At 39.9% G+C, this 251,966-nt stretch overlaps 6 protein-coding genes, 1 long non-coding RNA gene and 1 pseudogene across 19 annotated transcripts; 3 read left to right on the plus strand and 5 right to left on the minus strand.

The window, feature by feature from the left end:
- Window positions 1–11,090: 11,090 nt before the first annotated feature.
- On the plus strand, window positions 11,091–19,762 carry GNG5 (G protein subunit gamma 5). Its single transcript, XM_008529691.2, has 3 exons — window positions 11,091–11,558; window positions 15,224–15,368; window positions 19,542–19,762. The coding sequence occupies exons 1-2, from the start codon at window positions 11,478–11,480 to the stop codon at window positions 15,347–15,349; spliced, it is 207 nt and encodes a 68-aa protein (XP_008527913.1). The 5' UTR covers window positions 11,091–11,477; the 3' UTR covers window positions 15,350–15,368; window positions 19,542–19,762.
- An 843-nt stretch (window positions 19,763–20,605) lies between these two features.
- Window positions 20,606–42,104, minus strand: RPF1 (ribosome production factor 1 homolog). Its single transcript, XM_008529692.2, has 9 exons — window positions 41,852–42,104; window positions 40,317–40,373; window positions 34,982–35,062; window positions 28,158–28,253; window positions 27,425–27,578; window positions 22,388–22,470; window positions 21,788–21,969; window positions 21,452–21,578; window positions 20,606–20,832 (listed from the first exon to the last, which is right to left on the minus strand). The coding sequence occupies exons 1-9, from the start codon at window positions 42,077–42,079 to the stop codon at window positions 20,791–20,793; spliced, it is 1,050 nt and encodes a 349-aa protein (XP_008527914.1). The 5' UTR covers window positions 42,080–42,104; the 3' UTR covers window positions 20,606–20,790.
- A 185-nt stretch (window positions 42,105–42,289) lies between these two features.
- Window positions 42,290–136,444, plus strand: LOC103557286 (uricase). 9 transcript variants are annotated; one of them, XM_070592110.1, is made up of 13 exons: window positions 42,290–42,429; window positions 43,004–43,133; window positions 45,184–45,278; window positions 57,662–57,801; window positions 58,750–58,889; window positions 111,971–112,131; window positions 116,281–116,499; window positions 118,707–118,823; window positions 118,922–119,000; window positions 129,111–129,297; window positions 131,131–131,254; window positions 133,302–133,385; window positions 135,465–136,444. In XM_070592110.1, exons 7-13 carry the CDS (start codon window positions 116,323–116,325, stop codon window positions 135,537–135,539), a joined length of 843 nt encoding a protein of 280 aa, XP_070448211.1. In that variant the 5' UTR covers window positions 42,290–42,429; window positions 43,004–43,133; window positions 45,184–45,278; window positions 57,662–57,801; window positions 58,750–58,889; window positions 111,971–112,131; window positions 116,281–116,322; the 3' UTR covers window positions 135,540–136,444. The 9 variants fall into 9 exon arrangements, with proteins under 9 accessions (XP_070448211.1, XP_070448208.1, XP_070448209.1 ...); XM_070592107.1 differs by lacking the exon at window positions 111,971–112,131; XM_070592112.1 differs by lacking the exon at window positions 43,004–43,133 and having other exon boundaries at window positions 42,365–42,429.
- On the minus strand, window positions 90,940–105,382 carry DNASE2B (deoxyribonuclease 2 beta). Of its 2 annotated transcripts, none has more exons than XM_008529696.2 (6): window positions 105,020–105,382; window positions 101,514–101,691; window positions 98,061–98,142; window positions 95,328–95,489; window positions 93,396–93,593; window positions 90,940–91,422 (listed from the first exon to the last, which is right to left on the minus strand). In XM_008529696.2, the coding sequence occupies exons 1-6, from the start codon at window positions 105,130–105,132 to the stop codon at window positions 91,082–91,084; spliced, it is 1,074 nt and encodes a 357-aa protein (XP_008527918.1). In that variant the 5' UTR covers window positions 105,133–105,382; the 3' UTR covers window positions 90,940–91,081. The 2 variants fall into 2 exon arrangements, with proteins under 2 accessions (XP_008527918.1, XP_070448206.1); XM_070592105.1 differs by having other exon boundaries at window positions 90,944–91,422; window positions 98,061–98,736; window positions 105,020–105,148.
- Window positions 136,445–151,006: 14,562 nt separating the features above from the next.
- Window positions 151,007–157,306, minus strand: LOC139079095 (dnaJ homolog subfamily B member 3-like). Its single transcript, XM_070592114.1, has 2 exons — window positions 156,441–157,306; window positions 151,007–152,150 (listed from the first exon to the last, which is right to left on the minus strand). Exons 1-2 carry the CDS (start codon window positions 157,079–157,081, stop codon window positions 152,123–152,125), a joined length of 669 nt encoding a protein of 222 aa, XP_070448215.1. The 5' UTR covers window positions 157,082–157,306; the 3' UTR covers window positions 151,007–152,122.
- A 6,687-nt stretch (window positions 157,307–163,993) lies between these two features.
- On the minus strand, window positions 163,994–189,423 carry SAMD13 (sterile alpha motif domain containing 13). 4 transcript variants are annotated; one of them, XM_070592117.1, is made up of 6 exons: window positions 189,283–189,381; window positions 189,074–189,163; window positions 187,848–187,932; window positions 171,443–171,536; window positions 167,887–167,998; window positions 163,994–167,687 (listed from the first exon to the last, which is right to left on the minus strand). In XM_070592117.1, the coding sequence occupies exons 4-6, from the start codon at window positions 171,490–171,492 to the stop codon at window positions 167,529–167,531; spliced, it is 321 nt and encodes a 106-aa protein (XP_070448218.1). In that variant the 5' UTR covers window positions 171,493–171,536; window positions 187,848–187,932; window positions 189,074–189,163; window positions 189,283–189,381; the 3' UTR covers window positions 163,994–167,528. The 4 variants fall into 4 exon arrangements, 3 of the variants coding, with proteins under 3 accessions (XP_070448218.1, XP_070448216.1, XP_070448217.1); XM_070592115.1 differs by lacking the exon at window positions 189,074–189,163 and having other exon boundaries at window positions 189,283–189,423; XM_070592116.1 differs by lacking the exons at window positions 189,074–189,163; window positions 189,283–189,381 and adding an exon at window positions 188,432–188,558.
- Window positions 189,424–192,392: 2,969 nt separating this feature from the next.
- Window positions 192,393–218,348, plus strand: LOC139079096 (uncharacterized). Its single transcript, XR_011532402.1, has 3 exons — window positions 192,393–193,661; window positions 215,100–215,194; window positions 217,492–218,348. It is a non-coding gene; the product is annotated as an uncharacterized lncRNA (long non-coding RNA).
- Window positions 218,349–225,327: 6,979 nt separating this feature from the next.
- Window positions 225,328–225,891, minus strand: LOC103557291 (large ribosomal subunit protein uL6 pseudogene; annotated as a pseudogene).
- Between the last annotated feature and the right edge of the window lie 26,075 nt (window positions 225,892–251,966).

Consider the following 251,966-nt stretch of genomic DNA (forward strand, 5'->3'; position numbering starts at 1 on the left):
TGGGATCTGAACCGGCGAACCCTGGGCTGCCGAGAATTGAAACGTGTGAACTTAACTGCTGAGCCACCAGGCCGGCCAGAGACCAGAAAGTTTTTTTAAGATTTCAAAGCATTGCTCCACCATGGTTTATATTAAAATAGTGATTTAACTCCAATAAAACTTAAAATTTCTGTGATCTGGTACTGATTACAGCTGTATGAAATCCTACCAGAGACCTCTAATTGTTTTAACGGTAGTAAAATTAGAAGATTATATCCTGATATACAATCTTCTAAATCAAATTAGTTTCACATATTACTTCCTATATAAATTTCTTATAATAATTAAAACTTAAATGTGATTTGTCATTTTAACCATCTTAAACATTATTTTAAATATATTAATACTTTAAGAAAACATTTAGATGTTCCATTTCTATACCTATGTAAAGGCCCTTTCTGCCATTGTACTAATATTTGTCTCTAAACAAAGCACAACTCAGATACATATATGATGCAAATATAGTAACTTTCCTATTAGAGAAGAGTTAATGGTAAAAAGCTATAATAATTACAGTACATGGGCATTCATTAACTGGTAAGCAAATTAGGGGGCTAGAATTTTCAAATTCTGTGGATGCATTAAAAATTTTATATTTTCATTCAGAACAAATTTTTATTTATTTTTTAATTTTTTTTAAAGATTGGCACCTGAGCTAACAACTGTTGCCAATCTTCTTTTTTCTTCTGCTTTTTCTCCCCAAATCCCCCCAGTACATAGTTGTATATTCCAGGTGTGGGTACAAATTTTTATTGTTATTTTCCTTTTTGATGTACTTATTTATTTATCTAGCACTACCTTGCTGTACACAGAACAAATTTTTAATTAGGCAAGTTCAAGACAGATCAAGGTTTGCTTTACTATTATCCTAAGGTAAACTGCCCCACTATACTATCGCTTTGAAAGAAACAGCAAAGAAGCCATGTTTTGAACTATAACTTCATTTGTCATTTCCGACTGAATCAATGATGAACACCAAATCCTGGGCTGGGCAGAGACAAATAAAATGGCCTGGCATGAAAAGATGAGCCCTTAGGAATTAGATTGCGAGAAGAGCTGAAGATTCAAGTATGCAGTTAATAGATATCGAAGCAAAAGAATGGAGAAAGGGAAGTTATGAAGTAGCATCACAGCCATGAGGTAAGCCCATGTTTCAGGAAAGCTATAATTCTTCGTAAACAGAGATAGAAAAAAGAGACAAAGTAGAGAGAGTGACTAAGTGGACTGGTAGGGAGAAGTAAACTGTGGAGATACATAGCTGATTCATGTTTATAGCTAAGCACTAGTGAGAAAAGTAAAAAATTTTTGCTGTTGAGATCCCTAGCATTGGATCTACTCCTGGTTTGGCCTATCAGTGCAACAGTTCCTGTGTTTTCTTTGGATTTCCATGGGGTAACTGTCTCCAGTACTGTACTTTGTTGATCTTGACAATAAGCTCCTGATTGCTTGTGGTAACCTGAGTTAAGTCTTTGCTATCAAAACCGAAAGATGCTTAATTAGCTTCTTTAGGCACGCTTAGAATTTGTAGGTGATCCTAACCAAATCACATTTCACATACCAAATCCTAAAGTATAATATTTGGGATTTTCAAATGCTTTCTCTCTTACTAATTAGCTAGTGAACAGAAAAATGGCAACAATTGAAACAAAAGAAGACTGAAGAGAGTGACATCAGCATCATGGCAGAGTAAGCTTTCCCAGTAATCTCTCCTCTCCAACATACAACAAAAAAGTCATTCATACTGGAACAGAGGACATCCAAACACAACACAATGCAGCCATACGATGGAGGGTGGAGAGGCTGGAGGCCCCTTCAGAAGCAGCAGAATTGGGTAAGAGAAAACTTCGCCCCCAGCCCCAAACACTGCAATCTGGGAATGCAGGAGGCCTCTGAGAGGGAAGAAATATTAGAGGATGTCCATTGGTGGGAACATCAAGGATCCCTGAGGGCCCTTGCAGCTTAGAGGGAAGCCCTCTACCAGAGCAAAAGCTTTCATGGGGGGGTGACCTTATCAAGCCAACATATCAGGAGAGCAGACAGGGAGAGCAGAGGGAGAAATCCCTGAGCTCACACAGGAGAAAACATCCCTCCCCCCACCTGCCCAGCAATGGCTCCAGTACTTGGTATTTTGGCTGAAGGCAGAGGGCTCAGAATATGTGGCTTTTGACCTCCACCCAGTGGCAATAGGTGGTAACTGCAATCAAATAACACTAGGATGCAAAAAACCAGAGTCACTCCCTTCAGCAATATCAAACATTATATTAGATCTCCAGACCAGAGAGAAAATGACAAGTACCCAGAAATCAGTCCTGAAGACACAGAAGTATGTAATCTAAATGACAAATAATTCAAGATAGCTATCATCAAAAAACTCAACAAGTTCAAAGAGAATGTCGAGAATCAATTCAAGGAGTTCAGGAGCTACCTCACAAGAGAGATTGAAACTATAAAGAAGAATCAATCAGAAATATTAGAGACGAAAGACACAATGGAAGAAATAAAACAAAATATGGATTCCCTGAATGCTTGAGCAGACATCATAGAGGAGCATATCAGCATAATCAAAGATAGACATGTTGTCCAGATAGACGTGGAGAGAGAGAATTAAGACTAAAAATAAATGAAGAAAGTCTCCAAGAACTATCTAACTTAATTAGGAAATGCAACATAAGAATTATGGGTATTCAAGAAGGAGAAGAGAAGGAGAATGGAGCAGAAATCTTGTTCAAAGAAATAATAGCAGAGAACTTCCCAAATCTAGGGAAGCAAATGGAAATCCATGTGGAAGAGGATATCAGATCTCCTAAATATGTCAATGTAAAAAGGTCTACTGCAAGGCACACAGTAGTGAAACTGGCAAAAGTGAATGACAAAGACAGAATACTAAGGAAAACAAAGCAGAAGAAAATAACCTACAAAGGAACCCCTATCAGGCTTTCAGTGGATTTCTCTGCAGAAACCTTATAGGCTGGGAGAGATTGGAATGACATATTCAAATCTATGAAGGACAAAAACTTTCAGCCAAGAATACTCTATCCAGCAAAAATATCCTTCAGATATGATGGAGAAATAAAAACTTTCCTAGACAAACAAAAGCTGAGGGAGTTCATAGCCATGAGATCCCCTCCACAAGAAATCCTCAAGAAGGCCCTCACACCTGAAAAAAAAAAAAGGGAGAAGGGGGTTACAAAGCACAGAGTAAGGAGATAAATACGCAGACAGAATCAGAGCAGGATAGCAAATACTCAAGTATAGCATTAAGACAAAGAGAAGGAAAACACCAAAAACAAAGATAATCTTGTCATTTTAACCAAAAACTCATAACACAAGATGGAATAAGATGTGAGAAAAACAACTTAGGAGGGGAAGAGGAAAGGGACTGAATCAATTTAGTCTAAGGAAATAAGAGGCCAGCAGAAAAGGAACTATCTTGGGGCTGGCCCTGTGGCCTAGTGGTTAAGTTAGTGTGCTCTGCTGTGGTGGCCCAGGGTTTTGCTGGTTTGGATCCTGGGCGCGGACATGGCACCCAGGCCATGTTGAGGTGGCGTCCCACATGCCACAAACAGAAGGACCCACAACTAAAATATACAACTATGTGCTGGGGAGATTTGGGGAGATAAAGCAGGAAAAAAAAAAAAAAGATTGGCAACAGTGTTAGCTCAGGTGCCAATCTTTAACAAAAAAGAAAAGGAACTATCTTACCCATGAGATTTTGAATAGAAGCCTCAGAGTAACCACTAAACAAAAAAGCAGAACAGAGACACGAATAATAAATAAGCAGAACCCAAAGAAACACAACATAAAAAACTACACAACTTAACTGGTAGACCAAAATACACAGGACGAGAAACAAGGGAAATGCAGGAGAACCAGAAAACAAGTGATAAAATGACAGCATTAAGCCCTCATATAGTGATACTCATCCTAAATATAAATGGATTGAATTCTCCAATAAAAAGTCACAGAGTGGCAAGAGGTATTAAAGAATAAGACCCAACAATATGCTGCCTCCAGGAAACACAGCTCAGCTCCAATGACAACAATAGGCTCAGACTGAAGAGGTGGAAGATGATACTCCAAGCTAATGGTAAACAAAAGAAAGCAGGTCTTGCAATACTTATATCAGACAAAGTAGACATCAAGATAAGACAGGTAAAGAGAGACAAAGAGGGGCAGTATATAACGATCAAAGCGACATTCCATCAAGAAGAAATAACACTCATAAATATCTATGCACCCAACACAGGAGCACCAAAGTACATAAAGCAACTATTAACAAAGCTAAAAGAAGCTATTAGTAATAACAATAATAGAAGGGGACTGCAACACTCCACTCACATCAATGGACAGATCATCCAGACAGAAAATCAACAAGGAAACAGTGGAATTAAATGAAAAGATAGATCAGTTGGACTTAATAGACATATATAGAACACTCCATCCAAAACAGCAGAATACACATTCTTCTCAAGTGCTCACAGAACATTCCCAAGGATAGATGATATGTTGGGAAACAAGGCAAGCCTCAATAAATTTAAGAAGACTGAAATAATAACAAGCATCTTTTCCGATCACAATGCTATAAAGCTAGAAATTAATTACAAGAAAAATGCTGAGAAAGCGACAAAGATGTGGAGACTAAACAACATGCTATTGAACAAACAATGGATCACTGAAGAAATTAAAAGAGAAATAAAAAAATATCTGGAGACAAATGACAATGAAAACATCCCATACCAATGCATATGGGATGCAGCAAAAGCCATATTAAGAGGGAAATTCATTGCAACCCAGGCTCACCTGAACAAACAAGAACAATCCCAAATAAGCAATCTCAAACAACACCTAACTGAATTAGAAAAAGAAGAACTAACCAAGCCCAAAGTCAGCAGAAGGAAAGAAATAATAAATATGTGAGCAGAAATAAATGCTATTGAAACAAAAAAGGCAGTAGAAAGATCAATGAAACAAAGAGCTGTTTCTTTGAGAAGATAAATAAAACTGACAAACCCCTAGCCAGACTTAAAGAAAAAAGGAGAAGAAGCTCAGATAAATAAAATTAGAAATGAAAGTGGAGAGATAACAACAGATACCACAGAAATACAACAGATTATAAGAGAATACTATGAAAAACTATATGCCAACAAAATGGACAATCTAGAGGAAATGGATAAATTCTTAGACTCTTACAACCTCCCAAAGCTGAATAAAGAAGAAATAGAGAATCTAAATAGACCAATCACAAGTAAAGAGATTGAAACAGTAATAGAAATCATCCCAAAGAATAAAAGCCCAGGACCAGATGGCTTCCCTGGGGAATTCTACCACACATTCAGAGAAGATTTAATACCTATCCTTCTCAAGCTATTCCAAAAAATTAGGGAATATGGAACATGTCCTAACACATTCTATGAGGCCAACATCACTCTGATACCAAAGCCTGACAAGGACAACACAAAAAAGGAAAACTACATGCCACTATCACTGATGAAAATAGATGCAAAAATCCTAAACTAAATATCGGCAACCCAAATACAGCAACACATCAAAAAGATCATACATCATGATCAAGTGGGATATATACCAGGGACACAGGGATGGTTCAACATCCGCAAATCAATCAATGTGATACACTACATTAACAAAATGAGGAATAAAAACCACCTGATCATCTCAATAGATGCAGAGAAAGCATTTGACAAGATCCAACAGCCATTTATGATAAAAACTCAACAAAATGGGGATAGAAGGAAAGTACCTCAACATAATAAAGTCCATATATGACAAACCCCCAGCAACCATCATACTCAATGGGCAAAAACTGAATGCCATCCCTCTGAGAACAGAAACACAACAAGGATGCTCACTATCACCACTCTTACTCAACATACTACTGGAGGTGTTGGTCAGAGCAATTAGGCAAGAGAAAGCAATAAAAGGAATCCAAATAGGGAGTGAAGAAGCGAAACTGTTTGCAGATGACATGATCTTATATATAGAAAATCTTAAAGAATCCATCGGAAAACTATTGGAAATAATTAATAACTACAGTAAAGTTGCGGGGTACAAAATTAACTTACAAAAATCAGTTGCACTTCTGTACTCTAATAAAGAACTTACAGAAAGAGAACTGAAGAATATAATTCCATTTACAATCACAACAAAGAAAAATAAAGTACCTAGGAATAAATTTAACTAAGGAGGTAAAGGACTTATACAATGAAAACTATAAGACATTACTGAAAGAAATAGATGATGACATAAAGAGATGGAAAGAGATTACAGGCACATGGATTGGAAGAATAAACATAGTTAAAATGTCCATACTACCCAAAGCAATCTACAGATTCAAGCAATCCCAATCAGAATCCCAATGACATTCTTCAAGGAAACAGAACAAAGAATCCTAAAATTCATATATGACAACCAAAGACCCCGAATTGCTAAACCAATACTGAGAAAAGAGAACAAACCTGAAGGCCTCACAATCCCTGACTTCAAAATGTACTACAAAGCCATAGTGATCAAAACAGCATGGTACTGGTACAAAAACAGGCACACAGATTAATGGAACAGAACTGAAAGCCCAGAAATAAAACCACACATCTATGGACAGTCCATCTTCGATAAAGATGCCAGGAACATACAATGGAGAAAAGACAGTCTCTTCAATAAACAGTGTTGGGAAAACTTGACAGCCACATACAAAAGAATGAAAGTAGACCATTATCTCACACCATACACAAAAATAAACTCAAAATGGATCAAAGACTTGAAGATAAGTCCCGAAACTATAAAACTCCTGGAAGATAACATAGGTAGTATACACTTTGACATCAAACTTAAAAGGATCTTTTCAAATACCATGTCTTTTCAGATAAGAGAAACAAAAGGAAAAATAAACAAGTGGGAATTCAGACTAAAGAGTTTCTGCAAGGCAAAAGAAACCAGGATCAAAACAAAAAGACAACCCAGCAATTGGGAGAAAATATTTGTAAATCATATATCCGATAAGGGGTTAATCTCCATAATATATAAGGAACTCACACAACTGAACAAGAACAAAATAAACAGCCCGATTAAAGAATGGGCAGAGGATGTGAACATTTTTCCAAAGAAGATATACAGATGGCCAATAAACACATGAAAAGATGTTCAACATCACTAATCATCAGGGAAAAGCAAATCAAAACTACACTAAGATACCACCTTATGCCTGTCAAAATGGCTATAATCACTAAGACTGAAAATAACATGTTGGAGAGGGAGTGGAGAAAGGGAACCCTCATACACTGCTGGTAGGAATGCAAATTGGTGCATCCACTATGGAAAACAGTATGCAGATTCCTCAGAAAACTAAAAATAGAACTACCATATGACCCAGCTATCCCACTACTGGGTATCTGCCCAAACAACTTGAAATCAACAAGCCAAAGTAACATATGCACCCCTATGTTCACCGCAGCACTATTCACAATAGCCAAGACATGGAAGCAATCCAAGCACCCATCAACTGATGATTGGATAAAGAAGATGTGGTATATATATACAACGAACACTACTTAGCCATAAAAAGATACAAAATCATCCCATTTGCAACAACCTGGATGGACCTGGAGGGACTTATGCTGAGCAAAATCAGCCAGACTGAGAAAGACAAACACTAGCTGACTTCACTCACATGGGGAATACAAACAAACACATGAACATAGAAGACAGTTAACTGGTTACCAGGGGATGGGGGATGGGAGTGGGCACAGGGGGTGAAGGGGAGCACTTAAGTGATGACAGACAAGAAATAATGTACAACTGAAATTTCACAATGATGTAAACTATTATGAACGCAAAAATAATAAAAAAATGAAAAAAAAAAAAGAAGACTGATAGCTCCATAGCCAAAGATAAAGTGACTATATAGTTCTAGTCTAATCTCTCATCTACAGTATTTTTGCTTTACAACCCCCTTGCCAGGAATGGAAAATTGGCTTTATCTTGCACACTTAAACCCCATCAGCTGGTATTGGCTGTATAAAAATGGATACTGAAAAGGTTCCCAAGGCCACATCTGGCCTCAGTAGCAGAGTCCAAAAATGGGTTATCATAGTCAACTATGGGTTTGGGGGGAGTAACTGTAAGCAGATATACCATCTATCTGCCATGTCTGGTCTACTGTCTATTTTAAAGACAATTAGCTATCATGCTTTCTCCGTTCTTTTCCAAAATGATTTTCGAGTCAGTAGCACAGCTGAAAATCAACCTTAAGAATTTCTAATACTGTTTAGTGACTAGAAATAAGGACTCCGGTAATTTTTATTTCCTGCCTCACTTGATAATAGAGCATACAAAGAGATGCTCTGTGGACTTAAGAAAATCCCTAGGATTTTCAAGTTTGGAAACCTGAAATGAGGCATGTTTAAACATATCAATATAGTAGAATCTCACACAAAGTAATTAAATGGATTGGGAAGCAGAAAAGCAGGTTTCTAATCCTTTATAACCTCTAAGGCTATTCAGCCACTCTATGCCTCTGTTTCTTACTCTGTAAAGTAAGTGGCTTGGATTCTTTAAGGTCTTTTGCAGCTGTAAAATTCTTTGCTTACTTGGTTGCTTGAGGAAAGAAAAGGTGATAGAGAAACTTTTATGCTGGAAAAATAAATCATTATATAGTAAACCTCATGCCAGATGATGAGAGTACTTGACATAATTCCTGATTCTTAAATCACCAAGGCACGAATTGAAATGAAGAGTAATACAATAGGTAATGGAAAAAAATGTAAACTTTAAAATTAAAGTGTAGTTAATGATATCTCCATACCCTCATAGATGTTGAATTAAAAATATAATAAAGTTTTATGACTTTTACTGCATACTTTAATTCTTTTTGTGGCTTCTTATAACCAAGTCACCTTATAGTTCCATACCCAATTTTGAAAACTAATTATTATTCCAATATATGACCAGCTTCATGGAAAGAAATACATTACCTACACATGATGAGATAAAAAGCAGGAGATCTCAGTTCCAGTCTTGTCTCTACCACAAACTAGCTGTATAACTGGGCAAGTCACCCATCCTCTCCAACCTCAATTTGCTTAGCCACTATAAAAAGACTCGAATAAACTCACTCCTGGAGAAAGAGGTCAGAATTAATTGTGAGTCTCCCTTTAAAAAGAGATTCAGTTTTAGTTAACCTACAAAGAAAGGCACTCGAAACTTAAAGTATTTTATTTATTCAACTACTGAGTTTAGACCTAGTGAACTAAAGAATTAAGAGTATTTATTGAAGAAGGTGAAGATTTAAGTTGACTACGCTCTGCTGACAAAACAGAAAATGACAGATTTCCAGGTTTTCTTGCTATTGATGGTTTTAAGGATGTTCTTGGTGTCAAAATTGTTTTTACAAACAGGCCTGTCTTTAACCGTCTGATATGTGAACTAGGTAAGGTTGGTAAGGTCTTTGAAATGTTTTAAATCATCATGGAAGGTCAAAGAACATGGTTTAAGAGATACTGACAGTTCATAAACTGTATTTATTGCTAATCACTACAGATGCAACTGAACTTAAAATGTTCTTTTATTCTTTCCTATCCTAAATTGAATCCTTTTTTAGATAGACACTTAAAAACTAAGATGATATCTGAGACAGCAATCCAAACTCTGTGGTCTCTCTCTGCAGTAATTTAACAAAAACACTTTTTCTGAGAACTTGTAAGCTTAAAACAATGCTGGCTTTACTTATTCAACACTCTTCCTCACAGAAGAGGGAGTTGGGCTACAGATTCCCGGAAATCCCTTCTAGCACTACATTTGACCATTCTTACCTTAGAGTTTAGAGGCATATTCTACAACTACTGTGAAATGGAACATTCTTTGAGGAAAGATATTTCTGTTTAATTTTATAAATCTGTAAAGTTGAATGAGATTAGTTAACAAGGCACCAAAAGCAAAATAATTTAAAATACTTCTGAGGAAGAGGGAGAAGCAACATTTATTGAGATATCTGTCATATTCTTTACATATACAATTTCATTTCAGTGTCAAAAACAACTCTGGCAATCTTCATCATTTCACCTTGAAATGAAGAGACAGAGGTGCGGTGAAGTTAAGTGGCTTGCCCAGGGACACGAAATGATAGAGCCAGAATTCCAACCCCGGCTTATAACCCTAGACATTACATCCACTGGATGAATTAAGTAAAATACTAAAGTACCCTGTACATTTTTGTGAAATGATTCAAACTATTTGGCAAATAATTTAGACTTTGTTGTCACAGAGCAAATTATACATAGATTTTCTCACTATGAAAAAAATTTGAAATGTATTAACAAAATTATTCATGTTTTTAGAAAACATCAGCGTATTCGTTGATGGACGACACCAACAGAACAGGAAACATTCGTCCTAAGTGCTATGACATAACACATACGTTTCCATGGGCGAATCATGCACTGGCTGAACCAATTTTGGTTAGATCCTGCTGTCTCTCCAGGAAACTCCTTCGAGGATCAATTTCAAGCAGCAGCTAATAAATTACAAATGAATTACAAAAGAACAAACTTTCCCGAAACACGAAAAGTTTTATTTTTTAAAGTACAATAAGCGTGAATCCCCCAAATGAAATGGATAACAAAAAGGGACAGGTGTCATCCTCAGCCCGCACCATGGCTTCTTCACAACCACTTCCAGAAAACCACGAGATGGGAGGAGACAGAGGAAACCTTGAGAAGCTCCTCTTTTGCCTGCTTCCCGCCGCCCGCCCCCCTCGGTCGGTTAGCCACCTCCGCGCCCTCTTGAGGCCTCGGGGGCCCGACGGTGGGGAAGCGGGCTGCGGATGGCCGCCCGCCGGACAAACTCGGGTCCCTGAGAGACACGTCTCTAGGGGCCAGGGTGCCAGTGACCCGCGCCGGACCCTTCTCGCTCCTACGCCCCGGCTGGGCGCTCTCCTTCCCTTCCCCTCAACCTCCGCCTCCAACTCCGTCGGGAGGAGTGGCACCTCCTCGTCACCCTGCCACCAGGCCTTTTACAAACGCCCTCAAGCACCTGACTGCCCTCACCAGCCCTCCTCAGAGTCGCTCGCGAGTCTGGGAGGCCGCCATGCTCTTTCCTTACCTCTCCCAAGCGGGCCTCCCGGAGAGGGAGGGAGGGAGGGAGGGAGGCTGGGCGTCCGGCCGCGCTCGAGTCCCGCCGCTGCCGCGCCCACCGTCGGCTCCGCCCCTTCTCGCTCCCTGCTCTCTCTCCGCGGCCAGAGGCTGGCACCGCGGGCCGAGGAGGACGCGCATGCGCGCCGAGGGTGGAGCCGCTGGGCGAAGAACCGGAAACTTAGACACAAAGTTCCGAGCCCCGCCCCCTGCCGCGCTGCCCTGCCGTCTGGCCCCGCGGACCCGCGCCCGCCCGCCCGCCCCACAGAGCGACGAGTCGGCTCGGCTCTCGTGTGCGCCATGTCTGGTTCCTCCAGCGTCGCCGCTATGAAGAAAGTGGTTCAGCAGCTCCGGCTGGAGGCCGGGCTCAACCGCGTGAAGGTGGGCGTGGGCGGGCGGCCGAGGGGGAGGAGAGGGCGGTGGCGGCAGCGGGTGGGACCCCGAGGCCGAGCTGGCCGGGGCGGGCGGGACCCGCGTCCGGCTCTCGCTTCCCCGGGTTTGGACGCGCGCTCGGCGTTGGCGGTCGGCGAGCAGCTCGCCTGAGAGAAGTAGCGGCGCGCCGGCGCTGGGGTTTGGGGGGCCGGCTGGAGCGCCCTTCCGCCTCAGGACTTTCCAAGGCGGGCTGGCCCTGGGCTGAGCGGCGGCTTTCCGCATTCCGGTCCTCCTCCCTCTCTGCCTCCCGCCCTCTCGCCGCAGAGACTCCGCGGCTCCCCTCGCAACAGCTGCTGCCCCGCGCCGTCCGCGCCCTGCCCGACCCTCTGCCAGCCTCCGCCTCTCGCCGCCGGACGGGGTGTCATCCAACTTTTGTTTCAGAACAGTATTTTTCTTTTGTTCAGAACTTTCCCAAACCCAGTCCCTTTATAGTAGATTGTTACCTCGGGCTCCTCTCATCCGCCGAAAACAGACTTGAAAACGAATTCTTGGGCATAACTTAAGCTATAGGTTAAAGAAGCGTGTTTTCGAAGTGTTCCCGAGTCTCACGTTACCGCAGATGCCCTGCACAGCCTCGTCCAAAGCGTGCATTTCATAGCTCTTTGGCACAGTTTGCTGTGATCTGACCTTGGGGATATCACTGGTCCGCATACCCGAGGACGCGGTTAGGGTGGACCAGTCCTATGTACTTTGGCGTCTAGTTAGCATTGACCTTGTCTTGGGTATTTACTTTGGGGGAAAGCCGTCTGTGTGTGTTGGTATGATAACCTGACCTTCAAGTGCTGTTCCAAGTTTCTCTTGATTTTTTAAATCCTCAGTGGATTGGCTTTTTTTGTGGTGCAAGTCACCTTACATGTGAAACACTTACTGTAATTAAAAAAAGAAACAGAAGAATATATAAATCATGCGCTCTGTTGAAAGAAGCAGCCAATTTCCAAAATGCTTTGATTCTGTACTCATCAGGCTAGTCTTTACTTCTCCCTCAAATGTTTTGTGGAGTAAAATGGTCTCCCATTTACCTACTTCCTTAAGTAGAAATGTCAGGGACCTAGCTTACTCAGTTGTGGTCACCTCAGGAGGGAAAGTTAGTTCCCATTAGTCTTGGTGTGGATTCCCCTCCCTTCCTGTCCTTTTAGTGCTGTAGACTCCATTGCTGTTTGCAATCCTTTTCTCTAATCTCCAGATTCTTACCTCATCCCAGTAGTTTATGGTTATCTTGGCTGGATTTAACACTGAAATTCGAAATCATATATTTCTTAACTAATCATTACAGTATCATTCAGTTGTGCCTTTATGGTACATTGGAATGGCCCAGGAAAGAAAAAAATAAGGGGAAGGGGCAAAAAAAAAAGGCTGGTTGAAAGCAGTACCTATAAATAGGGTGCTTAGTCCTAGTCTCTAAAGAAAATGAGATGAAGCCCTCAGACTAAAGTACTCCTCCCATGGCTTTACCATGAAAATACTAGTCCCCCATGAAAGCTCTGCAGAGAGATGCCTGCCTCATATACCTAATTCATTAGGAGGCTTCGGATTGGGATCATTAATGCCACCACCAGTGCTTTGGTTTTAGAGTTCTTGGTTTGTCTCACACTAGGGCTGTAGCAAGGAGGGGAGGGCATCCTACCTTGGAACTTTAAATGAGCTTTTCTTTAGACCCATTGCAAAACGTGGTTGGTTTGATTTCATTTTGTGAATCTATTTTATCTATGAGTCTGTGCTAGGTGCTTTTTTGTGATATTTTATTTGTAAACTAGCACAAGTTTACTGTTTAAATCTTTGTTTGAGTACAGCTGATAAAAATTATCACAAATGCTTGACAACTCTCCCATATGTAGGGTGACCATACACTTTATTGCCAACCCAGGACACTAATAATTGTCAGGATTATAGAGTTTCAACCTCCTGGATGGTGATGATTACAGTGCTTTGGCTCACAGCTTGTTCCAGTTTTAGAGCCTTTGTCTCGGTTCTCCCCACTGCTTGGAATTAGTTTCTCGATGATGGTTTTACTTGGCTGGATCTCTTGTCAGCGATCTCAGTTTAAATGTCACCTCCTCGGAGACACTGCCCCTCAGGTTACAATCTAACAAACCACTCTTTTTTTTCTGCAGAGCTCCTGCCTTTTCCCTTGAACTGTCAGCTCTGTAACAGCAGGGACCTGGCTCTTGCATATTCTGTGTCTAGAAGTATATTTGGCACATAGTGGTGCTTGAGATGTTTGTGAAAGGGAGTTAACTTGGAGCCTTCCTACACTTTAGGCAGAAAATTAACGGAAACTTTACTGTATCCTCACTGCTGGTTAAAGTAAATGAAACCAAGTTATAACGTTGTGAAAAATGATACACCCATTCCTGCCCCCCCCCCCCCTTTAGCTACACATTCTTTTGAGGGGAGCAGGATGGCCATTTGTCATAATACTTGTTACCAGGTATTTAAAAACTACTTCTTTACATAGTTGCTAAGTAGACCTATGGAACACATTACCGTGGGCTGTTGTATGAGCCAAAGAGACAAACAGATTCCACGAAGTTTGGATTCTTCTCAGGATGATGGATCCCTTTATCAGGTTAACGTCTGGGTACGACTGTAATCTGCAGGATTTCTTGGTATAGGGAGCACTTGTGACACTCTTTCCTCCATTTCAAATGCTGAATACCCAGGCAAACTGGACACCTGCTCTCACTGTCCTTGAGGAGAGTTAAAACTGAGAATAAAGTAAATGGTTTTCCCATCTTCCTAAAACTCAGTTCAAGACTTAGGATATTGTTTTCATTTGGGTCATCTTTTAGTCATTCATGTTCTACATCTGAACCATTCAGTTCATTGTTTTGGTATCTTGCATTACCTTAACCAGAATATATACAAATAGTAGATGTTTAAGTGATACAGGATATAAACAAAATAACGATAAAGCCATAAAAGTCCCTTAAGTTCTGTTTGAGTGACATTGCATACATATATGAAAATTAGTAAATCACATTTAAGACAAATATAGTTTCTTAAAGGAATGCTGCTCAGTGAAGTTAAACCAAGGTTTGCTATCAGTCTTTCAGTCACATGACACTGAGCAGAAAGCTGTCACTGTCCAGTTTTGTAACATTAAACAACTGATGGTACATAATACCAAAACAATGAACTGAATGGTTCAGATTTAGAACATGATGTTCATCCACAGTAGCACTTTTCCAGTAATACTGCTTTCAAGACGAAGTAATCGTTTTCTAGAACTAGAATTTTAACGCTTTTTGTTTAACCTCTAATGTTGTGTACTGCTTTTAATAAAAAACAAGATGCTGCATACCCTCAAGGTTGTACTTGCACAGCCTATTTAGTAATAAACTAGCAAGCTGTGCTATGCTTTGCAGATAAATGGAGTCGTACTGTTTATATATACTGAATCATTTGATGTTTCTAATAAGCAAAACAAAACATACTGTAAACTAGAATTATTTACATGCAGTGTTGTAAGCATAAGAGCCTGGTATGGCTGTTGATCTTCAGTTAGTATGTCATCTTCTTTTGAGTTAAGAAAAGTGTGTACTGGGGGTATTTTGAAAGATTTGAGAAGACCTTCATCAAAACATTCTCACTCACTCCTCCCTTGTTTTGTACAGGTTTCCCAGGCCGCTGCAGATTTGAAACAGTTCTGTCTGCAGAACGCTCAACATGACCCCCTGCTGACTGGAGTGTCTTCAAGTACGAATCCCTTCAGACCCCAGAAAGTCTGTTCCTTTTTGTAGTAAAACCAATCTTTGGAAGGTAAGTTTCCTTACGTTAAAACAACAGAACCCCACGTAGTAGGAATAACTCGTCAAGTCTGTCTCTGTAGGACTTACAGGTGACCAAGATCATCCCATGCGCTTTTGTTTAGCACTTCAAGTTTCCAGTCTTTTTGTGAGGAAAGTGAGGATTGATGAAACTTGCTGATTTAGTAGTCTTGAAGACAAATTGTTTCTGTTTTATCATAAAAAGAGGATTTAATAACCATAAAGAGGGTATGGGAGAGTCAGTAGAAAATGTCACTGCTGTGACAAGATGTTACCTTTTACAGCATTGACCTAATGCTATATTTGGGGTCCCTGAATACTGGTTTAATTTTTGAGTATGTAGCAAATATTTAGCCAGTTAAAAAAATCTGCAGTGTTTATGGGGATGACTTTTAAAGTACTTCCAATTAATTTGGATTAATTCTGATGTTATTGCTCTAATAGAACCCAGCTATAATAGGGCAGCATAGCAAAGAATTTGGATTTGTGAACACAAGAGAAAATCAGGAGATAGTTCAATAAGCTGACATGGTGTCAGCATTTGGAGTTGGGAATAACAGGTTTTACTTTTTATTCCTTTTTTTTTTTTTTTTGAGGAAGATTAGCCCTGAGCTAACATCTGCTGCCAGTCCTCCTCTTTTCGCTGAGGAAGACTGGCCCTGAGCTAATATCCATGCCCATCTTCCTCTACTTTATATGTGGGACGCCTACCACAGCATGGCTTGCCAAGCAGTGCCATGTCCACACCTGGGATCCGAACCAGCGAACCCCTGGGCTGCTGAAGCAGAATGTGCGCACTTAACCGCTGCACCACCGGGCTGGCCCCATATTCCTATTTGTTAAGTAAAGATAAAACGAGGGAAATGAAGCATGTGAGTTCATGTTGATAGGCAGTGGATTGGATTTCAGAGGATTAAGAAACTAAAGGATGGGCTGGTTTAAAGCATGCTTATATGTTAATCTGTACTTTCCAATTCAAATGCCAGCGTGTGTAAAAACATAATGTTCAAAAGAGGTATGACCCACAACACACTGCAGATAATTCAAAATGTAATCCAAGGGCACTACCTTTTATAAATTCAGAGTACTTTAGTCAGGGTGTGGACTCACCAGTATTGACCTATGAGAAGCAACCTTAAAATAGTCATGCGCCACATAACGAGGGTTTGGTCAACAGAGGACCATATATATGACAGTGGTCCCATAAGATTAGTACCATACAGCCTAGGTATGTAATAGGCTATACCATTTAGGTTTTCATAAGTATACTCTGATGTTTGCACCAAGATGAAATACCCTAAGGACACATCTCTCACACCATATCCCCGTCGTTACAGGAAGCATGACTGTAGTGCTTAAAACAAAAAAAAGAAGACTGTGTGGCACACGCCCTTTACAAACATTCTAACTCCTCAAAGTCCAGGAAGCTGCTTCCTAAAATACCATGTTACATAGTTGTGCCCTCCCTAATTAAGCTTTGTAGACTTGAGAGCGTCCAGGAAGCATGTATAAGTACAACATGTTGCCAGTAAGTACAACGATTGGTTAAGTTGGTTAAGATTTTTGAAACACCAGGAAAAAAAACCCTTTGAGTAACAGGTTTTCCGTGAGGAAGTAATTCTTTTTAATAGTCTAGCAACTTCATATTTAACAGTTTAATACTTCCCTGCTTCTGGCAACATTAATTCTTCATGGCAGTTTTTGGAAATTTATTTTTATGGCTTATTAAAGATTCTTTTTAAACCTCTATTTGTGTTGTATTCACTTTCCAAAGTGGTTTTTTTCCTCCTTCTTCTTCTCCCCAAAGCACCCCAGTATATAGTTGTATATTTAGTTGTAGATTCTTCTAGTTGAGCTGTGTGGGATGCCACCTCAGCATGGCCTGACAAGCAGTGCTAGGTCTGTGCCCAAGATCTGAACCGGTGAAACCCTGGACCACCAAAGCAGAGCGTGCAAACCTAACCACTTGGCCACAGGGCCGGCCCCTAAAGTGGTTTATTTTCGTTTGATATAAAATACTATTAAGACATCTGGCTTCTTAATTGGCTGTTAATAGTTTCATTTCACAGGAGTCTATGACTTGTTTAAGGTTACAGATATGGTGGGGATAAGAACCCAGATGTCAAAGTAAAATAATGGCTATTAATCCTGGCAGTATAATAAAACACCTTTGTGGATATGATTTGAAACACTTTGGGCTAGGAAAAGAATATTTGGATGTAAAAGCATTTTTTCTCAAACTTGAATGTATCTACAGTTCGCCTTGTTAAAATGCAAATTCTAATTCAGTAGGTCTGGGGTGAGGCCCTAGAATCTGCATTTCTTACAAGCTCCCAGGTTACACTGATGCTGGTGGTCCTAGGCCCATACCAAGTGGCATAGATGTGAAGAATCTATATTTGAGTGTTTATACTCATAGCTTTTATAATTAAAAAAATAGATAATTTTGCAACAGCTAGTACAAGGAAAATAGAAATTACCATGATTTGCATGCCTAGAAATAACTCTTGTTAACAGATTATATATATAATTATTTTTGGTGAGGAAGATTCGTCCTGAGCTAACATCCATTGCCAGTCTTCCTCCTTTTTTTGCTTGAGAAAGATTAGCCCTGAGCTAACATCTGTGCCAGTCTTCCTCTATTTTGTATGTGGGATACCTCCACAGCGTGGCTGATAGGTAAAGTAGGTCCACCCCTGGGATCCGAACCTGCGAACCCAGAGCTGCCGAAGCAGAACCTGTGGAACTCTAACTACTTGGCCATGGGGCTGGCCCCTATATTTTTTTTTCTTTCAAAAGAAAAAGATTTATGTATTTTTAAAAATAGTGAGGATCATAGTATGTACAGTTTTTTGTTCTGCTTTTAAAAAAACATGAATTATCTTATTTCATTAAATATTCTTTGTAAATGAGATGTTGAGTGGAGGTACTATAACTTATGTAACTTAATTATACTGCATTGAATATTGAAGTTTGCAAATTTGAGGCTTCACTGAGGCCAGTATCTTGGTACCTGTATGTATACTTTACCTAATTACTTCTTTAAGATAAATTTCTAGAAGTAAAATTATTTAATAAGGGATGACATTTAAAATGTAATGACACTAGTCTTATATTAAACTTTTATATTATTCCATCTGGAGCTTGAGAATGTTTTTGCTGGGCCCTTGCCAAACAGATCTGAGCCTATTTGCTGCTATTTTCTGCCTATCTTGTTTTTGTAATTTGCACTGATTATCGTACATGTTAAGTGAAGTTAAACATGTTTTTTCACCAGCCTCTTGAACATTTTTGTGATGGAATATCTAAAATTTTCAAATAACTATAAAGATGAACCATGTATCTACCATCCTGAATTAAATGGTTTACCTTATTTTTAAAAATGAAAGATACACTTTTTCTACCTTTCCATAGAGATAACTTATCCTGAAGTTGGTATGCCCATGTTTTTACTTTTTACTACATATATTTATTGTGTTTTATAGTTTTTAAACATAGCTATTGTTTCTTTAAGGCATAACTATTGCATTACTTTTGAGGTCTGTGTTGATCCATGTTAATTGCCATCATTTTAATGGCTGTATGGTATTCCACCATGTGTAAAACCTAAGCTTATTTATCCATACCCATGTTGAGTTGCATTTAGGCTATTTCCAGTTCTTTACTAATGAAACACTGCTGTAGTTAATGTCCACGTACATATTTCTCTTTGTGTATAGGTTTACCTAGGTAAATAGAAGTGTGATTGCATCTTCTTCCTAGTAGATATTGCCAAACTGCTCTCCTCACTACTATTGCTCATTTCCTAGGGATGTTCAGATTTTTCTCAACTTAGAGACTTTTATATCAACCTTTTTTATTGGGATAGAGTATATTTTGGAAATGATCTTGGCAAGTTACTCTTTAAATCTCTTTATTTATGAACCATAAATGATACATAGTTCCGTGTGGTTGTGAAAATTAAATTACATTTTACACTATAGGCATTCTCATTTCTTCCTACAAACTCTATGTCTTTTTTTAAAAGACTTAGTTTAACTGAAAGCACTTGTATAAACTGACATTAATATGAATGCCCTAAAAGTAATACAAGATGTACTGCTATTCAGAAAAGACTATTGTTCTTTGAGACTTTTGCCCTAATTCACTTTTTTTTCCATTTCAGGTTTTCTAAACCACTGTTCATGAACCAGTGAATTCAAAGGAGAGCTGAATTTGAAGCCTGTATAAAAGCTTATCCCTGTAACACGTGCCATACTATACAAACTTCTGCTTTTGTCAGTCCTTAACATCTACCTCTCTGAATTTTCATGAATTTCTATTTCACAAGGGTAATTATTTTATATACACTGGCAGCAGCATACAATAAAATACTTAGTATAAAAAGTTTTTTTTGCTTAATTATTGGTATTAAGTACACTATGTATTTATTTGTTTTGAATACCTAAGATAAATGGCAGTTTTCCATTGTCCTTAAGAAGGGGTTAAGTTTTTAGTGTTTGTTCCACCAAATCTTCTCACATAACTTTATGTCTTATATTTGCAAGATTGCTAGGGAATTAAAGGTAAATGGCAAACTTTTATTCTTTGAAGGGTCAGGAAGAGGCTGATAATAATACTACAGTTTCTATCCATGAGTTATTTACAGGGTTTTGTTTTAATAACAAATATTTTTAATAAACTCCTTTGTAGGGATATTACCATTAGACCTAAAAGTTAGTTACTTCAGAACAGACGGCTCTCCTAATAAGAATAGTAGAGCAAACACTGGACCTAAGAATTCCATTAGAGGATGTAAGAAAAACTAGAGCTTGAGACAATTCCTGATTGGAGTATTAAACTACAATGTAATGAGGTACAAAGTGGAAAGAAGAAAGGAACCAAAGATTAGCTTTAATAATTTGCAGCTTTGCTTTAAGTCTTTGGTAAACCATTTTGCTTTAAAATTTTTACCCTTCTGAAAGGCTTAAGGGAATGTTAAAAAATCTGGCTTCCAATATATTCATTCAGGAAACAGTTAAAACTATGTACCTGATCCAAGATTAGTCTGGTAGAAAACCAGGGGGTTGCAAGGTATTTACCAAGCACTGTATTTCTCTCTAGCCTACATGTTCCGTGAAAGAGCAAATGGGAAAGTTAGTTTGAATCTTGATTCCAAGTGAAATTACTCACAATGACCCAAAAATAAGAGACTTAAGTTTTAGGAAACCTAAATTACAACTTATAAACTCTCACCAAAATGACTTTTATTTGTATCTGATACATAAACGTGAGTAGCAATTCATGGCACCTGGTAATTTGTCCAGCTTGAAAGAAGGTTTATGAAATCAGTAAATGCCATTTTGAAAAAGGTCTTCTGTCACAAAATGAAAATACGCCTCTTCAGCAAAATCCAATACTATTCCCTCAGTACTTTACAAATGGAATTTTCTTCTACTTGTATCCATTTCCCGGGGCTGAAAGTTAGGGGAAAAAAGTACAAACAATACATAGTTAACAGTGCTAAAAAACTATGGGTTTGTCTCAGACTGAAGAGTCTTTAGGTCTAAATAAAGGTATTGGAAATTACTGTTCAAATATATGTGTATGTAAAATTTTATCATACTTAAGTGAAATATTGCTTACTAGACAAAACATGTTTTAAAATATTGAAGTTTTCATTGATGATTTAAAATGATGATCTCCAAACTTCTACAAAACCTCTATAGAAATAGTTCTCAAGAATGCAGCAGAATCATGTTGTAACACAGGCTTATAAACAGATTGCTGAGTCCCCACTCCTCAAGCTGCTGATTCAGTAGGTCTGTGGCCCCAAAATTTGCCTTCTTAACAGGTTCTAGGTGCTGTTGCTGGTCCCACTTTGAGAACTACTGATCTTTAGGATACTTCAGATGAATCAGGACTAATCACCAGACTCAAACACCATATCAGAGATTAGTTCTTTCTAGCTCATGGGGGAAGAAATTCTTAAGTGTAACTTAAGGTATAAATGCCTAAAGCTTAAAATACATGGTTTCCTTCTCATTCCATACTTTTACAATCATCTAAATGGCTTTTCAAAGAGTAAGCACATACCTTATGGACCCATTCATATTCTCCATATTTAGAATCAAAGGTCCCTTTCTGAAGAGATCGTAATTTTAAGGTAAAACGTGGTCCAAGTTCCTGAATTCCCACTTTCTTTTCACTCTTGAATATGTATCTTCAAAGGTAAAGAAAATAAAAGAGTTAAGGAAATTAGTCTGAATTAACCCAAGTGTTATTTCTTTAACATTATGACAGGGCTCAAAAGATACTTTAAATTATTTCTCATTTTCAATACTTATCACAATACATTTTCAACATAATCCTGTTTTCTAATCTATTTCATGAGTGAAGCCAAAGTCCAAGGAGTTAAAGTATCTTTCTCACCTGTGAAATCTGAAGAAGATATAATCTCGTTGATTGTGGAACGTGGCAACCTGCCTTCCAATAAATTGAGGATTATGGGGAAAGAGAGATGCAAACATACGTCCAATAGAATGACCCAGCCGTGTTGTAAAATTATTCAGAATTATTTCAGGTATGTGTTCTGTGGGGTCCTTGCCTCTTCTCTAGAAAAATGATGAAAAAATCACAATAACTAAGTTAATTGGCAAAACTATCTCATTGTAATTTCAAGTTTTAGAATTTAGATAAAATATTTCAAAAATTTTAAAGTTATTCTGATTAATGACAGACAACCACAGATGGCTTATCAAACCCATGAAATAAGATGTATCTAAAATTATTTTATATGCCGTGAATGCACCAAAAAGAAAGTCCTATTAGCAAAGTAACATTTCTAGCAATGAAGCTATGTGCCTGTCTGCCATAACTCAATTCCAATCTCACAAGAAAACTGTCAGTAGATAAAACTACTGGTTTAATCAGGAGAGCAAATGCCCTTATTAAAATCAATCAGATCTAAAAAAGTATCTGCCAGTCAAATACTATGAGGAGACCAATGCCAATCGAATGCATAAAACTTACCTTAATTTCCTTACGCAGACGAACGCTGCTCATTTTAAAATGAGCCGTTGGGCCATTTGGCAAGTGACTCAAAATTAATCCATCTGTTCATAAAGCTAAGAACACACTGAACTCTGTAATCGAAATCTTAAATTGTTTAAATCACTGGTCTTCTGTATGCCCAAAGGCTCCTAAAATTTGTAGCTAGGAATAGGTGGGTGCATGTATTCCTCTGGGTTAATGGAAATTTTCTTACCATACCCCAAACTCGAGACACGTAAGTCAACCTAAATCTCTCAGAAAAACATTAACCTATAGTTGTCTTACTTTTTCTCTTTTCAAAATATGATAAACAGCTGGTCATCACCCTCAATAGGGTTATGTTGAGCAGTCAACTAAAGTAGACAAAAAGAACTACTTAAGGTCCACTACTCTTAACAGGAAATGATAAGACAGGATGGGATTCTAGAATAAGTTTAGTGTTGTAAATAGAATGTTCAGAGGCCTTATAACCCTAAAAATGCACACTTCTATAAGTTTATATATACATTTGTAAGATCAGGATATACTGTCATCTTTGAATATCATCCCAAAAGACCAGATACTCCTAAATTCTCTTCTTGAAATCAAGGTTATTAGTGTTTCTCAAGAGACAAGCTTTTAGTCTTGAGATTACTGTACCACAAATTAAAATCAACCAACTAATAAGCATCTATTGATTGTCTACCATGAACAGAGAATTGTGCTAGACACTCAGTTTTAAACTACAAATTAAATATAAGACACCTATTTACTCAGCAGGGTTAGCAGCCCAAGGGTTTTAAAAATCCTAGATGCAGCAAACTAAGATTACTACCTATTTAAAACATTCCTCAAATCTTTGTAGCACAATTTGATTCTTTCAAATACTGAAACTTAAAAGGAGATTGTTTTGCACATCTCCTTAAAAGGAGATCATGTCCACACAATATGAGTTTTACAAAACACACTGCCATCTTTTTATAGTGGCATTACACTCTCCCATTCATCCAATGATGAAATTGGTTATCTTCAATTTCCTCCTCTCCTACCAAATCCTATTTATTGCTTTTTACCTTCCTAAGTTCCTCACTTGTACATCTCCTCTACCCTTACTGTTAATTGTCTTAGTTAAGGTCCTTGAGATTTTCCATCTAGATTATTAAACAGTATCCTGGATGGTCTTCCCTCTCTCTTACCATTTCAAGTACATCTTATAACAGATTGTAAATCAAGTATGGATTTAGGCCTTCATTCTATAAGTAAGCTATGGGACTTTGCTGTGTCATTGGATCTGGATCATAGTTTCTCATGTGCTACGTGAAAAACAAACTAGATACCTCGAGTTTTGACAGCTGCAGCTAATTTCAAGCTACTCTCACCAGACTCATCTACAGAATAAAGACATCAGTGTGACACTCAATGTGGCTCCAAACTATGTTCCTAACTTGTTTCCCCTTATGTCTCCCCATGCTATTTCCTAAGTGGTAGGCACTGACACAATCTCTTAGACACCATACACATTAATCCTATCATGTATTTTTTGCTCGTACTATTTCAAATTCCTGTAATATTTTACTCATCAAGGCCCACTTCAAATGCCACCTCTTTTCACACAGTCAAAATTAAGCTCTGTATCCTCTCAGCTCTCACTGTTACTAACTATAGCACTTGTCACTTGGGTTATAGTCATGTAAATGCCTTTCTTCCCAACTAATCCATTAGCTCTTGGAAGACAGATCTGTTTTTGACAGATACTAGTGCCTACCATATAGCAGATTATCAGTAATTGTTTGAATTCTTTCCTCCTTTTCAAAGATTCACCACGGGTTCAATTTCATCATTTGCAAATTGAAAAAAAATCATAAAATCTAAGGGGGTTAAGAGAGGTAAAGGTCATTTCTTGCAACCTAAATCAATGCTTGAATCCTTTCTAGAACATTCCCATTAAATTGTGGTTTCTGTCAAAAGCAAACTACAAAATTCAAACTTATGAATTCCTAAGTACCTGCACTGTACAAAAAGGTCTGTTTATATTACTTCTAGTCTCCAACACAAACCATGCAAAATAGGAGTTGTCATCCCTATTTCAATAATGAGGAAAAGAGACAGAGAAGGGTCAGGTAAGTTAGCTCAAGTTTCAGAGGTAAGTGGCAGTAGATCTCAACTGGGGTGGGATTACACCAGTGCCCAGGCCCTTGACTGGCAGCTGCCCACATTTGGAAATGTATAGAGGCATTTTGTTTGTCATGATGACTTGAAGTGAAATTGGCTTTTTAGTACCCAAAGGCCAGAAGTGCAAAACATTCAAAGCTGCCAAGAGTATAGCACAATGAATTATCCTATCTCAAATTTCCATTTACAAATTATGAATATAGGATGTAGGTCTGTCCAGGAAAAGCCTCCATGCTTCCCACCACACCACAACATTTACTGAAATGCCTACTATAGGTGAGGCACTATGCCTTAGAAACAATACATTTAATGTGATCCTGTAGGAATCCTAAAGATAGGTATTATTTCCTACATTTAAAATATAAGAAAACTTAGTGGCCAAGAAAGTGAGTATCAAGTCACAAGAGTTGCAAGTAATAAAGTCTGTATTTGGCATCACATCTGCCTGACCCAAAGCCACTAGGCTACAGTTTAGATAGTTGACAAAATTCTTTTCCAGAATAAGTCAAAAATTTACATTCCTCTAAATTTCTACCCTTCAACATTTCCCATATCTTTAGACAGTTATGTTCCCAGATTCTAATCACCCACAGGCTGAATATTCTCAATTCTTTCAACTTTTCTCCAAGTGTCATCATTAGCAGTCATGATTTGTTATTTTGAGCCCATGTTGAGTCTCTAAGAATCACCACTATTCCTATGAGGTGCTTACAAATTATTCTTTCTTTAATTATTCTACATTTCTTTTCTGGATCACAGCAAAGATTAACCAGTAGTCCACTTTCCCCCTCTGTGCTTTAAAAATCCTAACTCCATTTGCCTGTCTCATATCTTCCTCAAAGAGTAGCACAGTCTTCATTGACAAGTCTGCGCACAGGTTCTTTGAAGCCAGGATATCTGACCTCATTCAGAGTTTCTAGGCCTTATCTTACAATCTCTTTATCCAAGATGGACTTCCAATCCCCTCTTACCAATGTCCTTATTAGTCTGAAGATCATTCTCTGTTGACAGAGAAGACAAAAGCAAATTAAGAGGTCTGATTTCCTAGTGTCTTTCACCAATACTTTGCCATCAGCTGCATTACTGGATATCAGAAAAGTGAAATATCTTTGAAATTATAAAAACCAACACATCCAAGCAGCGTTATACTTTAAAAAATTCCATTCATTAGGACTTTTAGAAACTGCTGTATAATTCTGTATGCAAAAATCTTAGGATACATACGTATGCGTGTGTGTGTGTGTGTATATTTATATATGTTTATGTGCACGGGAGTAGACAATTTCATATTCAGATTAAATTATTTAACTTAGTTATTTCATTAATAAAAATCAGATCTGCATACTGATGGTACCTTAATTATCTGATGCTTAACTTACCCTACCAGGTGTCCAATAGAAAACTATTAATAAATTTTAGGTAAAAAGACAATACCATTTTACAAAGAAAAGAGAATGTTAAGTTTTCTAAAGGCAACAGATGGTGTAAGTGAAACTTATGTACCTATAGTAAAATGCCTCAGATAAAACAAGGATAGAATGTTTACTGAATTGATGAATATCTGCTTCTTAGCAAAAAGTTACTAGTAGCCTTGAAATGACGATGATTTTTTAACTGCCAAAAATAAAGAGAGGAAAACTGACCCTGCCACTTTACTTCGAGGGGTAGCTCTAAAAAGGGCAGCAACTACCTTAAAAATAGATCTTTTCTGGAATAGTTAAGTATTTAAGAAATTTAGTTACTTTGGTATATTAACCCACAATCCAAGCCAAATCAAAATATGGCCAACAAAACACCACATTTCAAAGCTAGTTTAAGTCTATTTTATTTCCTGGAAAGCAACTAGTACAAGTGGATAATGTCACTAACTTCCAGTAAAAACAAGAAAAGCCATAAAAGTTACTTAGATTTTTAAAAAGTAGCTTTTAAACCATTATATATATATATATATTTACTTACTTAGAAAATATATACATTATCCTGACAGTAGGAAAGTCCTATCTATGTTTTTTGCAAATTCTTAATTTTAATAATGTTGACCCATTTAACTGATCATGTTTAAAGTCACTTAATTCACAGCCACCATTCGATAAATAAGTAAAACAATAGCAATCACAAGAACAAATCTAGGCATCCTTTATGTGATCTCTTATCTCAAAACAAGTCATATAGTGGGTTTAGGTGACACATTCACCTTGAATCTGAGACTCATAGAAAAAGGAGAGATTACTCTTGGTATCTGAAACACTGGCAAATATACAATAAGGGCTCAAAACGTAATCCTGTGATACCGTCTCTTGCAACATAAAATCTAGCCATATCAAATTATTTGCAGATCCCCAACTGAGTGAGCTATTTCACACCTCTATCTTTCAATTATGGTCTTCTCTCTGCACTGGACACTCTTTCTCTGTCTTATCCACCTCATTCACCCTTATCCACGTAGCTGAGCTTAAGCATCTTTCTCTGTCAAGTCCTTCCTCTCTGATATCCTCAGGGCAGATTTTACAGTCAGAGTTTGCACTGTCTCCTATATTTCTCTCTTTAATTGTACTACTCATATTTTAGTTTTCTTAGTTTACATGTCTATTTTATCCTACTAGATTACGAATTCCCAGAAGCTGTCTCTTGTTTATCTCCGCATCTTTTACTAAGGATTAAAATAATGTCTTCCCTGTAGCCTGTGCTTGATGAATGTCTGCTGAAAGGAGAGGAAAAACTAGTTCACAGAATCTTGGATAGAGATACATAATTTTCTACTTTAAAACTATGTTTTGAAAGTTATAGGGGACATTTCTTTATTCTTTTAAACATATTTTAAATGAAGGTGAAGACAGGAAAACTTCTTTAAAAAACAAAGGATACTTGGTGTTTTACGATCTTCATTAATAACGATCAGATCTGTGAAATCTCTTGATATGCACTGTGGAATAATCTTTTTCAGAGCCAGTCCTCTTCTATAATAAACATGTGAGTTTGGTATAACTGTGGACAGCTGTTCACAGAGTCGTACAGTTCTCTGTAAAACAAAATAGCAAAAATGCTCAAAAGTGAAAAAGAAAAAATCTTACATGGTATACATTTGTAAGGAAAGGAGTAACGATTACTGTTAGGTAGTATTATTAACAGAGAGCAAGACTAGGGAAAGAATGAAATCTGAACAGTGTTTCATGCTTTATCAAAGGCTGATCATCCTAAAGCAGTGATTCTCAGCTTGGGGTGATTGTGCCCCACCAGGGGACATTTGGCAATGTCTGAAAACATTTTCGGTGGTTACGACTAGTGGTGGTGGGGGCGATGGCTGCTACTGGTATCTAGCTGATAGAGGCCAGGGATGCTGCTAAACATCCTATAATGAACAGGACAACTCCCATAACAAAAATTATACAGCCCAAAATGTTAACATTGCTGAGGCTGAGAAACCCTATCCTGAAGAATCAATGCTTAGTGAACCACACATCACCAGTACTACATTTTATTTAGCTTATCTGAAGAGTTAATCTAATAATTAACTCTTCTAAACAAGTTCTTTTAAATAGTCTAAGTAATAAAAGGAAATTAGGGATTCAAGGACTGTACTAATTGATATATTTATTACCCCATGAGGTCTATCTGATGTTGTGATGAGAATCTTGGGAGAAGTTTGTCTGTTGAAGTAAGAAGCAAATTCATCTGTAGCTTCATCATAAGCAACCTGAGAACAGAAAGAGATAATTTTACATCAAATACTCTATACTGGGTCAGAATTTTAAAAGTACGGATTCTATGACAATAACTACCTAGCTGATAGTGGATTTAAGTAAAGCCTGGGTGGGACTTAATGTTAATGGCAATATGAAGAGGTTGGGTGATTTCCTCTCTGTAGAATACAGTATAAAACTGGAAAAAAATGTCAAAAACAATTTCAGGACACAAACTGAGATCCATTTATTCCTGAAAAATGGCTATAGCTGTAGATGAGAATCTTGCCAAGAGCTATTCCATTTCCCACACCAACTTGGTGAAAACAGTAACTTCAGGTCTGATGGTAGACAAGAACCAGCAATCTTAAATCCAGAGGTGGTGGACGCAATTCAGGGTGGGAGGAGGTGTGGGTATGAAAACCCTAGCTTTGCCAGTCTAAGGTTAAAGGCCCAATTCAGGGTAGGTGTGGACCAGTGAGATATTTAAAGGAAAGCTCTGGAAGTGAAACAGCCATAGAGGGTCTGAGATAATCTCTCCACAAATGTCTAGTTGACAGTTAAACTCCAAATGGGAGAGACCTGAGAATCCAGCACACACGAAAAGCAAGGGAAACGTGAGAACTGGCTCCAGTTTTGAATGAATTCCTCAATACACACAGCTCAGTTGGCAGAAGGTATGTATGTCTTAGTGGCTCAAGGCGTGTCAACACAACCTCTGTCCAAATCACTGGATGACCATTAAGCCACCTACACACAGGGATAATCTTGTATAGAGTCAGGTTAAAAATAACAATAAAAAAAAATAAGTGGAGACAGTGCCACTGTCAGGGAAACAGATTCCACAGTTTAAGTCTAGGCAAACTAGTAAAACAGAACAGCCCAATAATGCTTTAAAAAGAAAACAATCCAAAGATACTGCAATATGCTATCTAAAATGTCCAGTTTTCAGCCAAACATCAGATATGCAAAGAAACAGGAAAGTATGATCTATAATCAGGAAAAAAGCAGTCAATAAAAACTGATTCTGAGTGGGTGCAGATGTTGAATTTAGTAAAAATTTCAAAGCAGCTATAATAAATATATTCAAGGAATTAAAGGAGAATATGGACTTAATAGCATATCCGAGAAAGCAGAAAGATCAACGAACTAGAAAAAAGATTAATAAATATTACCCAATCTGAACAACAGAGAAAACAATCATAGAAAAAGGGGCAAAGCTGGAGAAACTTGCAGGACAACGTTAACCATTTCAACAGTGTGTGAAAAGGGATTCCCAGAAAGAGAGGAGTGAAAGGGGCAGAAAAAAATATTTTGAAGAAATAATGGCTGAACACTCCCCAAATTTGATGAAAAATTCTATAACTTACAGATCCAAGCTCAACAAACCTCACATAGGATGAAAAGAAAAAAAAATACCTCAACACATCAGAGTCAAACTGCTAAAACCCAAAATCAGAGAAAATTTTGAAAGAAATAAGAGAAACATAAATCATATAGAGGGAAATGATGATTAATGGCTGATTTCTCATCAGAAATAATGAAGATCAAAATACAATGGAATATTTTCAAAGTACTAAAAGAAAAAAGCCAACCAAGAATTCTACATCCTGCAAAATTATCTTTCAAAAATAAAGGCAAAATAAGCACATTTTCAGATAAACAAAAACTGAAATAATTAGCTATTAGATCTGCAACATAAACAAAGACTTAAAGAAATCCTTCAAGCTGAAAGAAATTGACACCAGGTGGTAACTCAGATCCAGAGGAAGAAAAGAAGAGCACTGTAAATGGTAAATACGAAAGTAAACACGTAAGACTGTGTGTGTCTGTACACTCTTAATTTCTTTTAAAAAACATGAGATTGTTTAAAGCAGTAATTACAACACAGACTTATGTACAAATGACAATAACAGCACAATAGCAGAAGAAATGAAGCTATACTGATGCAAACTTGCTATATTTTACCAGAATTATGTCAATATATTTACCTAGATGGATTGTGATAAATTAAAGATGCATGTTGTAATTCCTAGAGCAACTGCTAAAAAAAACTCAATATAGCTTAAATGATCAAGAGGAATTAAAATACCATACTAAAAAATATTTAATAAAAAAGGGAAGCAGTCAAGGAGGAACAGGAGAAAAGTAAAGACATAAGATATGTTAAAAAACAGCAAAACGGCAGATGGAAATCTACATCAATAATCAACATTAAATATTAATTGTCAGACTGAATAAAAAAACAATATCAAACCACCTGCTATCGGTAAGTGACACTTCAAATTCAAAGACAAATTGACTGAAAGTAAAAGCACAGAAAAAAAAAGATATATTATGCAAACAGTAACTATAAGACAGTTTAAGTAGCTATATATACATCAGACAAATGGACATTAAGAAAAGAAATATTGCTAGGGACAATAAGGGGCATTTTATATTGGATTATGGGTCTACACATCAGGAAGATATAAGAATTATAAATATATATGCACCTAATAAAAGAAGCCCCCAAAAGACATGAAACAAAACAGGAATGGAAGAAATTAATAAACAATTACAGTTGGAAATGTCAATACTCCTCTCTCAGTAACTGATAAAACTAGGCAGAAATTCAGCAAGAACATATAAGACACAATTAATCAACTTGAAACAACTCTTACAGCAATCTACTTCAAAACAGGAGAATATACATTTTTCCAGTACACACAGAACATTCTCCAGAATTGATCATATGCTAGGACATGAAACAGTTTCTTTAATTGAAGAGGACTAAAATCAAACAAAGTATGTTCCACAACCACAATAAAATTAAATCAGAAATCAACAGCAGAAAGAAATCTGGGAAATCCTCAAATATTTGGAAATTAAACAACACACTTCTTAAAAATTGATGAGCCAAAGAAGAAATCACAAAGTATCTTGAACAGAATGAAAACACAACAAACACATCAAAATTTATGGGATGTGGCTGAAGTAGTGCTCACGGGGAAAACCCGAGGTTTCTTTGATTATATTAGAAAGAAAGAAAAGTATAATCTAAGTTTTTATCCTTAGAAGCTAGAAAAAGAAGAGCAAATGAAACCCTGAAGAAAAGAAATAATAAGGATCAGGAGAAAACTAATGAAATAAAAAAATACATCAAGCAAAAAACTAATGAAATTACAAGAAATCAACACATCTTCCATTAAAAGAGATACTGAAGATGTGAACAATAATGAAAGTAACACATCTTAAAACTTGTAGGATATACCAAAAGTGGTTCTTACAGGGAATTTTGTGGCCTTACTTAGAAAAGAAGATGAAAAATGAGCTATTTAATCAAATACATAAAGACAGAATAAACTCATAGCGTGGAAGAAAATAAACAATAAAGATAAGGGGAGATATAAACGAATTAGAAAACAAAGATTCAACAAGGAGGATCAAAGAAAAAACTAGTTTGAAAAGAATAACAAAATGGATACATCTCTGGTGAAAAGCCCAAGTGAATAATATTAGGAATGAAAAGGGGACATTACTGCAGTCTCACTCATGAACAGATGTACATATTCTAAGCAAAGTATTTACAAACCAAAACAATGCATTAAAAAAGATAAAACATTATAGGTAAACTGGATTTACCCCAAAAATGTAAAAGAGGTTTAACATTAGAGAATCTATTTCATTTACTTCATAGTGCAATAAAGGAGAAAAACTACACACTCTTCTCAATATTTGCAGAAAAAGTGCATAATTATCTCAATATTTGCAAAAAAGCATCTGATAACAATCTATATCCATTCATGATAAAACAAAAAAATCCAGCAAAAAGAGAATAAATGTAATTTCCTTAATTCATAAGAATAATCTACCATTAATGGCACAAATATTAATAATGACACATTAGAAGTATTCTCTTTAAAATCAGGAACATGGTGCAGATGCCACTATTGCTTTATCTATTTATTTGACATTATGCTGGAGGTTCTAGACAGCACAAAAGTGGGGCAGGGGGAGAAATGAAAACTGTTAATGGGTTGAAAGTAAGAAACAAAACTTATTTGCAGAAATGATTATCTAAACATGAAATGAAAACAATATTCAGACAAATTATTAGAAATGAATTTGGTAAACTACTGGTTGGAAGATCAGCATCCAAAAATCAACTCTATTTTTATAAACCAGCAAATAGAACAATTTTCAAAGAGATGCAATTTACACTAATAAAAAAATAAAATAATCAGGAATAGCTCTCACGAGATTTATGTGTAAAACCTGTATGAAGAAAATTATGAAATTCATTGAAATATTTTCAGTATTTAAAGAAGACCTAAATGAAGCAATACATAGAGGGATCCTCAAACTGACCTGATATAGAGTAATTTACAATTTTATGTGAAGGACAAAAGTGCAGAGAACACTCCTGAAGAGAGGGATCTGAGGATGGGGGTGGGGAGAGGCTTCTTGCCCTAAAAGATATCAAAACTTACCATGAAGCTAAATAATTAAGAAAGTGAAAAACTGATACAGTGACAAATTGACTTAAGCAAACAGAAAGCCCGGAAAAAGGCCAAGCAGATACAGACACCTGATATATGACAAAGCACTACAATTCACTGTGGGGAAAGGTTGCACTACTCCAAAAACGGTGCTGGAGAAACTGGTGATATATGGGGAGAGGAGAGGGAGGGCAGGGGAGGAAAGAAAGAAATTGGTTTCCTTTCTCACACCAGCAGAGAAATCAATTCTTGACGCTTAAGTACATAAATGTGCTGGCAACTCTTCAATTCTTTTAGAAAAAAATATGAGAACATATGATCACAGGATAGAGAAAGATTTTTTAAATATGGCAAAAAGCACTAAATATTTTAAAAGTTTAAAACCTAACTATATTAACGACTTTTGTTCATCAAAAGACATCATAGAGAAAGTAAAAAAGAGAATCTATAAATTGGAAGATACTTGTAACAATTATGAAAGTTTAGTTTATAAAGTTCTACAAATCAGTAAAATACACTATCGTATGGAAAAGTGGGCAAAAGACATAAGCTGGACATATCTCTATTGAAAACAGTAAATGCATGAAAAGATGCTCAATCACACTAGGAATCAGGGAAATGCAAACTCAACCACAGTGAGTTAGCTCTTTATCACAAGTCTGAATGTGGATGACCAGGAACTACTCTTATACCACGGGAGTACAGAAATGATACAACCACTACTTTGGAAAACATTTTGGCACTATCTTGTAAAGTTGAACATTTACACACCCCATGACCCAACAAATTCTCCACTAAGCAAATATTTAGAGAAACTTTTACATTTATGCCTACGATTCCCAATTTATCTCCAGCCAAGACCTCTTCCATATCTCATCAATGACAATTCCATGCTTCTAACTGCTCGGGGAAAAACCTGAATACCATCTTTGAATCCTTTTTCACTCACGCCCCTTATCCAATCTATCAAAAAATTCTAGTGACTCTAATTTCAAAACGCACCTATAAAACCCCTCAAAACCTCAGAATCAGATTAATTCTCAACACTCACTGTAACCACCCTGGTCCAAGTCATCATCATCATTATCTCTTTCCTGGATTACTTCAGTAGCTTCCTAACTAGTCTGTTTACCTCTCTAATTATATTCTCAGTATGGCAATCGACTACTTTTAAAAATTAAGTCCGACCATATCACTCCTCTGTTCAAAACCATACAATGGGGGCCACCCGGTGGTGTAGTGGTTAAGTTTGCGTGCTCCACTTTGGCAGCCCAGGGTTTGCTGGTTTGAATCCTGGGCGCAGACCTACACACTGCTCATCAAGCCATGCTGTGGCAGCATCCAACATACAAAACAGAGGAAGGTTGGTACAGCTATTAGCTCAGTGACAATCTTCCTCAGGCAAAAAGAGGTTAAATTCAGGCCCAATTTTCTTCACAAAAGGGACCCCAAAAACAAAACAGAAACAAACCATCTAATGGCTCCTCATTTCCCTAAGTGTAAAAGCCAAAGTCCTCATGATGGCCAATGAAGTCACTGATCCAGCCTCTTCCTTTTCCCATACTTTTCTGGCACCTCTTCTACAACCCTCCCCCTTGCTCACTTAATTTTAGCCTGCTGGCCTCCTTGCTGTGCCTCAAAAACATACTAAGCATACCCCTGCCTTAGAGCTTTTGCACTGGCTGCTCCCTGATCCTGGAGTACTTTTCACTCAAAGACGGCTAATTTCTTCACATCCTTCAAGTCTTTGTTAAAAGGTTATCTTCTCTTTAGTGGCCTGGGGTTCGCCAGTTTGGATCCCAGGTGCGGACATGGCACCACTTGGCATGCCATGGTGTGGTAGGCATCCCACATATAAAGCAGAGAAAGATGGGCACGGATGTTAGCTCAGGGCCAGTCTTCCTCAGCAAAAAGAAGAGAATTGGCAGCAGTTAGCTTAGGGCTAATCTTCCTCAAAAACAAAAAGTACTAAAAGAAACACTTGAAGTACTATACAGAGATTAAGTGACAAAAACTTTACCTAGGCATAAAATATAATACATTTCTAGAATATAAACAATTACTGCCTTTTTCTATACCATTACTGGGAAATTCACTTATAAAATAATCTACAGCAAATAATAAGATAATATGCCAACAATATAGCTGAATCACTCCATTATACAACTTGACCAGCCAGTACTTTAAATTAAATGTCAACATATGAATAGGTAATTTATCAAGTGGGGTCATCCAAATTTATTTAAGATGTCTAACATTACCTCTTCATCATTAGGGTCTACTATGGTTTCATCATACACTCGCTGGTTGTCAATGGTCTTGGGTACAGGCTTTGGTGGAGCCTAAATAAAAGAAAAAAGAGTAGGTTTTAGAAGCATTTTACATTAATAATTTTTCATTACGGCTGGGAAAGAATAACAGAAATCTGCAAACAAATCTAAAACTCAATCTGTTGCTCACTTCAACCCACTGCTACATCAATCCTAATGACATCAAGAGGGTTTTAACTCTGAGCAGAGATACATGCAAACTGGAGGAACTGCCAACACCAAATGAAATGGCTTCAAACCAGGCAGAGGCAGCAAAGAGAAGAAACGGGGATCAAAATAATCATCCACCAAGAAGAAAAATATCAAACAGAAAGGAAAAAATTACAAAAGTACACATATATGCAGCTTTGTTCCAATACTTCCGGAAAGCTATTCAGAAATATATAACAAAAGCTACAAATCTATTTCTATCTGCTGAACTAGTAATTCCAGTTTGGGGGATTTATGGTAAGGAATAAAAGAGGGGAGCAATTTATCCAAAGAAATGTGTAATATCACTGTAGTTAATGGAAGTGAACAGCAAATAGGGCAAATGTCCAATCACAGGGTCATGACTGTGGCACTTCAACACTACAGAATACGGTTAGAATCAGCAATCACACACACTCAGCTTAGACCAGAAAATTGTGCAAATGAACTGTTAAGGAGCAGGAATACAGAATTGTAAGCATAGGTTAACTAAAACTAATTCAAAATATATGTACACTAACAGTGGTATGAAGAAATCTGAACTGCTGATCTATTTGGGATTTTATTTCTTACTACTCTATGAAACAAATATTACGTTTTAAGTAAGTTTTTAAAGGAGGCAGTTCTAGGAAGTCATCTTTCAGTCCAAAAAACAAGAAGGATGATATTTTCGAAATCAATGAAACCAAGAGCTGGTTCTTCGAAAAGATAAACAAAATTGACAAACCTTTAGCTAGACTCACTAAGAAAAAAAGAGAGAAGGCTCAAATGAATAAGTTCAGAAATGAAAGAGGAGAAATTACAACAGACACCTCAGAAATACAAAAGATTATAAGAGAAAACTATGAAAAGCTGTATGCCAACAAATTGAATAATGTAGAAGAAATGGATAAATTCTTAGAATCATACAGCCATCCAAAACTGAATCAAGAAGAAGCAGAGAATTTGAGGAGACCAATCACCAGTAAGGAGATTGAAACAGTAATCAAAAACCTCTCCCAAAATAAAAGTCCAGGACCAGATGGCTTCCCTGGTGAATTCTACCAAACATTCAAAGACTTAATAGCTATCCTTCTCAAACTTTTCCAAAAAATTGAAGAGAAGGGGAAGCTTCCTAACTCATTTTACAAAGCCAACATTATCCTGATACCAAAACCAGACAAGGACAACACAAAAGAAGAAAATTACAGGCCAATATCACTGATGAACATCGATGCAAAAATCCTCAACAAAATACTAGCAAATCGTACACAACATTACACTAAAAAGATCATACACCATGATCAAGTGGGATTTATTCCAGGGATGGAGGGATGGTTCAACATCCACAAATCAATCAACATGATATACTACATTAACAAAATGGAGAATAAAAATCACATGATCATCTCAATAGATGCAGAGAAAGCATTTGACAAGATACAGCATCCATTTATGATAAAAACTAAATAAAATGGACATAGAAGGAAAATACCTCAACATAATCAAGGGCATATGTGACAAACCCACAGCTAATATCATTCTCAATGGGAAAAACTGAAAGCCATCTTTCTGAGAACAGGAACAAGATAAGGATGCTCGCTTTCACCACTCTTATTTAACACAGTATTGGAAGTCCTAGCTGGAGCAATCATGCAAGAAAAAGAAATAAAAGGGATCCAAATTGGAAAAGAAGTGAAACTGTCACTATTTGCAGATGACATGATTTTATATATAGAAAACCCTAAAGAATCCACTAAAACACTTTTAGAAATAATAAATGAATACAGTCAAGTTGCATGGTACCAAATCAACATACATAAATCAGTTGTTTCTATATACTAAAAGCAAAGTAGCAGAAAGAGAAATTAAGAATACACTTCCATTACATCGCAACAATAAGAATAAATACCTAGGAATAAACTTAACCAAAGAAGTGAAAAATCTGTATACAGAAAACTATAAAACATAGTTGAAAGAAACTGAAGAAGACAGAAAGAAATGGAAAGATATTCCGTGCTCTTGGACTGGAAGAATTAACATAGTTAAGATGTCCATAGTTCCTAAAGCAATCTAGATTCAACACAATCCCTATCAAAGTTCTAACAAGATTTTTCAGAGAAATAGAACAAGGAATCCTAAAATTTATATGGAACAACAAAAGACCCCGAATAGCCAAAGGATTCCTGAGAAAAAAGAACAAAGCTGGAGGTATCACACTCCCTGCTTTCAAACTATACTACAAAGTTATAGTAACCAAAACAGCATGGTACTGGCACAAAAAGAGACACACAGATCAATGGAACAGAATTGAGGGCCCAGAAATAAACCTACACATCTGTGGACAGCTAATTTTCGACAAGGGAGCCAAGAACATACCATGAAGAAAGGAGAGTCTCTTCAATAAATGTTGTTGGGAAAACTGGAGAGCTACAAGCAAAAGGATGAAAGTAGGGGCCAGCCCCACGGCCAAGTGGTTAAGTTAGCAGGCTCCGCTGTGGCGGCCCAGGGTTTCACGGGTTCAGATTCTGGGCGCCGACATGGCACCACTTGTCAGGCCACGTTGAGGCGGCGTCCCACATGTCACAACTAGAGGGACCTGCAACTGGATATACAACTATGTACGGGGGGGATTTGGGGAGATAAAGCGAAAAAAAAAAAAAAAGATTGGCAACAGTTGTTAGCTCAGGTGCCAATCTAGGGGAAAAAAAAAAGGAATGAAAGTAGACCATTATCTTACACCATGCCCAAAAGTCAACTCAAAATGGATTAAAGACTTGAATGTAAGATCTGAAACCATGAAACTTCTAGAAGAAAACATAAGCAGTATGATCTTTGACATCGGTCTTAGCAGCATTTTTTCAAATAACATGTCTGACTGGGCAAGGGAAACAGTAGAAAAAAATAAACAAATGGGACTACGTCAAACTAAAAAGCTTTTGCACAGTAGAGGAAACCATCGACAAAATGAAAAAACAACCTAACAATCAGGAGAAGAGGGGCCGGGCCAGTGGCACAGTGGTTAAGCGTGCACATTCCGCTTCTTGGCAGCCTGGGGTTCGCCGGTTCGGATCCCAGGTGCGGACATGGCACCACTTGGGACGCCGTGCTGTGGTAATCGTCCCACATATAAAGTAGAGGAAGATGGGCATGGATGTTAGCTCAGGGCCAGTCTTCCTCAGCAAAAAAAGAGGAGACTGGCAGTAATTAGCTCAGGGCTAATATTCCTCAAAAAAAAAAAACTATCAGAGAAATGTAAATCAAAACCACAAGGAGATATCACCTCAATCCCATCAGAATGGCTGTAATTAACAAGACAGGAAACAATAAGCATTGGAAAGGATGTAGAGAGAAAGGAACCCTTGTATACTGCTGGTGGGAGTGCAAACTGGTGCAGCCACTATGGAAAACAGTATGGAGTATCCTCAGAAAATTAAGAATAGATCTACCATATGATCCAGCTATTCCAGTGCTGGGTATTTATCCAAAGAACTTGAAAACACAAATTCATAAAGATACATGCACCCTTATGTTCATCACAGCCTTATTCACAATAGCCAAGACTTGGAAGCAACCTAGGTGCCCATCAAGGGACGAATGGATAAAGAAGATGTGGTATATATACATAATGGAATACTACTCAGCCATAAGAAATGATGAAATCTGGCCATTTGTGACAACATGGATGGTCCTTGAGGGTATTATGCCGAGGGAAATAAGTCAGGAGGAGAAAGTCAAATACCAGATGATCTCACTCATAAGTAGAAGACAAAAACAACAACAAACAAACACACAGCAACAGAGATTACCATAGGGGAAGGGGGAGAGAGGAGGGAGAAAAGGGTGATTAGGCGCACGTGTGTGGTGATGGATTATAATTAGTCTTTGGGTGGTGAACATGATGTAGTCTACACAGAATTAGAAATACATTACGATGTACACCCGAAAATTATATAATGTTATAATCCAATGTTACTGCAATAAAAAAAATTAATAATAAAAAGAATGGTGATATTTTCAAATGGTAATCAGCATATTAGTTTGCCATAATTGACTGATTATTGAGAGTTAAAAAGAGACTAATATTGCTTTACAGGATTTTGCAGGTCAAAACAGTCTAATATTGGCAATTTCATGTCATTTAACCTAATACTATTAAGAGAATGCATGGAAAAGCAGAGATTTTCCATTTGGATACAGTCTTTATATTTTTCCCTTCCCTTATCCTTACTTGGTACCTCATCTTAAGAGATGAGAGTGGAAGAATTGTATGTTTTTAAAATTTTGCAAGTGTAAATCATAACCTAGAATTATAAATAAAATGAAAATAACTTAGCTGTGCAATAATGTAGAAATATTTAGCAGTTCTTTTAAAAATTTTCAATAGAAAGGTTTCACTTCTTATCAATACAACAAAAATAGCCAAATCCTTTCTTGATGCATTCTCTCTGCTCTCTTCTTTGCCATAATCTATCCAGGTATCTCACCTTCCTCCCACTTCCCATTCTCGCTCTTCAGACTCATATCCTGTGTGTCAGCTCTCATTCTCACACACCCCAACCCTATAACAGAAGGGGCTCTGTCCTGCCTTTCCCCAGCCCTGCCTGACAAAGAGCCCTTGCTTCAAGTCACAAGAACTCCAGCTAATGACCTAAATTGGGGAGTTTCTTCATTCCCAAAGTCAGGGAGATGTGTCTTTCCTCTCAAACACATAAAGTTAAGTAAAATAAGGAAGTTGAAGTATACATACCATTTACGTGAAATGTTGAAAACATGCAAAACATCACCATTGTGTTTATTGTTTAGGGACCCAAACACACAAAGTAAAGGTAATAAAGAAGTGCATGGGAACAATAAACAGCAATTTCATGAGTGGTTATCTTTGGAGGGGAAAGCAATCAGGAAGAAGCACACAACGGGCTTTGAATATTATTTGCTAATGCATTATTTCTTAAGCTGAGTAAAGGAAAGAAAAGGGTTTATTATTTTTATACAAATGAAATATTTCATAATAAATTTTAAATGAGTGATTTAACATAAATATCAGGGAGCATTCCTTAATATAAGACAGAAAGCAGATGGCGCTTTTTTAATTTACCTTATCACCAAGAGCCTCTCTCTCTTTCTTAAGTTTTTTCTTAGCTGCCAACTTTTCCTAAAGGGTTAAAAAAAAAAGAACAATTTGAGAAACCACCAGTCACATCACAAACACATACTGAAGCTACAAATTACAAATGCTATGAATACTTAACCTGAGCAATCTTTGTAATGTAGCAAAAAAAAAATCCTGACCCAGATTTTCATACCTAAGTTATTATAAACTAAATAAGCTGGCCAATAATATGATTTCTTTAACAAAGATCTTGCTTCTTCGAAAAAAATCTAAATTGGCGAGTCTGAATATTTAAAATTTCACTAGTTTTATCTTTTACTGTGAAACCTCAAATTAAGTGAAAGTGCAAAACATATATCCAAACAAGTTAAGTTTTTGTTGCTTTGTTTTGCATTCCTAGCAAGTTGCATCCTAAAGAAACGCCGGGCTATGCTGGTTGCTTCTCTTGAAAAGCACTAGAAACAAATGCGAATGGGAGATGAGTTTTCAAGTTGTTTACAATAAAACCATTCCTGGTTACTGACATATTGTATAACCAAAGCATGCTTTTAAAATTATTAAGAACTTGCAAGGTGAGTTAGCATTGTTCGTACTGTAAATCTGTATCTTCTGGAGATTTCTGAACAGAATGCTTGACACACAATAGAGAATACTTTTTTTTTCCTAGTGTCTGTTTACTCTCAATCCATCAGGTCTCAGATCGGAAATTACACTCCCCAGAAGTCTTCTAAGACACTTTTTCCCCAACTCGCACACCAGAATGGGTTAGATGCTCCTTCTATATACTCCAATAGCACTTTGGCACTTATGATGATTAACACTTAGTTCAGGGCCTCAAAAAATCTAAGAGGAGGTAGGCAAATAAAAAGAACATCGTGTGTGTGAACTTGTATGATGTGCCAAGAATAAGCAAATGCTTGCTTCTAATCGCAGTTTAACCACAAATGAGCACTGTGACCTTGGGCTTTGTTTTTCTCTCTTCCTATCTGTTTACCTCCCAGAACAGTATGAGGATAACGGTGTGAAGAGTAAGTACAATTACTAGGAACTTTACAGGACTAATTTCGGCTAAGAGCTGCTGCAGGAATCAGAGAAACATCATTTTGGATTTCTGTACTCCCTGTATTACGAATTCCTGCAATTAACCAACGGTAGGCGGCCGCGGTGAGCGGGGACACGGAGACTTCTGCCTCCTGGTCAGGAGCGGGTAATTTCCACTAAGAGAGCAGCACCTCTCGCTTTCATTCTCAGCCCAGGACTCTCGGAATGAGCCGTAAGGAAGGGAATCCTTGACGCTTAGGCAAAAAGCTGAACCTAGAAAAAGTCCCCAAAGCAGGGCAAGGACGGCAGGACACAACAGCCTTACTCTCTTACTCTACCGGATTATTCACCGCTGCCCGGGACCCTAGGTAGGGGTGACCGCGCATGTGCAACACCACCACGCAACACCACCACCCACCCACTCCCGCGCGGAGGGAAAACCGCGCATGCGTTCTGCCGCTTCCGCCCCCGCCTCGTACCTTCCGCTGCTGCTGTTTCCACCGCGTGAACATCAAGTGTCGCCGCTGTTTGTTCTTAATCTCCGAGATGCTGAAGCCTGGGGGAAAGGCAGCCGCTTTCGGGGGTTGGACCCCGCTTTCCGTTGCCCCATCTTCAGCGACTGCAGCCTCTTGAGGTTCTTCGGTAGCGGCTTTTCGTTTTAAGGCTTTCTTTCCGCTGCCGCCGCTCTTATCCCCGGCCTTCGCCATGGTGTTTCCTCCTTGGTGTCTGTACGGAAACGGAAATAGCTTTGTCCTTTGACCTCCTCCTTTAAACTTTTATTTCCGGGTCGGAAAAGTTCTTAAAGGAAAATGTAGAATGCCTCGCGAGCTTAGCCGTTTAAGAAGGCCCTGAAATGTAAGCCTGAGGAAAGTTTAGGGAGCTTAGCCAGCTGTGTGGACAGTGAAATGCTGAGTTCATAACACCCTTTATTGAGCGTCTGCTATGTGCCGAGCCGTCAAAATATTGGAACAGAAGAGTCTTTGCTGTAGGGAGTTTACATTCTACTGGAGAGAGAACTAAAATGAGCTCGCACATAAATAGTGTGGTGAGCTATAAGGTAATATATGGTATGGAAAAAATAGAACAGGTTAAAAGAAGATGAGGAGAGGCTAGAGGGGGAGGTTGCAACTTTTAGATAGGATTTTCAGAGTAGCCTTCTTTTAAAAAGTTACATTGAGCAAAGATTTGAAGGGGGAAATAGGGTGAAATATGCAGTTTTCTGGGGTAAGCGCTGCTAACCTGGGAAAAGCTGAATATTTAGGAGAAAAGCTGTCCAGGAAAAGGAAACATAACAACAACAAGCCTCCTTAGTAGCAAGGCTGGCATGTTCGAGAAACACCATCAAGGCCAGGAGTCATATGATAAAGGAGGAGAGTTAAGGTGGGAGGGGACAGGAATGACAGATTGTGAGGATTTGGCTTTTATGTAAGATGAGATCCAGATCTCTTGGAGGATTTTGAGAAAAAGAATGACATTATTTGACTTATATTTTAAAAGCATCACTGAGACTCTTCTTTGAAGAATAGACTTTAGGGAAAGGAAAGTGGAAGGAGGGGAGAAAGGCCAGTGGCTTGAACCAGAATAGCTTTAATGGATGTGGTGAGAAGTGATCAGATTCTTTTGGAAGGTAGAATTCAATGAAGGGCATGAGAGAAAGAGAACAGTCAAGGATGACTCCAAGACTTTTGAACTGAGTGGCCGGAAGGTTGAAGCTACCATCAGTTGAGATGGGAGAGTCTTCAGGTGGAACAAATTTGAAGGGTAAGATCAAGATTTCAGTTCTGGAAATACTAAGTTTGAGACTCTTAGTCAACTGATTGTTATTGTCAAGTAGTCAGTTGGGATGTATGATTCCACACCAGGAGAGAAAGGTGTGGCCAGAGATCAAAACTGGGGAGTTGTCTATGTTTTAAACCGTTATAGTGAGTGTAGATAGAGAACTGAAAAAGAGAAGAGGACCAAGGACTGAGCCCTGGAGCAGTCTCACAGGAAGAGCTGGAGAGAAAAGGAGGACCCAGTAAAGGAGAATAAAAAGGGAAAATCAAGAGAGTGTCATGGAAGCCAAGTGAAGAAAATGTTTCCCCAATGGTTGAATTTTGCTATATTCCTTAATTTAACTTTAATTCCTTAATTTAATTTTGTCTCTGTCCTAACAGACAAAAGAATTCATTTTGCTTTACTGTTACGAGTCAATTTTCCAGAAACTACCATAATTTCAAATGAAGTTTCAATATTAACATAGAGTGTTTTGATAATCCAATACGGTGGTACCATACTGCATTTTTTTACCCATTGAAGTTCCTTTAAACAGGATATTAAAAACATCAAGGGGGCCGTCCCGGTGGCACGGCAGTTAAGTTCGCACTTTCTGCTTCAGTGGTCCAGGGTTCGCTGGTTCGGATCCCAGGTGGGGCCATGGCATCGCCTTGCACGCCATGCTGTGGTAGGCCTCCCACATATAAAAAGTAGAGGAAGATGGGCATGGATGTTAGCTCAGGGCCAGCCTTCCTCGGCAAAAAGAGGAGGATTCATAGCAGTTAGCTCAGAGCTAATCTTCCTCAAAAAAAAAAAAAAAAAAGTCAAAGCTGCATCTTCCAGAATACAAGCCTTGTGAAAACCTGCTGTCAAACTGCAAGTCCAAAATTGTGACTAGAAAACTAAAACTATCATGTCTGGGTTTGAATTGTATAATCCAGTAGAAAGGAAAAAATCATGTTGAGCTTAAAAATCACTGACATATGGGTTTGGCTGCAATAAATCATAAAATTTTGTGTAGTTTATTTAAAGAGGAATAATCAGATCAAAAATAAGGAGGAAGAGGAGGGGAAGCAGGAAGAGGCAAACCAACCTTTATCTAAAAAATGTTCACAATAGCCAAGACATGGAAGCAATCCAAGTGCCCATTGACTGATGATTGGATAAAGAAGATGTGGTGTATATACACAATGGAATACTACTCAGCCAGAAAAAAAGATAAATTCATTCCATTTGCCACAACATGTATGGACCTGGAGGGAATTATGCTAAGTGAAATAAGCCAGACTGAGAAAGACAAACACCAAATGATCTCACTCACATGTGGAAGATAAACAAACACACAGAACAGTTCAGTAGTTACCAGAGGACAGAGTGTGGGGGTGGCCACGGAGGGTGAAAGGAAGCACTTAAATAGGGATGGACAAGAAATAATGTACAACTGAAACTTCACAATGATGTAAACTATTATGAATTCAATAAAAAAAAAAAGAATGTAGACTAGGGCTGGCTCAGTGGTGCAGTGGTGTAGTGGTTAAGTTCGCATGCTCTGCTTTGGTGGCCCAGAGTTTGTGGGTGTGGATCCCGGACCTGCCCACTGCTTATCAAGCCATGCTTTGGCAGTGTCTTACAAATAAAAATAGAAAAATAAATAAAAATAACATCCATGCCCATATTCCTCTATTGTATTTGGGATGCCTGCCACAGCGTGGCTTGAGAAATGGTGCATAGGTCACAGCATGTCTTGACTAGCAGTGTGTGGGTCCGCACCTGGGATCTGAACTGGTGAACCCCAGGTCACAGAAGCAGAGCATGAGAACTTAATTGCTGCACCACCAGGCTGGCCCCCAGTGGGCTCTATGTTTAGATCTGTGTTCAGATCTTGACTCTGTCACTTAGATGCTGTAAAATCTGAATTAAATCACATAATGTCTGTGAGTATCAATTTCTTTATCGGTAAACTGGGGCTAATTATACTGCCACATAGGTTGCTGAGATAATGTATATTAAAGAAACACACCCAATAAATACTAACTAGCTATTTTTATATTTCTAGGTGTAAAAGACTATGGTTGACCTCATGGAGAAAAAAAAGTCATGTTTGCCCTCAAGTAGCTTACAGTTTAGAAGAAGATAAAGCACAATTCTGGTGTAAGTATTGAATAGTGGTTGGTGTAAAGAGCTCCTTAGCTTGAGGTCCATTTCTGTCGTTTACTTTCTAACTAATTGTTTCGTTGTCCATTATTTTCAGGCCCATTCCCAATAGAGTATAAGTTATTTTAAAAGAAAACTCTTATTTTTAATATTTAATAAATTTTTTTGCTTATTTGTTTTACTTCTGACATTTGGGATACCCTGGAACACAACTCTTGGACACCATGTAAGTTCAAGGATCCAGACAAGTACATGACCAAAATTCTGTTCAGAAAATTTGATCTATTATTTTATTATAATATGACTTAAGCTCTTTATATCACAGAAGCCATTCCAAAGGCACAAAGTAGTAATCCATTTCATGAAAATAAGGGATACCAGTTTGGGAGTTGAAAGATTTTTTTATTTATAATGTCATATAACCCTTTGACAAATGCAAAGTAAATTAATGCTTTCTGAAGTAGAATTATGCCATAGAGTTTTTTGGTAAGAACTGTTAAAGAAAAGCCAAAATGGAGGCCACAGTTTGAATATACCTCTAAACCAAACAATCACAGTCACTTAACCAAAACTTAAACTGTCGTGATTTCCCCAAAATACTGAATCTGACCTAAAAGAAAATTTAAACTTTCTTCAGGTCAGTTTGACTTTATAGCTTCCTAGCCAATCAGCTACACACAATTAAGCTTACACAGTGCTACCACCCCAAAAAGACTAAGTTTCTAGTAACCAATCACAATTTTAAAAAATGTGCTCCCTCGTCCATGCCATGTACATTGAGCTGTACCTGCTAAAAGCTGAACTTCTAACCGCTTTCAGCTTGAAGTCTCCCTGTTTGTGAAGTTTGTTCTTGCTCAATAAAATGTTCATATCAAGTAAAGCTCTCTGAATTTTCTTTTGACAGAACAACAGAACTATTACAGAGCTAGCCTCTCATCTGTGGATGTTTCATTGGTACCCAAGAGTTGTTTTTGGCACTTAAACTACTTATCCAAAGGGATTTTGAGAATTACATTTTTGTTTATTCTATACTTTAAGTTATCTTAGCGACTAGTGAGGTTTGTTTCCCAAGCTTTACTGACCCAGGAAGTCAGTTGAGAAGTTTTTACAGGGATTCATAGTGTCACTAGGACTCTCATGATGTCAGGTCTCCTTCAAAAGAAGTTAAAGTCAACAAGAGTAGAATTAATACAATTTTGTGAGGAGGTATTCGAGCCACACCCCACCTACCCAAAACTGAATTAGAGGGACTCAAATACAAAGACTTCTCAGATATTAAAAATCTGGAGAGTAATCCTATGGTGAATACTATCATCTCTATATACTCCACACTATGAAATAGATATAATGCATATGCTGGCCTTTCTAGAAACCAGAAATGTGTGTCTTCTCTGGTCATACACATTTCTGATTCTTACCTGACCAGGGAAAGCATCACCAAAATCAGATTGCAGTTTCACTAAAATATCGTCTCCTAAAATGATTTCTGGTTGTTTGAGTTCATCAAAGGAGCTTTTATTTATATCTTTGGAATGTATACGGTGCCTCTGGCTGGTGTTTCTGACTATGGGGCAACCATAAATATGATTTAAATATAGGTCTGGAATGGCTTTTGTGTGTCTAAGTATTTATTCTGTTGATTCATTCATTCAGCAAATATTTATTGTTAGACTTTGTACCAGATCTCTGGCTATGGCAGTCAAAAAGAAACCACGCCCTGCCCTGGAAGCACTTAGGGAGAGACCGACAAGCAAAAAAGCAAATCCAAAAGGTGTGAGAGGTTCTATGGCTGCTACCTTGTTGTATAATCAAGACCAAATTTAGAATGGCATCTTCTCATGTCTTCTTCAAAGAGCCAGGTTAGGTATACTTGTAAGTCCTTTCTTGGTAGCCCAGAATATATTTTCCATCGAAATTAACCCATGCGTAGTTTGTAGATCATCCAGACCAGAGACACGAATATTTACTTGTTTGTTTTCAGCCAATACTGTTTATCTTTTCCTCATATTTATGTCTTAATTTTTCATAATCAGAAAGAATTACTATGTGAAATAAAATATTCTCTACTATATCACTTCACAAACATAGAATATAGCAAATATTCTGTACAATTATCAGAGACGCAATATTTAAAATGAAAGGTAATGGAGCATAGTCTTTAGCTTAGACTAGCAGTTCTCAAACTTTTTGTCTCAGAACCCCTGTACACTCTTAAAAATTGTTGAGGACCCCAAAGAACTTTTGTTTATGTGGGTTATCTCTATCAATATTTACCATGTAGAGATTAAAACTGAGAAAAATTAAATATGTATTTAATTATTTAAAATAATGATAAACCCATTATATGATAACATACACACGTTAAAAAAATGACTGTATTTTGCAAAACAAAAAAATTAGGGAGAAGAGTGGCATATTTTACATGCTTTGCAAATCTCTTTTATGTCTAGCTTCATAGATTTATAGCTACTATATATAGATTTATAACTAGTTCTGCATTTAACCTGTGTGACAGACCATTTTGGTTGAAGTATATGAAGAAAATTTGGCTTCAAACAGGTATGTGGTTGGAAAAGGGAGGAGTATTTAAGACCTTTTTCAGCTAACTATGGCTATTCTTCTTTGATATTACACCAAAATTTGAGAAGTTGTAAGTTTCTTAAAGGTTAGTTGCAATTTATAATTTGAAATCATATCAATAAACTGTTCCTATTCTTATTACATTAAATCTGTTGGTCTCTGGGCCGGCCCAGTGGCGCAGCGGTTAAGTTCGCACGTTCTGCTTTGGTGGTGGGGGATTCGCCAGCCCGGATCCCAGTTGCGGACATGGCACTGTGTGGCAAGCCATGCTGTGGTAGGCGTCCCACATATAAAGCAGAGGAAGATGGGCATGGATGTTAGCTCAGGGCCAGTCTTCCTCAGCAAAAAGAGGAGGATTGGCAGCAGATGTTGGCTCAGGACTAATCTTCCTAAAAAAAAAAAAAAAACTCTGGTCTCTCTTGCATTTTGAATGGATCTTTTACTCTTGCGTGATTTTGTAACATCGTGCATTCATTGATTGTTTTGGAAAATATTGGTTCACTGAATTATGTGTATCTTCTAAAAGTTGACGCATTTCATTACACAGTATCAAAAATTAACATTTGTTAAAATCACTACTAATCTTAGCAGAAAAGTCTTCAAGTACTGGTAAGCTGACAAGCTTACAGTGGTGCATAGAAGTTTTCCAAAATTCTGATTTTCACTTAAATAGGGGCTTCCTGAGCTCTAGATCACTGATGGCAGTGCCCATAATGCAGTGCAGGATGTGGAAGCAGGGGTTTAGAGGAGTTGTGGATGGTGAGGGCCTCTTGTTTATGTACACTTCCGAGGGCCATTTCTCAGGCTATGCCATCTCCCTTACCTTCTTTCATCTGTGGACCCATGAAGATTGGCTTACTTTTCCATTGCCACCAGTAGTTGGCAAGAGCAACCTTATCATAAACCCTGAGTATATCCTGGGAGACTACTTAGAGAGGCAGTCTGAGGGGTGCTTTGTGGGGGTCCTTCTACCCTATTCATTTGTGCAGGATGCAAGCCACCATCTCACCATATGATGAATCCTAAGGCAGTGTCTTGGGAGAGCCAAAGTTTATACTGTTTGTTGCTTCTGACTAAGGTTTTTCTTCTTTTCGAACCTGCTTTGGAAAAGAATGTGTTCTGATAGCCTCTCCTCTTCTCTTTGAGGCAATCAACAAACCTTTTCAATTTTTCTGAACTTTCCTTTTTTTTTTCCTATAGCAACCTAATGAAATAGAAATAAAGGCTCCTTATCCTTTATCCCTTTACACCCTAATAAGGATGATGAGGTCCTGTATAATGTTGGTCTTTGGCTCCACAAAAATCGAAAGAAAGCTAAGCTTCATTTAGGGGGAATAATAAAAGTCAGTAGCTTTCCTGAAATTTCCATCCCAAGAGCCAGGAGGGCCTCTGGGAGAAAGAGAGATAAGGAGATGGAAGAACAGTCTGAGGAACTGAAGGTGTGTTTATGAGATCAGCATTAACAGTAATGATATGGGCAGAAACTGCAGAATTGGATTGCACTCTTATCCTCTTTTTTCCCTATGTCACTCCTACTTACCAGATTGATGCTTGGGTAAAAAGTGGAGATTAGGGATAAAGGATCCCTCAGTAAGTGATCAGTTTCCAAAAGTTTCCACCATGTTATAGTAGACTCCGGTGAGATTTTGTTGATTTAGTTTCCCTACAATTGTCCTTTCTTTTTTCTAAAGCCTAGAGTTCCGGATACAGATTAGTATATTCCAAAATTTGCCTTAGTCAAAGGCACTATTTCTATGACAGAGCCATGCTAGGAAGTTCCAGTGTTCTCCAGAGATCACTAGATGCTAGAACATCTTGTATTTGCTAAAACCTTGCAAAAGGTTACAGAGCTACTTGAAGTATGATCCATGGACCAGCAGCAATGACATCATGTGGAAGCTTGAGAGAAATGCAGAATCTTGGGGTCTACCTGCAGACCAACTGAAAGATCTCCAGGGTTCACAAACACGTTAAAGTTTGAGAAACACTGCTGAAGATGATGTGTGACATCCCTCACCCCTATTAATATCTATCGATCAATCAGAGGCCTTGTTTCAGGCAAAAAATTTATAGTTGCTTTATAACAATATTTTGTTATTGTTAAAAACAGTATTTTGTTATTTTAAAAATAATCATATTGCTTGAAGGGAAGACAGACTGGTGAGAACTATTGTGGAAAATTAATATATTTGTTTTATTTTCTTAGTCCCTGCACAGACTTGGGATGAGATTTAACAGATCCCTTATCTGACTGGTAGGCAACATATCAATCCAGAGACCTATGAGTATACCTTGTCAGGACAAAATTGTTTTACTTTTCTTACAGGCAACTATCAACGAAAGTGATTCTCAAAGTGTAATACCAGGACCAACAGTATCTACATCACCTGGGAACTTGTTAGAAGTGCAGATGCCTAGGCTAGCCCAGACCCTCTGAATCAGAGGCCCTGGGGGTGAGACTCAGAAATCTGTGCTTTATGAAGCTCTCCAGGGCCGGCCCAGTGGCGCAGTGGTTAAGTTCACAAGGTCCGCTTCTCTGCGACCTGGGGTTCGCCGGTTTGGATCCCAGCTGCGGACATGGCACTGCTTGGCACACCATGCTGTGGTAGGTGTCCCACATATAAAGTAGAGGAAGGTGGACATGGATGTTAGCTCAGGGCCAGGCTTCCTCAGCAAAAAAGAGGAGGACTGGCAGTAGTTAGCTCAGGGCTAATCTTCCTCAAAAAAAAAAAAACCAAACAAACAAAACATCTTAAAAAAAGAAGTCCTCCATGTGATCCTGATGCACGTGAATGAGTTGGAGACCCACTGGCCTTGATGCATTATTATCTTCTGATGCATACAAGCAGACCATTTAAGGTTTTGTTTTTCTAGTGTCTATGGTAAGCTTCCGTAACTGGGAACCAAATCAGCCTCTTCTAGTGTCTTCATATAGGAATATCTAGGTACCCACACTAGGTGATACTAAAAGAACTATTATATCAAAATGTTCTCATGGATATACAAAAAAAGTACTCTAGCAATTATGGTAGAACTTTATTGATACAGTCATCATCTTTAGGTAAATAAAAGAGAGATTAATGACTGGCTACAAAGTCACGTTTACTTTTTGCTAAAGTTAGTTAAGAATCTGACCCTGTGGTGTGCCCAGGTGACTCTTGGACACTCAATTCATTTTTATTACTGCTCACATTAATATTTTGACACCAGTTAGCTTCATTGCCCAGAAATGGCTGATTTTTGAACTTCAGCAGTAAGACATTAAATTCTCTTTCTGCTAAATGCAATGTGGTATATGGATTGAATCCTGGAACAGAAAAAAGACACCAGTGGAAAGCAAATGAAATCTGAATAAAGCCCAAGGTTTAATTGATATTAATGTAAAATGTTTTTTAGGTACTTATTGTAATATAAAATGTTAACATTAGGGGAAACTGGGTGAGAGTACATAGGAACTCTCTGTATTATTTTTGCAGCATTTACGTAAATCTAAAATTATTCCAAAATAAAAAATGTCTTAAAAAAAAATCTCTGCCTGACCCTTCACTTAACGAAGCCACTGAAGTATTTTCAGGTAAAAGGAATTAAAGAATTCTCTACACCAACTCAGGCTGCTCATTTGTAGGTAGACCAACATTGTTTAATTTGTTTTGTTGGGGTGACAGCAAAGCTACTAACAGTCGCAAAACGCATTTGCTAGATATATAGGACAGGCAGTTAAAGCAGGAAAGGTGCTTCCTTTATTCTCCATTCCTTGAACTTATATGTATGTAGTTTCCACTTGAGTACTTTGCACTTGGTGATATGTTGTTTTAATAATAATTCTCAAATCATTTCATGGATGACTGTTCCCATCCACCCCCGCCCTCCTCCAGAGCACTTAATGCAGGATGCTGCAGGAAGTAGGCATTCAGAGCTCACATTTCTCTGACTAACTGACTGACTCAATGTGCTACCTGTAATTATATTTTAAAATTTAATCAGGGCAGTTCTAGGAACTCAAGGGGATAAAGTCAAAATCAACTATTCAAGTTAGGTTTGCATAAATGGTCTAGAGTGAATAGACTTCATCAAACTTGTCAAAATGCAGAATTTGTCAGTGAAAACCAGAATATCAAAAATTTAAATCATCTATATGAAATACACTCAAGACTGAAGGTGAATAGTTCATGGTGAAGTTAACATTTCTAAAATAAATTTTGAGCTAAACAGAAAGTTACCATTCTTACTTCTTTCATGCTTTTTGTTTTATTGTTTTTTGTTTTTTAAGGTAACGAGGGATCACAATATTATCTTGCTCTGGCTGTTGCTACATGCTGAGAAATTCTGAAAAAGGCCTATAATAGAAGGAACCATTTATCTCTCCAATCTTCCTTGGTAGTATCTATGTAAACTAAAGCCGAAGCTATATAAAATTACCAAGAATTATGATACATCCAACAATAGAGCTTCCCAAAGTGTTTCCAATATATCATCTCAGTCCTTCTAAAATTTCTGTAAATACATGCAAGGCAGGCATTATCACCATTTTTCCAGTGAGAAAATGGAAATTCAAAGAGATTAAAAACAGCACCTAGATTAAACTACAAATTAGTCTGTTGCTCTTTCAAGTAATCATGTGTTGTGCCCTTAGATCCATATTACATAGAGTGAATTAAGTGAAAACGACCCATACATCTGCGTATAACTCATTTTCTGTTCTCACCTCTTCAGTGTGTATTCAGGAACAAAGCACTTGATGAAGTGCAAGGTAGATCCTTTAAAAGAGACAGATGCATGAAGTTTGGAGCAGTGAATGTAAGAGCAATATTTGGTTTTCATTTAACTATTTCAATCCATGTTTTCTGTTGTGGAGATGGTAGAGCTTGATACCATCTTGGCAAAATGAATTTAAGGCAAAAAATATATTTGATGTACCATTTGCCAGATCTATAATTAAACTAGGGAGCCTTATTTGGTTAATACAATTACAAAATAATTGGTCAGAGGCCAGGAGAATTGTTGATTTTTCTTCCAGGTTTCTTTCTTAGGAATAAAGTAGTTTCAAACACCTGAATAAGATTTTACATTCAAACCATTTATAGGGAGGTTTAATATTTGAGCTGCTAAAAAGAAGTTTACCATTTGAACTGTTAGGAGAGTGTTAAAGGACTCCAACAGTTAAAGGATGAATAGAGGAGGATGAATTGGCAAAAGAGACTGAGAAAAAATAGTAGAAAGAACACAAGGAGTATCTGGTGGAATATAATCCTATAGAAGAGAGTGTTTCATAAAAGAGAGAGTCATCAACATGTTCATGTTGAATGCTGCTGAGAGATCAGATAAGCTGAGGACTAAATTGTCCATTGGATTTAACAACCTAGAGGCCATTGGTGACCTTAGATGTGTAAGTTTCACTTTGGGGAAACAGAGGGAGTTTCTGTCTCTTTCGTGTAGTAGGGGTGACAGGGTGAAATTTTAGCTAAATTGAACACAAGAGTATTCATTATTACTGCTTCACCATCATCTGTAGAAGCCTTTAGATTCCAAATTCCATTTGATGTGACATTTTCCAAGATAACATATCTCTCTCACCCTCCAAGGCATCCTCACCTATTGTTTCAAACATGCTGAAATAGCGCACTTGTCTTCTGTGGTCAGTAATCTCATTTTGCTCATTAATGCACATCTCATCAAAAGCTAAACCCTAAGAGATTAGGGAGGAGGAAAAGGAATTTCAGTGATTTCAGTAGTCTTAAGGTTTGATCCCCTGGACTTTAGGGCCAGTGCTTATTTTCATGACTACCAAAAAATACAGTGTCCTTAGTCAACTTGTAATAAACAAAACTACAGAAATAAGTTTGCATTTCCAAGCATCTTCCCATATAAACAAAGTGACAATTTGGGAACTCCTGAAAAGCTTGTAACATATGTCATTATATAACTTATACTGAGTGACCAGCATACTTAAAAAACCAGGAAAACCGGTTTCACCTAGACTTACAGACTTAGGTGAGTAGATAAGTTATTTGGAATTCCTTTAACAAAAGTCAGTTTCAGAGTAAATGAGTTGGGACTCTGATCCATGACTGATTACTAAACCTTGTGACTCTGATCCCAGGAAATAAGACTGACTGAAAATATAAATACTGACTCATGAATTAACTAGATTCATTAATTAGATCTAGTTCTCCATGCTAAGTAGGGCAAAACTGTTTTCCACAAAATTCAAGATTTTTTAACTCTGGCCTTCCTCCCAAACTAAAAGGCAGTCCCCTTCCTCTCTCAGCTACCTCAAATTAAGTAAGTTCTTTGTACTCATATTTGATTATTTCCCAGTCACTAAGCTCTTGTGTGAGAAAGTATGTTCAAGTGTCCCTGGGTGTAAATGGGTTTGTGTTTATTGTATTTCTCCCCTTCATTTATCAGTTCCTTAAAGGTCATTCTCTGTGGCAGTGGTTTTGAGTTGTTTCTTATGTCCTCAGAATTACTTCACCAAAGATCCTGAATCGTACCATGATGGAAACAAATAAACTCGTGTTTACATGCATTCTGTTATTATACTTCTCACTTACTGTATTATTTTAATGACCAAAAAATTGTAGCAATGTGGTAGGGAGTACATTTCATTGCAATAATAATGGCAGGTAACATTTATTTAGCATTTTGTACGTGCCAAGCAATGTTTTAAGTGCTTAATATCTATGACTCGTTTAATCCTCTTAACAATCCAATGCATTAGGTACTATGATAGGCCTCATTTTTGTAGATTAGGTATCTGATGCACAGAGAGGTTAAATATCCTGCTCAGAGTCACCTGATCAGAGCCAGGATCCACATCCTGGCAATCTGGCTCCTGCACCCACATTAGGGGCTATGCTATAAAATGATCCACTAGATAAAACCAAGTATTTCACTAGTAACTAAAAATATGCTAATATTTTGGAGTATGAACTTTACCACTACAGAACTGAAATGAAGATAAAAAATTTCAGCAGTAATATCAGCAGATAAAGTGGGCAGAAAATGGTGCATTATGCTTGCAAGTGAATGTGGGGATTAAGGAAGAATGAATATTCAAAGATTCTAATGAAAACCTCGCGTCCTACGTAGGATGCTTTTCCTTTCCCACTAATGGTTTGCATATCCCTAGTAGAGAGTAGAGAATTACTGCATTAGTAAACGTTCTGCATGACTCCCTACTACAGCTGCTGTATATGATTCCAAGCAGAGTGGACCCTTGGTGAATATTGGCGTCTGATTCGAAAGTTCATTTGTTCATTCAAAAACCATTTATAGAATCTACCCTCCCAAAACTGATAGATCTGTAGGGGAGGCAAAGATATAAACAAATAATTACAGCACAGTAATATAAGTGAAAAATAGAGGCATGTGCAAGGTATATAGTGGGGATACCAAGATGAAGAAGAGACGTGGTGGGGGACAGGATGACAGGGAGAAGAGGGTATCCCTGAAGAGAAAGTATTTGAATTGGCTGAGTGAGTTCTCCAGGCAGACAAGGAGTAGGGAAGCCCATTCCAAGAAAAGGGAGTGGCATGTGTAAAGACTCATAGATATGAAATAGGATAATGTGTTCAAGGAACTGCAAGTCCCTTACTATGATGGAGACATATGGTGCAGGGAAGGAAGGGAATTGAAGATGAAGCTGGAGGACTAGAAGAATATGGCAAGGACTGGAAGAATATGAAGGAATTTAGAACTTTATTGGAGACAATAGAGAAATAGAGACCAATGAATAGTTGTAAGCAGGGGAGTGACACAATGAATTTAATACTCAAATTGAACTGCAGCTTCTTCCAATTGATTATCACATATGAATGATGTATTAAAAAGAAGTCAAGCAGGGGCCAGCCCCGTGGCTGAGTGGTTAAGTTCGTGTGCTCTGCTGCGGCGGCCCAGGGTTTCTTCGGTTCGGATCCTGGGCGTGGACATGGCACCACTCATCAGGCCATGTTGAGGCGGTGTCCCACATGCCACAACTAGAAGGACCTGCAACTAAGATGTACAACTACGTACCAGGGGGGATTTGGGGAGATAAAGTAGAAAGGAAAAAAAAAGATTGGCAACAGTTGTTAGCTCTGGTGCCAATCTTTAGGGGGAAAAAAAAGAAATCAAGCATATGAGAGTTTTATATCTAAAGTAGCCATCTGTAGTGCACGGTTATTGTTTATACCTGCCCAGCATCCACGCTTTCTTTCTTTCATTTTTTGTAGTAGCACCTTGATTTTCCTTTGGGGGGTTAACCCTCCCCCAATGCCTACAGTCTCCAACAACTACCAAACAAGTTATCCTGCCTTCCTTAGCTGCAAGTTGAGCAAGGGATCTGAGCAAGTTTCCTTCAACTCTTCCAGGAACTCAAATTTTCTGAAGAGTGACTCAAGAATGGGAAAAGGTTATAGCTGATACACTTGGTGTCAGCACCCTGAAGGAAGCCCACACTTCCTGTTACCCAGATCATCAAAGTTACCTTAGTTTCCCCCTTTCTGAAGCTGGGTCTTCCAGATTGCTTTCTATTCCTTGAACTTCCCCATGACCTTCCAAAGAATTCCATTTTGGCTTGAGGTAATGCATTCTTTTTTGCTCAAACTAGGTGCATTTGCTCCAAGCTAAGAACCTTAATTTGTACATCACCTGTGGGGAGGATCTGCTGAAATTAGCTGGAAATTTTGTACTTAGGTTGTTGTACTCCTACCAGCCTCGACATAGCAGGCAGCTCTTTTCTCTCTGGGTCTTGCTGCTGTGCTAGTATGCTGGTAAAGAAGTAGGTTCAAGTTTGCTTTGCTCTCAGAATCTGCAAACCTCTCTCTCTCTGCTTCTCTTCTCCCCTCAGCCACCAACCTAGAACAGTGGAGTCTCTATTTATGAAAGTCTTCTTCCATTTATATTTCTGGCCAAGACACTTTTACTATGTTTAGCGTAGAAATGTTCATCCCTTTCACAAAACTACTGTTCTCTTAAGGTCGTGGAAGAGTGCTAAAAAAGATTTGTAGGCCTCTTCTACTTTCCACCTTCCCAAAGCTACTCAGAGGCAATAAACACATAATTATCTATGTGCTTGAATTGGGAGCAGGTTGGAAGTAGAAGAAAAATGAAAAGGCACAAAGGAGGAAAAGAAAAGAAGTTAGCACTTTGAAATATTCCGGTAGTTTAATAATAAAAATAACAATACCTTTCAAAATATCTTTACTAACATTCTTTATTTTTTTTTTTTGTTTGTATATTTTGTATTTTACTCATGGATGGAGAATGTACTTTTATTACTGGTTGTATTGGGTTGTTTTCCTGGATACTTAGTGGCTCTTTTTTTGTCCTGTAATGCCAGCAATGGCTATGCTTGTGTCCAAAGATGAACAATCTTCATGCATTTTCCAAATCATCTGAAAGAGCTCTCAGAAGCCACACTTCCCATCAGAATGTTTGGGACACAGCCTGTCTGTCTTAAACTCTGGCTTTTGGGTCACTGGCAAGGTGTTGTCCTTAGTTATCTTTTTTCATGCACGCCTTCTGACCTCTGGCATTCAAAGCTTCCTGTATGCTTTTATGTAATATCAAATTCAGATGGTGGAATGTATGGAGATGCAATAAATGACTGTAAGTGTTTTAATGTGTTTCATGACTAGAACTCATAATGGTGGAATTTCTCTCCTGAGTCTCCATCTCTGTCACATTCTGTGATAATTTTCACCAGGTTACGCAGACATTCTCATAGAACTAGGGCTCAAGGGAGATAAATGGTTCCTCCTCTAATCCTCATCATACTCTCATTCTCCCTTCTTATATCAGTCTTGTCTTTACCACAGAAACTTGGAGCTTTGCAGAACAGAGAAGATGGAGGCAAAGAGGAAGAGAAAAGCACCAAAAGGAGAAAAAGCCAGTAAAGGAACCTGGAGAGAAGAATGAAAATTTGAAAGAGGAGGAACCAATACTCTTAAAATATTTTGTAAGTATTCAACAGCAAAAGATTAAAATTACTCAAAGTGTCACTTATCCCTCCTCTCCTCGTCTTACATCTGCAGCCCCCACCATCCATCTCCCTCTCCCCAAGCCTTTCTGATACAGGACATTTCATGAAAGTCATGATGGTTTTGAACATGTTCTTTCAATATATGTATTAGAACTGTTGTTCATTACTTGGGTTCCTCTAATCAGACAAGAACTGCTTCTAACTGCTTTATCATTACTAGCAGTGAAATTTCCCTTCTTGCGAGGGACTGTCTGAGAGAATGACCCAGGAAGAGAATCAAGATTTGAACCCACCTCTTACTATTATCCTCAGGATGGAGGTACCTTGTCCTTGGACTTCTTAAGATCATTTTCTTTCTTGCTCATATTTATATTTTGTTTGTTATTATTTCTTTTCACCTGCATATCCTTGGTATTATTTGAAAACTTTTGTTTGGCTTTAGCTGTTTTCTTGAATATAAATGTAGCTGATAGAATTGCAAATGGTACTTTGCTCAAGAGTGATGGCAAAGAAAGCCTAGTTCCTTCTTTTTACTACAAGTTTGCCTTCTAAGGAGAGGCTACACTGAGGTGAAGATAGCATTATTTATGCTGGTAAATGTTGCGTGCTTGTTCTGATATTTCATTTTTTTCTACTTCCTGATATAATAATAAATCTCTTTTTTCTTTCATCCAGTCAGCTTAGAAGGGGAAGGTAGGAGGCAACTACATCCAACAATGGCATTTCTTCTTTTGGAGATTTGTTTTAATAATTACCCAGGCTTTGATGTCTGTGTTTCCATATTTGTTGTCATTCCTTGATGCTAGAGATGATTTCTCTTTGAACCTTTCATCCTCGTTACTTTACTTCCCAGAGGCAAAGGACACGCTCTGTGCCTGAGTGCCTTATGAAACACCTGGGTTTGTCTGACCCATCCCTCCACAGGTTGCAGCACCCAGGACACTATGAAAATGAAGTTATCACTGACTGGAAGTCAGCAGTACTCTGCTGGACTCAGATGAAGTTAAACCAACATGGAAGCCCAAAGGCCAGGCTGGAGAATGTCATCTCTGAACCTCCTTGAAGTAAGTTTTCAGCCAGATTCTTACTTATTTTAGTGTTGTTTTTGAGATGCCACTTCATTGGATTTTTAAAAATTTGATGCTCAGCATAGAAGCATGAGGTCTCTAACGTGGGACTTTACTGAATAAAGGGGATCATTAGCAGGCTCTCCTTTCTTTCCTCATTGTAAGAATCTCTTTTCCCTTTGTTGATATTTTACACTCAGTGCCTTAGGAGAAACACTTCCTAGGAATTACTTCTATTTTGTAGGAGTCTAGCCAAAAAATCAAAAGAGAGTTGAAGGGGAATGGAGATGAAATTCAAGAATTGATTTATAAAACATGTACTTTTTGTGTGTGTGTGAGGAAGATTGGCCCTGAGCTAACATCTGTGCCAGTCGTCCTCTATTTTGTATATGGGATGCTGCCACAGCACGGGTTGATGAATAGTGTATAGGTCCACACCCAGGATCCAAACCTGCGAACCCCAGGCCGCTGAAGCAGAGCACACAAACTTAACCAGTACGCCACTGGGCCAGCCCCTAAAATATATACATTTATGTTAGGTTTTATATGGCTCGCAGCCCATCTTTATACTATAATTCATCTGATTCTCACAGATTACTCCGAATATTATTTGTCATTCGTTCATTTCAACAAGCATCTGTTAAATTGGGTGCTTTGCAAATAAAGAGGGAGAGATTTCAACCAGAACGTAAGCCCGTGAGCACAGGATTTAGTCTGTTTTGTTCACTGCTGCATCCCTAGCACTCAGTACCGTGCGTGGCACATAGGAGGCACTCAATAAATACTTGTTGAAGAATGAGTAAATGAATGAGTGGATGTTAGTGTGACTGTTTAAGAAAGAAATTTATTTTGGTGTAAGAGATACACTAAGTATATTGGATCTGGAATTGTGGATATCATAAAGCCCACCATTCAGAAAAGGACCGCAAAGAAAACTTGAGGCACCAACTATCAGAGGAGGTATGCTCCTTTATGTTCATAGTGGGCAGCTAGTTTATGTTCCAGATTGTTTTGACCTCTAAGGAAGTATGTGGTTAATTTCATCTTTTCATTTTCACTCTTGCTTAGAAGGTAAAAAGACTCTGATCTATAAAACCAATGAATTAGTTTTATTTACTAGTCTTCTCTGTGTTCATGTAGTGCCTCTCTCTAAGAAATTCCAAAGCATCCATCCAGTGGTTGTATTAAACCTTGTAGCTCAGTACAGAGGTTGTGAGCAGAGCCAGCCCTTGGAAAGGGCAGCATGTACTTCTGCACACAGCTCCTTAGGCAGTGCCAAGCCGACTCTCACTAGAGATTCTGTTTTTGAATTTTGTATTTGTTCTTCCTCTATGTGTGTATCCTTCCTGGGGCCAGCAGTAAAGAGAGGGGGAATAGAAGACGGGGACCTGCGATGTTGGTGGAGGACTTGGCTGACACCGTCTGTCACCCACTTCTTTTCTGTCCACCTAGCTCAGAACATCTTTTTTTCTTCTTTGCTCCTCCAACAGCAAAATCGTAGTGGGAACCAAATGCAGAATTGGCCGAGGGCACTCCCCAGCTAAGAGGGCACCATCACCTCCCTTTTGTAGTCTCGGGAGCCTAGTCTTCAGAGTGACCTCTCAGGTTATGCTGTGCCTGCAAAGGAGAGAGCAGAAGTTCTGTCTGAGACTTTAGCCATTATACTGCGCTATAAAAAGCACATAACACAGTCTAATACTTTTATGTCACAGTTGAAGTGTTGTGGTATTTCATTTTATAAGAACCTTAAGTCCAACACATAAATCTCTCTCAGGTCAGTGAAGCTTGCGGGTTTTTTTCGTTTCTTGTAATTCACTCTGAGTTCATCCAAGGCAAACGCTTCTAAACCAGCTGATTAGAAAAGACACTGTGGTGTAGTGGGAAAAGCACAAGATTGAGAATCAGGATCTCAGTTCTAGAATGGACTTTGTTGCTAACCAGCTCTTTACCCAGAATGAATCAAGACCCTGTGCCTCATTTTCTTGGCTTGTATACTAAGAGAATTGCATGAAATGAACTGCAGCAGCACTTTCAGCTCTAATGTTCTATTTGGGCTCAAGACCTTTTGTCCCTCCTTTACGCCTTTTTGAATAATGGAATATAAAGTGTTGGAAAGAACCCTAACGTCAGTTCAGTAAACGTTGGTTGTCTAACCCAGATTGAATCTAGACAATCTACTTAGTTCATAGAGGAGGGAACTAAGTGAGCACAGAAAAGTCAAGTAGCTTACCTACGTCACACAACTGATTAATAGCAGAAACCTGAGAATTTTATCCATCATGAATTTTTTTCTCAGAAAAATTCTCCTCATTACCTCTTTTTGGTGATTCAGGTGCTGGTGGTGGTGGTGGTGGTGGTGGGTGTAGAAGAAACATAAATTTTCATAAAAAGGTGGAACTGCTATCTCTGCTAAGATGGCATTGCTTATTTTGATATTCCCTGTGTATCTCATGCCAAAACATTGGTGGCTGTTGTGCAGAAGCATGTGTTGGTTGCTTTAGGATTAAACACGGACCAGAAACTCCTGGAGAAAAAGATCACCCTATTCTTTAAGAAACTAACATCTTTCTTAATTTTTCTTTCTGACTTCATTTTTAAAACCATGCTCATTATTCAAATAGTAAGGACATCAGAAAAATCCATTCAGTCAGGCAAGAACCAGTAGTTCCAGTCCAGCCTCTGCATGGGATTTAGAAAATCTGATGGATAAGTAGCATCTGCTAATGTGAAAATGATAACACTCTGTCTTCCTGCTCTGGAATGAGTGTTGTCTAAGTATGAACTCCTCAGGCTCTCAGAGGCTGGCTCTTCTTGACTTCTCTACCTTTGAACAGTGTCACTGTTCTCAAAGTTACTCATGCTTCAAACTTTAGTCATCTTTGACTCCTCCCCTTTCTTTGATACATTGAAACAGTTGCTAAACTCATGGATTCCTTTTTTGCAAAAGGTCTTACGTCAGTTTTCCTGCTCAATTCCTATTTTTCATATACATCACATAAAGTCATATTTTGTGAGCTTACTTAAGAACACAGGTTCGGAGTCAGGCAGAACTGGGTTTGAGTCCTAGCTCTGCCACTTACTACCTATGTGTCATTGTTTAATCTCCTTGACAGTTAGTTACCTTAGCTGGGGTAACTGGGGATGAATGGGGTAAATGGGAATCACAACTGTATTGGCCTCAAAGAGTTGTGAGAATTAAATGACAGAATGTATGTAAAATATTGAGTAGAGTGCCTAGCATTTGGTAAGTGTTCAACACATAATAGTGATTATTACTGTTCACCTCTCCTTGTCAATCCTACTTCCTGCTAACAGGTTAATCCTCTCAAAGCCCAGCTCCGACATCCTCTCTTCCTTACTCCTAAAGACAGGCTCCATTGCAGAGTGGCTAAAAACTATCCTCTGCAGCTGGAGCACCTGGATTACCAATTACTAGCTGTGTAATCTTGAGCAAGTTTATTAACTTCTCTCTGCCTCAGTTTTCTTATCTGTAAAATAGGGATAATAGTATCTACTTCTAAGAGTTATTGTGGGGCTTATATTATTTAATATTAATAGGTAATATTTTAAACTGCCTGGCACACAATAACTCAACATTAAGTTTTGATAAATAAAAATGTATTCTGGCTTCTTATATTTGGTATTTTGTAAACATGCCCTGTATTCATTTCTTTGGTCTTTCTGTTCCTGCCACCTGCAGTGTAGGGTAGTTTAATAGAAACAGGACTTGCAGCTCAGGGAGAGTAGTAGGTTTTACTTACATGCCAGCTTTGACTTTTTAGCAGTGGTTACCTGGATTACTTACAAAATATTCTGAGCCTTTGTATGGCTTCAGTGGGAGGCTAGTTTTGCCTTCTATGGGCCCCAGGGGAGAAGTGGAGACATACCCTTGTATTTTGCCGCAATAAAGAAGTCACTGTCATTTATACAAATCACAATGTTTTCATAATAAAAATATACAGTTCAGGGTGAAAGATAAATTTTCTTAATACTGAGGACTAAAGACAAGAATTATCCATGGCTCTTTAAAATAGCATTCTTCTTTTTTTGGGGGAAGATTAGCCCTGAGCTAACTGCTGCCAATCCTCCTCTTTTTGCTGAGGAAGACTGGCCCTGAGCTAACATCTGTGCCCATCTTCCTCTACTTTATATGTGGGACATGGTGTGCCAAGCGGTGCCATGTCCACATCTGGGATCCGAACCAGCAAACCCCGGGCTGCTGAGAAGTGGAACGTGTGAACTTAACCACTGCGCCACCGGGCTGGCCCCCAAAAACAGTGTTCTTCTAATTCCTTTATAAACTTAAATTCTCTGAGCATTCTCTGAGGTAGGTATTATTATTATCCTCATCTGTTTTTTTACAGATGAGGGAAGGACACAAGGAAGTCAAGTAACTTGGATGAGCTCATGGAGTTAATAAATGATAGAGCTGGGATTTGAAATCTGGGAAGTCTAGCTTCAAAGTCTACACTTTTGGCCATTATACTGAACATGACTCTTGGTCCTTTGGTAACTTTTTAAATAAATCTAACAATTTAAAAATAAGATACCTTAATGCAATTTGAATACATTTGGTTCAAGTATTTTCAGACAGTTAATTCTGTAAAGGCCCAAATCATTGTTCAAATGTGTATCTCTCTGATGGTTTGGTTTGATCTAGAGATAAAATTAAGATTATCTTGAGCAATGGATTCAAACCTCTCCCTTCAGAGCTCTAGGGCTGCACAGAGGTCTTTCTGGAGTCTGAGGGCTGGTAGTGGTGGATGTAAAAGGGGCTCTGAGCTGCCACTCCCATTTCAGCCAGACTAGCCTTGTTTTATCTATTTAAAAATTAGGATTCTAAAAAGGGTTTATTTTGAAGACAGAGGTTTTTGCCTTTGAAAAGTGAAAAATCACTGATAGAAATAATTACATAGGATATTTTGGGGGCAACTCTTATCAAATACTACTTCTACTCAGTGAGCTGTCAATGTGAATTTGGCAGCTTCATGTGCAAAATTATATTTCCAGAAGGAACCTGGAGTGCGAATAATGTTGCAGTTATGTCAGATGCTCATTCGTTGATGGTCACTGGCCCAAAAGGCGATGATAATATCCTCTAACAAAAACTGGAGCACCCAACTTAGGCTCACTTAATAGTCACTGGGATGTTCCTGTACTCAGTGGCTCATTATTTGAATTTTAGTGGTTTGTATGTTGAAACAAAGTATTATATATCTCTGTATTCCACCCCCCACCCTAGTTTCCTTGTCTTTGTTAGTCAAGAGCACATGTTTAAGCTCTCTTACTCATGCATAATAGAAAAAAAATTATATCTGGCCTCAATGGATTTTGTGAAGAGTTCAATTTTTTTTTTAATTCTACTTTTTCAATAGTAAGTCATGCCCAAGTTATCCTGACATTGGAAAAGTTTCCTGTAATCTACTTTTCATCAAATTAAAATACGTGTCAGCCTTGATTTGGAATAGAGGGAACTGAAAAGGAGGAGACGAGCAACATTTGGAAGAATGCTCCTTGAATTTACTTCTGAGAATCCAGGGAGTGCTCTATTCTTTTTTTTTTTTAATTGAGGTAGCATTGGTTTATAACACTATATAAATTTCAAGTATACGTCATTATATTTTGATTTCTGTTTCACCACCCGAAGACTAATTACCATCCATTACCATACACATGTGCCCTATTACTCCCTTTGCCCTCAAAGAGGGCTGTAAACATGCCCTGTTCTTCTCTATAACTTACTTGTCAAAGTGCAAGTTATTGGGTCACCAGGGTCCTGGATTAGGCTTTTAGGAGTACACCAAAAAAAAATCTGTCTTCAAGAAAGGTACAATTCCACCTGCAACCAGTTTTTCTATATCAAAGGAAGTAGGAATGTGGTGCTAATTACTGAAAACTTTGAGTGAGTAGCTTGATTGGCTTGGGATGCATTTTATTCTTGTCCTGTGGCCAAGTTCCCCTCCTAATTATGATTTGGTCTAAGCGAGTGGCATTTAAAATGACTTTACTTGGTGAGGCACCCACCAGCTGTGGGTAGGCTGAGTGAGTTTGGGAGAATGCTGAAAGCAGGAGAAAGCCCGCCTGGTATTAACCTTCCATGTGGAAAATCTACCAAATAGTAATCCACATAGGGAATAATTGGGAGTTGATTTTACAAGCAAAATCCATTACTCTAGTTGCTTTGTGACTTTGTTCAGCTGTAACTCTAATCTCCACAGCATACCTGTCAATACCTTTATCTCTAAGAGTGAATTAATAAGATACTGAGAGAACAGGGGAAGGGAAATCCTCAGTCCTCACCTCTGGCACTGCCAACAAAGCCCTGGATACCTGCAGACTTAGTTTAAATGAAGGAAAACTTCAATTCCTGCCGAAACACATTTAACACTTCAAAAGCTGTAGAATTTAAATGTCTACTTTTTTCATTTAAAGTTACCTTTTTAAAAGGACTCTTGAAAGAAAATCTGATAGAAGATCCCATGGAAGGCAAAATCCTGATCTGAAACAAGGTTGTATTGAGTGAATATTCACACAGAGCACCTTCCAGTGGGGTTCTATAAATATGTTTGTCTTGGGTTTCTTGCAACTTTCATTCAGAAGGTAATGAGTTTTGCAGAAGTTGGACCAGTACTCATATAGAAAATTATGCTGGCTCTTTCTGTAGTGGTTTTGGGTATATGATGATGATTCTTATCCATGACATAGCTAAGGAAGTGGAATCTTTAGTTTTTCTGAGCAACACTGCCTCCTAGTGTAATGAGAATTACCTTCTAGTCCATTGGTCTATATAATTTTTTAAAAAGTATTGTCATTTGAATTTAGTGGCTTAAACACCCCAAGCCAGAAAGGGTGCTTCATTGAAGAAAGTCTCTTTGTGCCCACTTTTGATAGTTTCCATTGGTAAGACCAACTGTCTTTTTTTCAGGGACTGTTTGCCCAATGTGACATTATCTATATTTTTTACTCTTATTCCTTATCCCTCGCATTATGCCTGTAAAGTGGTGAAAAGGAATAGAGAAAGTGGATGAAATACAAAGCAATGTTTTTGCTACTCATTACGTCATCTTTGGAAGTTTTCCTGGGAAAGAAATGTGAAAGACGACACTAGTGGAGTTATATTAAAATTGAGGTGAAGCAGCCATTTCAGAGGAATTACCTTGCATGTCTTGTGTTCTTTATCTTCCAAACTGGACCAAACCTCCAACATTCCAAGAAGTCACTAAGGACAAGAATATGCTCTTTGTAAGGACTGATAAAACTGGACTTTGTTGATGACTGAGTCGCTAACCAATCCATGAAATATGAGTCTGGCCTTTTGCCTGATGACTGAATCTCAAGCCAAACTGTGAAGTACAAAACTACCCTTATCTCATCTAGCACCAATGAACTCTAGTGTAATGCACCTCATTCTCCCTTTTTTCTGGTGAAAACTCTAAGCCCCTCTCCTGTAATCGAAACACACTGTGGCTTTCTACCTGAATCTGTCTCCCAAATCGCAATTCTAATTGCCCAAATAAATATCTGCTGTTTCAATTGTAGTAATTTTTCCTCAGTTGACAGAAGATAAAAACCTTTGGATAAATGAAAAAATCCACTAGTCAGAAGATTCAAATCATACAGTTCTAACTTTATCAAAAGCACTTGATCCAAAATAGTAAAGCCTAATGAATTTAAGTTACATATTTTCCCACCTTTTTCCTACTTATTCTTGGGTCAGGAGATTGGTGCTATTTGGCTTCATGCAATTCATTCAACACATGTCTATGTGTGTCTGCTAGGTACCAGGCACTCTTTCAGATGCTGAAGATACTGCAGGGGTCAAAACAGAGAAATATCCTTGCCCTCATAGTGCTTATCTTCTAGCGAGGGGACAGATAAGAATGATACAAAACTAAAATATATATTATTTTAGATGATGATAAGTGCTAAGGAGAAAAAATAAAGCAGAGAAAGAGGGTAGGGAATGTCCAGAGTGAGGAGTAATAGTACAATGTTGGACAGGGTGGCAGGGAAGGTCTTACTGAGGACGTAATATTTGAGTGAAGTTGTAGAAAAGCAGAGAGCGCAAACCACAAGGATGTTTGGGAGGAGAATGTTCCAAGCACGGGTAACAGTAAGCGCAAAGGTCCTGAGCAGGGAGTGTGTGCCTGACTTATTTGGGTGACAGCAAGAAGGCCAGTGTGGCTGAAGCAGAGTGAACAAGCATAGAGTCATAGAAGATGAGGCCAGACACAATCTGGCTGACTTTGTAAGGATTTGGGATTTTAGGCCATTGTGAGATTTTGAGCAGAGGAATGAGCTCTTCTGGCTTCTTTTTTAATACAATAGAATGAAAGCAGAAAAAGGTGAAAATAGAGTGGATGGCTAGAAGACTGGATTTTGATTTTATAATCATTCCATCACATATTCTGGAATACGCATACCATCATAAACTGAGAATTTGTTAGTAATGTACAGGGGTACATGTACTGATCAAGGTTTGTGATGAATAATGAGTTACCATATAATAAAAAAGTTGACCACTAAGCAGGGAATAATTTTTAGAATATTCAACAGTTGACTCAACAGTAATCATCAGGGAGCTTTTTATTTAAACGAATGATTAGATTTGAGAATAGAAATGCAAATATGATTCTAATTAATATTTTGTGTTTGTAGAAACTTATCCCATTTTACAACATTGTGACTTATGCAGAAAGAAATTTATGACATTTAGGAATAGTTCATCCTCTAAGAGAGCAGTGCCTTCCTGACTGTATTAATCTAGTCTAAAAATTTCAACTAGGACGATCTTTTGATGAAAAACAGAATAAAAACGTGCTTTCTTTTCTTTTTTATGTAGACTCAGCCTTCATAGCAGTCCTACTTTCCAGCAAAGTCTTTACTTACGTTGCAACTATTTGTATTTTCCTAGAATTACTTTAAATGCACTGCGTTGCCATTGTACTCTATTTTATTTTTATAATTAACTCTTGGAAAATTTTAACATTATTACCCCAGAAGCTAGTCCCTGAAAGCAAACTGTGGTTTCATTATATACTACTAATAAGGGGCTTAGCATGTTTTTAGATCTGCAGAGAATCCTTTACGTCACCCTTCCACACAAGCATCATTAATTTGAGTATTAAAGTCTTTAATAGTATTGGTGGTGTTCAGCTCCACCGATGTGGGAACACTCAAGGATCTACCTCATGTCCCCTAGAAGACTTTATTAGTCACCTGAGGTACGAAAAGCCTTCAATGATCCCATGGCTTAACACTCATTAAAATCTTTCATTGTTGGTTCATTCAGCACATGTTTATTGAACACCTCCCACACAGCAAGCTGCTATGGGAGGATACAGATAGTCAGAATCAAAAGAAATAGCCTAGTAAACGTATGAATTATCTTCAATTTAAACTTTTCTACTAATAACAACTTTACCCCATCCTCCAGTATTATTATTCATAAACTAAAAATGAATCCTAGTCACATAAAGTATTACAAATATAGAACATTACCTTTTCTATATTGATCCTGAATTTGAGAATCTCTGTTTTCTCTCCTCCTCAGGCTTAGAACAGACAAGGATCTATTTGTCCCTTATCCTTCCACTTTTCATCCATGCCCAAAGTTCTTAAACATTCACAGTATTTCATTTTGTCTGACCGTAGTTGCTGATTCCCTCTGGTTAGCTAAGCTTGTTTGTTTTACACAAACCTAGAATTCAAGGCTTTGAGGGATTTCTCTGTCAATTCTAGAAGGGAATAGCAACTGTGTCCCCTTTATTATGTTTCCTTGGATACCAGAAAAAAAATTCAAGCTTTTTGCCTAAGCTGGGTTTAGGGCCAGTCTTAGCTAAAGCGTGGAATTTTTGTAGGTGCTCAGAGCCTTGTTCAAGGCCCTTCTCCCTTGCAGGGAGACCCCATGATGTCCCGAGGCTCCCTCAGGATCACTTGATAGGTCCCTTTCTTCCTCAGAGCAAACTGAACCTCTCCTAGCCACGTTTCCTCCTTCAATACTCTCTCTAGAATTTTATAGGGTAGATTTTTTTAGCAAACAAATCTTTGTGGATCTCCTCAAACCACAGTAAATCACTGTATTCCACCTTCAGGATAGCTGCTCCATAGATTTAGAATCATAGCATATTTTTAGAACTAGAAAGAACCTTAGAGCTTTTCTGTTTTTGTTTGTTTGTTTTTTTTAATTAGCATGATCTTTGCTTAAAAGAAAATTTATCTGGAAATCCAGTGTATAAAACAAGCAAGGGTAGAGCTCTGCTAGTTGGAGGGGCAATGGGTCCCCACTGTTCTTTCAGTTCTCACCCTCCACATCCCCAAGGCAGCCTGGAGAGATCACAGAAACACTCTCCCACAGAAACCTCTGAAAACTGCCTGATTTACTAGATGAGGATTGCCTAAGAGCTTAATTTTGTACTTCCTCCTTCCTCTTGGAGGTCTCATATCTGTTCTCATGAGCTTGAGACTGTTATCTATCTGCCCCCAACCTATTTGGAGAGTGAGGTGCCAGCCCCCTGGCAGTCACAGGCCTAGCAACACTTCCCCATGGTGAGCGTCATGAGGTTAGGTTTGTTGGATAAGGGTCCTTGAAACTATTCCAACTGCCTGCACACAAGTGCTAAGTTTTTTCTTAGTACAACCTTACACTCTTAAAAATATTTAGCAAAAATAGAGACTTGTAAAAATGTTCTCCTTTCCAGTGACTGTGGTGAGAAAGCACTTCCCTGTGAGTTTGCAAAGACAAAACATTTCTCATTCTCACTTCAGCTTTTGACCAGCAAAATCCGGCTGAATTTTCCTTCATATCAATTGTCTCTGTCCTCGGAGGAATCTAGGGCCATTTTCATTACTTTAATGGACGTGGAGGGAGGATTGGCATGAAGCTGATAGTGGTGATCGTTTTTGGAAAGATCCATGTTAGAGAAGAACAGATTGTTTATTTACATGGCCCACGTGACAATTTAGGACAGCTAGACGATAATCAGGAAGCCTTGATGTAGGAAACTTAATTTAGTTTAGGCGCTGATTTAAAAACAAAACTCTATGTTTAATGGTGAGGGAAGAGGAGGGAGCAATTGGAGGCTCCTTTGTTTTTATTGCTGGTCATTAAATTTGCCATCCTATTAGCCCACACTCTTCTGGGGAGGCAGTGGGGTATAGAGGAATGCATGTGGGCTTTCAAGGCCTTTGTCATTAATTTATGCTTTCTCTTTCTTCCTTCTCTTCTTGATAATCTTTTAGGCTCCTAAAATGTGCTTGGTGTTGTTAGCTGCTAGAGACCCAACACTAAATTACACAGTATGGTGCTTACAGACCGGGGAGGATTCACATTCCATCTTTGCCATTTACTACCTGAGCAACCTTTGGCAAATCACTTAATCTCTCTGAACTTCAGGTTTATCTTTTGTAAAATGGGAGTTACAGTAACTCCTCACCGAGTAGCACCAATTAAATGAGAATTAAATGAAGTAAAGTGCAAATTACCTCTGTAGAGTGCCTAGCACATAGTAGGGTCTTAACAAACAGAAGCCTATTATAGATTCCCATATTTATAGTCGTTATAACCTGATATTTAGGTTCATCTTCCCACATTCTATGAGGAATTCTCTGAGGGTTTGGCATCTAGCTCTTAGTTTCATTCTTCCTCAGAGAACCTCGTGAACATTCCCCTTCAGCAACCTTTAGACCAAGAGTTGCTCCATCCCAGAGATCTTGAATTCTCAAAATCCCTTCTGGATTCCAGCTTCTGTCCTCCAACCTCTCTTTTCAGTTCACTTTCCCACTAAATGGGCTTTTCAGTCCCTTTGGTATCTCTGGTCTCTGGATTTCATCTTAGTTTCTCAAACTGTCAGCCAGACCCCTCCACTCCATCCCTTCTCTCCATGCCAATTTCATTTCCTTTCATGTTTCTTCTGCACACCACACCCAAACATTCACTGTCACAGTCTCACCAGGACATTACTCTTTTGTCCATTCCATTGGCCATGGAAATCTGTAACTGAATCAGCCCAATTACTTTTTTTTTTTCTTCTCGTGCCTTTGGTTTACCTGTTGTGCTGCAGAAGACCACTCAGCCAATGCTCATCTCCTTCAGCTTATATTTCCAGTCTTACTGTCCCCTCAGTACTGCCCAAGAATCTTTTACAAATCTTTAGTTGGTTTGATTTTCCTTTCCTTTTATAGCAACTGCTCTAGTATAAAACCTTTACCAGTCTCCTTAAACCCTCATCTCAATGCTGTCCTCCTGAAATCACCACCCTCCACCACTATTCAGAAGTCATTTGTACATCCTTTCCAACTGTCCAGCTGTCCCAGAAGAAGATGTATTCTTACTTTTTCCCAAGGTTCCACCTGTGTTTTTGATCCTTTTCCCTCCCAACTTCTCTCAAACCTGTCTGAACCAATCATTTCTTCCCTCATCTGTCTCTCCCTCTTCCTTGCCTCATTAACCGTCAAACATGATAAAGTCAGCTTGTCTTAGGATAATTTCTCCTGACCCACTCTCTCTTCTGGGCACCACCCTGTTTCCCTTCTACTTCTCTGCCAAATTTCTTGATAGTGTTGTTTATCCACATTACTTTTTCTTTCTCATTTTTCATTTAAACTGTCACTAAAATTGAGCTTTCACCTCCACCACTATAGTGAAATTCTCTTGGGGTCACCAGGGACCTCCTAAATAACAAAGCTAATGGATTAAGTTCTCCCTTCTTGGCTTCTCTTTGGTTTTTGACACTGTTGACTTCCTCTGTCTTAAATTTTTCTTGTCCTTTGGTCAATGTGATAATAGTTTCTCTTAATTTTCCTCCAAAGTCTCTGAGGATTCTGTCTCAGTTTCTGCTAATGGTTCCTCTTCTGCCCATTCTTTAAATATTGGTGATGTTCCCCACGTTTCCATGCTCAGCCCTCTTCTCTTCATTTCCTATGTTTTATCTTTTGATGATCTCACCCATATGTATGATTTCGACTCAGCTGTATAGGTTATGATTTTTAAATCTGTAAATTCATTTCCCAATCCCTATGCCAAACTCTACTTCCTCTGGTAATTGCTAACTGGATAGGTTGCAGGCACTTCAAATTCAGTGGGGCTCACCTGCCCCTTCTTAATCTAACCACTGCATCCCTACCACTTCTCAACTTTAGTGTTAGATGTTTTCAGTGATTTCCATGATGAAAGAAACTAAGACCTTTGCAGAGCTCTTTTTCTTTCTCCCTCTCCCCTGTTACAAGTAACTAATGGTTAACAAAAATCACTGGTTAATTTTATAAGTAATTTCCTGCCCTAGGCCTTTTCAAAGATTCAGATGGCACCCAGAGAACTTGATAATTTATATCAAGATGAGAATGATCTTAATCGTCAGACTCACCCTGAGTTAAAAGAGAGGAAATGAAGAAATTGCCCCAAACAATGAGAAATCTGGCACCTGCTCAGAATTTACTGATGTCTGATCGTATACATCAGGAAAAGAAACTTCCAGTGTCATTTAAATAAGTTTCTGATATCCTTGGAATATAATTTTGCAGATAAAGTCCAAAATTATTTACTAAAGACATCTGTCTCATTTTTGTTTGGTTTGGTTTGGTTTTAAATTGAAAAAAACAAACAAAACAACCTGGGCTGCTTGGTCAGCAGGGGGAGCACTGCTACTTTGCTCTGGGAAGATTTTCACCAAGGCAACAACTATCTTTAGTATAGAACACATCCTAGCAACAAGGAGGAAAAAAACAATGATACGATCGATAAATTTGCTCTCTCGTGGTTGCAATTTTTAAAAATAGCTTTTTTCGCCGTTGTAATTCAGTAGTGTTCACTTAGGAAGGGGTCATCTGCTGTCTTTTCATCTTCTCTGTCCTGCCTTTCAGTCACATTCTAATTACAGAGAGGTATGTTTATTTAATCCAGGAGACAGAGTTTAAAATGGGTCACAGAGGCTACTGTTACAGCACCTGGTCAGTATTTAGGCTGTGTCTATATGACACAGAAACAAGACACTGATTTGCTCATTTTATTTAAACTAGTCAGTTCAGTGAAAGAAGTCAGTCAAACCGGATTTCTAAAACGACCTTTTGTTTGAGTGAATTGATTCAAGGAGATGGAAATGGGGACATGGTGTCCTTCCCAGACTCAGCTGGAGTGACGCCTATCAAGGAAGAGTAGCAGTGCCATGAAAAGGAGGAGTCAGGAGACCAGGCTCTCATCTGGATTCTGCTCTCTGATCACGGACAAAACATTTTACTTAACTCTTTGAACCATGATTTCTTCTTTTGTTAACATCACGCACTTTTATGAAGAGAAAATGATACATATCTAATAGATTTGAAAATACCTTGAAATGTCAGGAAATAGTTATACAAAAATTTACGTAAAAGACCTAGTTTGACACATATATGTTTGTACATATATGGGCTATAGATGCATATATAATGCATATATACCCTATGTGTATATATGTATATAGATATATATGTATATATGTGTGTATGTGTATATGTATATGTAGCTAGATATATTTACGTAAGATATATATAAGAAATCTATATCTATCTATATATCTTTCTGTAGATATAGAGACTATAGGTGTATAGATATACCTATCTCTACATATATATGAAATCTATACACATACAGGAGGTAAACAAGTAAAGATAATTATTTCTGAAAGTCTTATACTGTTTATAATAATTTTTCCACTCACTGAGAATAGTAATAACTTACAGGCAGAAATACTAAAGAATTCAGAATAATAAAGAATCCAAGAAATATAGAAAAAAACCTAATCTATTGATAATTGTTTACTTCCTAACATTCTTATTTGGTGAGAAGTTTGTATCTCTTACTTCCCATGCACACTTTATAAGAAAAGAATTAGAGATGATGTGTTAACTAAAGCTTATAATACAAACCCATCCTTATCTAATAATATACCTGATTAAATGCTCTCCCAGTTTCACTTTTCCCTTGTCTCATTTGTACCCTGAATGGAAGCATGGCATCAAATATTTTTGTAAGCATTTTAAGAGGAATAAATGATTAAAAAAATACATGATTCTGAATAAAGATAAATCTAGTTTGGCGTGATAAATAGTGTGCATTTTATTTACTTAGTTTCTAAAATGGCTGATTTTTCCCAGTAAATCTCTGTTTATAAATGACAACAAATAATTTTACATGTGACATTAGGACTGTTGTTTTTTTAAGTAGTGAATTTTCAAGAAACAAATGGAATAGGTTTCATTTTTACCAATATGTTCTTCCATTATAAAGTGCAATTTGATCTATTTGATCTGTGGCTGGTTGACTCAGAGGTTCAGAGTGAGGTGCTAATGAATTCAAACTAATAAATTTAATTCTTGTGAGGTTTGAGCTTACTCATTGCTATGGTCACAGACGCATCCCTAGTCCTAACTAATCATTCATCCTACAAATTATTATTGCTGTCCATAGCTGAGACCAGACAATGAAATGTCATCTACGTAAGGCAAAGCTATCTCCATCCAACTCAAGTCCCTTACCCTACTTCTAAGTGTTTTTAGTATCATCTTGTGACAGCTCATTCATAATTATATTTTATATTCATGTAGTGCTTAGGAAAGTTTACAGATTGAAGAATTCCAGATATTTTAGTTGAACTCTATGGGAACACTGATATCATACCAGAGAAAAAGCTGAAGTGTAGTGAAAAATATGCTGTCCTGGAAACTAGACATACTGTATTTGAATCCTACTCTTCCATTTACCACTTTTGAGCACTTAGACAGGTCACTTAACATTTTGCAGCCTCAATTTCCTCATGGAAGTGGGGAGAGAAATACCTATTTCCCAGCTTTTTGTATGGATTAAATAAGATAATGTATGTAAAATACCTAAGCATAGTGCTTGGCACAGAGTAAGTACTCAGTAAATAGTAGCTATCTTTATCCTTCTTATCACTATTCTAACTCTTACAGAATAGGTATTGTAAGAATTAAATAAATATGGAATATGGATCACATTCTTTCTTGAATTGAAAATATGTTGTATACCATTGAGTGTTAAATTCATGTAAAATATTACTATATGACTAGGAGGAAATTATGCTAAGCAAAGTTAAATGATTTCTTTGTTCATTAATTAAAAATTTCACTTGGCAAATTATTGTATATTATGCACAGAATACTGAGATGGGTATCAAAAATTCTTGTGTAAGACTGTCTCTTCTGGGTAAGATATAGTAGGCCATGGCAAACCAATGATCCTCCCAGTGCAACAACTAGGATAAGATGGATAAATGACAAAAATTGTATTTTAAAGGCATGAAGTTGCTATGGAAGCAGTGAGGATTAGATGAGCTAAAATTCCAGAGAGAGCAGAATCCTTTCCACAGCAAGCTGACGCTGTCTGATATTTTTTCCCTAGGGCTTTTGGCTGATTCTGAGTGTGGGTTGAGGGTTTGCTTAGGCAGAGAACCTTTGCTGGGGCAAAGAAAAATCAGTGAAGGTCTTACAGTGTTAAAGGGGTAATGTGACAAATAGGGAGGAGGAGACAAACACATGGTTGATTTTCCCCATAATGTATTTGCTGAATTCTTGTCCTGCACAGGAGCCTATGGAGCTGGGGCAAAAGCTTCCAAAAGACAGAAATCTTTTCCAAAAGAGTGAAATCTACCTCCCATAGTCTTGAAATACTTAGGAAACAAAGGCCCTCTGGGGAGGACCTTGCCTCAAAATGCCTCCAGTCTCTCCTCAAGACATTTACCAGGTATTGAAACTGTAGGGTACAGGACGCTGAAGAGCTAGGCTGGAACTTCTGAAGGGCAGAGCCGGATTTCCTGCAGTCTTTCAGGGCTGAGGAGATGAAGACCCTTAGGCTCACACTCACAAGCCCAGGAAAGCCATGCCCTAGAACAGGGACAGATCAGCAATAGAGCAAGTCTTAGTAAAGCTGCAATCTAGGCCCAATCCACCTCAGTTTCTCATGTAATTGAGAACCAACTCCTTACCTTCTCTGCCTAACAGAGGAAAGGGGGGCCTCTCTCTGGCAGTAGGTAACATTTGGAATCTTTATGATTTTTTTTATGCCTCATGTCTGGCATATGATATAAAATTAGTAGACATGTGATGAGGCAATAAATGTGGCTAACAATCAAGAGAAAAGGCAGATAATAGAATAGAAGCAGGCCCATTGATGATCTAGATATTGAAAGCAACAGTCAATAACTGTAAAATAGTTCAGAGTCTAAAGTGGAGGCCAACAAAGGAACCAACAATTCCAATACAGAGTAATAATTACTTACGATTGAACTATGGTTTGTGAGGGAGAGTCCTCAATAAAGAGACACTGGGTTGGGGCAGTGGTAAGAGGAGACGAAGAATGGTCTTTGGACTGTACTCCAGAACCAGGGCCTCATGTCTTGGATTGTGAGTGAGAATAAATCCAAGATTCCAAAGAGGAGCCAAGGAATACAAGCAAAAAGTTCAGGAATCAAGAACTGAAGTGTGAAGGCAAGGACTGAAGACATAGCCTGATCCAACATGCACGTAAAGCAGCACACTGGAGGCAGGCTGGAGGGAATAGATTTGAGAGAGATTAAGAAAGCAGAATCAAGAGAAGGTGGCGATCCTTTGGAACAGTAAATGAAGGAAAAGAAAGAATCCATGGTGTCTCCAAAGTTGGGTTATTGGATGTATGGTTCCCAGATAGGTAACAACCAAGGAGGAGCAGGTTTGATGAGCAGGAACAAGGCTTGACTGTGGGACATTTTAAGTGCCTTCCAGGTAGAGATCTTCCCTACACTATTTTACACACTCACACGCACATAGACACACACAAGTGAGAACTTTGTCAGAAATATAGATGTGGGTATCATCAAGGCAATAGTGGGTAAGATGGCCCAGGGAAAATGTTTCAAGTGAGGAAAGATCTGGAGACAGAACCTTGAGAAATATTGACACTGAGGGTTCAGAGAGGGGAAGGGAAACTTGAAGGAGACCTTTGTAAGACAGAGATAGGAAGAAAGAAAAGCAGAGCAGTATCAGAGACCTGGAGGCAAGCATGGCTTAAGAAGGGGGGCACAGTCAAATGTGCAACTGCAAATTTGCAAAGGATAAGATTAAAACTTAAAGAAAGAAAGCTTTGCAAATAAGCAAGAGAAGATTCCTTGGAGAGCTGGCCACAGGATTCACAGCTTTTCCTGAAAGTTTAATTGTGAAGGAAAGGAAAGGTATTGGTCAGTGCTGGGGGAGGGTGGGATGCTGTAGGACCCAGGCAGGTTTATGTTTATTTTCAAGGTGGGAGAGACTTGAATATGTTTATATGCTGCAGAGAAAGATCTAGTAGAAAACAAGTGGCCGAAGATGTAGGAGGAGATAAATAATAACATCAGGTCCTAGAAGAGGTAGGAAGATATGGGATTTGGCTTAAAAATAGGTATATATATTTATATATCAGTAAGATTATATAGATAATTCTCACTGGATGAGATTTTTAATATAGTAATATAAAATATACCTAATGTTTTAAGTGGAAGTACTATTATTAGCCAACATAATATAACCCAAACTTAAATGCCAATTTTAAAATTTTATTTTGGAAAGTGATTTTTCCAAAATGCTTTACTTTGCCTTCATAAACAAAATGTTCTGAACATAATTTGACCTTTTCTTGATGACTCACTTTAAATATTAATCATTGTCCAATGCTATAACATCACCATGCCCTCAGGAGCATTTGAGGTCCCCAAGGCTGTTAGCCCAATGCTAAATGGCTTCAGACAGCTGTGCATTTAGAGTTCTTCTGTCTTCCCACTCCGTCATTTGTCACTCCTCTGCTGTTGTCAGTGTGTCTTGTCTCCCTGCTGCTCGTGTGTTGCTTTCACTTTGTACCACCTGCTGGGTGAGGGCCTGAGCATGGCTCCAGCCATCCCCAAAGTGCAGACACGGACACGGGGACAGCTTGTTCAGCCACTCAGGTGCTTTTATGCAGAGCCCTCGCCTAAAGGAACTCAGGCCTTCCTGCCTCCAGGTCCCCACCTGGGCTCCAGGAGGGAGTTGAAGGAGCTGCAAGTCTGACTTCTTGAACATAGAGACACAGCTGGCAAGCTCTGCAGTTTAGCCCAGCCTCTCCTTGGTCACGAGGCATTCTTCCTTCTGGAGGTGTGTAGACCTGAGTCATCAGGAGGCTCTGATTAACCCCTCATCTGCATAGGGTCCTGAGCTACCAGGCACTGCTGTAAATGAGTCTTGAAATCTGACCAGTGTTTTATTTTTGTTTTTGTTTTTCTGTCAATCGGGCCAAGTTATTTTGTCCTTCATAAAATTGGCTGGATTTTTATGGCTTCATTTCCTGCTCTCTAAGAACTAGCTGCTCCAGGAAGAGATTACCCCATAGCTAGCATCTTTGTCTAACTCCCCCCAGTAGAAGGTACACCTCTCTCTTTGGCTGAATTGCACACACATGCGCACAGGTACCCACAAGAGCAGAGGCAGAAGCCACTGGTAACTGCTGCTGCTCCCCTGCAATGAGGCCTTTATGCCCACGTCCATATTAACTGCAGGGATGGTCTTGACTTGACATCCTCTGGCTCCTTCCTTATCCTGAGGTCTCAGATGGATAAGAGGAAGCTGGGTCTTAGCGGTTCAGAATTATGAAGGAAACCAGAATATGTCATCCCCAAATATGCCACTTTGTCTGAAGGATTATTTTGAGCTAAAGGCACTTCAAAAACAGCAGGTGCAGGAAGGGTGCTCTGACTGCCCCTTTTCTTCCTAAAAGCAGGAGATAAAAGTCCCATGTGAAAGATATTCTGCCTGTGTCAGGAGGAAAGAAACATTCTCAGGGAGCTGAGGCCCAGAGAATTCTGTACAAACAGACCTTGTTAAAATAACTCTTTTCTCCCCCCATATATTTTAGTTACTTTTCCACAATTGCCTCTCTTTGTTCAACCTAGTATAAAAGCATTTAGATTTTACCACTTCTTTGGGTCTTCATTTCCTTGTGAAGGCTCCACGTCACATAAAACCTATATTAAATGACACTCGTATCATTTTCTCTTGTTAATCTGTCTTATGCTAGTTTGATTTTCAGACCCAGCTGGAGACTCTAAGAGGGTAGAGGTAAAGTTTTGCCTCTCTTATGATTACCTCTGGAAAATGACAGCTTTGTCTCTGGAAGAAGTGGTTAGAATTTTCTGCTGTCCTCACCTTTAAATGTCTAGTGAAATTCTAGGTGCAGAGGGTTGTCTAGTTGTATATCAGGCACAAACTTATGGTGGAATCACATTTTCAGAGGCAGATATAATATAGTCAGGGGTACTAGCGGGAGCTGCCAATAGGTTTCTGAGCAGTCAGTTGCTGTTAAATTACTGATGGCAAGTTTCTGTCCAATGTTTATGTAGCAAGAGCCTGCCTATTAAGTGTGCAGCGATTGTTAAATCGTCAATAATGAGATCCTGGAGGCTGTAAAAGTCAGAATGGTTTCCTGTTTCTCTCTCCTCAAAGCAATGTTTTCCCTTGGGTGTTATGTAACAAGCTTTGTGAGAGCAGTTGGTTATGGTGGTAAAATCTACTTTCAGGTAAGAGAGTAAAAAATAGAAATTGGTAAAAACCAGTTACATTTGATCAAAAATTATACCATTTTTGTGTAAACAAACAAATATGTGTATATATAGACATATAGAAAATCATTAAAAAATGCACATAAGGGTTTTAACAGTAGTTTTGTATGGGTGATACCAGAAATACTTTGAAAAGTATTAATTGGCTTATAGAGGCATAATTTGCATACAATAAAATACACCCATCTTAAGTATGCAGTTTGATGAATTTTTACAATTTATACATATTTGTAATTGTCACCACAATCAAAACAAAATATTTGGGTCTCCCCCAAAGTTTCTTCCTGCTCCTTTTAGTCAATTCTGCCTCTCCGACCTCCAGCTCCAGGCAACCAGTGATCTGCTTTTTGGCAGAAGTACTTTGAATTTCCTTTTGCTTATCTGTATATTGTAATATAAAAATCTGTATATTTCTTTTTTTAATAAACATCTATTTTAAAATTTAAAAATAGTTTTAAAACTATGTTAAAAAACAGGAAAGAAATGCAAAACATTAATCTATGAGATAAAGTTATTTCAAAATTGATTTATATATCTCTCCCCCATAACACATACAACAACAGGTGGGATTTCTATTTTCCTGCTCTGCCCCCAACTTTAAAGGCCCGCATCCCTGCCACCCACCCACTCACACTCCAGTCATTTGGCTGACCCAAAGTCACTAAGACCAGCCCTACCCCCAAAGTCAGCAGCTCCCCACCCCCATCATGAATCAGTGGCCTACAGGAGTTATAACAATCTTCTCACCTAAATTGGAAAAAAGGGAGACAGTCCCCTTTTCGGAAGGTTGTAGATATATGACATTGATATCAATTTACTGTTTAGGACAATTATTTAAATTACTCCTCTTCCTTCAATTGTGTTTGAAATACCTCCCAGCCATAGAGTGATAATTAAACATAGTGGAAGCTTAACATAGTCCAAATATATCAAAAAGATTGCCTTCTGTGGATAGCTTTCCTGCCAAACCACTGGAAACCTTCTGAGACTACAGGAAATGAAGAAAAACAATGCTGAATGAAATAGACAGGATCTTGGGATTAGGTTAGAATGCTGCAGACCTAGGAAGCTGGTGGCTTCCCTACCTACAAAGGTTACGAAGGTGATCCTAGACTAGGTATCAGGTACACAAGGTACCTCCATTAAAGCCAAAACAAATTATGATATATTTATTGGACACATGCCTGCCAAATATCCAGATACAAAATCCTTCTTTGTACCAAAGCAGCATGTACACTTCAGTTGGTGCAGCCCTAATGAGAACGGACAATTTTATTTAGCTAGCATTGCCCTCAGGGAGTAGGGATACAATGTACACTGCCTGCTTACTGTGTGTAGGAAGCTTCATGTATCTTCTTTTTCTTCATTTTCTCCATTTCACCGATGAAGAAATCAAGGCTTTCGGGGGGTTAGGTAAATTACCCAAGGCTGCATGGAAAATGGCCGAACTGAAATTTAAACCTCTAAAACTCTGCTCTCTTGAAGGGCCTCATGCCTGTTTGCTCTGCAAATAATGGCAGCAGCACCATTTAGTCTGCTTGTTAATGCTGTACTCAAAGCGTTTACAAAGGATCCTCATGGATGGTTGCAAGGCTTATGCCTGTACCTTCCTCTTCTCTGAGAATATTTCTTCCATTCATTTCCTCTTGATTCCTCAAGTGTGAGATAAAGTAAAAAATGACTGGCTTTTATGTATTTGTCTATTTGTTATTGAGAAGTCACTATCACCATGGAGAAAGGGAACAATTCAAATAAATAGCATTCTCGGTTCCTTTACTCTTTTCATACCAATCTGTTGCACTGCTTTCTTCATGGCCTTGGGTATTTGTTAGACTGTGGTGCAGACAGAGCATTTGCTTTTCCTTCAACCTCTGAATTAATAAGATTAATTAATATAGTTAATATTTATTGTTGTTCTGATAATTTAAAATGGAAGATAGGGGAACATTTTTATGTGCTAGGCACTAAGTGTTTTACATAGATTATCTTATTCCTATTATTAACATTCTTGTTTTTCAGTTTAGAAAGTGGCTTAGAGAGGTTAAATAATTTGTTCAAGGTGACACAGCTGGTAATTGCTCAAGGTCGACAGAGCCAGGTTTCAAACCCAGGCTGTGTGATTCCAGAGCTGTTATATTTCACCATGCTCCTTTCCAAATTCAACTGGGCTCTCATAGGGTGGTGTACTGAATTCATTCAAATAATACTAATATATTAAACATTTCCTTCAAGGAGCTTTGCAAAAAAAAAAAAAATGAGGAAAAAACAATAGCAACAAAAAAACAAGCAATATTAGAAATAAATGAGCCAAGTGGAAAAGAGAAGCCAGTTAACAAGGAAGAGGGAGTGAAATGGGGTTGGGGACAGCCAGGATCTTTGTTTTTTTTGAGGAAGATTAGCACTGAGCTAACTGCTGCCAATCCTCCTCTTTTTTGCTGAGGAAGACTGGCCCTAAGCTAACATCTGTGGCCATCTTCCTCTACTTTATATGTGGGATGCCTACCACAGCATGGCTTGCCAAGCAGTGCCATGTCCGCACCCAGGATCCAAACCGGCGAACCCCGGGCTGCCAAAGAGGAACGTGTGCACTTAGCCGCTGCACCACTCGGCTGGCCCCAAGGGACAGCCAGGATCTTGACCTCTGACCATCCCTGCCTGATGCAGGGAGTTGTATTGATGCTTTAAAGGGGAGTTGACAGAGAGTTCCATGGCATGGGCCACTGCCTAGAAAGCGATGAGACATTTTAGTTGTTTGGCTGGTATGTGGCTTCTGAAAGTCTTTTGTAAAGGGAAGTGTCAGAAAAAGTGGGAAGAATGAAACTAAGGAATGGGCTTTTAAAGTGATTAATTGAAAAGGAGTACATTCATTTGAATGTATAAGTGTTGATGAGATAGATAAGAAATCATTTTAATCCCTTTGTGGTGGTGCCTCATATAGGCCTGGTCTGGTCTCATAAGGTTATAACAACTGCTCTGGCTGGAGCATAATTCTAATAAAGTCACAGTCATATAGGTCATAGAGACTGTCTGTTTACATAGAGTACATCTTTACCACTTGATCATACTCAACCAGCCATCCACAGGACACTGGTGACAAAGGAATCTGAGTGAAATAGTATGTATAAATCCACTGCCGTTTTTACACAAAGGCTTGTGGATAGCTTGCCAATGTTCAATAGAATCTTTTGATGGTATGTAAGCAAATACTTATTGAGCACCTACTATATGTCAGGTTCCCATTATGGAAATAACTATACTTATTATTAATTTAAGCATGAAATCTTGACAGCCTTTTTTTTAAAAAAATGTCTCTCACATTGATCTTTTCCTGTTTCATTTGTTAGAATCTCAGGGCAGAACATCTTATCTGACATCAAGATTATTGTCAGAGCCTCCTAAAATGGAATAGAATAGGAAAGAGTAAATTGTTTTAGAGCTGATGGACATGATTTAGTCCAAATCAGGCTCAGACCCTACCTGAGACTAACTTCCCTCAAATCATTGGCTTTATCATGGTGTTCATCTGTCTCCTCAAGGATCCTCAGGGTTTGCCCGTTGAGTTTAATTCTTAGTTTGGCTTTAAGGCCCCACCTTGCATTGTGGCCCTGCTCTACCTGTCCAGTCTCGTTTTTCTTACATTCCCCAAGCACATCCTCTCCTTTATTCAAGCCTCACTCCTTATCGTTGTCTCCTCCTCATATCTCAGGTCTGCCTCTGAGACTTTGCTCATGCTATTCCTTTCTCCTAGAGCATCCTTCTTCCCATTCCAATTGTCTAAATTCCACCCATCCTTGACGAGCCTTTCGTTTCCATCTCTTCCTTGAAGACTTCTTGACTGTTCCAATCTTCATTAACTCCCTTTATGAGCCAATAGTGTAATTATAATTCATCCTACAATTTAGTGCTTAATTATCGAATTTGGGCATTGGAAAGGACTTTAAGATCATCCAGTTCAACCTCTCAATATATGTGTGAATTCCCTCTAGCACAGCGCTCCCAGTGAGCTTTTGCTCTTCACTCAAACACATATCTAGGCAGATCTTGCCATCTTTACATTCATTCATTCATTCATTCAGCTGACATTTACTGAGCACGTAATGTTCCCAGCATTGCACTAGGGACTGGGAATTTGACAGCAAACAGAACACAAAGATCTGTGTTCTGTTATGAAGAAAACATCATGTAGTGGTAAATGCAAAAAGAAAAGAAAATAGGGTGTTTTATTAGAGAGTGACTGGAGATACTAATTTAGATAGTGTGACCAGGAAAGGCCCCTCATAAGAAAATACTTTAATGCTGAGGGGCTGTTGATGAGAAGAGGCCAGTCATGTGCATATCTGGGAGAGAAGTTTTTCAGCCAGAAGGAACAGCAAGTGCATGACTTTGAGGCAGGGTTGGGTTTGGTGAGTTTGAGGAATAGAAGATTGGCAGTGAGGAAGTGTAGTGAGTGGGCGGAAGACATGTAGGAGAGCTGCTGGAGAGGGAGCCTGGGGTAAATCCTGTGGAGCTCATAAACCATGGCAAGAGGTTTGAAAACACAGTTTGTGTTTAGTTTGAGCCGAATATGGATCACTCTTTTTCCATTCCTTTATCCTAGGTCTGCCTCTAGATGTCGTGTAGAACAAGTGTTGACTCTCCTCCACAGAGTAGTCTTTTATATATTTGAAGATATCTATTCTATCCCCAGTGAGCCCTTTCAGGGATAGACATTTTCATTTCTTTCTGCTGTTCCTTCTACTGTCTTAGGAGCCATCACTATTCTGGCCAGTTTCTTCTACACATCCTCCTTTCAGTATTCTTCATAAAGGTGGTACGTAGGCCACTAATACAGGTTGGAGTATGTCTGTTTCCCTACTCTTTCTAATATATGTTCTATTCATACATCTCAAAGTTGTATTAGCTGCTGCTTCTTTCTTTCTTTTTTCAGCCAACCACATTGTTTAGTCATATTTAGTTTTCTGCCAAAACCCCTGGACCTACTTCTATATCGTCAGTTGCTAAACTGTATTTCCCCTCAACTATACCTCTGTAATGGTCATTGGGGGTTTTTGTTGTTTTTTTTTCTTTTTGGATACAAGGGCAGAGTCTTACATTTATCCTTATTATATTTAGTATTATTTGATTTAACCCATTATACCAGCCTTTCAAGATCCCTTGGGAAGCAATTTCATCATCTGCTGGATCTGCTATTCCTCTTACCTGCTTGTCATATACAAATGTAATAAAAGTATTTTCTGAATACTCACGAAAGTCATCTAAAAATGTTTATGGAACAGAACTAAGGACAGACTCAAGTATAAGATCTATAAGGGCAGAAACCGTCTGTCTTGTTCATTGTTGTTCCTTTTCTCATCATAGTGTCTAGTATAGAATATGTTTGATGGATTAAATTGGAAAAAATGCTTGAGCTCTTTGTTATGATGCCAAGGACCTCCCTTCAAATTGACACAGATCCACTATTACTGCCCTTTAAATAATGCATAAATTCATTGGACTGTACTCTGATTCATCCAACGTTACCATATTGACCATAGGGATATCAAAAGAGACCTTTGTTTTATTGCTGCCCAAGAATACCATAGCTACTGCAATTTTATGATCCACCAATCTTGTAACTTTTGCCAAAAAAAAAGGAAATGAAGTGGTCAGAAATGCCTGACTCATAGAGAACCTGGTTCATGCTGACACCTGCAGATTGTCTAGTTGATCATTTTCTAGGTGTTTACAATCTAGCCTTTTAAAGTTCTACTGGCTAATTATGCTGGCAGTTACATTTGGGACCACATCGTCCATCTAGTTTTGAAAGTTAAAATGATATTTGTTGTTTTCCGTGTTTCCTCAAAGGTCTCTGGTCTTCCAGTAGTTTTCACTGTTGTTGATCGGGCCTGGAAACATGGGCTCATTGTAGAGAGCTGTGTGCCCTTTTAAAATTGTTTTGCAGTGGTCTTGGATTTAGGTCTCTCTGACCATTTTTTTCTACCTTATTAGTTTGAATACCATTCATCTTTACTGAAAAGACAGAAATAAAAAAGAAAAGCTTTTTTTTTGGCATTCACAACTACTATTAGTTCCAGTGTAATCCTGATCCAAAAATAAATATAAAACATTTTTCATTAACCTTCATTTTTGTAACAAGTAGCCATTGTGGTTTCATACAGTTCTGTATACATGTTGGTGCCATTCTTTTATTCTTCTTTGTTCATTGTCCTTTTTCTCCCACACTTTGTGTGCACCTAAGTTATATATGAGCTCATGGGAAAGCAGGTGTAGTTACCTTGCTTTCTCTACACCTTTTTCCCCTTGTTCCTCAGAGAGAAAGCGCATAGTCAGAATTTTATTTCTGATGACTTCTAAACCTCTTGAGCTGCAGTCCTTTTAAGAGTCTTCTGCCATGGAATCATATTTTCTTTTGTACCTCAATCTCAGACTTTCTGAACTTGGGCTATATTCAACTTTTCTTTCCCTAATGATCATCTAGGGACATCTTCCTCCTTGGGCACCATTACTTCCATTTCACCAACAACTCCTCCTTGTTTGCAACTCTTAGGTTCTAGTCATTTCGTCTACTCTTTGGGAGATGAAATTGTTAGTGTGTTAAGCCAAAAGTTAATCAAGAATTATTTTAGCTGAATGAGACCCTTAGTAAATATCTGAATATTTGAAGCTCTATCATTACTCTTTCTTAGTCCATCCCACCAAGTCCTTCCTATTGCTCCTGTGAAGTATATTTACCATGCTATGCTACAAACTCAAGTTTACTTTCTTTTTAACTCATATTCTGTGTTGGTATCTAAAACACCTGAGAGTGTGAGACTGTGAGAATTGTTTATGACCCATTTCTCAATTATTATTTGAATTCAAATTATTTGGCACCACACTCACACTGTCGTTCTTGTTTCTACATGATTTAGACAAGAATTGTTTGCTTGCAAGAAACCTGCTCAAACTAACTTAACCTAAAAATGGGCATTTAATGAAAGAATATAGGGTATGTCATTTATGTGACCAGAGAGAATAGCTTGGCTCCACAAGGAACTCAACTAACATCTGAACAGTTAGCAATTGATATCACTCTATATATGCTCCTTTGATCTCATGGTACGTTTGCACTGTTCTCCAGCTTCTGCAGCCCAGCATTCTATGCTTCACTGTACACAAGGCAGAAAATGGTGATATTATCTCCAATGGACATGACCCTCCAGATCAAGTACCCTAATCCCAAAACTCAGTCTTGGTACTCCTGTTTTAAACTCTCCCCCAAATCTGATTGCCTTGGCTTTGCCTATGGCTTATTTTCTTTGGTGTCACAAGCCTATTCTTGGTCCAGTTATTTGGAGCTGGAGAGGAAAGGATCAGATACCAACAGATTGTGGAAAATAGCTTTTCTAAGAAGGGTGTGAGGGCATAGCATAAATGATTTGGAATTTCCATGTTGGAACTGCCATCCTCCGCTCTAATTAGTACCATAGGTTTATTTCTGTTTTTAATTTATTTTCTCCATAATTCTCCAAATCACTGGGTAGCATTCCTGGGCCTATGCTTAAGAAAGGCAGCAATACTACTGCACTTTGATTTATTGTGGCTGCCTCTAAGCTCCACCACACGGAACTACCAACACCAACATGTATTCCTTCCTCCCAGGGTCAGTATTAGGTATCCTTGAACTACCAGGGCTATTCAACTCCTTGCCAGCATCTTTTTCTTCCTCAAGGGGTGTCTAACCACATCCCATCTCTGCTTTAGCAGGAACCACATCCTTAAGGTACCTCTCCAGTGGGCCAGCATCTCTCTGTCACATTCCTACTCTTTATTCTATGGATTTTTGATCTTAATTCTCTTCTCTTCAGACTGCTCTATTGAGCTTGGTGTGAAAGCACTTTTCTAGAAGGTATGGATTTATCTTTTAGGGGAGGAGGCTCATATGTATTGTGTATTTTTAGGCCAATAGAATTTCTTCACGTTTGCTTTCTCTTTTTCATTTTCATTCATTCTTCTCTAGACTAGTGGATCAAGTTTTGAACCTCTTCACCTTTAAAGTCAGGATTTTATACTTTTAAGTTTCTCTCTTTTAATTCTATTTTATTGGAATTATTTATGTTCAGATGCTCTTGGAGAGGCTAAAACACATTTTTCAAGCTTCTTCCTATTTTCAAGCATGCAAGTTAGCTAGTTAGTATTCGCCATACCCATAACTCATGCTTACTTCTGACAGGAAGATAAACTTAGCTTTTTCTCTGCTAGTCATTGAACCAGTACCATTAGGTCCCATGAGTTTTGGTTGGTATTGAGATATCAAGATATCTATTATCCTATATTGCATCATTTTCTTTTATCGTTTCTTGGAACAGAAGTTAAGAGCATAGTCTTAGAAGTCAGATAGACCTCTATGATACTGCACAAGTTACTGAAACTCTGTAGGCCTCAGTTTCCTTGTCATCAAAATGAGGATAATAGTTCCTACTATATAGCATTGTTATGAAGATTAAATGAGAAAATGTGGGTTGAATGTTTACTACGTAGTAAATACTAAGTACTAGTTCTAGTTATTATTATAATTACTTTTGCTAGATTGTGAGCTTTTTGAAATTGAGAACTATATCTCAAACTTTATTAAGAAATTAGTACTTAATACAAATTTATTATTCGTTTATATAATAGTTATGTTTGGTGATAAGAACTCCAGAAAATGAAACATACTGGAATTCAGATTACTAGGTTTGATTCTGGTTTGTTTATGTTACACTTCTTTATTTCCCCTAAGTTAATGGGCTGCACTTAAACTATTTTATTTCTTTATCCTAATCTGACAAATTTTTTTATTGAGTTCATAATAGTTTATATCATTGTGAAATTTCAGTTGTACATTATTTCTTGTCTGTCACCTCAAAGTGCTCCCCTTCACCCCCTGTGCCCACCCTCTACCCCCTTCCCCTGGTAACCACTGAACTGTTTTCTTTGTCCATGTGTTTGCTTATCTTCCACATATGAGTGAAATCATGTGGTGTTTCATGTGGTCTTTCTCTGTCTGGCTTATTTCACTTAGCACAATTCCCTCCAGGTCCATCCAGGTTATTGCAAATGGGATGATTTTCTCTTTTTTTATGGCCAATTAGTATTTCATTGTATATATATATATATATAACACATCTTCTTTATCCAAGCATCCGTCTATGGGCACTTGGATTGTTTCCATGTCTTGGCTATTGTGAATAGTGCTGCAATGAACATAGGGGTGCATCTGTTACTTTGGCTTGTTGATTTCAAGTTGTTTGGGTAGACACCCAGTAGTGGGATAGCTGGGTCATATGGTAGTTCTGTTTTTAGTTTTTTGAGGAATCTCCATACTGTTTACCATAGTGGCTGCACCAGTTTGCATTCCCACCAGCCGTGTATGAGGGTTCCCTTTCTCCACACCCTCTCCAACATGTTATTTTCAGTCTTAGTGATTATAGCCATTTTGACAGGCATAAGGTGGTATCTTAGTGTAGTTTTGATTTGCATTTCCCTGATGATTAGTGATGTTGAACATCTTTTCATGTGTTTATTGGACATCTGTATATCTTCTTTGGAAAAATGTTCATATCCTCTGCCCATTTTTTGATCGGGCTGTTTGTTTTTTTCTTGTTCAGTTGTGTGAGTTCCTTATACATTATGGAGATTAACCCCTTATCAGATATATGATTTGCAAATATTGTCTGCCAATTGGTGGGTTGTCTTTTTATTTTGATCCTAGTTTCTTTTGCCTTGCAGAAGCTCTCTAGTCTGATGAAGTCCCATTTGTTTATTTTTTCTTTTGTTTCCCTTGTCTGAGAAGGCATGGTATACCAAGAGATCCTTTTAAGTTCGATGTCAAAGAGTGCACTACCTATATTATCTTCCAGGAGTTTTATGGTTTCAGGACTTAACTTCAAGTCTTTGATCCATTTTGAGTTTATTTTTGTATATGGCGTGAGATAATGGTCTACTTTCATTCTTTTGCAAGCGGCTGTCCAGTTTTCCCAACACCATTTATTTAAGAGAGTATCTTTTGCTCCTTGTATGTTCTTGGCTCCTTTGTCGAAGATTAGCTTTCTGTATATGTGCAGTTTTATTTCTGGGCTTTCAGTTGTGTTCCATTGATCTGTGTGCCTGTTTTTGTACCAGTACCGTGCTGTTTTGATTACTATGGCTTTGTAGTACATTTTGAAGTCAGGAATTGTGATGCCCCCAGCTTTGTTCTTTTTTCTCAGTATTGCTTTAGCAATTCGGGGTCTTTGGTTGCCATATGTGAATTTTAGGATTATTTGTTCTATTTCCATGAAGAATGTCATTGGGATTCTGATTGGGATTGCATTGAATCTGTAGATTGCTTCGGGCAGTATGGACATTTTAACTATGTTTATTCTTCCAATCCGTGTGCATGGAATCTCTTTCCATCTCTTTATGTCATTATATATTTCTTTCAATAATGTCTTATAGTTTTCATTGTATAAGTCCTCCACCTCCTTGGTTAAATTTGTTCCTAGATACTTTATTCTTTTTGTTGCGATTGTAAATGGTATTGTATTCTTGAGTTCTCTTTCTGTAAGTTCATTATTAGAGTCTAGAAATGCAACTGATTTTTGTAAGTTAATTTTGTACCCTGCAACTTTACTGTAGTTGTTAATTATTTCTAATAGTTTTCTGATGGATTATTTAGGGTTTTCTTTACATAAGATCATGTCATCTGCAAACAGCAAGAGTTTCACTTCTTCACTCCCTATTTGGATTCCTTTTATTCCTTTCTCTTGCCTAACAGCTCTGGCCAAAACCTCCAGTACTATGTTGAATAAGAGTGGTGATAGTGGGCATCCTTGTCTTATTCCTGTTCTCAGAGGGATGGTGTTCAGTTTTTTCCCCATTGAGTATGATGTTGGCTGTGGGTTTGCTAATCTGACAAAAAATTTTTAAAAACATATTACTCATTTATCAACTTTCTTTTGTCTTTTCTCACTGGATGAGGGGATTCAGATTCAAATTTCACCAGTATTTTTAAATGTCAACTCCATGTCAGGCTCTGTGCTAGGTGCTCAAACATACTGAGATATTATATCCATTTCATAGATAAGAAAACCAAGGCTCAGAGAGTTCAAGTGAATGTCCCAAGATCAGACAGTTAGTAAATAGCAGCTACAAGAATGACAAGGCTAAACAGTGAGAAAGAGCTTAAAGAGGAATATGACTAGATAGTATGAAGTATAGAGAGAGAGATTTTTTTTTTTACCACCAAAATGGTGGGGAGGAGAGTCAGGGAATTCTCTGTGAAGGAGATGACATTTAATCTGTGAGATGGCCAGTCAATCCGTGAACAATTGAGAGTTGACTAATCTAGAACAAATATTTTTTCTTTCATTCCTTCCATTCTCATTTTAGTTATATAATAGTTAATGTTTATGGCATATAAATGCAAATTAGATAAATTGCCGCTAGTTGGAAGATAAAATGGTAAACATGAGAGAAAAGCATTTTATTTGATATGTGGACTATAAGTACATTCACAGCCTTTTAATATATAAAGAATGGATCTAATGGAAGAAGACATTGTCAATGTTCAAAACAATAGTACATGTTCTTTCACCAAGTTCAGTTACACTTCTCATAATACAAAACTAATCCTTGAAATGCTTGGTAAATAAGCTGATTCTGGGTACAAATGAATCCTCCACTTCTGAAGGCTTGATATGGGCTCCGATTTAAGTCTCCAATACATGTCCAGCGATTTTTGGTGCCCTTTTGGGAAATACACCATTTGGCGTGATCCAGATGAGAACTGAAATAAGATTGTCTAGAAATTTTAATGGCTTTGATATTGTAGACATGGTAAGGAAGGGAGCAGTTTGAAGGAAGCTCTTGTCTCTTCCGCTGCCAGGTTTCTGTTAGCAAGTGAGTCTTCAACCATTGAGCCATCCAGGCTGCAAAGATGTCTAGAGTTATAAGGAGAAAGATAGTGAGGTTGGTATTTATACTTAGATAAGTCCCTGAAAATATCCTCAGGAATGGAAATCATCATTCACTCCTGATATGTGGATGTCACAAGCACAATAATAACAACATAATTGAGATAGTGGATGGGAGAACATTTTGGACATGCTAAAGTGATATGCAAATAAAAGTTATTATCATCATTACTATGATGATATTGGTGTCTGAAAATGTCTTCTGTTCCACACAAACAAGGGAGCAATATATATTTTTGTCCTGAAAAGACCTTTGGAAAAAATAAGGTTAGAGAAGTAACTAGGGCCTAGCTTCTTGGGATCTTTGCAAGTCGTGCTAGAATGTTTGGATTTTCCTGAAATCAATGGGGAATTTTTAAAGGAATGTTAGTGGGTGATTAATAGAAACTGATTATAATCATAAATATCAACTGCCAGGCAATATGCAGGATGAATTGGGAAGGGTGCGTTAGATTGGAGATAGGGAAAACATCAGGTTGTCAGGATAAGTGTGATAGTAAACACAGGCATGGACTATGGTGGTGGCAGAGTTTGGAGAGGATAGGATAAATATAAAAGTTATTAAGGACCTGGAACTGATTGATTTAGATGATTTGATAGAGGGGTAGGAAAAAGGAGGGATCTAGATTGCCCAGGTGATTATGTAGAAAAAGAGTAGATTTGTGGGAGATAATGATGAGTTTGGAATGTTGAATTTGGCGTGACTGTGCCACCTCCAAGTAGAAATATCCCACTCATCTGTCCGCACAGAGGTGTGAGATAGAGATCAGACTTGGAAATCACCTGAGTGCTTGCTGGAATTGCCCAGTCTGAGTATATAGAATGAGATAAGGAAGAGTATAGGCCCACATGGCAACCCAGTCACCTAAGGAGTGGACAGAGGAGGCGGACCAGGCAGAATAGACTTACAAGATGTGGCAGGAAGACCAAGAGACTGTATACTGCCAAAAATCAGTGAAGGGGAGTGTTTCAGGAAGGAAAGGGTTTCAACAGTGCCAAATTCTGCAGAGGCTATTTCTGTCCTGTTAATTTTTGGATCTCTAGTGCCTAACACAGGGCTTGGCAACTCTGAGGCATTCAGTACATTTTATTTAATGTATAGAGGAAGGAAGGAAGCAAGCAAGGAAGGAAACAGCAAGGTCAACTAAGACAGTCATTGGTGCCTAGGGAGAGATTGGAGTGTCTACAGACAGAGAAGCAAGGATATAGTGAAGGGGCATTGAGCAAGTGAAGGCCCTGAAGAGTTTTAAAAAGAAATATGGAAGAAAAGGAAAAACAGAGAGATAGGGGATTTAGGATTGAGAGAGGGTTTTTAGGCATGTTTGACTGCTAAGGGGACAGAGTTTGTAGAGTGGGAGGGTTGAAGTAGAAGAGAGAGAACAGATCAGGTGGATGAATTGAAGTATTCTGAGGCTGGGATAGGCTCCAGGGTACAGGAGGTGACCTACTTCCATTGGGATGGGAGAAAACCAGTACGAAGGAATGGAAATAGACAAGATTATTTTGTGTGCTATGGAAGTGGTTTCTCCCTGGTGATCTCTGTTCTCTCTGTGAAGGAAATAGTGAAGCTGAGAGTGAGGAGGCAGGGTAATGTAAAGTTTGTGAGAGTAAGGAAGGCTTAAAATAACTGCTTGGAGAATGGAAGAAGAGGGGTCAGCTGAGGTCCTGCACCCAACAGGGGCTAGAGACCGTGTTTTTACTGGCCTCTGGCTGGATGGTTGTAAGATAACTTTTGTGGTCAGATCAGCAACCCTGCTATTTAAGTGGAGCAGGTGAATGTTTGAATTGATCCTCGACTTCCCTTCTCCCTTTCCTTCCTTTTTCCTCCCTCTTTTTCAACTTGTCTTCTCCTGAATGATCAGAATATTTCCTCTAAGCAATCCAAAGTGAGTCCAACAGCAGAGTTATATAGCATATTGTTTACTTATGGTCTTTCGTACCGTCAAGAAAAGAATCAGACTTTGCAAAATGGACGAAGTTTTGTCCCTGGGCTGACTGCAGTGTGGCAAAGTGCTGGCCAGGGATCTCGGATGCACTAGACCTGGTGCACAGCTGGGGCATGTGAACAAGCTCCTGGTGAAAGATGGTAGGGATGGAACAGCTATAAACGTTTGGGTTGCAGACCAACAGCTGAGAATCTGAATCAAAAAACAATAAAGAAAAGTTGAAAATTAAGACCCAAATGGAAATCCTTGTTGATATTATAGACCTTGTTGTGAATTAAAAAACCAAACAAGGGGCTGGCCCCTGATGTAATGGTTAAGTTTGGCATGCTCTGCTTCAGTGGCCCAGGTTTGCGGGTTCACATCCCAGGTGTGGACCTACACCACTCGACTGCCATGCTGTGGCAGCAACCCATGTATAAAGTGGAGAGGATTGGCACAAATGTTAGCTCAGGGCTAATCTTCCTCAGCAGAAAAAAAAAAAAGACCAAAACCAAAAATATTCCCTTCATTAAGCTAATAACCTTCAAATAACTTTTGGTTAAAGTAGCTGACACCTATTGAGCACTTCCTACTTTCCAGGCATTGTTCTATGAGTTTTACATGTGTTTACTAATTTAATCCTCAGAACAACTTATTATTAGGTAAGTTCATCATTATCTTCATTTTACAGATGAATTAACAGAGAATTTTTGTCCCATGCCCAGGATTGTAACTGATGAAGCTGATATTCAAACCCAGGCAGTCTGGCCTTGGAGACCATGTTCTTTTCTCCTCTATGCACATATATAAAAGTAGAGCACTCCCATGCAGCAACCATTCAGCTTCAAGAATGGTCAGCTCCGGGGCCGGCCCGGTGGTGCAGTGGTTAAGTTTGCATGTTCTGCTTCAGCGGCCCAGGGTTTGCAGGTTCAGATCCCGGGTACGGACATGACACTGCTTGGCAAAAGCTATGCTGTGATAGGCGTCCGGCATATAAAGTGGAGGAAGATGGGCATGGATGTTAGCTCAGGGCCAGTCTTCCTTGGCAAAAAGAGGAGGATTGGCAGCAGTTAGCTCAGGGCTAATCTTCCTCAAAAAAAAAAAAAAAGATCATCTCCTCAGTATGCACACCTAATCTCTATGCTGAATTTGGCTGTCTAATAATTATATGAACTCCACTAGTTAGACTGGGGCTTGACTTGGTTCAGAAATCCTTGCCGTAAGATGAAAATTTGATGAAAAATATTTTCTGTTTCCTATATCTAGAGGCAAGTCACTCTTCACCACTATTTAGCAGCTTCCTCAGTAAAAAGTGATTGGTAAAACAGTGTATCATGTTCTCCTCCTCCCCTAATGTGATTTTCCAAATCCAAGTATTTTGGGCCATTGAGCTTGAGATCTTAAAGGAAGATCATCTGTCTCAGAGGAGTGAGGTTGGTGACCTATAGGCAACATAAGGTCTGCACAATTTTTTTAAGTGAGATTGAGACCATATTTAAAAATCAGGATCTCTCTCTCTCTCTCTCTATCTCACACATACACACACACAACCTAGGTTTCTGGTTCCTCTGGAAAAAGATGGAGATCTGTAAGCATTAAGTCTGTGCTCCTGCAGAGCCACAATACGATGGAGCTGAAGCTTTTGAGGTTAGCTAGGGAGAATCAACATCCCAGTTTGTCACTGTCCCCACTGCCCATGAAACGTCCATCTGTCTATTTCACCCATTTTCGTTACCTGCCTGGCCCCTGTAGACATTAGAAACTACTGCCCCTGATCAAGTTCAAAGACTTCATGGGAGGGCCAGGAAACCTGGCAAAGCCAATAACAGAATGTATGTATCAGAGGGTCTACGAATAGAGAAACAAGTGAAGTGATAAATTTGTTAATGCATCTCCATTTCCCTTCTTCAAAATTGCTATCTCTTTTTGTACACACTCTAGTGTTACCTATTGCTTCATATTGGTTGTACTTGAAAGTTACACAGATTCCAATTTGTCCATTTCGTCTTCCTGTGGGTGGATAATCATAGCCTTCTTCAGGAATTGGAGGAAACCGGGGAATAGAATGAATCAGCCAGAACCCCTGGACTCTGTTCCACAGTAATAAACCTGACAAAGATACAATTAATACAGATAAATTAGAAAAACAAAGCTCCTTTTGAAAATAGAGTTCAAAGCTGCAACATTTAAGCCCATTTATACTTTAGGCTAATGTTATAGTAGGCTAATAATCACAAGGCTTATGCTCGTTTTTCAAAGATTTCAAAATCAATTCAGGCACACATCACGTTGCCCCATTACTGATAATAAGCCACCGCAAAAGGGGATCCAGGGAAGCCACCCTGTGAAGAGTTAAGAGAAATTTCGTGTTGAAACCACAAGGAAAATTTGTTTTGGCAGAATGCAAATTTGCTAAATTGGAATTTGACCTTGTTAAACTATAGTCACCTGGTAAGCTTCAGATAATGTCTTCACTGCCTAAGCAGCTAAGCTATTTTCAAAAGCCAGCTAAAAAACAGAGTAGAAAGAGAAAATATCAAACGAAGGAATGTACTTGCAGTAATTTGTTGTAAGAAACGGATGCTCATTTTTTTGCAGAAGAGTCACCCAATTCCACAAACCCAAAAAAAGAGGCAAAGAGGAAAAAAAGGGAAGCCAGGCTAAAGCATTTCAGTTAATTGTGTTTAGTAAAAATCTCTGGAGCAAAATAACATGAAAGGCAGAAAACAGAAAGATTTTCATCATCTTGTGACATGGCAAGAAGAACTCTGTCCAAAAGGCGTCAATGACTATTTCTGTGTTTATAAATATGTCAGGATAATTTGGTATGCTAACTAGACTTTCCAGTTTGCGTATGACCATGCAAACATAAAACTCATTCATTTGCCTTTTGTTAAATGGAAACCAAATGCATGCCAATTATTTCTTCATCAAAGAACACGCCTTAAAAAAGCACACTATTGCTCTCTCAATAGATATAGAATCAATACGTGTGCTGAGGTGGAAAATATTCTAAGTTCTGTTGCCTAACAGAGCTGGATGACCTTCAGAAGCTCTCTTTTGCACAGATGGGAGTGCTATTTGCCTGAAATCCTGACCTCGTGGTACAAATGTCACAGGGTGTCATTAACACCAGGTCCCACTCCCTTTCCAGTCTTTTCTTCAAGCCTTTGTAGCAACTAACAGGGTAGAGTGATAGTGGCGGTGGGAGTTTGTTGGAGGAGAGGTTGGAGAATGTGGTGGATTATAAAAATTCTTGGGATCCATGCAAATAGGACCATCAGGAGGGCAACTTGGCTAAATCAAAAGTTTTCAATGCTTATGACATTTGACAGCCATTACAAATTATATTCTTAATCAGAGGATGCAAACTGGCAGCCCACTAGCCAGCAGATACATATTATTATGCTTGCAGAGTATTTTTAAAACTTTGAATTCCTTGCCAACATTTAAAAACTGGGAGATTTTTCACAAATAATAATTTTCAACATCTCCTGAAAAATTACATCCCGATAAGACAAGCTGAGTAGTAACTGCCCCTCTAGACCAAGTGTGTACCCTCCAGTTCTCTAGTTACCGGCTGGTTCAGCCCACTTCACTTGCTGACATCACTTGCTTGTACCTGAAGACATTTGAGTTTGGAACCTTCTGAAGAATACTTGTTGCCATGGAAAGTTATTCATGATATATTAAGTTGAAAAACAGTCATTAAGTGGTTTTATAAAAATGTTTAAAAACAATGTATTATAGAAAAAAATAGAAGGGATTAAGTGTGATTAATGGGTATTAGGGTTACAGATTTTTTGTTTACTGACATGAATTTTTCTGTAATGCATATACATACATATATAATTTATAAATAGAAAAATACCAAAAGTTACTATAATAAACATTACTATAATATATAATAACAGTATATAACAAAATATATAACAAAATTACTATAATATAAAAAACTATTAAAAAATAATTATCAAGAATGTCTATATACATGGAACTATACAGTAAGATGAATAAATTTTACTCTCTGTAAATTATACTTCAATAAACCTGACTAAAATTTATCTGTGTACACACACACACGCACACACACACACACGCACATACACACATATATATAGACTGGCTGATATTCTCAGTAGTCAGTACATGGATTTCTGCTATAAGGCATATATTAAAAAATATGTGGGGCCAGCCGCATGGCCCAGTGGTTAAGTTCATATGCTCTACTTAAGCAGCCTGGGGTTCGCTGATTCAGATCCTGAGCACAGACCTATACACCACTCACCAATCCATGCTGTGGCAGCATCCCACATAGAAGAACTATAACGACTTACAAATAGGATATACAACTATGTGCTGGGGCGTTGGGGAGAAAAAAAAGGAAAAAGAAAAAGAGGAAGATTGGCAACAGATGTTAGCTCAGAGCCAATCTTACCCACCAAAAAGCAAAAAAAAAAAAGTTAAGAAATAAAATGAGATTTGTGAAAAGAAGATCGCCAAGTCAAATTACATAATTATAACCTGTGATATAGAAATATCATGCATTTTGATAGCTCAGAATAAACCATTAAGAAGAAAAACTATATTTTTAGTGTGGAATATAAGAATATTCAAATGGGATGTTTAGGGAAATGTTGACTTCCAGTAGGAAAGAGAAATTAAGAGCCTTTGTCATACCTTTAGTGTGTCCATACTTTCTGCTATAATTCACAGAGTTAGGGACTCCATCGTTGTATATTAGATGAGCAGTGTTGTTATTCTGCAGGAACATATTAGGGTTATAATGGCATAAATCTTCCACTTACAAACTTTCACAACATTTCTACCAGCTAACCAGCCTACAATACAGAGCTTTCATTAATACACGTGAGAAGTCATCCATTCCCCTAATAGGCAGCTTCTCCATCAATATGAATTCTGCAACATGCAAGACGGGACAGAAGTTCCTTCTCAATCATACACGCTTTTGTCCTGTGTGACAGGACCCCTCTGCATTGTGATATGTTTGTGAGGGCCATATTCCAATTTCTCTTGGTTGTTTTGGACCCTTGTTTCTGATTTGGCAACCAGTGTATAACAAAGGAGTACTTAAATATTTGTTCAGGAAATGAAGTAGGAACAACCAGCCAAGGATTACACCTGGATTTTTTTCCATTGATGTTATAGGCACGATGCAGAACTGGCTATTAGGGTTTGATTTCCTCTGCCTTCTTTTGGCTTCACCACTCGGTCCCAGGTTTGTGTTTAATCAGGATTCTTCATTCTCTGTTCCCTCTTCCTCCATGATAGGGGAGGATTTTTCTTTAATCCATTCCTCAGTGTCACTTCACCTTTATAACTTGATATTTGCCTGCTAGGAAAAGTAGCAAAATTGAATGTGTGATATTGGATTTCATCTGTTAAGGCAAAAAACAAGTAAATTCTCCAAACAATTGGCCAACTCTCTGAGAAAGATAACTCAGAATGAAGTTATTATTTTGATAATGTCTCTTAGTCATGTAATGGAAACTTGCTTGTATTTCTTCTGTGTGGTTCCATTTCATCTGTGTCGTGAAGTAGTGACTTTTATTGAAGTCAATAGGGTTGATTAAAAAATCTCAGCAACATAATTAAAAGCAGGAGAGGACAACCCATTCCTTTGAAAACATCCCTTGCTTTTCACGCAGGAAAAAAAAAAATCAATAACAGAGTCTCTTACAGTTGCTGAATTATTTGATGTAGTCTAAATTTTTTTTTTTTAATGTACAACATAATCTGTGTAGCATTCTTGCCTACTCTGTTTAGGACTATCTAGGAAAGGAAGCTGTTTTTTTACCCTCATTTTCCGTGATTGACCATAGCTATGGTTGGCGTTCACATCCTCTGCTGGGGAACTCTGACAGTCAGTTATTCTGTGAGCCTGCATTGAATGTGGTAATGAGGCCTTTCTGTGCTTTTGGGATGCAAAGTGGAGTTGCTTTAGAAAGATTCGGGGAGGAACTTTATGCTTATAATAGATGAAGTTGATTCATTCTAACCAGGAGTGTAATAGCCAGCTAAGGTGAAATGGGACGTAGCTCTAGTGAAGACAGACTCTCTGATAAGGGGGAAGGATCATGGATTCAAGAATAGGTGGATCTAGGTATGTGCCTTTGGAAGCTTTATTCGTTTAACACATATGTTGGGTATTATTTTGACTACTGGATGTTGAACAAGAGGGGCACAGTCTCAGCCTCCAGTCTAACAGGGAATACAGGCAAGTACCAGCAGCTGCAATATAGTTTCATAAGTGTTATTATGAAGGTGTATGGAAGGTTCTTATTTGCAGAGGCCAAAGAAGGGAAACAATTCCAAATGTAACCCAGATCACTTAGGTCACCTTGACATTTGGGATTTAAAACCAATTGGTCTGATCTTGCATTCTGCTCTCTGTTAGAAGCTCAATTCCAGGTCAGGAGATAGGGGAGTTATGTCCTCACAGTCACTTCTGGCACCTAGTTCCAGCTTCCAAAGAACACCCACTCTCACTTGGATATCACCCACTACTGTTGCTCTTCTTCTTTTGGCTTCATGCCAGTCAGAGATGGAAATCAACCCCTTTACTATCGTTTTTTCCACAGAAACCATCACTCAAGGCATTGGGTGAGGAGGTTTTACTGAAGGTATGAAACATTCAGTGGTTTTACATCTCCACGCTGCCCTCCCATAGTCTCCTTCCATGTTTCTTACACTTTTTAATTCCTAGCTCCCATCTCCTCGTTTTCTATTTTGCAGAGCAGTTTAGCTCTTTCTCTCACCTAGGCTCTGGGGCTACTTTCGCGCCTCCAAAGATCATTATTATATTCTGCCAAACTAAGAACCGTCTGTCCCAACTAAGGTAAAGGACAGAGGCTTTGCAGTGTGGCTCTTTCCTTCCCCCTCCTCCAGCAAGCTCTGAGATGGGGAAGGGGACAGTGTAGGTGCTGATTTTCTCACTGGTGGGTTATTCTCCTGGTCTCAATCTCCAACCTTGGAAAGGAGAAGCAGCTGCTGGCAGTTTTGATTTTACATAATAATCTATTTATTCAAAACAGGGTTGTTGCTGAGATTACATCATTTTTAAAAGTACCTGGAACCCTGGAACCATGCTTGGCACATCACATGTACTCAAACAAGTTTTAACTGTGTAACTTGGCTCTGAAGGCTGGTCTTAATGGCAGGTGAATAAAGTGAATATTAGCACACACAGTGAGAGCTACCTGTACATTTTGAGTAAATACTCAGATACACATATGCAATAGTGCTAGAGGCTGACATAGTATTGTTGTGGGGATTAAATTAGTTGACATATGTAAAGGCCCAGCACATTCTAAGTGCTCAGTCATTTTATAAATTTACTTCTCCATAAGTTATTGTTAGGAAATGCGTATGATGTTAGGAAATGCATGAGTGTAACTGGATGTTAATTACTGTTCAATTTGACTTGTCACTCCTGGTTGGAAAGCAGTGTCTTGTCACCGAATAGCAGATGGTGCCTGGAACGTTGAGGGACTGCCCACATTGAGCCAATAGTCTACTTGCCTATGTCTCTTTGGCTGGTTATCTCATTGCCTGATGAGTCCAGATAGCAGGTTTAATCTCAATTTAGGCAAGTTAGTTCTAGAACCTTGATCTAGAGCCCTAAATCCCAACCTACCATTCTGAAAATGATTAATTAAAAGGAAGACTGAGTGGGACCCTTTATTTGGGTCACCACCACTCATTACCACTATGGCATAAACAACCCACAACTCATGATCACAGATCTATATGCATTGTAACAGGAGGGGGCTCTTCTCCTTATTTCCATTAGGGGGATAAGATAGCAAGTACTGAGTGAATTGGCAGAGTTTGGGAGCCAGAAGACTACAATGTGCAATTAGTTCACACTTTGCCCAGAGATACCATTGGTCATGTGCCAAATATGCCAACAATTTGGCATTGCTATTGGGTCTAATGATATATTCCCTAAGGTCTTCGTCAGATTGATTCAGGTAGTTGTCCTGGGCTAGTTCTGAGCTAGCTAGTTGCTAGGATTGGGGGGTAGGTGGATGAGCAGGAAAAATCTGCTGAAAGGTTTGGATTCTGTTTTATGCATTTTTTGATTCAAATGAATGATTAATTGTAACATACCTTGGAGCCATATGCTTCATACAGCTGTTGTAATGTCCTCCCCAAAACACTCTTCGTGGTATTCATTAGTTGCTTACTCCTCCTCCAGCTTCTGGTTGTAGAGTCTAGGTATAGGTACTCTAACCCAGTCTCTCTACTTTCCTTGTCTTGCCTTTTAGGTAACTTATAAAAGATAAACCTAAAAAAGGAAATAATTATGAGTTACTAACACTTATTGACTGCTTCTCTGGTGGCAGCCATTGTGTTAAGCACTTAAATATATCATTTCACCTATGTTTCACAGAAAGCCTCTAAGTATTAAGGAAAGGGATTTGCTCAAGCTCTCTGCCTCTTATTTCACCCTTATGTTTGTTCCTTCCCAGAGAAGGAAATGCAGATCTAACTGGACATGTTCTAAGACATTAATTGGCCTGGTGGATGGGGTCCCTGTAGTGGGAGTACATGTACAGTGAGATTGGCTCTCTTGGTTGTTTCCAGTCTATGTGGCTTCAGTGGGAAGAAGGCCAAGGCCCAGGCCTGGACTGGAGAGGTCTTGGATGTATTTTTCTCTTCTGCCCTAAGTGCTTGGCATGCTCATCTCTTTGCAGCTGGCTGGCTGGGTCTGAGGTGGATTTGGGCTTCGGGGTAGGTGGAGGTTCCCTTAAGCCTCTGGCCTCAGCCGCATTCTTCAGCTCAGTTTATCAGAAAGCTCTGCATGAAGGATTCCGGGCCAAGACCAGCTAATTAAGTAGGCACTTGGCTTTCCTTTACTATTGTCTCCTGTTTGTGTATCTCCTTTGGGTACCTCACGAGGAGCAAAGCTGGTTGGGCCCATATAGCATTCAGGCATTCTTGGATCATTTAGCACATGGTTTCTCAACATGCTGTATTCACATTTTGGACCAGATCAGTCTTTGTTATGGGGGCTGTCCTGTGCATTGTTGGATTCCTGGCCTCTACCTATTAGATGCCAATAGTAACCCCCAGTTGTGACAATCAAAAATATCTCCTGGGACATGCCACAGCTAGAAGGACCCGTAGCTAAAATATATAACTATGTACTGGGGGGATTTAGGGAGAAAAAAGCAGGGGGGAAAAAAAAGAAGATTGGCAACAGTTGTTAGCTCAGGTGCCAATCTTTAAAAAAAGAAAAAATCTCCTGGGGCCAGCCTGGTGGCACAGGACGTAAGTTTGCACATTCCACTTCAGTGGCCCAGGATTCACAGGTTCGGATCCCAGGTGCGGACATGGCACTGCTTGGCAAGCCATGCTGTGGTAGGCATCCCACATATAAAGCAGAGTAAGGATGGGCACGGATGTTAGCTCTGGGCCAGTCTTCCTTAGCAAAAAGAGGAGGATTGGCAGCAGTTAGCTCAGGGCTAATCTTCGTCAATAAATAAATAAATAAATAAATAAATAAAATTTAAAAAAACACATCTCCTGACATTGTTGAAAATCCTCTAAGGACAAAAATCACCCTGGTCAGCTGAATACTCTCTAATAGCACAAACCCAAACCACACAACCCTCAGATGCTCATGGTGAAGCAAACACTGTAATGCACTCTTTATTACCATAAACAGTGTCTCAACTGCCCATAAAATGTTCTCCCTCTTTGCTTAGTTCTCTTCTCTCTTATGCTTCTGTTTAAGTAAACTCTTTCCTGCCGTGTCCGTGCTTTCTTACTCTCAGGGCAAGGTCCTCACATTTGGCAGGAGACGTGAAATTATTCTTTGGTGCTGACTTGGTGCTACTCTGCCCTTTAATTCTCACAGTAAGTTCTAGTGGCTTGAGACTATCTCATTGTCTGTTCAGCTCAGCATTCTCTCTGACGGATATGGCTAAGTAATAAGTCCATTCAGTTGTGGCAAAAATAAATTTTGTATATTGATCACAATTTGGTGGCCCATCAGTGAAGGGTGTGTGAACTATCAGTGTGCCATGGAATGCCAGTTGAGAACTCGTTCTGTTTTTCCTGGGTGACCGTCTCCAATTATATGCTGAGGAGTCCCAAATCTGTTTCTAGCCCAGACCTCTATGCTGAGGTCAGACAAACCTAAATGCAAAGATGTTCCAGCGGCCTCCATTTCATATTTTTGAAACTGCATTTATACTCTTACTCCAAATCTGCTCATCCCCTGCTGTTATGGACCACATCCACACAGTCACAGAAACCAGCAACCTGAAAGTCTTTTAAACTTCTCCCTCTCTCCTGTGATCCTCAGCCTATTCATTACCAAGTCTTCTCAGAGTGTTCCTTCCTGTTTGTTTTCACTGCTATTTCTTTAACTCAGATCCACACCTCTTGCCACCTGTAATGCTTGCAAAGGTCTTGTTGGTCCCTATGGCTCTAGACTGGTCCCCATCCTGCTAGCCTTCAGAGTACTGCCAGTGGCTTTCGAAAATGCAAATCTGACCACATTGTGTCCCTGCCTGAAGTCCTTCAGTAGCTCCCTTTCAAGGTCAAGTTCAGAGTCTGCAGCTCAGCACATGAAGCTCTTCATGACCTGGCCCTCACCTGTCTCTCTAATTCACCTCCTGCCACTTCCCCACATTCTCCTGAAATGCTAGCAATACTGCACTGCTTCCGAACTTTCTCCATTGCTTCTTGCCTCTGGACCTTCTCATTGCTCCTTCATTGGCCTGAGATGCCCTTGCATCTCCTTTGTTTTTCTAACTAACTCATAATTGTTCTTTAAACTTAGCTCAAAATTGCTTCCTCAGAGAAGGCTTTTGAGCTCTGTGCTCCCCAGTGCCCCATCTAGGCCCTTACCACATAGCAATGAGCTCCTTGAGTATTTGTATTTTCAAAACTCAGCACACTTCCTGGGATGAGCTCGGTAACTGCTGAAAGACTGAGTGAGTGTGTCTGTGTTCTCTAGCCTGAAGTGTGCACAAAGCTTGATGTCAACCATAATGGCAATTAAAGAGTGAAAAAGTGATCGAAGCTTTAGGGAAATCTGTGACTATGATGCAATGCTGTGTTTACTCTCTTTGACACTGTGCAAAAAGCCAGTGACCTACCAGCCACTCCAATAGCTGCCTGTGCTACCTCATAAACGAGATTAACCATACAGTGCTGTGTATGATCAAGCCTTCTTTCTCATTCTCATAAGGAGAAGTCCAAGCTCCAATGTCAGAAAAAAGGTGGTCTGCCTTCTCTCCTTTGTCTGTCTCTGAAAGGATGTTGGAAGGTTTCTGTTGGAAAGCCATGATGCAATTAAAGGAAATTGCCAACTGAGAGAAGTTGTCAGCTCTTCCCCACCTCTGTGGCTACCAGCCTTGCCCTGCTGAGAGCAGTGAATCAGGCCCATGCATGGCTGCTCACCTCTTTCTCTGGGGGAATCTCCCTTACTCAGAAGCCTACCCCTATCTGGATATTTGGTCCATCTACACAATTTAACTTCCTTTCTTTTTAGAGAGGAGAGTCAGAGTGAAAATTCTCCTTAGGAACTTCACAGTGAAGCAGTACTCCGATACTCTGGCTTTCTGTTGGCATGCACCAGTCCTCCCATTTCTTTTACCTACCAATCCACAGCTTCACCTTCTTCATTTCTGCATGATATTGTTGTTGCCTCCAGGACCCCAAGGAGGCGAAGGAGGAGCAAAGCAAGGGTTGTGCTTAGAAGACTTGCTGTCATTTTCTGTCACCTTTATTCCATGGCACAGCAGGAAACTTTCCCCATGGATTGTGGAGTCTGAATTTCAAGCCTCTCTCAGGCTGTGTTGACTCTGACGTTTGATTCCATTTATCTCTGCTCTTCGCTGTTTGGGCATTTTCAGAATGGGACAAATCTCATGTAACTGTGTGATTCTGTCACAACGTGCCAGCGTGACTCTGGATGCCTTTGTGCTGAATTGTTGACTGGTTTGCAAAGTCATCAGAAAGTTCTGGAGAGAAAAAAGGGATGTGTAGTTAACTCTTTGGAGTGAACATCATGTAGTACGAAGTTCAGTGGGCAGGGGAACTCCATGATGATAAGTAGATGTTGACTTAAATATATTTCATGTTTTTTTCCCTCATGATATTCTCCCTGGGAGTGAGAGCAAGTGCTTGTGGTTCACACATTAAACAGAAATGACAAAACCTTATGTCTTGGTAATGATTAGGATCTATTACTTGTAATATTCTCTATCTTAAGGAAGCAGTTCCAAAAGGGCGCTTCAAAGGGTTGCTTCAAAGTAAGAGCAAGTTGTATTTTACCAAAGATGTTTACATAGCCTCTCCACCTCCTGGTTTTAGCCATTCACCATGGTGCTTTACTTTAAAGAGGCCTTGGTGTCCAAATGGCTGTTATGCAATCAGGTAAAATATTGACTGCTCACTCTTCAGGTCAAATAAATGTTAAAAACATCTGTTTGCCCAAACTGTTCTTTCTCATTCTTAAAACTGAATCTGAAGTTGAAACGCCCAGAGAAAATGGCCCAGTATCATAATGACTGTAAAAAGGTAAGACCGCTCTCTCTTTGGAGGAGGAAAGGGGTAGATAGGCACATGAAAAGAATTTCTTTAAGTGCATGATGCTTTTGAATCAATTATTAAAGATGCTGTCACAATATATAGCAGTGTACGTCATGCCTGGAAACCATTATGGCTCTGATCTGTCCCTCTGATTATGGATCCAGATCAGAGTCATTTGGGGATCCAGGCCAAACCAGACCCTTGCAAATCAGATCACTTCTATGGCTGAGCTGGAGTTGTTCAGAATTCTCAGGGTTCATAGGAAAGGGAGGGCTTGGGGCTCCATTTCTTCTAAGATAGAGTTTTCTAAGGGATGTTCTAGACCACTCGCTCACATTTTCCTGTGGTGCCTGCAAAAAGGGAAAAATTCTGGGCCTCAACCCAAACCTGCTAAATCAAAATTCTTCCAGTTGGGCTCAGAAATCTACATTTTTTACAAGGTTTTTGGTGATTCTGTGCACCATAAACTTTGAGACTCATTGCCCTGAGGCCAAGGCTATGCTGTATCTTGTAGATTCACAATCTACCAAATTGATAAACCGAGAAACATTTTCCTGACCATTCCTCCATGGGTATCATTTTGTTTTATGTGTGTTTTTACTCCATTTAGGAAAAAGGGGGGGCCGGCCCCGTGGCCAAGTGGTTAAGTTCGTGTGCTCCGCTTCGGTGGCCCAGGGTTTCGCTTGTTCGGATCCTGAGCGCGGACATGGTGCCGCTCATAAGGCCATGCTGAGGCAGTGTCCCACATGCCACAACCAGAAGGATCTACAACTAGAATATACAACCATGTACTGGGAGGCTTTGGGGAGAAGAATCAAAAAAAAAAGAGAGAGAAAGAAAAAGGGATTTCAGCAACCCCAACCTTTTCATTAATTTTTAAAACATTTCATAGCATGAAGTGTACTTTTCTAAGTTAAAGTGAAATAAAATTAATTTTATTTGTCTTGTGGTATACCTTTTATTACACTGGTGATAGCTTAGTACACTGGGCTTAGGATTCATTGATGCATTTAGAGAATATAAGCAACATGTTTTCATTTATGTACGCTAAAGAACATTTGTTGAATAGGGTATGAGATAATTCCTGCTTTCTCCTCATTACATGCTTAGCACAGTGCCTGACAAATAGTAAATGATCCATAAATGTTAGCTAAGATGATTTTTACTACAACTTGAGCCCTTTCTGTGGTTGGGCTGGGGGACCTCCGTTTTAAGATGGATTTTGCTAAGTCCAATTTTATTTCAAGGTCTGGAAAAATGCTGTTAGGTTACTTTCCTTCAGATGTTGCTTTCAAGAAGCTTTCTTATCCTCCATTGTTGCTGACCTGATCATGCTGACTGTCAGTCAACAAACTTCCTGGTGCAGCCACTAGGTGTTGAACACTGTACTGGACGTTGAAGGGCTCCATGGATTTCAACATTACCCTAAAGTCTAGATTCCAGTGTGTCCCAGTTTTTACTAAAAACAGCAAAGTAATGTGGAAAAAGACAGAGTAAATTTGGTGGATGGAGAAAATGCAAACTGGACAGAATGTTTTTCACAATATTACCCAGTTTTGAAGTCCAAGTAGTACAATATTATGGAAAATACCACGTCACCTTCACATGATTACCTCTAAAATAGTAGAAAGTGTCTTCATTGTAACTTGGCCAAATATACTGAAGAAGGAAGAGTGCTTCGCTTGGCAGTGGGCTTCTTATTCTACAGTTGAAGAGTTGCACTCATTCATTCAATAATTCTGGAAAATCTCAGTCTTGATATCTTTGAATTGTGCCTCTTCCACAATCTCGGTGTATTTTTCTAGTATATTTTATGTTTCTTTCATATATTCTATCTCCTGTGCATACACATTAATCCCTGATTCTGTATTTGGATCTATCTTTCAGTTCTCTAATTCCCTCTTTGGCAACATTAATCTATCTCTTCCAAATAAATAATTCTTTCTTCAGTTGTGTTTAATCTGTTTCTTTTTAAAAAATATTTATTTATTTATTTTGAGGAAGATTAGCCCTGAGCTAACATCTGCCACCAAGCCTCCTCTTTTTGCTGAGGAAGACTGGCCCTGAGCTAACATCCATGCCCATCTTCCTCTGCTTTATAGTGGGATGCCTGCCACAGCATGGCTTGCCAAGTGGTGCTGTGTCCGCACCCGGGATCCAAACCGGCGAACCCCGGGCTACCAAAGCAGGACGTGCGAACTTAACTGCTGCGCCACTGGGCCGGCCCCTAATCTGTTTCTTAATTCACTTGTTAATGCACTTCTAGATGTTCTGTTGGGTTCTTTTTCAAATTTACTTCATCCTTTTTATGCTTCTTTGCTTCTTGCTCAAGAGAAATTATGCTCTATCTCAAGAAGATATGCTCAATCTTCTCTTTTATTTCTATAAAATACACAATATATGATTTTATCATATATATCATACAATATATGATTTTGTGTTTTGTGTCTGATAATTTCAATATCTGAAATCTTTGCAGATCAGACTTTGTTATCTGTTGTTTTCCATAACTCTCTGTCATGATACCTTGCTACCATGTGTACTTTTGATTTTTGCCTGTGAGTTCATGTTCTCTGAAGCTTTACCTGTGAGAATTTTTTGAGATTGAGATAAAGTTGGGTTTCTCCAGACCCGTGTCTGTGCTGGTTTCATTAAAGTTCAGTCATCCTGTGAGGACTCCTGGGAGTCAGGCTGCTGGCTTTGTTTATTTATTTTCAGTAGCTTTTTGAGGTATGGTTTATATAACATAAAATTTATCTGTTTAAGTTCAAATTATTTTTTTTCAAACTTTTGTAAGACTGTTGATGTACTATGGAGTAAAATCTAGCATGTGAACAACTGAAGGAAAAAGTTGATGTATTTGTTGCAAGAGGAAGAGACAAATTATTTTGATGAAAAGGGATGAGACAAGCAAAATGACGCAGGTATTTGTAAAATAAAGAATTGTTCATAAGATATGTGGTCAAAGGAAAACATAAGTAGAATAAGTGGAAGAGGGCCAGAAAATTTTATTTGGTTAATTCCTACTCCCTGTTCAGGTGGCTTTGTGGATGCCAATTCCTCCTGGAAGCCATCCTTGATCTCTATCTCAGTTTGGCTTCAGTGTCCGTGCATTGTAGTCCCTGAGCTCACTGTACTTTTTCAATTAGAATAATTATTGCGGTGTGTTCTAATTACTTGGTTGCTTTTCTGAGGCTTCATCAAGAGAGCAAAGGTCAACAGTCCTGTGGGCCAAATCTGGCCCATTGCCTGTTTCTGTAAATAAAGTTCTATTGGAACACAGCCAGACCCATTCATTTATGTGTTATGTATAGCTACTCTATGCTGTAACGGCAGAGCTGAGTAGTTGCAACAGAGATTATATGGCCTGCAAAGCCAAAAGTACTAACTTTCTGATTCTTTACTGAAAATTTGTTCTAGTGTACAATCTCTATCAGGGCAGAACAGTGTCTACCTTGTTTGCTGTTGTATCTCCAGCACTTACCACTGTGCTTCTCACGGAGAAGGAGCTAAATAAATATAGGTGAATGTGTGGATTGAATAAAAAGGTTTTCAGAGACTTCTATTTTGGGGTTATGAGGAATTTAGAGTGAATTAAATCTAATCAGATAAATAAATAAAAGTGGGTACGTAGGTAAAATCGCATTATAAAGAACTTCATTATAATATTCTGTCAGGGAGGCAGCTGGTTATAGTAAAAATACTCAGGCAGATCTGGTTTGCATGTCTGGCCCTGCCTCTCATTAGCCATGTGGTTTTGACCAAACCATTTAACCTCAAGATCATCAGCTTCCTTTTCTAGAGGTCGGACTCATGATCTGTACCTTCACAGAATGGTGTCAGGATTCAGTGAGATGCTGTGTGCATAGCCTCTGGCACATAACTGGCACTCATTGAATGCTCGTTCCTTCCCACCTTGTTTTCTTTTCTTCCATGATACAGCTATTTCCTTATCCTTGCAGATGGACTGAAAACAGTCCTTTGGTGATAGGATTCTAATGGCTACAAATAAACCTACGTCACTGATGTTTTCAATGGTCCTAATCCAGATAAAAGTCAATGTTCACCTCAAACATAATGCTCTGTTGTTGAAGGCATGAAGCTGAATTTTCATCCTGCCCCAAAGGGCAATCACCCTTTGATTCTCCCCTTACTTCACAGCTTAACCGTTCCTGCAATAAACAGAATCTACTAAGCTTAGAATTCTCCTGTAATTTTAAAAAAATGACTGAAATGCTAGAAAAAGTGATAGATTGGGCAAGGGGCATTTCTCAGTGTTAAGTTCTGCATAGTGTAGTGTAAATAGAATAAGACTCTTCAATCTTAGCAGGGCTTTTTCCACTATCCTAGTCTGTCTGTCAGCTATGTGACTTTGGGCAGCTCACTTAACATCTCTGAGCTAGTTTTTTTAAAAATAGGGATTCTTTCTGCCAAATCACAGGGTTTTTGAGAGAAATAGATAAGATAATGTAGGTCCCAATGGGTGGACCTGCAATTTTAAAATTAAATGATATAGAAATGCAAGTTTCTGGAGTAGCATGGCCTTTTCTCTCCTCTTGTTGGGATTAGAATGCTTCCTCTCTCTCCCTAGTGAGTGGAGGGGCTGGCCATCAATGGGGTATAGGGACTGTGACATAGTAGGAAAGAGCATGTCATTTGGGGGCAAATGGGCTGGGTGCTCCTCCTGCCTCTCTCACCTAGTAACTGTGTGACCTTGGCAAGTTAGCTAATCCTAGTGTTTTCCTTTGTAAACTTGGATAATAATACCTACTTCACAGGGGTCTTGTAAAGGATTAGAGGAAATAATATTTGCAAATTTCCTGACACATATCAAACCCTCACTAAACGGTTGCTACTGTTATTTTTATTTTCAAGTCTAAGCATTAGGAAAGAGACATCTTTCAATATATGCATTTCCATAAAATTTTCTTCCAACCATATTTTTTGGAGGTCTCCATCAATTCTTTGTTGTGAGGTTTCCTGCCCCCAATCCTAGAGGCTCCTGAGGGCCTTGGTCCAGTTCCCTGTCCTAAGGCCATTGGTGCTGTGGAGGGGCTGGCAAGCAGGGTGGGATTTCCCCTGGCATTTTATGATGAGTTTCTCTTCCTTTGTAACAGGCACAAGTATGAAAATAAGTGAGTACCTGTAAATGGAATCTTCATTAAGTAACAGGTCACCCTTTCTTTCTACCAATATTATGCATATGAGTTGTTGTACTGTTCTTGAAACATCTGCTTGACAAATCCCTTTGGAGTCACACTTTGGGTTTTTTTTTAAAGATTTTATTTTTCCTTTTTCTCCCCATAGCCCCCCGGTACATAGTTGCATATTTTTAGTTGTGGGTCCTTCTAGTTGTGGCATGTGGGATGCCACCTCAGTGTGGCCCGACGAGCAGTGCCATGTCCGCGTCCAGGATTCGAACCCGTGAAACCCTGGGCCGCTGCAGCAGAGCGTGGGAACTTAACCACTTGGCCACGGGGCCGGCCCCTGGAGTCACACTTTGAACATAACTCAGGGCATATCCCCCCTTGATAGCAAAAATAAGCCACTCTACAGCCTAAAGCAACATGACGTTTCTACTAGATATCAATATTTTTCCGTCTGACATTTAGTAGATCATAGGCAGCCAAAAAATACCAGCTGCCTCCATGGTTATTATTCACCTTTTTTTTGTGTGTGTGAGGAAGATTTGCCCTGAGCTAACATCCATTGCCAATCTTCCTCTCTTTTTTTTTGGCTTGCAGAAGATTATCCCTGAGCTAACATCTGTGCCAATCTTCCTCTACTTTGTATGTGGGATACCTCCACAGCATGGCTGATGAGTGGAGTAGCTCTGCACCTGGGATCCAAACCCATGAACTTGGGCCACTGAAGTAGAGGGCACGGAACTTTAATTACTCAGCCATGGGGCTGGCCCATATTAGTCACCATTGTTGTTCTTGTTGTTATGCATTGTTAAGATCCACTAAAGTGATACTAAGATTGTTCATATGAGTACTGCTTTTTCTCGTTATTAGTTCAGCATTTTGTTCGTGAATGCCCAAGAAAATAGCCAGGCAAAGGAAAAACCTGGGCAGAGAATTGGAAGAACTTCTCCAGCCACATTCTAAGGACAGAGAGAGAGAGGCTGTCTCATATACATTTCTTCCATCTATCACAGCACGCTGCAACTGAACTGGTACATGTATGCGTTGTGTGATGGGTTCTAAATAGCTAGCACTTCTGTATTTTTCTCTTTTATGAAAGATAGAGATGATGACTTAAGAGAAAATTCTAGTCATTTTAAAATTTAAATTTATAGAAGTTTTCCCTTAATCATTTTATTATTAAATTTATAAAACTTTTCCTAATATTTTTCTGCTTCAGATACATCCACTGGGCTTTCTATAGGTTAACAGACTTGAGGCTAAGAACCCCTGGACCTGTAGTGACAACCTACATCACTTTCTATGTGGCCCTGGAAATAAGACAACACTCACTATCTCATTGCAGAAGTGAAAATTCTTAAGATTCACTTAAAATCTCTGAGTTCTCTCCAGCTCCAACTCTCTTGTTGCCTGCAAGTAATGATTCTCCATCCCTTTATATTTCAAGACATGTCTAAGAAAAGGAGATTTTTCTTGTGTAGGGCCAGGTGGAGATTGATTCCTGTTGGTATTTTGTCTAGAGTATTACTCTCAGAAATTTAGTTTCCTTTTGTAATTTTGTTTCCTCAAGCCACACAAGCCTGAGGAAAGACAACCAAAGTGTGAAGGCAGGAGTAGGCCTCATCATAGCCGCAGTGTTTGATTTCAGCCCCTGGCTCTGGATTGGTCTACAGTCTCGATATTTATCTCTAATGGTGACTGGAAGGACCCTTTGATGCAAAATTTGACATATAATTATTATTTATCAATGATAATTACAGCTAATATTTATTGAACACTTACTAGGTTGTTTTCTAAGTGCTTTATGTTTTTTCTCATGTAGTCCTCACAGCAATCCTGAGAAATGGGCACTACTATTATTCCCATTTTATAGGTGGAGAAATTTGCCTCCATTCACAGAGCTAATAGGTAGCAGAACACAGATTCACACCGGCCTGCCTGAGTCCAGAGCCGAGAGCCCATCTTCTCAGCCACCTGCCCTCCCTCCAGATGAGAGTGACCTTCATATTTTACTGTGCAGTTATCTTGGACATGGATCTCTGCACCATACTGTGCATTCTACACAATAGGGTGCTGGCACCTACTTCTGATATTTCTGACTACAGAACTGGGGGTGGTCTTATTGAGAAAAAGAGCCTCGGTTCTGGTCTGGGCCATTATCTGTTCTGTCAGGTCCTGCTGAGCGATTCCTGGTGTCCCACCCTGTTCTTGTTTCATCCTGCTCCAGCCTCAGATGTTTATGTCTTTTTTGTTTTCTGACTCATTTCTCAGTAGACCTGATTACTCAAGCTTTGCTTGAGTGCGAAGGCCTAGTCAGGAGCTTGCTAAGGAGTGCTGACCTTCCTGCATGAATTCCAGGACAGCTACAGTTTGCTGGACACTCTGTCTCACTCACAACATGGACACTTGGTGCTGCATCACTGACTCTCTCTATACTCAATTCTACCATTCCTGGGCCTTTGTTCTCTGGCCAGCTGTGCCTGTGATCTCCAGGCTGTGGTGATCAGAGGGCGGAAGGTGCCTTCCCCACTTTCCCAGGAAGAGGAGCTTGTTGATTGGGGTCTGAGCTGAAGCAGCGCTTCCTGTATTGAAATCTTTTGGGTGTTTTCATTAACTATTCTATGTCGTCACACAAGCGGTGGAGATAGTGGTGCACCATCCATTCATTCATGACACATTTATTAAGCACCTATTTATGTTCCAGGCACTGTGCTGAGCACAGGGGTTGCCATGGTGACCAAGATAGAAATTGTTTTTGCTTTCATAGTTTACTGTTTTTGAATGACTCAGACACATAAAGAGGCAATCGCAATACAATTTGATAAAGACTCTGATAAGGCAATAATGGAGTATTTTGAGTGCATAGAAGGGGCACCTACCCCAGACTTGAAGGTCTGGGGCAGATTACCTGGTGGAAGTGATATCTGAGACTTGATGGATGACTAGAAGAAGTTAGGCAGGTGAAGAGTTTGGTGATTGGGTAGTGAGGAAGAGAAAGGGTGTTCAAGAAAGAAAGAGTAGCAAATCTGGCCTACAGGCAAAGAAAGCATGCAGAGCCTGGGCAACCACAATTAACTCAGGATGGCTGAAGATGAGTTTGAAATAGGGTGTGGCAAGATGGGAAGCTGGAGAGGTGAACAGTGGTGGGAATAGTAAGGGTGGCTATCATTTAATCTTTCTATGTATCACAAAGATACCACTTCCTTTCACAGACTAACGTACTATAGCTTGGGTATTTAGTGGCAGAGGATGGGACTGAGGAGTAACATGTGTTGAGTCCTCATGTGTGCTGGGAATGATGGGTGATCCCAGAGACCTTTGGTCCTGGATCTCAGTCCACGCCATCCAGGGGCCCCAAGCAAGCAAAGTGCCTCCCTCCCCCAGGTAGAGTCCCTTGTGGCTCAAGACATGCCAGAGTCTTCCTCCTGCTGCTGTCAGCAGTGCTCTCCACTCCAAAAATGGATGCCCTTACTCAAGGTCCCCTCTGCTATCTCTGCTGCTGCTGCTGCATCCCACAGCCATGCCTCACATGGCCACTATTGCTGGGGTTGACCTCCCAGCACCGCTAGGTACTGGGGACTGAACCAGGCCTTTCACACTCACAAGCAACTCTACAAGTAGGAAGAGTTATCTTCATTTGTACAAATGGTGAAACTGAGGCTCAGAGACACCAAATTATTTGTTGCAAGTCACAAGGCTATAAGTAGCAAGGCAGAATTTGGACCTAGTCTGATTCCAAAGCCACTGCAACCACACAACAGTGCCTCTTTCCCTGTCAGTATTATAGTTCTTAGGATTCTTTAAGTCTGCTCTTTAGGTTTTCTCATTGACACTTTTCCTGAAGATGAGTCCCCCAGAGACTGAGTCATAGGCTCCTGGGAGGCCCCTCCAAGAGTTTCCCTTTAAATGTGTCCCTCCCACAAAGGAAGGACTGAATTCAGATACTGCGCACCCTCAGGGTGTGTTCAGTGGCCAATAGCAGCATGCCTTCCCAGGCTCTATCCCCAACATTTATGACACCTCTTCACCCCAACTTTGATTAAGAACATAACAAAAATTTTTGATGTTAGCTAGTATTTTAAAATTCCTCCCAGAGGATCTGGTGATTTTTTTATGCCAATGGGTTTTTAGGCAGCCCTTGGCATACTGAGCATATCGCCTACGTGTCATTAACAGGCGAGGCTCCTTCTTTGTGACCCTGCCTAGACCCTCACTGCATGCTGTTTTTGATTTACTAATTCATTTTTGTCACCTTGCTTCATTACCATTTTAATGTTCAATTTCAATACTGAATAAAATAGATTTTTCTCTCCCTTTTCTCCCTCCTGTATCTTCTCTCAAACACCAGCAAAGCCCAGGGACAAGTCTTGTAGATACTAGCAGCTGAGATGGACGTATTCGTGAGCTAGAGCTCCAGCTTTAGACAGGGGTACTAATGAGTCAAGCACCATGCTTTTATTAAATGTCTCTTGGCTAAAAGCATAGCTTTCTCTGCAGCCAGACAGCCCTGGCTCTGCACTCCTGAAGGTAATCTGGACCCTGTCATTAATTACTCTTCTTCCTGGGAGCAGTAGAAGAAGCAATTTTCAAATTGTTTTTATTGATCACAGGGTATTTTCTCCAGAATATCACTTTCTATAAAAAAAGGGGGATATAATTATTTCCAGTTAACATAGTAAAAAAATTTATAGAAGAAAAGCAATTTACATTGTGGTTAGGAGTACACAGTTTGGAGTCAACAGACCAGAGTGTGAATCCTGGCTCTGTCCTTTACTAGCTATGTGAAATAGGGCAAGTCTCTTAAACTCGTTGAACCTCAGTTTCTCTCTCTGTAAAAGGGGAATAATATTAGTTCACAGAGCTGTTATAAGGATTAAGTGAGCAGGGATTACATAAGATAGAGTAAATAGATTGGCCCAGGAGGTAATTATAATTATCATTATTACTTATTATTATCAAGAAATCCATCTACCTGCCTGTCTTCAGGCCAATCTGATATATTTTCATCTGTTTTCTCCCATTCTTCAAATGAGTCCTCTGTCTCATGGTAGAAATGTCTCATGAATACTATGACTCTCACCTTTTATAATTATGTGATAAGATTAAGGCATAAGAAATGGTGGTTGACTTGTTGCTTTCATTTAGCCTTCTTCAATAAGATAACTATGTTTTCATTGCAGAATGATGAGGTGGAGTTTGTCCGAACTGGCTACGGGAAGGATATGATAAAACTTCTCCATATTCAGCGAGATGGAAAATATCACAGCATTAAAGAGGTGGCAGCTTCAGTGCAACTTACTCTGAGCTCCAAAAAAGAGTATCTCCATGGGGATAACTCAGACATCATCCCTACAGACACCATCAAGAACACAGTTCACGTCTTGGCAAAGTTCAAGGGGGTATGCGTCCTTCTTCTTAGATGCTGCCTATTGTGATGCACAATTCCCTATACAATAGCATGAGGATGTTACTTGCTTATTTCAAGCTCCCTTTACTTTTTAACCCTATTTTTACAGTAAGCTATTTAAAACTTTTCCTTTTCTATTCTCAGCCTTATAGAAAAGTTTGCTTTTTTAAAACTCACCTTTTTGTTCTTTTCTTGATTCTCAACTCACTACAACATCTTTTAGGTAGAGAATCCTGTCTAACAAATTTACATGTTATCTCTTACTTAGGATCATCAGAAGATCAAGGCCCTGAGGATTTCAGAATAGAATGTAACCCGTTTTTGTCATGCATTTCTTTGTTGTATCATTTATTTATTTCTTTTAGAATGGTGTGTATTTATAGACGAAGAAAGTACCATTTCTCTTCCTGGTGATACTATAGAAGAAAATCTTTAGTATAAGAAATATTTTGAAATCTATTTGTCCAACATTTAATGCCTTCCTAATTTTCCCAACTCCACCCCAGTTAGTATCCACATGTGGAGTTAGTTGTACTCTTCAAAAGGGTCTCAGATCTGATAGAATCTGATGTTCGAGCACTTCCACCTTAGGTTTAAGTGTGAGTGAAGCTGTGCTGGACCAGTAGCAGATTTCTGGGCAATTCAAGATCATTTTTTTATTTGCTAAGAAGTCTAAAAAGACAGAGCTTCGGTTTTCATGCTTTTGCCTGAAATCCACACCCATAATGCATGAAATGAACAAACTAATTGAATTTAATTTCTGTAAGGCCTATCTCCACCCTGAACGTTCTCTTGCTAATCAGAATGGCCTAGCAAGTATAGACAAGGCTATGGAAAAGGCATTGCTCTCTTAAAAAAAATTGAAAATAGGCTTCTGTACTGCATTATTGAAGAGGGCCAGGTAACACTGCTTCTTATATTTCCTGTACTGTGTGAGAGGTGCATCAAAGTGAAGGAATGGACCTGGATGTTAAAAACAATTTAAATTCATTCATTATAGATAGACTGACAATATAATTTCTTATCCAAACCAAGAAAATTTTGGGAATGAAATAAGATGCTGTTAATAATTATGCTGGGGGCCTCCCATGGCCGAGTGGTTAGGTTCATGCACTCTGCTTCAGCGGCCTGGGGTTTCCCAGGTTTGGATCCTGGACGCGGACATGGCACCGCTCATCAAGCCACACCGAGGCAGCATACCACATAGCAGAGCCAGGGGAACCTGTGACTAGAATATACAACTATGTACTGGGGGTGCTTCCGGGAGAAGAAGGAAAAAGAAAAAGGACAGTGGGCAACAGATGTGCCAATCTTAAAAACAAAAGAGAGAGTGGTAGAGAGAGCCCAATCTCTAACTGGTGCTCAGCTAGTCTCTAAATAATCAATCTCTAACTTAAGTCAGATTTAGGGGGTCCTTGCCTACCAGCGTTGGGAGGCCTGGTGGCCCCTTTACCCAGCCCCTGAAAAACACATCCCAGCTGGTTTCCCTCTGAAAATATAATAATAATAATAATATATTATTATAAATAATAATAATATATTATTATTATTATAGGACAATAGGTATAAAACAGAACTATCCTGGGGAAACCTGTACAAATAGTCCACCTTAATTATAAGCAAAGCCATAAATAATCTGTAGGCTGTGCTAGGACCATAAAATATTGCCAAGAGATTAATATGGAAAATTTGTGTGGAAGTAAGGAGATGCTTTATGCGGGTGAAGAGCTGGGGTTGGTCAAAGGCCTGTTTGCAAGGCAAGAAGGCTGCAGTGGCCTTTCATTAACATTTTTCCTTAGGAAACTGGGACGTCTATTTGCCAACCTCATAAAGATGCCAGAGTATTATGGAGTATACTGAGTACTGTAGTTGCTGTAGGTGATGACTGAGCCCACCCTGAGGAGAATCTAAACGTTAAGTTGCTTGTTGCTCATCTGTTGATTGACACATCCTCTCCTGTAAAACAGTTTTCTTTTAAAAGCAGGATAGAGTCACCTGATGATGGCGATCGATTAACTACACTGAGGAACTCTTGTGAAAAATTGGGATGAGGACGAATTCATCTCTCAAGAGTCTAAGTCCCTGTTTCTCTGATGCTAAAAAGCACTTGATCAGGAAAGAGAGCTCCATGGGTATTTAAAAATTATTTTCAAATGGGGCAAGTATTTCTGATCGTTAACATCTTGTTTCTTTTTACAGATCAAAAGCATAGAAGCCTTTGCTATGAGTATCTGTGAGCACTTCCTTTCTTCTTTTAACCATGTCATCCGAGCTCAAGTCTACATGGAAGAAGTCTCTTGGAAGCGTTTTGAAAAGGTTACCTCACTTATTTGTGTTCTCAATTTAATTAAAGAAATTGACTTTATGACATATGCTGAAATTTTACTGGAAACAATTGTTTTTCTAATTTTCAGAATGGAGTTAAGCATGTCCACGCATTTATTCACACCCCCACGGGAACGCACTTCTGTGAGGTTGAACAGATGAAGAATGGTGAGGAAATATTTTTCATGCTTTGATTCCACAATAGCAATTTCAGGTTATTAACACTGAGGAAAACTATAGATAATTTTGAAGGCTTTTGTATCTGAGATGGGAATGAGCATTGTGGCTTTGGATTACATGAAAGAACTATATACTTTTTATCTTAAAAATGAAATAATAATACCTTTTGCAACAAATCTGGCAGGTTGAGAGCCGTAATTTTTACAACTTGATTTGGAAGTGAAGAAAAACAAAGGCCCAGGCTAACAAAAGCCCAAATCTCTGAATTTTCTGACCATTACTTTTTGTACTATACCATGCTATAGTTATAATAACCTGCATAGGAAATATCTAGTAAATAGCAATCAGATGTTATTGCATAACAATAAAACTACTGACATTATAATTACTATAAAATGAACCTCATGTAAAATAGCAATGACAATTATATAATTCTTTCTGCTACCAAGAAATTTAAACAATTGACTGTGGAATATAATTACAATACAGACCTTATTAATACTGATGACTGAACTTAGAAAATAGTAAAATTCTCAAAGCTTGGCTTCCATTGATTTGTTGAGGTTGTCAGATCAGAGTTAAATAATTAGCTAAAAGTTAGACTAGAAGATCTCTAAGAACCACAGAGCCAAATGTGGTAGAAATGTCTTTATCCTAATAAAAATAAACTTAAATAATCATTATAAATTGAGAGTGTGGACTCTGAACTTTTTTCTTTTTCTGTTTTCCTTTCCTTTCCTTTTCTCTCTTCTCTTTTCCTTCTTTTTCCTGTCCATTCCTTTCCTGTCTGTATCTCCTTCTCTTTCTTCTCTAGCTCTCTTCAGTAAGAATTTGAGGTGGCCTCTCATAAATGTCACTATTATAGATTAATAAAATATAAGTCCCTTCTTATTCTGAGTTCTATTGGATAATGCCTTCCCTTAGAAGGTTCCTAGTGTATTAGCTATCATTTAATATTTTTTCCCATTTGTATTAAATTCTAGACACAGCCAGGGCCTTCTCCGTGTTTGATTAATGCTTAAGAAATTATTGTCATATAAAGGAGACTGAATAACTATTGGTTGAATTAAGTTGAAAAGATAATGATTTTGATTTTTTGATTCCCCAAACATGTGGTCATGTGATATATTAACTTGTTGACTGAGCTGTTTGTTAAAATGTAACTTCTTTTCCTTTCCCTCTCTCCCTCCCTTCCTTCTTTCCTTTCTTCCTTTCTTCCTTCCTTCCTTCCTTCTTTCTTTCCTTTTTGCCTTAGGTATGTGGCTTTGGAAGAAATAGAGAAAGAAATGTTTCCTGACTCACCAGGCCAGTGTTTGCCTACCCAAACCACACTGACTACCCTCATAAAATTATAAACTCTAAACTGGTACTGGCCAGCAGAAATATAATGCAAGCCACATATATAATTTTAAAATTTTCTAGTAGTCACATTAGAAAAGCAAAAGGAAATTAATTTTAATAGTATATTTTATTTAACCCATTATATCCAAAATACCTCTGAAGTATGTAATAAATGTAAAAATTACTAATGAAATATTTTACATTCTTTTTAAAAAATTAAATCTTTGAAATCTTGTGTTTATCTTATATTTACAGAATATCTCAATTCACATTTACCATATTCCAAGTGCTTACTAGCCACATGCGACTAGTGGCTACCATATTGGTTAGCACAACTCTAAACCGTTTTGAGGGATTTTTGTCATGCTTAGCATATTTCTCATTCCACTTTCAATTATGTAAAATAATATCAGGGGCTAGAATTAGATTTCAGGAGAGCTAACTAAAGAAATGAGAGCATGTATGAAATATGCTTATATCATTCATTGAAATACTATTCATTCAGCAGTGATTTTGAGGACTTTTTATGTATACTAGGGGCTGTAGATTCAGAGGTGAATAAGACATTTCCCCACCCTAACAAGTTCATAGTAGATTAATAAGAGATAGGCTTATAGATAGATTTATTGCAATATGAGGGGTTAAAGACCATAATGAAAGAGTTAAAGTTATGCTATGGGAGCAAAGCAGTGCAGAAAACTGACTCTTCCTAGGGTACTCTAGAAGGCTTAACAGGGGAGGAGGAAATAGTCCAACTGACTTTTGAAACCTGATTCAGAATGTGCTGGGCATAGAAAGGGGAAGAGAAATTACAAGCAGAAGAAACAGAATGTATATGAGTAGCAGTGATGAAGGAGTGGAAGAGGGAAACTAGTTTTGAGCATTGCCTATACCAGTCACCATACTTGGCCAGTAATTTTAATGTTGAAAGGGCAAAGCATTTGAGGAACGGTAGCAAGTTCCAAGGGTCTAGTTCTTAGAATGTAAGGAGCAGAGATGAAGATGAAGAGGTTGGTTTTGGCCAGATTTTAAAGGCCCTCATGTACCATACTAACAAGATTGGTGTAACTTAGAGGCAGTTTTGCATGGTAGTTAAGCCCATAGGTCTTAGAATCAGACTAAACTATGTTTGAATTTAGCTCTACTACTTAATAACTTTGTGACTATGAGCAAGTTACATATACTACTTCAGTGGTTTTTCATTTTTAAGAGGAGAATAACAGTGTCCACCTCAACAATTGTCTAGAGAATTAAAGGAGATAAATGTTAATGTAAAGCATTTAGCACAGTACCTGGCATATAGGAAGCCCTCCTTAAATGATAGCTATCATTATTATTAATATTATAACTTAAAATGACAATAGAGATCCAGGAGAGGTCTTTATGTGTACGAGTGGACTGTTCAGGAATTCTGACCAAGGTTACGATGAACTGGCTGGAGAAAAAGGCAGTAGTGAGACATTTGGAGACTTGTTGCAGAGATGAAGAAATGATGGCGTCTGAACTAAGGCAGTAGAATAGAGAGGGAGAGACTTCAGTGAGGGAGGGGCATCATGTGAGACATTTCTGAAGTACACTTACTAGGTCTCAGTAGTTGAGTAGGGATGGGAAGTTAGAGAGAAGGGGGGGTTAAAGTTACCCTAAAGTCGGGGTCCTGGAGGAGTTGACTAAGGAGAATGCAGGCGATGAGGAAGTTTTCTGGCAGAAGCGAGCGAGTTTGGAAATAAGGAATAGAGATAAATTTGGAGACCATCAACAGACTGATAGTAAGTGAAGCCATGCGGAAGAAAGAGCCTTCCAGAGAAACATGTAAAGTGAGAAGAGGAAAGATGAGAGGGCCTGGGGAAAATTCCCCAGTCTAAGAGTTGGGCAGTTTAAAGAGTGAGACAGAATGATCAGAAAGATAGGAGGAGGATTGGAGACAGTAGTGTCATGGAAGTAAAAGAAAAATACAGTTCAAGAAATCAGGGATAGTTCTTGTGGTAACAAATAGGCTCATCTGTAGTGGCTCCCCACAAAAAGTTTACCACTCTTTGTAAAAGTCCAGTTCAGGGTTTGTGTGTGTGTGTATGTTGGGGGCATGCTCTGCTCCAGGAAGTTATTTGGGAACCCAGGTTGATGCAACTATACATTTTTAATCCTTACTTTTTGGGGTCACCTTGAGAGTAGATCCCCATACCAGATAACCAGGAGAGGAAAAGAGCTGGAGGAGCAAAAGGAGGAGGCAGAACCCATCAAGCATAATACCAGGCCTGAAAGGAGCACATAGCTCTTCTACTGGTGAGAACCCAATCACGCAGGCACACCTAACTGCAAGGACAGCCGGGACATGTAGTCTAGCCAGGTACCCAGGAGGAAAAGTAGATAGATTTAGTGGATAGCTAGCAGTCTGTGTGGGTTAAGAAGTTGGGGTAAAAGGAGACTGAAGAAAAAATGTGCAGTTTGGCAAATAGGCATCACTGGTGACCTCCGCAAGAACATTTTAGCAGAGCCCTGGAGGTGGAAGTGGAGTGGCCAAGTATAGGGCTCTGCTGATCATAAAAAAAAACACCATTGTTCTTTCCAGGAATTACCAGAAGCTATCATCAGGCTGAATTCTAGTCACCTGGCTGCTGCAGAGTAGAAAAACTAATCATCATCATCAGGCCAAAGCTTTTTCTTTCTGCAGAAAGCTACAAAGATTCAGGGTATTGCAGTCATTGTGGCAGTGTTCCCAGAAGCTCCAGCTTGACTCATCTAGAGTCCAGTGCCCCTGTGATATCACACAGGGCTGGCACAGATCGGGGTAGGGAAGAGGCATCTGTTGCCTTAAGTGTGTGCAGTGTGTGTGTACACATGTATATGAGTGTGTATATCTTCCTGTGTTGTGTGAATGAAGATGATATTTGTACTCTGTCCCTCTGTGGAGAGTAGGGATCTATGCTTTTTTGGTAGCAGAGTTTAATTCTTAATTTGCTTGTTATTCAAGAGCTAAAACTGCAGATATTTTGAGGTGAGTCAGCGTACAATCATTGTCACAAGAGATGCCCTTGCATAGGCTTAAATGAAGAAAATAATCATCCTACACACACACACACACACACACACACCCCAATTCACGTGGCAAGGGCTGTTGTTACAAATCTCTAAGTAGGGTTTTGGTGGCAGGCTGGCTAGGATGGTGAGAATTCTGCCCCCTCAAACACATGTGCTTAATCACACAGTCAACCATGCAACTTCCGAAAGGGACTTTCCCCAGCAGGTCATGTAACTGGGCTTCTTCTGGTGGACTGGATTCATTCTTATCAATTGAACAAACGTTTATAGAAAGCCTGCTGAATCTCAGGCACCATTTTAGGCCTTGAGAATTCCTGTAAAACTCTCATTACACTAATCTTTCTTAGTGGATATTTTAAAGATACATGAAGTGTACTTTTAGCTGTTTCAAAGTCTACTAGTTCCATGGGAGAATCTGGAAGAAGGAAAGAAATTTGTTCACCCAAAGGGATGAGGGCTGGTGATATGTTTGTGACTTCCAAGCTCAGAGAGGAGAATTAGGCTCTGCGTGTGTGGTACAAGCTGTGGGTTTAGGTGTTATATGAAATCTGAATCCTTCAAACTCTCTCTCTCACGTGTCTCTGTGAACTACAAGCTTAGCCAAGCCGTGAAGTCACTGGGATGGTTGAGTCATTAATTTGAACTAATTGAGCTAAGTACAGCATCCCCCACAACACACACAATATTTGAACTATAACTCGCAATTCTTTAAGTATCAAATTTCTCCCAATCTGACACATTATAAAAATTCAACTAAAGCATAGCTAAGTAAAGGAAAGCAAGATGGAGAAGAGATCTCAAATAAGAGATACTGTGTTCTGGTAGTGAAAAAAATCTATTGACATGGAGTCTAGTCGGGGTAGGAGGATGGTTTTAAGGAAGAGGGTTGATGAAATCGAAGTCCCAGAGGAGAACAGATTTAAGAGATGTCAAGCTGGGCAGATGGAAGAAATGAGATGGGGAAAGTGGGAGACCCAGAGATGGCCACTGCCAAGAAGGCTGCTTATGTCCTTTTAATATCAAGACTCAAGCACTCTTTAGTTACTCCAAAGGATAAGTTCTTGGCAAACACAAGGTCTTTTAAAATCGTTTTGATCATCACCTCCTTGTACAAACTTCCTTCCATCTGGATGATGTCATCTCTCCCCATCCAGAATTGCACAGAGGGAACTTTCACTCTCCCTGCATGAGCTAAATGGACTCTTAAAAGCAAATGATATTAATTGATTTTCACTTTTTCTAGCACTTTATGAGTTTGAGGTTTTCTCCTAGAATGATTTAATATAGTTTTAAAATATCCTCCTTTTAGCTATTTGTGTCCTTCTTGGAGGTGTTAAATGTGGAAGCAATTATCCTCTTCATGACAGGATTTTTTTCTTAGCTCAGTAAAGCTTTGTGCTTTGTGACACCTGATGCGTAGGTAAGGAATTGGGCTTATTTTCCATTAATTCGCAGTGAGTTTCTTTCCCTTAGAGAGCTAAAGGGTAAAATGTATGCTTCTCTGAGAGATAAACCACAATCTGTTAAGTGTGTAGGAGGACACTAAAAGCTAGAAAAAATTATGTTCTAGCAAAGTAAAATGTGAAAATTTTCCTTTTGCATTATTCCATAACCATGGCAGAAAGGCAAAAAAAAAAAAAAGCTGATTAAGTGGTTTCATGGGAAGTAACCTAGAAAAGGACAGTCTTTTTGGTTGAATTACTTCTTGTTAGTCTAAATTGAAATCTTTTTTAGAGTGTTTGAGGCATCATATTTTTAGTTGATGGGCCCATGAATTTAAAAGGCTCAGGTTCTTACCAGTGTTCAGAGAGCTGGGGCACTGCCAACAGAGAAGATAAAATAAGCTCTCTGATTTCATCTGAAGTGTCTAATGTGTGCCAAGGAAAAATTTTTTCACAAAGAGAATAGGTTTTGTTGTTGTTGTTCATAGAATGATGAGCGCACCAGAGTAGATGATTTGCGTTCTGCCAAAACTGTGGCAATAGTTAATTGACTTTGGGAATAGGAGACATTTTATTCTGTGTGAAACTGAGGCCAAAACACATCAGAAGATGCAACTGCTTTCTCCATTTTCAGATTCTAGCAAGAGAGTAGATCATTTCAAAGTTGCGTAGCAGGACTGACACTCCCCTAAGATCAGTAAATCTCATCCCAGGGCTGGAAGTGGATCGGGACAGCATGTCGGAAGTACTTCTCAGAACCCAGTGAGCCTTTGTGAAACATAGGAAATGTTTACAGGTGGTTGAACTCGATAAGAAAAAGTCAATTGTGGCAAAATCTTCATAGTAACTTTTACAGAGCCTTTCCTATGGGGCAGCCACCCTGCTGAGTCCTTTAAGTGTATTATCTTAGACGTCTATTAACTCTCAGAAATAGGTATCATTATCTCCATTTGACAGAAGAGAAAATCAAGGTAGGGAGAGATTAACTAATTTTCTCAGGAGAATAGTGCTTGTAATTGGTGGGGGTGGGGCACAAAACACGCTGGCAATGAATTCAGGGAATCTGAGTCCCAAGGCTGGGGACACAACCACTATGCAACACTGCATTCAGGAATCCTTAGACCATTGGAGGAGACAGAGTCTGATTGGCTCACATGGATGCTGGCGATCAAGGCCAGCTATAGAGGAAAGGATGAAATAGGTAACGTTTGCCTTTGGTTCTCCTTTATCTTCTCTTTATCCCCCTTCAAGGGTTCCCGCTACTTATTCTAACCCCACTCCTGATTGCGAACCTATGTTTCATTTTTATAGGATGTTTTTCTAGAAGGGATTACTGTTGGAAGTAAATTACAATATTAGTTTATAAAGACTAAAAGAGTCACTACTTTAAGCGGTCTTTGTATTCCAATAGGACATTTTTAAAGAATAAAAAATTTTCAAGACATATGTGGGCCGTTTCTAAAAGTGATTCTTCAATCTCCAATGGAGATGGTATTTTTCAGGCTGAGAGCTCTGTCTGAGGCCTTCAAAGTGGAATGGGATGTAGCAACTTTCTTGTCTCCTGGAAAGGCCACTTATTGTACAGAAATGGGGAGAGAGAGTTAAAGGAAGGAGGAAACATTGTGTGGATGGAAAGTGGTCCAAAAAAAAGAAGAAAGAAAAGGCTAGAATCTCATAATTGTGTGCTGACTGCAAACTCCACCTCTGCCAGTTTCTAGCATGTGACTATGGACAAATGATTAAAAGTCCCCCATGTAAAAATACCCATGTAATAGACTTGTGAAGATTAAGTGAGATAAAGACTGAAAAAGGTGGCAACAAAATCCATTTCAACAGTCAGGACATTCTTAGCTAATGTTGATCCCCTCCCCCTTTCCCCTGCCACAGTGTATGTTAGAGTTGGGGGTGGGGGGTGATCAGGAAGGGAAATGATAAAGATTAATGGAAGAGAACTGTGTAGAAGAAAAAGAGACTAGTTCTGAGATATTTATTCCATGACGTGAATCAATCTTATTGCACTTACTCTCTCATTCCTTCATTCAACAGATACTTGTTGATTGCTTCTGCAGTTCTGTTAGGCTCACTTGGATCAGCACTACACTGAATTTAGAAATGCTGATTTTGCAGAATCATGTCTTTATACATCTAGAATCTGATAAACCAAACCAACTTAAGGCATTAAGGCATTGCTGGTGTCTTTCTCTTGATCCTTCTTCAGATACCCCTTCCAATGAGAACTTCAGAATGGTAAACAAATATCATTTTCTGTTTTACCACATCTTCCTAGAACACTTTGGCTGGAACACCTTTTTTAATTAGCATATATTTAATCAGCAAATCTACCACTAACCACTGGCCATTTCTGTCTCTGGTAGGTGCACAGACGTAGCTGGGAAAATATCAAAATATAGTCATTATTTTTTTGGTTTTTTTGGTGAGGCAGATTTTCTCTGAGCTAACATCTGTTGCCAATTTTCCTCTTTTTGCTTGAGGAAAGTTGTCCCTGAGCTAACATCTGTGCCAGTCTTCCTCTGTTTTGTATGTGGGATGCCACCACAGCATGGCTTGATGAGCAGTGTGGTATGTAGGTCTGTACCTGGGATCCGAACCCGTGAACCCCGGACAGCCAAAGCAGAGCATGCAAACTTAACCACTTTGCCACCAGGCTGGCCACAAAATATAGTCATTATTTACCTGCTTCTGAAACTCCACAGCTCCTGAGTTAACCACAGCAATTGAAACCACACAGGTGATAGAAACCATTGAATTATTAAGAGCTGCCCTGGATTTTAATTGAGGGCCATGAGTTACGTTCCTGTTCTTCAACTAAGACCATGTACAAATAGTGATGCCTGACACCTTCGGCCCTGGATTTATATACTCTACAGGCCAAGAAGGATATATATTAATTGGGACTAACTTTGAGACTACAAAGAGGTGCCCTTCGTCATCCTGCCATGGCACTGTGCTATTGGGGGTCTGTTCCCAAGTGCCCCCTCAGTGTCGGGCCTCACCAGCTTATGCATACAAATAAGGCCATGGTGATGTTAATGTCTGATTTTTCCTGGTCTTGTAGCTCTCTCATTACAAAACTGCTGGACCTCTCTAGCCAAACTCTCCCACCTACTGACAGTCTGGAGGGGCTGTCTCACATGGGCTGAGGGAGAAGTTTGCACCCACTGGGTACAGCTTCTGCCTCACTGGCTTTGCCCAGCATTTGCTGTGCCAGTTGCCACTGCTCCGTGGGAGGAATGCTGCTCTCCAGTGAGCATTGTACCCTGGGGCTTCCCAGTGTGTCACATGGCAGCCATATTCTCTTCAGGCTTCACCAGACTCCTGGAGCTACACATAGAAAAAGACAGAGAGAATCTTTCTCTCCCTAACTCTGTGCCCAACCTGTCACCTGGACCCTGAGCTAGAACTACCTGGCACACAAGCAAACTGCTTCTTCAGATTATGCCTATCACCCCTCCATCTCCCCCTTTCATCTCATGAGGTCATTTAGAGGACTGTAGGAAAGCCATATCATCTCCTCCATTCTGTTCAAATCTTCCCTCTCTCACACAGGTCTCCATGAACCAACTTTGTCCCTTCTTAGTTCAGTCAAAAACAAAAGCCTTTATGGGTATGCACATAGGCAGATCTGTACCTTGCTGGTCACTGCTTTCATCTTCCCAGTCTCTGTTTAGGCTCAGCCAGGCCCACGCTGCTACCTGTTCATGAAGTTGTCTGGTTTCATGGAGCTCATAACCACAAGAGAACTGAGATGCCATCAGTGTCTGGTAGAGATTGCAGACGTTGGTCAGTGTAGACCATCAACATGAGGACTAACCCCCAGTAAAGGGGGTCAAAATCAGATAGAGGAACTGCGCTTGAGAAGCCTATTAACTCATTTTGGCATGATTGCCCGTTGAGTGAGCCAGAGCTCAAAACATGGAAGGTAATTTGGCCTAGAAGACACCCCAGTATGTAGCTGAAAGAAAGGTATTCATTTCTGTGGGCTTCAACAAAACATGGAGGTTTATTCTCTGACCCTCAGTTCTCCTAGGTTATGAGAGGGCAGGGAGCTGTGGAATCCAGATAGAGGGAAAGGTACACAGTCCTAATCACTTTGACTTCAGAGGAGACAGGGAGACAGAAAACATGGGCTATGATGTAGTTCTTCGTACAAACATAATAAGCCATATTTTAATGACCAGGATCCTCAGGAGTAGGTATCAGTAAAAATGCACTATTTTGGGTATGACCTCATCCCCTCTTACCTTTTTACTTAAAACAGGACCTCCAGTCATTCATTCTGGAATCAAAGACCTCAAGGTCTTGAAAACGACCCAGTCTGGATTTGAAGGGTTCATCAAGGACCAGTTCACCACTCTCCCTGAGGTGAAGGACCGGTGCTTTGCCACCCAAGTGTACTGCAAGTGGCGCTACCACCAGTGCAGAGACGTGGACTTTGACGCTACCTGGTATGAGCAGGCGCTAGGGCCTGGTGCTGTGCAGATAGAGTCCGCCCTCTTCCCAGGGGCCCAGAGTTCATGGAGTCTTCCCTCTGAAAGGGAAAGGTGGAGGCCGTTCAATTCAACCTCCTCACTGTTCAGAATCCCTTCTGATGGGTAACAGGAAGAGCACTGTCTTACTTTGAGTTAGCAGGTCTGCACTTGAGTCTCTGATGCTGTTAGCTATAATGACCTTGAGGGGACCACCTAATTTCCTGACCCTCTGGCTTTTAATTGATTAAATCAGTAATTCTCAAACATTGTTGTGTATCAAAATCACCTGGAGGGCTTGTTAAAATGCAGAGCATTGGGCCCACCCTGGGGGTTCTGATTCTGTAGGTCTAGGGTGGGGCCCGAGAACTTGCATTTCTAATAAACTCCCAGGTGATGCAGGTGCTGCTTGACCAGGGACCACACTTTAAGAACCACTGTATCAAGTGGGGATAATGATGTTTGGTCTCACTACCTCATCCTAGATGCAGAGAGTGCTAAACTAGGGTGACCAACTCGTCCCAGTTTACCAAGGACTTTCCTAATTTTAATGCTGAAAATTCCATGTCCCAGGAAACTCCTTAGTCCCAGACGAACTGGGACAGTTTTAGCCTAGTCACCCTATACTAAACTCAAAATGAAATGAAATTCACAGAAACACTTTATAAGTGATAAATGCCTTAAAAAGGTAGGGGCCGGCCCTGTGGCCAAGTGGTTAAAGTTCTGCACACTCCACTTCAGTGGCCTGGATTTGCCGGTTCACAGGTTTGGATCCCCAGTGTGGACCTGCTCCACTCGCCAGTCTTGCTGTGAAGGCATCCCACATATGAAAGAAGAAATAGAGGAAGATTGGCACAGATGTTGGCTCAGTGCGAATCTGCTTCACCAAAAAAAAAAAAAAAAAAAGTAAAGGGATGATGATAATAATAATATCCTTGACAAGCAATAATTACGCCTCTGGACTTCCAGAGTTTGCTTTTTGACCAAGCACCTCATTCCTTTGCTGAAGCTCTATTTGTTAGAAAATTCTACCTTGTGCTGAGCTGGACTCTGCTCCCCACCCCATAGCTTCCTCCCACTGGGATAGTTTTGCTCTGCTCCTTTTATTATGTGATAGGTTGAAAAATATTTGAAGAGAACCTCACCTCAATCATCTTTTTCCTTTTTTATTTCAAGTGTTTCCCCATGGGCAGCAGCCTAATGTATTTATGTTGAAGCAGGCCAGAAATTGAGCATACCAGAGTCAGGGACTTAGTCTCTAGTCATAGAGACTTAGTCTCTCTAGTCATACTAGAGAGAGGGACTTAGAGGGGATCAATTAACTTTTAAGCTCAGATTCCTTGTCTCTAAATTGGGCATAATAGTACCTACCTAGGTAAGTCGAGAGAATTCAAGGAAGTATTCATGCACAAAGCCTGGCACAGAGTAAAACCCCTAAATACATAACGACTCAAGGAAGCAGCCAAGCTGAACAGTAAAGGAGTTAGGAGTACTTGGGAGTCTTTTTCCTAGGTTCTTCAAACATGGAAGGAGATTTACCCTGGAATGCCCACTGGATCCTGAGCCAGATTATGAAGATAGCTTAGTGTTTAGATAGTGCTCAATGTTTGTTGAATGGTGCCCACGTGTGTGTGTAGGAGAATAGGAAGTGAGGTTTTTGTTGTTGTTGTTGTTGGCATTACAAGATATTAATCTCTTCTAAAACCAGCAATAAAATTGTTTTCTGGGGGATAGAATGGTCCTTCTTAGCTTCATAATACATTCTAAAAGACCACCCCATGAGAGACCTCAGTTCTCTTTTCTGTGTTTTAGGGACACTGTTCGGGACATTGTCCTAGAGAAATTTGCTGGACCCTATGACAAAGGCAAGTACTCACCCTCCGTCCAGAAGACCCTCTATGACATCCAGGTGCTCTCCCTGAGCCGGGTTCCTGAGGTACGTTTTGTCGTTTCCATTGTGAGGACTGAGAGAGCTTGTTGTGTCTCCTGTCAGCTTCAAGAAAGAGTTGAGAGTTAAAATAAGAAAGTGGAAGACACATGAAAAATGACATCTGTTGTTGTTCAAAAGCTTGTTATAGCAAGTGAGAAAAGAGCGAAAAATGGAAAAATCTGTCCGCCCTCAAAACACAGGCCACTGCTGTAGTTCTTCAGTTCTGCTGAAAATTCCCTGGGTCTCTTCAACCTGCCACAATTTAAGCCTCATATTCAGGACACTCGCATGCCCTGAAGGAGGGGTAATTAGACCAAGAGTCTGTGTTTCAGGGGAGCCAGAGAATGAAGGATGGATGCAGACAGATTCCATCCATACATTTGATGTTATTGAATGACTGTTATTGAATGGCTATGTCTCTATCGGCACATGAGGGATATAAAGATAAATTAGGTGTAGTCTCTACCCTCAAAGAGCTCATTATTCAGTGAAGGAAGAAAATGAGTAAACTAACAATACAATAGAGTATTATGAAAACACTGCAGAAGGCACCTGACTCAGGTCTAGGGATGGACCCAGCAAGGTTTTCTGGAGGGAGAGGTGTTTGAGTTGACTCCTAAGGGACAAGTAGAGGTTATCTGGGTTCACACTCAAGGATGAGGGAGCAGGGTAGGTATGGAGACAGGAGGCAGCATGGAACAGTTATTTACTGTTGAGGGTCTGCCATATGTGAAGCTCCAGGAGTGAAAGTCTTTCCATTTGCTTAGAGATGAGGCAAGAACTAGATCACGAGGGCCTTTGTGGGCTTATTTATAGAGTCTGTATTTTAGCCTGAAAGCTCTTAGGAGCCACTGAGGGGTTTAAGTAAGGTGTGGTGCTACCAGAGTAGCATTCTAAAAAGATCACACTGAAAGAAGCATGATAAATTAAAAGAATGATGGACCACAGACAAGGAGACCTGTTAGGAGGCTGTTGCAGAAATCTGACAAGGAGGGTCTGAACTAGGGCCGTGATAGAATGGAGAGGAAGAGTACCATCTTTAGACCTAGGCAAGAGGGACTCCTTCCATAGCCGAGCACTTTAGAGGCCCCCTTCAGGCCCTCCTCTGGCTGTGCCTCTCTGCACTGGATGAAGAGTCAGTGGGGCCAAGGCAATAAACCCTTCAGGGGCCCACATTTCCCCTTCTAGAACATTCTCTGGATACCTGCACCCCAGAATTTCCTTCCCAAATAACCCTGAAGCTACTTCCAGAACCTGTGCAAGCCTCTTCCCCAGATCCATCCTCTGGACGGCACATCATGCCATTAGTGTGTACACCCTTAGGCCTGAGAGTGGGCAAAGGGGCAGATGTTTGCAGGAGGTACAGATGGGACTTGACATGCAAGCTGAGGTGTCCACCCTTGTGAGTCCAAGAGAGAACATGGAATGGGCCAGGCGCCAGGGGCCAGGGGCTGGGGGCTGGCTCTTCCTATGCTACCATGTCCCGGCATGGTAGCGCAAGGAGTAAGAGAATTTTAAATTAGATCCTGGCCTTCTAGGTTGTTATGAAGGTATATTTGTCAAGTTAGAAGGATAGAGCATATTTTCCTTAAAAGTTTTTTAGCTTCATTCTTAACTTTTAAATATTTAAACATTTGATGTGTGGACCTTCAATTAAATTCTTATTCTGAGGCCTGCAAATGTTAGGGACAGGTCTGGAGAGGAGGGAATGAACTGAGGAGGCGTTTAGGCGGTTGACTGACCAGCACCAGGAGGCCACTTGGATGCTGAAGTTCTCCCAGTTTTTTGACCCACGGAGTTCCTACTTTGCTGAGAAACAGATTTTGTACATGAAGGAAAGAAGAGTGGATCCACCATGTAATAACAGGACTAGCAGGAAAGAACAGTGTCGAGCAGTAGAGGAACATCAGAGAGTGTGGAGGAGGGTAGAGAGAAACCTCAGAGACAGAGGCAGAGCCTGAGTAATGGGCTGGTGGATGGGTGGGATGGAGAGAGGAGCGAGAGAGAGGGATTCACTGTTGTCCACTGTGATGCGTATTGTTGTGCATTCCAGATAGAAGATATGGAAATCAGCCTGCCAAACATTCACTACTTTAACATAGACATGTCCAAAATGGGACTGATCAACAAGGATGAGGTAAGAGAATTTTAAAAATATTTAAAGCACATTTTCTCCCCTCCCTCTACTCTCTTTATCAACTTGAGATGATAATATCACTGACCAAAACTTTTAACAGCTGTTGCTTTGGGAATATTTATAGTCACAGTGATTAGAACCCTCTTAGACTCTGGGCCTTTCAATACCTGAGGCTGGAGTACCCAAGAAGTGGATGATTATAGAGGTGAGTTGGAAGTTGCAGAGAGTAAAAGACAAAGAAAGCACAGAATGTGCCCAAGGAAACAGCTGTGAGAGCTACTTCTCCGAAAGGTGCCACACAAGGTCACAGCTTTGTTATTCTTCCATCATGAGGCGATAAGCAGAAAAACAAGATTCTATTTTCATTTTCTTCCATCATCTCTAACTTTTGATTAAGTAGTCCATTTAAGCAGCATACAATACACAGGAAAAAAATGAAAGAGTATTTGTGTTTCTAACTGCAATTACGGAAGGCAAGATGAGGAAGTTCATTTTTGAGAGGAAACTGTTTTGGAAAAAGCACTTACCCCAACTTGTTTTTAGCCACGGAAGAAGCTCAAACTCAGTGTGTCTGACTAGACAACCTGTTGTGATCAGTCCTGGGAGATGAGAACTGTGTCCATCCCCCCCACCCCCACCCCCGGACCACTCTCAGAATGGAGGCTTTCTATATTTGATCCATCCTCCCACAGGCTTCTAAAACTTGCAAACACCATTTGGTGGTTTGTTTTAATGTGGGGGAGGAGTAGGATATGGAGGGCTCACCTATTAACATGCCTGTGCTGCCATGGAATCATATTCTCTGGTGGACAAAGGCCAATGAGAGGATGTCCAGAGGTCCTACATTATGGGCCTGCTGCCCCAGGAGCGTTATTAGTTACACTCCTCTGGCTTGGCACCTCATTTCCATTCTGCAAATTATGTCGATGGCTCCATCGGGCTCTGCACCACTGCAGCTGTAGGTGGAGGCTGCCGGTCAGTATTGTGAAACAAAGGTTGCGCCTAGGTGCCTGGTACAGCTGATAGACGGCCCTGAGTTGTAGAGGAGAGCAGCCTTGATCCCACTAGCTGTTCATTCAGCTGAATGGAGGGACAGCACTTTTTACTTCAGAGAAAAGAAAGGATGTTGAGTACCAGAGGGCCATTAATTCCACTGTAAACCCTTTTTTAAGTGACTACTTTATAAAGGGCAGAAGAGGGACCTGAAGGTAATCCTGGCCATGTCTATGAAAGGTGAAACAAATGGATCCCAGACAGAAACAGGCTCAGGCATCATGACCAGAGGGGTGCTTAACTCAGGACGCCCAGAAGAGAGAGAAGGTCTCCTTGCGGGCTTGCTACTGGGCTGAGGCCTCAGTGTCACTTGCTCTAAGAAGTCAGACTCAAAGCTCCCTCCTGGAGCCCAGGTCAGGACCTGGAGGCAGGAAGACCTGAGTTCCTTTGGGCAAGGGCTCTGCATAAAGGCACCTGAGTGGCTGAACAAGCTGTCCCCGTGTCCGTGTCTGCACTTTGGGGATGGCTGGAGCCATGCTCAGGCCCTCACCCAGCAGGTGGTACAAAGTGAAAGCAACACACGAGCAGCAGGGAGACAAGACACACTGACAACAGCAGAGGAGTGACAAATGACGGAGTGGGAAGACAGAGGAACTCTGAATGCACAGCTGTCTGAAGCCATTTAGCATTGGGCTAACAGCCTTGGGGACCTCAAATGCTCCTGAGGGCATGGTGATGTTATAGCATTGGACAATGATTGATGTCCAAAGTGAGTCATCAAGCAAAAGCCAAATTACATTCATACACTCTATTTAAAAAGCAGAGATATGTAATGCATGTGAGAAACATTTATATCCCAATGATAAAAATTTTTCAAAAACTTTAATTTTCTGGAAAATTGCCTCATTTCTAAACTATTGCCAGAAAAATAAGACCAAATAAGTTGCTTGAAGTAACTTTACTATAGGGACCATACATTTTCCTGTTTAGAAAGGTGGTGTTTTTGTTGTTGATTTAATATTGATTCATAGAAAAAACGAGAGGCCTGCATAATGCTTCTGAAGTTATCATGTGGTTTTCCTACAGGTCTTGCTACCATTAGATCATCCATATGGCAGAATTACCGGTACGGTCAAGAGGAAGCTGACTTCGAGGCTGTGACATGGTAGCCACCAATGGGAGTCCACTCTCAGCTGAGGAACTCTTTAAGCCACTTGTGATGCTGGCAGTCATAGTGGGTAGCCATGCAAATTTTCAACCTAGTATGTTGATTGATAGCGTTCATTTTCCTCCTGTCTGAAAGAATTCTTCCACGCCTAGCTCAGCAAGGTGTTTTGTGATTAGTAATTATGACATGCTCTGTGGATACAGTTTACTGCACAAATGCTGAGCAGTATTAGAACAATCATAAATCAGTATTTCTTTTTAGTTATTTTGTGCCTTCCTATCTTAGAGAAGCTTTAGAATCAATTCACTAAGAAAATACTCATGAATTAATGGAGGTATCGTATCAATTAATTTGTGCACAAGTTTAAGAAGTAAGCGTTGTTTTCATCCTGCTGATGCTAAAACGTTCCTTCTGGGTAATGTAGAAAATGTAATGACAAAATCATATTTTGACAAATGTCACCATTGTGATGTCAGTTGTATTGAATATTTGAATATTCAAGAATGCTCTAGCTTATATATCATTGAGAGTTTATTTCTCCTCTAAAAGTACTTTTGTAATCTTAATATGTTGGTTTTACGCCTTTTACAGCCCTTAGAGAATATTTGGTACACATTGGGGGCACTGAGAAAAAGTGTAAATTGTTTTTCTTTGAATAATGCATCGCTCTGGCGCAAACAGCCACGTTTAATAAATGCTAAATCAGTACACAAATGGATGACTATACATATAGAAAGAAGACTAGATATGTGAAAATATCAGCAATGATGATTTCTAGATGGTGGGGATTATGAATGATTTTTATTTTTTGCCATGTAATTTTCTGAATCTTCCAAACATGAAAATTTATTACTTTTATAATCAGAGAAATAAATATAATTGATGATTTAAAGATGCATACAAGTGTGAGTGGTGATTATCTTTATATCAATTGATTAATATCTCTTTTGTATATATCATAAAGTTTAGTAAACTATGATTTTGGAAGCCCATGAAAATATGTCCACATGAATATTCTAGATAACCTTCTTCTGTTTTTTTTAAATCTCCATTTATTAAAAAATTGTTTTACATCTCCATTTTTTCTAAAAATGCTTACATATGAACACTTAGTATTATTTGATAATTCTGCTTCATGCACCTTTGTAATACTACTACTTAAGGTAGCATGGTGTAGTGTTTAATTTCACAGTCTCATTTAAATCCTGGATCTACCTCTTACCAGCTATATCAGAGGTTTCCTCATCTGTAAAATGCAGGCAAAAATAGAATCTACCTTACAGGTTTTTTGAAGATTAAATGGGTTAGTATTTATAAAAGGCTATGGTAGTATTTGTGCCTGACACATAGAAATTTCTATATGTCTTTGTTAAATGAAATGTCCTGCCTTCTTTTCATTTGTTATTAGATCCAAGTAGAAAGTCATCATTGGACTTTGTGGTGAGGTGAGAGCTGGGAGGTCTGAGGGCAGCAAACCCTAGAAGATGCTGGAGGCCATTCACAAGCTAGTGCCTGCTTGGAAAGAACATGAGCTAAGAAGAATGAAACAATTTGATAAGGAGAGCGCTATACTGAATACTCATGTTACAAAGTGTGCTGTACATCATGTAATTTGCATGGCCAAATGGCTAGTACATTTTATTCCTCTGCTGATTTGATAATTCTGTTCAAAGAGGAATTTAGAGTCTAACATGATTTTTCCTAAAAAAACAAACAAGAACAACAAAAAACTTAATTAGGCCCTTCTTACTTGATATTCTCTTGGTCATTTAAATTTTAGGAACAGTGTATTTGCTTCAGAGAAGAAATTAATGTTAGAGCAGAATTCTTAGAAATGGTGGCTCATTTTATACATATATGCATTTTATTTCTCCTGAGCTCTTAAAACATTTATTATAACAGGTTGCAAATGAGCTATTGAATGTTATATCCCAGGTCTGTGGCAAGAAAGCTTGAGTCTGTGAAATTTTGAAGGACAGTCTCCTGTTTTGTGAAGGATGTTTTCTTGTGGTTTGAATTATAAACCATGCGCTGAAAATCAAGCTTTAGTTTCGCCTTCCCCTTTTGGCGCTGGCAGAGGAGCAGGCAGGCCTGGTCTGTCAACCCCTGTGAGATAATTTGTATCAAAACACCTTGTAATTTTCTTACTGAAGGGTACACAGACACTGTTCCAATTTTCTGGGAAGCAGAGCTGCTCTCACCACACTCTCTCCTCTTCTCTCCCTATCCTTACCCCAGCCCTATCTCAAGTACTTTCATGGAGAAATAATACAGCTGATTCTGGACTATTTACTGCCTGTGAGGCAGTGTACGTAGTTCTCAGTGGAGCAGCTGTCATTTGGAGGTTGTGGTTTGGCAGCCAAGATTCTGGGTGAGACTTGTTTCAAATTCTCTAAATTTTATCTTGTGACTTTTTGTTGAGACAGGCTCAGAAAATGTGTCCCTTTCCTTTTTCTTTTTAGAGTCAAACTTAAGTTCATGCCATCCTTTTCTTTTAATAATCTGCTTTTTCTCCCTTTTTGCTCCCTAATATACTACAAATATTATATTGAGACAGCATTTTACTTATTTGTCATTGAAACAGAACTTACCTTTTTCAGTCACCCACAAGATTTAACTGCAGAAATCTGAACTTCCCTCTAACCTCCTAACTGTCTGTCTGGAAAGAGCATTTCCTTTCCTTCAGACTTGGGGCTGAGTGGATTTTGCCTCTTGTAGTCTGCCTTGCAAAACCTTTGTAACTTCTGCTTCCTCACCTGCATTTACGAGGAAAGCAAAGCTTATTTCTAAAAACGTGGATTTCCAACCTTCTACCAGACACACTGGGTTCTTCCTGCTTCCCAGTATTGGAAACTTAATCTCTTTGTATTTTTCATAGTCTTTGTTCTCATTTCTCTCAGAGCTCAGCTGCCTCTCATTCTTCCATTTGCCCAGACTCTTTCTCAGAAATTCTTAAAGATTTGGATCCTATGGAGACCCTATTGAGAATATAATGGCTATGGACCTTCTTACCAGGAAAATGCTCATTCACATCTCTACAGGTGCCTCCACATCTGCTAAGGAAGTAGTTTATCCTTAAAATATAAAGGATTTCAATAGAAATTTAGCACATAAGGAATATATTCAACCAAAGTTAGAAGAAAGGTCCCCTTTACATGAGAAAGGGAAATAAGTATATTTAGAATAAAAGAGAAAAATTCCAGGTATCTTAGCTTCCTGGGGCTACTGTAACAAATCAACCACAAGCTTGGGGTAACAACAGAAACTTACTCCCTCATTGTTCTGGAGGCCAGAAGTCCCAAATGAAGGTGTTGGCAGGATTGTGCTCCCTTCAAAGACTATAAAGGAGAGTCCATTCTTGTTCTTTCCGTTTCTAGTACCTTCAGGGGTTCCCTTCTTGTGGCTTCATCACTCCAGTTGCTGCTTCCATTGTCGCATTGTGTCTTCCTCTTCTGTCAGATTCATCTGTGTAACTTTTTAAAAATTTTTTTCAAGATTGGCACCTGAGCTACCATCTGTTGCCAATCAGTTTTTTTTTCTTCTTCTTCTTCTCCCCAAACCCCCCCAGTACGCAGTTGTATATCCTAGTACATTGTAGGTCCTTCTGGTTATGCTATGTGGGATGCTGCCTCAGCATGGCCTGATGATGATACTAGACCCCGACCCCCTTGCCTCACTTGGGACAACTCTGCAGAAGCTTTTCAGCTCCAAAACTCCTGAGTGGTGCCATGTCTGCGCCCAGGATCCAAACCGGTGAAACCCTAGGCCTCCAAAGCAGAACACGCAAACTTAACCACTTAGCCATGCCCGCCTCCTTCCCCCGGCCCCCCCCTCCCCCCGTGTATCTCTTATAAGGACACTTGTCATTGATTTTAGGGCCCACCCAGAGTCCTCTTCATCTCAAGATCCTTAACTTAGTGACATCTACAAAGATCTTTTTTCCACATAAGGTCACATTTACAGATTCTGGCAATTAGGACATGGACATAGGATTCGGGGAGAGCCACCGCTCAACCCACTCCACTGAGTCAGGGGACAGTGAGTTTCTTGAGGGCAGCTCCTCTGGTGCATATTGGATCTTTAGCTACACACAGACTACTCTCTCCTTCGTATCTGGGCAATGGTCACATTCTCTTCCCAGTTCAATCAGCTGCCATGCAGATTTTTATAAAAGGGTGAAGAGCATGGATTTTGGATCTAGAGAGTGCTAAGTTTTAGATTGGGCTCCACCAATTTCCATCTGTATGACCTTGGGCAAGTTACCATAAACTTTAGTTCTGTAATTTTGAAATGCAAATAATAATAATACCTACCTCAGAGTAATTGAACATTAACTGAAATAATGTATGCATGAGTTCGAATGCTCTTGGTTGCAAGTACCTGAATACCTGAGAGTATCTTAAACTGAAGGGACATCTTATTTGCTTGAGAAGTTTAGAGATAGGCTATCTCAGGATTGATTTGGAAACTCAGTGATAGCATCAAGAACTCAGGCTCATTCCATCCTTTGCTCTGCTATCCTCATAGTCTGGTACTGTTTCCCCTGTGGCCCCAAATGGGTGGTAAAGGTCCTGTTAAAGATGCTGTGTTGCATCACCCAGATCTCCCTGGGGACCAAAGCACTCAGATGCCAGAAGGGTTGGCCTCTGATGGCTTATAGTTGGGTCCCTCTGCAGGAATTGCCTTTGGCTAAAGGAAGCTGTCTCACCCAAGTTTACACCCACTTCTGGGAGCAGCTCACATCCAGTGCTAGTCCATGTGGGCAATACAAGACCCTGACCCCCTTGCCTCACTTGGGACAACTCTGCAGAAGCTTTCCAGCTCCAGAACTCCTGATTGGCTGAGGCCTCTGTTGCAGCTTCATTGTAGTTCAACTTCTCCATCTGCCCAGTCCTGCTTTCCTCACTGCTCACAGTCATTGTTCCAGAGAGCAATCCTCAGTAAACCTCCTACATGAAAATCTCAGTGTCTCTCTCACTGTGTGTTTCTCAGGGAAGCCAGCCTGTGAAACCAGGAGTGATTCTAGGAAGGAGGCTCTAAAATGGGGGTTTTGGAGCTGAACTTCCCATTGGCCTGCTGACAATGAGCCCCTGGAATATGGTGATCATGCAATTATTAAAACTTTCACCAGAGGGGGCTGGCCCCGTGGCCGAGTGGTTAGGTTCGCGCGCTCCACTGCAGGCGGCCCAGTGTTTCGTCGGTTCGAGTCCTGGGCGCGGACATGGCACTGCTCGTCGGACCACGCTGAGGCAGCGTCCCACATGCCACGACTAGAGGAACCCACAACGAAGAATACACAACTATGTACCGGGGGGCTTTGGGGAGAAAAAAAGGAAAAAATTAAATCTTTAAAAAAAAAAAAAAAAAAAAAACTTTCACCAGAGGTTAATTGAGATGGGATACTGGAGGAAGGGAATACACTGGCAGGGGCAGCATCTCAGATGCTTAAGAGATTTGGGGAAACTAATTATTATAAGGACTATGGAATTTGTATGGGTGTTGCTGGGGACCATTAATACATTAAGAAAGACAATGAAAAGCTGAGGATGATTAATAACCTCTATAGCAAGAGGGCCTCCTTGGCAAAATATAAAGAGACTTTACAGCCGGATGGCAGAAAAAGCTTAGGATTGAGCCCAGGACTTAATTATGGGAATAGCAGAGCTCCAAGGAAGATTGAATTCTCAACCCTGACAGGTCTGCCACACTGAGGTCGGTATCCTGATTGACGTATCTGAAATCTTGAATCCTCAGATTTCCCTCAATTTCCTGGGCCTGCAGAAGTGGCCTACTCCTCACTGTTAAAATCTAGCACTGCCCTCCTTGCTTGAAGACAATGCAGCGGCTTCTGCCTAGCAAGGAAATAGTGCCCTCTTGGGTCTATCCCCACTTCCCCTCCTGACCACCAGACCTATAAATAGGGTCAAATCACATCATAAACCAGCCAGAGACATGCTAGCCCTGCTAAGACAGGAAGGGAACTACAGGCCAAAAGAGTGGCAGAGACTCAGTCAGCATATAGGAGCTGGAGGTTTATACATGGGCCTGGTTCCTGAGGGTGCTGGATAAAACCTATCAGATTTTCAAATCAAGAAACAGTTTCCATTCACATGGGATAGACTGTTGTATTCATGTATAGTGTTGTCCTAGGATGAAACTCACTCTCCTGCCTTTTTATATGGGACCTGGACCATCTAGACATTCCAAAGAACATCACATTGGTCCATTGTGTCCATAATACGTTAATTGGAATGGAAGAGCAAGAAGTGATACTTGTCCTCTGGAGAATGGTAGAGAAATCCATGAGGGGCCCACCATATTAGTGAAGTTTTTATGAGTCCAGTGATCTAGGGCAAGGATTGGCAAAATCTGTCCTACCACCTGTTTCTGTAAATAAAATTTTATTGGAACAGCCAAGCCATTTGCTTATGTATTGTCTGTGGTTGCTTTCATGCTACAATGGTAGAGTTGAGTGGTTTCTACAGAGACTGTGTGGCCCACAAAATATTTACTCTCTGGTCTTTTATAGTAAAAATTTGATGACTCCTGGTCCAGAGAATTCCAGGACATCCCCTCCAAAATAAAGGACACATTGCTGCCTCTCAAACTTTCTCAAACCACTAAGAAGAAAGCACAATGCTTGGTATTCTTTTTAGGTTTTGGAGGCATCATATTCCACACTTGGGAACTCTACTCCAACCACTTACTGGGTGACAAGGGGGCTTCCAGTTTTGTGTGGGGCCAAGAGCAATAAAAGGCTCTGCAGCAGGTCTGGGTAGGGTGCAAACATTCCTGCTGCTTGGGCCATATGAATCAGCAGACCCTGTGTTTTTAGAGGTGTCTCTTATTGGGGAAGATGCTGTGTGGGGCTTATGGTAAGCCCCAAGATTAAAATTACAACATAGACTCCTAGGGTTCTAGAGTGAGGCTCTGCTATCTGTAACAGAATTATTCATCATTTGAAAAATAGTTCCCAGTGTGTTACTGGCTCTTGGTAAAGACAAATGTCTGACTATAGGACATCCAAGGACTTTGTGGCTGGAGCTGCTCATCATGAGCTGGTTTCTATCAAACCCACCAGGTATATAGGGTCTGGCAGGCCCAGCAACAATCCATTATAAGATAGAAATGATAGCTCCAGGATCAGGCAAAAGTAGGGCTGGCGGGCACAGGAAAAGTATATGGACTCTGACCTCCATATCACCCACCACTTTCTCTGGCACCTCTCATACTTATAGCCGTAAGAGAAGGGTGGCTTTTTTGACAGTGGTGCAGGGAAGTCCTCCCAAAGAGTAAAGCTTTAGGAAGTGCACCAAAGGCTCATCTACTTTGTGTGGAAAGAAAAGTGGCCTTTGGTAAGAATATATATAAACTCGTGCAATGGAGAATGGCTTGGTTGGTTGGTCAGGCTCCTGGAAAGAGAAGGATTGACGGATTGGGGAGAAGGAAGAGGCTTGTGAATGGATCTGTGTGTATTAATCATGTTTTTTATTTTCTGTATCTTATGATGTTTTGACATCTTGTTGGGGGTGCCTTACAGATCCAGGGAGAAACTTCCCTCCCATAACTAGCTAGTTCCCAAGGATAGCAAACAACTTACTTGGGAGCATGCCTCTCATATGTAAGCCAACCACCTCCTTATCTAACTCTCACACACCCAAGTAATATTTCCCCTGCCCTAAGTCAACCCAGGGCTAGGAAGCAGACAGCTCGGGATAGCCCCTATGCCCCACAGCCTGCCAGAATTATTCAAACCAGCCAATACTAAACCATCTACTCTGTCCTGCTTTGCCTTTCCAGTGGAAACCCCAACAAAGGCTCTGGCCTAGGCTTTCCCCTAGTTCCTGCTTCTGCCTCCTGACCAAAACCTGATGCTTTCCCTCTGGCACTGCATGGCATGGCATGCCCCCTTTGCTTGGAAAATGTAAGTAATAATTTCTTCTTTCAATGGCATTGACCTCTCTGTGTTGTCATTCAGTCATCTTTATAAATTAAGACGTGGGCACAAGTCACTGTAGGAGTGGAGATTAAATGTGAATATTGTTGTATTGCATAATGTCTACTAAAGGGCATCAACCATGGAAGAGACACTGATCAACCAAGTAGACAGAACGACTTGGTCAGTTGATGTCAGTCAGTCTCTGTCATTGGCAAACCCAGTGCTGCACAATGAGCTCATGAATAGAGTATCCATGATGGCAGGGGTGGAGGCCATATGTGGGCCTGAAAGCATGGGACCCTGCTTTCCATAACTGATCATAACTGTTACTAACAAATATCCAACTTTCCAGCAGTAGAGACCAATATCAAGTGAGACCTTGATATGGCACCAGTCCTTGAGAAGACTAACCAGCTACTTGACAGCAAGTTGAATACATTGGACCCCTTTCACTCTGAAAGAGGCAATGACTCACCTTAACTAGAATTGATACATATTATGGATATAGGTTTGCCTTTCCTTCTCACAGGGACTCAGCAGTCAGCACTGTCCAAGGGCTTACACAATCCCGCATAACACTACTCAGACCAAGGGACCAAGAGACCTTCTTTAAAGTAGAGGAGATGTGGCAGTCTGTAAATAACCATATGTTTCATGACCCTATAACATACTGCACCATCCAGGAGCTGCTGGCCTGGTAGAGTGATGGAATGGTTTTTTAAATGAACAGCTGAGGCTCCAGCTTGGAGATGATACCATGTGATGATAAGGTACCATTCTCCAGGGTGTAGTATATTCCCTAAATACTTGACTTATATGTTACTGTGTCCCCAAAAGGTAGAGCACATGAGTCTGGAAACCAAAGGGTAGGAATAGGAATGGCTCCACTTATCATCATTCCCAGTGACCCATTTGGGAAATATGTGCTCTCCCATCCCCTTAACTCTAGGCTCTGATTGTGTGGAGATCCTATTCCTAGAGGGGGAATACTTCCATCAGGGCACACAGTGAGGGTGATTTAAACTTAAAGCTATGGGGTTGTATAATCAGCAAACTCGACAACTCTCAAAAAACCCAGCTGTTCCTAGCCCACTGCTCAGCCAAGAGAGAATCATAATCAGACTGAAATCTTAGGACATTTATGCAGGGGAAATGACATTGTAGAATACAACAATGCTGAGAGTTATAATTGAGTGGTGGAGGGGAAGAGTGACACATGTAACTCAAATAACTGGATTCTCAGAAAATCACAGAAATTGGGCACTGAAATAAACTTCTAGTTGGATGTGTTTATTTTACATGGGAAGCAGTTGAAGCAAGAGAAGTTAAGAGACTTCTACAGGGTCTTGCAGATAAGTCCGTAGCAGATCTGGGACCAGAACCCAGGTCTCCTGACCCGTAGCCTAGTCTTCCCTTCCTCCTCCATGGTGGAGTCGTAGCTGCAGTTTTACTTTTTAATTGTGTGTAGATTAGGCCGACGTTAACTTACTCTGCATTCTGCGTGCACACCATACTGAAGACTGATGAATAACTTGCAGACATTCTGGTGACTGGGAGAAGTCACCTTAGCCTTAAAAATTCATTATGAAATCTTCCCAAAGACACAATTAAACAGACTGATGTCAACTTAATTGGCTCAAATTAGTTAATGCAGATCTACTCAGATTTTTAAATTTTATTACTTGTTATTTTAATTTTTTGCTGTTTGTTATTGACCCACATATCTCTTCATTAAAATGACAAAGGTATTAGAGGTCTCCCTTTTATTAATCTCACAAAACCATTTTGAATGTCATTGGATGTTCACTTTGGATTAGGGACAGGTCTTATTTAGAATTCATCAAATGCCTCAAACTAAGTTCTCTAGGTCTTAGGGGACTAATACAAATTTTTATGCATTTTGCTCAGAACATTTCCCTTCACTCAGCATAACAATTTTTCATGGAGCTTAAATAATGCAAGTTTTTTTTTCTTTTATGTGCTCTTATGAAGATAAAACATCTAGAACCACCCAATATCTAAGGGCCTAAGAAAGTAATTGTCTTATCTTTTAGCAGTATTGCTGTTGTTAGTGCTGTCGAGTGGATTCTGACTCCTCGCAACCCTGTGTACAGAACGGAATCCTGCCTGATCTTTTTGTGCTTCTGGTGCTGTATCAGACAATGCTCCACTGCTATTCACGGGGTTTTTATGGCCAATTTTTTCAGAAGTGGGTTGCCCGGCCCTTCCTAGTTTTTCTAGTCTAGAAGCACTGCTGAATCCTGTCTACCATGGGTGACCCTGCTGGTATTGAAATACCAGTGGCATATCTTTCAGCATCACAGCAACATGCAGCCACCACAGTATGACAACCAACAGATGGGTAGTGTAGTTCCCTGACCAGGAAACAAACCAGCAACGTGGTGGTGAGGGGTCTGAATCTTAACTACTAGACCACTAGGGCTGGCTCTTGGCAGTACTAGGATGCATCAAATGAGCAGTATTTGGGTTCAGCATATATTTGTTAATTCTGTGACTTGGCTGGGCTCGAATCATAGTAATAAAACCATGTTTTAATGTACTTTTCATGTAATACCAATGGCTACAGTGTACTCTCCTCACTCCATCAACCTTATGAGACTTGTATTATGGAAGGATTGCTAGTGTCCCCATGGTATCCATCCTCCTATCGTTGTTTAGCTGGATACTTGGCTGGCTGAAATAAAGACTACAGTTCCCGACCTCCCTTGTAGCTAGGTATGGCCAAATGACCAAATGACTGGTTAAAGGGATGTGAGTGGAAGAGCTGTATACAACTTCTCATAACAGGTACTCTTCTTTCCTTCTTCTTGGCTGGAATACAGTTGTGATAACTGAAGCTTAAGCAGCCATCTTAGACCACATAGGAAGCTGTGTGTTCAGGATGGTGGAGCAACATGTTAGGAGAAGACAGGGGCCCGATGATTATGGAGTGGCCATACCAACTCTGATCAGCTTACCTTCAGACCTCATATACATGGTAGAGAAATTCTGTCTTGTTTAAGTCACTGTTCGTTGGATTTTCAATTGAAACTAATCCTAACTGATACACTTGAGCCATATTGTCCTAATTGAGATGTGCTCTAAGTGTGAATACACAGTGGATTTTGAAGACATACGAAGAAAAGATTGTAAGGTATATCATTAATAATTTTTATATTGATCACATATTGAAATGGTAATATATTGGGTTAAATATATTATTTAATTTTCTTGTTTCTTTTTACTTTTTTAAATGTGACTGCCAGAAAATTTTAAATTACATACGTGGCTCACAGTGAATCTTGATTGGACAGTGCCAGGCTAGTGCTGCTTTGCTCTGTCTCCGTATATGCACTAGAGAGTAGATGAGGTGCCTGAGGCTAAGAGGAACCATACAACTTACCCATGTTCCCATGTGAAGTACGTGGCGGACTGGATTCCAGCTCAGATCTATCCTGCACAGCCCCAGTGCTTCCACCCACTGCATCACAGCATAACTCAACTGATGTCACTGGGTTCTGGCAGAGGAGAGAGAATACTGTCCCAAACACCAATACTTAAAGGTGGGAAATGCTGGTTTCTTGAAGAGTTATACTGAGTTTCCCTCAGAATATGTTTGTAATCTGATGAGTTTTATAGTATTACTTTCAAATTGAATATTTCCCAGCACATAAAAATAGAATGTTATCTATTGAAAAAGAAAATGAAACAATTTACTGAATGATTCTGCTACCTTTTATTCAGAAAGAAGACATTTAACTTGAAAACTCTGCCATAGTTACATCCCACAGACAACGGAGCTGGAGATCCTTGTGGCCGATCTTTCCTTGGTTGCTTTACCTGACTTTTCTGGAAAAGACCTCTAAGCTCTGTGACCTAAGATGCCCCATCGGTGGTGCCTGGGTGATAGCATGTGCTATCTTGTGGCACATGTTCCCTTATCTGGTTGTTTGTGGATCTGGCTGCCTGGGCCATGGCCTGTTCCTCACGTAATAAGTATGTTCAGTATTATTTACACCTTTACTCACTGGCCTCTTTCCCACTTCTGCTCTGATAAAGGTGGTAGGTCTGCCCATGCACTTTTTCTGTGGAAGAGGGGCACATTTCCTATTCGGAGATCGCCTGGCATGCCCAGCTTTCTTGATTTCTCCCTAAAGACAACTGTAGATGGGAACACGCTGCCTAAGAGAGGCAGAGACATCAACCAGTTACCTATTGTGGGTAGCCAAAGACTTCTCTTGCTTTACTCACAGGGTCCTCCATTATTCTGCCCCAGTGCTAGGTTAGACACAACTCGGATGTGATCATTTTAATCTTTTCCTCTCTCTATAGTACCGCCACTACTGGCCAGAAATGGTACCCAGACTTCTTAATTGCCTACAGAGCTACAGCATGAAGCTAACGAGCTGCTCATTAATGCACCTATTGCTCTCTCCCTCCTCCCTGTGGCTTCTGTTCCTGGTTTAGAAGCAGAATTAACAAGTTTTCTCCTAAGAGGCTATCTGTCCTGCAGCCGTCAGCTCTTTGAACATTTAACTTCATCCTCCAAATTATTATGAAAAACACTTACTGGCTCTGCGCCCAGACCTGACCCCTGCAGATCCTATTTGCAATGACCGTCAAAGGCAGATAGATCACCACCAGTAAGTACTTTTGCATTTGGCTTCCAAATATGGGAGTGATTGGGCAACTGTGGGTCATTAGAGTTTTTCAAATTAAATTCTTCCAAATATATATTTCATTAATGCAGTGGAAGGACAGTGTGTGCCCCTGACAGTGTATGCTAAGCTCAGAGGGACAAAATCTATGTTCATTTAAGATATTTGTTGAGGACAGAATGAGGAGACTGCCACGAATTGGCCTCTTTTTCTTCATATTCATCATGTCCACTAAGTATCAAAAATGATGCTCGATTCTGCTGCTCATTCCAATGCAATATGCCAGCTTGTTTTCTTTTCAACTTGCAATCTCTAGTTCCTGAAGTAACTTACTCTAAGGAGGCTCTCTGTGTGTTTTCTGCTTTAGATCAGGGGTCTACAGTTCAGATACCTTCAGGGTCCAGACAGCTAATGTACAAGTGTGAAATTGCTGGTTGAAAGATATTAGCGAATGAGAGATCGTAGTACATGGAGCTTTCAGCCTCACCTGGAAGAATGTAAATGTAGTTATAAAAACACACACACACTGCACTTGCCAAAGGAGAACGTGTCAGCTTAGATTCCACTGAAAAGCAACCAGTTTGTGACCTTGACTTTAAATCAATTTATTAAATCTCCTTTGTGGAGTCTGAAGCAGAGGTTCAAATGTGGGCTGGGGAGGGGAGGTGGAGTGGCAATTATTGTTGAAAGTCCCTCATGATTCTGATAGCCTGTCTGCCCCTCTGGTTGAGAATAATCAAATCCAACATTAAACAGTTCTTGCAGAAACTATATCGGCATTGGGGGATGCTCATTCCCACTTACATTCATGAAGTGCTTCCCCACGTAGCATGAGCATTTACTTCTAGCTGAGACCCAGATCACATTAATAGAAATCCAGTGTGATCTGAAAAGGACTCAGACGTCTCTGGTTTTTACAGCTGTCTGGAGACAAAGGCTGCCTACCTGCTGAATTTCAAGTACTTCCAGCCTCTCTCTAAGGCCCGTTTTGATCTCACAGTTTCCCCAGCACTGGGGTGGGAGGGGGAGAATGAAAGGACCTTCAGTTGTTGCCAAGGCACTCAGGCCTGCCTGTCATAGGCCTTCATTCTGGGTGCAAGAAAGGCAGACTATCTTTAATTTGCTAATTTTGCCTGAAAGCTGTCAACAGGGGGCTGAGGAATGATTTGATTCCTTTCAGTTTGCTTTTCAATGAAGACATTTTCCTTTCTTTTCTTTTCTTTTTTTTCCTGACAAGCATTTGTAGAGCAGTCCAGGTCTAAAGCTTAGTTGGGTTAGGTTAGAGTTAGTAGTGAACGAGCTTCCAAAGGGCGGTGAAAGGTGACTGTGATAAAACAGCCAGAGACTGAAGGGAGCTGAGCCCAAGTTCAAATCTAGAGAAAAATACAATTAAAGACGCAGTTTCGGTGTCATTTGCTCCAAGTGTTAAATGACCCGTTGGCAGTTGTCTCCTATTATCCTTTCTCCTTCATCTGTAGAAAAGTGGGACTTTTCAATCTTAGTTGGGCCCATGAGCTCTAACAAAAAGAGGAAATATTTCAAGCCTCTCTTTCAGCTTAGGTATGGCAATGTGACAGAATTCTGGACAGCAAGATATAAAAGGAAATAGTATGTATAATTTCTTAGAAGAAGGAGGTATGTTTGTCTTTCCGTGTCTTCTCCCCACTGGTTGGAATTCAAGTGGTTATGGCTGAAGCAGACATCTTGGGCCATAAAATGCTTCTGGGAATGAACAGCATGCATGATGTAGCAAAAAGGAGGAATCTGTGTCCCGAACATCATGGACGGCCATAGCATCCATGGTCCCCCCATCTGGATATTTACATGAAGAGAAGAAAGCTTCTGTCTTATTGACGTTACCTCTCAGGGCAGGGGTGAGGGTGGGAGACAGCTTTTTATCACTCACAGCCAATTCTTTTCCAAACTAAAACAAAACTCTCAGGTGAAGGCACAGAAGCAGGGCTTGGACGTGCCTCATGCTATCCTTTGAGGCAGACAGGGTTCAAACACCGTCACCATTTCACTCGTGGGAACCTCACTCAGGGAGGCGAATTAAGTTCTTCACTCCATCCGGCTTCCACTTGATCTCCTGTGCCCTCTTCCCCACCTGGGTCTCCGGCAGGTGCGGTTCTCCCCTTGCGTCACCATCACTCCTCACAGTACTTAACTATATTCCGCCTTTTAGTCTTCTTATACGTTTTGTAGACTGTGAGAACTTGGGGATGGAAGATGTCTCTTTTGTAACCCCTTCTCCCAGTTATCATGCAAAACAGAGCGTTACTTAAATTTCAGACACTCCACAAACTCCATAACTGAATTCATTTGGAACGCCTTTTTGAACCCCACTCACTATACCATTTCCTGTCTTTTTCACTCTCATCTTCATACTTTCTGTTCTTTAGAGAAATTATCTGCGTAAGGGACTGAATTATAACAATCTCTGAGATAGAGATTCAACTGGAGGAGGAGGAAGAGGCAACTTCAGGGAGTCCATCGACCCTGCAAAGTTTTGTATGTGGGAATATGAGCTTTTTGTCTAGAGGGAAGATCCATAGCTTTCATCAGAATTTCAAAAAAGCAAAAACAAAAACAAGCACATGACCCCCACTGGTCTACAGCAAATAAAAAATCTTTGGCTGAAATAACCCTAAAATTGGTTGTTGGGCAGGAGTAAGAGAAGGAACAAGGCCTATTTGTTTATAAAGAAGATAAATCCACTAGATAGATCTATATATTTTCTATATCTAAAGTTCCTTTTTTTTTAAAGGCTTAACTTTCTCTCCATGGTTTCAAGGAGAGACCTTAATCCTTAATCCCAACTGAAGACGCAGCGAAACAGAAAAGATCAAAGACGCACTGGGAATAAACTGAAGCAATGCTTTATTGCGACCACAAAGCACCAATTCAACAAGGCATTGACACACAGAGGTTGAACAAATGTCTCTTTGAACAGAGATGTAGCAAGCTCACTTTTTCAAGTTCTTAAAAACAAGTACTCAAACCAGGAACCAAACAAAGCATTAGAGCAATTAAAAAAATATTACACCATCATGGAGGAATATATATAAAAATATTCTGTACTAGGAACAAGGCTTTTTGATCTGTAACTCTTGGCAAACTTCTTCAGAAACAAATTGTTATAAATACAAACCATGAAGTGAAAAAATGCTTTCTTCGAAAACAACCAATTTAAAAGCAAATCTCTGCAAAAATACCATCCCCCCTGTGAAAGCTAGCTGAATGTGGATGGATATCCCCAATACGCAATAGAGTTTCTCTTTTCAGAGCTATGGTTCTGCTCCCGAAGGGGCGGGTGATGCACGTTCATTTCAACCATCGCAGCATATCCCAGTGAAACCTTAATAAGGTCAAGTGAAGGACCCTCTATAAAAAGGGTGTCGGCAATTCCATCCAAATAATGCAAGCTCTAAGGAGCAGAGGAATTCAAGGGAGACAGCAATCCCTTTCTTTTTTCTCCCCCTCCCCAAGTTTTCCTGTTTGTAATCTTCTTACATATTTACCCAAAAGATGCTCATTCCATTCAATTCTTTTTTAAGGATTTGGGGAAAGCAATCTATGAAGAAAATCCCCTTGGTGGGGAAGGGTGTCTTATCACGTCAAAGATCATTCTATTTGACAAACTCCACAATGAAAACAATCCTGTCCACATGCTGTCCTTGCTCCTCCTGGCTGAATTCAGGTCAGCCGATGGATTGCCTAGACTATCCAATAGGATAACGTTTCATTCGATTGAAATTCTTTACAGATACACATGTATGTATTCTGTTTGCAAAGTTTCATCACATGAAACTAAATCATGTCATTATGTATTTTTTGAGGTCCAAGACCCCAATTTGACTGTCCTATGAAGAGCTGTTCTTTAAATGCTTTGTCTGCAGAGGTTTTACATGATACTCATAGATTTTCAGAGCAGGCCCCAATTTTAACTGAAGTCCTGTCAACACATCATTTCTTGTCATCAATAGCAGAGATTTTCCATCAATTTCCTATAATGGAAGCAGAAGGTAAAGGCAACACATAAGTCCAAAAGCTCAAGGATAATGAAGAAAAAAGGAAGTTCAAAGGAAAAAGTCATATTGATTGTCCCCAAGCTAAAAATATTACTTTTTTATTGTGCCTAAATGGAAAAAACGGAATCTTCTATTTTTACCTTCCGTCTTCTACTTTTATTTTTGGATTAAATACAATCCATAGCTGATCTGGTTTTCAGGATCACATCACAGATGTCACATCTTAAAAAACTGACAGCAAGCTTAGAGTATGTACCCTTAAGGATCAAAGATGTTGCTTCTAAAAGGAATAATGACACTTTCCATTTTTAAAATATATTAAAGTTTATGCAGAATTTTTGTGCACTTAATTCCTAAAACAACTCTATAAATTAGCACGAACAGAGATTATCATCTTAATTTTACAGGCAAACCAAGGATCGAGGCAAGAAGTTAACCTGCCCAAGATCAAGAAGTTAGGAAGGGGTGGCAGAGGACTTGAACTCTCATCTGCCTACAGTCAAAGCTGATGTTGTTTTCATAACCCCCTTCTGTTTATCTTGAAACTCAGAAGTAAGTATGTGTTGTCTAGATGAACCAATGGGGACTAAAGTCTTGGGTTTTCTGGAATCTTGTCAATCACAATGATGGGCATTGGAAAAATGACTCATTCTCTGTGAAATTCTTTCCTGCTCATTAAAAGGAGAACCATCCTGCCTTAACACAAAAATCAACCTCTCATGCTGAGGGCCCTACCACGCTTCCTCTCAATGGGTCCTGAAGTTTCCAAATAATCCAGTGAAGGGCAGAGCCCTGCCCACTGAAGATTTCCCCCCCTGTTCTCCTCAAAGTCCACTCCCCACACTCCTGAGGTAGCCAACCAGCTCTACTTCACTCCATGTATCCTGGAGACAGCAGAGCTTTGGGGTGAAATAAAATTGAGCTTCTCATGAAAGAGATAAAGGCCGCAAATACAGAAATTGGTTGGAAACTTTTGGAAAAGAAGCAATGAGAAAAATGCAGAATACCACCTTATTTTTGTTATTGTTTATTGTGGGGACAAGCCAAGCTAGTTCTTAGGGGGCTTGGATTCAAAAGATGGATCAGCTGTGTATGCTTGGTAAGCCTCAACATATCTGTTCATGATTTTACCCACATATGTCTATAACTCGCTTCCCCACTGATGGACAGACAAGGGGACACAGTGTGCAACTGCAGCTACATAAAACTATGACTCCTTCCTACACCATCCTCAAGAGGGCCATTCCTCCAAATTCTCTCATGTATTTTGCCAGGCTGTGAAGAAAATGTGCTTTGAATGCCTAAGTGTGTGGGAGAAAGAGCACTGGGCTAGGGGACTGACAAAATACCCACTTTTTGACCTTAGGCAAGTCCCTTCTTCCTCTGTCTCCTCGGTTGATAATGTGGGGATACTGGGTTTCGACAGGATTCCATGAGATACCACTGGTGCAAATGCTCCCTGAGCTATGAGTTATACAATCACTTGTCATTATTCCTCGACAGGACCAGGGTCCCCATTTCACTTGTCAGCCACCCTACATGAACCAGAGCAGAAGGACAAGGAATTACTTCTAATCAGTCTACGGTGTTTTTGAGTTTTAGAAACCTTTATTTTGTCGACTACTGGAAAACAAAATGGCTCACATTAGTTTTTGAGAGACAACTATTCAAAACCATAGCACATGAAAAAGCAGTTGGTTTACAGGTGAAAAGTGGAAAATTATTTAAGGACAATGGAATTGACTTTCCAATTCTAAAGTACTTTTTTCTGTTTAGGCAGCTAGTAATCCCAAAGATTGCCCATCATTAAAATCTGCAAGTATGAGAGTTGGCAAAGGAGCTTTCAACACCTGGAAACCACAGTAGTGGTTCTGCAGGCATTGTGAGGTCACAGGCATCTGAGTCACAGGTTACATCAAAGCTCATGCTCGATCTATCTCTGAGATGAATATTGACTCATTTGAAATGCCTTACAAACAGCCAAGCCCTTCCTGCTACCCCTCTTTCCTTTGCTGCTGTTGCTCATCCTTAACTTACTACAGGTTTCAAACAGGCCTCAGGGAGAGATGACACTGCTTTCATTTCTATACAAGAAAACTTCCTTGACTAACTGAAAGTGAATTTTTTTTAATCTCTGCTGGCAAAAAGTCCTTCTACAACTCAGCATTTCTGTCAAAAGCCAAGTATGTCTACGAAAAATGCTGAAATTTGGATTTTATTTAAGACAAAATGGAAAATCATGTTTCATGCTGCAATTTGATTTTCCCTTTGTTCAGTAGCCACATTGCTGTTCACCTCAGACTAGGGTTGGTAAAAGAAAGCTCCATCTGGAAATCCTCATTTCAAACATTTTGAAAGGAATATAATTCATGGATACAACAAAAGTTTCCTCTTAACCCATGACTATAGCAACTCAGATGAAAGGGAGTGGATATGGCATAATGGAAACATGAGCTTGAAGGTCAAGCAAACTGCAGACAACTCTGCCTCCACAACTTATTGTGTGACCTTGGGTAAGGGATTTAACTCTCTGAGCCTCAGTTTCCTCACTGGTAAAATGGAAATGAAGCTCTGAAGTATTTTGGAGATTAGAAACAATTCATTCACGTAAGGCACCTAGCACAGTGCCTGACATCTAGGAGGTTCTCAATGACTGCTAAGTGGAAAGGTATAGGCTCTGGAAGAAAAGGGATGTGTTCCAATTCCAAATCCATCTTCTGCTTCCTTTCTGGGAGTGTGCTCCCTGCCTGAATCCTACCCTTTGCCAGACGGATGCAGGCATATTTCTGTTTAAGTTCAGGAAATTCACTGAGATTAAAAAAAAAGTTCAAAGACTACATAAAACATTTATCTCATAAAAATCGCAAACACAGGAAAGTTCTTTGATTAAGAAAGCTAATCATTCGTTGCATAACTTCTATACAAGATTGAGATGCAAATGAAATCCAAATTTTGCCAGTCAGCATGGTGTGCTAGAACGGGCAAGAGACTGGAAGTTGGAAGACAGAGGTCCTAATGCAGGCTCCATCAGTAACTTTCCACAAGGAGCCAGCCCTCTGGAGCCCAGTCTGTTCATTAGTGTAAATGAAGGCGCTGGAGTGTGACTATATCCTGTTAAACAAACAGATCCCATGATTTTGCATGTACATTATGATTAAAGCCAAAATAAAAAAATAATTCACATCTTGTGATCTTGTTTACATTGATATGATAAGGGATAATCATCTGTAAGTTTCACTGAAAGTTTTTACATTGCTTGTGTCTTTTGTCTTCATGTAAGAGTAACCAAATACCTGTTGGGCAATAATATTCAAAATATTTGCATACTTAATAAGTTCCAGCAAGTACTCATGTATGGAAATAAGGTTTAGAGACAACAAGTATAGATTTCCAATGAGGGTGAGACCCTAGATCTAAAGATAAATGAGCAGCATCCATAGATGTTATAGCTCAGTGGATAAGCATGTGTTTTAGAGTAAGATGCTATTTTACTGCTTATTAGGTGGGGCCCAGGGCAAGTTACTCAATCTCTCTAAGCCTCATTTCCTTATCTATGTTATGGGAGGAAAGCAGCTACTGTATTTCACTGCTGAAAGGATTATTGAGATAACACATGTCAAGTACAATTCCTGATGTCTACCAACCTCTCAATAAATGCTAGCTATGAAAGAAGTATATAAAAAAAATCATAAGCCTTTCACGTTTCACTCGTTCTCTCCGCCAACATTAACCTAAGACGATATAAAACTCGGTAACTCTTTCAGTTGAGCCTAATTGTGAAATGGTCCATTGGAAATGTTTGGGAAGAAAGAAGATGAAATGGGAAGAGAAGTAGCAAAGAGAAGAGATAGGAAGAGGCCACAAAGAGATAGTGGCCATCAAGAAAGAGAGAACTGGATAACAGCAAGGTAGAGCAGGAAAAAAAGTCCAAGGAAGTCAATGGGATTTATGATGGTGGGGTCCTGCAACTGACTCAGAAGGACATATTTATGGTGCTGGTCTCTACTGTCCCAAATATAGTGCAAGAGAAAAGATGGCTCAGTTTAGAATCCGACGACTTGGGCTGGAAGCCAAACTCTGATGCTTCCTAGTTCCTCGTGTAACATCTGGCCCATTACTTGCTTCCTCTGTGAAATGAGAAGTTTGGACTCAGCTCACTTCTGTCCATTCCAGTTCAATACACTTTCAGATTCTAATTCTGTCTTTGATAAGCATCAGACTCACAGGAAAGTCTCTCTGTGAAAGAAGATAGCAGCAACTCCTTACCAATGATGTGGAGGAATCTGATGAAATAGGCTTTCTTTCTTCACTTCAGTCTTTCTCCTCACATTTTCTAAAACTTTCTTTGTAACGATCCTCTTGCCATTCACTATCTGGCTACAAGTGGTCACCAGTCTGAAGTTTCCCATTCCACTGCTTACAAAGGGTACAAATGTCCCAGAGGAAGGGGGACTTGGTCTGGAACCCGGGGATATAAAAGTGGAAAATCCTGTGTCCGATATGGGGGTCACATCAAAGAAGGAGGAGCGGAATCTCACGGCTCTACCCAAATGGCCAATGGAAAAATAATCTCCTGAGAAGAGGTCTTCATCTTCAAAGACATTTTGAAAGCCACCGTGTGGCCTCTCAAACCACAGTTCCTCCTTCAAATGGTTTCTGTTTCTGTTGTCTTCTCTATTTCCCTTTTTGATGCTGCTTCCTCTGGACTTGTCATAGTTGTTGCGTTTCTCGGCGTCAGACAAGACTTCATAGGCCTCTGCTACTTGTTTGAATTTCTCCTCAGCTGCCTCCTTGTTTTCTGGGTTCTTGTCTGGGTGTACCTGAAGAGCTAACTTGTGGTAAGCCTTCTTAATATCAGAAGAGGAAGCATTTTGAGGCACCCCTAGTACTTGGTAGTAATTCACCATGTTTCTTTAAAGGTCCCTTCCTCACCAAGACAGAGTTTATTTTCTGAAGAATTTCCATATAACTTTGGAAAGGAAGGTGGTGAACTACTCAAGTCCACAACAAGACCCTTTGAATCTTATCACATGGTTCTTGGGACAAAGTCTCTTCTTGGGGAGAAATTCCTCTTTGGGATAGTATCCTCTACAATGCGCCCACCCCCACCCCGCCCTCTGCAGCTCATTGTGGGTGGAGTGACTATGAGCTCAACATTATCAGCTAATGACTCTCAGCTGATGCTGTGCTTAACTTGCATTCCTATTGGTGGAAAATTTGGGGTGGATAATATACATATTGAGGTGACTTCACCTAGTTAAAAAAAAACCAACATTGAGCAGCTTGTTAACAGAGAGAAACTATTTGTGTGGCACAAAAAGAGGGCTTTACCTATTTGTTAAAGTAACAGTCGGAAGCAAAATGGGTCTTGCACTTAAATCAGACACAAAATCTATTTTTGGTTCATTGCGAGGGCTAATGCCTTCAGTGACTTAATAGGTGTCTCCCTGTATTTAATATTTGCTGCCAGCACAAATTTGGTGATAAAAGGGCTCTACAACAACAACAACAAAATCTTGTACACATATCTGATGAAGGAAAAAGAATGAAGCTCACTTCATCAGATGAGGAAACCGGCTTACAGAGATGTCTGCCTAGATTTTTAAAAAAGAATAGATTTAGGGAGCAGAATTAGAAGTGAAGGCTTTCCACGTAGGGTCACATAAAGCTTCTTCACTTCAGTTGATCTTTTAAAGTTAGCCTTTTTGAAATTTATCTCTAGACTTAAGAACAAAACAAAGTAGCAGCATCACGTAGCAAATGCTTTCAAAAATGGCTGTAAAGCTCAAGTGTAGCAAGCGCTGCTCTTTCTCCAGGACACACAACTACACATTTCCCAGACTTCCCTGCAGTTTGGTGTGGCCACATGACACGTTCTGGCCAATGACATGTGAAGGGACAAAGTGCACCTCTTTCAGATCTGATTCATAAAACCACCGATGTGCACCCTTCCTTGCTCTTTATCCTTCTACCAACTGGACGTCAATGCCCAGACGATCCTAAAACCTTCCAGTTGAAGATGACAGAGCCTCCGTCAGGCTGGGTCCTTGAATTACAATGAAGCAGAATACCCCCACCAACCATCTTGGACTATTTATATGACTAAGAAATAAACTTTTACCGTAATCAAGCCATTATACATGTTTTGATCTACTTGTGACGGCAGTTAGTCTACTCAAATATACCAACCATTTTGGCAACTTCGCCTTCACTTTTAGAACCTACTCTTCTAATGTCAGCAACCAGAAGGTTCTTCCCTCTGCAACACTGAAAGTCCACCATCCTTTTCTAGCTCACTCCTCTCTCCTGTTACACCTACTCTTTCATTTCAACTCCACTTTCTCCAGGGTTATGAGTCCTCTTCAAAATCTTCTTTTGTACCAAGTCTACACCCACTGGTTTGCTCTGGGGACTATTCTTTTACATGCCCTCTCAAATCACCATGTTAAGCTATCAGCCCTCTGCTGTGCCCATGACACAAACACCCCATCCAGGAGCAGTTTAGCAATTCAGCTTCTCTGACTCCTATACCTGGTGGAGCTGGGGAAAAAAAAATCAAGAAACCATGAAGATGAAGCACTATACACGTGCAGTGTGCCAGTTTCAGCTGGGGCAACAGAATACCTCAACAGTTCTTTTATTTGTCCTTGGTCAGCTCCCTCTCCCATTCTTCTTGGTAGCTCTTACTAACCTTCACTGCTCTCCTCTAGTTCCTAATTAATCTCTCACCATCCCTGTCCACTCTAAGCAGAAGAGTTTGGGTCTTGTTCAGCAAAGGAAATAGAGGCTCAGGAAAAACCCTCATGTCCTTGAGGACAACAGCAATCTTAGCCACACCTGTACACATCCTCACCTATGCCCCCAGAGCATAGGAAGGTAGAGGAAAGATAGGAAGACACGGGAAGATATCCCTGTCTTGCTCAGAAGTAATCTCTTCCTATTTTTTTAAAATAAAATAGTTGCATATTTTTACTAACCAAATTGAACTATCATGTACATTATGGCTGACATTAAATTCTTAAATTTTACTATAGTAAAATATATATAACATGAAATAGGCTATTTTAACTATTACTATGTGTACAGTTCAGTGGCATTAATTACAGTCACAATGTTGTGCAGCCATGCCACTATCTTTTAAACTCTTCCATCACCCCAAACGGAAGTCCCATTAAGCAATAACTCTCCCCTCCCCCTTAGCCCTTGTTAACCTCTAATCTACTTTGTGCCTCTATGAATTTGCCTATTTTCGATATTTCACATAAAAGGAATAATATAATATTTGGCTTATTTCACTTAACATAATGTTTTCAAGGTTCATCCATGTTGTAGGATGTATCAGAACGTCATTCCTTTTAACAGCTGAATAATATTCCATTATATGTATACACCAAATTTTGATTATCCATTCATCTGTTCATGGACACTTGAGTTGTTTCCACACTTTGGTTATTGTGAATAATGCTGCAGTGAACATTTGTGTATAACTATCTGTTTAGTCCTTCCTTTCAATTCTTTGTGTGGAATTGCTGGGTCATATGGTAATTCTGTGCTTAGCTTTTTGAAGAACTGCCATGCTTTTTCCACAGCAGCTGTACGATTTTACGTTCCCACTAACAGTGCATGAGGGGTCTAATTTCTCCATTCCTTGCCCCTCCATACTCTTTTGATCTCATCCCTTTCCTTATCCTCAGGGAGTTTTCTTCATTTAACTGTCCTCAATTTCATTCCATTTTAACCTGTCCAATTCTTCTGGCTACTTTCCTGCATGTAAATAAGTTTGTCTCCTCTCTTAGAAAATAGCCTTCGTGCCTTCATGACCCTCCAGCTACTGGTTCCCCCTCCACTTGCCTGCCTCCCACTCCCTCATCCACTTGGAGGAAGGGGTTCTCCACCTCCCAACAGTCATCTATTCTCCTCCCCCAACTCCATTGAAATTCCACCATCATTCACAGACCCTGTTGGGCTTCACCTTTTGAAGTATTTGACTTTGTTATCATTTCATGTTCTTTGAAACTCTCTCCTTCATTGGTTTCTAACAAAGTCTCATTACTGGTTCTCTCTCCACTTCCCTGAATGTTCTGTCTCTGTTGCTTTTGCTAGTTGCCTTTCTTCTCCTGAGTTAAAACCTTGGTATTCCCCAGGGGGCTGTCCTTGGCCTTTTTCTTTTGTCCTTCTAAATGCCTCTCTCATTCTCACCCCCTCCTTTGACTGCTGATGACTCTCATATCTTTGTTTCTAGGCCTCACTCGCCCCTTGAGCTGCCTGCTGGAAATATCCTCTTAGATGTATTACAGGCCCTTAAATTTAATGTGCCCTGATCTGCACTCATTGTACCCGTTTTAAAACTTACCTCCCACACACATCCTGGTTAATGGCACTACTTTACAACCACTCAATCTGGAAATTTAGTAGTCCCCCAAACCTCCTCCCGTTCCCATGTGTGAGCAACGAGCTCAGTCCTAGGGCTACAGCAGAGAACTGAGATGGGACAAAGCTTCCCCCTCCATTGCCAATGACTCACTAAATTCTTTCGACTATCTTCCCTGGACTTTCTAATCCATCTCTCTCTTTCCATCCACAATGGAACAATCATAGCAGTTTTCCTGCCTCTGTCTCCTTGTCCTCCAAGCCACTCTCCACATGGCCACTAGATTAATGTTTCAAAACCACATCTCCTCATGGCACTCCCCACTTATTATCCTTCAGTGGTTTCCTAGGGCCTCTCACATAAAGTCTCTCTTCTGCCAGCAAACCAGACTGTTATCTGGACCCATTTACCTTTCAGTCATATCCCTGGGCATTCCCTGCACCACACCTCTTGCTCTGAGTTCTCAAGCTAAACCATGCTTTTTCAGTCCCTATGCCTTTGTATTTGATCCTCCGTCTGCCTGGAGTCTTCTGTGCTTCCTTCAAATGGTTCTCATATCTACAATGGTTTCAAGTGGTTTTATTAAAGTAAAATAATACTCCTAATAATGAGCATCATTTTACTCTCATAATTTTATATTTATCCTAATGAGTGTTAGAGAAAGCTGTAACAACTATGGAAACAACTGAACAAGTGAATAAACCAAAGAAGAACCACATACCTGACTGTCTTATAATGTCTTATAACTGTTCTCATTTCAAAGGAATGACTTAACCATTTGGGATTTTTGGTTTATAGAAATCTATTCTATTTCAATCAAAAACTCAAAAGGTTCTTTCCTTATCAGTTTTGCTTTCATTCTCTTGGCCATTTTCCTATTGTAAGCTTTACCCACTTGCTTTTTTTGATTTTATTTTTTTTTCCTTTTTCTCCCTAAAGCCCCCTGGTACATAGTTGTATATTCTTCGTTGTGGGTCCTTCCAGTTGTGGCACGTGGGACGCTGCCTCAGCGTGGTTTGATGGCCTCAGCGTGGTCTGATGAGCAGTGCCATGTCCGCGCCCAGGATTCGAACCAACCAAACACTGGGCTGCCTACAGCGGAGCGCGCGAACTTAACCACTCGGCCACAGGGCCAGCCACTTTACCCACTTGCTTTTTAACTCTTTCCTAAATTTTTATGGGCCAAAGAGACACATCAGCGGAGTTGGAGTTACCACTTCCCCTGCGCATTATGCTATAAAATATTTTAAGCATTTCAGAAGCTATCAACTGTTAAGTAATATCAGATGTCAAAGCACTTTGAATATTTTTAGTACTTGGTATTATAAAATGCTGAAAAAGTAACAAAAGTTATTCCTAATTTGTGGAGTTTTAACTGGTCTAATTCAGAGCTAGATTTACCATGAAGCTAACAAAGCTTAGGTTTTGCCTTGGCGATTTTGTATTCATAACTTTGTAATTTTTTTCCCAAGGAGGGCTTTTAGAATTGCATAAGCTTTAGGCCACTCAAAACCTGGATTTGTCTCAGGTCTAATTAGAAATATCCATCTAGAATCACTACAGTTGAAATCCATCTGGTGAGTGGGGACACCTGCTCAGGGTTGCTCTGATTGGCCTCCCCACTTTACTACCCCATTTGAGGTGGTTAGTGTTACTTGGCAATTTGTAGTAATAAGAAATTTTGTTTATATTTATTAAGTCAGTGGACTCAGAAATGTATCAGAAGATAGCAATGAGCCATCTAAAAAGAAATGCCAATCTTTGTGTTTCAAATGAATGGCTTAAGCAACCAGTTGGGCATTTCAGAGTAAAATGCTGTTCTCATTCATGTGGTTTAGGGAAAGTGAGGAGATAATAGAGTAAAATTAAATTTGTCACCATGAGTTGCATATTATTTTGTCATGGTACTCTGAGAAAAAAATTATCGCAGTGATACATATTGTTCTAGAAACAGAATCACTGATGTTACTCGTAAGTTTGAGGAATCTGAACAATATGAATTATATGGCATTGATTTAATGGCAGATCTCTATCTTCATATATAGTCTGTGTATATGAGTCAGATAGACGACGACACAGAAATGAATGCCACTACAACAGGCAGAGCTGTTTGTGGTCTGTAGTTAGGGTCAAGTTTGGGTGGTGAGGTTGCTGTATTGGACTGCCAGAATTCCTTAACTGGCAACTAAAAGCATTGTCAATGGAGATGGCTCTACATCAGAGAATGATGCTCATTTAGCCTTCGGAGTTTGACAAAATACACCTTATTCTAAATGTTCTGTGTGAGGAAAGTGGAAATGATTTGAATGAAGTTAGTCAAAAGGTTCTCTCTTAAAACTAAAGCTCTTAGGAAAGTAAAATTCCTGAAGTACCTTTGACTCTTGAAAACCAGGAAACTCATATCCCTGGCAAATGCCAATTTTTTATCATCCAGTTACAAAAATTCAATACTGTATATACAACATCTCAAGTGACTTCATGTCCTATGCTGTGCATTGAAAGCATACTTCATGAGGGCCGGTTCCGGGATAACACTTGACTCTTAAAGCAGGAGCCTGCGCAACATTCTGCTTGTTTAACTCAACATTCCCTTTATAGAAATCCGAGTCCTAGAAAGGGAAACTCTCCAGAATCATCCAGTGACCTTGAGTCAATCAGAAGAAAAGAAACCAGGAGTCGTGGCTCTCACTCATGCCTTTCACCACAGCCTAAGAGGTCTGTCTGCTAGAAGACAATTGGGAAAATAGCCACCACACTATGTGTCTGTGGGAGAGACAGTACCGACAGTGCTGCAATCACCGCCTCCTGCTCTTATGTGCCAGTGAACCCTCTGGAGCACAATGTTAATGAAGCCAGTGGACGAAGGGAGGGTGACATCACTAGTCATAAAAGGGGAATGGCCAGAACAGTAATACAACCCCAAACCCACACTCTATCCACACTGGATCACTGCAGGAGTTGGGTAGGGAGCTGGGCAGGGGCCTAGGCCTTCCCTCTTGACAGTTGTTTTGGCTTGTAGTTGTGGCTCACGTGGAGGACTCAAAAGAGGTTTGTCAGAAGAAATCTTAATGGAGATAATTACACCAGTGGGAAACTTAATGGAGATAATTGTTATGTGGCAGTGTGCCTGCACAGAGAAAAGGAGGTTATGCAAAGATCATCAGCTTAACCCAGTTGCCTCTCCATCCCACAGGAACATGGGACGCCATTCCTACACTTTGGACAAACTCACTCAATGGCCTGACATCTTCCAACAGAGCATGCTACTAGAAAGCCACATCTGACTCTGGTTGCTACAACAACAGAATATCTAAAAACATACTCTGAGACGATACCATGAGGACAGATACTCTCCTGAAAGTTGGTCCATCTGATGGTGGACACGTCTGGCGTCAGTGTCAGTGTCTCAGTAAGCTTAGGTTGCTGTAACAAAATACCATAGATTGGGTGCCTTAAACAAGACAGAAATTTATTTCTCACAGTTCTGGAGGCTGGAAGTCCAAGATCAAGTGCCAACATGGTCAGGTTCTTGGCAAGGGCTTCTTCCTGGCTTGCAGATGGCTGCCCTCTTGCTGTATCCTCACATGGCAAAGAGAAAGAGCAAACTTTCTGGTCCCTTCTTTTCAGGGCACTAATCTCATCACAAAGGTTGCACCCTCATGACCTCATCTAAATCTAATTATCTCCCAAAGGACCCACCTCCTAATACCATCACATTGGGAGTTAGGGTTTCAAAATATGAATTTTAGGAGGGACACAAATATTCAGTACCTAACAGTCAGCCATGAAACTCAGCTCCCCACATCATTGGCACCCATGCTCCCCTTTCTGGACCTGCCCTTTTCCCAGGTAGTTTCAAGGATGCTCTCCACCTCTGCTTACTTCCATCAAATGGTAGGGCAAAGCGTTCCCTGAGGATATTTAAGGCTGTGGCCATTCTATTGTTTTTCAGCTGCTATGACCTAGAAGATGTGCCTGGAAGGGTCAAGTGTTTGGGCTGGGGGTGGCCTGCAGTCTTCCCAACTGGTATGAGCCTGGTGAGTGACTGCTGACTGCTTGAGGTTCATTGCCAAGAAGATTGTTGGAGGTTAAACACCAACAGCCTCTGAAGCACGAAGACAGAAGAAGTAGGTGAACACTGTAGAGGATCCTGATCCCCAGTCCTCATGGAAACCACAGCAGCTACTTCTCTTAGCCTGAGCCTCGCTGCTGAGTCCCTCCTCGCCCTCCACCTCCTTTAATGAGAAGAGCAAAGATGAGAATTTCACAGCAGAAGGAAGATTTGGATCAGTTCCAGAGAATAATTCAAGGCAGACTCTTTCCCTCACCCAATCACCTTTCTAGTAGAATGAAGGAATTCAAGCTGGCAAAACTCCAGTCCCCTGGGAATTCATTTCTCAGGCTCCCGACTTGGTGGGCTCAACACAGTAGCAAGATGATACTCCTTTCCCCTCTTGAAGGACTTCTGAATGAAATGCTTTGGGAGAATTTGTTCCCTTTTGCATCCCACTGTCGCTGGTGCCAGAGTGATGTCATCCATTGGAGAAAGGGCCGGCTCCTGGGCCAAGCTCAGAGTGGGCCAGTTCCATTCTGAGGTCCTGCACAGAATCCGGAAGGCCCAAAGAATACCCCCTCCCTCCAATCTGGGACATGTGCCTCACAGGAGTCTGAGCCAAATCTCCATCTGAAAAATGCTTTTGGGCAGCTGGGAATTTGGCCAAGAGACCTTTCAGCTAAGTCCTTTTTTATGTTAACCTTCCAGAATATTATTTAAATTTAATTTTAGAAGCAAGTTACTCAACTGCAATGACACAAATGGACATTATACCATTAGAAACCAAAATAAAATATGTTCCAGCTGACTGGCCTTCCACTTTCCAACCTGAGCTATTTTTTCCCCACAATTTTATTATAAAAATTTTCAAATGTAAAGTTGTGAGAATATTATAGTGAACACCCATATTCCCACCATCTAGCTTCTACAATTAACATTTTCTATACTTACTTTATCATGTATCTGTCAACCTGCTCATGTCTCTATCCAATTGTCAATCCACGTTTTGATGCATTTCAAAGTAAGTTACATACATCGGTATACTTCTTCCCTAAATACTTTAGTTTGCATATTATTAATTGTTTAATATTTTTTATAGTTCTTTTCCTTTTGAGGTAAAATTTATAGGCTATATAATGCACAAATCTGAATCAATTGCATATCCCTGTGCATATGCAGTGAGCAATGCATTTACCTATAACCCAAACCCTTATCGAGACACAGAACACTACCATCACCCAGAAAGCTCCCTCATGCCCCTTCCCAGTCATTCTCCGCTCCCACCTATCCAGAGACAACCACTGTTCTTTTTTTCTACCACTGATGCATTTTCCTGTTCTCAACCGTTATTAAGCATATCTCAACTGCTATGGTCTGAATGTTTGTGTCCTCCCAAAATTCAAATGTTGAAACCTAACTCCTAAGGAATATTGAGGGTATTAGTAATGGTATGAGGTGGTGGGGCTTTTGAAAGGTAATGGACTTCATGCCCTTATAAAAGAGGGCCCAGAGAGTTCTCTCATCCCTTCCTTCATGTGAGGACACAGAGAAAGGATGTCTGTCTAGGAAGTGGGCCCTCACTAGACACTCAATCTGATGGCACCTTAACCTTGGACTCCCCTGCTTCTAGAACCATGAGAAATAAATGTTTGTTGTTTATAAGCCACCTAGCTTCTGGTATTTTTGTTATAGAGTCCTGAATGGACTAAGACAGGAACTATTCAGTATGAGCTCTTTTATATAGGGCTTCTCTCACTCAGCATAATGTTTTGAGACTCATCCAAACTGCTGTACATATCAGTCATTCATTCCTTTTTATTACTGGGTAGTATTCCATTGTATGACCACACCACAGTTTGTATATTCATTCTCCTATTGATGGACACTTAGGCTTCCAATTTTGGACGATTATGAATAAAGCTACTAAGAACAATTTTACACAAATCTTTTGGGGACATATGTTTTCATTTCCCTTGGGTAAATACTCAGGAGTGAAATTGCTGGATCATGGAGTAGACGTCTGAGTGTTTATTTCACACTCCCACCAACAATGTAGGAGAGCGTGGTTGTTCCACATCCTCATGAACATTTGGATTTATCAATCTTTCTAATTTTAGCTATTCTGGTGAGTACGAAGTGATTTAAGCTGCTATTTTGGCAAATTTTCTAAATTAACAAAAAGTATATATGTATAAGGATCAGGTTGAAGGAAACATCTGTTGAAGGAAATCTAGAGATTAGCATATATGACACCTGAAAAGTTCACCTGTCCAAACCCAGCCTGAGAGAATAACAAATGGCTAAGGGATGTAGAAGCAGTAGCCAAACCCATTCTTCACTTTATAATTCTCTCGATTCTATGACAATCTTAGAAAAGTAAATTTAATGCTTAGAAAATTGCTGACTTCAGTGATAGGGAGATAGGAACTCTGTTTCCTGACAGAGCTGGTCTGGTGTGGACCATGGGTTCCCCAATTTGCTTCCTCATAGTCAAAACCCCTTGAGCATCATCCCTACAGAGCTGGACCAGCCTGGAAAATGAAGTCAGGAATCACCTAGACAATTGGGAGGGACCCTCTGCTCCTCTCTCCCTCTTTCCAACACCAACCCTGTTCCTTAGGGAAAGCAATTAACATTTTTGGGCACCGATGTTGCGCCAGGACCTATTCAGGCTTTGGGCATTGTCCTTTAATCCTCACAATACCACCAGTAAGGCATTGATAGTCTCAAGTTAGAGACATGAAACCAAGACTCAGAGAGATGTAGTAACTTTCCTGGGGTCACACAGAGTTAGAAGAACCAGGATTTGACTCTAAATCCTGTGCTCTTTCCACTCTACTTTGCTAAGCACCCAGAAAGCAAATCGGAGCAGGATTAATAGCTCAGTTGGTGCTGAGGCCAGTAGCAGATGGTGCTGCATGTCTCTCCATCAGATTTGTCCCTCGTTTTTCTTTCTTTTCTGTTTTCTGCTTTCTAGTGTGTTTGTCTTGAAGGTGGGGCTCTTCCCTCTTGGGAAGATGCAGATGGCGATGAGCACTAGCCCTCCTCTCTGCAGCCATGACTGCTTCACAGGGCTTGGGTTTTTCTCCTGCAGGAAGGAATCGCTAGCTTGTCACTTTCCTTCTCCCCTTCCCCACCCACCTCAGTTGCTTAGGGCCTTGGATGCTCAGGACTTGATGTGAGGACGCACAGAGAGCCTCCCTGAGCCCTCACTGCTCTTCCTCTTCCTCCTCACTGTGAGGAAGGGAGGTGGTTGGTTCATCACGTGTTTCTCTAGACCAAATTACCTGTTCCTGAAAAGCACTGGCTTGCTCCTCAAATCCTGCTGTTCGGAAATAATTGACGACATCCATCACAGCCCAGTCTGCAGGATCGGGGGGCCTCCCATTCTCCATGGAACTGCAAAACACAAATCCAGACCATTGTAATCGCAGAGCAGGCAAGAGTGTGTGGCCAGGCTCACTACCCAGTCTCCCAGGGGCAGGAACCAGGGCCCTCTCTTCCCTCCAATGCCCGGATCCCAGTTTACCTCCCTCAGGACCATAATCATTCTTGTGTTTCTGGGGTTCAGAAGATCATTACTCTCACTGGCTCAGTCACTGATTTCCTAATAAACTATTAGACCTTTAATATAGAGTATTTCCTCATGTACTGCATTTTAACCCAGAGATATTAAGAGTGATTTCTGGTGGCTCACAGCATGATATTCATACTCCTGAGTTAAGGACACCAGGACCTTTACAATAAGGCCCCAACATATCACTCTTTTCCCATCTCTGACCACCTTCCCCATCCCCATCCCCACATATCCAGGGCTAAAGCCATTCCCAAATGTGCCATGCCCTTTCACAGCTCTGGGCCTTTGCACATGCTGCGACAGTCACTTATGATGCCCCCTCATTTGTCTCCACCTGACAAAATCCTCCCATTGGTACTAGTTCAAATGCCCCTCCTGTGAGGCATTTTGTGGCTCCACTAGGGAAGTGTTTTAGTTATAACCTCCTCTGAGTTCGAGAACTCCATTCACACTCCCATTGTAGCACTCTCCACCCTGGATTATACTCTCTGCTTATTGGACAGTCTCTAGACTTTCCACTAAAGTGGGAAATATGGGCTAGAGATACACACTTGGGCCTGGACCATTTCTCATTTTATTATTCCTAGTTTCAAGCATGTAGCTAGGAAGTCAGTCAATGTTCAAATGACTAGGTGATGCTCAAGCATCCGTCTGGGAGTGTCTATCAGTAACTGGCCTCACTGGATTTAGAGACGAGGGACAGGAGAAGTGGAGTAAAGAACAGCAGGGACCTGTAGTTACTGTGGCTCTGCCTCATTTCTGTTTCACGAGTGTTGGTCTGGATTTCTCTACACCTCATCCAAGGTGATTCTTCCAGAGCATACACCCAATCACATTGTTCCCCAGCTTAAAATCCTTCAAAGGTTTCCAATTGCCCTTTGGATAAATTCCAAGTAGCCCAGCTTGGCTTAAGAGATCCTTTGGGACGAGGCATCCCCCCCCCCCCGCCCCCCACCACCAGTCCCCCAGCCAGGAATGCATTGGTGAGCAAACAGACATGGTCTTTACTCTTGTGGACCTACAGCACTGTGGGGGCAGACAGGGATCAGTAATCATACAACTAAATGTACAGCTGCACATTGTGGTAAGTGCTATGAAGGACAGGCACACTGAACGGTGACAGTTTAAGGGGTTAGAGAAGGCTTTCCTGTGGAAGTTTCTGTTGAGGTTATGGTCTAGAAAGCAGCCAGATGTTAACTATATGAAGAAGTCAAGTGAAGATTATTTCAGGCTGTGTGGCAGGAATACACACAGCCAAAGGAGCCATGCAGGCCTTGGAGGCCATATTGAGGATTCTAGGTTTTTCTCTATGAGCAATGGGGACTTGTTAAATAGTCTTATGTACTGGGAGTGACCTGATCAAATTCAAATTTTAAAGAAGAGAGTACTAGGGGCCGGCCCGGTGGCGCAGCGGTTAAGTTCGCACGTTCCGCTTCTCGGCGGCCCGGGGTTCGCTGGTTCGGATCCCGGGTGCGGACATGGCACTGCTTGGCAGCCATGCTGTGGTAGGCGACCCACGTATAAACTAGAGGAAGATGGGCACGGATGTTAGCTCAGAGCCAGGCTTCCTCAGCAAAAAGAGGAGGACTGGCAGTAGTTAGCTGAGGGCTAATCTTCCTCCAAAAAAAAAACAAAAACAAAACAAAACAAAAAAAAAAAAAAGAAGAGAGTACTGAAGAGGAGCCAGAGGGGAGGAAGGGGTGCCAGTGAGAGATCTATTTCAGTCATCCAAGCAAGAGATCATGGTGACTGAGGCTAGAGTGGTGGCTACGGAAAAAGAGAGAAGAGTGTGGATTTAAAATATATTTTACCAATAAAATCAGCACAATTTAGTAGTGGACTAGACATAGAGAATGACGGAGGTGGAAGTGTCATGGAACTGGATGGATGGTGGTAACTTCACTTAGATGGCACCCCCAGGTTTAGTTGGACACATTGACTTTGGCCTACTGTCTGTCTCCAAGTAGAGATTTAATCTGGGACATGAGTCTGGAGTGTAAGCAGATGAGTGGGCCAGAGGTACACATTTGGGAGACAGAAGCATTTAGATGGTAATTGAAACCTTGGGAGAGGAAGAGAAGAGAATTGGGCCTAGAATTAAGCTTGGGGAGATTCAACATTTAGTGAGAGTTGAAAAGATTCATGTTACTTTTAATGGAAATGAAATTGCCCAGACTTTGGGGATTTCTAAAATCCTTCAAACATCTAAAAGTCAAGGGTCCAGTGTACCTCTGCCTCACTCCCCACATAATATTTTGCTCAGAGTACGAACTTAAAATATTTGGTTAAAAAACAAACTTCCATCCTAGCTAAAGAAAAGAGAGTGAGTAATCAATAGCACAAGTGCTCAACGATTTATCAGCATAGCACTTCATTTAAAAACATTCAGAGTCAATGCTTACTTGTTAGAAGTGTTTTCCCTTTTGGGCTTAGAGATGGTGAGTCTGCAAGCTCAGGTACATACCCACTCATGTACACGCACACTCTCACACGCGCACACACCCACCCCTTCCCACCATTTAACAGGCAGTGTACATGGGGACAGAACTATTTTTCACCCCAACATTGTCAAACATTAACTATGTATTTTAAAATCAAAGCTAAATGGGTTTTAAAATAATTATCCATGTGCTGGGATTTTCCATCATCCCAGTAACATAAGCCATCATGAGCTGACACTGGGGACTTTCTTTAAGGCACCATTTTCCTTCCATCTCTTTCTTAACACAGGCTTGAAGAATATTTGGAAAGGAGTTCACTGTTCTAACAAACCTTTTCAACTTTCAGCTCAGCTCACTTCTAGCAGCGAGCACAGAGTCGCATCAGATCCACCTTTAAGTGCCCCAGAAAACATCTGAATTCATTCTCCCTGAGGCTGACTTCAATCAGCTGCTTTCCTCATAAAGAATAGTTATCTAATTGTAATAACAAAGTATGCTACATTGTAATTTTAGGACCGGAGGCTCTCCTGATTCTTATTCTGCTGGCATATGATATCATCACTTCCACAATTCTGTAATATTCTTGAATACTAGCAATGCACCAGAGAATAAAGACTTTGCAAAACTGCTTGCAGTGCCCCATGAAGAATAGGAGCAATGTGGAACTGGGCGCTCTCTCATACTTAGGGTGAGGGGAGCCATGCAGAAGAAACAACGGGTTAGAAACCAATCGATGCATTTACTGATTGATCCACCTGAGCCTAAGCCTGATAGCCTAAAACACAAAATAACTTTGAGGAAAAATCACAATGTTAGACTACTCACATCCTGAGGAGAGAAATCTGTCTATCTTCAACTCTGTAGCTCTCCAGCATCTAGCGCAGCTGTGACTGGTGCATAGTCGATACACAGCAGAGATCTGTGTAACAACCAGAGAGTACTTACAGGCTATAACACGCTTTTCACACGTTACCTATTATCAGCCCCCTAGCTCCTTGTGAACTGGCTACTGTAACCTGTTTTTAGGAATCTTAGGCTCAGAAAGGTTAAGGAACTCACTCAAAATCACATAGTAGATAAAGCCAGGATTAGATTCCATACACGCTTGCCTCCAAATCTATGCTCTTCCCACTCTACTTACTTGTTGATACAACAAATTATGAAAAGCCTACTTTCTTGTCAGTACTGTGCTAGATGCAGGTTACAAGGATAGGACTGCATAGTTCCTGCCCTCAATGAGCTGGCAATCTGGTGAAGGGAAGCAGACACATAAACAGCTACCTCTCAGTAACACTAGGATTCGGGGTGAACAAGTGCTATTGAGGACACATGGACTGGAGCGCCTGGATAGTTTTGCCTGACTAGGACACTTGAAGATTTTCAATGGCAATTCTGAAAGGCATCTATGGCTGCAACATGTCCTAAGCTGGGCCCTGAGAGGGGATGGCTTGCAGAGGCAGATACGTGCAGGCACACACTGTCACTTCTAAGTCGTTTATGTTAAAGCATGATGGATGATTTTGCTGGGCCCTTCCAGTGGTGTCAGCAACAATTTTAAGGAGAAAACTGGAGATGATCCAAGGCAACATGATTGTGGGGCTTGGGGAGGCCAGAGTGTCAAGGTCGGATAAAATTATGAGAACATTTTGGAGGATGGATTTAAGTGTCACCTTTCCCCACTGGGAAAGCCATACGTCTCCTCAAGGACTGTTATTTGTGGCCAAACTGAGACGCTTTGTTCCCTTTCAAATGGACCATTCTCTCCAAATCTTTCCTTATAACTTGTGCATGTCAAATTCCAGAAGGAATTTATATGGCGCTGTTTAAAACACCTCCCAGATGGGAGTTCCCACTGTGGCTGCTAATTTTGCATTGATGAAATGAGATGGCAGATATAAAAGTTCCATTATCATTTGATATTTATTATTCACTATCATCATCGCAAAATGTTTCTTAGAATATAAAGTATAAAGGTGATAAATTCATGAATGTCTTTCCAACCATGGGATATTTTAAAAATATATATGTATTTTACTTTATTACAAAAAATTAGCAAGAAATGAAGGGCAAATTTGTCTACAATCTCATCACTTAAATCACTGCTTCCATTTCACCCAGTCACCTTTTAGTCCCTGTGCATATGGTTAGATACATCACGTATTAATGAAAATTATATCATGCATGAGTAATTCACACTGGGAAATGATTATCCCTTAATTAAACAATCACCTCACTCTTAAAGAGAGCTAGAGAGACAGAATCACGGGGACAGACATGCAATAAACAACAAATTTGGCAGATATAGGCAGATTGAGACCTTACTACGAAAACACTTATTATGAGTGTTTTCACGTTGGCACATTATAATTTTAAGTGCTGGCAGCAAAAGTCTCCATCTTCTCTTTATATATTAGTGAAAGCGGGTGAAAAATAGTAGTTGCAACTCCTTCCCTGAATCCAGCATGTCTATATTTTATGGTCCTTATGATATTATACATTCTGAGGGTTGATCAAACCAAAAGGAAACTCTGAATAAACACAATTCATATGTGATTTCAAAACTCCATTATGCTCGGGGCTGGCCCCGTGGCCGAGTGGTTAAGTTTGCGCGCTCCGCTGCAGGCGGCCCAGTGTTTCGTTGGTTCGAATCCTGGGCGCGGACATGGCACTGCTCATCAAACCACGCTGAGACAGCGTCCCACATGCCACAACTAGAAGGACCCACAACGAAGAATATACAACTATGTACCGGGGGGCTTTGGGGAGAAAAAGGAAAAAATAAAATCTTTAAAAAAAAAAAAAACTCCATCATGCTCATTAATTGCACTTCTGCTTTAAAGTTCAGAGCAAAAGTTATTTTAGACACTGGTTAATACATTTGGTGGTAGATTTATCACATTACTCCTTTTATAAAGCTAATTCTCAATGTTACTTGTGTTTCTCCCCAGAAATGTAGTCTAACTTTGTACTGCCTTGATCTTTATAACTTATTTTTAAAACTAAATTAACCTATTCTTTGCCCATATCTTAAAACAGCCTTTGGCTAAAACCAATATAATTCTGATTGTAATAAATTAATCTTGATCTCTTGGCCTATGACATATCTAAGAATGAAGCACCTAAATGAGCTTTAGTTTTATCTCCAGGCCTTTCTCCCTCTCCTGTCAGCCTAACAAGCAGGGATCTGGCTAAAAGGCAGGCCCAGAAAGAGAAAGGATGATTCAAAGGTTCTTGACAGGACATTTTTCATTTTTTAATATTCAGATAAATGAAAGTTGACTGCATTTAGCTGCAGCATATCCAAGCAATGAAAACACTGAAAAAGCAAGTAATTCTTCAGGCCTTCTGTATATTCCAAATTTTTTAGCTTGGCATTCAGAGATTTGAGTCAAACGTAACTTTCCAGGCTTATGTCCCAACCCAAGTTTGTACTGAAACTCAACTGAGCAACGTCCTACACGTGCCCATATCCCCAGCTCTGGTTATACCACTGAGTCCCGTCTGTCCAACTCCCAGAGACTAGAAGGCTACTCATTTTTAAAAGGTGCTGGTAAAATGTCCCCTTCCTAATATCCCCAATCACTCTTTTATTCCAATCATCAATTATTTTTAAGCAGCCTACCGTGAGCCAGGCATTTGATGAGCCCTGGGAACTCAGTCTAGCAAAGAGGAAAATCTCAGGTCAGCTGAGTGATGACGAGGTCCATGTCTTCCCTGCCTTGTCCCCCAAAGCAGTTAAGGAAAAGGAGGAATAGAAAGATGGAAGAAGGAGGGCACAGAAGTCAGTCAGGCTGTGCTAGACGTGTAAAGAGGCTTTGCAGCCCAGGATCAGCAGAAACACCAGGAGCAGGCCCGGGGCAACGGGGCCTCTACCTGCATCATTTCCTTCCTCTGTCGCAGCCGTCTCCCCTCAGGCTGACGGCTTTCCTCAGAAATCACATGAAACTCTGTCCTTGGCATCTCTGCTAGCAATGTCTCCCCGACACCCCACCCCATCTTTCTGAAAACAAAGGATCCTGTAACTGCCTCTTTCCCCCCTGCTCTTAACTTTCTGGTACAAATAAAGACCTCAGAACTAGCGTAAATAAGGACACTCTTCTCAAGAGGACTTGATGAATTTCTGTTTCTTTCTCTTTTTTTTAAGATTTTGTTTTTCCTTTTTCTCCCCCAGTACATAGTTGTGTATTTTCAGTTGTGGGTCCTTCTAGTTGTGGCATGTGGGATGCTGCCTCAGCACGGCTTGATGAGTGGTGCCACATCCGTGCCCAGGATCCGAACTGGCGAAACCCCGGGCTGCCACGGAAGAAGAGCACATGAACTTAACCACTCGGCCACAGGGCTGGCCCCGAATTTCTTTTTCTTATTCACGATCAAATACGGTTCATGCCAAGATTCTGCCAAACACAAACAAACGAACGTTTCATATCCTAATCATTAATACTGAACTCGACTGCCCACAGACCACCTGAAGAGCTTTCCCTCCTGCTCCGGGCCGCGGCACAGCGTCCCTATTCTGAACGTCTTAGAGTCTTTATCGCTTAGTCAAACTCGGTCTTCCTTCTGTAACATGGCAAAAACTATGCAGAAAACAGCAACGCTTCAGGGCTGCTAATGTATAAAAGATATATAGTGCATGCCTATGAATTCTGCTGGCCTAGAGTGAAACTCCCATTGTTTTCATGCTTAAAATATGATGATATGCTTAGCTGAGTCTATAGTTTTACGCATTTTACTCTTTTGAAACATTATTTGCAATGGGCATAATGGTATAAATCAAAACAGTAGAACACTCAATTCTTAACCCAAGTTATCATTTAACTTAAGAGAATAATCAAACATTTATCATAAGATCATCTGACAAGACTGACTTGTGTCCCCCTCAAAATTCATATGTTACAGCCCTAACTCTCAACCTGATTATTTGGAGACAGGGCTTTCAGGAGACAGGGCAATTAAGGTTAAATGAAGTCATAAGGGTGGAGTCTTAATTCCGTAGGCTTGGTGGCCTTATAAGAGCCGCGTGTATGTACTGAGGCAAGTCCATGTGAGGACACAGTGAGAAGGCGGCCCTCTGCAAGCCGGGAAGAGAGCGCTCGCAGGGACTGAATCAGCCAGCATCTTGATCTTGGGCTTCCCAGCCTCCAGAACTGTGGGAAATAAATCTCTGTTGTTTAAACCACCCAGTGGATGGTGTTTCGTTATGGTAGCCTGAGCTGACTACTAGACCATATATTAGAATGAACAGACAGCCATAAAATATTAAGGAATGAATTCCAGCTTCACTAAGAAAAATAAAACTGTACCAGTTACAAGTATCACTATTAACTCCCATATGTTATCTATATTCAAGAAACCATAGCCCTCTAACTCATCCCTCCAAACATCTCTGCCGAAGGGTGACAACAGCAGATCCTGATTAGAAAGGCCATTTCTCAGGTTTGAATTAGTGGCTCAGTTTACCTCCCCTTCCCTCCTCTCCTCTTCTCTTCTCTCTCTCTCTCTCTCTCTCTGCCTCTTTTCTTCTTCCTCTCTTCCTTTTTACTTCCTCCCTCCCTCCCATTCTTCCTCTCTTCCTCCCTAAGAAACTATCTGTTAAGAGGTATTTGGCATTTAGCCACTTAAAATATCTTGGGAGTTTTCTTTTATTTTCCCGCACTTTTAGTATAGAGGTATCTTACCATCATGACCACTCCCTGTTCCAGATTGCTATTCCCTGGAAAGAACAGCATCCCAGGAACCATCACTCACTGTGTTCAGGTAGCATCGGGCAGTGTGGTCATGGGGTACGGGAAAGATGGATGGAACAGATGAGAGGGGCACAATGGGGGTGAGAGTACCCAGGAACTACCTGGCAAGCTGGATACGATCCCCTCAAGGCTTTCAAAGAACCTCCCTCTAAGGACTGCTGATTATTTCTGTGACACCACAAAAGGACAGGATTCAGAGTAAATGAATGAAAGCTGAAGCCAGCGATCAGACACACAATTACTTTGATCAGTTTCCTCTTCCTCCTTCCCTAAGGAGCCAGACAAATCTTCTAGCAAACAACCAAATATCCTATGAGGTTATTTATTCAACCCTAGAAGTGACTATCCCTTAGGGATAGAGACCTGACTGGTGAGTGGATTGCTACGCATGTAAACATTGTTGGATTTTTTTTTATGAGTTAAGTAATAGTAGCCATTGTTATTATTTTTCTATGAAAAGTCTCTTTGATAATTCTACAACAAAGTCAGAGTTTTGAAATTCTAGCAATACCAATAATAATTTCTAAGTCTACCCTAACATTTTACTTCTACTATTCACCTCCTGATCTCCTAATTCACATGGGCAAAAATGATAACTTCTTTAACCCAATACTTAGCTTAACAGGTAATACAGTTAACAGACTTCAGAGAGGCTATTTCAAAAGTTAGTATTAATGCATATATGGTCAATTAATTTATGACAAAGGAGCCAAGAATATACAATGAGGAAAGGACAGTCTCCTCAATAAAGGGTGTTGGGAAAACTGGATATACACATGCAAAAGAATGAAACTAGACCACTATCTTATACCACACACAAAAATTAAATCAAAATGGATTAAAGACTTGAACACATGACCTGAAACCATGAGACTCCTAGGAGAACACATAGGTGGTGAGCTCCTTGACATCAGTCTTGGAGATGATTTTTGGATCTGACTCCAAAAGCAAAGGCAACAAAAGCAAAAATCAACAAGTGGGACTACGTCAAACTAAAAAGCCTCTGCACAGCAAAGGAAAACATCAACAAAACGAAAAGGCAACCTATGAATAGGAGAAAATATTTGCAAATCATCTGTCTGATAAGAGGTTAATATCCAAAATAAAGAACTCATACAACCCAATAGCAAAAGCAAAAAACAAAAAACCAATCCAATTAAAAAACGGACAGAGGATCTGAATAGTCATTTTTCCAGAGAAGACATACAGATGGCCAACAGGTACCTGAAAAGGTGCTCAGCATCATTAATCATCAGGGAAATGCAAATCAAACCCAGAGTGAGACATTACCTCACATCTGTTAGAAGGGCTACTATCAAAAAGACAAGAATTAACAAGTGTTAGTGAAGATGTGGAGAAAAGAGAACGCTTCCCACTGTTGGTGGGAATATAAATTGGTATAGCCACTATGGAAAATAGTAGGGAGGTTCCTCAAAAAATTAAAAATAGAACTACCATATGACCCAGCTATTCCACTGCTGGGTATTTATCTGAAGGAAATGAAAACACTAACGTGAAAAGATAAATGCACCCCCATGTTCACTGTAGCATTATTTATAATGGCCAAGACATGGAAGCAACCTAAGTGTCCATGGATGTCTATGGAACAGATAAAGAAACTGTGGTATATACATACAATGGAAAATTATTCAGCCATAAAAAAGAAGGAATCTTGCCATTTGTGACAACATGGATGGACCCTGAGGGTAATGTGCTAGGTAAAATAAGTCAGACAGAAAAAGACAAATACCACATGATCTCACTTATATGTGGAATCTGAAAACTAAAACATTTTTTAAAACTCTAAATCCTAGATACAGAGAATAGATTGGTGGTTGCCAGAGGTAAGGGATGGAGAGTGGGAAAAATGGTGAAGGTGGTCAAAGGGTACAAACTTCTAATTATAAAATAAATAAGTCAGGGCTGGCCTGGTGGTGCAGTGGTTAAGTTTGCACATTCTGCTTCGGCAGCCCAGGATGTGCCTACGCACCACTTGGCAAGCCATGCTGTGGCAGGCACCCCACATATAAAGTAGAGGAAGGTGGGCACGGATATTAGCTCAGGGCCAGTCTTCCTCAGCAAAAAGAGGAGGATCGGCAGCAGATGTTAGCCCAGGGCTAATCTTCCTCAAAAAAAGAAAATAATAATAAAATAAATAAATAAATAAGTCATGGAGATGTAACGTACAGCAGGGTAACTATAGTTAATAATGTTGTATATCTGAAAGTTGTGAAGAGATTAGATCATAAAAGTCATCACAAGAAAACAAATTTGTAACTCTGTATGGTGATGGACATTAACTAGACTTATCATGGTGAACATTTCTCAATATATACAAATAATGAATCTGTATGTTGTACACCTGAAACTAACACAATGTTTAATGTCAATTATATCTTAATTTAAAAGTTAGTATTATAACATGAAAGCGTTTAGAACTTTACAACATTCATTACTAACAAAAGTATCACTTTACTAATTATACAAGGAATGTTAGTTCCAAAATTTTAAAAATGTCTTTGCTTTATAATGAAACAACACTGAACACAAATGCAGAGGAAGACGGTGAGATGCACGTGCAAGGAAAGGCGTGGTGTTAGTAAGAAACGGCTCCTTTCGAAAGTCCTTGCTAAACTCTGTTGCTGTGAACTTTCTACCGCAGTGAGCTTCTCCACTGAGGGGTGAGGGCCCTGTGGTGGGGAAGAGATAAACAGCTTCCTGTGGAAAAGCTGCTAACTTATTGTAAGCATCTATTGTGTGGGAACATTGGTTCCTCCTCCATCCTAGGAGAAAAGGGAAAGGAAAAAAGACCAACTGATGAAAATGAGAGTAAGAGTAAGCAAATGGCAAAAAAAAAAAAAAAAAAAAAACAAAATGAGATAAAAATAATAACTGACATTGAATACTTATGATTTTTACAGATGTACACATACACATAAAATACTTAGAAGTTTTTTTATTATTTAGTAAAAATTCTAACATGGATCTAACATGGCCAAACATAGATCAATGATAACAGTGTCATGTACCAAAGTTTATGATTAATCCAAAATCTGTGCGTCTGAAATCCACAAAAAGAGAATACTATGATCCCATTTGTTCAATATAAGCTTATTTTATGTGTCCTTTGAATATATGTGTACATTCTTGTGTATGTACCTGTATATGTGTGTATACTTATGAATACACGTAAATATATGTGTATATCCTTGTGTGACTATGTATATATATATGGATACAGAGAGTATTTGTATAGAAACTGTCTAGAAGGATTTATTCCAAACTATTAAGATGGATCCCTCCTAGTTATTCAGTTATTTTTAAATTTAATAACCACCCATGAACTCACCAGGCAAAATAAAAGCTAGAATCTTGGCAGTTACTACATTCATCCCATCTCTGACCCCAAGGTAATCATCATCTCCAATCTCATGTTCATTTGACTTTTCTCCTGGTGCATGTATGCAAAAGTTTATCTTAGCTATAGACTTGTGCTATTCAATATGGTAGCCACTAGTCACATGTGGCTGTTGAACATTTAAAATTTAATCAAGTAACTGAATTTTTAATTTTATTTAATTTTAATTAATTTAAATTTAAAAACTGGAACTGGTATAAAACATGTTTGTGTTCAACGTAACTTCATTGATTTGGTGTGACTGCATTTACCTTTAACCGCTGCATCACCTGGAATACTACTGTTGAACTGAAGTTCTCCTATCAGATGCATGTGTGCTCTCTGGTATTACACATACACACATGGCCAACATAGTTGGTGTCAACAGATTGATTCAGTTCAAAAGATTTTTTCCTATGTGCCCATGTAACATTGTAATGTGTTTGATACAGACAGCCCAAGTTATGAGGATCTCTTTGTATGTTGTAATAGGTAATTAAGTTGACATGCTTCCTATTTTAATTATAATATAATTAAATAATTTTTAGTTAAAAAGAAGTATGGACAAATTTTAAAATTTAAAAAGGAGGTATACTGGGGCCAGTCCTGGTAAGTTAGGCATGCTCTGCTTTGGTGGCCCAGGTTCCGTTCCTGGGCGCAGACCTATACCTCTCGTTTGTCAGTGGCCATGCTCTGGCAATAGCTCACACAGAAAAAGAGGAAGATTGGCAAGAGATGTTAGCTCAAGGAAAATCTTCCTCAGCAAAATAGAAATAAAATAAATAAATAAAAAGGAGGCCTACTTCTGATGCAGAATTGAGAGGAGATGCAGAAACCAGCACTAGATCCAGAACATAAAGAGAAAAGGAGACTGGCTGAAAGTCTATCGGAAATTTCACGATGAAAAGCAACTGCAATTTGTTGGAGCAGAGCAAAAGGAAAAAAGCTGTTTGTTGTGTAAAAACACAACAGAGATAGTAAAACACAACTTTAAGAGACATTTTCAGCAAATACATAGTGAATTTGGTAACTTTCTTCTCAAGAATCAAAAAAGAACTGATGACATTAGTCACCTGAAATCAAAATTAAAGGTACAACAAAACATTCTGAAGTGATTTTAAACAGAATCTGAGCTTATAAGTTTGTCCAGCTATAAACAGCTTGGATTCTTGCACAAAAAAGAAAACAACTTTTCAATAGACACTTGGTTATACTCAGTTTTGTTAGAATATTATGAGAAAAGACTAAAAAGGTACTTCACAAAAAGTGAAAGATTTTTCAACCAAGACACCAAACAATTGCCCAAGGATACAAGATCTTTTCAATACTACTTAAGATCAACTGATTCAAAATTTGAAAAACACAAGTACTTTTCTTTAGCTTTAGTTGAACAGTGCAACATAAAAGACACCACCCAATAAATACTTGGAATATGCTTTGTCTCAAAAGACTTCCAAAGTTATGAAGAAATATTGTCAAATTATGGCCTGAAAAATTGAACTCATAGTTTAAATATTTTTAAATCTTTTACATCTGTCAAAAGAGAAATTCAGCTAGACATGAAAAAATTAAATTCTATTCTGATGGATAGTACTTCAGCCACGTTAGCTAAAAAAAATTGGATTTAATGTAATTTTAAAACAAGAGACTGATGTTTCCCTTATTGCTTCAAGACAGAGAGAAATTAAGTGATTTACTTATTAAATATTCTTCTGCCAGTTAAGAAACAAAAGCAAGGTCAAACCCAAGTCTTCTGAACATGATTTGACTCAAAGTCGAAATCTCTCTCCGTTGCTTTCCAACGCCATGCTTAATTTCTCTCTGGTCTCCAAATCTGACCTAATTTTGCTTCTTTCCTAAAGGAGACAAATTTTCCCTTCCAACTAATAAACTGGCTAGATTTTTTTTTAAAAGTTTAAAAAATAATAACTTCAGACTTACAGAAATGTTGCATGAATAGTACAAAAATCCCATATACATTTTACCCAGATCACTTCAAATGTTTACATTGTACCACATTTGCTTTCTTCTTCCTCTCTTTACTACCCCCTCCCTTCTAAATAAAGCATGAGGTGGAAGAAGGAAGGCAGAGAAAGCTCCAGATTGGAATTCATGGTCTTTTTAGAGTCTTAAGCAGAGATGACCAGTATAAATATGTAAACTGGTTTGTGATACACAGTCCTCACATGGAGCTTAGCCTACAGCAGTGGTTCTCACACAAAGTGCTAGACACATAGAAGGGACTCCATAAATAGCAGCCTTGCAAAGGTCAAGCTCTGATCAGGAGTATGCAGCTGGGGAACAAGGGCCATTATCCCAGGCTTCTTTGGAAATGACCCTTTGTGGCAGTACATTCCTAGTAAAGCAACTGTATTTTCTATGCCTGGAAAATAAAACGGAAGCAATTGTAAGCCCAGTTTTGACAGACCTCAGAAACAGCCTTAAGACCCTACGTTTGGGATTCTGACTATAATCTAACTCTACCTTAACCAATAGGTTAGCCACTAGCCACTTGTGGCTGTATAAATTAACTGGAACTTTCATTTCTGGTCAAGATGGAGCAATGGGGCCAGGATTTATCTTTATGCCCAAAACAACTAAAACAGTAGACAAAATATATGAAAGAATGGTCCTCAAGACATTGGATATAGACAATAAAGGACAGTGATCCCTGTGGATGGGAAACAAGCAAGGTAAGCTCTGTCCCCTTACTGCCTGAAGAAAGATTTTAGGCTGAGCACAGGGCAGAGTCCTCAAGAGGAGAGAGCTGCACAGAGAGCTCTGGCGATCTACAGAGGCTTCCCCTCACGTGCTCAGCAGAGTACTGATTATCACATATGTGTGAGGAAATAACTGAGGCTGGGGAAAGAACCACCCAAGAGACTCAGAACGATCCTTGGAGATCATGCAGGGATAGGATCAGTGCCTGTTTCCACCTGCCAGAGAGGAGAAACTCAGCACTCAGGAGCATCGGTTAGACTACAAAGATGGGTCTTGCCTCAGTAAAAGGGTCTTGCCTTAGCACTTGATTGTCCTGATGTAGAAACTGTATTGTGGACAAGAAGCCACTGTCAGGACAGAATATGGAGAGAGAGAATGGTTTCCTAAAGGCAAAGGTGTCAGACAAGGGTACATTTTATCATCTCTCTATCTGTTTAATCTGTATGCAGAACATATCATATGAAAAACTAGGCTAGACTCAGGTGAAGGAGGGGTGAAAATTGGTGGAAGAAATATCAACAATCTAAGGTATGCACATGACACCATCTTACTGGCAGAAAGCAGCAATGACTTGAAACAACTTCTGACAAAAGTGAAAGAAGAAAATGCCAAAGCAGGACTGCATTTGAACTTCAAGAGACAGAAATCATGACTACAGAAGAACTACAGTTTTAACGTAGCCAATGAAGACACTGAAATTATTATAGATTTTGTTCACCTTGATTCAGTCATCAATTTAAATGAAAATTGCAGCCAAGAAATCAAGAGAAGACCAAGACTTGAAAGGGCAGCAGCAAAGAATTGGGAAAGATCATCAAAGTAAGGAAGCGTCGTTAGAGACCAAGGCCGAGATTATCTGCACCCTTGCATTCCCAATTACTACGTATGGGTGTGAAAGATAAACAGCGAAGAAGGCTGATGGGGAAAAAAACTTGATTCATTTCAAATATAGGGTTGGAGGAGAGCTCTCCTGGACTGCCAGAAGGACGAACAAGTGAGTCCTAGAGCAAATTAAGCCTGAACTATTGCTGGAGGCAAAAATGATCAAACTGAGGCTGTCCTACTTTGGGCACATCGTAAGAAGGCAGGATTCTTTGGAAAAGACAATAATGCTGGAAAAAGTTGAAGGCAGCAGGAAAAGAGGAAGATCAAATCTGAGATGGATTCACTCCATAAAGGAAGCCATAGGCACGAGTCTACAGGAGCTGAGTAGGGCTGATGAGGACGGGACATTCTGGACACCACTCATTCATAGGGTCACCAGAAGTTGGAGCCACCTTGATGGCGTGTAACAACAACTCAACTGCATCCCAGGACAAACATCAAGAATATTTACAAGAATACAAAAATATCCAGTCCCCAACAACGTAAAATTCACCATATCTGACATTAATAAAAAATTAACAAGCATGCAAAGAAGTAGAAAAATACAACCCTGGATGAGAAGAAGAATAAAAAACTGACTAAGAAATGATAGAATTAGGAGACAAGAACACTGAAACAGTTATTATGACTGTATTTCATATGTTTGGAAACTAGAGGAAAGACTGAATTGTTAACACAGACATAGAAGATATTAAAAAAAGACTCAAGTTGAACTTCTAGAGATGAAAACTACATTTTCTGAAAAGAAAAATGCATTGTATGAGATTAACAAGAAATTGTACATTTCAGAAAAAAGATTAGTGAACTTGAAGGCAAAGCAATAGAAATTATCTAAAACAAAATAAAGAGAAAAAAAGACTGAAGAAAAAATTTACAAGGCATCAGTGAATTGTGGGACAATATCAGGTGATCAAATATACCTATAATTGTAGTCGCCAAAGGACAAGTGGAGGGAACCAAAATATATTTGAAAAATAACAATTGGAAAATCTCCAAACTTGATGAAAACTAAGCCCACAGATCCAAGGAACAAAACTCCAAGCACAAGAAAGATGAAAAAAACTACACCATGGCTCACAATCAAATCGTTTAAAGGTCAATGAAAAAGAGAAAATCGTAAAAGCAGACAGGAAAAAAAAATGACATTATATGAACAAAGATAAGAAAAAGACTAAATGTTTTCCCTTAAGATCAGGAACAAAACTAGGAGGTCTAATCCCACACTTCCACTCAGCTTTTTACTGCAGGTTCTATCCAGTGCAATAAGGTAGGAAAAAGAAATAAAAGGCGTCTACACTGGGAAGGAAAAAGTAAAACTGTCTTTACTCACAAGACATAATTGTCTACGTTAAATATCTGATGGAATCTACCAAAAATCTAATAATAGAAGTAATCAGTGACTTTAGCAAAGTTATAGGACACAAGCTCATAATACAAAAATCAACTGTATTTTTACATAGCAACAAACAATTGGTAATTAAAATTTAAAAAGCAATACCATTCATAATAGAATAAAATTATGAACTATGTAGGGAAATACTGATTAAAGATGTATAAGACCTGCGGAATGAAAACTACAAAGCATTGCTGAGAGAAATTAAAGAAGACCTTAGTAAGTGGAGAAAACTATTGTGTTAATGGGTTGGAAGACAGACTATTGTTAAGATGTCAGTTCTCCCTAAATCGATCTATAATTCAACATAATGCCATCAAATCACCAGTAGGACTTTTTTTTTTTGTAGAAATTGACAAACTGATTCTAAAAATCATTTGGAAATGCAAAGGACCTAAGAGAGACAACACAAGTTTGACAAAGAAGAACAAAATTGGATGGATAACACTACCTGATTTCAAGATTTATTATAAAGCTGTAGTTATCAAAACAGTGTTGTATTGGCATAAATATAAACAAAAATATCAATGGAATAAAAATAGAGAATCTAGAAATAGATCCATACATATATGATAAATTATTTTTCAACAAAGTTGCACAAACAATTCAACAAATGATACTGGAACAACTGGATATCCGTAGGCAAAACAAAATAACCACCATCACCACCATCAACAGAAATACTTTAATCCTTATTTCACACTATACACAAAAATTAACTGAAAAACTATAATCCCAAATCTAAGAAAACATAAGAGAAAATCTTTGTGACCTTGAGTTAGGCAAATGTCTCTTAGATATGACACTAACAGTACTATCCATAAAATAAAAATCGACAAACTAGAGCTCATCAAAATTAAAAACTCCTGCATTTTGAAAGTCACTGCAGAGAGAACAAAAAGATAATTCATACACTAGAAGAAAATATTTTCAAATCATATATATGATAAAGGACTTGTGTCCAGAATACATAAAAACTCTCTATAAAATAATATATAAAAAACTACCCCAATAAAAAGATGGCCAAAAGATTTGAACAATACTTAAGAAGACATACGGATGGCAAATAAGCACATGAAAAGATGCTCAACATCATTAGTTATTAGGGAAATGAAAATTAAAACCATACCTAATCTAATGTCTAATATAAAAAAGACTGCTCATGCAGAGTTGGCGAGAATATGGAACAACTGGAATGCTCACACACTGCTCGTGGGAATGTAAAATGGGCAACCAGTTCAGAAAATAGCTTGGAAGTTTCTCAAAAAGTTAAGCATACACCTACCATATAGTCCAGCCGTTCCATTCCTAAATATTTATCCAAGAGAAATGAAAGCATATGTCTAGACATAGACCTGTACACAAATGGTCAAAGCAGATTTTTGTAATACCTAAAAAATGGAAACAACCCAAATATCTATCCACAAGTGGATGGAAACAGTGAACAAATTGTTGTATATCCATACAATGAAATATAACTCAGTAATGAAAAGTAATGAACTACTGATACACACTATGACATGGAGAATCCCAAATTAATTATCCTGGGTGAAAGAAACCATACCCCCTCCCTTCCCCCAAAAAAGTACATTCTGAATAATTCCATTTATATAAAATTCTAGAAAAAGTAAACTAATCTATAGTGACAGGTAACACATCCGTGGTTGCCCGGGGCTCTGGGGGTGGGGACAGACAGGAGGGAGAGACTACAAAGGGTTATAAGGAAGCTTTGGGGATGATGGATATGTTCATTATCTTAATTGTGGTAATGGTTTCACAGGTGTATATAAATGCCAAAACATCAAATTTTATACTTTAAACACATGCAGTTTATTATGTCAATTATTCTTCAATAAAACTGTTAACTTTCAAAATTAAGTAAAATCAAAAGTTCAGTTCGTCAGGTAGAGTAGCCGTATTCCAAGCTTTTTACAGCCAAATGTGGCTAGTGGCTACCATTTTGGACAGCACAAGTGGAGAGCATTCCCATCACTGGTCCAAGTGCTACTGGACAGCTCTGACCTCACTCAGACGTTAAAAAGCATCGGTTTCTTTCAATTGTTCTACATCTACCTACCCCAGACTGCAAGAATGGGATGAGCATGGCATATACATAAATGATATGTAAATTACTTGACAATTTTAAAAAGCAGATTTTATTAAGTTTATCTTAATGTAACTTTGCTATGAAGCGAAATAGACATTCCATTCATCACATATAGCACTGTTTCCTCATTCAGACATCACAGCTTCTATGGATTGCATTTAATTAGTTTCCTCCAAGGCTAAGTTGAGGGCAATTTTAAACTAAGTGACACGGAAAAATGAAATAGATAATACTCTCTTGGAACTTACTTTCTCCTTGTAATCAAACTGGTTATAGCTTCAATATAACTCCCAAATAAGAATTCACAATTTTTTCATATACTTACAGATATCTTATGAGTTAGTCTGAAATATGTAGCATATTTCATAATATGCAACTGAATTTTCCTATTTAAAAGAATCAATCATATAACTCACAACAAAGATAATGAGAAGTTTCAGATGTGAGAACAGACATGAAAATAGAACACTATGGTATGCTGAGGCGTTTCACATTCAACAAACAGTTCACAAAATCAGGACAGAGAAGTTGTTCAACTTAATATTCTTACTGAAGCTTTTTTCTCCCCATTACTGTAGCTCTCAATTTTGAGAGAGGTGATTTTATTTTAAAAGACTCAAACTCTGTTTTCTGCCCCCACCCTTGCAGCCTGTGGACTTGGAAGGCAGGGTCTATGTTTGCTTGGGGTTTTTGTTTCCATGTACAGAATGCAGGGCTGAAATCCTCAACCGTCCCTCTTCCAAAGCTGTGGACGCTAACCCTTTATGCACAGTTTGATGTCTGAGTCATCTCTGTCTTCGAAATGAAACACAGAACAAGGCAACTGGGGCTGGCAGGGGAAGGGTGGCTGGTGGCTAGTGCAGACCAACCAAGACAACCCCCAAACAGTATATTATAGTAGATAAGCAAGAAGTATAAAAATAGAAACCAAGTCCCTGTGATGTTTGCAGAAGCAGAACTCACAAGCCAGTTTCACTTACTTTTTTACACCGACAGAGCCATTTTCCTTGTTTTCCATGTCAACAGATAGCATGGGAAGGCTGCAGGGTTCCTTTACTTCAGCAACTAATCAATAAGGGAGAAAAGCTTGTGTTTAATTCTTAGAAAGTGAGAGAATATATAATCTGAATCGGAAACACAACGGTCCCTTTTACAGCTTCCCACCAGTTCACGTATGTTTGTTTAAATCTCCAGTTCCCTCAGCGATTGGAGAGATTGATCAAACCTAAAGAACTGGAGGAGACGGACTGGGCTGCTTTCATCTGTATTGGCACTCCCTGCCTCGACAATAAGCATTTGCAAATGAAATTGAACCCTCGTTCAAAACAAGTGCTGTGTGAACTGGCACGGCTTTCTCTGGGTGCCAAGCTCTCATTTAAGACACTGCAACTCATAAATGAGTCAAAGTCGAGCAAAACAATCCCCCTTTTCCTGCCCCTTCCCACCACGGGCTGTGATTTCTTTTTTCTTAGTGCATTTGTTTTTTTGTCCACTCCCACTCCTATTATTTTTTCATCACCATCCAAAAGAGCACTTAAAGCTTTTGTCAGCAAGTACCCCCTACCTCACATATTCTCAACGAAAGCCTCAAAAACCTGTCTGTGCGATGGCCATGCCGTGGTAAAGATGAAAGCTCACAAAAATGTCAGATAGCCCTTAGCACAGAAAGGTGGTGCTGGTGTGTGTGTGTGTATGTGTGTGTGTAAGAGAGGGTAGACAGCTCATTAGATTTATGTAGAAATCACCAAAACATTCAAGGAGATATAGTAGCATCCATCACTTTGTTTTTTGTTTAGTACGATGAGGATTGTAAAAAAATAAAAACGCTCCACAATTAATATGCAATTAGCAAGATGAAAAAGCTATGAACAAACTGCTTAAAAAAACTAGTTCTGAAACGTGCTTCTTCTACAGCTGAAACCATAAATTAAATACATTTCCTCTCAAATCACTTTCTACTTCGGCACTCCTTCTCTAGGGATTACTCTGACATGACAAGTGCATCATTTAGTATATTCACAAGATTTTATCACTGTTAGAGAAGTAGATGATTAACAAATAATACTGTAAGTGTGGGATAATCTTCACTCCTGATCCACACACACGCACACACACACAAACTTCCAGTTACTAAACCACTTAGATCATTCATAGAGAAAGCCAACATTTAATATAAATAGATAGATATTAACATACATTCACACACCGTAACAGAGTAGACAGAAGATAGTGCTGCTGCTCCATGCCAAAAGAATGGTTTCACTTCAGTTGGAAACTGTTACACATTCACCATTTTCTAAGCATCTCAGAAAAAAACCAAACCAAAACAAAACACAATGATACTCTGTAACACCACACTACATTGTCTTATTATTATTATTTTCTTTTTTGTGGAAGAGTAAAAAGAAAACCTACCTAGAAGCAACTAAAACATGTCATTTTTTATAGGCTTATCAAGAACAGCCAAAGAAACCCCAATGTTTTCTTTCACAAAGTAGGCTGGCAAAGGAATTCAATAAGGAGGTACAATTTGACACAGTGAAATAAAACCAGGCTGGCTCTCAGCCAACATGACGTTAGGAATCACACACAAGCTGCACCAACTGCCTTCTGGTTCATGGCTGACTTTTTAAAGCTACAGTGTGCCTGTTCACTTTTGCTAACTACCTTCAGCACAATTAGTGGAAGTGAATGAATCACAAGTCCAAAACTGCAGAATTCTCCTTGCCTCTGTCTTGTACAAAGAAAAAAAAGCTGTATCAATAGCCTCTTATTTTCTCCCTCCCCTCCATTGTTGCTGCATGATAGTCTTTGCTGTTCTGAGCATGAATGTCATGTTTCAAACTATTTCTTTTTCTCCCTTCTGGGAGAAAAAATAAGACAGAAAAAGAAAGAATCTACTGCTTCTGGGCTATAAGCAGTGAACGCTCAGAAGCTGCAGTCCTGGGTTACTCTTTCTTCCTTATAGAGACTCGTGGACAAAGTTCCCAGGGCTGGCTTTTGAGTAATCTCTTTGTGAGAGTAAGGCAAGCCCTGCCCAGCAGAATATCCTTCTATTTCATTATGCAGGAAGTAACATATTTCAGAGAGGATGTAAAGTAGATGACCAGCTCTCCTGAGAACACCCACATTCTTGTATTTTGGCATTCATCCTACAAGATGAAGTCAGCAAAATTCAAAATGAAACGAATCTTATTTTACAAAACAGTTCTGGGAGGTTTAATTTAATTGTTTATCCCAGTTGCACAAAAAACATAATTCAGCAGATTCAAGTAACAACTTATCTATGAGCACCTGGTACTATATTAGTTACGTATTAAAAAGAAGATACCATGCCAAGCCCCAAATTCACAGTATCTCCCACCTGCCGCCATCCTAAATCCCAATTTAGGAAATTGGGAGGTAGAATAGAAAGACTGGGCATGATCTTTTAATAAGGTTACTCTGGTCAATCTCACGGTCCTCTTGCTCGGTGGGAAACATTCCCATTCTATCAACACGCCGCAGATACACAGGAAACATACATAGTTGTCATTGAAATAAACACCAATGAACACAGGGCAGAGAATACAGATTCCCAAGAAGGATCCTAGAAGATGTCACCTGCTGCTGTAATACTGTGTAGATCTCACGCAGAACTGAGGAGAAAGATGGTGGTCTCTCTTTTGTGTTAGTGATTTTTAAGGGCTCTAGAAGATCAGCAACTATCGTTTAAATCTGCAATCTGAATTTCAAAGTCAAAATTTTTTCCCTTTACTTATACCAGGAACATTAGAAATTTTCAATTTCTTGAAAGATCATCACTGAGAAAAGATTTCAGGTGTTCTCTCTGCCTTTCTTTGCCATTGCACCTTGAAAAGAAAAATAATAATAATTTAGGGACAAATTTCAAGTGTTCATATATTTTCGAATACCATTTTTTGAGCATGGGTGAAACAGATGAGTCTTTTACAACTGTTGATCAAAATGATGAACCCTTCTGGAGATAGAGAGCTCTTTCACCAGCAGATTTCATAATGCTTTTGGACTCAATCTGAAATGCGGGAACTGTTCTCCAACTAAATTCAAATGGGACGGGGCTGGGCTGTGAGTCTTGGGAGCAAGGGAAGTGGGGGGAGGGTGTCCTGACAGCACTGTCACACACCCCTCAGAACACAATCAGGTTCAGCTCTCCACTCTTGAAAGAGAGGCAAAGAAAATGTAGTTACACCCAACTCTTCCTTAGACACACTCACAGGAGGAAGGATTCTGTGAAGGTTCTCCAAGAATTTCTTGCTACATATAGAAAAGGACATCCCCTCCTGTCTTGCCTGCTGTGATCAAAAGTTTACCTATTAGACAAGAGTAAGGGTTTCAGAAGGGGTGGAGGAAATCAATTTCGTTTTATAAAAAATGAGCCACAAAAGCATTCAAAATTCTGCCAACAGGAGGTTTCACTTATCAGCTAGTTTCTAACTTAGGAATTAATTGACTTTTGCAGGTATAAGTATATATACTAGTACTCACTCACTTCCTCCCCACTCCCTCCAACAAACTGTTTGAGATTAATCCTCTTCTCTGCTAATAAAAAAGATGTGTATTTGTGTGCAGCGTGTGGATGGTATGTTTGTAGTGTGTAGCATAAATGAAGTATGTGTGTGATGAGTGTAATGTGTGTGCTATGTGCAATGTATATGTGTTGTGTGCGTGTGTTTGTGGTGTGTGTTTGAATGTGTAGTGTGCGTGGGGTGTGTGCATGTAGTGTGTAAGTATAGGGTGAGAGAGAGATGCAAACAAGACCTTCTGATCCAGGATATTACAGGATGTGCTACAAAATAACTTCGGAGATCCTCTTGTTGGGATTCTGGAGCAGAAATTTCGGGCACACTCTGGAATGGGCTCAGATAGGAGGGGAGATGGGTCAGGAAGGGAAGGAGACTGGTGAACTGGTGCCTCCGTTCGGCTTCTTTTCTTGGTCAGCACTCAATCCCCTGAGAGAGGGGACCCGCCCAAAGAGCCAGCCACCAGCGCTGTCCCCCCAAAATCCCCCGCTTCCTGCCTCCCGTTCGCTCCCCAGCAGCGTCCAGCCCGCATCGCAGAGCAGAGCGCACACCTAGGTCCACATGGCTGGAGAAGAAATCTCGAGAAGTTGCCCGAAAGCAGGGCAAAGCTCAGTGGGTCCCCAAGGGCGTCTCAAGGGAACGTGAGGAGCTGCCTGGAGAGGGGGCGTTGGGGTCAGGACAGAGGGCAGGCGAGGGGACACCAGGAAGCCTCTTGCACCAGCGGCGCCGTTGGAGGACCAGGCGACTCGCTTGTGGCACTGGCGACAGAGGGGAAAGTTTCTGGCTCAGACTTTCAAGAAGAAACCGTTCATCTTTGAGTTTGCTCCCCAGGGCAACTCGACTGTGGAAAGGGAGTGTGGCGGTGTGGCGCTCATTGTGCGCCCAGAAGAGCCGTGCCACCACCGGTCCCATTCTGAAAGCTCCGCCCCGCAGCCCCCGGCGAGCGCCCCCTCCGCAGGCCCGCACGCTTCTGGCCCCAGTTCTACTCCGGAGGGACAGACTCCACGATCGGGGTGCAACAAGCTGCAGGTGCACCGGACACCCAGCTGAGACCAGGGAGGGCAAGGCGGCTTTTATTGTGGTTTTCTTCGTTTCCTTTCATCCTGGAGAGGGGAGAGGGCGGCCGCCTTCCTGCTGCCCTCGCAGCTCCAGCGGACCCCTTGCCGCCCCGCAAGGCCGGCGCCGGGCGGCTGTCCCGGCTCAGAGCTCGGCGGCGCCACTCGCCCAGCCCCAGAGCAGCCGGCGGGCGGGCGCGCGGCACGCCGGGACTTGTAGTTCTCCGCGGGCGGGAGGGAGTCCGAGAGCTGCAGCCTTAAGGAAGAGGGGAGGCCAGGAAGAGAAGGGAAGGGACCTGGGCAGGGGCCTTGTGAATCTAAGGGAGGCCATTTGCAAGAACTTAAAGCTTTCAGGAAGCCTGGGGGGGAGGGGAACACTCCTAGAGAGATTTTTAAATTGGGGATTTTCAGGCTAATACCATTTTCTGCCTGTCTTACTGGCTCATGGCAACCCTGATGAAGTTTTAAGCTGGCGTTTGGCAGTAACGACAAGTTAGAGATTTCCCAGGCGAAGTTCTTATTTAGGGCCTTACTTCCCCTCACCCCAGACACACACGTGGCTTTCTCTGCTTGGAGCACCTATTGTGTTGCTCGCAGAATAACTCAGTTGAAGCCCTGGGCATGCAAACGGAGGGTGAATAACTGCACCTTACATTTGTAGGGCACTCTACAGTTTACAAAGCACGTTTTACTTAACTGGCTCATTATAGTAGAACCATACAGTAACACTGAGTTAGACAGAGAATGACTTAAGATGCACAGTTTTTTGTATTCACACCTGCAGAGGCCGGGCCACCCACCTCCGCACTCTTCATGTCCTTCTCCAGCCCTTCCCTCGGCAGCTGGGGAGATGAAAGTGGGGAGAAGGATGGCTGCGGGTAGATGAGGTGGACGCAGTGAAAGAAGAGGAGCCTGCTGTGAAGGACTTTTTTGAAATAGCTGATGAATAAATCCTTACTAAGTAGGGAGATAAGTAAAACCAAAGGAAGTAACTATGGATTGAAAGAACGGTGTGGGAAAGAAAAGGCAGATGAGATAGATGCAGAGACCGAATAGAAGGTTGTGATCCGTCTAGAGGCAATATGGAGAAGATGTATCAAAGAAAGAAAGAAAAAAGAAAAATTGAGCAGGGCTTTTAGAAGCCCCGTAGACCTGGAATCCTGGTGGTGTCACTTCACAGCTGGCTCTGCAACCTTAGGTAAGTTAAACTCCCCAAACCTCTTTTGCCTCATCTTTAAAATTTAAATAATAGCACTTCCTACTTTAAGATGTGGCTGTGCAGATTAAAAGAGATGAGAAGCACTTAGTGTGGTGCTTACATGCCAGGCACTATACGAAGTATAAATAATATGTTTTATAAATACTATTGTTATCTGCAGAAATTCCTTTTGAGGAAGTATCACAAGATAAATTAGAGTAGAAGTACCAGTTAGGAGGTTGTGACAATATTCTAAGTTACAGGTAATGATAGCTTGAACAACAGCGATAGAAAGGAAGCAGATCCAAGACCCTTCAGAGGGAAAATGGCCAGAGCAGTGCAATCAGTTCAATGTGGGAGTGAGGAAGAGGGATCAAAGATGGTTGTCAGTTCCAGACTGAGTGAGTGGATGGTGTTGTCATTCACATAAATGGGTACAACTGATGGAATAACAGGTTTTGGGGGAAGATGGCTAGTTTGATTTTGGACGTGTGTAACTTGAGGCTTTCTGGGTATGAATGGCAAAGTGGCAGTTGGACGTGTGGATTTGGATGTCATGTGTAGAAATGGAAATTTGAGAGTCAATTGCTAAGGACAGGTAGTTGGGGACCATGTGGAGAGGAAGAAGGAGGGGCAGCTGAGGCGGGCAGGGGGAGGTGAGGAGTCAGACAATGACACAGGCAGGAATTGGGGAAGGGGGAACGGGGAAGGTAGAGGAGTGCAGTGACATGGAGTCCAAGGGAGGAAAGAGAAGTGAGGAGGAGCTGTCAACAGGTCAAACGCTGTAGAGAGGTAGCCAATGACAACAGGAAAGAGGCCACGGGATTTCCAGATCAAGAGTCTATTGGGATGCAACTGCCTCCAGGAGTTGTTTTGGAAATTTACCAGAGTGATGTTTTGCTTGTCCCAGTGCTTGGGGAGGGGGAACTACCAGAAAGCAGCTGGTGGGGCTGAAGATGCTAGATATCTTGCAATGCCCAGGACAGTCTTGCACAGCAAAGAATTGTCCCACATCCTGTGTGACTTGACTGTCCCACTGCTCATTTATGAAGATGACAAAACTGTTTATCCTTACCTGAGCCTAGAATCTATTTTATGTATAAATGTAAAGTGTTTTTCATACAGTTTTAAGACATGTTGAATTTTCCTGGAATGCAATAAATCAGATGGCAATGCCATTCTTGGAATTTGAATCACCACACAGTCCATTTTATGGCTGTCCATTTCACGGTGATTCTACAGATGGATACAAGAATCTGACAAATTGTTGTATATTCATACAATGAAATACAACTCAGTAATGAAAAGTATTGAACTACTGATACACACTATGACATGGAGAATCCCAAATTAATTATCCTGGGTGAAAGAAACCGTATACCCTCACTTCCCCCAAAAAAGCACATTCTGAATAATTCCATTTAGGGATGCCTGAGCAGTTTCATATTGAATCACCCATTTATTTTTTCCTTTATATTACAGTTAAGGCATTGCTTTGATTTTTTTTTTTAAATTACATGTATAGGTAGCTTATGACTTTCTCTTCACAATGTCAAACAGGATGTAACCCCATATTTGTTATTAAAAGGGGCGTTAGATTTGACAAGGCTGAGAACCAGTTATTCAGTCAGTCAACAAATATCTTTTGAGTGCCTGCTATGTGCTAGGCACCATTCTAGATACTTGAGTTACAGCAGCAAATAAAACAGAAAAAGTTTACTGCTCTTATGGAGCTTACCTTCTCATGTGCGTATGGGAGAGACAGATGATAAATAATAAACATGAACTAAAGTAAGTTCTGTGGTATATTAGAAGGTGATAAGTGTTATGAAAAATAAAGCAGAATAAAGGAGACAAGAAATGCAGGAGAGAGTGTGGTTTTCTTAACAGGGAAACTCGGGTCAGGGGATTTATTTATTTGTTTATTTGCTTTTTGTGAGGAAGATTGACCCTGAGCTAACATCTGTTGCCAATCTTCGTCTTTTTTTTCCCCTCCCCAAAGCCCCAGTACATAGTTGTATATCCTAGTTGTAGGTCATTCTAGTTCTTCTATGTGGGACGCAACCACAGCATGGCTTGATGAGCAGTGTGTATGTCCACGTGCAGGATCTGAACTGGTGATCCCAGGGCACCAAAGCAGAGTGTGTGAACTTAACCACTATACCACTAGGCCGGCTGCCAGTGTGGGTTTAAAGGTTAAATACAAGGATCAGGGTGAATTTCATTGAGAAGGTGACATTCAAAGAAAGACCTGGAGTTGGTAAGAGAATGGCTTTGTGGATTTCTGAGAGAACATTCCAGGCAGAGAGAACAGTTAGGCATAGGCCACAAGACGAAGGTGTGCCTAGAGTTTTCAAGAAACAGCAAGGGTGTCAGTGTGGCTGAGTTGGAGAGAGTGAGGGTAAGAAGTAAGAGGAGTGAGCATAACCAGTAGGTTGGGACCGTTGACACGGGGCTTGTAGGGCACTGCAAGGACTTGGCTTTCACGCCAGATGAAATGGGCAGCTGCTGGAGAGTGTTGAGCAGAGGAGTGACATGGTCAGGCATGATTATTAAAAGATTATTCTGGCTGCTCTATCCAGGACAGATTGTAGAGAGCAATAGTGGAAACCAAATAGGCAAGAAATGATAGTGGCTTGAACAAGAGTGTTAACAATGAAAAGTGATGTGAGAGAGGAATCAAAAATTCCAAAGGGCACAGTGGAAGAGCTTCAGGGGTTGAGGAGGACCAGAAGATGGAGACAGATCAGGGGATGGTCGGAGCCTTCTAGGAGTGAGACTTCGGGAGAGATCTGAGAGTTCTGGGGCTTATTCTGGTGACTGACATAAACAGGGATAAAGGGGATATTGAAATCAGTCCCAGAGGAGTCAAGAAATAAAATTGTAGAGAGGCTATGAGTGTGTGGAGTAGGGATGAGTGTTTGGGTTCCCTGACGCTGTGGATGGAGGTGAAGACATCTGAGAATCAGGTGGACTCTTGTTTCAGGTTGATGGAATGTTGAAGCCTGGGGAGAGGAGGACACAGTCCAAGGGCAATGCTCATTCCTGACTCCTGCCAGGAGAGGGGCTGGCTTGTTCACGATGCGTGCTCTTCTCGCCCTCTGCCCTTGATCGTATTGGTGGAGTTAACTCTTTTGATGGAGCTGAGGATTTGAGGACAAACTGGTAATTGCTCTAAGTACAAAGGTCCATAAACAATATTGATTCAATAAAATGTGTGTCTAGAAGAAGTGGATTTGTAATTGTGGAAACAGAGGATGTGGTAGAGAATTTTGGCAGAGAAGGCCAGGAGGAAGCTGCCCTTCATGTGAAGGGATACTCTAAGATTGGGGACAGGAGACAACTATGTTTCTAAGGTGAAGGGACAAGCCATTAGAAACAGAAAAATGAAAATTTAGAACAGAGGGAATAATTGATGGAATAATTCTAGAGAAGATGGAACTATGAACTGTTTATTCTTAGAAAGAAGTTGGAACAGTTTTTCCTGTAAGAAGGAAAGACAATGGAATGATTTAGGAAAATTCTAAAGAGGTAAGGAGATGGAACATTTAAAAATCTTATTTATTTATTATGAAAACAAATTATGTGGTAAAAATTAAAACTATCAGAAATCAATAATAAAAAGTGAAAATACCCAATAAATCCATTCCTAGAATAATCTCTATTAGATGTTTGGTATATATTGTCTAAATTTTTTTTCCTGTGTATATGATTTCTTTTTGTAAATGTTACATGAGTACTTAAAACATTAGTATTTTTTTTCTTTTCAGGCTATAAGATTTATATGATAAGTATTTATTGAGCATCTGTTATATAGCAGATATCATCAGTCTTTTTGGTCATGCTATTCACATCCTCTATATCCATATGTCTTTTTTCTCTTCTTGATTTTTCAAGAATTGAAAAAAATTTACTAAAATCTCCTAACAGTTCTTTTATTTTTTCTCTTACTTATTGAAGTTTTGCTTTATGTATTTTAGTGTTACATTACATGGCTCATGAAGATTCATACTAGCAGTAACTTTATTGTGAGTTGTATTCTTTGCCATTATAAAGTGACTCTTTGTTCTATTTAATCATTTTTAAAATTGTTTATTCTATCCCACTTGAAATTATTTTAATGAGATCTGGTTAATCTTATCTATTTTGTTTGTTTACATTTTGAATCCTTATTGTTTCTTTGTTTTCCCTTTTGCTTTATGATCTATTTTCTTTGTTTTTGTTTTGCTTTTACTTTTTCTTCCTCAGTGTATTAGTTATCTATTGCTATATAACAAACAACCCCAAAACTTAGCAGCTTGAAACAACACACCTTTTTTATCTCATACTTTCTGTGGGTCATGAATCCTGGCATGGCTTGGCTGTGTCCTCTGCTTCAGGGTTTTCACAGGCTGCAGTCAAGGTGTTGGACTGGGCTTTCTCAGCTGAAGGCTCGACTTGGGGAGGTTCTGCTTTCAAGTTCATCCACGTGGTTGTTGGCAGGATTTAGTTCCAAGAGCCTTAGTTTCCTGCCACATGGGCCTCTCTGTAGGGCAACTCACAACATGGCAGCTGGCTTTATGCAAGAAAGTGTGTAATAAGAGTCAGAGAAAGAATGAAAGCAAGACATAAGTCCGTATTTAATAACCTCATTTTAGAAGTGAAATTCATCATTTTGCCACATTCTCTTTGTTAGAGGCAAGTAATTATGTCCGACCTACACATAAAGGCATCCATACTAGGAGGTGAGGACCATTGGGAGCCTCTTTAGAAGGCCACCTCCCACACTCTGGCAATTTGGAAGTTGTAAAGTGTATTAAATAATATGCTTACATTTATATTTCTCAATTTACCTTAGAAATGAAATAATGGTGAAAGATGATGAAATTAATCTACTTAGACTATCTTTTTCTCCTCACCTTTCTGTTAGTTTAGAGAGAAAATATGATTCTTGTTCCAGTCTATCATCAAAATATTATTCTTTATATTATGTAATTTTTCTTTTAAGCATTACAGCAATTGTATTTAATTTTAATGACTTAGACTACCAGTTATTTAAATATAATTTATGTATAAATAGATTCAAAACTCATCATAAAACCTTTTATACCTCATGACTTTCTCATCTGAATTCATTATTACTCATCTGTTCATTGTCTTGAGTTTTTTTCTTGATAGATATTTCAGAAGTGCATAAATATTATGTTTCTTGAGTTTTTGCATATTTGAGAATTTATTTCTCTTACCATCACACATGAAAGGTGGTTAGACCAAGTGTAGAAATTTTTTCCCCTTCAGCATTCATTAGCCATTGTTTCGTTTTCTTCTAGCATCTAACATTGGTGGAATACGTCTAATTTCTTTGTTTTTGAAGATGACCTTTTTCCCTCTGCCGAGATGACTGTAGGATTTTTTTTCAACCTTTGAAGTTCTGAAAAAAAGACTTTATGACGTTTTCTTGGAATGTGGTGAGCCCTTTCAAAATGTAATTTTAAGATCTGCTTTATTTCAGAAAATTCTTCTATTGTGTAAATTTTTTCAGCTCCGTTTATTCATTCACATCTTCAAAGACAGCGGTCATTCATGTATCTTTTCTCCATTGTCTATTGTCCACATTTTTCATCTTTTCTCTGACCACTTTCATTCTATGTCATTTTCCACTAAATTCTATGTGATTTTTTTCAATAGCTTGCCCTCCATGTCCAGTTTTCTTTGATTTAAGTTCCACTTCTTGGTGATTTTCAGTGATTTAATTTCTTCTCCTAGTTTGTTTCCTCTGCTTTTCCAGATTTCCTTTACTTTTACTGTTGCATGGGTCCCCTGCTATTTTTTTCTGACTTTTAAGAAACCTTTGAAGGAAGTCAGTGAGATCTAGTTGATTTGCTCAAGAATAAAGTGAATGATTGTCTTGCCTCCCTTCCCTGTTTACCTGCATACTGTTTGAATCATCCACTTAAAATGTAGACTGGAGGCTGGAGTACTAAATGTTGATGGCTCATAATCTTTGCTCAGTTATTCAGTGATAGAGGAGCTGGGACAGGAGGAAAATCTGCTGTGAATGAACAAATGAGGGAAAAAGAAAGAAAGAGAGGGGGAGGAAGAGAGAGATTTACTTATTTCTTTTTTTTCTGGCTTATTACCTACATTTTTTAACAAAGTATTCGAGTGACTTGTAAATAATATAACAAACGACTTTAAAAACTATTTAACATCCAAATGAAAATAAAATATCAACACCAGAGGAGAAATAAAATTGCAGATATGTAGCTGCAGCATCCTACAAAGTTATTAACATTAAGTTATGGCTGAATTTTTAAGCTTCCTGGCAACCAAAGCAAGAAAAAAACACATAATTAGATATATGATTCTCATATACTCTACAAGAAAACCTACAACTTATTCAGGGGAGAAATTTTTGTAACATTTAGTTCTGAAAAAAAAATCTCGTGGGGCAGAGTTCTTAATGAATTTGATTATTGAAGTACAATAGTGGCTTTTATTAAGCTGTTTCTTATAGCATTGCTGAATGAAAGGTGAAAGCCTGGCATCCAAACCTAGGCCAGAGAAAGCAAATTCCTGTGGTCCTAAGACAATATAACCCAAGCCTGTTTGGAAGGTAAAATCTTCTCTTTGGAGGAACAAATAGTGTTATTGGGTTGAATTGTGTGTCCCCCCAAAACATGTTGACGTCCTAATCAGTCGTACAGTAGTTCCCCCTTATCTGTGGTTTTGCTTTCTGTGATTTCGGGTACCCACGGTCAACTGCAGTCCAAATATATTACATGGAAAATTCAAGAAAAAAACAATTCATAATAGGTTTTAAAGTTCTGAGTAACGTGATGAAATCTTGTGCCATCCTGCTTTGTCCTGCCTGGGACGTGAATCATCCCTTTGTCCAGTGTATCCAGTGTATATGCTACCCCCCGTTAGTCACTTAATAGTCATCTTGGTTATCAGATCAGCTGTCATGGTATGTGTTCAAATAACACTTAGTTCACTTTATAATGGCCCCAAAGCACAAAAGTAGTGATGCTGGCAATTTGGATATGCCAAAGAGATGTTACTGTTGTTAATCTCTTGCTATTCCTAATTTATAAATTAAACTTTATTGGGTACGGATGTATAGGAAAAAACATAGTATATGTAGGGTTTGGAACTATTCGTGGTTCAGGTACCCGCTGGGGGTCTTGAATCATATCCTGTACCTTAGAATGTAATCTTATTTTGAAATAGAGTCATTGCAGACCCATTAGTTAGGATGAAATTATACTGGAATAGGGGGTGGGCCCTAATCCTATGTGACTGGGACCCTTGTAAGAAGAAGTGAGACACAGGGAGGAAGACGCTATGTGAGGACACAGAGACAGACAGAGGGAAGATGGAGGTAAAGATTGGAGTTACGCTGCGTCGAGCCAGGTAACGTCTGGGGCTACAAGAAGCTCGAAGAGGAAAGGAAGCATCTTCCTCTGGACATGTCACAGGGAGCTTGGCCCTGCCAACACCTTGATTTCAGACTCCTGGCCTCCGAATTGTGAGATCATAAATTTCTGTTGTTTTAGGGCACCCGGTTTGTGGTACTTTATTTGGCAGCCTTAGAAAACTAATACAGATAGACTACATTTCATTCAAAAATCTTTTATAATTGTTAGTTCTCTCAACCAAGATTTGATGTGAGTGGACAGTAGAAAGTTTGATAAGGGTCTAAAGTAAGTTTAATGTGCTGATATTGAGGATGGATCCCTATGCTTTAAATGAAAAACCTGTAAATACTGGTAATTTAAACATTCCCTGTGAACATTGCCATACCTAAGATTCACACCTTGAATGCTGGCCATCATACCTACATGTAGGGAGGGCCCAGTGTACTTGGAAGCAAATTTAGGGATTTTGTGGGTTTTTTTAAGCAGTGTAGGATCGGTTTTGTCACATGAAATAAATGAACAATGCTGAGGTGATTTAGTCTAGAAAGTTTACAAAACAGGTGATACCTGTCCTTTACTGTAGGAATTGGACTGACACATGATTGCAAACCATAAATCAGTTAGAAAATACAGGATAATTTTAGTGTAGTTAATAAGCCAGGATTTATAACAATGAGCAGATAGCAGATCAAATTGTCTGTTGCAACTACCCCTAATCACTGAAAACATCATTGGAATATAAGATTCCTGCCCCCATGTTCTCTAGAGTAAGAAGGATGTATACACAGATTTTCCAAAAATTATCTTCCTTCCTTTCTTTATTTCTTCCTGTCCAGAGATTTTTATTCCCAGGCAGATGGTATTAAGAAGCAAAAGTTTGTACAGTGTTGTTCCCTTATCCAAAGGTCAAACTGTTGGACATTCTCCAAAACACAGCAGCAGACTGGAGATGTGGAAGGGAGGGGGTAGGTCTCTGAGAGTTAGAAATAACCATAACCCCTTAATTAAAATCATGAAGTTTGCAGTAGAAATATGGCCAATTGGAGACAGATTCAGTGAGAGGAGAGAGACACACTAAACAGCAGACATGGGGTGATATCTATTTACCTACCATAAAGGGTGTTGTGTAATGAGAGTTGGGCCCCTAGTGACAGCTGCACCCAGAATCAGATATCTAGGGGCAAGGAAGGCTCCAGCGGTAAGTTTCCTATATCCTAAGGTATGAGCAATTTGAAATAATAAAAATATTAAGTAAAATTATGTAGAGGACTTCTCTTACTCTGAAGCACTTAACATAAATGACAAAATATATAAATAATCTGTTAAATGCAAGGACAAATTTAAAAGTAAAATGCATGTTTAATGTTAAAATAAATTATAAAGGAAATAAACATGTGAAGGAGAGACTATAAAAACATCTATCAGATTTGAAAAAGAACAAACTAGAACTTCTAGAAATGAAAAATGAAAAGATGGAAATGAAAAACCCAGTGAGGAGGTGGCCGAGTGGTTAAGTTTGCACACTCAGCTTTGGTGGCCCAGGGTTTGCCACTTCAGATCCTGGGCGTAGACCTACACACCGCTCATCGGGCCATGCTGTGGCAGCATCCCACATAGAAGAATACGATGACTTACGACTAGGATATACAGCTATGTACTGGGGCTTTAAGATTGGCAACAGATGTTAGCTCAGGGCCAATCTTCAAAAAAGAAAAAAGAAAAAACCCAGTGAGAGAATACAACAGAGAAGACCACAGCCAAAGAGAGAATTAGAGTGGTAAGTATGGATTGGAGGACCTTACACAGAATCCAGCACAGAGATACAAATGCTGGAAAATATGACTGAGAGGTTAGAAGTTGTGGAGGCTAGAGTGAGAAGGTTTGATATGCCTCTAACTAGAATTTCAAGAGGAGATTGTAGAGGAGGGGACAAAGCAGTGTTTGAAGAGACAATAAAGTATTTTAGAATTGATGAAAAATAGCAACCTCAGATTCTAAACTCCAAAGTATCCCTGGTGAGATAAGTTGAAACACACAGACACACACGTCTAAACACATTGTTGTAAAACTTCAGAATGCCAAAGACAAAGAGAAGATATTAAAATTAGCCAAAGAAAAAATACAGATTACCAATAAAGGAATGCCAGTGAGACAGCTGAATTCTCAGTAACAAAAATGGAAGCCAAAAGATTGTGGGAAAATATTTTTAATGTCCTGAGGGACAGGAACACTCATACAGAACTATTTACCCATGAAAACTATTGGTCAGAATAAGTTAGATCATACTGTGGTAACAAATTAACTCCGAAAATTCTGTGGCTTAACATAACAAAAGTTTATCTCTTGCAGGACGTATCCAGTATAAGACAGAGGGTGCTCTGCTCCGCACACACACTCAGGGACTCAGGCCAACAGAAACTCTGCTCTTTGTAGCTGTACTACCCAGAGCTACGTGACCTATGAGATCATTTCAGGAAGGAAAGAGGGACACAGAGGAACACAGATTCTAACTCTCTTTGTCTGGAAGTGAAACAGGTCACTTCTAGTCATGGTCCATTGGCTAGAATGAGTCACAAAATTCCAAAGCAACTGCAAGAGATATTGAGAAACAAAGAGAATGGCATGGATATTTGGCAAATAATAACTTTCCTCACAACTGTTTTTCAAATGGGGATGAAATAGAGGTAGTTTAGATAAGCAAACACTGAGAAAGTTTAACATCAATAAAGTCTTAATAAACGAATTTCTAAGGGTGTCTTCGAAGGAAGATGATCTGAGGAGAGTCTGAGTGAAAAAAACTAATATTGAGTAAAGGAAAAGGCAAACTGTTGGGTAAATGTGAACAAAACAAAACAATACAAATAATAAAGTAGAGCATGTGGAGTTAGAAAATAATAGCTTGTAGGGTAGAAAGGATCATGGGCTTAAAACATTCTTAGATCCTTACGTATTTGGCAAGTTTGTAAAGTGCAGACTTTGTTAAGTGTAGACTTATTAGGTTAAGTGTGCATGTTTTGATTTCAAAGGGACTAGTTAAGGAATAGAAGTAAAGCCAAAACCAGGAGAGGGAAAAATTTGGAATTAAGAAATTGAGTCAATTAAAAAGAGGCAAGAAGGAGAAAAAAGAAAGAGAAAAGTCAGAACAAATAGAAAGTTTAAAAATTGAGGGGCCAGCCCCATGGCCGAGTGATTAAGTTCACATGCTCCACTGTGGTGGCCCAGGGTTTCACCAGTTCGAATCCTGGGCGTGGACATGACACCGCTCGTCAGGCCACGTGCCACAACTAGAAGGACCTGCAGCTAAGATATACAACTATGTACCGGGGGGATTTGGGGAAATAAAGCAGAAAAAAAATTTGATAAAAGTGAGTTAAAATATATCAGTAAAAGTAAATGGACTAAACGTACAGTTGAAAGGGAGGTTGTGAGACTGGGTTAAAAAATAAAAATCTGTGTATGTGCTGTGTACAAGAGACACACCTAAAACATAAATAAAGAACAGTTGAGGGGCTGGCCTGGTGGCCTAGTGGTTAAGTTTGGCACACTCCACTTCAACAGCCTGGGTTTGGTTCCTGGGCACAGACCTACACCACTCAGCAGCAGCCATGCTGTGGTGGTGACCCACATGCAAAATAGAGGAAGATTGGCAACAGATGTTAGCTCAGGGCCAATCTTCCTCAGCAAAACAAAAAAAACAAAAAAAAAACCTGTTGAAAGTAGAAAAAGATACTTTAGGCAAATATTAACCAAAAAGAGTTGGAGTAAATATATCCTATAAAATAGATTTTAGGGAAAAAACCTTGATAGACAATGGAGATCACTGAATAATGATGAAAGGTTTAATTCACCAGGAGGAGAAAATCATTCTAAATTTTTATACCTGGTAACATATCTTCAATATCATAAAAAGAAATTTGACATGATTACAAAGAGAAATTGTCAAATTCTCCACTACAAGGAATCATTTAAATGTATATATCTGGGTAATTAATGGATAAAATATACCAAAGGTAAGGATATGATTAATTTAAACAATATAGAAAGTTTGACCTATTGAATATATAGAACCCTGGACTCCAAATTAAAGTATACAAATTAGCTTTCGTCATGCATGGAACACTACAGTAATTGATCATGAATAGGCCATCAAGCAAGGCTCAACCAATTTCAAGGAATTTGTTTTTAAACAGATTATATTTTCTGACCACAATTCAATTAAAATAGATATTACCTAAAAGATAATGTTAAAGAATATTCATTTAGAAAATTGAAAAACACACATCCAAATAACTTGTCAATCAAGGAGTAAATCACAATGGAAAATAGAAAATCTTTAAATTTGAACAATAATAAAACCCAGGGTCGGCCACATGGCCGAGTGGTTAAGTTCGTGTGCTCCACTGCGGTGGCCCAGGGTTTCACCGATTCAAATCCTGGGTGCGGACATGGCACCACTCATCAAGCCATGCTGAGGCGGCATCCCACGTACCACAACTAGAAAGACCCACAACCAAGAACATACAACTATGTACCGGGGTCCTTGGGGAGAAAAAGGAAAAAAAATAAAATCTTAAAAAAAAAAAACCCAAAAACGTTACCAACTTTGCCAAAACTTAAATGCCATTAAAGAGGGCTCAGAGGGAAATTTAAGCCATAGGTACTTGCATTAAAAACTAAGAAAGGCTGAAAATTAGTGAGCTAAGCATGCATGAGAAATTATACAAAGAATAACAGAACAAATTTAAAGAGAGCAGAAGAGAGGAAATAAGGATAAGTATAGAAATTAATGTAATAAAAAACAAAGATAAAATAAGGAAAATCAACAGTGCCAAAAGTTAGGTTTTTGAAGAGGTGTCCAGAGTTCATTGACCTCCCCGCCTTCCAAGGACACTGGGCCTGGGCCATACATGAAGGAATGTGTCTGGGGTCAGGGCCAAAGATGGCCACTTTGGCCCTGACTCTAAGGCACAATTTACAAAGAATATGTCCTGTGTCATGTTCCTTGTCTGGGCTGGCCACCCCGACGGGCATCTGACAGGATTTTAGAAACATCCCATCCATGGGAACAAAAATGATAGAAGCACCCCATCCGTGGGAACAAGAAGAAATAACTCAAAGTATCCGAATGTCTGAAACCCTGAGTCAGAACCTAGAGAAACCTTAGGATAAAAGGGAGTCACAAGCATAGAACAATTGGGAGTCTCACTGAGGAGAGGACACTGTGCCTCAGACCCAGACAATCAGCACTCCCACCTGCCAAATAAGCTATTGAGACTTCCCCGGCTGATTGTGGTGTGGATGTTGTAAGTACCCATTTGTTGTTCCTCTTTATTCTTGCTCCTTGTTCTGTGTCCCTTTATCAATAAACTTTGATTGCTTAAACAACCAAGTAGCCTTGGCGGTACCTGTCATTCCTTGCCCTTTGTGGCTGTGGATAACAAGAGGTAAATAAAATCAATAAACCTCTGGCCTGATTAATCTATTAAAAAAAAAAGAGAAGGCAGAAATAAATAATTCTAGTAATTTAAAAAATGCAGAGATGTAAAAAATTGGTAAACTACTACAAACAACTTGATGTCACATTTGAAGTTTTAGACAAAAATATCAAATTGCTAGAAAAATACAACTTACCAAAACTGACTCAGGAAGAAATAGAAACTCTGAATAGTTTTAAAGCCCTTAAAGATATTGGTTCGGCAATTTTGAAATCTTACCACAAAGAAAAGACTAGGCCTATGTGGCTTTGTGAGCAAATATTAACAATCATCTGAGGAACATAATTTCAATCTAAGACATGCTCTTTCAAAGAATAGAAAAGTAGAAGAATACCCCAATAAAGAATATGCTGGCTTCATTATATGGAAGAAAAGCAATATATTTTATATAATAAACCATACAAAGATAATATGAGAGATAAAAACTATAAATCAATATCAGTCATGAACATAGATGCAAAACTCTGCTAAAAAAGTTTTAAAAATTAATCTGGCAATGCATAAAAGGTAATACGTTATGACAAATTGAGTTTATTCTCAGAACACAGAAGAGCTTAACTTTAGAGAAATCAATTAGTGTAATTTACCAAATTACAGATTAATGGCAAATAAACACATGCTCATCTCAATAGTTGCAGGCCAATCATTCTATAAAATGTAATATTTATTCATGTTAAACAAACAAAAACTCTTAGCTGACTAGGAATAGAAGTTAACTCCCTTAAGATAAAGAATATTTACCAAAAACTCACAGTAACAACTTTACTCACTGATGAAAGGTTAGAAGCATTCCTTCAGAAATCAGTAAGAAGTCAAGAATGCCTGCTAAGGCTACATCTAGCCAACACATGCTGGAAGTCTTAGCTACACAGTAGGAAAAGAAAAGGAACAACAAGTTTAAGAAAAACATTGCCATTACTTGTAGATAATGTAATTATCCACATAGAAAAGTCAAAAATCTATGGAAACATTAAAATTAATTGTAGAATTTGACAGATACAAGATTAAACCAACTGCATTTCTACTCACATCAAAAGAGTAGGAAAATGTACTTGTAAAAATATATTATTTGCAAGTACAACACAAATGCCATGTACCCAGGAATAGATCTCAACAAATATGTGCGAGACTTCTATGAAACAATTATATAACTTTATTGAAAGAATTTTTGAAAAATTTAAAAAATTTCTAAATAAATAGAGATATACCGTGTTCATGAATAGGGATATTTGTTATAAAGATTTCAATTCTATCACAAATAATGTGTACAGTCACAGTGAAGTTCTAATAAAAATCTCAACAGGGTTTTTTAAGAAACGAGTGAGCTGAGTCTAAAATGTATGGAGACACAAAGGATAAAGAATGTCTAAGATACTCTGAAAGAAGAACCGGGGTAGCAGAGATTTGTCTTATCAAATGTCAAAATGTATGACAAAGGTAATGCATTGAACACACTGTGATATTGGCATAGGGAGAGATAAATGGACCAATAGAACATAACAGAGAGCCCCAAAACAGACCTGGCATATGTGGGAACTTGATATGTGATAGAAATGGCATTGCAGACAAGTGTAATTGGCATTGGGACAACTGGTTATCCATGTGGGCAAAAAATATAATACAATTGGATCTTTGCCTCACACGATACCAAAAAACATCTATATCGGGTGGATTAAAAGGAGAAACATGAGGGGCTGGCCCTGTGGCCGAGTGGTTAAGTTCGTGTGCTCCGCTGCAGGTGGTGTGGTGTAGTGTTTCGTTGGTTCAAGTCCTGGGTGCGGACGTGGCACTGCTCATCAGACCATGCTGAGGCAGCGTCCCACATGCCACAACTAGAAGGACCCACAATGAAGAATATACAACTATGTACCGGGGCCTTTGGGGAGAAAAAAGAAAAAAATAAAATCTTTAAAAGCAGAAACGTGAAAGGAAAAACTTTAAAACTTTTAGAAGAACACATAGGAGACTTTCTTTATGCCAACAGTGTAAGAAAGAATTTTCTAAACAAGACACAGAAATGTAATTTTTAAAGAAAAACATTGAAGAAATTTGAGCACAATAGAATTAGAAACTTTGGTCCATCGGTATATACCACAAATAAGGAGAACATATTTGTAGGACATTGAAATGACGAAGTATTAATGCTCAGAAGAGTAAAGAATCCTATAAATTTCAAGAAAAATGCTAGCAACCAAGTAGAAAAATAAGCATTTCACAGAAGAGGAAACCCATACGCCCAATAAAAATTTTAAACTATTCAATCTCAATATTAGGAAAATGCAAATTCAAACCCTGAGATACAGTTTTATATCCACCAAATTGGCAAAATTTTAAAAGTCTGAGCAGGCTGTGTTGGAGCAATCAGAACTCGTTTATTTGCAGTGAGTGTAAATTATATGATTATTTTGGAAAATAATTTGGCATTATCAATTAAATTTGAAAATCTATATATGCTATTATTCAGTAATTCCACACCTAGGCTTATCCCTGTGGTAGACAGAATAATCACCCTTGCCCCACCCCGACCAAGATGCCCACATCCTAACCTTCACAACCTGTGATTGTCCTTACATGGCAAAGGAGAATTAAGGTTGCAGATGGAATGAAGGTTGCTCCTCAGCTGATCTTAAAATGAAGAGCTTATCCTAGATTATCCAGGTGGGCCCAGTAATGATAAGGGTCCTTAAAAGTGGAAGAGGGAGGGAGAAGAGTCAGAACCAACAAGATGGCATCATAAGAAAGACTTGACCAGCCATTCCTGGTTTTGAAGATGGAAGGGGCTATGAGCCAAGGAATGTGGGTGGTATCCAGAAGCCGGAAAAGGCAAGAAGATAGATTCTCCCCTGGAGCCTTGTGCTCACACTTTGATTTTAGCTCAATATGACCCATTTCAGACTTCTGACCTTCAGAATTGTAAGATAACAAATTTTTGTTGTTTTAAGCCACTGAACAACTAAATTTGAGGTTATTTGTTACAACAGCAATAGGAAACTAATACAATACTCTAGAGAAACTCTTGCAACAGCAGGCAGATGCCAAACAAAATATAGCAGCATTGTTCAAAGTCACAAAAAAAATGAAAATAACACAAATCTGCATGGTTAGGAGAACAGATCCATGAGTACTGTGGAATAGTAATGCAATGGAGTAAGATACATCAGAGAAATAAATAAACCATAGGCACATGGATCAACACGATATTGAGTGAAAAAGCAAGTGGCAGGCAAACACATATACTGGAATATCATTCATATAGAATTAAAAAAAATAAAAAGCCCAGTATGTTGCTTAAAGACACATGCTATATAAATAAAAATGAAGGAATGATAATCACAAAATTCATCACTGTGGTTGCCTCTGGTGGGGAAAGAAGGGTGTGCAGATTGGAAGGGGTGCTGTCTTAGTTGTTTGGGCTGCTCTAATAAAATACCATAAGCTAGGTAGCTTATAGACAACATGCATTTGTTCCTCACAGTTTGGGAAGCTGGAAGTCCAAGATCAAGGGCTGGCAGATTTGGTGTCTGGTGAGGGCCCACTCCTGGTTCACAGACAGCTGTCTGCTCACTTTGTCCTCACGTGCCCTCTTGGCCCTCTTGCTCTTCACAAGGGCATTAATCCCGGTCACCAGGGCTCCACCCTCATGACCTAATCACCTCCCAAAGGCCCCACCCCCAAATAACATTGCTTTCGGGGTTAGGATTTCAATATATGAATTTTGGGGAGACACAAATATTCGGACCATAGCAGGCACGTAGGGAGCTTCAGTGGCATTGGCAATGCTCCAGAGTAGTGATTTCACTGGGTTTGTCGTTATGCTTTGTAACATACATATGTATTTATGTATTGCATATGTTACTTTGTAAGTGCCAAATATTTCATGTTTTAAGAAATAGATGGGGATAAAAAGAAAAAAACTCAATGTGACCAGAATGTGGCTTTGTCTTATGGGCTTGAAATAATTAACTGAGCTGTCCAAGGCATTACAATTGACCCTGATGCTCAAGTGAGTATTAAATATGTTATTTTTACATAAACTCAGTAACTGGGAATTACTATGAGCTCATGTGGCTTAATTAACGGCTGATTCCTGTCCATAGAGTCAAAGCCAAGAAGTCAGTAAAGGTGGCTGTCTCATGGAGAGTGGCTTGGAAGCCAGTCTTCCTAGCACCAACTCCACTCCTGAATACTGGTCAACACTAATGAGTGATTGCTCTGTGCACGCGCTTTCTAACCACATACAATCCTCAGAGCAACGCCTTGAGGCAGGTGCTATTATTATTCCCATTTTGCAGATGGGTAAACTGAGGTCCATAGTGGTTAAATACCTTGCCCAAGATCACCGAGCTAGGAAGTAGTAGAGTTTTGCTTCAAACACAGACAGTTTGAGTCCAGACCCTATGCTCTTATCCATGGCTCAATTGTTCTTCAACTTTATTATAAAGAAGATTTGCACCGAGGCACTGGATTAAAATACAGATTCTTCTGACACAGTTGCTCTGAAGTTGGTCTTCAAATGAGCCCTGAAATTCACATTGTCAGCAGGCACCTTAAGCATTTGAAACTAGTTTGACTTCTGTCCAATTTACCCTTCTCACAAATGTGATCATACCTCACCTCTGCTTAAAATTCTTCCATGTCTTCTCCTGAGCATTAAGACTCAAGTTCAACCCTCTTAGCTTGGCACACAAGGCTGTCCATGCTCTGGCCCCCAACCATCCCTTTTGTGTCACAGCCATCCGTTCCCTTAAACCCTTTCTTTACTTCCGTCATATGGACCCTCCTCCAAAACCATGCATGAGGTGTTTCGTACCTCCACACCTCAGTACACGCTGCTCTCTCTGCCCAGAAATGTTCTGCCTCCTTCTTCTGGCTAACTCCTATCCATCCTTCAAACTTCTAGAACTTCACTTTTCACCTTCCCCCAATATTGGTTTAGAAGCCTACCCTCTGCTCTTCCATCACACCCAGTGCTTTATTATGTTACGGTGCGTGTGGCACTACATTGTCACCTTCAGTGTACTCGGATGTCTCCTCCTCTACTAGTCCGTAATAGTAGTAATAAATGTTGCTTATGGAGCAGTTCTAGACAATTTAGACATAATATTTCTTTTTTTTTTAATTTTTATTTTTTCGGATGTACATCATATTTCAAATTCTGGATACATTACATCATGTTCACCACCTGAACACTAATTATAGTGCATCCACTCACATGTGACCCTAATCACCCCTTTTGCCCTCCCCGCTTCCCCAATGGTAACCACCAGTCCAATCTCCAATGCTACGTGTTTTTTTTATTGTTGTTGTTTTTATCTTCTACTTATGAGTGAGATCATATGGTATTTGACTTTCTCTCTCTGACTTATTTCACTCAGCATGTTGTCACAAATGGCTGGATTTCGTCATTTCTTATGACTGAGTAGTAGTCCATTGTGTATAAATACCACATCTTCTTTATCCATTCGTCCCTTGATGGGCACCTAGGTTGCTTCCAAGTCTTGGCTATTGTGTATAATGCCGCAATGAACATAGGGGTGCAAGTATCTTTATGCCTTTGTGTTTTCAAGTTCTTTGGATAAATACCCAGCAGTGGAATAGCTGGATCATATGGTAGATCTATCCTTAATTTTCTGAGGATACTCCAAACTGCTTTCCATAGTGGCTGCACCAGTTTGCACTGCCACCAGCAGTGAACAAGGGTTCCCTTCTCTCCACACCCTCTCCAACATTTGTTTCCTGTCTTGTTAATTATAGCCATTCTGACTGGAGTGAGGTGATACCTCATTGTAGTTTTGGTTTGCATTTCCCTGATAGCTAATGATGTTGAGCATCTTTTCATATGCCTGTTGGCCACCTGTATTTCTTCTTTGGAGAAATCTCTGTTCAGATCTTTTGCCCATTTTCTAATTGGATTGTTGGTTTTTTTGTTGTTGAGTTGTATGACTTCTTTGTATATTTTGGATATTAACCCCTTATCTGATACAAAATCAATGTGCAAAAATCCGTTGTCTTTCTATACACTAACAACAAAGTAGCAGAAAGAGAAATTAAGAATACAATCCCATTTACAATTGCAACAAAAAGAATAAAATACCTAGGAATAAACTTAACGAAAGAGGTGAAAGATCTGTACACTGAAAACTATAAAACATTGTTGAAAGAAATCGAAGAAGACACAAAGAAATGGAAAGATATTCCATGCTCTTGGATTGGAAGAATCAACATTGTTAAAATGTCCATACTTCCTAAAGCAATCTACAGATTCAACGCAGTCCCTATCAAAGTTCCAACAACATTTTTTACAGAAATAGAACAAAGAATCCTAAAATTTATATGGAACAACAAAAGATCCTGAATAGCCAAAACATTCCTGAGAAAAAAGAACAAAGCTGGAGGTATCACACTCCCCGATTTCAAATTATGCTACAAAGCCATAGTAACCAAAACAGCATGGTACTGGCACAAAAACAGACACACAGATCAATGGAACAAAATTGAGAGCCCAGAAGTAAACCCACACGTTTATGGACAGCTAATATTCGACAAGGGAGCCAAGAGCATACGATGGAGAAAGGAGAGTCTCTTCAATAAATGCTGTTGGGAAAACTGGACAGCCACATGCAAAAGAATGAAAGTAGACCATTCCCTTACACCATGCACAAAAATCAACTCGAAATGGACTAAAGACTTGAATGTGAGACCCGAAACCAGGAGACTTCTAGAAGAAAACATAGGCAGTACGCTCTGTGACATTGGTCTGAGCAGCATATTTTCAAGTCCCATGTCTGACTGGGCAAGGGAAACAAAAGAAAAAATGAACAAATGGGACTACATCAAACTAAAAAGTTTCTGCACAGCCAAGGAAACCATCAACAAAACGAAAAGACAACCTAAAAATTGGGAGAAGATATTTGCAAACCACATATCAGATAAGGGGTTAATATCTAGACACAATATTTCTAATTCCCAATATGACTCCAAAAGGTACCTATTCAGCTGCATTAAGATTGAGGAAACTGAGCTTTAGAGAAGGAGTCCGTGGTCAGACCATTATAATGGCAGCACACACTCACATCCGGTTCCGTAATGCCTTATTTCATTCCGTCTCCCCAGCACTTGGCACTGGTGCTGACACTTTCCTGGTTAGATGGATGTGAATGGACAGATGGCCTGGTTTGCCGTAGATCAGGTTTAGAAAAAAGAAAAACAAAGCCAAATCTTAAGTTAGAGTGTGAAGGCTTGCACGGGGATTCTGCCTCTGCCTCCGCCAAGCTGCCCAGACAGGGGAGTCAAACCCTGAGCACGTCCACAGGTGATTAGTATGGCAAGGGGGCTTCTGGGTGAGGGAAGAACGTGGTGTTAGAAGCTGCAGATCAACGGGGAGGACAGAAAGAGCCTTAACCCAGAAGCAGGGTACCCAGTGGTGCCAGTTTTCTTTGCGGAAGAACTATGCTGTGGTGCGAGCTTTATCTTAGTTCCTCAGATGGGGAGATAGCGATTCGCTATCTCTGTGTGCAGCTGTGACCAGAGGTTGATGTGGGCTTGGTCTCTCTGAGCATGTGCACACACCACCTGACCTTTGGTTCGTGCCCAAGGCTTCTGTTTTCTGAAAATAGAAGCTGATACTGCCTCTGACTCAGTCCCTTTCACCTCATGTTTTTTCTGGCACATTTGTCCTAAAAGTATCACTCTATCTCTGATTCCTTGCTACATGTCAGATTTGCCAAATTTGTAAAATTTGTTTTGTTAATGAGAGATTTAAACTTTCTTTCATTAATTCCTGGAAGTTGGTGTCATATGAATCAGAGGAAATATATGTCTTTTTTATGTTGCCTCTCTAATGATGTACAAAGTCATGGGGCCTCCCTTACTCTCAGTCCTTTGAATAAGGAACTAAAGCCACCCCCTTGGGGTCCATCCCACCTCAGTTGTGGGGCGTGAGGTTCTATGTCTGGATTAGCCTTCATAACTTGCTGTGACTTCCTGAAGCCCTCTAAAACCCCCCTCCAAGAGCTCCTCTCCACCCTTTTTCCTTTAATATCTTCCCTTTAAGTGATCGATAGCGAGGCCTTCCCTGCACCCTGTGGAACCGAAAGCAGTAATGCTGCAAGTTCTGAGCGCCTGCAAAGTCTCTCTCTGGGTTCTAGCCGGTTGGTCCCCAGTTTCCACCTGGCACCTCTCCAGAGAAGCCCCCTGTAGGATTCTGCTTCCCCCATCCTCCACCCACCTTCTCAGACCCCAAACTGTGAGACTTAAACAGTGATGATCACTTTTCCACTCTTTTTTGTATTTTCCTTGACCAGTTAGGCTCTGGGCATTGAATTCTCTTATCACAAAAACTCTCTTAGTTGTATGTAACTAAGTCAGTCCACTTCTCCCTGACTGATTGTCTCAGTCACCATTGTGTCGATCGGCTTAACAACGGAACCTGTTCTCTTGTCTGCCTCTAACTCTCTTTTCTCTCTGACAAGAAAATCCGGGAGATGGGGCAGGCAGGTAGCTGGTCTATTCAGTGACTAACTTTCTTCCCTTTCTTCTTTTAGATTTAGTGTTTTTATTATGAAAGCAATACATGCTCATCATCACTAAAGTCCAGAACTGTAAGAATTTCCCCATCTCGTCTCCCACTAACAGTGCGGTAAGTATTTTCCTAGTTATTCTCTAGGCATTCACTAAAAAGAAAATGAAATAAGATAAAATAAAATAAAAATATCACACACACACACACACAAGGCACTTAACTACACAAAAAGAAGAGTCCCACAGATACTATTCTGCAATTTGACTTTTTCATTGAATAATCACTGTGATCATTTTCTATGCCAGTATATTTGTTTATCTATCATTCTTTGTCAGAACGCTCTGGCTGTAAGTTACAGAAACCCAAGTGAAGCTATCTCAAGCAGAAAAAAAGAGTTGGGGGAAGGGAGGTAGGACCGGCCTCAGGAAGGGATGTGTCCAGGGACCCAATGGTGTCAACAGGACACCTTCTCTTTCCATTGCTCAGTACAGATGCTGTTTTGCCCTCATCCTTTCCTACAGCAAAGCAAACGTTTTATTCTACACAATAGGCACAGGGAGAATCACCCGTGATGCCACTTTTAGGCTTCCATCATCCCGGATCCACCAACCCGCGGGTTAGGTAACCTGAGCTCATTACTCTGCCCCTCTAAACTGCAGCTCTGTCACGTAAGCAGATGACCTTGGGCTCACTCTCCTGGGCCTCTCCCTGTGGCCCAGCCAGACTCATGCCAGGGGTGGAAGCTGGAGGTCCAGGAAGCAGAGTTTGTAGGTCCTCCTCCTGGGAGGGGAACACCAGCGCGTCCTTGAAGGCCACCTGAGGGCAGCATGTTGGAGTCCATCACCTCTTCCCTGGGCCTGGACTTAGGGAGCCAATGCTGGGCCTTCCCTTTGATTGAGTATACTTTTGAGGGTAGAGGAAGAGCTACCCGGACTATAAATCCTTGACTGAGTGTCTCTCTCAACAACAAACCGCTCAGGACTCTCCCACCCTGTTTCTGGGACCGAGGCTGCTTTCCTCCCAGGAATCCCCAGAGTTATGACTCGTTATTCCAAAATTATGCTTCAGAAGCCCTCACACGGTAGTGCCCACTGGTGGGTCTTTCTTAAAATAAAGATTCCGGGGCCCTAACCCCTGAGACTGAATCAGTACCTCTGGGATAAGGGCCAGAAATCTACACTTTTTTTTCTTTTTGAGGAAGATTTGCCCTGAGCTACCATCTGTTGCCAATCTTTCTCTTTTTCCCTCCCAAAGCCCCAGTACATAGTTTTATATCCCAGTTGTAAGTCCTTCTAGTTCTTCTATGTGGGATGCCTCCACAGCATGGCTTGATGAGTGGTGCGTAGGTCCGTGCCTGGGATCTGAACCAGCAGACCCCAGAGCCCTGAAGGGGAGCATGAGAACCTAACCACTTGGCCACAGGGCTGACCCCAGGAATCTATACTTTTTAAAAGCAACACGCCTGATTTTATGATCAAATGGATTTGGGAAGGACAGACACATAAATCTCCTGCTACGATCTCTGTTTAACCACTTCTCCAAAGGGCGGCAGCTGGGCAGGCGTTGGCTCCTTTTCTGTGGCATAAATGCCCAGCCTTGGCCAGGTGTGCTTAACAAACAGGTGTGTCCCCATCCCTCCCCAACTTTTACCCAAGTCAGTTATTTTTATTCCTAAGAGAGGTCTATAATGGGATGTTCTCCCTAAGTAGGGGGAGATCTATGTTTGTTGGTCCTGAAGCTTATACAATTCAGAGAGGCCCTCTAGGGAAAGGAAAATCAAAGTAGGAAAACAAAATTAGGTACGGAGCCTTGCAAGAGGCCCCTGCACGTGAAGGACCCAGCAGCTGAAACTTCATCCCCTTCATGGCAGTTCTGCTTCTGGACAGTGTTCTCATTCGGGAGCAAGTCAAAAGGACTCTGTTGCTCAAATTGTCTACGCCTTCCATGTATATTAGATGAACTGAATTTGTGGAAATGAAAAGGAAAAAAAAGACCACAAAGCTAGATCATTTTAGCCTAAAAGAGTCTGAAGCTGAGTTTTTCATCGTAACACAGTAGCATAGGTTTTGTTTGTTGGGGCGTTTACTTGTTATTCCCTCTATTCCCTGAAATTGAGTAAGAGTAACATGGCTTGTGTCGAGCCCCACTCCAGTCACCTTTCTGACCATGCCTCCCACTGCTGTCTTCCTTGCTTGCTCCTTTTCACCCTGCGCTTCCCTGAGCAGACCTGGCATGCTCTCACCTGGGGGCCTCTGCATTGGCTTCCTCTTCCTGAAATGGCGTTTCTCCATGTGACAGAGAAAGACGCATGGGCTCAGAAAAGTTAAGTGCTTTGATCAAGTGATTAAACCCACGAAAACATCCATAATGTTTTTCCACTGGTCTCATTCTTGACTCCCCTCTTTCTCTCATAGCCTATCCAATCGGCCAGGAAACCCTGTTGGCTCCATCTTCAAAATATGTTCTGAGTTCAACCATTTCTTCCATCTTCACTGTGACTGCTTGGGTGGGGCCACCACCACATCTTGTCCAAGGTCACTATAGCCTGCCATCTGGTCTCCCCACTTCTCCCTGCCCCCACAGGCTATCTCAACCCAAGCGTCCTTTAAAAGAGAAGTTAGATCGTGTCACTCCTCTGCTCACAACCCTCCAGTGGCTCCCTACTTGCTCCAAAGGAAAAGCCAATGTCCTTACGCAGGCCTAAAAAGCCCTACAGCCATGCTGTCCGAGGAGCTGACCGCTGGCCGCATGTGGCTGTACAGCGCTTGAGATGTGGTCCATTGGAATTGAGATGTCAAATACACACTGGATTTTGAGGAATTCCTTTGAAAAAAAAAAGAATGTAAACATTGATGTTTGCCAGAAGTGAGGGCTAGAGGGTGGGAGAAATGAGTGAAGGGAGTGAGAAGATACAAACTTCCAGTTATAGGATAACTAAGTCCTGGGGATGTAATGCACAGCATGGTGACTATAGTTAATAATACTGTATCGCATATTAGAAAGTTGCTAAGAGACTAGACCTTAAAAGTTCTCATCACAAGAAAAAAATTGTAACTGTAAGGTGGGGATGTTAACTAAACATTGTGCTAATCATTTTGCGATGTATGCATACATCAAATCATGTTGTACATCTTTAACTAATACAATGTTACATGTTAATTATATCTCAATAAAACTGGGAAAAAATTAAAAATGTAAAATAATTTTTTCTATTGATTATATATTAAAATTATAATATTTTGAATATATTGGATAAATAAAATATTAAAATTAATTTCACCAGTTTCTTTTTACTTTTTCTAGTGTGGCTAATAGAAAATTTAAAATTACGTATGTGGCTCACATTTCTGGCTTGAATTATATTTCTCTTGGACAGCACTGGTCTGCAGTGTCTGGTTCCTCCCTAAAATGTTTTCTGAGCTTGTCTCCTGCTCACTCCTGTTCTTGCTCACTCCAATCCAGCCACACTGGCTTCCTTGCAATTCTTTGGACAGAGAAGCATACCAAGTACCCTCTTCCCTCAGGACCTTTGCACTTGCTGTTTCCACCCCCCAAGAAGTTTCCCTCCAACTCTCTAGACAATTTCTTCCCTAACCTTCTCTAGACTTTATTTAAACTTCACCTTCTCAACAAAACTTTCTCTGACCACCCTCCTGAAAACTGAGTTTCTCATCCACCTCTACTCCTGTATTCATGGAAGCCCTTTCCTAAGTTATTTTTTTCCAAAGCATTTGTCACGGGTAACATACTATATATTTCCTGTATTTGTTTTGTTTTTGTCTAACTTTCTCTCTAGAATCCATGAGGGTAGGGAATTTTGTTTAAAGCTGTGCTCCCAACTTCTAGAACTATGCTTGGAACCTAGTGGGTGCTCATCAAATGCTTGTTGAGTGACATACTGAATGAATTTTAACCAACCATTTAATTATACAGGTGAAGAAGCTGACGATAAGTGGATTTTTCAGGGTCCCATGGCAGGTTAGGGGCGGAGTGGATGCAGCCTCAGTACAATCCAATGCTATTGGCTGGAAATGCAGGTGCCACCACCTAGATCCCAGCCCTTCGAGTATATTTGTGTTTCTTCACTGGACTCTGCCCAGATTTTTATGCCTCTTTTAAGCCCTGCACTTAAGGAAAGGAGGATCCACTCCAGAAATGTATTCTACTTAGTCATCACACCCAGGAGATGATCTCTGACAATCTTTTTTACTCCAAGGATAAGACTTTGAAACAATTTTTTTTCTACATCTGTCTGGATCTATGGAAACTAATGACATTTCACCAGGGGGAAAAATTGCTTGAAGGAAGCCATTACATTTTGATCATATAATAAAATGTTTAAGTTATAGCCTAAAGAATTTAAACTAGTTCATTTACTTGACTAACCAACACACATTCGTTGAGCACTAACATAAGCCAGGCATTGTTTTAGGTCCTCGGAACAAACAGATGAAGCTGACATCAACTTCAAGGAACTAACAGTCTAGTGCGTGTGTTTGGGGGGTGGGGGTACACAGTGTATTAGTTTCCCATTGCTGCTGTAACAACTGACCACAGACTTAGTGGCTTCAAACAACACACATTTGTTCTCTTACAGTTCAGGAGATCAAATCCAAAATGGATTTAGCCAAATAAAATCAAGGTACCAGGAAGCTGTGCCCCTTGTGGATGTTCTAGAGGAGTATCCGTTTTGTTGCCTTTTCAACTTTTAGTGGCTGCCTACATTCCTGCTTGCAGCGCCTTCCTCCATCTTCAGAGCACGCCATTCCAGTCTCTGTTTCCATCATCACATCACCTTCTCCCCTCACTCTGACTTCTCCTGGGTCTCTCTTATATGGATAATCCAGGATCATCCCAGATAATCCAGGATCATCTCCCCATCTCAAGATCCTTCACTGAATCACACTTGCAAAGTCCCTTTTGCCATATAAGGTAACATTTACAGGTTCTGGGGATTAGGACAGGGACATCTTTGGGGGACCGCTATTTAGTCTACTGCATAGGACAATGTGATAAGTGCCACAGTGGAGATGAGTATCAGATGCTATGTAAACACAAATGTCAGCTCAGACAAGGCTGGAGGAGGAGTGGGCCAGCTTTATAGAGTAAGTGACTTTGTAGCTGAGGCTTGCACAGTTGCAGGGGATGGAAGTATATACCATGTGTAAAGGAACATGCAAGGGAAAAGAGGTATAAATGAAGATGATTTTGCATTAGTTATCTATTGCTGCATAAACAAATTACTCCAAAATTTAGCAACTTACAACAATAAATGCTTGAGATCTCACACAGTTTCTGAGGGCCATAAATCTGGGAGATTAACTGGATGATCCTGCCTTATGGTGTTTCACGACCATAAAGTGTTGGCTGGGGCTGCAGTCATCTGAAGGGGTTGTAGAAGCAGTATTCAAGCTCCATCTCACGTGACAGTCAGCAGGAGGTTTCAGTTCCTCACCATGTGGGCCTCTCCTAGTGTTACTCACATGACATGGCAGCTGGCTTCCCTGAGGGTGAGTAACCCAAGAGAGACAGATAGTCCAAGATAGAAGCCTCAGTCATTTATAACCTAATCTTGGAAGTGACATACCACCACTTCTGCCATTCTATTGGTCACCTAGAACAACTCTGGTACAACATGGGAGAAGACCACACAGGGATGTGAACATCAGGAAGTGAAATCGTTGGGAACCATCTTGGAATCTGGCTCCCACGATATTCTTGGGACTGCAAGAGTTTCCCATTGCTGGAATGTAGGGTAATCATGAAAGATTGGCAGGGATGAGGTTGGCATGGGAAGGGAGGGCTCGAGCATGGCCTGTATACTTGGCCGAGGAGCTTGAAGATAATCCTTTTATTGATATGGACTTATTGCAGGGGATTAGTCAGAGAAGTGACATAACCAAATTGCTCTTCAGAATGATCAGTGTGTGTGCGGTAAGGGTGTAGGAGGGTGGAGCAGAGGGCAAAGAGTTTAGGGAGAAAAAGCAGCTAAGAGGCTATTACATTCGTGTGGGAGAGAGAGGACGAGGCTTGACATAAGGCAATAGTGGTCAAGGAGCGCTGAAGACGAGAGGTTCGGGGCGTATGCAGGAGGTGAAATGGTCAGGGAAGTGGAGGGGTGGGGAGGCCTCAGGGTAAGTCAGTCTGCTGGTTTGCAGGAAGAATAGGCAACACTGTATGACCAAAGAAAGAGAGACATGATTGACATGAGAACCAAAAAGAGTTAAGATGCCTAAATTTGAATATATTGAGTCTGAGCTGCCTATGGACATTCAGGTACAGAGACAACTAATGAGTAGTTAGAGTGGAATAAACTTGGTTTAGACCAACTACAGCAAGGCCTTTTAAGCATTTCTCAGAAGAGACTGTGAACTCTGGTCCGAGGACAGCTCTTTTTCCTCTGTGGGGTGAAAGGCATCTTCTAGATGCCATCTTATTATCATCATCCTTATAGCTGCCTTTTTTGAATGCCACACTCTGAGCGGTGTACCACAGTCTGTGCTATGCACCTTGCATTGGCTTATTTCATTATCTTCACGCTAACCCAGGGAGATAAGTAATGCTATTGTGTCCTTTATACAGATGAGGAGACTGAACTAGGTATTGCTATGATCCCATTTTACAGATGAGGAAACAACCTTGGTGTAAATAACATTGCTCAAGGTTAAATAACAAGTACATGGAGGACACAGGTCTCAAATCCAGCTCTTTGACTGCAGAGCATGTGCCCTTAATTGCACGGCCACTTCCAGTGTGCTTTATAGAATGAGAGACCCTTTCCCACAGGGCTAGGGTGACCTGGAGTGATGATTTACGACATGACGACATGACATGACGTGAGAAACAGCAAATACAGCAGGAGCAAGATCAGGAAGCGCATATGTGGTGTGAGAAAGGGTCAAAGGCCCATTAGCAACGTTTGCTAGCTTTTTCCTGGGACTCTCTGCCAGTTTGTTGCTATTTCTGAAAAAAAAGTGAGGAATTGTTTTCACTCACTTAAAAAAATTGTTCATTTTCTTGTCTCAGGAAAGTACAGTGTCCTACATTAGCCAGATGGCCTTTCAAGCCTAAGATTGGTGCAAAGGGAGATTTACCATAGCACGTATTTCATTAGAAAGGAGAAAGGGGGTGGGCGGAGGAAGGATGTCAGACAGATCTTGTCTTTTTCTTAAAGAGGCTTCCCGTAACAGCAGCTAATTGGTCTGGAAATAGCTACCAGCCATTTCCTTATGTACAACTCAAACTTAAAAAAAGGGTTCCCATGTCTAAGGTTATACTGTGGACTTTAAGAGGAGATAAAGGGAATGGCAGTCACGCCCAGCTTTAAAAGGCTCCCAGGCCATTCAGTGTCCTAGAGAAGATCCGACCTCTGGACCCCAGGCTTCCTGCAGATCAATGTGAGAGCCAGGATCCCACCCACAGCCAGAGAAACTTCACAGCTTCTCTGTGGTTGTTTGGAATTTCCCCGAGAAAGCAAACAAGGCTAAATATAGGCTTTCACCTTGAAATGCCATAAAGGTAATAAAATCAGGGCATGGTGGGTTATGATAGGTTGATTTGCAATGCTCCCATGCCACATTTTATGTGAGTTTCCAAGCAACAGAGCTTATTGAAACTAGAGACGTAGGGAAGTGAGTGATGAGCCCAGAGGGTTGGGCCATGGAGGTGCCAAGAGATTTGCTTGTCCCATCTCCCTAACCTGGCCCCCTGCCCACCATCCTGCCTCTCCACCCCACCCCACTCAGAACCTGGTGAAGTCCACAGCACATGGTGGCTGTTCAGTCATTTCTCATGTTTTTGCCTTCTTTGATACCTGGTCATAAGTCATAGCTGTCTGTCTTGATTTATCTAGAACCATCCAATGTTAGTAGGAAAATAGGTTCCATCCTAATTTCCTTTGAGATTTGTTAGTTAGGTAAATGAAGCAGCTCAGTATTTGGGGAAGTCGTAAGGCATTATCCAACTTTTGGGGCTCAACTCTCCCTGTTGCACATAGCCTGTAGGCCTTAACAGAATCTCTGGTTCCTGCCTTGGATTTCAAAACATTAGCGTTTAATTAAAACTACTTGAATTAAAATTCATCAACTGAGTTTTCTTTCTCAACTCATTTTAACACATAATGCTTTTTACTTCTTGTTGCTATTCAATGAAATATATATTAAATAAAAGAAAGAAAATTCTGAAACTTCTCCAGTCTGGGTTAACAATTAACGTGGTACGTAGGTGCCTATCAATATAATTGTTTGTATTAACATTATAAAAACGCACAACTTCATACAAATGGGCTAAGGAAAGCAAAATCTATGTAAAGACTGCCTAACAAGAAACGAATCCACAGCCCAGAAGGCCCCACAATGATAAAGTCAAATGCTGAATATATGAAGATTTATATGACACGTTATCACAATATTATGACAAATTGTATTACTAAGTCAGTCATGGGACATCAGTTCAGGGTCAGAAGGAAGTTGGGCCATGGACAAATCCAGCCTTCCCGCCTGCGCAGTCCACAGAAACCCTACAGGGGCTGGGTGGTGAGTGCCTACTGGAAGTTAAGATTAGGACCTGAGCAAATGTTGACGGAATAAGACCTTGGTAACAATTTTCTGTTTCTAAAACTTGTTCAAGTTTTCTATAATCATCTATATAATTCTACTATTATAAATTTTGCCCATTGAAGAAATCATTTTGTGATATTACTGAAACGGACATCGTCTGAGAGATTTTCGGAGAACTAAAATTCCAAAAATGTATTTCAGGGAGGAGTCTGATGTGTTTAGTGTTCTACCGCATGCTCAGGGACACATCTAGCCGTCTCTAGGGAGAGGAAGCACCCCATACTCACATGCGGCAGGAATACTCAGGCTGGGGCTCCGTGCTTCTGCGGTCCAAATGGAACCAGCCATAGAAGCCCCAACACCTCACTCTGACTCTGGTTTAACTCTTATCTCCTCCCCTCAATTTGTCATCTTGTTAGTTCTTCCAATTTAGTAACTCCATTCCAGCTGATGGGCTTCCTTCTTCCATATCCTCTGTCTGTTTTGTCCCCTATTCTTTCATCTGGTGCTTGTTTCAAACAACAAAAGTGGTAACTGGCCTCTCCCGCTCAGCCCAGGATCTCTCCTTCAATATATCCCTAGGGACACAGCTGCAGGGGGCTGCTGGCCCTGCTCCATGAGGCCCACCGCAGTGGATCAGGGAGACAGCCAGTTTCTGATTTTCTTTAAAGACTTTATTTTTTTAGAGTAGTTTCAGGCTCACAGCAAGATTTATAGGACAGTAGAGATTTCCCATATACCTTTCTGCCCCCATGTATGCATAGCCTCCCCCATTGTCAACATCGTCCACCAGAGAGTTGTGTTTGTTACAACTGATGACTGTACATTGACACATCAGAATCACTCAAAGTCCACAGTTTCCGTTAGGGTTCACTCTCGGTATTGTACATTCTGTGGGTTTGGACAAATGCATAATGACATGTATCGTACAGTGTTTTCACTCCCCTAAAAATCCTCTGTGATCCACCTATTCATCCTTCTCCCCTCACGAACCCCTGCCAAGTACCATATCCATAGTTTTGCCTTTTCCAGAATGTCACATAGTTGGAATCATATAATATGTAGCCTTTTCAGATTGGCTTCTTTCACTTAGTAATATGCGTTTAAGTTTCCTCCACGTCTTTTCATGGCTTGAGAGCTCATTTCTTTTTAGTGCTGAATAGTATTCTATCATCTGGATGTACCACAGTTTGTTGATCCATTCACCTACTGAAGGACAGCTTGGTTGCTTCCAAGTTTTGGCAATTATGAGAAAAGCTGCCATAACCATTTATGTGCAGGTTTTTTTGTGGATGTAAGTTTTCAATACCTTTGGGTAAATACCAAGGAGCACGATTGCTGGCTCATGTGGTAAGAGTATGTTTAGTTTTGTAAGAAATCGCCAAACTGTCTTCCAAAGTGACTGTACATTTTGCATTCCCACCAATGATGAATGAGAGTTCCTGTTGCTCCACATCCTCACCAGCATTCAGTGTTGTCAGTGTTGTGAATTTTTGCCATTCTAATAGGTGTGTAGTGGTATCTCATTGTTTTAATTTGCATTTCCCTGATGACATATGATGTGGAACGTCTTTTCATACGATTTTTTTTTTCAATAGATGGCTTTTACTACATCTTTAAAATATCACAAATAGGTCTTAGGAATCATCCAGCATCTTGTTCCTATAGCTGGACGGCTTAGAACTTATCAGCCTACTGAACTGTTCTTTTTTCATGCTGATAGATACCATCCAAAAATTTTCTGACATCCTTGTTTTTAACTGTTGTGGCTTGCTGAATCAAAGCAACTGAATTTGATATAAGTTCAATGTCATTTCCTTCAAGAATTAACTCATCTTTCTGGGCTTGAGATGCTCAACAAGCAACACCTGGCCTCATCCAAATCCTGTGGATGTATTTTTCACCAAAGAAATTTTGGATTTCAGCAAGATACCCATTCTCCTAAATAATGACATTCATGGCGAAGTGAGCAGACGCAGAACTCATCTTGGATCAGAAGCCCGGTGTAACACCCTGGATCTGTTCTGTACATGATACAGGGAGTGCTGGTACCAGTTCCTTTCAATTTTCCCACCATTTCTCAACGAAGTGGAGCCTCTTCTTTTTCTTTCCACAGAGACTGAGTTCTACATTGATGTGATTGAAGTCCTTCTGCCGGGTTCTTCTGCAGCACTTCACAATAACTGAGTGTCCCTTCTGGGTGATGTCAACATTTTCTGGAATGTCAACAGTTTGATTGCTGAGAATGGTCTTCATTGTCAGAGCAGATGCAGCAAAGAGCTTATATGCTTATTTGCCATCGGTATATCTTCTTTGGTGAGGTGTCTGTTAAGGTCTTTGGCCCATTTTTAATTGGGCTGTTCGTTTTCTTATTGTTGGATTTTAAAAGTTCTTTGTATATTTTGGATCACAGTCTTTTAACAGATGTGCTTTTTGCAAATATATGCTCCCAGTCTCTGGGTTCTCCTCTCAGTCTCTTGACATTGTCTTTCACAGAGCAGAAGTTTTTAATTTACTGAAGTCCAGCTTATTAATTACTTCTTTCCTGGACTGTGCCTTTGGTTTGTATCTAAAAGTCATTGCCATACCCAAGGTTGTCTAGATTTTCTCATATGTTATCTTTTGGGAGTTTTATAGTTTTCTGTTTTACACTTAGGTCTATGATCCATTTTAATTTTTGTGAAGGGGGTAAGGTTTGTGTCTAGATTAGTTTCCAGGTAGTGAAAATACCTTATAAAGACAAAATAATCCAAATTCCTCCCTCCCTTCCCTGTGTCTTTGCTGTCATTCATTTTACTTATATATAAGCATATATATGTACATATATATACACACATAAGATATATACATAAGTGTATATAATCAAATATATTCTTGCTATTATTATTTGGAACAAACTGTTACCTGTTAGATCAACTAAGAATAAGAAAAATAAAAGTTTTTATTTCTTCACTATTTTGTCTTCAGTGTTCTTCCTTTCTTTATGTAGAGTTTCTGACCTATACTATTTTCCTTCTCTCTAAAGAACTTCTCTCAACGTTTCTTGCAAGGCAGGTCTCTTGGCAACACATTCCCTCAATTTTTGTTTATCTCAGAAAAATCTTTATTTCTCCTTTAGTTTTGAAGGATGATTTTGTGGGGCACAGAGTTGTAGGATGGTGGGTTTATTTCTTTCAAGACTATAACATTTTGCTCCACTCTCTTCCTTCTTGCATGATTTCTGAGAAAAAGCAAAATATAATTCTTATCTTTGTTCTTCTGTAGGTGAGATCTTTTTTCCTACGACTTCTTTCAGGATTTTTCCTTCATCTTTGATTTTCTGTCAGTTGAAAATGATATGCCTGGGTGTAGGGTTTTATTTATTTATTTTTTTTGCATTTACCCTGCTTAGTGTTCTCTGAGTTTCTTGGCTCTGCGGTTCAGTGTCTGACATTAACTTGGGAAGTTCTCAGTCATTATTGTTTCAAATGTTTCTTCTGTCCCTTTCCCAATTTCTTCTCCTTCTGGTATTCCCATTACATGTATGTCACACCTTTTGTAGTTGTCCCACAGTCCTTGGGTGTTCTCTACTTTTTTTCAGTCTTTGTTTTTTGTTTTTCAGTTTTGGAAGTTTCTACTGAGATATCCTCAAGCTCAGAGATTCTTTCCTCAGCTGTATCCAGTCTACTAATAAGCCCTTCAAAGGCATCCTTCATTTCAGTTATAGTGCTTTTGATATCTAGTATTTCTTTTTGGTTCTTTCTTACGATTTCCATCTCTCTGCTTACATTGCCCATCTGTTCTTGCATAGTGTGTCCTCTACCCATTACAGCCCTTAGCATATTAATCATAGTTGTTTTAAATTCCTGGTCTGATAATTCCAACATTTCTGCCATGTCTGATTCTGAGGTTTGCTCTGTCTCTTCAAAAACAATTTTGTTTACGTTTTAGTATGCCTTGTAATTTTTTCTTGATAACAGGACATGGTGTACCAGGCAAAAGAAACTTCTGTAAACAGGCCTTTATAACGTGGTGGTGAGGTGTGGGGAGAGAGGGAGAGTTCTGTAGTCCTATAATTAGATCTCAGTTTCTTAGTGAGACTATGCCTCTGGACTTTGAAACTGACAAGTATTTCTCAGGGTTTTTTTCTCCCCACTTCGGTGGGACAGGATGGGCTGGAGTTGGGTATTTCCCTTCCCCCAGGCCAGTTAGGCTCTGATAATACCTCAGCAGGTTGTTATCTGGTTAACTAGTTTCCCTGAGAGCAGGCCTTGTTAAGAACAGAGTGCTCTGGTATATTTCAAATGGCTCCTTTTCCCCTCCCCCTCGGAAGCCCAAGGGGATTCTGCTCAGATATTTACTGTGAGAACTCCACCAAGTTCTTGGAGGTAAAACTCACATAAGTTTGGGGCCCTCCCTAAGACTTGGTCCCCCTGCAGTTTTTAACTTTCAGACTTGTCCACATTGAGTCTTCTTTAATTCATTAATCACAGTGCAGGTTTTCCTCCCCCTGCACTGGTTCCCACAGCAGTATCCACTGAAGACTGCTCAGGTAAGTTGTATTTGCCTTATTTGACTCCCTGTACTTGCCTGTCTGTCTCTCCAATTTTAGGGGCAGGAGTTTGCTCTCTGTCCCCTCCTCTCTTACGAATCCAAGAAAAGTTGTTTATTTTTTAATCCATTCAGTTTTTTAGTTGTGGTTAGGACCATGTGGCGATTTCCAAGCTCCTTAGATGTGGAAGTGGCAACTACACTCCTGAGTTTCTTGCCTGGCTGGAGGCATTTATGAATCTCCAGGTTTCCTGGGTCCCAGGTGAGACGTAGCATGTGTTGTAAGTGGTTCCACCTAACCAGCCAGGCCCAGGAACAGCCCTCACATGCGGGAGAGTGTTCCCTCCTCGGAAAATATGATGCGGTCCTGCCTGAGACAAGACCTATGTACATACAGTGTGGTCCAGACAATGAATGCTCGCCTGACCAGTCGCCAGTCCTATGAGCCTTGATAAAGAAACTCACGTTCCCAGAAAATTCCCAAGCTTTGTCATTTATATCCTCCTTTACTGCATAGGTCCTTTTAATCTTAATCCTTTTAAGATTTCACTGCTTGTAGGCTTCTTGGATGACATAGCAACCTATTGATTGGACACATGATCCCTGTTCAGATGCCTCCTCTGTTGTCATGAACGTGCTGACAGAGAATGTGGGCCCAATATCACTGCATATTCTTATTCTATTTTTTTCAAGAAAAAATGGAAAATTGATTATTTATTATTGTAGTAAAATATACATAACATAAAATGTACCTTTCTAACCATTTAAGTGTACAGTTTAGTGGCATTAAGTACATTCACCTTGTTGTGCAATCATCACCACCATCCATCTCCAGAACTTTTTCATCCTCCCAAACTGAAACTCCAGACCCATTGAACGCCAGCTCCTCCTTCCTCCCTCTGCCCAGCTCCTGGTAACTGTTACTGAGCCCTAAAGGACCGGTGAACCGCAAGTGGGTCCTGTTGCCCAGAGCTGCTCGCGCCAGTAGAAGGAGACCGGGTTCAGAGCAGCAGAGCGGAAACTTTATTCGTTGATCAATGAATGGAGGAGGCAGAGCTCATGCTCTAAAAACACCTTCTCCTCGAAGGGAAGGTGAGCAAGGTTCTTATGAGATGTAAAGAGGAGGGGTCTCCATGTCATCGCTTGGGGAGGGGGCATTTGGGGCATGTGCAGAGCTTCCCTTTGTGCACATGTGAAAGCTCCTTTTGCGCACAGCACCCCCTCACCATCTTGGGCCTTGCTGGTTTGGCCCAGTTATGCAGTTTGGCCATCTGGCAATGTTCCGCTTTGGCTCCTATAAGCAAGCACAGCTGAAAGCCTTAGACATGGAAAATGTTTTAGGGACTTCTCTGGGTGACATAACCACTATTCTACTTTCTGTCTCTATGAATTTACTACTCTAAGCACCTCATATAGGTGGATCATACCATATTTGGCCTTTTGTGACCGGCTTATTTCACTCAGCATAATGTCTTCCAGGTTCATCCATGTTGTAGCGTGTGTCAGAATTTCCTTCCTTTTTAAGGCTGAATAATATTCCACTATATGTATGTAGCACCCTCATCCCTTTATCTCTCATTGGACATTTGAGTTGCATCTACCTTTTGGCTGTTGTGAATAATGCTCTAGGAACATGGGTGTACACATATCTGTTTGAGTTCTTGCTTTCAGTTATTTTGGGTATATACCCAGAACTGGTGTTACTGGATCATATGGTAGTTCTATTTTAAATTTTTCTGAGGAATTATCATGCTGTTTACCTCAATGGCATTTTTATTATCGCATTTTACGTTCCCTCAGCAGTGTATAAGGGCTCCAATTTCTCCACATCCAAACCAACAGTTGTTCTTTTCTTTTCTTTGATAATAGCTATCCTAAGGAGTGAAGTGGTATCTCATTGTGGTTTTCATTTGCATTTCCCCTATGATTAGTGATTTTGTGCATATTTTCATGTGCTTTTCGGCCATTTGCATATCTTCTTTGGAAAAATATCTATTCATGTCTTTAGCCCATTTTATGTTTATTTTCCAGTTGGGTCAGAAGTATGATTTTGGGGCCGGCCCTGTGGTCAAATGCTTAAGTTCACGTGCTCAGCTTCAGCAGCCTGGGGTTTGCCAGTTTGGATCTTGGGTGTGGACCTACACACTGCTCATCAAGTCATGCTGTGGAGGCATCCCACACAGAAGAACTAGAATGACTTCCAACTTGGCTATACAACCATGTACTGGGACTTTAGGGAGGGAAAACAAAGAAATATGATTTTTTTAATGGTCTTAACCAAATGTTAAATATTGGTTACTAGATAGACATTGTTAAGAATGCTATGAAAAAAAAATGTGGAGGTGAAACAAATCCGGTCAGTGGGGTGGCTCCTGCCCAAGTGCTCCAGTTCACCGTCTCTGCCTGGATGGCACAGGTTGTTCTAAGGGTGTTGACCAGAAAACAAAGCATGATGGGAAGGAACAAATGAAGGGCATTCACTGTTGAACACATGTAGTGCTTTCCAAAGTCCCATTTTCTTCCCTTTTATTACCAAAGCCAAAATCCATCGGCCTTACCTGTATTCACTGTAGCAATGAAAGCAAAGTACACATTTGACTTTATCTAAGGGAGGGAGGGCCTCACCTGGTGAGGAGGCAGAGGAAACTTCCCATTGACGGAACGTGAGTCAGTAAAGACCTTTGTCCCATTGTACAAGTTTTCACCGAAGAATATTCCTTTGTAAGACTCTTTTGACTCACTCAGTTGACAGGAGGAGAAAATGGCAGTGACATTGATATGAAAGTATATTAACTAGTAACTCAAGGAGACAGCGACTGACCCCCGTGCTGATCTCTTCCAGCACTGCTAGGATAGGTGCTCAGGCGGGCTCAGTGGAAACGTCCTGGACTATCTTGCTTTGTGACCTTGTGCTCTGAGCTCTGTTTCTTCCCTTATAAAATGGGCTGAATACCTCCCTGGAGGGGCTTTTTGAAGGAGTAAAAATTTTTTTTTTTAAAGTGGAAGTGCTTTTTAATGTAATGTTATGCGGCACTCACTTTTGAACTCTCATTTCTCTGGGTCCTCCTAGTCCTGGGGACAAGCGTGGGAGTGGGTGATGCATGCAGTGGTGTTGATCTGGGCCTCCCTGAGTGCAATAACTGAAGCACCGAGCCCCCTGGACTTTGCCCTTTCAAGGGGATTTTTTCTGCTGTAATCATTACTCTTTGACCCTTCCCCTTGGCAGCCTGCGGTCCTCCTCCTGGCTTCCTTGGAGGCCACAGTCATGCTTCTCCAGCACATCCCTGGCAAAGGCACAGCTGCAGTGCACCAGGGTGGCCCTGTCCCGTGCACCCCACACCGCGGCAAGCTCAGGACTTGCTCCTGAGTCTCCTGTCCACACTCCCTCGGGGCTGAGAGATATCCCCCAACAAGAGAACATGGTTCTCTATGCTAAAGTCTCTGAAACTTAGACAAATTTAAACAGGCTCTTTAAAGGAGGAAAACGATCTCACAGACCCTGAGAATACAGCTGAGGAGCTCCAGGAATCTTTGGATTCCAGTTGGGGAGCAGTGTTCTAGGATACCCAGCGATGAGAAACAGGAGGGCGTATGACAGACAGAGCCATGGCCTTTACACACCCTAGACCCTCTCCTTGCTAGCTGTGTCACCTTGGGCAAGTTTATCAGCGTCTTGAGGTTCAATATCCTCTTCCATAAAATTAGGGTAATAATACCCATCTTATCAACATGATGAGAGGGCTAAATGAGATATCAAATAAGGTGACTGACATTTCGGGGGAGCTTAGCAAAACTAATTCTTCAACAGCTTGGAGGTGGAGAAAAGTGCCAAGGACAAGGCCATGAAGAATTTGTCTGGTGCCAGCCACAGGGGTGAAGGTGAGGTGAAGCCACACATTCTTCATCTCCAAGGAGCCAGGGTCCAGGAAGAGTCCAAGACCGGGCACCCTCATGCCACCCAGTGAGTTCCCTGTCCTTAGTGGGTGATTTCCTGAGATGTGGGAGGGTTGTGTCCCCTAAAGTCAGTGTCACACAGGCCCACCCTCTGTCCTTCTTCATCACGTCTCCCTAGAGGCTTGGGGGGCTGCCTGAGAGCTGACTTATTCCTGAATGAGTAGGAAGAATGGGCTCCTCATTGTGCCTTTCAACACAAACAGCCATAGCTACCATTATTCAGCGCCAGCCTGTGGAGAAAATTGTATAACTGTGCAGATTAGGGCCATGACAAATTCACGATTTTCAAAATCCATTAACCCTTAATGATCCTTTTGTCGTGGGTCAGCTCCTTCTCCTGTTTCCCTCAGCTGCTCTTCCAAACCTTAACCCTTCTCCACAAATCCCCTCACTTACCTCTGTCCTCGCCCCCTCTGCACGTGTGGTACCCTCCACTTTGAGGAAACCCAGTCTGCCAGGTATCGACTTTCCCATTCTCACTCTGCATCTTCAGAGTTGTCTCTGGCACCAATCCTTCCCTCCTCCCCTCCAGCCTGAGAGATGAGAGACATTTCCTTCTATCCAAGGACAATCCCTGTGGAGTGGACCCCTGTTCCTTTTGCCTCCCCGTTGTCCCTTCCTCTGGCCAAGAAGCCCTAATTGCCCTTTTAGAACCATCCTCTTCCATTCTTAGTCCATGTCATTGAGTTGACATTGACTCCATCTGAACTCCTGCTCCAGAGGTGGACATGTGATGAGTTTGGGCCAATCAAAACACCCCATCTCCCTGCCCACAGTTAACGGGTCAGAATGGACTCACAACTGAAACCCAGGCCAGTCAGAGTCAATCCAGAGCCTCTGTGCAGAGCCACTGAGATGTAGGTTATTTATTTTACTGAGACTGTGGGCCTCAAGACCATAGAATGATGGAGATAGTGAGCACCATCTTTGCAACCACATGGGTGCAGACTGCCTGAAAAAAGTGAAACTGAGAGAGAGAGAGAATCCTGACAACATTTTGTTGAGTCTTTGGAGGCAGCCACACCTGCATCTTTTTCAGTTGCATGAGTTAGTCAGTTCTCTTTTTCTCTTAAGCTGGTTGGGTTTCTGTCACTCACAACAAAGAGGTCTGAAAACACAGTCTCTTTTAAACTGTAAATGTCACTAGGAAAGAACTGTCTGTGTCTGTGTTGTTCATTTCCGGCACTCAGGAAGGTGCCTGAGTGCTCCGTAAATCTTTATGACTAACCCAACCTGTGACTAGTGTCGATGATCCCATCTTTTCGCCTCACCTCCATCTTTGTTCCTTTAACATATTCTTTCCTGTGTTTTAAGCCTCTCCCTTCCTCAGAAAGAATATATGTTCAATTCCCCCAGTCCTAAAAATAGAACCAAGGACATAACAACAAAACAAAAATCTTCCTTCGTTATGGCATTTCTTTCTAGCATCTTGACCTACTTTCCCATCTCTTTTGAGCTTTTCAAAAGCATATTCTTAACTCATTGCAACCTGGCTTCTGTCCCAACTGTTTCCACGTTGTCACGGTCATTCCTGACATCACTGATGTGAAAGTATAGAGTCAGCAACTCTCTGTCAGCCACTCTTATTACTGTTGACACAGTCAAAAGATCCCTCTCTTTCCTAGGAGGCAGGGTGTCCCTCAGAATCTCCCAGACTCCACCCTCTGGATCTCAGCTAATGGTTCTGCCTTTTGCCTGACAGTTCTGCTTGAATACTAGCCTTCCATAACAGAGCACTGGAAATTCTTTTCTTGCATTGGAACTGCAGCGCCACAGCACTCTCTCTCCCTGGCCTTGGTAACTTTCCCTGGGTGGAAAAGTACATCAGGCCTCTGTCTTCCAGTGTCTAAGGCCCACACTGATGTCATGTTTTGACCTTCAGGGTAATACCCAGTGGAGGATGGTTGTTGTGGCTCAGGCCTCCCTCAAGCCTGGTACTCTTAGCTCAATAATTTTCAGAGGCCAGACTCCTAGGTCAGCCCCTTAGGGATTGAACTGGGAATATTCTCTTCAACGTCCAGGATTAGACTGGAGATGGAGTCCATTTTATCTGAGCTGGTGTACTATTACCAGAGGCCATTTCAGGAACGGCACTATGAAAGGAGGTGTCCTGTCACACCCATCCAGGAGTCCCTCTGGGGATTAATCCTGGCTGGTTCTGATGACCTGACAAGTAGTGGAGGATTCCAGGCATCTAAGTAGAAAATTATGGCTTCAGCTACTTTCCAAGTGAATGTGCACAAATGACCTGAATTATTTAATATATAGAGGCCTAGGAGATTAATGGTCTCTGCCCATCCTGCTAGCTTTGGAAAATGACAGAGTCCTCCAGTGGCTACATCAGTTTCATTTATCCATTCAGCAAATATTTGGCAAGCACCTACCGCCTTCAAGGAGTTTATTATCCACATAGGGACAAAAATCATGCAGATAAATAGCTTTAATAAAATGTGCCATTAAATTTCAAATAGGTTTTCTTCTGTTAAAAGGCCACAAGGAGCCTTAAGAGTAAGAGTTAAGTCAACAAATATGAAGAACTCACTTAATCTAGTAAAACACTAGGCCTTCTCATTCAGTCATGGCAAAACGTGGTGGCACATCCGCGTCTAGCGCAGTACCCTGCGGTGGACCCTGGGAATTGTACTTCTAACAATGTTGTGTCCCTAGGTGATCCTGATGTGCCCCTAGGTTTGGACATCTGTGATACATCTAACCCTTTGCCTTCAGAACTGGATGTGACCTCTCAGTGTCATTTGATGGTATCTGCTTTTTTTTTTCAGTGAGGAAGGTTAGACCTGGGCTAACATCTGTTGCCAATCTTCCTCTTTTTCTGCTTGAGGAAGATTGTTGCTGAGCTAACATCAATGCCAACCCTCTACTTTTTCTGTGGGAGGCTTGATGAGTGGTGTGTAGGTCTGCAACCAGGATCTGAACCCATGAACCCCAGGCTGCTGAAGTGCAGTGTGGGAACAACACCACTGGGCTGGCCCCAGTATCTCCTTGAAAGTGGATCATCTCTTGATTCTCTGACTGTACTCTTTCTGGTTCTCAATCTTTCTGGTTTTTCTCAGTCTCTTTCCCTGGCTGCTCCTGTTCTACCAGCCACGTGTTAGTTTTCCATGGCTGTCATAACAAATTACTTCAAACTTAGTTGACTTGAACCGACACTAATTTATTATCTTATAGTTCTGTATGTCAGAAGTCCAACACAGTCCTAATGGGCTAAGACAAAGCTGCCGACCCAGCTGCAGTCCTTTCTGGAGACTCGAGGGGAGAATGTGTTTCCTTGCTTCTTCCACCTTCAAAGCCAGTAACGGCTGGTCGAGTCTTCCTCACACTGCCTTATTCTGACCATCCTTCTGCACACACATCTCTTTCTTGACTATCCTCCTCCTCGTTCCACTTCCACTTTTAAGGACCCTTCCATTCCTCCATCTTCAAAGCCAGCAATATGGGGCTGAGTCCTTCTCATACTGCATCTCTCTGACCTCCTCTTCTGTTTCCTTCTTCCACTTTTAAAGGCTTTCGTGATTATATTGGGTCCACCCGGGTAAACCAGGCCACTCTCCCTATTTTAAGGTCAGCCGATGAACAACCTCATTGCCATCTGCTTTGTCATGTATCTTGACCTTGTTACAGGTCCCAGGGATTTGAGTGTGGATGTCTTGGGGGCTATAATTCCACTGCTACAGGCCCCTTTATTGTGGTTGTTCTCTACCCTCTCTTTGCAAACTCAGGCCTTCAGGGGCCAAGCAGCCAGTGTAATGGAGTGAAGCTGGACAGGGAGACAGAAGTGGAGAGCTGGAGGCCCCTTTTAAAGGGGTAGCGGCTGACCAGCCCTGGCCAGTTGTTGCTGTGTGAGAATGTGGGCCCAGCATTGCCAGATCTTCTGATTTTTCAGAAAAGCCAGAACTTTAGATTTTCTTTCTCTGTTATAAGCCCCAACTTTTAAATGTTGGCAATGAATTTAAATATTTGAAAGCATTACACAAGCCAAACCAAACACATCTACTATTGTGTTCAGCCTTGAGCTGTCCATTTGTAACCTCTGCTGTCTATGTTCCCCCTAGAAACGAGCTCATTATGCCTAAGGATTCAACTACCACCTGTATTATGCACGATGACTCTCCAACCTATACGTCCATCCAGACCTCTCTGATGAGCTGAGAACAACATCTCCAACTACATTCTCAACAGCCACACCAACTTGTGACCTCCCTGACCAATCTGCTTCTCAAAGCTGAAACCCTGGCGTCCCTCACTTTGCAATCCAATGGTCACCAAGTCATGTTATCTGTCTCCTCCTTTGCACTTTACTTGGGGCCTTGATTGCCTCTTTACTGGATTATTTTAACACTCTTTTTACTCATCTCTTAGGACCCAAACTTCTTCCTGCTTCAAGTCTAAGTTCTAAAATATGGCTATGATCACATCATCTTTCTCTTCTACTTCACATCCTTCAATGGTTTCCAATAACCTACAGGATGAAGTTCTAAGTCCTCAGGATGGTGATCCATGCCACTGATGATATGACCCCACATGGCCTCTCCAACCTCATTTCTGACCACTTTCTAATTGCTATCTGGTGTTCCAGTATCACAGAACATTCACTGCACTTCCCTGAATCCATAATGTGGTTTAACACTTGCTGTTGCCTTTGACTGGCATGTCCTTCCCTACTGATATACCTGGAGACCACCCGCCCTTCAACCCAAAGCTCAGGGCTTACTTCCTTGCTGAGATGTTCTCTGACTCCTTCCCCTCATCCTTTCCACGGCCCTTCCTCTTGGCTATCACTGTGCCTTGCTTATGCATTTCTTTTTGTTCCTGTCTTGCATGACTTTCTTTATTCATGTATCTGAATCCCATCTTTGTGTCTTATCATCTTTGTGTCATGAGTACTTAACACAAGGCCCTCACAATAGACACGCCTAATGATATTTCTGAATGAACAAATGAATGAATGAAGGAGCCATACTAGACAGATGGCATCTGTCCTATTTATGATCAAAATTACCCCCAAGGAGTTGTAATTCTTTGATGAGTTTCTCATTCCTCTCTTCAAATAAGTTTCTATCTTCCGCCAGCTGCTGAAGCTCTTTGAATGCTTTAAAATGCAGAATTCAAAACTGGCTGCCAAGAAATGCCACTTCATTTCCTTTCTAGAATAGCATAATTTTCCCCATGACCCAGACAAAACAGCAACCCTTGGCTAATGTTTCATAAAAAGGGATTTTTTTTCAGGGAAAAGGGGTTAACTAGAGCGGAATTTATCTTGGCTCATTTCCGCGATGTTTGCTCCCTAGGTGTTCCTGTCCAGGTGTGAGGACTCTTTCCTGTCTAGACACAGGGGCGGGTCATTCCAGGTCAGGCTTTTAATCTGATGGTGACCCCACCTCAGGAAGTGCCAGGACCCTGTGAACCTTGCAGGCTCCCACAATGTAGTCATAGATCTAGGTGAGGACCACAATTTACAAGGCGTTTCTCTCTCCAACAGAGAGCAGATTAGTCATCTTTCTAAAAATAGAAGGAGCAGGCACACAGGGGCACTTGTCTTCACTGGGAGCCCAGCCAGCAAAGCCCGTAGACCGACTGGAAGAGTTGGGTTAAGATGAGCCCCGGGGGCAGTCCTGAGATTACCCACAGTCTGCCCAACTGTAGTGGGGCAGGCGCCAGGGGCAGAAAAGAGAAACCAGATACCACTTTTTTGATGCCCGAGGTTTTCTCTTCTGGTGTGTCCCTGGATATATCACCTCCCCCTGCTCCTGGAGGCGGGAGGACAGAATTAACATCCACTTCATCCCTACTGGGAAGCAGGAAGTGTGTTAGATGCTTTTCTTTTTTGACTTGTTTTAGTTTTATTTGCATTCTTAAATCTCCATTTTGCAAGTGAGGAGTCTGAGGATCAGCCAGGCCAAGTAACTCGCTTGATTCTACACAACTAGTAAGATAGAGCTGAAATGTTATTCTGGGTAGATGTTATTTTAAAGCCCATGCTTGTTCCACTTATATTGGTGCTGTGAGAGAAAAACAGCTATAAAATCTGGTTTTTGTGCTTGTGTACCAGAATTCACACCTTATGTTAGCCCACCCAGTTTATGGTCTTATTGGGCTAATGTGTCCAGAACATTCTCAGGCCAACATTTGGGCAATCAATCAACACACATTATGTGAAGTGACTGCCAGGTTGATCCAAAGAGGCAGAAGATTCAGCCCGTGTGGCAGGATGTACAGGCCTCCTGGCAAGATGCAGAGCCCTATGGTAATATAGGAGCTGCTGCAAGTAAGCATGTCAGCAATTCTGGACATTTCTACTATGACACCCACGATGGTGATGATCTCATGGGTGACACAGTCCCCTGGGTCTTTGTGGGACAATAACTGTCACATCTCCTCTTTTGGACACTCAAGAAAGTGTGTTAGGCTGCAAGTAATTGGGAGAATGTTGTTAAAGGGATTTCTTGAATGAAGGAGGATCTTTGGTATTTTAATTGTTAGTAACTAAACACCAGTTGCAATCTCACAATAGATGACGGTACATCCATGTGTTTGGAGCTCCTGTGCCTACGAATCAGTGCAGGAGACAGCCAAAAGTCTAATGTGGACAAAACAAGCTGTGAGCTGAGGGGAGGGGGATCTTGATGGGGCTGGAGCAGGTGGATGCCTTATGGGAAAGAGCAGATGATGGAGACTCATGCTAGCGTCGGGCCTGGCATGTGGAGGAGTTTAATGAATGGAGTGAATTGAAAAATGCAGGGCACACAAGGGCCTCATGCCAAAGGGCTGCAGATGCCGGCCAGTCACACCCAAGGTCCAGCCCAAGGCAGGATCCTGTCTCTCCAGGGCAATGAGGCCACACAAGTAAACCCTCCCCCATCCTACCTGCAGACTCAGTATCTTAGGGAGAGAATCAGGTGGAGAGGGGTGCTCTCGGAGACACTGAGTATTTTCTAAAGCAACTGCTTGACTTATCAGACTGGATTATGGCTTAAATAGAATAGCATAAGAACTGTTTCCTCCCTTAGCCAGAGGGTAGGGGCTTGCAGGGTGCTTAATAAGGAGCTTAATAAGGGCTAAAGTGAAGGAGCTACATAGTCCCTACCCTAAGTGGAGCGTGAAATAAATTTTGTGACTCTATTACATTTATATTGCTATTTGCTGGTTTTTCTATTTTAGATTGTGTCTTTTACCACCTCATGGCACTTTCATCCTAATTTTTGGTAGTTAATAAGACTATCTTTAGTTCTTCTGTTGGTACCTTTGTGTGACTTCAAATTATATGCTTCAAATCTCTTTCTTGTTCCGTCAACTTTCGGTGATGTCTCTGAGTTCCCATTTTGTACGGTAAGGACACTCCTCCATCCACTACTCCTTCTGCATTCTAATTTTGGTCATTTGGATAATTAATGTTTATCTTCTGTTCTGTAACCACATTTGAGTCTTATTTTACATTATGTGTAGGCTGATTCTAAAAGGTTGAGAATCAAAAATAATTTTATGCTGCTTTGGCTAGGGAATACTTTTCCCTGCAGAGCCACGTGTCAGTGTCAAGATGTCTGCACCTCCAGGGGGGCGTGAACACCGTGTAACAAATTACCATAAGCTTAGTGGGCTACCAAATGATGCAGGTGCTTTGTGGCTTACCAAAACAACGCAAATCTGTAGTTTTGGAAGTCAGAAGTCCTCTGCTGGTCTCAGTGGGCTAAGATCAGTGTGTCAGCAGGGCTGGTTCCTTCTGGAGGCTCTAGGGGGAAAATTTGTTTCCTTGCCTTTTCCATCTACTGAAGGTCACCTGCATTCCTGGGCTCATGGCACCTTCCTCCATTTTTAAAGCAGGGACCATTGCATTTCTCCGATCCTTCTTCCATTATCAGTTTTCTCTCTGACAGTAGCCTGTAAATGTTCTCTGTTATTGAGGACTCATATGATTATGTTGGGCCCACCTGGATAATCCGGGATAATCTCTCCATCTCAAGTTCCATAATCTTAATCACACCTGTAAAGTCCCTTTTGCCATGTAAGGTACCATATACACAGCTTCCAAGGATCAGGGCATGGACCTCTTTAATGAATTGTTATTCCGCCTACCACACAAAATAAAATATTCCTCGTGTTGAGAAGAAATAGATTCTACTTCTTATACTCCCATCAGTTGCTCAAAATTCACACTACATTTTAATGTGCTTCATTTTTGGACTGCAATTTTCTTATTTAGGTTTTTTTGTTGTTTTCAGTGGAGTCTCTGTTTTTCTTTTTTTTTCTTAGAAGAAGTATATTTTCTCTACATCAAGTCCTTAATGTCTTCCTGCCTTTTGCCTCAATTCTATGTGTTATTAAGATCCACATTAGCCTTTTTTTTTTTTTAATACAATGTTTTTGGAGCTCACCAAATTCTTGTTCTCGTTGGGACCAGTTGCTTTCTAGGCCTACTGTTCTGTTTTCACCTGGGATTTCTTGTCCTTGAACTCTTGGTTTGATCCCATCATTTCTTATATTCCACATCTTCATATTTGTTGTATTTTACCCTAATTTTCAAGCAACTTCCCATGAAACAATGCATGGGAGATAACCTCTCTGCATTCTTATGTGAAAAATGACCTTCCCCAATCGTTTACATTGTTATCTTGTATTTGCTTGCATTACCTTGATTCCGATTTCTGGTATGATTTGGCTTTCTGAAAAAAAAATGCCATTTATATATTTTCTATGAATTATTCATATTTTTTTCTAACTTTTAACTGGATTGTCTTTTGCTAGAGCTATTTTTATGTATAGTGGAGGTTATAATACATATTGCGAAATTTTCTTCCAGAATATTGCTTATTTTAATCTTTTGTTTATGGAGCTTTTTGCTTCATACAGTTTAAATTTATGGCTTAAATTTATGTAAAGTGTTCAGTCTTTTCCTTTATGGCTTCAGGGTTTTGGGTTTTGCTTAGAAAGACTTAGATATTCTAAGTTATACAGATGTTATTACGATTTTTTTCTGATAAATGTGTACTTCTATTTATGTTTCAATCTGAATCCATCTTGAATTTGAGTCTATGTTTATTATAAAGTGTTAAAATTTTCAAATGGATAGCCGGTTGTCTCAACACCATTCATATATTAGTTTATCGTTTCCATCCTGCTTTGAAATGCAATCTGCGTCAGATTATAAACTCGTATATTCTTGGGACTTTTTCTGAACTGTTGTTTTCTATTGATTTATTTGTTTGGCCCCTCACCAGGAACACATTTTTTAAATTCCAGTAGCTTTAAAGAGTCTTTAGACATGCACGACAACTTACTTCTTGTTATTTTATGAAATCATCTTGTAGAATTTTGTATTTGTACTTTTTCCTGAAATCTTAAGAATAAGGTAGATAAACTCCATAAAAATTCTTTAGGATTTTGATTGGAAAACATTGAATTTATAGATTAATTTGAAGAGCCTCTTTACAACATTGCCTCTCGTTACAGGAAGTTATTCTGACACTTGTTGAAATGGTAGACTTCACTCAGGGCTATTGCGATAGGTGTCGACTGTCACAACGTGGGAGAGAGATTGGGCTCAACTCTGAATACAGCAAAGACAAGTGGCAGTTTATAGCCAGTGAGCAGATGAGTGGGTGAAAAATTACTAAGAGGAGACCTCAAGGGTAGGGAGATGCTTGATAAACCAACTTAGGATTCTTGCGGAAGGAAGACCATGGTGGTCAGATGTCAAGGACTGGGGGATTCTTGTTAAACTGACTTAGAAGGACTCTTCTAGCAGGCTGAAGACAGGATCCAAGGATGAGGCCTAGTTGAAAAGAGGGCTTGGAGGAGGCTATCCGAAGTTTGATCAAAGAGAGAGTTTTTGTCACTCTCTCCATCTAAGAACATAATGGTTCTCTATATTATTCAAATTCTATTCTATGTTCTTCTAAAAAGATTTACAGGTTTTTAAAATCAGATCTCCTTTTTTGTTACATTTATTCTTTATTATGATATAGATTTTTGATATTGTGAATGGGATTTTTAAAAATTACATTTCTAATTATAAATGTTTATTTGAGTAACATAGGAAAGCTATTGATTTTTGTAGGTCTACCCTGTGTTTAGCCATCTTAATCTGCTCTGTTATGAAGTCCAATCGTTTTTCATTTTATTGTCTTGGATTTTCAGTGTAGACACATTTTGCCTCTTTAGTGCCAGTATTTAAACTTCTGTTTATTTTTTCTAATGTTATTGCATTGACTAAGGTCTCAAGAAAAGGTTGAATAATAGTGGTGTCTTTTTCTTCATTTAAGTGCAAATGCTTCTAATATTTCACTGTGAAGTAGCTGTTTGTGATAGGGTTCTTGTAGATTACCACTATCACCTTACTAAAGCTCCCTTCTATTCGTAATTTACTAAGATATTTTTAAATTTTAAATTAGGAATGGATGCTAATGTAGTGAATTACAATAACAGAATAATTGATTTACTAAGTTTGAACTACCTTGGAATTATTGGAGAAAAACCTATTTCAGTGTTTTTCAAAGTGAAGTTAGAAATGGCTTGTGGCTTCAGAAGGAAGATCTATGAAATACTCTTTATATTCATAGTCATTTCACAAATTTTTATTTTATTTATTTGTGGTGAATGCTTACTAACATATTTGCTAATTTCTTTGCTCACCATTGCTTCTTGTATTCCACTCCTTCTCCTGGGCTTACTGTCTTTCTTACTCAAGTACATTTTAAAAGTATTTATCTCAGGACCTGGCCCGGTGGTATAGTGGTCAAGTTTGTGCACTCCGCTTCAGTGGCCTGGGGTTCACTGGTTTGGATCCCAGGCATGGACCTATACACCACTCATCAAGCCATGCTGTGGTGGCATCCCACAAACAAAACAGAGGAAGATTAGCACAGATGTTAACTCAGGGACAATCTTCCCCAAGCAAAAAGAGGAAGATTGACAACAGATGTTAGCTCAGGGCCAATCTTCCTCACCAAAAAATGTTTATATATATTTCGTTCAGTGAGGGAGGGCGTGAGTGGTAAATTCTCCGACTTGAAAATGCCTCCCTGCCTCCCTCACTTTTGAAAGATCGCTTAACCTGAAATGGGATTCTAGGCTGACATATTTATTCTCAGCTCTTGAGGACATTATTCTGCGATCTTCCAGCATGTATGTTTGCTAATAAAAAGGTCCATCTAGTTGTCATCATTTGTAGGTACCTGTTTTCTTTCTGGTTGCTCTGAAGATTTTCTTGTGCTTTTTGATGCTCTGCAGTTTCTCTCTGCTGTATCTAGTGTGGATTTGCTTTTATTCACCTTTCTATGGTCTTGATATGCTTTTTCAATCTGAAAACTCATGTTTCTTCAATTCTGGAAAATTCTCAATTATCATTGCTCTGAAAATTGAATATCTACTAGTCTCTCTTTGATATATTTTGGATCTTCTCATTTCGTCCTACAAGTCTTGTAAACTTTTACACATTTTTCATCTTTCTGAGCCACATTTGGGGTTATTTAGTCAGTTCTTTCCAATTTTCAAATTCTCTCTTCGTCTGTGTGTAGGGTATTATGCAGTAGTCTTCTGCTTCTCTCCTCAATGGCTATATATTTTGTTTTTAGAATTTTCATTTGGTTCTTCTCGCAATCTTCCCATCTTCTTAAAATTTAATTCTTGAGGATGGATTACTTAGTTTTTTGTTTTATTCCTTCACTTCTGGGAGTGCTAATTCCCATTTTGATGTATTTGCCAGTTGATTTCCTCATGTGATTTGTAATTTTCTGACATCATTTTTAGATTTTTTTTCCAGGAAGAATATTGGGTTGTCACCATGATATGGTCTTGCATTTGTATCTGACAAAGGAGTTTGACCAGTCCTGGGCAAGTTTCTCTGTTGACGCTTCTGCTTGAGTTTCCACACCACGCCTTGTGACTTCACATTTGTGTGAGTTTCAGACTTGGAGATGTGCTATGTCACATATCTTTTTTTCCTGTATGTCCCCCACAATGACAATGTCCTTCCTCCCATTGGCCAGGGACAAAGGTTGGAGTTATTCTAGTCCCTTATCATGGACGTTCAGTCTTTAGGCTTTAGGTTTAATGCAGAAGTATCTGCTACTCTCTCCTGTGTCTGCCTGAGGCCACAACTCCTCCCTTGACCCTAGTGGGCAATAAAACTCTGAGGGCCAGTCCCTAGGGCCTCCAGTTAGTCCTCTATTCCCGTGAGCACCACAGAATCGGCTCCTGTCCAAACCAGGCTTTGAGTCCCCTCTTTATTTCTGGCACCTGGGTACTTCCTTTATTTTCTTTTGAAATCGTCCAAGATTTTGAGCTCTTGCTTTATTTTGCTTAACGTTTCTGTGTGTTTATTAATTGAGAGGCATTTCCACATTCGCTCAGTCCAGAAGTGTGATTTCATAGATTTAATATGTACCTTCGGTGAAGATTTTCCCAGGAATCTCATGATAGTCTTTGTTTTTTTCACTAATTATTCTGCAATATTTAAGACACACAAAAATGTATAAAAATATAGTGAACACCCATGTGTGTGCCATCCAGGTTAAGAAAGGAAACACTGAAAATGCAACAGAAGCCCGATGTTCCCCTCCTGAGTTTCATCTCGCTCCTTTGTCTCATCCCTACCTCAGAGGTAACTGTTACCCTCAATTCGATGTTTATCGCTTCCGTGCACTCTTTCAATTTTAGGAATAATAATCTTAGCCAAATGAGCACTCACAATGTTTCAGGCCCTCTTCTAAGAGCTGTAAAAGTGCTAAGTTTTCATAAAATCTTCTATGAGACAGGTCATATAATAATAATTATTATTATCACTGTTTTACTACTGCCCAGAGGGGTTAGGGAACTCTCCCAGAGACACACAGGTGGTATGTGTGTGTATTTTAAACCCAGTTAGTTAGTCTGGCTTCATGATCTTTGCCATTTACCACTCTGCTGAGATATATATGTATACAGAACTTTATGTAAATTATCATACTTACACATTTTTCTGCAATTACCTTTTTCTCACTCAGTTTTGTGCTTCTGAGTTTCATCCGTGTTGATGTTTGTGGCTCTAATTCATTTTCTTTCCTGCATAGAATTCAGTCATGTAAATTACATTTATTTATTCATTCTCATTTTGATGATACTTAGATTGCTTTCAATTTTTTTGCTATTGCTAGTAATTTTGCAGAGAATATTTTTTATACATATATCCCAGTGAACAAATGAGTTTCTCCAGGCTATATTGCCATGAGTGACACTGGCGGTCACTGGGCTTGTGCATGCGCAATTTTACTAGACACTGCCAGGTTTGCCTTCTGTAATGGTTGACCAGTTCACATTTCCAACGGCAGTGTCTGAAGTTTGATTGCTCCACATTTTTGCCACAATTCTATTTTTAGGCTCTAGTGTTTGCCCAACTGATGTGTACACAATATAGTCTTACGATGATTTTAACGATTACAGTCTTAACACTGTATGAGAGTGGCCTGCTCTAGTTATCTATTGCTGCATAACAAATTAACCCTCAAATTTAGCCTCTCAAAACGATCAGTTTATTAAGTTCAGAGATTTCATGGATCATGAATTCAAACAGATAAGAGCAGAAATGACTTATCTCTGCACCAACATGGCTGTGGCCTCAGCTGGGCACACTAAGCAGCTGGGAGGGACTCCATGGAGGGGCAGGCATCATCTGGAGACATCTTTACTCACACGTCTGGGGGTTGATGCTGGCTATTGGTCCAGACTTCAGATGAAGATGCTGCCTGAAATATCTACATATGGCCTCTATGTGTGGCCCGAGCTTCCTCACAGTGTGCCTCTTCAGGTGTGTTGGACTTCTTACATGTGAGAAGATGGCCTCCAAATCAGAGCATCTCAGTAAACCAGGTTGAAGCTGTGTTGCCTTTTATGACCCAGCAGCCCTAGAGCCACACACTGTCACTTCTATTGCACGGTGTTTAGAAACAAGTCACTAAAGTCAGGACAGGTTCGAAGGGAGGGACATAACCTCACTTCTCAATGGGAGGAATGTCAAAGAATTTATGCACTTGCTATAATGCCCCACAAGTGCTGTTTGGTCATTTTCTCTAAAATAAGGTTCAGTTAATGTGGTGTAACTTGTTTTGAATTGCACTTTACATTATTACATGTTGTTGTTAAATTTCACATTTTGTTACAAATGTATTAATGTCCCCAAAGAGTTTATTGAAAGATAAAAGTAGTGATGAAAATAACAAAATAAATACTTGAGCTCATAATAATTTTAAAATCTTAGTGAAGTAGATTCCAGTGAGAATATTAACTGTGAATCTATGTGTGAGGACAAATAAATCTCTCAGTTTGATGATTTCCTACAAGCAGAAGAAAAATAAAATGGGAAGAGAGAAGAACCAGAAATCTTTGACAATAGGATTTTGTAGGATTGGTCAATCATTTGCCCCTAGTCCATGACGTTGTTTATTAGGATGATGTCTTAATAAGTGGTATGGTACCAGGGCAGTTTTTACACCTATCACTCTGGTAAACTAATAAAGTTTTTTCCCGAATACACAAAATAATTCTTTTCCATACAGAATTGTTGGTTTTTGTTGTTGAAGATGTAGAAGAGGTTTCAGCGAACATCAGCTTTTTTTCCTGTCTGACCAGCACACCTTTCTTTGGAGAACTACCCCTCTCCCAATCCAGGTAATTCTGGTGAGGCTGTCCGTCATGTATGTCCCTTTGCCCAGGCACAGAAGTAGGCTCTGACCCAGGCTGGGCCATCAGAGTTCCTTTTGGGGATCGACATAGTGCACAAGGGACCTTCTTCTCCTTCATCTGGAACCATAATCTCTTTTGAAGGTGTAAGCCTGGAGAGGCTGGTGGTTTTATTTTTTGTCCCATGGAGAGTGCCTATTGAGGATGAAGTGAATTCTGAGGAAAGCAGGGCCAAGAGGTGGAGAGAGGGCAGTTTTGATGATGTAGTTTGATCTTGTAGACTTTATTATGACAGAAGTCCACCCTCGGACTTCCTGGTTATGTGAATTCACTGCTTCCCTTTTTTGCTAAAGCTACTTTTGCATTGTGTGGTCTGTCACTTGCTAGTGAGAGAGCCTTGACTACTATCAATTCCAAAATTACAAAAGCAAGATTCTTAGTCTTCCTCCTTATAGCAAAAATTGGTGCCAGTAACACTAATATTAAGAAGTGTGCAAATCAGCCCCCAGTAAATGACAAGCATGTCTGGAGGAGAAAGCAAAATGAGAAAAAAAAAAAAAAATCAGTGGCGTACAACCTGGAACAATGTAGGTAAGACCACTGATGAGCAGATTCTACACTGGGTTTTAGGTGTTGAGTGTATGTAAAGGGGACGTGCTTTTTACTTTATCACTTGGTAGAAAACTTTTGTTTGGTTAGTGATTATTTTCTGAGCCATGGGATAGCCAGGAACGAGGTTATTCACAGATCAGTAAGCAACAAAGAAGGATAGTGCTACTTGAAGGAAAGGGGCTTTTTCTGGATGCTAGTAACCAGTGATTTATTCACAGAGAACAGTCTGCACTTAGCTCAGCTATGTGCTTCCTAACTTTGACTTAGTATTACAGAAAATAGTAAAGAAATTAATAACAAGTTGGTTGTAGCCATTGAGTATGAGTTTTTAGCATAGTTAGTGAAGAAATGGGCTGGGAAGAGTCTTTTTTCTACATGACAATGGTCCAGCTCTTAAAGGCAAGGGCACTCTGAACTTGGGAAATAAGGAATGAGATGAAAACCTTTCTTACAGCAATGATGATGCTAGGAGGCCATTTCAGTGATACCTGAAATTAACATATTGCTCAATATCTTAATTCGGTGGCTTGCTCAAAAGCATTCTCAGTGATATAGAGAGCATCTCATTTTCAACTTTGAAAGGAAGGGATTGGGATTTCTTAAAAAGACTGAACTCTGGTAAAAATAGCTTAATTGCTAAGAGTAAGTCTCATAATATTTGATGATTTTTTCAATAAATAAAGGTATCAATACTGTTATTGGGCACATTTATTTTTGATGAATTACTCTATCATTATAAACAATGTAAGTAGTTCAGTAAAGTATAAAGGAGAAATTATAAAATAACCCCAAATCCCATACTTTTAGTAACATTATTCTGGCTTCTCCCTATGCACATATTGAGACAGAAGGCGAGAGAGAGAGAGAGGTACATAACTAGACAGAACTCATTTTATAAAAATTGTGTCATACTTTTTAATAGAACGTGTTCAATTTAATTTTACTTATATTATAAAATCCAATTTACCAGAAAAAGAAACTGAAATGAAAATAAATGTAATTGAATTTAACACAAGAAAAAGAAGTTGAAGTGAAAAATGAAAATGATAAATGTTCCTTCCCCACAGAAGAATTACAAAATTATGAAAAAATCATTGAGAAGTTAGAGTCATTATCTTATTTAACCACATGTACTAATTTTAGATTCTATTAGTTGACTTCCTGCCATAAAAAGTAAGAAATTACCAGTCTCACTTCCTTTCCCACCTTCTAATTTTGTTAGTTATCTCATTCTAACTTTGCCAAGGTTTAAAACATTTACATTTGGTTCTATAATTGTAATTGCTGTGATTGCTGATGATTAGTGTGACATTTAGACAGATTCGATGTTCACCATGGCTTTGTATGGCTGCTTCTCTGTTAGTAAGTTCTTTATTTTGATTCATATACCCATTTGGATCAGAAGGGCACAGAGGTTTTCTACTTCTTTTGGTTTTTCAAGGAGACCTGTCTTGTGCCTTTAAATTAAATGCAACTTGGCTGTATATTACTCTTGGCTCATACTTTCTTTCCCCTAGTACTTTATAGCCATTGCTTCATTGTCTTTTGGCACCTACTGTTATTGTGCAGACAGCTGAGGTCAGCCTGATTCTGCCCCCACCTTGGAGGTGACTTGACTTTCATGCATAATATTTTAATTGTTGAAGTTCAAAACCTTCAACAGGATATGGTTGGTGTTGAAAGCTCATGTTAATTTTTCCTAAAAAACAGTGTATTCTTTCAACATATGAATTCAGTTTTTCCTTGATTTTAGCGAGTTTCTGTTTGATACATTTGAATACTTTTTCTGTCTCATTCATTAGTTTCTTAATTCAGGGATGCCAATAGTGGGTCATCTTTGTCCTCAATATCCATTACCATCTCTCAATTTTCTTTAATATCTTTGTTTTTTTCTTTTGCATTCACTGTAATTATCTTACTATAATAAACATCTTTTCTGTATTCAGTAAGTTTGTGGCTTCAGCCCCCACTTGCCGTTGTGTATTTTCATTCTTTTTGGTCTGTGGAGATGTTTATCTTGTTTTGAGTCCAATCTATGTCCTTAAAGATATTTAAAAATATATTCTGTCATTCCTATGTGTTTGGGGAAAGAGGGTGGGAGGAGAAAAGAAAGGTTTGTGTGTCTTTAAAGTTCCAGCCTGACCAGAATTCTCTTCTAATTTTTAAAAGCTCTTCTGTGTCTATCTCATTTCTTATTCCTAATAATATTTATTTATTTATTTAAATCTTTTCTTCTTTCCTTTAGACTTCCCAGAAGTGATTTCTTCTTTCTGGGACCATTTTCTTTCTTCTTGAAATATATTTTTAGAAGTTCCTTAGAGAGTATCTGTTGGTAGAAAATTTACCGTTGTCGTTTCTTTTCTTATTGTGATGGCTAGGATCCTTCAGTGCAATGTAGGAGGGGTGATAATGGGAACACCAATGAGGGTCCAGTCAGGAAAACAGAAACCATTCTAGGTATTTCAACAGAGGAGATTTAGTAGAAGAAATTGGTTACACAGGTGATAAGAATATATAGTCACACAGCTGCACTTCATATAACAAAAATAAGTACCAGTCATATTACTAAAAAGTTTATAAAACCAGCCAAAAATAAAGACAAATATTAGGATGGTGAAGTGACCCCAAGGTGAGCAACAGCAGGGAGCTCGACCAGCCTAGGACTGGAGGACAAAAGGAGGAACCGGGCTTCACAGAGCTCAGGAGCCAGGGCTACCTGGTAGAACATGGAACCAAGACAGTGACCAGGAGTTGGGACAAGGGAGACTCAGGAGATGGTACAGATCTCAGAGAGATAGGAAGGGAAACACTCTGATTATACCTTTCTGCTGCCCTCCAGTTTTTTACCATCACTTCCCACTGGCCGTGCTATCTGGATGCCCGAGGCTAGGGAGCTGGGGAATCAGAGTCCTCCCTTTACAATGAAACAGTAGCTTGCTTAGCTACATAGCTCTAAGTTGAAAAAATCCTTCATACCTTTGAAGACATTACTTTTCCATTTTTCTGTGTCCTCCCTTTAGAACTTTAGACAATTGTCGTGTCTCCTGAAGCTAACTTCCTATGTTTAACTTTTCTCTCATATTTTTCTATTTCTATCTTTTGAATATTAATTGAGTTTTCCTAAACTCTACCCTCCACATCACTGACCTTCTCTTATAATCATCTATGCTAAAATTTATTTTTTGATAATTGCTTTTAAAAAAATCATCTTTATGAAGGCATAATATACTTATTTTAAGTATACAGTTCAATGAGTTTTGACAAATGTATACAATCAAAATGCTTTTTAGATGCACTCATGTTGCTGCTTGTCTCAGTAGCTCATTCCTTTTTACTGGTGACTAGTATTCCATTGTATGGATATACCACCATTTGTTGTTCCATTCATCTGTTGCTGGATGTTTGAACTGTTTTCACTTTGGGACTGTTATAAAGTTGTTGTGAACACTCATGTCTTTGTGTGGACATATGTTTTCATTATCTTGGATAAATACCTAGAAGTAGAATGGCTAGTCATATGATAAGTGAATGATTAACTTTATAACAAACTGCCAAACTGTTTCCCAAAGTGTTTGTGCCGTTTTATATTCCCACCAGCAATGCATGACAGTTCCCGTTGCTCTACATCCTTACCAACACTTGGTATTATCAGTGTTTTTAATTTTAGTCATTCGGGGCTGGCCCCGTGGCCGAGTGGTTAAGTTCGCGCGCTCCGCTGCAGGTGGCCCAGTGTTTCATTGGTTCGAATCCTGGGTGCAGACATGGCATTGCTCATCAAGCCACGCTGAGGCAGCGTCCCACATGCCACAACTAGAAGGACCCACAATGAAGGATATACAACTATGCACCAGGGGGCTTTGGGGAGAAAAAGGAAAAAACAAAATCTTTAAAAAAATAATAATAATAATTTTAGTCATTCTATTGGTGTGTAGTAGTATCTGATTATGGTTTTAATTTGCAATTTGCTGATGAATAGTGATGTGGAGTATCTTTCAAGGGACTCAGAACTGATACTGCTATTCAAGTTCTCGGACAATGTACTTGAATGTTCACTGCATGCTAAGCACTACTCTTGAGGAAAATCTCAGTTGAAGCCTCTGTTCTCTTTGAATTGTGAAAAGATTGTGTCTACTCCCAGCTTTCAGATAATCATATTTTCCACATAAACGGACATAAATTTTAAGTATGATAGGCAGAATAAGGTCTTCCCCCGGCCCCAAAGATGTCCACGTCCAAATCCCTAGAACATGCAAATATGTCAAGTTACGTGGTAAAGGGGAATTAAGGTTGCAGACAGAGTTAAGGTTGCTCCTCAGCTGATCTTAGAACAGGGAGGGCATCCTGGATTATCCAGGCGGGGCTCAACATCATCACAAGAGTCTTCAAAAGTGAAAGAAGGAGGCAGAAGAGAAGGTCAGAGGGATGCACTACGGGTTAGGACTTCAACATATGAAATTGGGTGGGACACAAAGTAGAGGGCACAAAGGCTATTAAAGAAGGCATAAAAAATTTTTCAGAAAGCTAAAATGAAAGTACTTAACTTCACATCCAATATTTGTGCCTAAGGG

This window comes from Equus przewalskii, chromosome 24, assembly GCF_037783145.1.
Source record: "Equus przewalskii isolate Varuska chromosome 24, EquPr2, whole genome shotgun sequence".
NCBI lineage: Eukaryota > Metazoa > Chordata > Mammalia > Perissodactyla > Equidae > Equus > Equus przewalskii.

Excerpts from the sequence above, each read along its gene's own strand:
- GNG5 (XM_008529691.2), top strand. The coding sequence starts at position 11,478 with ATGTCTGGTTCCTCCAGCGTCGCCGCTATGAAGAAAGTGGTTCAGCAG. Across the intron at positions 11,559-15,223 it reads CCGGGCTCAACCGCGTGAAG|GTTTCCCAGGCCGCTGCAGA; the intron begins GTGGGCGTGGGC and ends TGTTTTGTACAG.
- LOC139079095 (XM_070592114.1), bottom strand. The coding sequence starts at position 157,081 with ATGGTGAATTACTACCAAGTACTAGGGGTGCCTCAAAATGCTTCCTCT. Across the intron at positions 152,151-156,440 it reads CAGATTCCTCCACATCATTG|GAAATTGATGGAAAATCTCT; the intron begins GTAAGGAGTTGC and ends CTTCCATTATAG.
- SAMD13 (XM_070592115.1), bottom strand. The coding sequence starts at position 171,492 with ATGCTGGAGAGCTACAGAGTTGAAGATAGACAGATTTCTCTCCTCAGG. Across the intron at positions 167,999-171,442 it reads CAGATTTCTCTCCTCAGGAT|TTCCATGGAGAATGGGAGGC; the intron begins GTGAGTAGTCTA and ends TGTGTTTTGCAG. Across the intron at positions 167,688-167,886 it reads CCAGTGCTTTTCAGGAACAG|GAGAAAAACCCAAGCCCTGT; the intron begins GTAATTTGGTCT and ends TCCTTCCTGCAG.
- RPF1 (XM_008529692.2), bottom strand. The coding sequence starts at position 42,079 with ATGGCGAAGGCCGGGGATAAGAGCGGCGGCAGCGGAAAGAAAGCCTTA. Across the intron at positions 22,471-27,424 it reads TGAAGATCGTAAAACACCAA|ATGGATTAATTTTGAGTCAC; the intron begins GTATCCTTTGTT and ends CTTTATGAACAG. Across the intron at positions 20,833-21,451 it reads AATATGAATGGGTCCATAAG|CCCCGGGAAATGGATACAAG; the intron begins GTATGTGCTTAC and ends CCTAACTTTCAG.
- LOC103557286 (XM_008529693.2), top strand. The coding sequence starts at position 105,834 with ATGTTAAAAACATCTGTTTGCCCAAACTGTTCTTTCTCATTCTTAAAA. Across the intron at positions 105,942-116,280 it reads ATCATAATGACTGTAAAAAG|AATGATGAGGTGGAGTTTGT; the intron begins GTAAGACCGCTC and ends TTTTCATTGCAG. Across the intron at positions 133,386-135,464 it reads GACTGATCAACAAGGATGAG|GTCTTGCTACCATTAGATCA; the intron begins GTAAGAGAATTT and ends GTTTTCCTACAG.
- DNASE2B (XM_008529696.2), bottom strand. The coding sequence starts at position 105,132 with ATGACAGCAAGTCTTCTAAGCACAACCCTTGCTTTGCTCCTCCTTCGC. Across the intron at positions 101,692-105,019 it reads GAAGGTGAAGCTGTGGATTG|GTTTATCTTTTATAAGTTAC; the intron begins GTAGGTAAAAGA and ends TTCCTTTTTTAG. Across the intron at positions 93,594-95,327 it reads CAACCAATATGAAGCAATAG|ATTCTCAGCTGTTGGTCTGC; the intron begins GTAACACTAGAG and ends TTTTTGATTCAG.